At 59.0% G+C, this 272,615-nt stretch overlaps 15 protein-coding genes and 1 long non-coding RNA gene across 31 annotated transcripts in view; 6 read left to right on the plus strand and 10 right to left on the minus strand.

Annotated features, from left to right (window-relative positions):
* Positions 1-9,011: 9,011 nt before the first annotated feature.
* Positions 9,012-36,278, minus strand: NUDCD3 (NudC domain containing 3). The gene is made up of 6 exons (XM_079786026.1): positions 35,787-36,278; positions 30,470-30,798; positions 19,524-19,656; positions 14,765-14,908; positions 11,908-12,096; positions 9,012-10,323 (listed from the first exon to the last, which is right to left on the minus strand). Exons 1-6 carry the CDS (start codon positions 35,976-35,978, stop codon positions 10,213-10,215), a joined length of 1,098 nt encoding a protein of 365 aa, XP_079642152.1. The 5' UTR covers positions 35,979-36,278; the 3' UTR covers positions 9,012-10,212.
* A 2,940-nt stretch (positions 36,279-39,218) lies between these two features.
* Positions 39,219-54,320, minus strand: NPC1L1 (NPC1 like intracellular cholesterol transporter 1). 2 transcript variants are annotated; one of them, XM_079785506.1, is made up of 19 exons: positions 54,116-54,320; positions 51,603-53,080; positions 49,772-49,872; positions 49,364-49,536; positions 49,110-49,238; positions 48,766-48,948; positions 48,099-48,213; positions 47,866-47,993; positions 47,355-47,492; positions 47,042-47,131; positions 42,351-42,541; positions 42,034-42,158; positions 41,372-41,498; positions 41,195-41,250; positions 40,715-40,865; positions 40,351-40,582; positions 40,143-40,256; positions 39,906-40,068; positions 39,219-39,795 (listed from the first exon to the last, which is right to left on the minus strand). In XM_079785506.1, the coding sequence occupies exons 1-19, from the start codon at positions 54,167-54,169 to the stop codon at positions 39,611-39,613; spliced, it is 3,933 nt and encodes a 1,310-aa protein (XP_079641632.1). In that variant the 5' UTR covers positions 54,170-54,320; the 3' UTR covers positions 39,219-39,610. The 2 variants fall into 2 exon arrangements, with proteins under 2 accessions (XP_079641632.1, XP_079641631.1); XM_079785505.1 differs by having other exon boundaries at positions 51,603-53,113; positions 54,116-54,319.
* Positions 54,321-61,205: 6,885 nt separating this feature from the next.
* DDX56 (DEAD-box helicase 56) lies at positions 61,206-68,793 on the minus strand. The gene is made up of 14 exons (XM_079785942.1): positions 68,665-68,793; positions 68,341-68,502; positions 67,733-67,893; positions 67,433-67,603; positions 67,220-67,310; positions 66,419-66,663; positions 66,022-66,141; positions 65,207-65,320; positions 65,022-65,116; positions 64,308-64,381; positions 64,139-64,228; positions 63,746-63,851; positions 63,033-63,103; positions 61,206-62,698 (listed from the first exon to the last, which is right to left on the minus strand). Exons 1-14 carry the CDS (start codon positions 68,749-68,751, stop codon positions 62,621-62,623), a joined length of 1,665 nt encoding a protein of 554 aa, XP_079642068.1. The 5' UTR covers positions 68,752-68,793; the 3' UTR covers positions 61,206-62,620.
* A 2,926-nt stretch (positions 68,794-71,719) lies between these two features.
* TMED4 (transmembrane p24 trafficking protein 4) lies at positions 71,720-75,505 on the minus strand. The gene is made up of 5 exons (XM_079786262.1): positions 75,237-75,505; positions 75,018-75,118; positions 74,738-74,863; positions 74,110-74,256; positions 71,720-73,193 (listed from the first exon to the last, which is right to left on the minus strand). The coding sequence occupies exons 1-5, from the start codon at positions 75,361-75,363 to the stop codon at positions 73,044-73,046; spliced, it is 651 nt and encodes a 216-aa protein (XP_079642388.1). The 5' UTR covers positions 75,364-75,505; the 3' UTR covers positions 71,720-73,043.
* Positions 75,506-82,456: 6,951 nt separating this feature from the next.
* OGDH (oxoglutarate dehydrogenase) lies at positions 82,457-123,073 on the plus strand. 6 transcript variants are annotated; one of them, XM_079786555.1, is made up of 23 exons: positions 82,457-82,564; positions 90,577-90,825; positions 99,732-99,923; positions 101,141-101,231; positions 110,320-110,435; positions 111,299-111,453; positions 111,548-111,694; positions 112,176-112,266; positions 112,460-112,639; positions 113,786-113,914; positions 114,048-114,227; positions 114,386-114,538; positions 115,041-115,143; positions 115,277-115,405; positions 115,677-115,827; positions 116,063-116,190; positions 116,288-116,466; positions 116,591-116,662; positions 116,917-117,045; positions 117,475-117,547; positions 121,714-121,877; positions 121,992-122,146; positions 122,226-123,073. In XM_079786555.1, the coding sequence occupies exons 2-23, from the start codon at positions 90,604-90,606 to the stop codon at positions 122,344-122,346; spliced, it is 3,060 nt and encodes a 1,019-aa protein (XP_079642681.1). In that variant the 5' UTR covers positions 82,457-82,564; positions 90,577-90,603; the 3' UTR covers positions 122,347-123,073. The 6 variants fall into 6 exon arrangements, with proteins under 6 accessions (XP_079642681.1, XP_079642680.1, XP_079642676.1 ...); XM_079786554.1 differs by having other exon boundaries at positions 82,465-82,568; XM_079786550.1 differs by lacking the exon at positions 101,141-101,231 and adding an exon at positions 101,354-101,456 and having other exon boundaries at positions 82,465-82,568.
* Positions 123,074-126,610: 3,537 nt separating this feature from the next.
* Positions 126,611-138,317, plus strand: ZMIZ2 (zinc finger MIZ-type containing 2). Of its 5 annotated transcripts, none has more exons than XM_079785574.1 (19): positions 126,611-126,753; positions 131,099-131,233; positions 131,333-131,447; positions 131,673-131,875; positions 131,992-132,175; positions 132,390-132,653; positions 132,781-132,927; positions 133,268-133,345; positions 133,499-133,667; positions 133,976-134,225; positions 134,293-134,503; positions 134,758-134,863; positions 134,972-135,129; positions 135,569-135,636; positions 135,815-135,883; positions 136,313-136,554; positions 136,795-136,964; positions 137,046-137,288; positions 137,679-138,317. In XM_079785574.1, exons 2-19 carry the CDS (start codon positions 131,184-131,186, stop codon positions 137,784-137,786), a joined length of 2,835 nt encoding a protein of 944 aa, XP_079641700.1. In that variant the 5' UTR covers positions 126,611-126,753; positions 131,099-131,183; the 3' UTR covers positions 137,787-138,317. The 5 variants fall into 5 exon arrangements, with proteins under 5 accessions (XP_079641700.1, XP_079641703.1, XP_079641704.1 ...); XM_079785577.1 differs by having other exon boundaries at positions 134,081-134,225; positions 137,679-138,316; XM_079785578.1 differs by having other exon boundaries at positions 126,627-126,753; positions 131,051-131,233; positions 131,314-131,447.
* A 5,100-nt stretch (positions 138,318-143,417) lies between these two features.
* On the plus strand, positions 143,418-147,121 carry PPIA (peptidylprolyl isomerase A). The gene is made up of 5 exons (XM_079785658.1): positions 143,418-143,556; positions 144,975-145,005; positions 145,094-145,182; positions 145,392-145,564; positions 146,778-147,121. The coding sequence occupies exons 1-5, from the start codon at positions 143,488-143,490 to the stop codon at positions 146,908-146,910; spliced, it is 495 nt and encodes a 164-aa protein (XP_079641784.1). The 5' UTR covers positions 143,418-143,487; the 3' UTR covers positions 146,911-147,121.
* Positions 147,122-149,745: 2,624 nt separating this feature from the next.
* Positions 149,746-162,906, minus strand: H2AZ2 (H2A.Z variant histone 2). Of its 2 annotated transcripts, XM_079785822.1 has the most exons (5): positions 162,797-162,906; positions 160,120-160,197; positions 157,534-157,647; positions 154,017-154,146; positions 153,292-153,612 (listed from the first exon to the last, which is right to left on the minus strand). In XM_079785822.1, the coding sequence occupies exons 1-5, from the start codon at positions 162,797-162,799 to the stop codon at positions 153,551-153,553; spliced, it is 387 nt and encodes a 128-aa protein (XP_079641948.1). In that variant the 5' UTR covers positions 162,800-162,906; the 3' UTR covers positions 153,292-153,550. The 2 variants fall into 2 exon arrangements, with proteins under 2 accessions (XP_079641949.1, XP_079641948.1); XM_079785823.1 differs by lacking the exon at positions 157,534-157,647 and having other exon boundaries at positions 149,746-153,612.
* Positions 162,907-173,464: 10,558 nt separating this feature from the next.
* On the minus strand, positions 173,465-183,736 carry PURB (purine rich element binding protein B). Its single transcript, XM_079786498.1, has one exon. The coding sequence runs from the start codon at positions 181,646-181,648 to the stop codon at positions 180,710-180,712; it is 939 nt and encodes a 312-aa protein (XP_079642624.1). The 5' UTR covers positions 181,649-183,736; the 3' UTR covers positions 173,465-180,709.
* A 6,956-nt stretch (positions 183,737-190,692) lies between these two features.
* On the minus strand, positions 190,693-203,204 carry MYO1G (myosin IG). Of its 2 annotated transcripts, none has more exons than XM_079786490.1 (22): positions 203,027-203,204; positions 201,626-201,834; positions 201,417-201,510; positions 200,715-200,880; positions 199,894-199,947; positions 199,533-199,628; positions 199,290-199,409; positions 198,647-198,856; positions 198,401-198,546; positions 197,865-197,979; positions 197,604-197,774; positions 197,365-197,435; positions 196,713-196,787; positions 196,470-196,602; positions 196,109-196,275; positions 195,563-195,770; positions 193,862-194,085; positions 193,120-193,264; positions 191,943-192,047; positions 191,747-191,860; positions 191,128-191,282; positions 190,693-190,972 (listed from the first exon to the last, which is right to left on the minus strand). In XM_079786490.1, the coding sequence occupies exons 1-22, from the start codon at positions 203,119-203,121 to the stop codon at positions 190,816-190,818; spliced, it is 3,030 nt and encodes a 1,009-aa protein (XP_079642616.1). In that variant the 5' UTR covers positions 203,122-203,204; the 3' UTR covers positions 190,693-190,815. The 2 variants fall into 2 exon arrangements, with proteins under 2 accessions (XP_079642616.1, XP_079642617.1); XM_079786491.1 differs by having other exon boundaries at positions 201,626-201,827; positions 203,027-203,114.
* Positions 203,205-205,540: 2,336 nt separating this feature from the next.
* LOC307108481 lies at positions 205,541-211,542 on the minus strand. Its single transcript, XR_013814317.1, has 5 exons — positions 210,587-211,542; positions 210,282-210,398; positions 206,533-206,607; positions 206,076-206,165; positions 205,541-205,798 (listed from the first exon to the last, which is right to left on the minus strand). It is a non-coding gene; the product is annotated as an uncharacterized lncRNA (long non-coding RNA).
* On the plus strand, positions 206,078-210,393 carry LOC307108477 (testis-specific serine/threonine-protein kinase 1-like). The gene has a single exon (XM_079786497.1). The coding sequence runs from the start codon at positions 208,003-208,005 to the stop codon at positions 209,146-209,148; it is 1,146 nt and encodes a 381-aa protein (XP_079642623.1). The 5' UTR covers positions 206,078-208,002; the 3' UTR covers positions 209,149-210,393.
* Positions 211,543-212,032: 490 nt separating the features above from the next.
* Positions 212,033-230,045, plus strand: CCM2 (CCM2 scaffold protein). Its single transcript, XM_079786496.1, has 10 exons — positions 212,033-212,233; positions 223,429-223,602; positions 224,740-224,823; positions 225,195-225,378; positions 226,321-226,457; positions 227,095-227,230; positions 228,622-228,679; positions 228,800-228,902; positions 229,011-229,149; positions 229,615-230,045. The coding sequence occupies exons 1-10, from the start codon at positions 212,204-212,206 to the stop codon at positions 229,893-229,895; spliced, it is 1,326 nt and encodes a 441-aa protein (XP_079642622.1). The 5' UTR covers positions 212,033-212,203; the 3' UTR covers positions 229,896-230,045.
* A 197-nt stretch (positions 230,046-230,242) lies between these two features.
* NACAD (NAC alpha domain containing) lies at positions 230,243-237,420 on the minus strand. The gene is given in 8 exon segments (XM_079786480.1): positions 230,243-231,162; positions 231,237-231,359; positions 231,443-231,589; positions 231,675-231,821; positions 232,072-232,158; positions 232,160-232,326; positions 232,414-236,031; positions 237,289-237,420. Coding segments are annotated over 8 exon segments (4,371 nt in total). The 5' UTR covers positions 237,356-237,420; the 3' UTR covers positions 230,243-231,147.
* A 2,459-nt stretch (positions 237,421-239,879) lies between these two features.
* Positions 239,880-247,882, minus strand: TBRG4 (transforming growth factor beta regulator 4). 4 transcript variants are annotated; one of them, XM_079786493.1, is made up of 11 exons: positions 247,806-247,875; positions 247,436-247,553; positions 245,603-246,072; positions 243,276-243,599; positions 242,756-242,927; positions 242,350-242,507; positions 241,918-242,028; positions 241,238-241,382; positions 240,770-241,015; positions 240,567-240,684; positions 239,880-240,465 (listed from the first exon to the last, which is right to left on the minus strand). In XM_079786493.1, exons 3-11 carry the CDS (start codon positions 246,014-246,016, stop codon positions 239,964-239,966), a joined length of 2,190 nt encoding a protein of 729 aa, XP_079642619.1. In that variant the 5' UTR covers positions 246,017-246,072; positions 247,436-247,553; positions 247,806-247,875; the 3' UTR covers positions 239,880-239,963. The 4 variants fall into 4 exon arrangements, with proteins under 4 accessions (XP_079642619.1, XP_079642618.1, XP_079642620.1 ...); XM_079786495.1 differs by lacking the exon at positions 247,436-247,553 and having other exon boundaries at positions 239,881-240,065; positions 240,351-240,465; positions 247,806-247,882; XM_079786492.1 differs by lacking the exon at positions 247,436-247,553 and having other exon boundaries at positions 247,806-247,882.
* A 14,337-nt stretch (positions 247,883-262,219) lies between these two features.
* ADCY1 (adenylate cyclase 1) overlaps positions 262,220-272,615 on the plus strand; it is a gene marked incomplete at its 5' end in the record, with an annotated part of 35,482 nt that continues 25,086 nt past the window's right edge. Inside the window, 5 exon segments of the mRNA XM_079786489.1 lie at positions 262,220-262,312; positions 262,314-262,880; positions 267,567-267,716; positions 270,926-271,044; positions 272,120-272,231. Coding sequence (XP_079642615.1) covers positions 262,220-262,312; positions 262,314-262,880; positions 267,567-267,716; positions 270,926-271,044; positions 272,120-272,231 — 1,041 coding nt within the window.

Below are 272,615 nucleotides of genomic sequence, written 5' to 3' on the forward strand. Positions count from 1 at the left end.
TGCAACTGGCTGGCAGGTCAGGATGGCGAAGGCAGGAAAGGGAGGGCACGGAAGACATCGCCACCATCTGTCGTCTGTTCACCTGCACGTTCTGCTTGGCACCCGAGTTTCCCAGAGGAGTCGGAGCCACCTAAGTGACTAACAAGCAAAGCAATGAAGCCACCGGTAAGCGGGGACCTGGCCCGGGTCCTGTGCACAGGCTGAGCCGAGGACAAGAGGGACGGCCCTCCAGGCATCCAGGATGAGGTGGGCAGCCCCAACTGTGCAAGGCCACACCTCGGGGTGCGGGGACCCCTGCTGAGCCCACCGCTCAGCCCTGCTCCTGCCACCTCTCCTGAACCCTCCCCGGCCTCGGGCTGCTGGGGCTCCCGCCCGGCCCCGCAGTGGCCCCTTGGTCCAGCTGCACCGCGTCTCTCCCGGGAGCGTCACTGCCGCGCTCCTGGAGATGCCCGACCCTGGGCCCCAGAAGGCAGACTTGTCCCAACCCGGTCCCCCGACCCCGTGCTGGTCACACAGGCACGTCCATCAAGGAGGGCTGTCCGGGAGCAGGACTCGTGTCCCACATGGCCAGCAGGAGGGGCTGTGGAGTCATCCCGGCTGGACTTCCCTCCCACAGACAAGGGGCTTGTGGTGGGAACTGCCTCCTGGTGTCAGGAGGCCCTGCTCTCAGGCCTCTCCTGTGCTCACCTGCAAGCCGCAGGGCACGCTGACATGGCCACCAGCCCGGGGCTCCCAGGGCAACCTCAGCAGACCTGCGTGCATCAGCTCCAATTTCCCTGCACCCCAGCACCCGGAGGTGGCACCCCAGTGGCACCCCTACAGGTGACAACACTGGGCTCCACAGAGCCCGCGGGGACGCACTGCCGCGCTCGGCTGCACCCGGCCCTCTGCTCAGCCATCAGGGTTGGCCAACCCGGTGCTCGCCCTGGAGGCCCGGCCACCACGCCCCGGTCCTGTGCCAGGCGGCGGAGGTCAGGCTGCACAGTGGGCCCTCACTGCTTTGGCCACGCGGCATGAACCACAGTTCACAGCCGAAGGAGCTGGAAAAGAACAAAATAACCCGAGAGGGTGAGGGTGAGTCTGAGAAGGCCAGACGGGATGAAGGAGATGAAAACCACCAGCAGCACCGCTGGTCAGCAACACCAAAGGCTAGATGTGTTTTCTAAAAACTTTTAACAGTAAAACATAGTCTGGTCGGTAACAGAGGTGGCTGTTTCCCTCTCACACTGATGCTTCTCTCTCTCCCTCTCGCTTTCTGTCTAAAAATCAATCTTAAAAAATCTCAAAAAAAGAAATGGAAGAATGTTATTTGAAATGCAAATTTTTCATTTGGCTCAAAAAAAGTAAAATGACAGAAGAAATGTAAAAACTGTGCTGAACTTCACACAATAAGAATGTTTTCGCTCATTATATTTGTACTAATAAAGAAATGACAATGAGCCCTGGCTGGTTTGGCTCAGTGGATAGAGCGTCGGCTTGCAGACTGAAGGGTCCCAGGTTCCATTCCGGCCAAGGGCACATGCCTCCTGTGGCTGGATCCCCAGTGGGGGGCGTGCAGGAGGCAGCCGATCAATGACTCTCTCTCATCATTGAAGCTTCTCTCTCTCTCTCTGGAATCAAAAAAATACATATATTAAAAAAAAAAAAAAAGACATGACAATGAGAATTAGGGGAAAACAAACCCACCGTCCCGAGGAGGGAATGAGGCTCCTCCCTCCTGGCCAGGGCCCAGGTGCCTAACGCCTGTTCCTAAATTGAAGACCATAAAACACCGGGAACGGCGGGCGCTCCGTTCCTTGGTGCTGGTTTAGCCTCGAGCCGAGGGCTTTGCAGGATGCGCTCGCTGGGCCTGGGCGCCTGGGGCGCGGCTATTCGGGGTTCGGAGGAAGGATTTGTAATGAAGACGTGCTCAGCGGTGCTATTTATAACCGAGAAAACTGCAAACAACCCAAGTGGCCGCCCGCTGGGACCCGCCGGCAGCTACTCGGAGGGGACGGAGATGCCAGGCAGTGACGAGCTCCGAGCTCCGTGGAGACAGAGCGCGTGCGTGGGGGGAGCCAAATATAACGTGGTTTGCACACAGCGGGTAATTACGGGACAGCGCGGGTCGGGTGTCTGCCGCCACCCTACCCTCCTGCACCCACCAAGGAGGCTGGGAGAGGTGGGAGCCCCAGCAGGGAGGGGGCGGAGCCAGCCCCCCGGGCCTCCCCAACCAGCAAGCGGGCTGTGCAGCCCCCGCAAAGGGTCCAGATGAGGGAGACAGAACTTTGAGGTCCTGGGCCTTTGTCCCAGGGACACGCCGCCGGCCTCTGGACATGGGCAAGCGCCATGCTCCTTGTCCTGCCTCCGCCCCCTCGGAGTGCCCTGGGTTCCAGGTATCCGTGTCTGGGCTCCCCTCCAGCCAGGAGTCGAGGGCAGTGGGTGGAGGAGGGTGTGGGTGGACCCTGAGGCGGCAGAGTGGGGTGGCCCTGCCGCCCGTCCTGCCCAGGCCAGGCCGAGCCGCCCCGGCCGCTGCCTTCCCAGTGGGTGCAGAAGCAGCTCACCGTGGACAGGGCCGTTCCCACCGCACAAGCCCACCTGGCGCCCCAGGCCCTGGGGCTCGGACACAGGACAGCCCAGGCGCAGGGCAGGCCTCCACTGGGGATTGGCAGGCTGGTGTCCTGAGCAACCAGTCCTGGACACGGGGGAGACGGCTGCTTTCCGGCCGCGGTGGGCAGTGGGAGGATCCCAACAGGACAACTCAGTGATGGCTCAGCTCTCACCTGACTGAGGCTCAAGGTCACAGGGTCAGACAGGCTGTGACGAGAGCCAGGACAGCAGGGCAGAGGGCAGGGGGCACTGAGCAGGGTCCCCAGACAGCACGGGGACCCGTGGGTCCTTGCGGACCCCCAGGCTGTGGGTGCACGGGTGGGACTGGGTCGTGGGTGAACATAGGGCCCTGGGGCGCCTCAGGGGTTCCAGGATGAGCCACGAAGTCAGGTTCCCGGGCAGTGACCGAACTGCCTGCAGAAACAGAGTCCACTCCCTTGCAAGGAAGTTAGGGACTATTGGGGTTCACAGCACCCCGCCAGTGTCCAGTGTGTGATTTCAGTAACACTAGGTTTACACAGAAACAGATAAGTGTGATCCCAGCAAAAAATCAACGGACACACTGAACCCAAAATGACCCAGATGTCGGACTAGCAGGCTGGGAGGGCAATACCACAGACATGTTCAAAGAATGAAGGAAGTGTGGCTTTCCCACGTGGACGGGTCCAAAGCCTCAGCCCCAACGGCTGAGCAGTAGGAATGATCCGAGTAAGAGGCTGAGAAACACGGAGCCCGAGACCTGGGAACAGGAACAAACCGTCTCCCACACATGCAGCGAGTCTCAGAAGAAGGGGCGTGAGGCTGAGCAGAATAAATATTTGAAGATATAATGGCCAAGAACGTCCCAAATTTGATGGAAAACATCAATTTACATCTCCAATAATTTCAACAAACAGCAATCAGCGTAAGTATAAAAAGAACCGCGCTCAGACACCCACAGCCCTGAAACCAAACGCTGCCGGCAGGGAGAGAGACACACACTCTGTACCAGGAACAATGGTGAGACCGTAACTGACTTCTCACAGAAACAGCGCACGTCGGCGCTAAGGCGGTGGCATCAGCCAAGTTCTGAAGGCAAAGACATTGTCAACCCCCAAATTCGTACCCAGGAAAAACGTCCTTAAAAAACAGGGTGGATGTGCCTGGCCGGCGTGGCTCAGTGGCTGAGCATCGACCTATGAACCAGGAGGTCACAGTTTGATTCCCGGTCAGGGCACGTGCCCAGATTGCAGACTCTATCCCCAGTGTGGGGTGTGCAAGAGGCAGCCAATCAGTGCTTCTCTCCCATCAATGATGTTTCTCTCTCCTTCTCCCTCTGCCTTCTCTGAAATCAATAAAAATACGTTTTTAAAGTAATTCTTTAAAAAAACAAAAACAAGGCTGACGTGAAGACAAGCACACAAACAAAGCTGAGAATCCACGTAGAAGACTCGCAGCCCAGACGCAGCCATCCGCCAGGTCAAGGGGGTGCTGCAGACGGATGCCGGTCTACAGAGGCCAACCACACGGTGCAAACCTGGCAGGTGTGAGCCCGGGGCAGGAGGAATGTGCCGGGAGCGGGGCCGTGGGCATCACAGCACCACCTCTGTGTCACCGTCAGCAAACACAGGACGTGAGACACTCGCAAAGAGGCTGACCCGGACGCTTCAGAAACGTCAAGTCCCGGAAGGCACGTGAGACTGAGAGCTGGTCTAGGCAGCAAGAACCTGATCGCACGCGGCCAAACTCCACCCGGCAGATGGAGGCTGCGCCCAGGACGTGTGGGGAAGCAGCCGACCTGGCCCCGGTCGGGGTTTGACGAGGGCACGGCAGCCAGGTGGACGTCCTCATGTGACAGTCACACCGTCTGTGTGGGAGATAATGGTCTTCCCACAACTCATTACCCCGTGAGGCAGATTAGCGCAGAGAAGACCTGGAAGGCAATGTCCTCGTGTTAACGGCTCTGGTTGAAGGACAGACTCCTTGGGATGCTTTTGCGACTTCTCAGCAGCTTGTTCCTCCTCCTGCACTTTGCAACCTTCAGTGAGTTTTAGAGGCAGCCTGTAATCACACACTCTCTCTCTCTCTCTCTCTCACACACACACACTCTCTCTCATACACACACTCTCTCTCACACATTCACACACTCTCTCACACACACTCACACACTCTCTCTCACACATTCACACACTCTCTCACACACTCTCACACATTCACACACTCACACTCTCTCATACACACACACACACTCTCACACATTCACACACTCTCACACACACTCACACTCTCACTCTCACATATTCACACACTCACACACTCTCTCATACACACACTCACACACACACACTCACTCACACAGTCACACACTCTCATACACACACTCACACTCACACAAACACACACACTCACACACACACTCTCACTCACACACACTCACACACATTCACACTCCCTCACACTTTCACATACACACACACTCCCTCATACACACTATCACACACACTCTCACACTCACACACACACTCTCACACACACACACACTCTCACACTCACACACACACTCTCTCTCACACACACACACACTCTCACACTCTCTCATACACACACACTCACTCACACACTCACACTCTCCTACACACACACTCCCTCTCTCATACACACTAACACACACACACTCACACACACATTCCCTCATACACACTAACACACACACTCTCACACACACTCACACACTTTCACATACACACACACTCCCTCTCATACACACTATCACACACACTCTCACACTCACACACTCCCTCTCACACACACTCACACACTTTCACATACACACACACTCCCTCTCTCATACACACTAACACACACTCACACACTCACACACACACACTTTCACACTCACACACTCCCTCTCACACACACTCACTTTCACACACACTCCCTCTCACACACACTCACACACTTTCATATACACACACACTCCCTCTCTCATACACACACACACTCCCTCTCTCATACACACACACACACACACACACACACACACACACACATTCTGCCGTATTACTTTGGGAGTGATGTGCGTTATGTATCTAGCTCAGAGTGCAGAGAACTGAAATAATTTCCATCCTGAGCCTAACAATCCACAGCACAACACCCATCTGTGAACCTCAGGAACCGCCACTGACACTTGAGTCGGAAAGGCCTGTAGGGGGAGCCCTCGCGCTCCCACCACTGCTGTCCGCTCCGCCAACAGGAAGCCCTCTGTCACAGCTGTCAATCACAGCCCCTTAGGTTACAGACCCCAACAGGAGGAGACCACCCCCACTCCAGTGCACCACGTCACTACCCCGGCGGGAAGAAGAGTCTCCTCGTGCCCAGCAACACGCCTTGAAGCCGTTGCTCAGCCGATGAGAAACCATCCTGTCACCTGAACTCTTTCCTCCAATGAACATTATTTCCTTGCGGGTGGTGCCGCCCGGCCTCTTTCCTATAAAAGCCTCTCACCCTGTACACCTCCTCCCAGTGTCTCTGCTTTGCCAGGGGAGATGCTGTCCAGCCCATGAATCCTTTAACAAAGCCAACAGACCTCCACGTCTCTTGTTAAATTCTATTAACACATCCTTCATTTCCATGTCCTTTATCTCAGTAAAGTTCATAATTTCCTGCATACAGGTTTTCTGTCTTTTGTTAGATTTATGGCTAGTTTCTTGATGTTTTGAACATCCTATTGTAAATAATTCTTAAGATATTTTGAATTGTTGCTGGCATATATAAACACATTACAGCCAGCAACCTTGCTAATCTCACATTAATTTTTATAAGGTGCCCAAAATGCTTTTGGATCTTTTCATCTGTAAGTTACTATTTTATCTCCCCCTTTCCGACCTTTTCCTGCTTGCCTTTTGCACTCGCTAAGCTCTCTGATACCATGGCAAGTTTTCAATATTTCATCATTAGTGAAGGTATCTGTAGAGACTCTTGAACAGGATAAGGAAGTTCCCTTCTACTCCTAGGATATAATTTGAATAATTTTAAACCTTTTAAAATGCGTTAAAACTCATGGCTCAAACATATACATTTTTGTAACGTCCCGTATACATAGGAAAAGTGTGTCCTTTCATTAGTGGGTATGGTATTCTATTCTGTCAGATGTGTCATTTGTTAGTCATGCTATTCTGATCTTTACTGAGTTTTTTGGTGTGTTTTTTTTGTGTTTGTGTTTTTTTATTTTTTTTTAGTCTACTTGCACTCTAACATATTAAAGGTGAGTTAAAGGCTTCCACTATTATTGCCAATTTTTTTCTCTGTATATTTTGAAATTGTTATTAGGCTTATACAAAACCTTAAATCGTGTACTTTTGGTGAGTACACTCTTGGTCACGACATCCATCTTTACCCCTAGATACCCAATTTCCGTAACGTGGACGTTATTGAGTGACAGCCCAGCGGCAGGAGCTCGCTTTTGGCACGGCGTGCAGTCCGGGCTGACGCGTTGCACCTGGTTTGCCCAAACCCTAGAGATCCCAAGACACGACTGGCCCTGCCTGGCTCCTGGGAAGACAGCCTCCGGGCCCTCAGCACCTCCCGCCTGAGCGCCCCTGTGCGCCCGAGGCCTTGGCCACACGGCATCTATGGGACCAGGGTTTAATGAAATGTGTCCTCCCCATCCACGTGGGGAAGCCGTAACCCCAGCACCTCAGAAGTGGGTGGTGCTCTGAAGGTGATTAAGTTAGCGGGTGCCGTGGGTAGGCCCTAATCCAATTTCACCAACGTCCTTATGAGGGGTTATTAGGACACACCTAGGAGGCACTGGGACCCTCAGGCTCAGGGAAAGGCCGTGTGAGGACACAGGAGAAGGCAGTGTCTGCAGCCGAGCGTGGGGAGGCCTCGGGGAAAACCAGCCAGCTGACACGGATCCCCAGCCTCCAGGCGTGAGCAAGGATTTCTGTCGTGTCAGCGACCCTCCGGGAGCTTTGTTAGGCGGCCCTCACCGACTAATACAACCTGACGAGTGCCAGGGGGCGTGTGCCGGGGACGGCTCGGTCTGTCCCAGGCCGGCTCTGCCGCATCCGTGACCTCTGGGGCCTGCAGACCGAGTGGCCAAGGCCCGGTGTGCAGGCAGCATGACGATCCAGGAGAACACCTTGGCCCAGTGACGCCCGGGCCGGCCAAGCCTGGCAAGTGCTTCACATAGGCGTTGCAGTTCGGCTGCGGCTGTGGTTAAGATGGGCCCAGCCGGCGTGGCTCAGTGGTTGTGCATCAACCTGTGAACCAGGAGGTCACAACAGGCCCGAGTTCCCAGGGTGGGGTGTGCAGGAGGCAGCCGGGCAAGGATTCTCATCATTGGTTCTCTCTCCCCATCATAGGCTATCTCTCTGATTTAAATTAAAATGAAGAATGGTTAAGATGATAGTCTGGGGTGCTTCACCGCCAAAAACAACTTTAAAGAGTGTGAACTTCCGAGTGCCCTAGAGGGCTGGGGGCGGCCAGGCCAGGAGGCTCTCCCAGGGGTGGGTTCTGGCAGCTGTGTCAACAGAGGGTGCCAGGATGCAGGTGGGGGTCAGGGGCCAAGGCTGATGCCCCTGAGCTTGGTCTGGCTCCTGCAGGGAGGGGTCTGCAGGCTGTCACTGTGGGTGTGGGGAAGCCCCGGACATGGAGGACGGGGTGGCTCCAGTTACTCTTAGGGACAGAAAGGGGGCCATTTACCTGAGTTCACAGGACGGGGCGGGGGATCCAGCAGGGCTGCAGGAGCAGTGGTGGCTCCTCTCGCCTCCTTCCTGGTCCTGCCTCTGCTCCCTCCATGGCCCTGAGGGGGCCCAGGGCTGCTGGCACCTCCCAGCCTGTCACCCCAGAATCTCTGTGACCCCCCGAGGGTGGGCTCCTGGCAGGTGCTCTGCAACTGTGTCCTCCTGAGCCCAGGACAACCCGGGACCCTGCCGGGTCCCAGTGACCTGCCCCAACCCCTGGAAGGTCCTGACCTGGGCAGCTTCCCGAGGACCCCGTCCCACAAGGCACCAGCCCTTGGCACCAGGCAGACCAAGTCAGGGGGGCCGCCTCCCCCAGGGCCCTGTCCTCCCCACGCCCCCAGCAGGCAGCGGCTGCTGCACCTCCCCACGCAGGTGAGACTGAAGGACAGGCTGGCTGGCTGGCTCCCTCCCAAGGGTGCCCACGTCCACGTGGTGCTGGTGCTGGAGTGCAGCAGCCGGGCGCTCAGGGACCACTGCCCAGCTCAGACGGGCCCAGCCCACCTGCCCCCCGGCCTGGGGCCCCACAGCCCCTCCTCATGCACCAGCCTCTGCCACGTGGGGGTGGGCTGCAGGCCGTCAGGACACATCCCCACAGGACTGACTGCACCCCCAGCCCGAACACCGTGGGACCCGTCCCTCCTCCTCGCTTCCTGCCCCAGAAGCGCCTCCGTTCACTAAAAGGAAGCTGTGCAGGAGGCTGGGTCAGACCCGCGGCTGGCCCGCGGGGACGGGCACACAGAACAACGCGGCAGCAACCCACGCAGAGGCCGAGTGCTTAAACACATTTATTGCAAACCCACGTGGTGGACGGCGGTCCTGTCCTCGGGCCTCGCCGGGCTCCGTGGCCCATCTGCTGCCGCCGCGTCTGCAGAGAGAAAACAGGCAGGAGCAGCGGCTGCAGGGCAGCCAGGGGCAGAGGCGCCGCCGATGGGAGGGCACCTTCGGCCGCTGTGACCAGCACCCCTCCCAGACGCGGACAGCGGCGCGGTGGACAGACACGGCACGGACAGCCACCAGTCGTGGTCCCCGTCCCCAGGTCACCGAGACGCAGACGCACCCACCTGGCCTCTGGGGAGGCCCCGGGGGCACATTTGTCACACGGACAACAGAGACCTGGGCCTGAGGAGGGGTCCCAGCAGGTGCAGGACCAGCCGGTGACGCGTGCAGTCAGCGCTCAGGCCACCAGGCACCGTGTGCCCCCTGCCAACGGCATCACAGGGACCCAGGGAAGCCGCCCTTGGAGCAGAAAGGCCGGCGAGGAACCAGCTCCGCCCACGCACACAGCGTGGAAGCCTCTGGAAGGGCTGTGCCACGGTTCCTCGTCCCCGGCTCCTGTGGGGGAGGTCCTGGCGACAGGCACGTGGCCTGCGGGACGGGGCGCAGGCTCGGGTCCGAGGCGGTGGGAGCAGAGCTGTAGTCGGGGTTGCTGAGAGGGACGGGCACCCGCTCAGCTCCGACAGGAACCAGGTCCCACAAAGGAAGGTGCAGGGTGGTGGGACAGGGCAGCGGTCAGAGGACCCACTGTGTGGGTGGCCACAGGACTTTCTCCAACATCCAGAGCATCACCCAGGACCGGGTGCCAGGTGCCCGTCTGAGGACGACTCGCCCAGCAAGGGAGGCTGAGTCCCCAAACGTCGGGGAGTCGCCCACCCCGCCTCCCGCCTCCCGCCTCCCGCGGCACGAGAACAGCAAGCAGAGCTAGACAGCAGCGAGGGGACACCTGCGGGCCTGCTCCACCAGCACCCTCGGGCGGCCCCGCCCTGCTCTGAGCGTCCGGAGAAGCAGGCAGGGCAGAGGCCACAGGCCCTTGAAGAAGGGACAGGGAGGGCATCAGACAGCAGGTCCCCCAGGAGGGCACGCCAGGCCGCCTCCCGCCGCGAGGGCGAGGGTCCTGTCCCTAAAACTGCACGGCCCCCGGGGAGATGTTGAACATGGCCGGGTCGAAGCGCTGGCCGCGGAAGGGAGAGCCTTCAGCGTCCCACCCCTTCTTCAGCATCTCATGGACTTTCTACAACAGAAAACAGACAGGAGGTTAACCCCTCCATCAGCCCCGGGCCTCCCAGGCATGTCTTCACAGTCGTCCCGATTGGCCGCAGTCCCTGGCCGGTCATCGGGGACCCTGCCTCTCCCCACGTGCACCAGGGCGGGGACACCAGTGTCCACCCCGGCTGCGCGAGGCCCTCCCCGTGGGACCAGAGCCCAGACTGCTTGTCTGGTGGCCACAGCCAATGCTGCTCAAGCACGAGAGGCAGCTCAGCGACGACGGCCAGAGGCCACTGCCCAGACACGAGCAGCAGATGCTGAGACCTTCAGTCAGCCCCAGCCCTGCCCCAGCCCTGCCCCAGCTGTCGACCCAGCGGGTCCGGTTCAGCGATGCGGGAGGAAGGACAGGGCCAGTCCAGCTCAGGGACCAGCCCACCTCGGGCTCTTCAGGGCCCTGGTGAGTCTGACCCGCCAACCCAACCCCACTGCGCGCAGTAAGGACACAGCGGTGGGTGGACGGACAGACCTACAGGCCCCGGCGGCGGGACCAGGGCACTCACAGAGTCAGTCAGGCCCCAGGAGACACACGGGACCCCGAGCACCTGGCAGTGTTGGTGAAGGGTCCCATGTTTGCCCAGCGGTTCACCCGTCACATCGGGGCGACCACCTCCCACGCGGGACCTGCGTGCTGAATTAACCTGAGGAAGCACCCTCCTCGCCTAACTCCTAGGATTGTGAGACCCGAGGGAGGCTGTGCGGGCCCTGCGGACCCAGGGTGCCACGTTCCGTGGTGTGTCACCACGGTCAGCGTGGTCTGAAGTACGTTAAGTGGAAAAGTCTACAGACAGACAACCCGAGTCCAAATCGTGCGCTGCTCTGAGTGGGCGATGAGGTGCCTCCGTCCCTCCCGCCGCCCGGTTGGGACGCGTCCATTTGTCCAGCGTCTCCACGTCTCGGGGGTCAGATCGGCCGTCAGGCATCACAGGCTGTGCCAGTCACCTGGTCCCCTCGATGCCCAGGGAGGGCGGGGACGCTGGTACGCGGACCCCGTGAGGAGCGGGAAGTGCGCCTGAAGGGAAGGTGAGCCGCGTGGGGAGACGGCCCTAGGGCTCCGTGCGTCCGCGGTCACAGGCCCCCCCAGGGGCATAAGGGACCTGCACCCATCAACCCCTCCTCCCGGCCACCGGCTCCACGGGCGCAGTGTGACCTCCCATCGCCACGTCCTCTTGCCGCGCCACGGCCTCGGGCCACGCGACCCTCGCCTCTGACCCCTGAGGTGAGTCGGGAGGACCTGCAGCCGGGCTGGGCCTGCCCCCCACTCAGGCGCCTGCGGAGCTGGGGACACAGGCCACACGGCTGGGTCTGTGCACGGCGCGTCGCGGCCCTGCCGCCTGAGCTCTGACCAGGTGTGAACTGCGTGCCCTGTCTGGACGGTGACCAGCTGACCGGCCGGAGCCGCCGGAGTCAGGACGCAGGGGACGGCCCTGCCCTGCAGCAACGGCACCGCCCGGCCCCGTCCACACCCTCACCTCCCAGCCCACGCACCTCCCAGTCCACACCGCCCCGCACCCTGGCCAGCCCGAGCCCGGAGGCGGGACGAGGCACGCACCAGCTCGTGGCTCTGGGGCTTCCCCTGCAGCTTCTGGTGGTAGTCGAAGGTGAGCCGGTCCAGCACGGCGTGCTCCTCCTCGCCCACCGTGGCCATGGAGCGCTCCTTGTTGATCTGGTCGATGTCGATGGGCTCCTCGCCCTCCAGGACGGCGCTCCACCAGTACTCACCCGCCTTGTTCAGGCTCACCTGGGGCGGGCGGGCGGGCGGGCAGGCGGGCAGTCAGTGTGGGGACTACAGTCTGGGGGTCAGCGGGGGGGGGCGGGCCCTTGCCCCAGGTCCTCACAGAGGACCGAGCTTCTGTGTCACCGCCCACACCCGCTGGCCACCAGGGCCCAGCCCACTCTCACCCGACGGGACACGCCCAGGAGTCCCAAGCTGCCGGCCGCCCCCACCTGTCCCCGCCAATCATGCCTCCCTGAGCCGCCACGAAGGCTCAACCCCAACAGCTCCTTCCAACAGACCCACCGCCTCCTGGCCACCCGCCCCGCTGCCTGCTCCTGCTCCCAAGCCCAGACCCGTGTCCCCCCCATGGCCCTAACTACGGCGTCCCCCCAGGGTGGGGCGGGGCGGTCGCTGTGACCTGGCCATGCGCCCTCCTTCCTCGCCTCCCTCCAGGCTCCTTTCATCACGGGCCGACCTCGGTTTCTCAGGGACCCCCGGCTGCTGGCTGGTTTCCCAGAACCTCCTCACAGACACTGAACCCGACATGGCACCCCCACCCCGTCTGTGCTGGGGACTCGCTGAGTCCACTCCTCCCCTCCTCAGTCACACACCTCGCTCCTAGTCAGGGAGCAGCCTGCCTGGCGGAGGTCGCTCCCCACAGCTGCCCCTCGGTCAAGTCTGGGCCAAGGAGACACTTGAGAGTTGGGGTGTGGGTGTGTGGGGGGGAGGGGGGTTGCGGATGAGGACGATGGGCAGGAGCCTGCTCAGCTCAGGCCACTCCTGCCGAGGACGTGCGCCAAGCCCAGCACCGGCCCCTCAGGGCAGTGACCGGGGCTTCAGCCACTGGAGCAGAGCCGGGCTGGGCTGGAAGGCAGACGAGGAGACGCTCCATCCACTACGAGGGCCGCCCGCCTGGCAGCCCGAGTCCCCAGGAGGCTGCTCTATGACACCACCCCACCCTGGAACTCCAACCCGCTCTCCAGGCGGGCCTGGGCCTGGGCCAATGCCTCAGACCAGGCCACCAAGAGGCGGGAGGGGCGAGGCCTGAGCACCGAGGGCCACCGGCCCCACCCCATTCCAGGCCGAGCTTCCACCAGCCTTGCGCTCACCGACACGCTCACAGCCAACCTGTGTTTGTTGTTTTTAATCCTCACCCCAGGGTGTTTTCCCACGGGATTTTATTACTTTTTAAAATATACTTTTATTGAAAAATAAATAAAAAATAAAATATACTTTTATTGATTTCAGAGAGGAAGGCACAGGGAAACAGAAACATCAATGATGACAGAGAATCATTGACGGGCTGCCTCCTGTACGCCCCCTACTGGGGATCGAGCCCACAACCTGGGCATGTGCCCTGACCGGGAATCAAACCCGGGACCCTTCAGTCCACAGGCCGACGCTCTATCCACTGAGCCACACCGGCTGGGGCTTTCCCTTGAATTTCAGAGCGAGTGGAGGGGAGGAGGCAAGAGGAACGTCGACGTGAGAGACACTGACTGTTGTCTCCCCACGTCCCCGAGCAGAAGAGAATCTGCGAGCCTTCCGCCCGTGGCTGTCGCTCTAACCACTGCGCCTGCTTGGCCGGGAACCTCGTCCTCACCAGAAAGCCCACAGGGACATGGGAGTGCGGGGGGGTCAGCAAAGGCAGGGAATGACCAGGCCCAGTGTTGGGGGGACAGGGTGGCACCTGGGGCGGGGGAGCCCGCAACCTGAGGCCAAGGACTAGCCAGCCTGTCACCGCTTTCGAGCGCTGTGACCAAGGGGAGGATGCGCCTGCGCAAACCCTGTCCTGGGTCCGACAGCCCCCGAGGGGACGCACGGACCCCGTCAGCGAACACGGTGCGGCTGCCCAGGCCTGAATGACCTGTGAGGGCATCTCGTCGCGGGGACGGCCTTGCCTCGGCAGCTCCGTGGCAATGAGGCCGGCACCCTGCGAGGAGGGGGAGGAGGCCGAGGAGCCGGGGAGGCTCGGTAACCAAGGAGGAGCCGGAGCCAGAATCACGAAGCCTCGCTCACACTGCGTGGGAGGAGGGAGGCGATAACTGGCACCAGGATTAGCTGCCGCCCCCGCCTGGCGGGCTGCCATGGGCCTGGGCTCTGGAGGGCGGCTGGGAGGTGAGCGCGTGGAGGCTGGGGGCAGGCTCCCGGGAGGCCCCACCCTGTCCCAGGGTTCCAACGTTCCTTCCCTCAGCCTGGAGGTCGCACACCCGAGGCCACATGCACCCAGCCCTGCCCCCGCCACCCTCTCCTGTCTGGGTCCCCTCTGCTGTCTCCAATCCCCGCTCCTCTCTAAGCACACATGTCATGGACAACCAGGGACCTCCCATCTCGGCCTCCGCCCCCGCAAACACCCGCTCCCCAAGTCCCACCACAGCCAGGGCGGCGAGGACAGCGGGGCCGTCCACCCTAGTCCCCCGGGGCCAAGCGACAGGACAAGAAGCGGCGGTCCCGGAGGCCCCCGTGATGACCCGAACCGGGCGGCCGGTGAGTGGGGCTGGCCACAGCCAGACCTGGCGACCGCGGGGCCTGCCCTCCCGAGCGCAGAGCACGGCGCTCCCGGAGCCGGAGCCGGAGCCAGAGCCGGGCTGCGTCGGGCCCAAGTGTCCCCAGAGGCCAGTCAGCCCCACGGACCTCGGGCCTCCACACCATCCGTCCGAGGGCGCTCGTGGGCGCACAGCACCGCACTCACCAGGACGCACTTCCCGGGCTCCAGGCTCCACAGAGAGCTCTCCGTGTTGACCTTGTGCGTGAACTTCCCCTCCATGAGGACGCGCTCCCCGCTCTCCTCCAACACGGCCACGCGGATGGAGCTGCTGCTGAGGGCCACGGAGACCTGAGGGGGCAGAGCTGAGCTGTGGGAAGGGAAGTGGGACAGTGGGGGGGCGGGAGGGAGGGAGGGAGGAGAGGGGAGGGGAGGGGAGGGGAGGAGAGGGGAGGGGAAGGAAGGGGAGGGGAGGGGAAGGGAGGGGAGGGGAGAAACAAGGCAGGGGCATCCTGGGGTCACCGGGTGTCCTGAGAGACAATCTGGCACCGACTGGCTCAGCAGGTGGTGGGTGATCACCTCCAGAAGAGCCAGACCTGGGGCGGGGGCAGGGGCGTGGGGAAGGGCTGCTCTCCCTCCACAAGCCGCTGCGGCAGGACCGACCGGACCCAGGACCGACCGGACTGTGGCTGTCCCTCCGCAGCCGCTGCCGCCTCTGCGCCCGGTGCTGGGTTCTGGGCCTGTCCCTGGGAAACCCGCTCTACAAGCCGAGCTCCCGGCCCTTCCTCAGGTTCCGACCCATGAGGACGTCCCCCCACGAGCGAAGTCGGCCCCAGGCCCGGGTCACCAGGTCAGTAACCAGAAGAGGAAAAGGACATGGACTCCTGCCGTTTCACTTCCTCTTTAAATCCTAAAACCTGGTGCTTTATGACATGGTCACCTTTTCATAACATTTGCACAACATGGGAGGTGACCTGACCTGACGGCCCCCAGACAGCCTCCCCGGGTCACTGCCGAGCAGAGCCGCTGTGAAAGGCCTGAAACAAGACACTCAGGCACTGACTCTGTACCCACGGGGGAGGCGGGGAGGCCTGGGGCAAAGGGCCATCTGCACGCTGGCGGGGGGGGGGGGGGGGGGACCAACCTCCGGGAGGAAGAACTCCACTCAACGGGCTCTGCACAGCCTCGATTCAGCCAGCTCGCTCAGGCCTCCCCACAGCACCCCCCTCCCCCCCGTGGGATCCGACCACCACGGCCGACAGGCCTCCCCGACTGGACAGCACTGCAGCCAACACCGGAGGCTGGTCGGGGCTCAGTCCTGGCCGCGCAGGAGCTCAGCGCCCAGAAAGCCCAGCAGCCGGCAGAGGGCCTGCGTGGCACGAGGGCACGTCCCCACTGGCCCCGACTCAGTGCCAGCTGTCACCCGGCCTGCACCCTCGGTGGGGAATAAACACACTTTTCAACCAAAACCCCCCCAGGGAGGGAGGGCTGCATCCTGGGAGGAAACGGGCAACATGGAGACAGGCGGGCACAGGAACGAAGCAAACCCTGCAGAGCTGGTCGCAAACAGGGCTTTCTAACATGCTCCCTATCGATGCCTGCAGCGAGATCTGGGAAGACGCTGTGTCTACAGACCCAGAATGAAATATGAAAACAGAGCTGGGCAAAAAGAGCACTCAGAGCGAAAACGCAGCGGCTGAACAGGCCTCAGCAGACACTGGGGGATCAGGTCAGACTGATGAAGGCAGAGGCCAGGCCAGGCCGAGCCTGCACTGCGGACACTGTGGCGGCCACTGGACATTACCAGAGCTGAAGGAAAGCGTGCTTCCAGGCCGGGGGCCGACAGGCTGAAATTTTCCGACACTGATTTTAAAAAGGTCCTAAAAGCTCCAAAGAGGAGAAAACCAAGTCCACACACAGCGCTGACCGCCACGTCTCTGGACACGGTGGCCTGGGTGCAAGGACAGGAGCGAGCCTCCCCCTTCCAGGGCAGAGCCAGACTCTGCACCCAACTACGCAGCAGGCGGGTTCCACAACCACACCCGCCCCCACACACCTGGCCCGCATCACTGTGAGGAAGTTACAAGGGTGAAAACTAAGACCGAGGAGGACCCGAGTGGCGAGCACCAGGTACAGACTGGCGGGCATGAGACGGGCATGAGACAAGCAGCCCTGGACGTGGCGCCCGCAGGCTGGCAGCTCTGCTGTGGGGCTGAGAGAGATCTCAAAGGTCTCCTCACAGGAAGACTACGGTCACTAACTGTGCCATCATCTCTCTATAGAAAAGGCTAATATGCAAAGTGTCCCCTTGGGAGTTCAACCAGGAGTTCAACCACTCTCTATGACATATGCTGACCACCAAGGGGCAGCGCGGAATGAAGGAAGGCCCCCACGGGCAGCCGGAAGCCCCCGATCAGCCCTGATCGCCGGCCAGGCCTAGGGACCCTACCCGTGCACAAATTTCGTGCACCAGGCCTCTAGTTTCTCAATACAAAGCAGGCCTGGTCACACTCACACCCTGTCCTGACCATGTTCCTGTCAGTTCCACCTCCGGACGCTGGAAACCCGGAGACCAGGAGGGCTGAACGGCAACCTGAATCGAGAGGCGCAGGCGGCCGGAGAGGGGAGCTCCCCCAGTGATCTCAGGAGGAAAGCCCTGCCGGACAGCAAGCGCGTGGGGTCTAGCACTTCGGAAGCTGCCACGAAAGCTCACTATTTTTGAGAAGAGAAAAAAAGGCAGCGAGAAACCAAAAACCTAGACGAAGGGCACGGGTGCACTTGGCAGGTGAGGACAGGAAGCAGCAAGAGCCCTGCGCACATGGGCTCCCTGCGGCTCCTGGGACTGGGGACTCGCTGGAGGCCGGCAGAGCCCAGGGAGCACCGGGCAGGAAGCCTCGGCCAGAACGGCGGGCGCTGCCACATCTCACCTGCCTGGACCGCCTGGCCCTCCGCCCCGTAGCCCATCCCCGCCCCCAGCCTGGACCGGGAACAGGTCTGTGCCGAAGGCAGGAGGGACCACACAGGTTCATGCTGATGGCGACGCACGAAACACCCGCCAGAGGCCCCGGGGAACCTGCCGTGATGGCGAGCGGGCGGGCCGGTCCAGACAGGCCAGAGGGCCCTGTGGTTGGACCCGTGCTAGACCCCGAACAGCCGCCTTATACATAGGAAAGTGCAGCCTGCGGCTGCTCCATCAGGAACTTCCCCAGCAGGGCCTTCCCATGCTTCTAACGCAGCCTCAGAGGGGAACCCCCCTGCGACGCCATGCGCTTTCGGCACAAACTCCAGCAGCACTTCAAGCGGGGGCTGAGCCTCACCAGGCAGGGCACGCCCAGAGGCCGGATGCTATTCCGGAAGGTGCCCAGGGCATGGAGGGCGGCAGCACGCGTGAGCCCAGGGCCGCAGGGCCTCACCGGTCAGCAGGACCGCCCTCGGGAGGAAGGAGGGTGCTAGGAGAGGGACCCGCTGCTGGTCAGTGTGGCCCAGGCTGATGGGGGGGGGGGGGCTGGGCGTGGCCTGGCCTGCACCTCCAGGAGTTTTCTCACCTGCAAATGAGACTTTACACTAAAATGCTGTGGAGGTCAGTTTTCCAGCATCACACCCTACGATTCGCGAAATGCCAGGTTGGTAACCAGCCGGCTGACGTCACGGTCGCCATGGCTACTCTGAAGAAGGCAAGCAGAGTGGACGAAGCAAAGACCTGCCCACGTCTCTAAGGCCTGAGACCCGAGCTTCGTCTAGAAGTTTCCTTCAGACTCACCAGGACGAAAGACGGGAAGGGCTGCCTGTAAACCAGGACACTTGCCCCACCAGCCTCCGCCCTCGGGCAGGCCCCTGCCAGAGAGACCAGCCTCCCCCTCGGGCAGGCCCCTGCCAGAGACCAGCCTCCCCCTCGGGCAGGCCCCTGCCAGAGACCAGCCTCCCCCTCGGGCAGGCCCCTGCCAGAGACCAGCCTCCCCCTCGGGCAGGCCCCTGCCAGAGACCAGCCTCCCCCTCGGGCAGGCCCCTGCCAGAGACCAGCCTCCCCCTCGGGCAGGCCCCTGCCACAGAGACCAGACTCCCCCTCGGGCAGGCCCCTGCCACAGAGACCAGCTGGCGGAGGAGGCAAGCTTCTCGCCTGTGGCTCCCGCAGCTGCTGGAGAAGGGGACCAGGACCCACACTCGGGGCCCCCCTCCCCCTGCACCCCGTGCTGCCCCCCCCCCACCCCTGCGCTGCTGTAGTCACGCCGCCATGAGGATGGCACCTGGGAGGTGCCAGGGACAAAGACCAAAAATACACACTGCTGACGGGTCGCTGCGGAGGCCCCGGGGAACGGCGGCGCGGCCCGAAGGAAGTGGCAGCCCCGAGAAACCCTGAGGTCAGCAAACCAGAGCGGCACTAAGCTCGCCGGGCTCTCAGCGACCAACACTCGGGTCACCAAGAAACGGAGAGGAGAACTGTTAAAAGGAGGTCACAGCTTAATGAGAATGCCGCGGAAAAACACCGCGGGGGGAGGAGATCCAAGAGGTAGAGACGAAGGGAGGGAGTGAAATCAAGTCCGTGGTGTCACAGAAACGCCTCCTCTGCCTAAGTCCCGGTGCCGCCCACCGGGCCGGCCACACCCCGAGCCAAGCAGCGCTGTGCCCTCCTGCGCCCACAACGGCCAGGGCGGCTGGGACGGGGGCTGAGCGGCACCCGCCGAGCCAACGGCTGCCGCCTGTCCCCGCACAGCCCCGGGGCCGCCTGTCCCTCCAGAGCGCGGCTGCTGGGCCCCGGCCGCGCTCTCCCCGTGAAGCGGCCTTGCCCACCTTCTCTCTGTGGAGACTAAGCCACAGGACACGAGATACAGCAGCTTAAAGCGAAGCTCAGGTGCATCCACCAGCACGGGAGGCTGGGCGAGGCCGTCGCCCACCTGGCTGGCGTGGCTGAGGGGGTGGGGTGCTGGGGACACCTGTGCCCGGGCGGAGCGGCTGGGAGAGCGGTTACCTGCCTGCCCTTCACCACGTGCTGGGGCACCGGCACCTTGAGCTCCAGGTCGGTGTAGTCCTGGGACCAGGTGTAGTTCTCCCGCACGGCTCCGTTGTAGCTGTCGGGGTTCCTCTGGAACTGCTCCTGTCTCCTGGAAAGAACCACACGTCAGGTGCCAGCCCGGCCACGGCCCCTCACACCTCAACACGCGGGGCTCCAGCCTCCTGGGAAATGCTTTGACCCATGAGTTTCTTTTTAAAATCCAGCATCAGTCATTTTACCTACACCTGGCACACGGTTCAGCGCCGCCGCCAGCCCTCCCCGGGCGAGGTCCTCACCACAGGACCAGGCCCGGCAGCCAGAGCCGTCCTGACCCCAGAGCAAGAACCGCATTCAGACGAGGAAGGTCCCTTACAGGCTCCTGCTGGCCAACATGGACAATGCGAGCACCCAGAGCAGTGTCCACAGGGACCGGAGCACAGGCGTGTTCACACCCTGAGGTGGCTCAGGGGCTGAGCATCGACCTATGACCCAGGAGGTCAGGGTTTATTCCTGTCAAGGGCACATGCCCAGGTTTTGCACTCAATCCCTAGCTGGGGGCATGCAGGCGGCAGCCCATCAATGATTCTCTCTCATCATTGATGTTTCTCTCTCTCCCTCTCTGAAATCAACAAAAAAATATTTTTAAAAATAGGGAAAAAAGATGTTAGACTTATCACTACAATCAAATGTCCCCAGTCCTGCCCTGGTCCGTTGCTCATTGGTTAGAGTGTCTGCCCACGGACCGAAGGGTCACTGGTTCAATTCTGGTCAAGGACACGTACGTGTGGGAGGCAAGCAATCGATGTGTCTCTCACATTGATGGTTCTTTCTCTCTCCCCGTCCCTTCCACTCTCTAAAAATCAATGGAAAAAATATCCTCTGGTGAGGATTAACAAACACAAAAAACAACAGGAAAAAACTAAGCGATTCTACACCTGACATCAAGGAGGCAGGGTAGCTGGGATCTCGCGTAACGTGCCCGAGCGCTCACTACTCTGACCACCGATCAGACGCTCCGCCACCATGAACACACGGTGTCCACTACGAACTCCCAAACTGACAACAGAACGGGACTCCGTTATAGGAGGCTTTTCCTTACATCACGTTAATTATTTTAACAGGGAGAGAGGCGCTCCATTTCTTACGAGTATGTGAAAGCAAGAGATACATATTAAAACAAGAAGTAGGTCATCTGTTCCATAAATACAACCATTGAAGGATGCGGAATTCTTGGTCTTTTAACTCTATTTTCTACTAGTCATCCAAGAGGAGGAAGCTACTCCAATCACCAGGAGACTTCCCCAGTGAGCAGTGCCGAGACGCAGAGCCACACTCCCACCTCCGGGACGGCCCAGCGGAAAGAGCCTGGAGACAGCTGATGGGCGGTCATGTCGAGATGCGACACGCACCACCCACTCAGCAGGCGCAGACCGGACGTCCAGCCACGGCCCGGCTCTCATCCCGCCCCCACCCCCCGCCCGCCGCAGCCAGCAACTGCCCCAAGGGTAAGGTGACCAAACATCCCGCTTTTGGCGGGACAGTCCCGATTTTTAACAATTTGTCCCCCGTCCCACGGCGTTTTAAAAAAGTCCTGATTTTTTGAAAGAATGCACAACAAGCTAGGGAACGGCGGGAGAACGGGAAGGGAATATACGGTTTTCGGCGGCCATGTGGCTATTTAGCCAGTATATGAGTTTTATATTATTTTTGTTAATTTTATAATGTTAAACTTTAATAATAACAAATAATTGTTGAGAACTGATTATCGAGAACTGCTTATCAAAGTTCGCATGGTTGATCAGTTGTTAGAATTCGACCACCATTGTGTGGACTTAATGAACAATGGCATTTTTTGGGATTGGCAACGACGAAAACATTTTGTAACTGTCTCTCAGACGATACACATTGTACTGCGTGCTAGTAAGCTAGTTAAACAAGTGATGTCATTACAAACCAGCTATTCAGATAATTTAGGTAAGTAATTTATTTATTTATTTCATAAATACATAAATTTTCTTGAATTTAGCAGACAGTACTCGTATTATTTATATTTTATAGTGGCGGCAAAAAGTCTAGCGCCGGCCTTGAAAGTGACACTTACGACTTACATTACGGCAAATTCATGACCTTTTAAACGACGACAGCAATCTACTAAAAAAAATTCACTCAAATGAGAAATATGCCAAAGAATAAAATAATACTATACATAATTTTTTATTTATTATATTTGTAAATTGTACTTATGTTGAAATTTAAAAAAACATATTACAATACTATTTTTGCGTTCTATGAAAATTTTTGTTGCTCCATATAGACCAAATTTTTAATCAAGAACCACCCCCCCCCCCCCCCCCCCGGTCAATGGTGTCAACCTTACCAATGTTAAAATCTGGTCACCTTACCCAAGGGGCACCCGATGTGCCCACAGAGGTGACTCACCCAGTTTACACCTGGCCTCCGAGTGCACCTCAAAGTCACAGCCCTGAGTTTCTACCAATCCTGTCAGGACCCCCACTGTCACTCTGAAACCCCCACCTTACATCCAATTTCCAACTCACAAGTCTGGCCTCACACCCCCCGGGAGGCTGCCAGCTTTGGGGTGACGCTGTCCCTGAGAGGTGAGCGACACTCTGCTGTCCTATCAGCAGGCCCACGGTGGTTTTGGGGAGGCTGACGCTGGGGGACACAGGCCACAGCGGGGTGGCTCGAACCCCCTGCCTGTGCTGCTGACACTGGCATCAGACACCAAAATGCCCGATTCGTGAAGTCCACGTCCTGCTTCGGGGTTTGACGAATGAAAGTTCGGCATCCGAGGAGAAGGCAGAAATGGGAAGAGGAGGAGAGGAGGAGGTCTGGGAGGCGGAGGCCCCGGTACAGAAGGGGGTGGAGGGTTAGGGCTGACGGGCGAGCCTGGGCCACCTCTGTCCTGGCCACAAACCACGGGCACTGACCCAGCTGCTGATCGTCCCCAGCCGACCGGGACAGATGTGCCCAGGCCTGGGAGGAGGCGCCGGCACTGCTAGCACCAGGTGCCCCGCCAGGGAGTGAGGCGGCGGCAGAACGGAGGCACCTGTCAGGAGTGCGGCCAGGAGCGAGGCCAGCTCTGCAGGAGGTGGCGTGGCGAGGGGACCAGGGAACCAGGGAGCCAGGGACCCCAGAGGCAGGGCCGAGGGGAAAAGGCAAGTCTACCAGCAGGTCTGGCCCAGGAGGAACGGCCTGGTCCTAAGCGCTGAGAAGCTGACCTTCTCAAAGGGGGGGGGGGCTACCAGGACGCCTGCCCCGTTCCGCGTGGAGGAGGCGTGAGCGAGCCCTTCCTCACGGCCATCCCAGCCCAGAGGGCGGGAGCAGCGTCCCCAGCAGCCCCTGGGCCCTGCTGGCAGTGGGCCCCAGAGGAGAAACAGAAAGTTTCCTAAGTCTCTCCCCACTAGACACGTAGTTGCAATCAAAGGAGAAACACTAACTTGTTGCTACAAAGGAGAAACAGTAACTTGTCAGCCACAGGAAACACCACAGAAAACCACCCTGGCCAGGGACAGCCGGCAAAGAGAAGGCCGCCTGAGGACGAGGTGGCCCCGTGCAGGGAGGAGGTGGCCCCGTGCAGGGACGAGGTGGCCCCGTGCAGGGAGGAGGTGGGCCCGTGAAGGGAGGAGGTGGTCCCCGTGAAGGGAGGAGGTGGTGGCCCCCCGTGAAGGGAGGAGGTGGTGGCCCCCCGTGAAGGGAGGAGGTGGTGGCCCCTGTGAAGGGAGGAGGAGGTGGCCCCTGTGAAGGGAGGAGGTGGCCCCGTGCAGGGAGGAGGTGCCCCCGTGAAGGGAGGAGGTGGCCCCCGTGAAGGGAGGAGGTGGCCCCGTGCAGAGATGAGGCCACACCTGGCCCAGGAGAAAGGACACATTGGATTGAGGCCCTTGCGCGGCTGCAGCAGGACCTGACACGGGGACACCAGAAGTGGGTGCATGGCAAGTCTTTGTGTGATTTCTGCAACGTTCTTTGTGCACCTGATTATCTACAAGGGAAAGTGTTTTAAAGACCACAATAAACAAACCGGGACTCTGGGCACCACTGCCTTGGAGCTCACCACGTGGCTCCCAGCCTCTGACGCCTGCAGCCCATGCTGAGCTGCGGCCGCAGGACCAAGAGACGTGCTGCGGTTCGGGTTCTGAAGGTTCAACGTGCAAGTTTACTTCTAAACGCTGTTGTCACCAAAGCGCCACCACAGGCACCCACCGGCCTGCATTCTAGAGAACCGCTGGGAACCCCGGTGAATCACTGGTAAACAGGACCCCGGACAAACCCCACAACACGGACAGAACAAAAGCACAATCCGACAGGGCCACACAGAGAGAGTAAAGGCACACCTGCCCTTAGAAAGAGAGGCTCCAAGCAGACATGTCAATTCTCTCTGATTTGAAACATGAATTTCATGTATTCCCAAAGAAACTTTCAATAGAATTTTCTCATAGAAAATTTAATTTCCAAAAAAAGCCTGGGGGAGAGGGGATGCAGGCCTGGTCCTGCAGGGCAAATGCATTTCAGTAAAGAATGGCCAACACAGAGACAGATACTAACGGACAGAGGAAAAGAAAAAGCACGGAATCATCTGCACAGCCAGCCATCACCAGCATACACACAGGGAGTGGCGTTTCCCACAAAGCCAACGAGGTGAAAGCGAGCGGCGGTCGAGAAAGGGGCCAGGGCACCCGGCCCGGCTGCCCCCCACCAGATGGCCCGGCCTGGCCCGTGACGCAGGAGCCCGTCCGGGAACCTGTCCCAAGCAGCACAGCTGCGCCCTCATGGAGCTCCACGGTGACGGCCAGGCCAGGAGCAACCTAATCACACTCCCCAGGGGACTGGGTGGCGTGCGGCCACGGCGGATGCTCTGAGGCAGGTCCTGCTTCGGTCAGCGCCCTCGGAGAGGGGCTCCTCCGGCCGCTCACTCAGACCTCCCAGGAGGCCAGGAGCAGCCCCGGGATTATTGGGCGGGTTCCCAACTGTGACAGGGGAAGGGCCAGCCACGCCCACCACACGCGGGCAGCCGGAGACAGGTCCCTGCTGCTGCTTGTCCCCCACGGACGCGACAGAGTCCACACACAGCAATCACACGTGACAGGAAAACATGGCCAACGTGAAAATGTTACAGAACACCAACGCATACAAAAGAAAACACGGCCCATGGTTGCCTTCAGGGAGAACTCACTTTCACCACACACTCGTAAGTTCTTCTCTTTTATGGCTGTTAATCCTCACCCAAGGCTATTTTCCTATTGATTTTTAAAGAGGGGAGAGAGGGAGGAAGAGAGGGAGAGGAAGAGAAACGTGTATGTGGCAGAGACATCAATTGGTTGCCTCCCATATGCATCATAGCTGGGGCCGGGATCAGACCTGCAACCCAGGTATGTGCCCGACCGGGAATCGAACCCACGAGGCCTCGGTGCGTGGGCTGACGCTCTAACCACTGAGCACACTGGCCAGGGCACACTTGTAACTTTCAAAAACATTTACCCTAAGTCCCCAGCCAGCTCACCACACCACAGGCCAGCAAAACGCAGACTGCAGAAACTCTATGGGCCAAAAACTTGATGTTGTAAACAAACGAATTTTGAGGGAATAAAAAAGAATAGAGAGGATTTCCAGCCGTGTCTCAGGCGGTTTCTTAGGTTCTCTAAGAACGTAGGCTATTTGGTGCCTGTGGCAGCATTTTAGTGACAACAGAAAAGCAATGTGTAGGTGGGGCCTTATTTGCAGATTTACACAAACCGTCATCACTGTTATTTAAATTGAGACGGACCAGAAAACCGGACACTAAACACGGGCGGGTGACGGAGGGGCAGGGCGGGCATGGGCTGGCGGTGGGTGCGCGGGGCGGGTGCGTTCTTCAGTCCCTCCCGTCCGTGATCAGATTCTATGAAAACATCCTCGGTGGGGTGCACGTGTTTTCCCACGGGAGAAAGCAAGCTGGCCTAGGAAGGCCTTCGGGGTGTTACAGGAAAGCACGCAGGGCAGCTGGCTGTCGAGTGCTGAGCAGGCTCTCTGTGCCGAGAGCTGCTCTCTCCTAACACAGGGCGCACCCACCGTCCCGCCCGTGCCCAGGACCCGGCCCCGCGCCCACAACGCTGGCCCTACCCTCACATGGTGACGCCACACAAGGACGTCACCCGTGTACACGTCAACTTCTCCATCTGCACGAAGCAGGCGGTTCGTGTTCTCACACCTTGGAACACACACTTCTCGGGGGAAGAACTGCCGCTGATCCTCACACTGTCCTCCTCCACGGGCTCCCTGAGCCGCCCCAGGCTCGGGCAGCAGCTCACCTTGCCAGCACAGCCTCAGTCTCCAAGCAGCTCCGTGGACATCGGTGTTGGCAGATACCCAGGCTAACCCCTGCTAGGATGAAGGTAACAGCTCTATGCTATAGGGAATTGCAAAATAAAAACAAAAATGCAGCCTGGTCGGTGTGGCTCAGTGGTTGAGCATCAACTTATGAACCAGGAGGTCACAGTTTGATTCCTGGTCAGGGCACACACCCCAGGCTACAGGCTGGATCCCCAGTAGGGGACGAGCAGGAGGCAGCCGATCAGTGATTCTGTCTCATCATTGATGTTTCTCTCTCCCTCTCCCTTCCTCTCTGAAAGCGATAATGATGTTAAAAATGTTAAGCTCCTAAACCAATCATAAAAGGCACTTCACACACGGCTCAGCATTACCTCCGCAGCGGAGAACAGATGGCGAGGAGACACCTGCCCCAAGGGGCACGGCTTCCTGCAGGGCGCAGCCGGATGAGGAGCTGGAGGGCTCTGCTGAGAGCTGGGCCTGGGCGCCTGCGGGCCGTGAGCAGTGCCCGCACGGGGAGGAGGCGTGAGGAAACCTGAGCTCCTCTTGCACACTGTGCATCCCCACGCGGACGCGAAGACACGGAGCAGCCTCCTGACCAGCCTGTCGGCCAGGCTGCAGCCGGCAGCCGTGTGTGCAGCAGCCCACGGCCCTCACACGCGCTGTGGCCTGTTCCCGGGCAGGCGGAGGGACAGCCAGGAGTGACACGCCGTGCACACCGCAGTGTGGAGCACCCCTCCGGCAGCCCAGCTCCCAGGCAGGAATCTACTTTCCTTCATGTTCTTTTCTAGAGAATTCTGTTTCTGATCTATGAAGGCAAAGCCAGAGGTGGCCCAGCCTGTCTAGATTTCCATCGCATCCCAGCACCAGCTGCAGCGACACCTGCCGGCCAAGCGGTGAACGGCAGGACGGTGGCAGCCTGCACTGGCAGCTCTGAGAGGCGCCTGGCTGTCCCTCTCCTGCCCTCGGCACAGACCCAGTCCTCTGAGCGCAGGCACGGGTCAGGGCAGTCCCACCAGGACCCTGAGCATCCCCGCCAGTGTCCTCACCACGACAACGTGGAGCTGGGAGCCGGGCGGAGCCCAGCACTTCCTCAGGGGCCCTTCCCCCCCCCTCCCCGCCCCGTGTGTCCAGGACACGTGTGCCCAGACTCCCCTCCAAGGAATAAAGCTGGGCCCTGTAAGCCCTGGGCAGGGGGGGGGGGTAGCTTCAATTAAAATTCCCTCCAACATCTCCTAAACTGCCCCAAAATGCCCCACGCGTGGTTTACATGTACAAGAGACCTGCGGTCGGCGGGCCTGGAGGGGACGGGCAGAGAGGCCAGAGCTGGGTGGGCAGAGTGCCCTGTCTGTCGATGGCCCGTAAGGGACCACACTTGTCAGTCATGAACATTCCAACAGTGAACTCTTGCGTAAAGTGTACACAGTGAATATGGCTCATAATAAAAACGTATGTAAAATACAGATGCACACGCTTTTATTATCTTACTGCATTTCCCCGCAGGGCCTCTGCTGAGTTTGTTTAAATTAAACAAGCACGTGACGGGACAGTAGGACGAGAGGAGTGGCCGCTGCCCACGACTAGCACTGGAGAGCCTCCGGCAGTGGGCAGCCGACAGGAGCCAGTGGAAGCCAGCGTCTCAGACCTGGTCCCAGGGAACTGGCTTTTGGACCGGGTGCTGACGGACGGAGCTTGTGTGTGGTCATCGGAAGAGTAACTGCCTTAATTTCCCGCTGACAGAGCCCGACCCACAGTTCACAGGGTGCAGACCCTGGGCACCGATGGGGGCCTGGGACCACCTGGGAGAGCAGGACAGGCTGCTTCCACGCCCACCTTCAGACCCGCCGCAGCTGCTGCTCAGGCGGCTCTCGGGTGGGACTCCGAGACATGGCCGCCACGTCCTGCTTTGTTCATGGAAAACCAGTGAGCTCCTGAGGGCTGAGGCCCTGCCAGGGTGCTGGCCGTGCCCGGCTGAGGTTTCCCTCCCAACAAGCCGGGGCCTCACAAACAGCTCAGGCCGCCCAGGACACAGCCGCTGACCAGGAACAGAACGGCGGTCTCTACAAAACCACCACAGCCAGGCAGCGATCTCACGGCTACTCAGAATCAAAATCAAACCCCCTTTTGATAAAGTTTTTAGAAGTTACAAAAATAGTACAAAAAACAGTAAAATAAAATGTATGCTCATTGCAAAAAAATTAGAAAACCTAAGGGACAAAGATGACAATGAAATACACTCAGTTCCACAACTATTCATGTTTCCTTCCAGGCCTTCTCTCTGTACAATATGAAATGTTTCCCAAATTTGTTACCAGTTTGAAGCCTGCTTTTCTCATGACATTCTACCGTGAGAACATCTGTAAGTCAGGGTTCAACCACAGAACCAGAAGAAACACATTGAGAGGTTCCCTGTAAGAAATGGGTCTGGGTGCCTGTGGGGCGGCGAGGCCAGTCCAAACCCCAGAGGCCGCTATGGAGGCCCGAGACAGGCTGAGCTGCTGTCCCAGGTGACCCTCCCGACCTATCCAGGGCTGACCGCCCGGGACAGTCTCCCTCACTGAGGCCACAGCACCGCCCTGTGACCCCCGATGGCGCTCGCTGAGGGACATCAACGGCCATCCCCACACCACGCCGGCGCTCCGCTGAGACGTCGTGCAGGGGTGCTTAGCGTCCAGCACTCTCCCGGTCTGGCTGATACAAGTGATGCTGGAATAAACGAACGGGACAGAAGTAACTGCATGTCCCATCTTCACTCTCCGGTCTAACTCTTTCAGGGACAGCTCCTGGAACAGGGGAGCCCTCGGGAGCCAGCAAGGTCCCCGGGGCCACCAAGGGCAGGACACGGCCACGTTCCACCAGCCGGAGGGAGGGCCGCTGCCCACCTGAAGGTTGGGGAGAGCCCCGAGGCCACGTCTCAGAAGAGGGAGAACCAGCCCAGAACAGCAGGGACTCCAGGTGCCCAGCCAGGCTTACCTAGAGGCGCCGTGCACTGCCTGCAGGAACAACCCTACACAGCCCTTGAAGGAAATGCAGACGCAACAAGGCATTCACCACGCCCAGCATCCAACATAAAGCTACCAGGTGTGTGAAGAACAGGAAAACAGAGACCATTCAGTCAACCGAAACAGCCAAGAAATGACAGAGACAATGGAGACTTTCAACAGCTGCTGCAAACACATTCAACAATTTAGAGCAAAGCCATGAGAGAAGTCAAACCCTAAAAGAGGATCCCAGGGGATCTGCAGAAAGCACGCCTCCTGCCGTCGGCAGCGTGTGGGTGAGCTGAGGTCGGACCCACAGCAGGGGAAGGAAGTCTGAGGACAGGACCTCGGAGAAGAGACGACGGAGAAAGCCTGGGGTTCAGGGCTCAGATATCCCCTCTCCCCCTGCCCCGCAGCGTAAACACAGGGAACCGCCGGAGCAGGGGGCACGGTCCGGACGGGGCCATCGGCACTCTCCCCCTCAGAGACCCCGCGAGCACGAGGCAGACAGACCGCACTCCTTCTTCTAATGTGCTTTTATTGACTTAGCGAGAGGGAGAGAGAGGGAGAGGGAAAGAGAAACATCGATGAGAAAGAAGCATCGATTGGCTGCTTCCCGTGCGCACACTGACCGGGGGTCAAACTCACACCCGGGTGTGAGTCCTGACCGGAACCGCACCAGCCACCTCTCCGTGCCAGGACGCCGCCCAGCCAGCTGAGACCACCGGCCAGGGCTGGGACACATTTATTTTTTAAAAAGGCTCCATTCAATATGCGACGAGAATATCCCCAGCAATGAGGACCCCACAAGGCGGCTTTGGGACCGACGCAGGGGGAGGCTCCTCCCCAGCCGTCTGCACGGGAGCTGCGCCTGAGACGAGCACCCTCAGCCGAGGCCCCGCCAGGCCCAGGCCCTTTCTCTACTGGAGTCCCATGTGCACCCAGCCCCCTCCTGCGCCACCGGCCTCCCCGGCCAACACCCGCTGTCTGAGCCTCCTCACGGTGCTGCTCGTCCACCTGCAGGGTCACACACCGAGTCTCCACGTGCTGCCTCACTAGGAGCTGCGCTCAGAGCAGCCTGGGGGGTGCAGCAGAGCGGGAGGGACGCTGTGGCCGAGGCAGAGGACGGGGCTCCCCTGGTCAGGACAGGGCAGGGCGGGTTTCCCAGACACGGCCCAGGAGCACAGGCAGGCATCCCAGCAGGGCAGAGGCACGTGACCAGCGCACAGACCGGGACTCAACCCCGAGGAGCAGCGAGGGCACAGCCTCCACTCACTGACACGCCAAGGGGACTCTGGTGCACGGCCCCTGAACTGACCGCCCCTTCAGGTGCCGTGAGGCCGAGCACCGTGGCGCGCATACCGCCATGTCCGGCAGGGACTGCTGGAGCCCACAGACCCTCGGCCTTCAGGCTGAGTGACACGCACTCGGCCTGACCTTACCAGGGACAAAGGGAGGAAGGCGGCAGCCACCGCCCCATCTGTTGAAGCAAAGTACTGTCTGTCACTCGGCCTGCAAACACGAGGAGCTAAGTAAGTGCTGGCAGGGCGCTGTCACCCAGTGAGAACCACTCCCACAAACCCCCGCCCCCGTGTCCAGCGAGAAAGAAGGTCTTACCTGGGAAGAGGTGGGGGCTCCCTCGGGGTCTGAGCAGCACCCGCATCCGAGGCCGGCGGCTCTGCAGCCTCCCGGGAGCTGGGGGCCACCTCCTGCACGTCACGCAGCTGGCCTTGAGGCTCCGCAGGCCCGGCCGAGGCCAGGGCCGCGTCCGCGTCCGTGGTGTTGACCTCCACCTCCAGCTCTGGGGCAGGGACGGGCGCCTGCTCCCCCGAGGCTGCAGCTGCTGCCTCCGCAGCCTCCGCCTCCTTCCTCCTCATCTTCTCCTCCAGCTCCTTCCTCCTCTTTTCATCGTCCTGGCGAGCCATGCGGTCAAAGGTCTGGAACACCTGGAAGCAAACGAGCAGCAATGAGCGGTGGCGACGTGGCAACGTCCAGGATGAGAGAAAGGCAGCACCCAAAGCAGCTCCCACTGGGGGACAGATGGCACTGGACTCCACCGAGCAGCTGTGGGCACCTCCGTGTCCGCAGACGGGCAGCCAACAAGCAAGGCCCGCAGGAGCCCAGCCAGCCCCCGGCCCGCCTGCCACCACTCACACCGCGGCCGGCAACGCAGACAGCACGCTGCCCAGGGGCTGCGCGAGGTGTGGGCACCAACAACCCCAACTGCAGAGCGAAGGGGGGTCCAGCTAGCCTTCGCTCCCCAGAACAGCGGGGACTCCCTGCACAGGCTCGGGAAAGCTTGGGAATTCACTCAACAAACCCCATGCCCTGCCTGCCACGGGCAAGAGCACCTCCACTGACAGCGCCCCCAGAACTCGGCACGTGGGCGAGCCAGCCGGTCTCCTCTGCAAGTCACACCCAGGGAGCACAACCAGCACAGACCACACCGACAGCGGGCAGGACAGGCTGGGCTGCACACGCGTGCGTCAGACTGAGGGCGAGCCCCCTTCTGCTGAGAAACCTGAAGACTTTTCCGGGGAGGAGGGGCCTGAATCAGACCTTCAACCAAAGGCACACCTTCCACAGGAACCACACGTCCGGGGCGGGGCCACCACGCAGATCCTGCCTCCCTGGGGCAGGAAGGAGGGACACCCACCCTGGAAAGTGGGGGCAGCCTCACCACCCCCAGCAGCCGTGCTCCCAGTATTTACCCAGAGGAGCTAAACACTCATGCCCACACAGAAATGTGCACACGGCAACTTCATTCATACGTGTCCAAACTCGAACCAACCTTCAGTAGGTGGCGGGCACACGTGGACGATGACTACTCAGCACAAGGAAACGATCGCGCCAGGAAAAGACATGGAGGACCCTTACGTGCACAGTGAGTGAGACGACAGCCTGAAAGGCTACATCCTGTACGATTTCAACTCCAAAGCCAGACAGGACAAGTCCCATGGCGGCCAGCAGTTGGGAGGAGGGAGGAGCAGGTGGCGCAGGGATTTTCAGGGCAGGATACGACTCTGTGATGGCCGTAGGGGAGTGGGGTACGTGTCATGGCATCTGTCCCACCCCGAGTGAGCCCTAATGCACACTGCGGGCTCTGGGTAATGGTGCCGTGTGTGCAGGTTTATCGACGATAACAGACGCTGTGACTCCGGGGGTGATGGCAATGGGGAAGCTGGGCATGTGGGCGCAGGGGGTTATGTGGGACTTCTGCTCAACTATGCTATGAACCTAAAAATTCTCTAAAATATGTCTCACTAAAATAAAAAACAAAAATTTTAAAAAGTGGGTAGGAGTCAGCCTCCAAAGGGCTAGAATGCAGACAGAACTAAAGAAGGCGCTAAACAGCCCTAACTGGTTTGGTTCAGTGGATAGAGCGCTGGCCTGCGGACTCAAGGGTCCCAGGTTCGATTCCGGTCAAGGGCATGTACGTTGGTTGCGGGCACATCCCCAGTAGCGGGTGTGCAGACGGCAGCTGATTGATGTTTCTCTCTCATCGATGTTTCTAACTCTCTCTCCCTTCCTCTCTGTAAAAAATCAATAAAATATATATTTTTTAAAAAAGGTGCTAAACAATACCAATTTGTGCAAACATTCTCTCAAGACCCCGGAGAACGCTGAGGAGGGAAGGTGGGCTGAGGTGAGTAACTCCCCCAGGCCTGCCAGGGAAAGGAGGAAGGAGAGTTATCTGGCAGCACCGAGCACTGAAAGACGTGGCAGCGGAAAGCCAAGTCCTAGAACCTGGAGACAACACCAGACCCATTTCTACTTCTCGCTGCACCGCAGCCTCCCACTCACTCTAGAACCACAGGACTGGGGGGCTGAAGGGTCTCCTGTGACCCCCAACCACCTTCTCCCCAACAGGCGGTGACTCGCCAGGACTCCCGGAGCTCATGAGGGACGGTGGGAGCGGCTCCCTGACCCTCCTTGGCAGCTTCTGGGCAGGCTGGGCAGACTCTGGGCTGAGATGAATGGAATGGCATGCCGACCTAGTTTTCCTTAACCTGTTAACTGCCATGCGTCATGTCCAAAATGGAAACCATCCCACACACCACGATATTTTGAATTTAAAAAATCAACTTGCGCCGAAACCGGTTTGGCTCAGTGGATAGAGTGTCGGTCTGTGGACTGGAAGGTCCCAGGTTCAATTCCGGTCAAGGGCATGTACATTGGTTGCGGGCACGTCCCCCCGTGGGGGGTGTGCAGGAGGCAGCTGGTCGATGTCTCTCTCTCATTGATGTTTCTAGCTCTCTATCCCTCTCCCTTCCTCTCTGTGAAAAATCAATAAAATACATTTTTTTTAAAAAATCAATTTGCAAAACAAAAATAAAATAAGATAAAATAAAAAATCAATTTGTAATGAACATTATAAAAATAAGTAATTACTCATAATGCGGGTGTTCTTGAATATTTTCAGCTGAAAATTCTCACGAAAAATGATGTTAAAGTTGGTCAGGGCTGCCACTTAGGGAAAACTTTTTTTTTATAGACGCGCGTGGCGTGTTGGGGAGGTCCGCTGCTTGCGTCTAGACGCTCATGGTGGACAACGGGCTAAAAACCACGCAGGCTGTGCACCAGGCTTGCAGGTCCTCAGAACTTGGGGGGGAAGTCTGAGAAGCTCGACACCAGCCCCAAAGCATGAGGGAGAGCTCTCGAGTTCCAGTCCTCCACCCACACCCGCTGGGCTGTGCTGAGAGACCCCCAGCACCCACTGCAGGGCAGCACCCACAGGAGGGCCTTCTGCCTCACCGCAGACGGGAGGGTCAGGAGCCACCTGACCCACTGGAGGTGACACTGCAGCACCTTTATTGGTTATACAGTGCAGTGACAGACAAGACGGACTTCAGGGGCACCACAGTGACTCAACCCCTGTATAGCTCAGTGATCACCATGGCTCTGGGTGAACCCCGTCACCATATCCTAGTGAAGTCATCACGATGCCGGCAGCCCACCCCCCACCTGCCTGTCCTATCACTGAAATCTGCGCTGACCCAGTCTCTCCACGCTGTGCCCCCGTGCTGACCTCGACTAACGCCTCTGTGGTTAAAGGACAGCTCCCAGGATTCGCCGGGTCTTCCCAGACAACAGTGGCGGGAAGTGCTGGCGGTTAAGGCTCCTGGCAACGCGGACAGGAGGAAGCACTTCCAGAAAACACCAGCCCTCCAACCATCTGCTGGAAACTGGCCTTGGTGTTGGTGAGACTCCCCCGTCCACCCCCACTCCTCCCACCCCCACTCCTCCCCTCCCTCCCCTGCTCATGCCCCAAGGGCTGCCCTCCACCTTCAGCTCTTCTGTCCTTCAAACTGCCCAGCTCCTGTCTCCTGCAAGATCCAATCCTTCGATCCCATCAGCCTGTAGGCAGGGGCTTCTGTATGCATCTCAAATCCCACTGGTCTAACACTTACCCTTTCCCCTAAATTCAAATGACAGTACAGTTAACGCGCTGTCATTATACCAGGCGCCCAAGTCTGAAACCTCAGGTCACCGGATTCATCTGTCCCCTCCCTCTGCCCTGGAAGGGTACATGGAACATAGTAGGTTCTTTATACACTGACACCAGACAAATGAGTTACCTGTCAGTTCATCGGCAAAACAAGGGCAAAGGCCAACCTTTCAGGCTGCGTTAGAATTAAGTCAGGGGGCGCCTGCAATGTGAAGCTCCTCTCATAATAACCAGCACAACCAGCGCTCAGCAGCTGCTCCTTTCTCCTCTCTGCACGCTACCTTCACCCTAGATTACAGGGTGCCCACCCTACTGTGGAATGGGTAAAAAGGACAGAGCTGGAATCACAAAAAGGATGGGTCTGTGGAATCAAATAACCTTGCTGAATTGGCACCCTCACCTGCCACATAAAACTCAACCGTGTCCATGTCCCAGGGACGTCCATGGGGTTTAAACTGCCAGACACCCTCCCTCAGCCGGCACTCAGACGCTGAGAGGGCGAGGAACAGCCGCAAGTTCTGGATGAGCCCTTGCTAGACCCTGTCATCTCCGGGTAGTCGCTCACGCTGCACGCTTTGTCTCTTCCGCAGCCACAACTGTAAAGGAGGGGACAGGTGTGCGCACCAGAGGACCTGGGAGGCCCCACCAGCGTTTCTGGCTTCTTCGGTTCCTACAAACAGGCTCAGGGCTTGGCTGAGCACCTGCTTTCAGTCCCAGCGAAGTCCCACCTCCCTGTGAAACCTCTGATTTCCAAGCCTAGCCCTTTCTCCCAGCGGGCTGTCACATACTGGCCTCGCACAGTTCTCTGCTCTGATGTGTTTTATCTTCTCAAATGTCACAAGCGTCACAAGGAAGCCAACACGAACACCCTCATTAAATACCCACACCGCAGTGCCTCCCCAATGCCTCTGGCAGCTGAGTGCGACTGCTTGTTACATGCCAAGGAGCACAGTCAACTTCGGCCAATGAATATTAATAGGACCTCAAACACACAATGCATTTAGCCTGGAACACACAGACATATGCTCAACCGCACTGCTTCAGACCTAGGAGGTCGCATTTCAAACAAGGGGACCACACCCACAGAAGCCACAGGTCACCAGTCCCCCCCGCTGCCTCCAGCCCGTGGCCCTGGGCGCGCAGGTCCGCGCTTCCATCCCCGACTGGCAGCCCCGGCGCCTCCGCGGGCCCAGCGCTGCGGGCGCTAAGCTACTCTGACACCCAAGTGCGCCCGGTGTCACCCGGGCTGCCGAGCGCCAGGCCCGCTCCCCCGAAGAGCAACTTGATACGCGACCAGCGGCTCTGCTTACTCGCAGCCGCGGGCCCAGGAGGTGAGCCCAGGCCAGCGCCGGAGGGAGAAACTGAGGCCGGGCGCGCAGGGAGGGACGGGCGGCGAAATCGCGCGGGTCGGGGGCTCCGGGAAAAGGGCCTCCGGGGAGGGTGCTCCCGCGTCCGCCCCCCTGCTCGCCCGGCCGCCCCGGTCACCTGCAGCACCAGCGCCTGCGCGGCCCCGGGCGGGAAGCCCATCCGGTCCGTCGGGTGGCGCAGCAGGCGGTAGAAGTCCGTCTTGCGGTAGAGGAAGCCGAAGAGCACGCGCAGGAAGTCCTGGACGTTGCCCACATGCTGCAGGATGCCCAGCAGGGCCTGGTCGTACAGCTCGGCCGCCCCGGGCTCCATGGCGTCGCTGACCGGAGGGAACTCGCTCACGGCGGGCCCGGACGCCGGCCTCGGCTTCTTCCGGTGCGTCGCGGTAACGGCTCCGCCGCCCGCGGGCCCGCGAAACTTCGGTCCGCGCTCGCTCGGTCTCGCCGCGGGTCAGCGCTCAGGCGGCCTCGCCGCCGGCCCCGCCCCGCCGCGCCGCCGGCCTGCCCGGGCGGCCTCGCTGAGGAGGGGACTCGGGCCCCCAAGTGGCTCCTGGACGCCCGAGAGCCCGGGGCTCCGCGGCTGAGGGCGCCTAGCGGCCACCTTGGAAACGGGCGGAAGAAAGTGGGCGGCGGCGTCACGCGACCCGGCGTTGTCACGTGGTCTGGCGTTATCACGTGGTCTCCCCGCCCCAGCGCTGCAGGGTAAACAAGCTGCGGTCCAGCCCGTATTGAAATGCTGTCAGTGAGAAGCGTGAGCTCGCAAGCCGCAAAACGACGTGCTTTGCCCTTCAGTGCCTATGGCTGAGCGGAGCCAGCCTGAAAGCGGCCGCGCAGCATCGCCTTCTGGAAAAGGCGGGCCGCAGGAACAGTCATCCGGTACCGCGGTTGCCAGGGTGGGTGTGAGGAAAGGTTGACTGGGTGAAGCACAGGGCCCTGGACCTTTTCTGTGTGGTGTCCGTGAGGGACACCTGTGGGCTCGGGAGTGTCAGTACACAGAGAAACTCGGTGGGATGCACTTTTTAAAAAACATATATATCATTGAAGAGATTGGGGCCCTCGCTGGTGTGGCTCAGTGGATAGAGCGTCGGCCTGTAGACTGAAGGGTCCGGGTTCGATTCCGGTCAAGGGCACATGCCCAGGTTGCAGGCTCGATCCCCAGTGGGGGCGTGTAGGAGGCAGCGGATCAATGATTCTCATCATTGATGTTTCTATCTCTCCCTCTTCCTTCTTCTCTGAAATCAATAAAAATATATTTTTAAAACAGAGATTGGGGACCCCAGAATGGAATGCAGACTGTGACAAAACGATCTATTACAAATGTACAGCACAGCCTCACTGAGGGAGATGCTGACCCAGTAACCTTGGGAATGAGTCCTAGGACCAAGGAGAAAAGGAGGAACAGTACACAGACAGTCCTAAGTTGTTCCCAGGGCATGGGGCATGGATTACCACTCGGAAAATCCTACCTGCATACAGTGGAAATGGGTAATCAAGTCCGTGGCATGGCGGGTGAGGGAGCCAGGTTTCCTGCTGTTGGGTAGGTGTTTGCAGATAAGAAGGAAGGAGGAGCCTGGGATAATCCCTGGTGGGTCAGAGCAGGCATCTCAATGCACAGTTTGGCTCCGTATCCACACGGGTGGCTATATAGGAAAGTGTTTACACGCGTAGCCACATGGATTGACACACACATTTCCTTCCTCTCCCAGCTGAGGGGGCCCAGAAGCAATGTGCACATTGAGCACCCAGATCCTGGTTTCTAATCCCATGTGCAGAGAAGGGTCTAGGGCTCCTTGGAGAAATGGCTGATTCTAGGAATGGGGACCCTCTGATAGTGCCAGAAAGTAAGGAAGTGCTAAAAAAAAAAAAACACAAAAAAAAAACCAAGGCTCACCATGATGGGCATATGACAGAGGGACCCAGGAGTCAGCTGAAAGGGCTCCCAATGGCCACAGCTGGAACCATGTGACCAGCAAATTAACAAAACAAATGAGGCAGCATCAGTCTATAACCGAAGTACAACTCGACTGTGTGTGGATCCATACTGACACGTGTATCCACAGTGTCTTCAGAATGCGGGAGCTGGGATGTGCCTCCCACCCCTAAGTGTGGGTAGTGCACAGGGACTGCCCCCCAAGGAACACAGCCTGGAAAGGGGGGAGAGCACCTGACAGACACACCTCAGCCAGGTGACCAACATCACCACAGTGATCCGCCATGGCAACAGTACCTGCCCTGATAGGGTGTGCTCAGACGGTCACCCCACCTTTGCGGTCTTCCTCCCCCAAACCCATCACCCCGGTTTCATCAGGAGAGAAACATCAGGTAAACCCCATTTAAAGGGAATTCCACAACACACCTGACCAAAACCAAATTCTGGCCCTGCCAGTGTGGCTCAGTGGTTGAGTATCAACCTATGAACCAGGAGGTCACGGTTTGATTCCCGGTCAAGGCACATACCTAGGTTTCAGGTTTGATCCCTGATCGAGGCTCGTCTGAGAGGCAACTGATTGATATCTCTCTCTCTCTCTCTCTCTCTCTCTCTCTCTCTCTCTCTCTCAAATCAATGGATACATATCCTCGGGTGAGGAGTAGTAAATAATAATAATAATAAACACTCCGGTTGCCCGCCAGCAGTGGGTGCCTCCCTCCCCCAATGCACTTGCTTCCCCATCAGGTTCTCTAGGTATTGCCTCCCTCACAGGCTTTCGCAGAAAGTGAGCATCTGTGGGTCCCTGCACTGGCCAACACCACAAGGCCAGGGCCTCCATGTCTCCTGGTTTGGGAGAAGTTGCTCGCCACTCCTGAAAGGGCACCCAGTGACATGGCCACCTTCTAGAAAGGGGAAGGGAAAACACAAACTGAAATCTCCCTAAGTCACCCTCCCACACATGTGCTGTGTCCGTTACAAAAGTTATCTTCCTTTTAACATATTTTTATTGATTTTAGAGAGGACAGGAGAGGGAGTGAGGAATAGAGACAACAGGGATGAGGAAAAATCATCCACCAGCTGCCTCCCGCACACCCCCTACTGGGGATGGAGCTGGAAACCATCACCTCCTGGTTCATGTGTTGACACTCAACCAGTGAGCCGCACCGGCTGGGCTACAAAAGTTATCTTCAATCCAAAGGCAACCAGGACAGGACATGAGACATAAAATGAGACATAAAATGGAGAAATGGCTGGTTCTGGGCCTGGGGGTCCTCTTATAGTGCCAAAAGGTAAGGAAGTGCTAAAAAAATGAGACATTTTTTGCTCAATGACACATTCTTCCTCCTGTGCATGGCACTGAGCAGGTGCATCCTCGGCTTGTGCTTCTCCAGGGAGGCTGAGATTCGGCTGCGTTGCTGCACGCCAGCACTCCAGGCCTGTCCCCGGGAGCTCACAGCCTTGAAGACACTCAGCAGCCTTGACTGGCAGCAGCCACCTTAATCATCGGTGCAGCTGGAGGCCGAACTGAACGGCGTCTTCCAGTGGGGCCGATCCATGACCAGCGTCTTTTCCAGGACACTCTCCCGGATGAGGGGCAGCGACCTCCCCTCCCCTCCCTGGCTGCCAGCAGGGTGGGTCCTGCTCTTGGTTCTCGGGATACGGAGCAGAGCTGAGGACTCTCCGACACCACGTGGGCTTTGTTTCACCGAAGGGGAGGTGGGTGGGAAGGGGCAGCCGTGGGCGAGTCGGAGTCTGGAACCAAGCCAGCCTTTCTGTGTCTGAACCCCAAGACCCAGGTCCCGCGAAGAAGGAGGCAAGTGTGTGCTGACCAAGGCTTGAATGACTTGGAACCAGGGACCTGCAGCCAGGGTGGAGGGTGCCTGGGCACCTGTGGTCAGAGCGAGTCCCAGTGTGAGCACCCCACAGGCACAGCACCCCCTCCAGGGCCTGGGGGGAGACAGGTCATGGTCCCCAGGGGAACCCTCTCGGCCCCTGGAGCCTGCGCGGAGCTCTGCTCACTGGGGGGGAGGGCCGCCGAGGCCGTCCCCACTCTCGGCAGGATGCTGGAAGCCGTGGTTGACGTAGGTGCCGTTGGCCCAGCTCACGGGGAGGGAGTGCTTTGAACAGGAGGCCGTCCTGGCCGCGGCCGCCTCCTCCGCCCGCCTCTGCTCCAGCACCAGAGCCATGTTGATGTCAGGCCCTGCAGAGGAACACACAGAGGAGTGGTCACGCGCCTTCCCGCCCGGGGGCTCCCGCACTGCCTGGGGCTCCTCCCTGGGTGGGACGGGCCTGCGGCGGGGCCTCACGCACCCAGGTAGCTCAGGATGACGGGCAGGAAGACCAGGCCGTGCAGCAGGCCCAGCAGAGTGATGAGGAGGTTGAGACGGAAGAAGAAGATCTGGATGAGCTGGGCCTTCGCCAGGCCCAGGATGAGGATGCCCGGCAGGTTGGTCATGGCCACGCCGGCGAACACCTAGGGTCGCACACAGGTGTCAGGCTGGGCACGCGGCAGCAGGCGCCGGTCCCCGCGGCCGCCCGCCCACTCACCGCACTGCCCATGGAGATGGTGGCCTCCTTGGCCCGCTCCAGCCGCGTAGGCTTGGTGCTGACCGCGAAGGAGCGGGTGATGTGGGACACGAACTCCACAGAGATGCCCACTGCCTGCGGGCAGAGAGGGGCATCAGCTCCAAAGGGCCGGGTGGGGTCTCCGCCAGGCCAGCGGGCACGCTCCAGGAGGCCCCGAGTCTGCGGTTACCGTGACCAGGTTGATGAGGGACACGGCGTTGTAGCTGATGCCCCACAGGGCCATGAAGCCCACGGTGTCCACCAGGATCATGATGATGGAGAAGAGGTTGATGAGGCCGGAGCGGAGGTCCATGCCCAGCAGCAGGCAGCAGACGGCAAAGGTGGGCACCAGGCAGAGGCTGAGCATGAAGAGCCCCTCGGGCACCACCGTCAGGTACTGCTCGTAGAACACGTTGGTGATCCTGGGGGTGCAGGCAGCTGTCACGCGGCGCCCCGCCCCCGCCCCCCATCAGGAGGAGGGCGCAGCTCAGCAGGAGTGCGGGGCGGCCTTCCCCTGGTCCCGCCCTGCTGCCCACCACCCGCCTGGGCCTCACGTGTAGGGGAAGACCTCGAAGGCCGGGTCGGTGCCCGGCACCTTCCGCAGGTCGGCGGTGATGTTGGCGGCCAGTGCCCGAGCTGCCCGCAGAGCCTCCGTGAAGTCCTGCGAGTTCTTCAGGGGCTTGTGGTAGGCCATGAAGCGCGAAGCTGGTGCCAGCCCGGGAGCAAGAGGCAGAGGTCAGAGCCGGCTCCCGGCGCCCTCAGGGACTCGGAATTGGGATTCGGAATAAACTGGGCAAAGGGCCTGCCTCTGATGGACGCAGCCACCAGGTCTCCCGTGGACCCAGTGCTGCCTGAGGGTTGGGGTGGGGAGGCAGGAGGTGAAGTGTGAGGTCGAGGATCTGAGTGAGGACCTCCAGGGGGAGGCTAGAAGCCCCCGAGGAGGAGGAGGAGAGAGGATGTGGATGGAGGGGGTCCCTGAGGCTCCTGGCCCTGGAGCCGCTGACTCACCTCCCACCACGCAAGGCCACGCTTACCCACAACCTGGCCGTCGCGGTCCAACTTCACGGAGGTGCTGTATGCTGCCAGGCCACTGGGGGTGGGCAGAGTAAAGGCTTGGTTGGGGTCAAGGCCCCCCAAGACACCCTCCACCAGCCCCCCACCTCCCTGCGCCACCCACTCCACGCCCCTGCGGACACCCCACGCGGGCCTACCCTTTGGGACACTTGATGTTGGGCGGGTCGCTGAGGAACCAGGGCAGGTACTTGTGGAACTGGTCCGCCGACGGCCGCACAGGCCCGAGGGTGAGACTCACGCAGCTCTTCAAGCAGGCCAGCGAGTCTGCAGAGAGAGTGCGCGGGTGGGGAGCGGCACCCTCCTGCCGCTGTGCCCTCAGGCCCTGGCGCCTGCCCCCTGCAGGCAGCAGCAGCCTTGTGCCCCAGAGCACACTCTGTTTCTCTATAACCGTGGGGGGCGGGGGCTCTCTCCACCATGGAAACTGCCGACCCCTATGAACGGATGAGGAAGGGAAGTTTGGGGCAGAGAAACAGCCCACGGCCTACAGGGCCTACCCACCCCACCTACAGACGCAGCTGCTCCGGGGCCAGGGCCACGGGCCACCTGGGCTCGCTCCCCACTCCCGCCGCGTGAGAACCAGCGTGCCCCAGAGTGTGGGCACAGCTCCGGAGCGTGTGAGGGCCCATGTCCAGCCCCCTTGGACTCGGGCACCCTCGCGTGTGTTCTGCGCCTGTGTCCCATCCCAACTGACCCTTTGGGAGGGTGTGAGGGGCTAAGGGAGCCTCCCCCTTCTCTCCTTTCTCTCGCCTCAGTTTCCCCAAGTTGTGGGGCCATCAGCCCCCAGAGGCCTCTCACTCACTGACAGTCGAGGGGCAGAACTGGTCCTTGTTGGGGCCAAAGGCGTAAAGGCGGCAGCAGGAGGATGGTGTCAGCCAGTCAATGAAGTCGTCCACCCAGGAGGAGGCGGGGATGGCCAGGTAAGACCTGGGGGTCGGGGAGGAGCTCAGGGGGCAGGTGGTGGGTCCTTCCCATGGCCCCACCCCCACACTGGCCTCCGCAGGCACAGCAGCAGGTGGGCAGCTGGATGGGACCAGGAAGGCAGGAAGGGGGGCCAGAGGGAGTGGGGGACACAGGGGCGCGGGGGGGACACGGACAAGGGCAGGGGCGGACACTCACTGCTCGGGGAACTCGGTGGCGTACTGGATCTTCTGGGTTAGGGAGAAGCTCTCGCAGCCGGCGCTGGAGCAGATGTTGTCCATGCCCGCCTTACTGGAGAAGTTGTAGCCCCCGGTGGTGACAAAGTAGACCGGGGCCCCCACCTCAAAGTAGCGGTTCAGAAAGAGGAAATAGTCGAGCAGGTAGGAGTCCTGGAAGGGAGACAGTCCATGAGGCCTGACCAGAGGCATTGCCAGGGGCTCGCTCCCACTCCCACTCTCAGGACACTCGCAGGTCCTCACAGAGGTGCCTGCGGGACAGATAAGGGACCTGCGGGACACCATCAAAGACCAACACACACATCAAAGGAGTCCCAGAAAGAGGACGGAGAGAAAAGAGAGGCAGAAGGATTATGTGCAGAAATAATGGCCAAAACTTCCCAAATTTGATGGAAGATATAAATATAAACACCCAAGAAGCGTAACAAACTCCAAGAGCCCTGTCCAGTGTGGTTCAGTCGGTTGGAGCATCATTCCATACACCAAAGGTGGTGGGTTCAATTCCTGGTCATAGCATATACCCAGGTTTTGGTTTTGGTTTTCGATCCCCAGTCAGGGTGCATATGGGATCTCTTCCTCTCTCCTCTCTCCTCTCTTCTCTCTTCTCTCTTCTCTCTCTCTCTCTCTCTCTCTCTCTCTCTCTCTCTCTCTCTCTCCCCGTCTCTCTCTCAATCCCTCCCTCCCTCTCTTTCTCAAAAATAAAATAAAAATTATTAAAATAAAATAACTCCAGCGACCCACACCAAGGCACATTATAATCCAGCTGTTGAAAGACAAAGACAAAGGGGGATTTTGCAGGCCACAAGATAGAAGAGACTTGTGACATACAAAGATTCCCCAATATCCTTATAAACGTATTGCTCATCGGGAACCTTGGAGGCCAGAGGCAGCAGGCGTGTATATTCAAAGTGCTGAAGGAAAAAGGACTGTCCATCAAGAATCCTCTTTCTCCCTTTTGCCTCGTTGCCACAGAGAGAGCAAGATGGGTCCCAGCAACTCTCCTGGAGCATTGAGGAAATTCGGCCTGGGTTCCCGTTCTTGCCGCGTCTGCTCAACACGCCAGGGTCTGACCCGGAAGTATGGCCTCAACATGTGCCCCAGTGTTCCCGTCAGTACCGGGGGCCAGGGATTCATCAAGTTGGACTAAGCGACCTTCCATGAATGGGTCGTTCAAGACATCCACCTTATGACAGAATGCTATTTCTTTGTACATAAAATAATTTTTAAAAACCCTTCAAATAAAAAATAAAATAAAATCCTCTTTCTAGCAAAACTGTTCTTCAAGAACGAGGGACCAACTGAGACATTCCCAGATAAACTAAAGCTGGAGGAGACATTACCACAGGACCTGCACCGTGAGAATGCTAACGGGAGCCCTTCGTGTTGAAGCAAAAGGCCGTTAGGGTATAACTCAAAGCCACAGAAGAAAATAAGAACCCCTGGTAAGGCAAATACAGCTGACCCTTGAACATGCAGGGGTTAGAGGTGCCAACCTCCCACCTAGTTGGAAATCCCCAAAAACTGAACTGCTAATTGACCAGAAGCCTTATCAATAACATAACAGTGAATTAGCACATATCCTGTATGGTGCATGTATTACATACTGTATTCTTACACTAAAGTAAGCTAGAGAAAAAGTGCTATTAAGAAAATCATAAGGGCCCGGCCAGTGTGGCTCAGTGGTTGAGCGTCGACCTATGAACCAGGAGGTCACAGTTCAATTCCCTGTCAGGGCACATGCCAGGGATGTGGGCTTGATCCCCAGTTGTGGGGCGTGGAGGAGGCAGCCGATCAATGATTCTCTCTCATCATTGATGTTTCCATCTCTCTCCCTCTCCCTTCCTCTCTGAAGTCAATAAAAAATATATTTTTAAAAAAGAAAGAATTGTGCATGTACTTAATGCTGCTGAAATGTACATTCAAAAAAGAAAAGAAAAGAAAAGAACTTTAAGACAGTCCCTCACCGGCCAGGCACTTCCTGACCTCAGGGACTGAGCGCCGATGGAGCCAACCCGGAAAGGGCTCTCGCTGTCCAGACCGTCTCTGGGGCTGCCAAGGGCTGCCAGCTGGTGTGTGCCTTCCCCTCCGGCTCGGGATTGGCAGCTTTCCCGGTAAGGGCCGTTCTGAACCAAACCGGCTGTGTCTGCACAAAACAGTGGGTCGGCTCGTCCCGGCCTCTTAAGTCCCGGGCGTGCTTCCTTCCTCACTAGTAAGGCCTTGGTGACATTTCCTCCCAGACACCGTTCGGACAGACTTCCTGTCCCCTCGGCGGTTCCCTGTATGGTCTGGGGACTGTCTGAGGCAGAAACGGCATCTCCTGCTATCTTGACATTTGTTTAGACCACACCTCTTTCTACAAGGATCCGGCCACCCCCTGCTGGCAGCAAACTCTCCGGCTTTCCACCCTTCGCCTTCTTTTCGAGCTGTGGCGCGATGACTTGCTCTCCAGGCCCAGTTGGAGTCCACAGGCCTTTCTCACAACCCTGCCCCGCGGGAAAGCCCTCTCTTCAGCCTGGGATGAGGGTTTTCACAAGGAGCGCGAGGTTTCCCGCCGCTGGTGCAGCTGCAGCGACAGCCCCACAGACGTCCTTCTCTCCCCTCACCTTGGTCCCAACCCTGGACTCCTCCATCTGCTGAAATAGTGGGCAACGGCGCTGCAGACCCTGGGACAGAGCTTCCGTGGAACCGTCCATGAACGGCTCTCCTTGCCCATCGACGGCACATATCAAGCACTTCGGCTTTCCCTTCCGGCGCCGTGACTTCCCTCTGCTTCTTGGCAGCACGTCACACATCACGAGTGGCACTTGAATACACCTGACCTGATGACCATGTGGCTCAGGCTTCTGCCTTAAACGTGCTCAAGCACAAGATCCAAAACAAGTGCTGGTGACCCCGTGCACAGCGGAGTGCTGGCTGTTTACCCTCACGACCCCTTGTCTGACAGGCGCACGTCACTGGCCCGGGACAAGATCAGAATTCAAAACTTGAAGTGCAGTTTCTACTGAAGGCATGTCACCTCCCCACCACTGTAAGTGAGTGATCTTAAGTCAGGGACCGTCCGTCTATTAAGAGGAAGATACACCGTGATCAAGTGGGATATATTCCCAGAATGCAAGGATGGTTCCATGCTTGAAAATCAATCAATGTAATGCACCACATCAATAGAATGAAAATAAAAACAGATGATCCTCTCAATTGACATAGAAAAAGCTTTTCACAAAATCCCAAATCCTTTCATGATTAAGAAAACAAACAAGCAAACAAAACTCAGGCCCCCGGCCGGTAGCTCAGTTAGTTGGAGCATCTTCCTGATACAGCAAGATTATGGGCTTAATCCCTGGTCTGGACACACAGGGAGTCAACCGATGAATGCATCAGTGAGTGGAAGGACAAACTGATGTTTCTGTCTGTCTGTCTCTCGCTCTTCCTTTCTCTCTCTAAAATTAATCAATTAAAAAAACACTCAGCAACGCAGAAATACAGGGAAATTTCTCAACACGATAAAAGGCCATATATGAAAACCCCACAGCTAACATCATACTCAACGGTGACAAACTGACAGTGTTTCCTCTGAGATGAGGAACAAGACAAGGTGCCCACTGTCACCACAGTCATTCAACAACGTATTTGAAGCCGCAGAGCAAATAGGCAAGAAAAGGGAATAGAAGGCACCAAACTGGAAAGGAGGAAGCAACAAGTCTCGGTCCATCGCTTATAAATTCTAAAATACCACTAAGACCTGTTGGAGTTCATAAGCAGATCCAGCAAAGTTGCAGGACAGAAAATCAACAGGCACCTGCTTCATGAACAATGAATAATTCAAAAAAGGAACCCAACCCGATTCAGAAACGGGCAAAAGACTTGAATAGACAATTCTCCAAAAAATATCCATCAAGAGAAAGTCGACCTCATTAGTCATTGGTGAAAGACAAATAAAAACGACAACGAGATACCACCTCACACCCATTAGGACAGCTACCATCAAAAGAGGGGCGGACAGGAAACAGTAAGTGTTGGCCAGAACGTGGAAAAACTGGAACGCTTGTGCCCTGTTGGCGGGATGTAAATTGGTGCAACCGCTACGGAAGGAGTATGGGAGAATCCTCAAAAACTTAGAACCACCGTACGACCCAACAAGCCCACTTCTGGGTGTTTATCCAAAGAATGGAAAGCAGGGACTCAAATGGACATTTGTGTTCATAGCAGCATTATTCACAACAGCTAAGACAAGGAGACAAGGAGACGTACGCATCAATAGATGCATGGCTAAACAAAATGTGAGATATATTTATGAATATGTGTGTGTGTGTGTACATATACATGATTCGCCTTAAAAGGCAGGAAGTGCTGACACCTGCTACAATGTGGGTGCATCTTGAGGCCGTTACGCTGAGTGAAATGAGCCCGTGACAAAAGGGGAAATATTGCATGGTTCCCTAGCTCAGAGACGGAAGATAGAATGGCGGTGCCATGGCTGGGGAAGGAGTGGGGAGTGAGTGGTTCATGAGGACCCAGGGTCTGTTTTGCCAGACGGGGTCTCTCCCCGTCCACTCTAGGAGGGTCCTGCACCCCGACTATACGGCTGCCCTCCTCCCCCGCCCCCCGCTGTGTCCGGATCCCCCGCCCGAGCCCGAGGCCACGTGCGCAGCTCACCTTGGGCAGGGCCAGCTCCTGGTCCAGCCCCACACTGATGTGGCCCATGAAGTAGAGGCCCAGCCCGAACAGGGCCAGGAACAGCAGCACCTGCGGAGGGAGCCGCTGAGTCACGGCACAGGCTCCCGCGCTCCGACCTGGGTCTGACCCATTCTAGCTGAACCTGAGTCCCGCTGCCACCCCCACCCCGGCTTCTGCACCCAGACCTGGGTGAGCTCTCCACGGCCACGACCACCTCCACGAGGTGAGGGTCGGGCTGAGCAGCCCCCGCCCCGCCGGGGTGAGGACCCAGCTGCCCCGCCCGCCCACTCACCACGACCACGCGGGTGACCCGGTGCAGCAGGAAAGGGGCGTAGACCGTGCGGAAGAGCCGGAGCAGGCGCCCCTCGCGTTGGCCGGGCGGGGGCAGCTCCTGGGCGCGCAGGCAGCAGCAGACGTCCAGCCGCGAGGCCTGTGGAGGCAGCCGCTCGGTGGCCCATCGCAGCCACCCTCCCCCCCGCCCCCGCCCGGCACAGGACAGCGAGGGGCACGTGCCAGCGGGCACTTCCCACCTGCCTCGCCTCCCGTGCGTCCTGTGTGCGCAGAGGCAGCAGCCGGATTGCGGGTTTATTTTGAGACCCTGACCCTCATGCACTTTGGGAAGCTTGATCGAAGTTCCCAGAATGACCAAAACAAAATTGCTTTTCGTGGGACATGGGGACGACGAGGCCCAAACGTCCCTGCACAGCGTCCCTGCCCCAAGCCCACTCCGAGCCTCTCTACAAAGTGAAGGCCCCCCTCCCTCCCCCCCCCCCGGGCCAGAACGGGGCTAGCGGGTCCCCTACCTCCTGCCTTCTGCTGTCCAGGGACACCAGGGCCACAAAGGCCGACATCTGCAGCAGGAAGTCCAGGATCAGGGCAAGGCCAGAGGTCAGCGCAAAGGTCCGCACAGCGGGCATGGGGGTCAGGGCCCCTGGGGCACAGAGGAGACTCTCAGGACACGGTGTCTGCTCACGGGGCAGAGGGGCTGCCCGCACCCCGCTCTCCAGGCCGGGCAGTGGGGGGCAGGGCGTCTCACCCAGGAAGAAGCAGACGGCCTCGGAGACGCTGCAGAGCAGCATGCTGGGCCCCACGCTGCCCAGCGCCCGGCCGATGTGCGCCTCCCGCCGCTCCCCGGGCCTCCGGGGCAGCCTCTGGTGAGGGGGGGACAGCAAGGACGGGGTCGAGGGCCGGCCAATGGGTGGGCAGGTGCCCTCCCTCCCGCACAGCGTCGCCCAGAGTCCTGGCTGAGCCTGAGGGCTGGCCGGCCGACCTGCCCAGCCCCAGCTGACCCCACTATCCCAGCCCCGCTTCTCAGCCTGGCCCAGAGGGATGCGGGGTATATTTTGGGGTGTCTGTGGCATCCTTGCCCCAGTGGCCACTGGGACCTCAACATCCACCAACAGCGGAGGCTACATCAACTGGCTCCCTTCCCTGGACACCACCTGGCGCCCCAGCGTGTGGCCTGACACCTGGGCGAGGGCAGGTGAGTGGGTGATGAGCCCACAGCAGGGCCTCTACAGGAATGAGGACGGGCTCAGGGAGGGGAGCCCTGGGAACCACATGGGCGTCTGGGGGGGGGGGAAGCACCCAGGGACCCACCCGGGCGTCTGGGGGGGGGGAGCACCCAGGAAACTACACGGGCGTCTGGGGGGGGAGCACCCAGGGACCCACACGGGCGTCGGGGTCGGGCGGGCGCCCCTCACCTGGTACTCCAGGACGAAGATGAAGATGTTGTCCGCCCCCACGGCCAGCACCAGGAAAGGCACCACTTGCAGGACCACCAGGGAGGAAGGGACGCCCACGTAGGCGAAGAGGCCCATGGCGGCCATGACTGCGCCCAGCACCACGGCCACCCCGCCCAGGCCCAGCGTGACCTTGGCGTCCACCTGCAAGGGGATGGGGTCAGCCTCCTGTGCGGCTGGCGATGGGCCCGTGGGTGCTGGGGGAGCGCGCCACCCCGGGGAGCCTCGGTGGGGTGTCCCCTGAGACAGACGTCTGGTTGGAAGGTACGGATGCCCCCCCGCGCCCCCTCCCGCGCCCCCCTCACCGGGATGCGGCGCCAGCTGGTGTAGCTGCCCAGGGCCAGGGAGATGTACAGGAAGATGACCAGGTAGCTGATGGCAAAGATGGGCAGGTCCTGGGCTGTGGTCCGGCTGATCTCGTCCTCCAGGGAGCGCTGTGGACACACCCACCAGCCCGCTGACCCTGAGCCGCTGTGGGTCACTCAGGAAGCACCGGGTGGGGCCATGGGAAGCCACCCCAGCCACCTGGGTGTCCCCGAGCCATGGACCGCGGCCCTACCTCCGCCATGAAGGTGACCTGGAGCGTGCCGGCCATCTGCTGCTGGAAGGCTCGCACCTCCTCCAGGAAGGCCCCCTCCCAGAGCCGGGCCTGGGCCAGCCGGGGGTCCCCGGGAGGGTAGTTGTTGAGGGAGAAGGTGAGGATCAGGGCCTCCGCCTCCGAGTAGTCGTTCCCTGGGAGGAGACGTGCTCAGCCACCTCCAGCTCCCCCTCCCCTCCCCCTTCCCATCGGAGTCACTGTCCAACCCTGCACCCTCTTCCCGCTCTGCCAGCGGCACCGAACCGAGCCTCTGAGCGGCGCCGGGAGAAGATGGAGGAGGTGGAGGGCGGCGGTCTGCCTCCCACCCAGCTCCCGGCCGTCACCACCCCCCATGCCAGCCCCCCTCACCTCCCCAGGTGCCCCGCTTACCTTTGTAGCCCCCCACGGCGAGAAAAGGGAAGACGGGGGCCCCGTAGTCAGCCATGCAGCTCAGGGCCAGGGTCGTGCCGTCCTTGAAGGTGAGCGGGGCGCTGCGGGAGAGGAAGGACCTCCCAGGACCCACTCCCGCCCCTGGCCCCCGGCCCAGTGCCAGCCCCTGACCCCTGGTCAGAACCGTGTCTCTGGCCCAGCGCTGTGTGAGCTCACACCTTCCCCCTCCAGAGCTCCAGGCCCATCACCACCTCATCCTGGACGAGCTCACACCTACTCCCCTGGGCCTCACACCTGGTCCTCCAGGCCTCACACCTGGTCCTCCAGGCCTCACACCTGGTCCTCTGGGCCTCACACCTGCTCCCCTGGGCCTCACACCTGGTCCTCTGGGCCTCACACCTGCTCCTCCAGGCCTCACACCTGGTCCTCCAGGCCTCACACCTGCTCCCCTGGGCCTCACACCTGCTCCCCTGGGCCTCACACCTGGTCTCCAGGCCTCACACCTGGTCCTCCAGGCCTCACACCTGCTCCCCTGGGCCTCACACCTGCTCCCCTGGGCCTCACACCTGCTCCCCTGGGCCTCACACCTGGTCTCCAGGCCTCACACCTGGTCCTCCAGGCCTCACACCTGCTCCCCTGGGTGGGGCCCAGAGAATGCCCAATCCCGACCACCCACAGAGCCGCACAGGCTCACGGGCCCTCAGCCTCCTCCCCGCTCCAGGCCCCAGCGTATCTTTCTTTCCTGTGAGTGTTTGCAGACCCGGCGACCTCGGGTGTCTCTACGCCTTCAACAGCCCTTTCGGCCGGCGCGTCAAGGTGCTGGAGCACAGCGCTCTGGGAGAGGGAGCCCGTGGTCGCCAGCCGTCCGGGGAGCAGGGGTTGCGTGTGACCTTCAGCCGCTCTCCACCCCTCAGAGCCTCAGTCTCCCTTTCTCTCCAATGAGGACAATCGGACCATCCACCAGTGGTCTGAGCATCCAGAATCAAAACGACGCCAGCGTGAAGGCGGGGACCGGGCCTGGGCTGCCCCGGACCTGCAGCCATGGGGGCCCCCGAGGTCCAGGCGCAGACCCTGGGGAGCAGCCCGAACACGGCGCGCCCTCGACGCAGGAGGCCGAGGGTCTGCAAGGTCAGAACTGCCTTCCTGAGACCACCACGCCCTTTGCTTTTCACCCTTTCACTCCTGAGTGTGTGAACAACAGGCACGGACGTGGCTTCCGCACCACATGGCAGCCAACAGTTAGAAAAGACCACAGGCCCGGCCGGTGTGGCTCAGTGGATAGAGCGTCGGCCTGCGGACTGAAGGGTCCCGGGTTCGATTCTGGTCAAGGGCTCATGTCCAGGTTGCGGCTCGATCCCCAGTGGGGGGGCGTGCAGGAGGCGCTGAACAATGATTCTCTCTCATTATTGATGATTCTATCTCCCTCTCCCTTTCCCTTCCTCTCTGAAATCAATAAAAATATTTGTTTAATCAATGGAAACATCCTCAGGTGAGGGCCAACAACAAAAACAGAAGAAAAGACCACAGGCCGAAAGTGAGTTACCCAGAAAGGCCGCACCACACTCCTCCCTCTCCCTCACCGCGCAGGACCCGGCGCTGGGAGGCAGTCTCTGACACGCAAACAGGGCAAGGACGCCCCTGCTCCCAGGAGCCCATGAGGCCACCTGCACCTCTGCCCCGGCGAGCGGGCAGGACCCCACCGGGGACACTCGGCCTGAGACCCAGACCCAGACCGACGAGGACCCATGCAGGCCTCTCGGTGGTGGACGGCCACGCCGGGCCTGGTCCCGGAGGCCGCGCCCCGCCCCGCCTGCAGCCGCCGGGGACTCACTTGGCGCAGTAGAGGAAGTGGTCCCGCCAGCCCACCTGGGCCGTCTGCCCCGTGAGCGTCTGGTTGGCGGTGAGCAGCAGGCGCGTGCGGTTGCTCTGGAAGTACTGCAGCAGGCTGTTGATGCAGCAGTCGGCGAGGCTGGCGTTGTTGGGGTTCAGGGGCGCGTAGCAGATGTCCCGCAGGGAGATGTTGCGCTGCTCCTGGGGCGACCACACCTGCAGGTGCCGCAGCCGCTCCTGCAGCCCCAGCAGCGCCAGCAGCAGGTCGGTGCCCAGCACCCCCCCGAAGGTCTTGGGCCCCAGCAGCAGGGAGTCGTACTGGTAGCTGGGCCGGTGGGGCGCCGTCAGGATCACCTGGTTGGTGCGGAAGAAGGGCCCAAAGTGCTGGTCGTGGAACGCCTTCTCCCGCCGGGCCTGGCTGTTGGGGGCCGACCACAGCTCCACGGGGTCCGTGGTCAGCTTCATGAAGGCCAGCCCTCCGGCCAAGGCCACCACCACGGCCGTGGACACCAGCAGGACGGTCAACGGCCAGGAGGCCACCCAGGTGCCCCAGCCCTCGAAGCACGCACTGAGGAAGGTGTGGGTGGAGAGGCTGAGCGTGTTGGAGACGCTGGGCCCGGCCTTGGGGTCCCGGGTCCCGGAGAGCAGGCGGGTGCCCACGAGCAAGGCCGCGAGCACGGCCAGGACGGAGCACAGGATGAGGATGAGGGCCAGCCAGCCCTCCAGGCGGCCCAGGCGGAAGGTGGCGTCCAGGGCCTCGGGCCGGGCGATGGCCGGGCAGGACGCCGCGCAGTCCTGGCAGGAGCAGGCGGCCGCCCCGCCCTGGGACTGGTTGCAGGGGGTGAGCTCCCCGTCCAGGGGCCGCATGGGGCTCCCTGCGGCCTGGCCGGGCTCCCACAGGTGGAAGGTGATGGACAGCGGGGCCAGGCCGTTGCTCGTGTCGCCCTGGTAGTTGAGCCAGCGCTGGGCGTTGCAGAGGGCGGAGCCGTAGACCCCGCACATGGCGCCCACGGCCAGCGTGGCGGCCGCGGGGATGCGCACCCGGCTGCAGGAGTCGTAGGTCCGCTCGGCGAAGCTGCGCTGGTAGAAGGCCTCGTAGGCCACCACGGCCGGGGGCTGGCCGGCCCCCCGCGCGGCCACCCGCGTCACGTTGATGAAGGTGCTCTGGTCGGGGCTGCAGGTGTTGTGGCAGTGCAGGCTCACGAAGTTGTCCGCGCAGGCGGGGCAGCGGGTCAGCAGCGCCTTGGTGACCGCCAAGCTGGCCTCCAGCGACACCAGCTGCTTCCGGGAGCAGCAGGCGAAGGTGGCGTCGGGGCCGGCGTCGAGGCGAGGGCAGACGCGCCGCAGCAGGGCCAGGTGGTCACCCGTGACGCGGGGGGCGTGCGTGTTGTTCAGGCAGGACACGTTGGCCAGGGTCGCCAGGCCCCCCGACAGCTCGGGGTTCTTCCCGCACTCGTCGTAGAAGGCGCAGTAGCCGGGCTGGTGGATGGGCGTGTATGGCTGGGCCCGGGCCTGGGGAGCAGGGCAGACTCACCAGGGGTCCCGCACCTTCAGCGCGGGGTGGGGGTGGGGGGCTGGGGACGTGGGCTTAGGAGGGACGCAGGGCCCGGTGGGGAGGTGGCCATGGCAGCTACACACGGCTGGGAACTGGGGAGCCCTGGGGGGTACAGATGCCTCCAGGTGGTGTCTGGGGGTGATGGGCTTTCATCAGGTCCCTGAAAAGAGGGAGGTGAGCCCTGGCCGGTGTGGCTCAGTGGTTGAGCATCGACCTATGAACTAGGAGGTCATAGTACAATTCCCTGTCAGGGCACATGCCTGGGTTGTGGGCTCGATCCCTAGTCGGGGGTGTACAGGAGGCAGCCGATCCGTGATTCTCTCTCATTATTAACGTTTCTCTCTCTCCCTCTCCCTTCCTCTCTGAAATAAATTAAAATATGTTTAAAAAAAGGGGGGGCGGGGAGGCAACCCAACAGACTTGCGTGTGGCAAGGTCACAGGTCAGGGATGACTCGAAGGGGTCGAGCGGCACTGGGCGCTGAGCACATGGGCACCATCACCAGCGCCATTGGCCGCCTCGGTGCCCATGCTGCGGGCCACACCGAGACGCCGGGGCCCTCTCGGGCCATCTGTGCCCGGCTTCTCCGCCTGGGGCCCGAGCCTGCACCTTCCCTCCCAGGCCTGCAGTGAGCGAGAAACAGCAGAGGCAGGTGCTAACTCCACGGTGGGAGACTCAGAAGCCCCGCCCCCCTCAGGCCAGGGCGTCCACAGCAGCCCAGGGAGGGAGGCCCCTGGCCCACCTGGGCCAGCAGCCCCCGCCGCAGCCCTGTGTCCCAACAACCCCGCGGCCTGGAGACGTGGGCAGCCCAGGACCTCGCCCACACCCCGCCTCTGGGCCCTGGGATTCCCTGTCTGTCCGGAGAACGGATCCCCTGTCCCGGCCCTCCCTGTCACCAAGGACCCCTGTGCCCAGGACGCCAGAGGGGAGGCCCCAGGCAGGGTGCAGGCCCAGACTCACCGCCTGCAGGAGCAGCACCCAGAGCAGCCAGCCCCTCGGGCGGGCCTCTGCCATCCCGGCGCCAGGAAGGGGTGAGAGGGAAGTGAGGCCACGGAGAGCCGGGCTCAGTGAAGGGCTGGGTCCAGGGGGCACCAGCGGGGCAGCCTCCTCCCAGGGACAGCCTGGCCTGATGGCGGGGGACCAATGGGGCTGCCCTGCACCTGCCGGGGTTAATGATCCACCACCCGCCCCGCCCAGCTTCGCCCACTCTCTCGGGGGAGCGAGGGGACGGAGGTACAGGGTCTCCCGTCACCCACTTCCCAAGGCCCCAGGCCGAGGGCTGAGGCAGCTGGGGACCCGCACAGCCCCACACTCACTCGCCCCACCCCCACGCGGCCTCGGACCCCCACTGGCCCCAGCCCCCTCTAGGCACCAGGCGGGCCCTGGCTGGACACACCTTGCACTGTCATCCTTAGCAACTGTTGTTATTAATATTAACAGCCCAATAACAGGGGACACTCGGGTGGCGTGATGCAGTGACATCTGTCTCCTCCTCTGGGCGGAGGGAAGTCCATTTGCTGAGGGCCGACCGTGCCCCAGAAGTGGGAGCCAAGGCCCCCCTGCCCCCACCCCCTGCTCACAGGCTCCTCGCCCTCCGATAGGGATCTGCCTATCGCCAGGATGGGCCGACCTTGGCCCCCGTGCCGGGCGGAGCTTATCAGGCTGCCGGGAAGATCCCTGTGGCCGCCTGCTGGAGGGAGCTGCAGGGACCTCCTGCCTCCCCGTCTGTTTCCTGGACCCTGGCCTGACTGGACGGAAGGTCACCAAGGGCAAGCACCTGTTGGGGAAGACAGGCAGGGGTGGGGGCCAGCATCAGGGGAGGGGCGGGGCAGCCTGAGTCTGGAGAGGAGCTTCAACAGCTGGGCCGGTGCAGGGACCTCCATCTGCTCCTCGGGCCTGCCTGTCCCTGCTGTCTCCCCTCCTCCTGGGTCTCCCCTAGCAGCACCTGAGCAGGGATTCCTGGGGGGCAGCAGGAAGCCAACCAGGGTGCATTAACGAGCGGGCTCACTGGGGACCTAGGGGTGTGTGGGGGCCTGCCCAGGGGCCCCGCTGGGAGGAGGATGGGGCGCTGGTGGGGGGCATGGGCAGCTTCAGGCTCCTGTGGCCCTTGTGGGGCCTAGCGGCCCTGCCAACCCATCGATCCAAGGGTGGCCCCAGGGAGCCCCTAGGAACGGAGCCCGGCATGGACTTTCGGGGTCCCCTCTGGAACACCCACGGTCTGCCACTTGGCTCCCTTTGCACGAGGCCTGCGAGGCTGTGGAGCAGATTCACGCTGACAGCAGCATCTGCACCCCTCGTGCCCCACTTTCCGATTCTTACTCAGCCTCCCTCGGCGTCTTATCAGCCTGCTGATTGCTGGGCTGGGTCCCACAGGCCGCCGATCACTCACCTCGCTGTTTCCGTATCTCCTTATGTGAGTAAGTGTCTGGTTGACGTCTGGTTGACGTCTAACTGTAGTTCGTTTTGCACGTTTCCTTAAATCAGTGATGGGCAACCTTTTGAGCTTGGTGTGTCAAACTTCGCCAAAAAACTGAGCGTAACTCGGGTAGTGTGTCACTTTGAGGAAAAAACTAACTCCAAGACTCTAGTCACAAATGTTTCATCCTCAGGAGCAGCAAATGTTTCATCCTCGGCATGCGGCCGCGTGTCATCAGAAATGGCTACGTGTGTCAGTGCTGACACACGTGTCATAGGTTCGCCATCACTGCCTTAAATGAAGAATAGATCATGGAGATGAGATTAGTGGTCAGAGTGGCACATTTATGGCGCCAGTGGGTGCTCAGCTCCTCCGTGGGCATCGAGGATGCACGGGATTGCGTACCGGATCCCCGCACTGCGCCTCAGGGGTTCGGTTTGCTCTCCTGCCCCCGTCAGTGCCCGAGCTGCCTGGTCACCAGCTTCCCCTGCGTTGTGCTAGATCTGCTGCCGGACTCGACAAGTTTAATAACTGGAGACGGGTGCCTCCTGGAGAGGCCCAGGAGCGACCCAGCCCCCAAGTGCAGGAGGCGGCGGGGAGGGGCCAGCCGCCAGCACAGGAGCCTCTGGACAGGCAGCCAGTGCGGGAGCAGAGGGCTGGCTGTGCAACTCCGGGGCATCAGCCTGCAGCCTGGGCTGAGGTCGGGGTGGGGTGCTGCCTAGCCAGTCACTGGCCCGGGGCCTTGGCACTGGCTAGCTCCCAGCTCATCGGGCCGAGCAGCCTGCAAGCTGAGATGTGGGCTCTGGTCACCTCCGTGGCACCTTCCCCCGCTGTCGGAACCCAGACCACGGGTGGAGGATGCGTCCACAATCCAGGCAGCAGGGGCCGGGGCCACGCGGCTGGGAGTGAAGATAGGCAGATGCTGCGCTGAGAGCTGAAATTGACCAGTTACTCCAGTGTGCACCCAGGAAAGGGCCCTGAAGCCCGGCTGGGCGCAGGGAGGCTCCGGGGGAAGAAAGGGGCCACGCGCTCGGGTGCCAGCTTTAGCAAGTAAGCAGGCACCAGCTGGTGTGTTGTTGTTTTTATTTTTTTAAATAAATCTTTATTTTTCAGATTATTACAGGTGTTCCTCTTTTTTGTCCCCCATAGCTCCCCTCCACCTGATTCCCCACCCCACCCCATGCCCTTACCCCCTGCCACTGTCTTCATCCGTAGGTGTAAGATTTTTGTCCAATCTCTTCCTGCACCCCTCAGACCCCCTTCCCCCTGAGAATTGTCAGTCCCCTCCCTTTCTATGTCCCTGATTCTATTATATTCATCAGTCCATTCTGTTCATCAGATTTTTTATTTATTTTATTTATTTATTTATTTTTAAATACATTTTATTGATTCTTTACAGAGAGGAAGGAAGAGGGATAGAGAGTTAGAAACATCGATGAGAGAGATACATCAATCAGCTGCCTCCTGCACACTCCCTAGTGGGTATGTGCCTGCAACCAAGGTACATGCCCTTGACCGGGATCGAACCTGGGACCCTTCAGTCCACAGGCCGACGCTCTATCCACTGAGCCAAACCGGTTAAGGCAGATTTTTTATTCACTTGAATTTTAGATTCACTTGTTGGTAGGTAGGTATGTATTTATTGTCATTTTGTTGTTCATAATTTTTATCTTTACCTTTTTCTTCTTCCTCCTCTTCTTAAAGAGTACCTTTCAGCATTTCATATAATATTGGTTTGGCGGTGATGAACTCCTTTAGCTTTTTCTTGTCTGTGAAGCTCTTTATCTGACCTTCAATTCTGAATGATAACTTTCCTGGGAAGAGTAATCTTGGTTGCAGATTCTTACTGTTCATCACTTTGAATATTTCTTGCCACTCTCTTCTGGCCTGCATAGTTTCTGTTGAGAAATCAGCTGACAGTCATATGGGTACTCCCTTGTAGGTAACTTTTTCCCTTGATGCTTTTAACCCTTTGCACTTGATTGCTTTTTTCTCGATTCCTTTATTCTACTCGGGATTTAATTTTTTAAATACCCCAGCTTTTACAAAGCGCGGCAGTAGAATAAAAAACTGGAGTTTCTTTTCATACAAACTTATTTATTTGGATTTTTTTATATTTCAAATTATTGATACATTCAAAGAGTATAAAAAGAGCTGCTACTGATGCTAACCATGTCGAGTCACACTCAACATCCGAGTGCAAAAGGTTAATATTCTCTCTTTGTCTTTTGCTCTTGGCATTTTAATTATGATGTGTTTTGGTGTGGTCCTCTTTGGATTCCTCTTGTTTGGGGTTCTCTGCGCTTCCTGGATTTGTAAGTCTATTTCTTTCACCAGGTAGGGAAAGTTTTCTGTCATTATTTCTTCTAATAGGTTTTCAATATTTTGCTCTCTCTTCTTCTGGCACCCCAATAATTCGGATGTTGGTACACTTAAAGTTGTCCCAGAGGCTCCTTACACTATCTTCATATTTTTGGATTCTTTTTTCTTTTTGTTTTTCTGGTTGGGTGTTTTTGTTTCCTCATATTTCAGATCTTTGGTTTGATTCTTGGAGTCCTTTGATCTACAGTTGAATTTCTGTATATTCTTTATTTCAGACAGTGTATGCTTAATTTCTGACTGGTCCTTTTTCATTTTTTTGGCATTCTCATTAAGGTCCTTGAAGGTCTTACTAAGCTCCTCAGAGGTCTCAAGTTTCTCGGCAGTTTTTAGAAGATTCTTGAGTAACCTTATAAAAGTGGTTTTGGCCCTAACTGGTTTGGCTCAGTGGATAGAGTGTAGGCCTGCGGACTGAAGGGTCCCAGGTTCGATTCCGGTCAAGGGCATGTACCTTGGTTGCGGGCACATCCCCAGTGGGAGGTGTGCAGGAGGCAGCTGATCGATGTTTCTCTCTCATTAATATTTCTATCTCTCTATCCCTCTTCCTTCTTCTCTGTAAAAGAATCAATAAAATATATATTTTTAAAAAAAAAGTGGTTTTGAACTCTATGTCCAGTAGTTTGCTTTCCTCCATTTCTTTCATTCGTGACATGTTTGTCTCCGCATTTTGCTGCTTCCCTGTGTTGATGGAGTGGTTTTCTGTGGTAGGTGACCTATAGGGCCCAGTGGTTCAGCCTCCCCTATCACCTGAGGTGGACACTCTTAGTGCACCCCTTTGTGGGCTGAGTGCAAAGTCTTGGTGTAGTTAAGCCTTGATTGCTGTTGGTATCACTGGGAGGAATTGACCTCCAGGCCAATTGGCTGTGAGGACCTGCTGTGTCTATATGGAAGAACTGCTGTGCTGGAGACACACTTATGGGGCAGGACTTGCTTCAGTGGGGCTTTGGTGCTCACTGAGTCTGCCTCTTGAGTGTGTCACTTATGGATGTGAGGAGTTGAAATCTGGTGTCGTCTCACACTGACCACTAGATACACTAGCTTGTGGATCTCCAATGAGGTGCAGGTCAGCCACTGTCTGAGGCCACCCAATAGGAGCTACAGCGAGAACTACAGTTTTCTCCTCTTTGCTTGGGGTTTGGAGGTTTTGGAGCTGTCTGACCAGAGCTGCAGTTTGTTAGGTTAAGCTACGATAGGGCAGGCCATTTATATGCAAAAGCCGCTGTGCGGAGCTTGGGTGGGTTTGTAGATTGTGTGGGGTGGGGTCTCAGGGAGTCACTAGGCTAGGGCGTGGCAAACAGCGATGGCTGCCAGTCAGCTGTCTCTGTGTCTCCGAGTTTCCCCGTCCCCGCATCTCGCGCCCCAGCGCAGTAAACAATGATTGCTGCGCACACCTCTGCAAGAAAGACACCCTCACTTTCCAACCCGATGGCAGACAGTCCAGCTTCTCCCCATAGGAGTTTGGCTCCCCAGAAACTGGAGTTCAGAGTAATCGGGAGCTTGTCTCCCTTCGGGTTGAAAAAAGCAGCGCACCCAATCGCCCGCCGCCAGCCCGATTCGCGTGCCTCCGTACCTCAGCTTTTCAGCACTTGTGCATGTCTCAATGCTTTTTTCTCTTTCCTTCTAGTTGTAGAACTTCCACTCAGCCAGCTTTCCCGTGGTTCTGGGTGATAGACGTTTTGTCTTTTAATTGTAGTTTTGAAATTGTTGTGCGAGGCAGTAGTTTAGGTGTTAACCTATGCCACCATCTTGGTTTCCCCTGTTGTTTTTATAAGGGAGAGGAAGCGAGAGGGATAGAGAGATAGAAACATGGATGGGAGAGGAGCATCACTGACTGGCTGCCTCCGGCACAGCCCTGCTGGGGATCAAGCCCACCACCCAGGGCACATGCTCAGGAATCAAAATGAGCCGGCAACCTTTGGTTCCTGGGTCAACACTCAACAGTCGAGCCACACCGGCCAGGAATACCAGCTAGTTTTGAGTTTCAGATGAACCACGTAAGTGTTTAGTGTATCCCAATATCACTTGGGATATGTGTTTGCTAAAAGTGACGCCCCTCATCACAGCACCTCGGGGACGAACCTGAGGCTGAAGGGACAGGGCAGGACTGCACCCAGCTCTCACGTCCGGTCCCGGGTCAGGGCCACAGACCTGCACACCCCCCTCTGCCACTGAGCCGGCGGCGAGCCTGGCAGCATACTTCCTCGGTAAAATGGGAGGGGGTGTGCTCCTCAAGGGGCCTAGGAGTGCAGACTCTCAGGCCCGGCCCTGCCCTGCGGGGGACACCTCAGAGAAGACACTGATTAGAAGGTGCACTGCTTTGAGGGGGCTGTGTGCGGAGCCGGTGTGGGGGTGCGTCCCCCACTTACAGAGGAGTCCAGGGAGGCAGCACATCGTGGGCCCCACAAAGGCTGCTCCCGAGGACTGACCACCCCAAAGCACAGCTCTGCAGCTCAGCCGGCCTCATTCCCACAGCTTCCTGCGGGGAGAGCTCTGTGAGGCCCCTTGCACACGGGAAGGCTGGGCTGCCATCTGCCCTCCCAACCCCGTGGATGGTGCTTTCTCTCCCACGTAAAATGGCCGTGACCAGCACAGAGCAGGCCCCGCTCCCCGAGGCAGGACCCCGGAAGCTCTCCCTAGACACTGGGGTGACATTGGCAGAGGCCCCTCCTGCCCGGTTTTGAGCTTGTCATTTCCTCCTGGGATAATGCCCTGGAGACCAAAGTCCCAGGGCCAACCGATTCCCAAAGCTGAGTCATTGGTTCTGAGTCACGAATGCTCTGACGGCACTCGCGTGAAGGGTGTGCGTCTGACCTGCTCTGCTCTTGGGTCGGTTCCCGGGAATATCTGCCCGTTATCACCGCTCAGGGCACCTCAGCAGGCACTCCCCTTAGAGACCGCCTATGCCCTTGAATTGTGAACAGGAACTGTGCTTTTCAAAAGTAAATGAAATTGCTTTCCCAGCCTCTGCCCATTTTTGTGACCCCTTCGATTTTCGCTTTATCCTCAGACGTGGCTGGCCCTCCACCCAATACTTCCACACAGGATGCTGCTCCCACCCACCTTCCAGGCCCACCTGCACGGGCAGCCAGCACCCGACTCCTCCAGCTGGGTGAGCCCTGTATAACCTCCTGGTACCCTGGACACCCCAAAGGCTGGCTATTGAGCACCGCCCACGCTGCCTCTGGTGTTGTAGGGCAGATGGATGCTTTGGGAACTGTGGGAGGTGGGGCACATTGAAGGCCTGATTCGTTTTCATGTTTTTATTGATTTCAGAGAGGAAGGGAGAGAACAGAAACATCAATGAGAGAATCATTAATCAGCTGCCTCCTGCACGCCCCCTACTGGGGATGGAGCCTGGAACCCGGGCAGGCGTCCTGACTAGGAATCGGGCTGTGACCTCCTGGTGCAAGCTCAGTGCTCCACAGCTGAGCCCGGCCAGCTGGGTGAAGGACTGATTCTCGACACCCGACACCCCCCGCAAAGCTGCGCACTGCAAGGGCTGTGCCTGCCCAACTCCCTAGTCTCTGACACAGAACGCCCATCCAGGCACGGGTGTGACCGTACCAGCAGAGTGCCGATCTCCCGACAGTCCCAGGGTGCCAGGGGCGCCTGGAAACACTGAGCTGCTCAGAGCTGCTCAGTGGCTGGCCCCACCCCTGCCTTCCCGGCCCAGGGACCCTTCACGTGCTCCTTAAGAGCAAACGCTTCAGCACCAGACAGACAAGTCCAACCCCTGAGGGCCTCAGTGCCCAGTGTGGGGGCCTGAAGGAGATGCCCAGGCCCTGGACACCTTTCCCCTGCAAACTCAGGGTGCGGGGGCACTCTCCACAGCCTTGGCCGTTCACACCCGACCAGTGGCAGGGCCCGCTCCAGCCCTCCCCGCCCCGCCCCGCCACCCCCCCCACGCCTCCCACAGCAGCCTGGCCTCGTGAGGCCTGACGAGGTCCTGGGATGAGGGCCACAATCAAGGGCAGCTGCAGAGCCCTCCTCTGGGCAGCAGGAGCTGGGAGGCCTGGCCTGGGGACCCTCTCCTAGGGCCTCCTGGCCAAGTGGAGAGCAAAGAATGAGGTGTGTGAGCCATCACAGCACCACCCATGCACTCGGCACACGCACAGCAGTGCTGACGGGAGCAGCAGTGCCAGGAGCTCAGGGCTGCATCCCCGGCGGCCCAAGGAGGGGAGGCAGCAGGCCCGAGGTGAGCAGGGCCCCACTTCCCAGTGGGTGAGCTGTCGTTTCGGAGCTTCAGGGGATGGAGGCTGGTCAGTGTGACCCCAAGCAGAAAGGCACAGGAGCAGGTGTGGGCTGGAAAGAGATCTGGACAGGGCAGGCATCTCCCAAAGGCCCCGCTGCAGGGCAGCACAGTTACCCCTGCTGGCCACGGGGCCGCATGCAGCAGGCAGAGCGCCAGGCACTGCCTCCCAGGAGCGGTTTCAGAGGGCTGAAACCTGCAGGAGGCCCAGACGGAGGCAGCCAGAATCTTTATTCTGTCTTTAAGGCACAGACCGCGGCCTGGCAGGGCCACGCACGGATCTGGAGGCCAGTCTGCCTGCTCCAGAGCCTATGCATTCGTCCAGGGTGGGAATCAGTCCCTCCGTCGAGGGGGAACCCCACTTTCCCGCTGTGCTCAGCCCCACGAGGCCGGGAAGATAGCCGAGGCCGCCTGGACGACCTCAGGAGGGCACCGCCCTGGCTCTGCGCTTCTCTCCTCTGTGCTTGAAGTTGCGCAGTGGGTTCTGGGCCTTCACCTTCTGTGGGGGAAGGTTGGAGGTCAGCTGGAGAATGCCCAGACTGAGACAGCCCAGGGCCAGGACAGACGCTGCTGTGGCCACCTGCAGCCTGGACGGCAGCGGGACAGCCAGCCCGTCCTCCTGGTCATGAAGGCACACGTGGGCGGCTGCAGGAGTCCCAGCCCCTGGCTCTGACCTGGCGGCCAGGAGTTTTGGCCAGATGTTGGGACCACTCTCCTCCAAGGTGTGTGCAGACCGGGTGACAACGAACCAGGCGGGGGGAGACCACAGCTGCCACCAAGGCCACACACACACACACACACACACACACACACATACACACACACACACACACCTTGACCTTCTTGGAGGACGGCTTCTTCCGCTTCTTGTGCGGGTGAACCAGGCCGCGAAGAGCAGGAGGAACTGGAAGAGACACGTGGCCTCAGCAGTTGCCACCGACCCTGCCTGACCCCTCACCCACATGCCCTCCGGGCCCTGCTGCGACCTTTCTCCTGTCCCGACTCAGGGCCGCACTCCAGTCCCACGTTTAAGTGCCTACAGTCACACAGCTATTGGACATCATAGAGTTTGTTGCAATAATCATGTAAGGAAAAAAATAAAGGCATGTTCTTAAAGAAATGCTACTAAAATAGGGAAAAGGTCTGTGTGTGGTTGCCCCACACGTGACCCGTCACTACACATTCACCCCAAACTGGTAGCCGCTCCCCACAGCCTCCCTTCACCTGTCAGACACATGCTTCCCAGGGTGCTGCAGGGTCCTGGCTTCTGCCCTCACTCCCGCCAGGCCACGGCAGAGGCCTCTGAGCAGCACCCGGCGCCCAGCCGGCTGGCCACTCGCTGTTGGCAAATGCCTTTGCTCCTGCGTGACGAGGACAGCGCCCTCCCTGCCCCTCTGGGCCGCCACAGAGAGCAGCGCCCCCTGGGACCGTGTGGCGAGTACACGCTGCTGCCCGGCTCCAGGGCCCCGTAGCCCAGCACACAGTAGCTGAGCACTGACCGCGTCCCCGCCACCCCCCCAGCTCAGGCCCCGCCAGGCCCACTCACCCAGGTAGTCAGGGACGTGGCCCAGGTGAGGCTTGACCACGGCAGGGTGCAGGGGCAGGTCATGGCGCAGCAGCTGGAGGTCCCTGGGGTTGTCTTCAAAGTATGTCTGACGAGAGAGAGACAGAGATGCAGGGGGTCTCCCTGTGACTTTTCGGGGATCCAAGTGGGTCACGCGTGTTTAGAATTTGAAGGCTGAGGTTCCCACCGCGTCCTGGCCACCCCGCCCTCTCCCAGAGGCAGAGCTGATGGGCTCTCGCTTCCCCGTCCCACGCGCTCCCCGTTCGGAGGCACACGGCGGCACGCGGTAGTGCAGCGCAGCCATCATTACGAGACGGCAACTGTCCTTCAGCGAGTCCCTCCCAGCCGAACGCCCGTCTGCCGAGGCCTCCGCACCTTCAGCCGCTCCGAGTGCAGAAGCTCCTCCCTGATCTCCTTCAGCCGTGCTTCTCGGATGGCTTGTTTTGTCACCGCACGCATGGCGTCCTGGGTGACAATGAGGTCAGGACACCGGGCTCCCGGGCTCCCCCGTCCCCCAGGAGCCACTGCTCTGCCCGGCACTCACCCTGCAGCGGTAGCGGAAGCCCTCAATCTCCTCCATGCGGAACTGGTAGGGAAGCAGGGCGGGGGCCCCGTTCTCTGTGGAGGAGCAGCAATGAGTGGTCCTGGCTGCAGCCCCCCAGCCCCCCGTACTTCCCCTCCCCAGGGGGAGGCAGCAGCCGCTCCGGCTCATTCCCTGCGAGGTGACCTGTCCACAGAGCAAGACACCTGGGTCTTGCCGACAGGACACCAGTTCCCCAGGATCCTACGGCCAGGCAGCCCACGTCCCAGGTCCTGGGTGTCATTACATCCTTCATCCTCAGGACCTGCCCAGCCACCTACTCTCCCCCCCAAGGTGCCTTTGGACCCTGCGCCCTTAACGTCCTGGGGGTGGGCTGCCTGTCCACCCTCCACTGTCCTCTTCTGACAGCCTGGCTGCCCCACAGAGCTCCCTCTCCCAGGGCCGCCGTCTGAGACACCACCAGCCTCTTCCCTGTCTCCCAAACCCCCGTGCCGCCCTCAGCCCTTTGCCCCGGGCAGGCAGTAAATGTGACCCAGGATCTGGGCCTGTTCGTCTGCGAAGGGGCAGTGCCTGCTACCACGGGCAGGATGAGGATGCAGCGAGGAACGTGGGCAAGCATGGTGAGCAGGAGGGTGGCAGCTGGTCACGCTACTGTCCCTGCTCCGTTGTCACCACTGTGTCCAAAGCATTCTGGGAGCAGCCGGGCCCTGCTCTTACCTCCACCGAGAAGCTCCTCAATCCTGCCCAGCTGGGACTGCTCTGTGGGCAACACAAAGGTCAAGACTACTCCTGGGTTGTTGGCACGTGCCGTCCTGCAAAGAGAGGGCCCAGCCCCTGTCTCTGGCCTGAGTCCTGGGGGTGCCCACAGTCCAGGTGCCCAGCCTGCCACCCAGCTCTCCTACCTGCCAGCTCGATGGATGTAGGCTTCAGGGGTGGGGGGAAGGTCGAAGTTGAGCACGGCACACACATGGTGGAAGTCTATGCCACGGGCCACCCCCGCCTCCGGATCAGAGGCCCTGCAGGAAACACCCACAGCAGACTCGCCCCCGCTCTCCCGCTGGCCTTGTACAGCTCCTTTAATCAGCAGGGTCTCGGAACTAAGCCGGTGTGGAGCCCCAGGGCCCTAACAGCATAAGACCCTTTACATCCAGAACTGTTCCAAGCTGGGCAGAGGGGCGGCCACACCCTGGCCCTGCCCCCAGCTCGGAGGCCACAGGGGAACTCACCACCTCACAGGTGACCCAAGAACCCACTAGGCAGACAGACTGCAGGCTCCCTTTCCCCCTCAGGTCACAGCTGCACCCAATGCAGGCTGGGCCGTCTCCTCTGCCAGTGTACCAATCACCCAGGCAGCCAGGCCCCTTGTGCCGCCAGGGACCAGGTGAGCCCTTCGCACCCTCCTCCAGGCCCAGCAGCCCAGCCTGGCTCCCACTCTGGTTTCGGTCTCCCTGGGGAGGGCTGGAAGGACAAAAATGTGGACGCACCTGTTCCCCTTGGGCCCTTTGCCCTGACGCCTGCCTTTGACCGGGGCGCCCAGGACTTTGGCATCAGTCGCTATGACGCAGTCGTACCAATCACCCAGGCAGCCAGGCCCCTTGTGCCGCCAGGGACCAGGTGAGCCCTTCGCACCCTCCTCCAGGCCCAGCAGCCCAGCCTGGCTCCCACTCTGGTTTCGGTCTCCCTGGGGAGGGCTGGAAGGACAAAAATGTGGACGCACCTGTTCCCCTTGGGCCCTTTGCCCTGACGCCTGCCTTTGACCGGGGCGCCCAGGACTTCGGCATCAGTCGCTATGACGCAGTCGTAGAAGCCTTGGTTAAACTGTGAGATGATGTGGCACCTGTGGCCCAAAGGGGAGGGTCAGCCCAGGAGAAAGCTGGAGGCAGCGCTGCACCCCCAGCACCACCGTGGCCGTCATCCTGGCGTTTCCCTCTTACACCCCCCCCCTACTTCATCTCGGACCCACCCCCTCGCTCAAGACGGAGGAACAGTGGGTACCTCGGAGTCTGTGGCAGAGTCGCTATCTGCCAGCCCAGAGCCTGGCCTCTTAGCTCTTAAGAAACAGGAACACCCATCGAGTGTCTCCTTCCCAACCCCCATCTTCAACCACTGCCCACCTGGAGCGCAGGGGCAGCTCCCCATTGAGCACGCAGGCAGGGATGCTGAACTGCTCCAGGAACAGGCGCAGCCGGTAGCTGCGCTCCAAAGTGTTGACGAAGAGCAGGGACTTGCCCCGAATCAGCGACAGCTTGAGCAGGGCGTACAGCAGCAGGAACTTGTCTTCCTCTGTGCTGCAGACCACCTGGAACTGCTGTAGCTGCTCTGGCCCTGGCAGCTGGGACTCTTGCAACTTGAGGGTAACCTGGGGGGACAGGCCTGTGGTCAGGAAAGAAGGCAGAAACGCTCCCACAAGCTGCTGCCTGGCATCACGGTCCCCTCCCACTGGCACAAGGTTTCAGAGGACCCTGGCTATTGTGGGGTACAAAAGACAGGACACTATCGCTTCTCGGCCTTTTGGCTAAGATCAAGCGTAAAAGACATGACACTACATGCAAAGTACCTGGGGAGAGAACAAAGAGAAACACAAGCACATGGCTATAGTGAGCGGGACGCCCTATAGCAGCCCCCCTTCTCAGGACTCGAGGTCACATAACTAGAGAACTTTGGCCCTGCCGCTAAAGGCAGCCTTTCTGCCCTTGGGGGTCCCTGCTCAGCCCTTTGGGTGGCCCCTAGGGGACATATGGAAAGTACAATGACTTTAGATGTGGAGAGGGTGTTGGCTGCTAGTGATTTAGAACCAGGGAGGCTAAACCAGTGACTACTGTCCTCCCCAAAACACCAAAAGGCTCCTGTGAGCAGGAGGATCAAGCCCTCTGAGCGCACCCGTCAGCGATGGCGGATGCCTGCAGGGAACTCACTGGGTTATGCAGGACCAGCTCCTTGAGCGTTTGCACGTCCTCGTTAAAAGTAGCCGACATCAGAAAAGCCTGATAAATCCGGGGTAAGTGACTGAAATAAAACAGACCTCCATCAGCCTCCAGCTCCCAGGGCCTCTCCCTGTGGCAGCTAGACTTCGGGCCACCTGCCCCAGGCCCAGGCGTCGGCTCTCACCCCCACCCCCTCTTCCATACCAGAGAAGGCTCTTGAGCTCCTCCTCGAAGCCAAAGGAGAAGAGGAGATCGGCTTCGTCCATCACCAGCAGCTCCAGGGAGTCCCGCAGCTTCAAGCTGTCTTGCTGCAAGTGGTTCAGTATGCGCGATGGGGTCCCCACCACGACGTCAGGCTTCTCCATCAGCACAGCTCTGCAGGCGGCAACACCTCAGGGTCAGGGAGAAGGCACCGCTGGGCTCTCGCCCCTTCCTTGCTGCACACAAAGCCAACCTCCGTCTCCGGGCAGCTTCATCCCCTGTAGCCCCGGTGCTTTCGCCCACCTCTGAGAGGCCGAGTCTTCGGCGGCGGAGACATTGGCCACCCGGATGTCTCGGGCACAGTAGGCGGCCAGCTGCTGAATCATGGACTGGGCCTGCCGTGCCAGTTCCTTGGTGGGCACGAGGACAAGACCGCGCACAGCCTGCTCCACCACGGGGCCGGTCTGCAAGAGCAGGAATCAGACTTCAGGCAGCCAGTCCCTGTCATCTGGCCCAGCTGCTATGACTCCAACACCACTCGGCGCTTGCTTCTCCCACCTCGGAAAGTGGGGCACCAGGTGCTGACCCTCAAAAGGAGTAGCTGACTTTATGGTCATCAAGTCAGTGGGCTGGAGGTTCACGACAGACTAGAGTAGGAGCCGGGGAGGGGGGGATGTGCCCAGTTTTTACAGCAGAAAGAGATTTACTCAAGAAGGCCTAGACTAGGACGCAGGTGACCTGTACGCCAGCCCAGAACGTTTGCCACCACAGTACGAGGCTCTGCGGGCCATCCCTCACAGGTAAGAAGCCAAAAGACAGCCTGCTTCTTGAGAAAGGCTCCTGACAAGCACAACGACCACTGAGACGCCGGCCTCTCCCTCCCCGCCTTAGGGCGCCTCCCCGCGACCCACCGCCTTCCTGTGGAGCAGCAGCTGCAGCATGGGAATGGCGTAGGCGGCCGTCTTCCCCGAGCCGGTGCGGGCCCGAGCCAGGAGGTCCTTCCCCTCCAGGGCCAGCGGGATGGCCTTCTCCTGAATCAGCGTGGGCCGCGACCAGCCCAGGTCCGTGACGGCCTAGGAGAGACGCGGGGCGGCTCAGGCGCGAGCAGCCCTCCACCCCCCGCCACCCCGGCCAGACCCCTCAGCCCCGCCGCGTCCCCGCCACCCCGACCAGGCCGGCCCTCAGCCCTCCACCTCCCGACCACACCGGTCCGGCCCCTCAGCCCCGCCGGGTACCTGCAAGAGCCGGGGATCCAGGCCCATGTGTTCGAATCCCAAAGCCTCGTCGTCCGCCATTCTGGGTTCCGTAATGACAGCGCGCATGCGCGACAGGAGGAGCGTGCGACGTGTGGGCGGGTCAAAGCAACAACCAATCAGCGTCGGAGGAGGCGTCACTACCCGAAGAGCTGGAGCCTGGGTTTCCGGTGTTGGGGCGGAGCTCTGGGGCTGCGGCGGCGCGCGGGGCCCGGGGTTCCGGGCAGAGGCGGCGGGCGGCTGGGGGTCGGGGTCGCGTGGGAGACCCCGTCCCCCCTCCCGTCCCGGACGCTGCCTCCTAAGGCCGCGCGGTGGGCCTTTCTGCTCCGGGGACGGGCGGATGGGTGCAGGTCCCAAGTGCCCGCGTCCGCCGCCCGCCGGGCTCACGGCTCGCAAGGGCAGGCTCTTGTACCCTCGTTAGCGCCTTCGGTCAGCCTCGCCCTGCTCCCACCTTAGGCCCCACTGCCCGCGACTCCCGTGGCGGCTTCATGGCGCGCCCTCGCCTGCCCAGCTGCCCGGCGCTGTCTGGTCTGAGGGCACTGCCCCCCACCTGCGCTCAGGAAGTGCCCGCAGACGTGTTCCAGGGCCGGACCGCCCGGGGCAGTGTGGGGAGCGGGGCAACAGCTGTCCAGAAGGCCAGTGGCCGCGGGTGTAGCGGCGTGGGGGAGGCCAGAGGCTGGCAAAGGTGCGGGGCTCGGACAGTCCAAGGACAGGCTAGAGCGATGGGTCTGTGCCAGGACGAGGGTTGGAAGAATGAGGAGCAGGAGACAAAGGAAGGAGGTCTGTCCGGGCTCCCCAGACCAGACAGCCCATCAGTTAGCTGCACAGCGTGGGTAAGAATGCGGATTCTTGCCCCTAGGCGCGTTTCCCTTGTCTCTCTCTCTTTTTCCTAAGCTCCAGGACCCCCCCCCCCTTTTTTTTTCTTTTGCCTCCTCTTTCCTGGGGCCATTTCCCCTATGACTTACTTCTTCCTCTGTGACTGTTTAAATACACTTTTTCTTATAGTTTGAAAAAGAAAAAAAAAGGGGGGGGGGGCCCTAGCCGGTTTAGCTCAATGGATGGAGCGTCTGCCAGCGAGTGAAGGGGTCCCGGGTCCGATTCCGGTCAGGGGCACAGGCCCAGGTTGCGGGCTCCATCCCCAGTGTGGGGCATGCAGGAGGCAGCTGATCAGTGATTTTCTCTTATCATTGATGTTTCTTTCTTTCTTTCTTTTTAATATATTTTATTGGCTTTTTACAGAGAGGAAGGGAGAGGGATAGAGCGTTAGAAACATCGATCAGCTGCCTCCTGCACACCCCCCGCTGGGTATGTGCCTGCAACCAAGGTACATGCCCTTGACTGGAATCGAACCTGGGACCCTTCAGTCCACAAGCCGACACTCTAGTCACTGAGCCAAACCGGTAAGGGCTCATCATTGATGTTTCTATCTATCTCTCCCTCTCCCTTCCTCTCTGAAATCAATAAAAATATATTTAAAGACAAAATGGGAAAAAAGGGGGACTCTTGGTTCCCACCTGTATTAGTTTGGTATTGCTGCTACAACAATTACCATAGCTTAGTGGCTTAAAACAGCAGGAATTTACTTATGGTTCTGTAGGGCAGAAGTCTGTCAAGGTCCCACGGAATTGAAATCAAGCTGTTGGCAGGGCTGCATTCCCTTGGAGATGCTAGAGGAACAGTTTGTCTTGCCTTTCCCAACTTGGCTGATGGCCCCTTGCTCCATCTGTCTTCAAAGCCAGCAAAAGTGAGTGGGTTGAGTCCTCACATCCCATCAGACCTTCCTTTGCCTCCCTCCTCCACTTTTAAGGAAACTTGTGAGGATAGAGGGCACAGCCAGGACAATCTGTTTCAAAATCAGCTGTTAGTACCCTTAATCCCCTTTGCCATGTTAGGTTACATATTCACAAATTCCAGGGATTAGGACATGGACATCATGGAGGGCCACCCTTCTGCCTAACATGCGGCCCCAAACACAAACCTGCTTCATCAGTTTTGTGAGCCAAACTGAATTTTAAAAACGTTTAGGCCTGTCCAGCCAGTTTGGCTCAGTGATTGAGAGTCCACCCCTGAGCCAGGATGTCACAGTTTGATTCCTGCTCAGGGCAAATGCCCAGGTTGCGGGATTCCCCAGTAGAGGGTGTGTGGGAGGTGGCCAAACAATGATTCTCTCTCATCATTGATATTTCTATCCCTCTCCAGTCTCTGAAGTGAATAAAAACATGTTTAAAAAAAACCAAAAAACTTTTAGGGTGTAATGTCTGTGAATACCACACAGCAGTATGGAAATCCTCTCACCTGCCCCATCAGCTAGTGTAATACAGCCCCACATTTGTTTCACTCCACTCCCCTTCCAATCAAAACTTGACAGGAGAAATCCAAGACTTACTGACCTATCGACATAATTTAGATGCAATCGTGTTGCCCTCGATGTTTGGCTCAGTGGATAGAGCTATCAGCCTGCAGACCAAAGGGTCCTGGGTTCGATTCCGGTCAAGGGCACATACCTTGGTTGCAGGCTCCTCCCCGGCCCAGGCCCTGCTCAGGGCTCCTGCAGGAGGCAACCTATAAATGTGTTTCTCTCACATCGATGTTTCTGTCTTTCCTTCTCTTCCACTCCCTTAAAAAAAAAATCAATGGAAAAATACCCTTGGGTGAGGATTAACAAAACAAGATGCAATCGTGTCTACCGCTGGCAGACTTTGAAGCCAGCCTCAGCTCTCACCTGGAGCTTCCGTCCTCCCACAGCCCAGACTCCAGTCTCTTACTGGCTGGATTCCTAGTAACAGCCACAGGGTAGACACGGGTTCCCTTTCCGACGTGTCTCAGACTCCCCCAGGCTCAGGCCAGTGGCCTGCACAGCCAGCCAGCTCCTTCTGTTTCCCTGTTTACTGTAACATGAAGAAAACTGGAAACTATTCGAAATATCCAAAGAATTTTAGATATATCAATTGTGGCATTTCCCCTTACTGGGATAACATGGCCATCCAGAATTAGAATGTAGGATTTCAAAAATAATTACAAAAATATTCAATGACAATGACCATAAATCTAAATTGCATATATTTTTACAAGTAAAAACAGGTACATATGTGGAATAATATAGGAAATAAAGAAAAACATTAAGAATTTCGTTCTGTAGGTCAGATAAATAATAAAACCATGAAATAAACACATCAAGAACGGGCAACTGATGGCATTGTTTCCTACAGAAGACGGCATAGGGGCATGTGGTGAGATCTGCTTAAACTCACGATCTGAGACGTTAAGCCCTTCCTACAATCCCTTGCTGGTGTTTCCACTTGGTTGACCCATGTGAATGGCTGAGCAACCACTTGTCCACCCACATCCCAAGACTGAGGTCAGGACAAGCCCTAGCACCATGAGCCCACACGCTGCAGTCCACTCCAGGCAGCTGCAGGGCAGTCCAGGCCAGGAGCCCTTCCTCCGACCCGTGTGCCTCCACTCTGCCCATAACCTCTCACTTCATTTCAAACACGGCTAGTACAACACGTTTTATTTCACTGGGAAAACCTGTATAAAGAACCAAACCATGAACCAAATGTCCATGAAGACATTTACCATAGCTTAAATAAAGGTCAAGGGGAGCGGGCGGGTAGGAGTGCCCTGCCTTGTGTGAGCTGTCACGACCTCACTCTGAGCGAGGCCCTGTCTGGTGAAATCTCAAGTGTCCCAGAGGAGTCTGCTTGGCCCTCTCTTTAGGCCTTGACAGCAGTGGGGACGTCTGCTTTCTGGCCCACAGACGGCTGAAATCCTGAGAGCTGCCACTTGTCAGAAACGTGTGGACAGACAGAATGCAAGGGGCTGTGTTGGTGTTTTCAGCTAGTCATACAGGCAGTTAACACTTCAACTAGGAAAGAAAATATATACTTTATCAAAAAATAGTTCTAATATATAGAAAAACATTTCAATCCTCTAGGGCCTCTGCCCCTTATTTACATTCACAAAGCCACTGGGAGAGCCCAGGACTGACGGGAGCAGGGAGGCAGGGCCTCTGGGGCATTGCCATCGCTTACTGCATGAGTAGATGAAGTTAAAAGAGAGACTCGTCATTTGCTCAGTTGGTGACAGGATGCAGGGGAATCACTGGAGGTGAGAGAAGTGAGACCTAGTCCTGGGTCAGATCTGACCGTGCACAAACCTCAGGACATCTTTGAAAGCTTGGACCAATGTCCTGTGTTCTTGAGAACCATCATTAGCAAGTGGCTGATCGGGATGCTTTGCTGCCAGGGAACCAATGTGGTTTATATATTTTCTTTTTTCCCCTCACAAGCCAGGTGGATAAGGTATTGGGTGGGGAAAGTACCAAATAACTGAGGTGAGAGGGTCATTCGGAGAGGACATTACACCAGCTTCTTGGCCTCAAAGAAGCTCTTGAGATGCCGCATCTGCCAGATGCCAGTGAGGATGAGGATGACGGTCTGAGTGATGGACCACCACAGGACCCTCTGGTTGGTGCTCTCGCTGGTCAGACGGAAGCGCTCTTCACGATACTGTGGGACGGCGGACCCAGGATTAAATGTGCAGGGAAAACCGGTGCTGGCTGGGCAAGCCACCCACCTCCCATAGGCTACTCGACCATGGGACCCAACGCCTCCTATCTGCCCGACTCCTCTGCGAGTGCCCCACGGAAGTGACGTGCAGCCTCTCGGGGAGCATCCCCACCGCGATGAAGTCATGCTCCTTCCATTTCAAGCCAGATCCCAAGGTGAACAGGTGATGCCTAGATTTTTACTCTATTCAATAGAGCTTGAAAAGAGCCCTCTAGACCAGCGATTTTCAACTGTTGTGCAGCAACAATTTTTAAAAGATGCAATACCTGACTATTTAGGCAGGGGCACTGACCTCTTTTCCCTTAGATTGTCAAATAAATAAATGACAACAGCCAACCGAACAACAGCCATCCAGTATGAATGAATCAAAATTATACCTAACCCTGGCTGACATGGCCCAATGGTTAAAGTGTAAGCCTGGGAACAGAAGGGTCTCAGGTTCGATTCCCAGTCAAGGGCACAGCTCTGGTTGGGAGACAACCAATCAATGTGTCTCTCTCATATCAATGTTTCTCTCTCTTTCCCCCAACTCCTCCCCACTCCCTTCCACTATCTCTAAAAATCAATGGAAAAAATATCCTCGGGTGAGGATTAACAAAAAACAAACAAAAAGTTATACCTACTTTTTTGTCAGATCAGCAAAAAAATATGTATATTTTTTTGGTGTGCCACAAAAATTTTAGTAATTAATTTATGTGTGCCATGAGATGAAAAAGTTTAAAATTGCTGCTCTAGACCAATACCCTCCATTCCATTCTCGGAACAATTCATTGGGAAGGCCCTAAGCAGAAACTCCAATGGGTGTGGTGGGTATAAAGGTCAATTGCCAGGTCCCAGTACAGCGACATGCCCTTACCCTTTGGTAGTCCTGCTCCTTCTGGATCTGCTCCACCTGATCGAGCAGCTGGCGGGCTCGGAGCTGCAGCTCTGTCAGTTTGTCCTTGGCCGCAATCTCAGGGTAGTTGTTGGCATGCTCTCCAACCTGGATGTCTAGGTGCACGCGCTACAAGGACACAGGGTCAGAGCCCCAAAGCCATAGGGTAAGAAACATGAGTGGGGGAGCCTCAGACGGCCTGTTCCAGACGATGCAACCCACTCTTATTCCTGACTATGAGACAGAGGGGCAACATCTGTCTCCCCAATTGTGACTATGCCACAAAGGGTCACAAATAATGATGGAGATAAATCAAAACTTTGTAACCAAGTGAGAGATTCCGAGCTGTAGCGAAAGAACTTTTTTCCTTTTTTTAAATGTCATTTTATTGATTTCAGAGAAGAAAGGAGATGGAGAGAGAGACACACACAAACACCACTGATGGGAGAGAATCATTGATCGGCTGCCTCCTGCCCACCCCCCACTAGGGATCCAGCCTGCAACCCAGGCATGTGCCCTAGACCGGAAATCCAACGGTAACCTCCTGGTTCACAGGTCGCAGATCAAGCACTGAGCCACACTGGCCGGGCATGAAAGAACATTCGCTTACCAGTCTGCCGCCAGCGAAAAGCACCATCCTGGTGGAGTTGGAGTGCAGGCAGATCTGATGGTCCCCGGGGGTGTGGGAAGTGAAGGTGAAGCGTCCCTCCGAGCCATACTGCCGCGAGAGCACCACCTGCAACAAACACAGCGGCCAGTGGAAGCCCCTGCACTGGCCTCTCCAGGGCAGTGGACGTTCTCCCAGCTCCGCACACCCCGCAGGGCTCTGGAGAAGGGCGGCCTGACGCCGTCTGCAGGGCGCCCAGGCCACGGCCTGCGGGTGGCCCTACCTTGCCTTCGGGGTCCTTCACCTCCACGTGCATGCCCAGACCGGGGGTCGAGGGCAGGAAGACCTCCTTCTGCTTATCCCACATCTGGGTGCGGTAGTTCCCTGCGGAGCGACAAAGATGTCACAGTGCGCCTCGACTGCCCGGCTCCCGCACTCGGAAGGGGACCGCGGCCGCGCCTGAGGGACACGCAGGGCCCTGCCCACCCCCACCCCGCCTGACCGATGACCATGGTCTCGTCGGGGATTTCCTCGATGAAGCAGCGCTTCTCGGTCTCTCCGATGTGGAAGTAGAGCCCCCGGACGCCCACCGCGCACAGCAAGAGCAGCAGCAATGCGGGCCACCCCATCGCGAGTCGCCGTGGGGACTCGACACCTGTCACCGAGCGCCCTCCGTGCAATGCGCATGCGCACGCCTGCGCCCCGCTTCCAGGCGACGCAGCTCAGCCCGACGCAGAGCGCGCACACTGACGCGGGTCCTGCGCCTTTCAGGCCGGAGAGCGCGGGCAGGCGGAGAGTGCGCATGCGCGGGACGCTCGGGGCGGGGGTGGCCCTATCGCCCCCTCAGTGACGTAGTCCAGTACCAGCACCTGCCAACTCGCACCTTCTGTCCGGCGCACGGGCGCGCGCCTGCGCACCACACCAGTAGACGCCACGTGACGGCGCGGGAAGTACGCATGCGCTGAAACGCCTCTCTCGCCCCCTCCTCCCCTCCGTCCGTCCGCCCGCGCGGGGGCCGTGGGCACGTTATAAGGTCAGCGCTGGGACTGACCCGGGACGGAGGGCAGGAAGGAGGCGATGCGGTCGTAGATGGGCGTGGGAGGGTCAGGTAGGCCCGTGAGACCTCTTAAGGGCTTTGGCAAATGAGAACCCTCTAGCCCCTAGAGGCTAGGGGATTTTGTTTGAGGAATGATTTGATCTTAGTTTTTAAAATTATCCTGTCCTGGCAAAAGTTGATTGTAAAACATAAGGATCACCAATGGTACAATATACTTTTGTAAGTAATGTTTAATCTGAATCAGGTATTTTGTCTTGCGATTTACAGGAAACGAAGACGTTTAGAGGACATCATGAGGAAATGATAAAGCCAATCCAGAATATAGGACAGTGGGTTCAACCTTTAAAAAACTAAAGTGAAGAACAAGCGGGGGGGGGGGGGGGGGGGGTGTGGACGGGACACCTTGTGGTGAGGCAGAGTCTGCAGAGACTGGTGCCGAAAATGCCTCCCTTCTCGGATCCACGTGCTCTTGCCATTGAGGGTGAGATCTTTTTCCCTCCACCGGAGTCTTGACTGGCCATACATGGCTGAAGCCTGGGCCTCAGGCTTCCATTTTCACTCTTGAAACCCAGCTGACACCCCACCTACTGAGCGGCCAGTCGTCATTGGAGGAGCTGCCCCAGCCAATACATGGCACAGGATCAGCTAACCCCAAACAAACAAACAAACAACTACTCTATGCGATTATGCAACTGGGGAAAAAATGAGGTCACGCTCTATAAACTGACAGATTTCCAGGATATATTGCTAAGTTTAAAAGGCAAGGTGCAGCCCTAACAGGTTTGGCTCAGTGGATAGAGCATGTGCCCTTGGACTGAAGGGTCCCAGGTTCGATTCTGATCAAGGGGATGTATCTTGATTATAGGTTGGATCCCCAGCCCTAGTTGGGGCACGTGTTGGAGGCAACCAATAGATGTCTCTCTCTCTCTGTGTCTCCCCCTCCACTCTCTCTAAAAAAAAATAAATGGAAAAATATCCTTGGGTGAGGCTTTAAAAAAGAAAATAAAAGCAAGGTGCAGAAAGAGTACATTATCTTTGGTGTTTTTATTTGATGAAAACACACTGGAAGACTAAGACTCTAATATAAGAGATTATTTACAAGTAACGTGAATATTCAGTCAATGTACACCAGTATGATTGTACTGATTAAAATAGAAATACTTCTGTTCTAGTTGGTAAACAGCCACTCTGCAAGCCCTGAATTCCCTCCACCTTTGCTCTCACTACTGATACCGGTTGCCTCATGATCCTACAAATAGTTACTTCTGGCAGGAAAGGAGTCTGGCAGGTCAGCAGATAATGAGGTAAAAGGTAGCAGAGGTGCAAGAGAGATTTTGCAAACTAGAACTTTTCATAATGTTTTTTTCCCCATTCAACAGGTTGCCTTTTTTAAAAAAAGTTATTTATTTCAGAGAGAGGAAGGAGAGGGAATTAGAAACTTGAATGATGAGAATCATTGATCCGAATGCCTCCTGAAAGCACCCTACTGGAGATGGAGTCCGCAACCCAGGCATGTGCCCTGACTGGGGATTGAACCTGCCAGTATGGTGTATGGGACGACGCTCCAACCCACTGAACCATACCAGCCAGGGCCTTTTAATATCTTTTTACTTTCAAACCATGTGTGTATGTTACCTATTTAAAATAAAATTTAAAAATTAAAGTAGTGTTACCCCCATTCTCTATCACACTACCATTTTATGGATTTGAAACCAGCAATTGCTGTCATGTTGGTTTACCCTAAAGGGCAGCTCCATCACATATAAATACTGCCTGTCTCTTGTATTCACCTCTCTATCCCCAGCACCCAGAACCCATCAGGTATAACTATCTGTTCAATAATGAAGAATGTATACTTTGATGAAAAAGCATGTTGAGCAAAAGCCATGGAATGCAATGAAGGCAGTGTTCGGAGGAGTATTCAGTCATAAATGTCTACATTAAAAAAAGAAGCTATCAAATCAGTAACCTAACTACATTTTGAGGAACTAAAAAAGAAAGGAAAAGAAAAAAAGCAAACTAAACCCAAACGAAGAAGAAAGGAACAAATAAAAAATAGCCGAAACCGGTTTGGCTCAGTGGATAGAGCATCGGCCTGCGGACTGAAGGGTCCCAGGTTCGATTCTGGTCAAGGACATGTGCGTTGGTTGCGGGCACATCCCCAGTGGGGGGTGTGCAGGAGGCAGCTGATCGATGTTTCTCTCTCATCGATGTTTCTAACTCTCTATCCCTCTCCCTTCCTCTCTGTGAAAAATCAATAAAATATATTTTTTTTAAAAAAGAGATAAATAGCCTGGCCAGTGTGGCTCAGTTGATTGGCATGTCATCCTGTAAACCAAAAGGCAGTGGGTTCAAATCCTATCAGGGCACATACCCAGGTTGCAGGTTCGGGGAGAGGGCCGAGGGCAACTGATGGATGTTTCTCTCTCATATCGATGTTCTCTCTCTCAAAAACAAACAAACATGTCCTCAGGTGAGGATTTTAAAAAATTATAAAAATTAGAGATAAAAAGTCGAAAGCAAAAGTTGGTTCTCTGAAAAGATGAACAAAATTGACAGACCTTTAGCTAGACTGACAAAGAAAAAAAGTTTTAAGTCACTAAAATCAGAAATGAAAGTAGAGACATTACTACTGACCTTAAGGAAATAAAAGGGATAAGAGAATACGGTGAAGAATTGCACACCAACAAATAAGATAATTTAGATGAAATAGACAAATTCCTACAAACACACAAATTATTACCTAAAGTAACATAATTAAGAAACAGCTGGTATAGAACAGGTGGCTTCCCTGGTGAAGTATTTTTTGTTGTTGTTCTTTTTGTTTTTTCCCCTGGTGAATTCTATTAACCATTTAAAGGAGAATTAACACCAATCCTACTTAAGCTCTAGCAACAAACTGAAGAGGAGGGAACACTTCCTAATCCATTCTATAAGGCCGGCAATACACTGATACTAAAGCCAAAAACATCATAAGAAAAGAAAATTAGACCAATATCCCTTATGAATATAGATGCAAAACTCAATAACAATAACAAATAATAAACCTCAACAAAATAAAAGTAATCCAAATCCAACTGCATCTTTAGATGATTATACATCATGACCAAGTGGGATTTGCCCTATGAATGAAAGGATAATTCAACTTGAGAAATATCAATCGGTGCAATATATACCACAATGATAGAACAAAGGGAGAAAAAAACATCATTACCCAATTGATGGAGAAAAGGCATTTAACCCTTTCATCTCAAAACCACTCAGAAAAGTAGGAATAGAAAGGAACTTCCTCAGCACAATGAAGGATAGCTGCAAAAATCCCACAGCAAAAGTAATGATGAGAGACGGAAAGTTTTTCTGTAAGATCAGGAACAAGACAAGGGTGCTCACTCTCACCACTTCTATTCAACATATTACTAGAAGATCTAGCCAGAGCAATTAAGCAAGAAAAAGAAACAAAGGACATCCAAACTGTAAAAGAAGAAAAACTGTATTTACAGATGACATGATCCTGTATATGAAAAATCCCTAAGAATCCAAAAGAAAACTACTAGAGCTAATAAATGAATTCGGTTAAGTTGCAGGACACAAGGTCAATGCACAATAATCAATACACCAGTAATGAATAATCAAAAAAGGAAGTTAAGAGAGCAACTCCATTTACAAATGCATCCAAAAATATAAAATACCTGGGAATAATATAACCAAGGTAAAAGACTCGTATACCAAAAACTACAACACATTGCTGAAAGAAATTAAAGAAGACACAAATAAGTGGAAAAAACATCCCATGTTCATGGTCTGGAAGACTTAATATTGTTAAAATGTAAATACTACCCAAAGCAATCTACAGATTCAACACAATCCCTATAAAAATTTCCACAGCCTTTTTTGCAGAAGTGGAAAAGCCAAACATTACATTTATATGAATTTGTGAGGGGACCTACATAGCCAAAATAATCTTGATAAAGTTGGAGAATTCACTTCTGGATTTCAAAACTTACTACAGAGCTACAGTAATCAAACAGTATGGCACTGGCATAAAGATAGCATACAGACCAATGGAACAGAATTGAGAGTCCAGAAATAAACCAAATATATATGGTCCATTGATTTTTCAAAAAGGGTACCAAGTCCATTCAATGGGAAAAGAATGATCTCTTCAACAGTTGTTGCTGGGACAGCTGGAATTCCACATGCAAAAAGATGAAGTTGAATCCCTACCACACATCATATTAAAAAATAAAATCAAAATGGATAAACAACCTAAATATAAATGCTAAAACCATAAAACTCTTAGAAGAAATATAGGGGTAAGTCTTCATAATTTCAGATTTGGCAATGGATTTTTAGATATGAGCAACAATAACAAACATGGATAGAATGGACTTCATCAAAATTTAAAACTTTTGTTCATCAAAGAACAGTACAAAGAAAGTGAAAAGAATGGGAGAAAATATTTATAAATCATATATCTGGTAAGGATTTAACAGGCATAATATATAAAGAACTCCGACAAAACAAGACAAACAACCCAATTCAAAAAAGACTTGAATAGACTTTCCTCCAACGAAGATAAAAAATGGCTGAGAAACAAATGAAAAGATTCTTAACATCATATAGTGATAAGGAAATGCAAATCAAGACCAAAATGAGATCACCTCACATCTAGTAGGAGGCTATAATACATTTTTAAAAAGAAATTAAGAAGTATTGATGACAATATGGAGAAATTGGAACCTTCATGCATTGCTGGTGGGAATGCAACAAGGTGTCACCACTGCGGGAAACAGTTTAACATTTCCTCAAAAAGCTAGACACAGAATTACCATATCGCCCACCACGTCTACTCCTAGGTGTTATAAAGGGAATTATAAACAAGTACTCAAGATACTAGTAAGCCAGTGGTCATTGTAGCATTATTCACAATAGCCAAATGGTGGAATCAGCCTAAATGTCCATCAAATGATGTATAGACAAGGTGCAGCATGTTCATACAATGGAATATATTCAGCCATAAAAATTTCTGACACATGCTTCAACATGGATGAACCTTAAAACATGCTAAGGAAAATAAGTGACACATAAAAGGGCAAATACTGTATGAATTCACTTATATTAGGTAACCAGGGTTGTCCATTTATAGGGATAGAAAATATAGGATGAAGGGAAAGGGGAGGGGAATGGGAAGTTACTGCTTAATGGTTGCAGAGTTTCTGTTTGGAGTGGTGAAGAAATTTTGGAAATAGTGGTGATGGTTGTACGACGCTGTGAATGTAATTAATGCCACTGAATTGTACACTTTATTTTTTAAAATTTTTTTAATTTATTGATTTCAGAGAGGAAGAGAGAGGGAGAGACAGATAGAAACATCAATGATGAGAGAATCATTGATATGCTGCCTCCTGCACACCCCCCACTGGGGATCGAGCCCGCAACCCGGGCCTGTGCCCTTGGCTGGAATCGAACCTCCGACCCTTTAGTCTTCAGGCCAACCCTCTATCCATGAGCCAAACCAACTAGGGCTGAACTGTACACTTTAAATGACAAATATTTTCATATACATACTTGACCCCAATTTTTTAAGGGGGGGGGGGACATACTGAGGTGGTTCCTTGGTTCCTTCCCTTTCTCCCCGTCTCCAGACCCTGAACCCGCACATCAGCCCAACTTTGTTCTTACAAGCATTTAAAACAGTCCTCCCCATTTAAAACACCTCTTACTTTCCCTTTTAGAAATCGCTCTACGTCCCTGTCACAGCGCGAGCGAGTGACCGAGTCCCCAGTCTGAATTCTGGCCCAGATCCCGTTATTTGTGTCGTCTGTGCTCCCACCGCGGTCAGATCGCCAGGGTCAGATCGCGGCCCCTGTCACCTCCAGGACCCTCTGCTGTACTGCAGGGCACAGTCCTGGTCTTGAAGTGGCTGCGAATACACACAGAACAATTCGGAGTTTCCCTAATGTCAATCATTTGCATGCCACCTTTTGATACTGATATATAATTAATAAAGTCGTTACACGGAACCACTTATTACAAGGCAAACTACCATCACTGTAAAGAGGAAAACCAGTACCACTTGCCAAAAAAAACACCATCCAAGATAAACTCACAAGTCAGGAAGGCAGAGCAGCTTAAGTTCCAGCTCCATGCTGCCGCCCACCCGGACCCCGGAGCCTAAGGTCCGCTCTCGCCCGGTCAGACAGGGAAAGGAAGGACGAGGGGAGCCCAGACCCGGCCGCTGGGACCGAGGCTCCTCCCTGCGGCCAGGGACGAGTGTCCTCCCTGTGTGACTGGCTGCCACTCGCCGCCCTTCGGTCCTAATACGACTTATTTTCACATATTCACATTGGGAAACAGGGCTGCGTCGTACGATCAGAGTGTCCTGACAACACCGTTCGTCCTTTCTTAGCAATAAGTTACCCCGGGGCGCGCCGGGCCCCCTGCTTCCCTCTCCACCTCCGTCCGACCTCCTCAGCCTCCCCGCTCACAGGCCTCCGGCAGCCCGCGCAGGAGGCTGGCCCCGCGAAGACCCCTCTCCAGACCTGGCTCCGCCCGGGACCCCTTCCCCCGGTCCCCCCAAATCTTCGCGCCCGCCCAGCCCTGGACGCACGCGGAAGGAGGCGGCGCGACTCTGTGACGTCACCGCCCCGCCCCGCGACGGAGACTGCTCCCGGGCGGGGTTGCGTGCTGACGCCTCACGCCTGGGCGGGGTCGAGAGTTGGGTTCCCCGGAGCGGGGTGTCGGCGCCTCAGTCGGGTGGAGCTGAGCTGGAGGTAGGTAAGTGCGCGCTGCCGCCGGGCCCGGCCCGGGGTGGAGGCTCTGCGCCCGTCGGGCAGAGCACGGGGGCCGCGGTGGAAGCCGAGGCCACCACGCCCTTGTTGTCGCCAGCGCCGCGGTGACAGGGAGTGAAGCTAGATGGAACAAGGCTGACGGGGGAGGGTGGGCGGGACGGGGGTCTGACGGACGGCCGAGGCAGCCAATGGCGCGGCGGGCACCGCCTGGCGGGCGGGGATTGGCGGGTGCGGAAGCGCGTGGAGGTCGCGCGGGCTTCGGAGCGGCGCCCCATTGGCTGGGGCGGGCGGGGGGCGGGCCGCGCGGCGGACGTAAAGGAACGGCCCTGCCGCTGGAGGGACTCCCAAGGTCGAGGAGGCGTCACGTGGGACCGCCCAGCCGCGTCCTCTGCGCGCCCGGAGGGACGGACGGACGGCGCGCCCTTGAAGCCGCTGTGGGCTGCGGGCCCAGGGCTGCGCATGCCCGGCGAGGAGTGACTCTGCAGCACCCCAGGTGCGCGGTGCCCCCCGCCCTCACTCCGTGCCGTCCTCAGTGCCCACCGTCCCCGTCCTTCCTCGGTGCTTCTTGAGGTGACACCCTCGGTGAGCGGATTACCCCGCAGCATCCCACGTCCTCAGCACCTGCCCTGCTCAGTACCCCGCCGTGCCCACCTTCCCTCTGTGGGCCTTGGGGGGAGCACCCACGTCCTCATCCTCTGCAGGAGGTTGGCTGGCCCATGCTGGAGGGAGACCCTATTCGTGGACCTTTCCCTTTCGCAAAGCCTCCCTGACAGCGTAAGCGGAGCACGGACACTTAGAATAAGACCAGTGGCCGAGCAGACGGGAACCTGCCCTCGGCGCTCCGCCCGGAACCAGCCCGAGGGGCCGTTTGCGGTCCTGCTCGCAGCTGGTGCTGGAGGCCCCGTGCAGGGCTTTGCTCTGGGCAGCGTTAGGATGAGCGCCCAGGGGCACACCGCAGAATTTCGTGCAGACCTTCCCCAGGTGAAAATAGGCAGTACCATTCCTGGTTTTGCAAACTAGCCGAGGACTAACTCTTGAAAAGTTGGAGAAAGATCAATATGCTGACGCTCTTTTTGAGACCACTGCCCACATTCATTTACTTTTTAACAAGTCTTCACCTGAGGATATGTTTCTGTTGATGAGAGAGAGAGAGAGGAACCTGGGGCCTTTCGGTGTACGGACCAGGCTCCAACCAGCTGAGCCCCTCGAGTGCCAGGGCTATTTTCTGGTGCCGCCTTTGACCTGACTGCTTGTCGGTTACGTGAACGTGGTTTTGAAATGTCACCTTTATTGATATGTAGTGTTGTTGCATATATCTCTTTGTGTAGCTCTTTAGTGGTTGTCTGGGTATTCCATTACATGTATACACAACTTTCCAGTCCACCGGTGTCGTGATTTTGTCAGGTTGGGTGAAGTGTAGAAACCCTACCTCATTGAAAACTGTCTTAACGATTTTCTCTACACTTAGAACCACATCAGACATGTAATTTTTGCTTTAGCCATTACACATAGTTTAGAAGCGTCGAGAAGGAAATTATATTGACTCAATCTTTGTTTTTTCTCTTCCTTCCTTCATGGAATTGGCAAGGTTCCTGCTTTTATCATTTCCTTTCTGCTTAGAGAAATTCCTTTAGCCATTCATTGAGGATAGGTCAGCTGGCAGCAATTTCTCTTCGGTTTTCTTCAGCTGAGAATGATTTGATTCTGAGTTGACACTTAATTCTCCTTCCGCACTTGAAATGTGTTGTGCCACTTTCTCTGGGCCTCCATGATTTCTGATAAATATGCTGTTCGAGTTGTTTGTCTGTAGTTCCCAGAAGTTTATCTTGTCTTGGAGTGGACTTCTTGAGGTTTATTCTGTTTGGGGTTTACTCAGCTTCTTAGAAGGTTTATGCCTTTTGCCAAATTTTGAAAGTTTCCCCTGTTACATCTCTGAATACTTCTCTTTTTTTTTTAAAATATATTTTATTGATTTTTTACAGAGAGGAAGGGAGAGGGATAGAGAGCTAGAAACATCGATGAGAGAGAATCATCGACCAGCTGCCTCCTGCACACCCCCTACCAGGGATGTGCCCGCAGCCAATGTACATGCCCTTGACCGGAATCGAACCTGGGACCCTTCAGTCCGCAGACCGACGCTCTATCCATTGAGCCAAACCGGTTTCGGCACATCTCTGAATACTTCTGCAGCACCTCCGGCTTTTTCCTCCTCCTGGGATTCAGCTGATCTGTTCATGTCATCATTGGGTCTTTTGTTGTAGTCCCACCTGTTCATTTCCTTCAGTCTATTTTCTCTGTTGTTCAGATTGTGTGGTTTCCTTTATTCTAACTCCATATTCACTGATTTTCTTCTTTCTCCTCCATTCTGCAGTTGAACCCATCAAGGTTTCTATGTTGGTGGTTGTATTTTCAGTTCTGACGTTTCATTCAGTTCTTTATATCTTCTCTTTCTTTGCTGAGGCTTTCTAGTTTTCTTTTGTTTCAAGCATAAGTTTATAGTTGCTCATGGAAGCATTTTAAGGCTGACTCCTTTAAAACCTGCCAGATACTCTGACATCTATGTCATCTTGGTGTTGGTATCTATAGATTCGTTTGTTTGTTTGTTTGTTTCAATGGAGATCTTTGTTCTTGGTGGGGTAAGTGATCGTTGATGCAGCCTGGACATTTGGGTGTTATGTTATGAGACTGGGTCTTATTTAAATCTCTTGAGTAGAACAGGCTTCCTCTGACATTGATGGGGTGGGAGGTGGGGGGGATGGTGATGCCTGGTTACGTTGGGCAGGGATGTAATCCAGGCTCCCCTCCCAGCCTCCTTGGTATTGGTATCTGCTGTGTGGGTGTACGTTCCCTGTTGGGCCTTTATGGTTTCGCTCTGTCTGGGGCGGGCGGGGTGTGGCCCTGTTTCTGCTGGGCGGGATGAAATCCAGGCTTCTCTCTCCTGGCCTCACTGGCATTGTTGGGCATGGAAGCCCCTGATCTCCGCTGACTTACCAGGTGAGATGGGGCTGGACCACAGAGTTTTCTGTGGGGTTGACTGCAGTAAGGCCATCACTGTCTAAAAATGGCCGTCCTGTTAGGCTGCCCTGTTTCTTGTCTTCTGCCCAGAGGAAGCCAGCTCTTGTGTGTGTTTTGTCTACATTGGCTGGCATTCCTGGGGACGGCTTCTCCAGCATCTCGTCTGGGATGTATGGAGCAGAGCACAGCAGGAACTCAATGCTGTTCTTTCTTTGGCCCCAAAGCCCCTTCCCAGTCTGCTCCTCTCCATCTTCCAGAGTCTTTTTGTTTTCACTGTAGCATTTCATGTCTTTAGCTGCATTTAGTGGGAACGGAAGTCCTGTTTATGCTTTTACACATTTTAATAACCGTTGGTAAATGGCCTTGCTTTCCATAAAGATTTAATAATTTGTACTCCAATCGACACCTTTGAACGTGCCTGTTGGCCTGCACCCTGGAGCACTGCCGTCAGGACCCCTCCCATCGAGGGTGCAGTCTGGGCCAGGGCAATCAGCCCGGAGGCCCCCAGACTGAAAGTTGTTTGGGGTTCTAACTGTGGGCGCGGAAGTCCCTCCCAGAGGTCTGGCCAGCTACCCACTCCAAATTAACTTGCATTTAGGTTTTCCTTGGGAACTTCAGCTTTTTAAGAGATATCTTTGGTTGGTCTTTTTCCTTGATAAGTTGTAATTTTTTAATCACAGAAACCACTTTAGAGTGAGCTTTCATGTTTGCATCATCATTACAGAGGCGTTTAAGGTTCGTGAAGTTAGAGTCACCTGTTTGCCCTTCCCCCGCTCGGTCCTCGTTTCTGTCTAGTAATGGCAAAATGCCTCCGCAGTTTAAACTACTTCCCTGTCTCTAGTTTGTGTTTGATGAAGCTACAGGGGAAAGACATTGCGTTTGAGATTTTCAGCTCAATGAGCGTCAGGGAGAATCAATACTGTGCTCTTTGCGCACACGTTCTCCGCATCGCTGAGACAAATCATGGCAGGTGTGGGGCGACAGCGGCGTCTTGCCCCATTACAAGAACCTTAAGGAGCCTGAAACTGAAAAGGAAATATTTTCAAAATGAGTTGTGCTTTTAGAATGGTTGTCAGGTAGCACCGGGTGACAGTCACCTAATGATGTGTGCCCTTTCCCCTCCAAGACTCCCTTCCTGAGACGCTGGACACAGCTGTTCTGCTGACGCTGCCTCTTTAATTGCCCCTCTGCCTGGCCCGCGTGACGCTGATAGGCATCAGGAGTCAGCCTATGTCCCCATGTGGGGGGGGGGGGTGACCTAGGGTTGTGCTGCCTGACTGGGGAAGTACAGACACAGATAAGGTTGCCTTATTCCAGCAGATCCTTTCCTATGGGCAGGGCTTCAAGCCCTTAACAAATTTTGCTTTGGTTTTTACTTTTTAAACCTTATTGTTGTCAAATGTATAGGTTTATACTTGTGTCATAAAATAGTGGGTTATAAATAGGGTCATTTTGTGTACTTTATTGGCATTGGTAGGTTCACTTATAGTTTTCCTGGACATAAACAACCTTGTTGAGGTATAACTTACGTGCCATACAGTTCACCCATTTAAATTGTGCAGTTCCAGGTCTTAGAACAGCGGTCGCCAACCGGTGGCCCGCAGACCACTGGTGGCCCGTGAGGTCCAAAAGGTTGACGACCGCTGTCTGAGAGGGTTGAGCACCCATCACCATGGTCTGGTTCTGGAGTGTTTTCATGTCCCTAAAGAAAACGCCCTCACCCATCAGTAGTCCCATCTCATCCCTGCCCCAGCCCTAGCAGCCAGTCATCAGTGGACTTGGTATAGATTTGCCTGTTCTGAACATTTCGCATAAATGAAACCGTGCATGTTGTTTTTGTGAATGACTTATTTCACTTCACATGGTATTTTCAATGTTCATCTGTGTTGTCTAGTGCTAGTCCATGTGTGGCTGGCCCCCCATCCTGTACCCATTCATCAGTTGCTGAGCGTTTGGGTTTTCCACTTTTGGCTAGAATGAATAATGCTGCTATAAATACTCGTGTACAAGTTTCTGTGTGGACATGTGTGGTTTTTTAAAATATATTTTTATTTATTTCAGAGAAGAAGAGAGAGAGAGAAACTTCAGTGATGAGAGAGAATCATTGATCTGCTGCCTCCAGCACACCCCCTCAGGGGGTCGTGCCTGCAACTGGGGCATGTGCCCTTGATGGGAATCGAGCCCAGAGCCCTTCCGTTGGCAGGCCGAAGCTCTGTCCACTGATCCAAACAGCTAGGGCTGGACATGTGTTTTAACTTCTCGTGTTCCTCAGAGTGGAGTTGCTGAGTCTTATGGTAATTAATTCTGTGTTTAACTTTTTGAGGAACTGCCAGACTTTTCCTCAGTGGCCGCACCAGTTTGCATTCCTACCAGCGGTGTCTGAGCTCCCAATTTGTCTGTGTCCTCCCAACACTGCCATTTTGTTTTTAATTGTATCTAGTCTGTGTGACATGCATGGTATCTTGATTCGCCTTTTCCTAATGATGTTGAAAATCTTTTATTGTGCTCATTGGCCGTTTGTGTATCTTTTTTGGGGAAAAATGTTCATATCCTTTGTCTATTTTGATTGGTTTATTTTTTTATTGAGTTATAGGAGTTCTTTATATGTTCTGTATACAGTTCCTTAGTTATATGATTTGCAGATATTTTCACTTATTCTGTGTCTTCTCTTTCTTGATGGTATCCTTTGAAGCACTAAAGTTTTTATTTGGATGAAGTCCAATTTATGTTTTTTGTTTGTTTGTTTGTTCTGCTGTATTTTTGGTTTCCTAAGATACCATTGAAAGCCATAAAGAATTACTCCATTTTGCAAAGAATATCCTTACATGATATTATTCTACAATGTCATTAAAATTCTTCCCAGATTTGGATTAGCCCCATTACCTATAATAGTACCTCACACCCTTGGGGATCAATTAAAAAAATCATCTTTATGGTGCTTGGAGACAAAGGTATCACATCTACAAATATGTGATACCTTAATCAATAAAGAAATTTAAAAATAAAAATAAAAAAGAAAAAAAAGGATTACTCCATTTTAAATAGGAAGTTATAACATTTCTAAGAGTCTTACAGTTTCAGCTCTTACATTTGGGTCTTAGCTCCATTTTTAGTTAATTTTGTGGGTGGTGTCGCTTCCTTCTTGCATGTGAATATTCAGTTGTCCAGCATCCTCTGCTGAAAAGACGTGCGTTTTCCCCATGGAATCCTCTTGGCACCTTGTCAAGTAGAAACGTTCCTCGGCCAGAATCGGCTTAGACTCTGGGGAAGCCCAGGGCTTTCACTAGCCTGTGTGAGTGTGTTAGTGTGTGAGTGTCCCCAAATGATGAGCTATTCTTGACGCTGACTCTGAGATTGGAGGGACAGGGGCTGATCGACCGAACCCGGAATGTAAGCTGCGTGTCTGCTCATGGGTTCCTCATGTTGTGGGGAGCACGGCTGTCCCGGCCCCCAGTCATCTGAAAGGCAGTCTGCTCTCCTGGGTGCTGTGCTGGCCGCATGGAGCTCCGGTCAGACTCGGGACCGGAGAGCTGGAAACGTGGCCTACCTTCCGGTCACGGAAGGACCGTGTTGGGAAGAACGCATCTGCCCGTGGGGTCATTGCAGCAGCTGGGTGATGGGGAGGGGATGCCACTGTGTTGGGGAGAAAAACCCACTCCGCTGTGGTCCAGCTGCCTAGATAAGGATGGCGTTGGAGGGAACACACTGACGTTTTCCTCTGGACCTGAGTTAAAAAACAAAACACGAAAACGCCCAGCATTGAGAGCAGCCATGGTATGTCTGCCGTTGCCCTCCGGGTCCTCAGTGGCCCTTTGTCTGCCCCTTTTGCTGACTGGAAGTCGCCTGGTCCCTTCCTGACAGGGTCCCCTGAGAGACATGCTGGGTTTTTGGAAGTGGTTCAGGGCCCTCTGGGAACAGTCTACACTTGCTCGTGGTCTGGTGGGCAGTCAGCTTTTATAAAGTGGCTGCTTTTGATAGAGTTATAAATTAGATGTAGTAGTATTGTGACCTTCAAGGGCAAGGTCCATTCAGATCAGAAGCAAATGCACTTACCCACCCTCTCCCTCCCGCAAGCCCAGGTTCCTCGTGTTCTCCTGGAAGGGTCGGGCGGGACGGGGACTTGACAGTCAGAGCTTGGAGCCTGGCTCTGCTCTTAATGACCCAGGGACCTTGCAGGGGAATTTGAGCTGAACTCAGAAAGCTGACCTGTACAACGACGGGGAGTGTGTGGGGTTTGCGAACAGCCCTGACATGTCAGGGTGCTGACCAGGTGCGTGGGCGGTAGGCATTTGTGTAAGTGCTTTCCTCCCGAACCGCTGGGCCCCGGTGTCTGTCCCGCATCAGAGGTTCCTGCTCAGCCCCTGCGTCCTTCACACTTTTCCACTCTCTGCCTCCCCTCCTCCCGACTCCTCGTGTGGGATGGGCCTGGACAGAGTGAGTCCTCTGTGGATTGGCGTTGTCTGGGCCTCTCAAGCACCCAGTGCTTTCTCTGTGATGTTTTTAAATACTTTTTCTTCTGCTCAAATATAAATTATTTGAGAAATATTTCCCCTAATTTCTCTATAGTCTCCAGAATATAGTGAGTCCAGTAGGTACTCCGTAGTTTCTGGGAAAAGGAGAAAATATGTTTCTCATTTTGCAGTTCATCCAAATCTAACCAGCAATCAGTCAATCCTTGTTGTCTTTTCTAGAATGTTTTATGCAATGTACACACTTAAAGATGTTGCACTTAGAGACGTTACATGTTTACGTTATGTGATAGTTTGTGTCCCTGAATTTAAACGTCAGCTTGTGAGGGAAGGCCTGGCCCTGGCCCTGGCCCTCGAGGCTGGGGTGGGTCCCTCACGTCTGTTGTGCTCTCTGAACTGGAGCAGGTGCCTGCCACCCGGGCATTTGAACTCTCTCTCCTCCAGCCAGAGCCTGCGAGTACCCCCCGGAAGCTTTATCTGCTAAAACGCTCTCTCTGGTTTTTTGTGCAGGCAGTGGTGAGGAACTCCAGAACAAGGATGTTTCACTTAAGGACTTGTGCCACTAAGTTGCGGCCCTTGACGGCCTCACAGACTGTTAAGACATTTTCCCAGAACAGACCAGCAGCCGCTCGGACGTTGGGGCAGATCCGGTGCTACACGGCCCCCGTGGCTGCGGAGCCCTTCCTGAGCGGGACCAGCTCCAACTACGTGGAGGAGATGTACTACGCCTGGCTGGAGAACCCCAAGAGCGTTCACAAGGTAAGGCTCGCAGGAGCGGGTCCTTGTGTGTTTGGAGTCGCGGCCGACGGTGGCTGGCCACCCAGGTAAGTGTTCTGAGGAGCCCTCGGGCAGGAAGGCAGGCAGCAGCCAGGAGCCCCAGCGGCCCAAGCGCTCTGTGGCCACCCAGGCCCAACAGGAACCACCTTCTCTGGAGGGGGACCCCCTCACCGTTGTGCCTCGCTCTCTGGAATAGACCGCAGTCACCCGCAAGGACCTCCGCAAGGATGCACTTGCACCACTCCCGGAACCTCGGCAGGGACGCTGCAGAAGAGAAGCCAGCGCAGAAGAGGACCCGGCGGAAGGATGACCGCAGGACGCTCCTCGCCCCGGGTCCTGAGACCACCTTGAATCATCTGGTGTGATTTCTGTGCCTTCCCATTCAGATCATTGTGCTCATGGTTTCCTCCTGTCCTGGGAAGGCTTCCTTCGGACCCCCTGTGCCACCTGTGAGGCTTGTCCTCCTCAGTGCTTCTCACGATTTGCTTGGCACGGGGCACACTTAGTGGCAGAATTCCTTTTTTCTCTTCCCTTTGTTTTATACATATGTGTGTAATTGATCTCAGAGAGAAAGGGAGAGGGAGGGAGAGTTAGAAACATCAATGATGAGAATCATCCATCGCCACCTCTTGCACACCCCACACTGGGGATTGAGCCCACAACTCGGGCATCTGCCCTGACCAGAAGCCAACTGTGATTGCCTTGTTCATAGGTCGATGCCCAACCACTGAGCCACGCCGGCCGGGCAGAGCAGAATTCCTTAACAGCATTGGACCAGGGGAAGTTTGTGGGTTTTAATGACCATTTCATGGTTTTCGGGTCAGGCAGTGGCCAGTGCAGGAGCTGGAGGGCGGGTTCCCAAGCTGCTCAGGCGCCCCGGCCTGGTGGCAGGTGTGGGGATGTGTTCCGTGCAGGCTGGTGTCATCACTCTTTGTTGTTGTTGCTGTCAATCCTCACCCGAGGATATTTTTCCATTGATTTTTTAAAAATATATTTTTATTGATTTCAGAGAGGAAGGGAGAGGGATAGAGAGTTAGAAACATCAATGAGAGAAACATCGATCAGCTGCCTCCTGTACACCTCTTACTGGGGATGTGCCCACAACCAAGGTACATGCTCTTGACCGGAATCAAACCTGGGACCTTTCAGTCCGCAGGCCGACGCTCTATCCACTTACCCACACCGGTTAAGGCTAAAAATATATTTTTATCGATTTAAGAGAGGAAGGGAGGGGGGGAGAGAGAGAAAAACATCAGTGATGAGAGAGAATCATTGATTGGCTGCCTCCTGCACGCCCCCCACTGGGGATCGAGCCTGCAACCCAGGCATGTGCCCTTGGCCGGAATCGAACCCGGCACCCTCCAGTTCGCAGGCCGACGCTCTATCCACTAAGCCATACCGGCTAGGGCTTTCCATTGATTTTTAGAGAGAGTGGAAGGGAGGGGGAGAAACAGAGAAAAAGAAACGTTGATGTGAGAGAGACACAGCATTGGTTACCTCCTGTACGTGCCCCAACAGGTGCTGGGGGTCAAGCCTGCAAGCGAGAGAGATGCCTTGACCAGAATTAAACCCAAAACCTTTCCGTCCATGGGCCAACGCTCTAACCACTGAGCAACTGGCCAGGGCGTGACGTCATCACTCTTGATTGCTCTTTTCCTTCCTTGTGAATCTCGGGCCCCTAGAATAAGCTCTATGTCAGTGACATTCACGACTGGATATATTCGTGTGACTACGGGAGCCACCAGCCCTGTCTCACCAGAAGTGCCTCCTCTTTGTCTGAACCTCACGGCATTTAGCGGGCCTTCCTGTCTCCAGGGCCACCGGAGCCGGTGGGGCCTGGTTCCCGGGAGGCGCTCCGGGCCTTCCCCAGGCTGGACAGGTAGGCCTGGAAGGAAGTGCTGAGAAGACGCCCTGCTGGGGTTGGAAGCCAGAGGTCTCTGAGGACAGTTGCTGTAAGCTTGTCTCTGGAGTAAATTAGCCAGGCTGTCACCTCGTGCTCAGCCTGCCCCTTGCCTTCCTTTTCCCGAATATGACCCCTTGTGGAGCCAACCAGGCCTCTTAGATTAGCGTTGAATGCACATGAGGCTCGCCCGTGACGAAGGGATGTAGGAGGGGGGGCGTGTGGTTGCTGGGCGGCCACCATAGTGCTTCCTCTGAGAGTGATGGGCTCCACCTTTGGTCTCGGGCAGACACCAGGGTGTGTCTTGCACTCTCAGCAGGTCCGATAGGGCAGAGCTGAGGCAGCTTTTCTTTGCTGACCTTGGAGTTGGTGGATGCTTTGCTTGCACACCTGGAGAGGAGAGAGTGAAACTGTTGGGAGATGTTCTCTCGTGAGCTACCTGTGTTTTAAAAACAACGGCATTGCCAAAACCGGTTTGGCTCAGTGGATAGAGTGTCGGCCTGCGGACTGAAAGGTCCCAGGTTTGATTCCGGTCAAGGGCATGTACATTGGTTGCGGGCATATCCCCGGTAGGGGGTGTGCAGGAGGCAGCTGGTCAATGTTTCTCTCTCATTGATGTTTCTAGCTCTCTATCCCTCTCCCTTCCTCTCTGTAAAAAATCAATAAAATATATTTTTAAAAAAACAAAAACAAAACAACAGCATTGCTCTAATCGAGCACAAATCCGCTTGGTTTCTGTAACTGAGGAGTACTCCAGCAGAACCCTTCATTTTAACTGCTTTCATGGTAGCAAGTCAGGCAGACCCCCACCCCAGTGCGTCCCGGCGTAGTGGGGGGTGCTCTGAGCAGGCTCTGGTGCAGCCCTGCCATCCTCAGCTGGGGGTCGCTTGAGCCAGGCCCTGCGGTGGGTGGGTCTGAAGGCCAGCACTGTCCTGCGCGCTGTCCTTGGGGTCGCTTAGCTCTGAAGCAGGTTCTGCGGGGGTGGGCCGTCGACCATCACTCCCGCATGTGGGCGTCCTGTACAGACAGGGCAGTCACCCATGTTTCCAGAAAGGGTGCAGCCCAGCAGTTGGCACAGAGAGGACGCATGAGGAGGGTTTAGAGGCCGCCCAGAGCAGCCTCTTGCTGCGCGGCAGTGCTGTGAACGGACCGTGTGCACGGGGACCGGTGCTGGGACACCATGCCGAGTTTGCCACATGTTCTGACCCGGGAGAGCCCCTGTGCAGGGTGGCTGGGGAGACAGGCTCCTGTCTGCCAGCGAGTCCTGGTGACGGTTCTTGCTGAGGAGTCCCTGCCTGTCCGTTGGGCTGAACTGGCCAAACCCTTGTTTCAAGATGGCCATGCATCTGTTCTCCGCGGTGGCTTGTTGCCCTGCGCTTCTTGTCAGTAGCAGTTAGAAAGCTCTGTTAGTGCCCTGGCCGGTTTGGCTCAGTGTTTAGAGCGCTGGCCCACGGACTGAAGGGTCCCGGGTGCAATTCCAGTCAAGTGCACATACTTGGCTTGTGGCTTGATCCCTGGCCTTGGTTGGGGCACATGCAGGAGGCAGCCAATCCAATGTGTCTCTCTCACATCTGTTTCTCTCTCCCCCTTCTTTCCACTCGCTCTAAAAATCAATGAGAAAATATCCTTGGGTGAGGATTAACAAAATTAAAAGGCTCTATCAGTACCAGAACTTACCATGGTTGCCTGTGTCATGCTCGAGGCTGAAATGGATCCGCCATTAGTTTATCACTGTGCCATGGCCTTTGAACCTGGGGGTTCGATCCATTCCAGGGTATCCATAAGGTGATTGGGGTGTGTTTATGGGCGGTGAGCGGGTTCCCATCTAAGGTAGAGACAGCGGGAGTGTCTTGGACAGGAAGAAATGGCTCAGGCAGTCCAGAACCCAGAGTCCTAGACTTTGGCGGCTGAAATAAGCATTCGTCACCCAGGGTTACGTTCTAATCACCTTGTCCCTCAGGGAGCTGTGCAGCTAGAGGCTGTCCTGTGTGTCCGTGCTCTTACTGTCCGCGGTGAAGAGCGAGGCACAGCGAGCCCAGGCGACTTCCCTGGCTTTGCCCAGTCTGCAGGGAGAGAGCAGGGACTAGGCTGGCCTGTGGTGGCTCCGTCGTGCGTGTGGCGTCCTGATAGGTCGCGCACTCGTGCTGGCCGACGTGTTCGCACCGTGGGGCCTTTGAGACACATGAGGGACACCAAGTGGCGCGGTTGCCATTCTCCAGCCCTGAAGCCTCGGGGAACCAGCTCTGGTGTTGCTCACAGCCAGGAGCTTGGTGCTGAGACAAAGTCCATTTGCCTCACTGAACCACTCAGCCTACGTCCCTGGTTAGCGTCCACACCTGCCGAGGTCAGCACCTCTCTGAGGTGGGGTGGAGCCTTGACCGCTGGGCGTCCCAGGTTCATAGCTGACACCACTCATAGCACTGCACCAGACACCCCCTGGCATCCCCTGGCACCCCACCTGACACCCCCGTCAGTCTGTGCCCTGTGAGGGAGTCTGAGCCTGTGAATTAGCTCAGCGGGTGTGTTGGGCACGTCCTGTGCATTAGACCAGCTTCCGCAGGACAGAGCCGAGGAAGAGGGATGCTGTGGCTGCAGGGAGAGCCTGCTGTGGAGGCTTGTGGGGAGCAGAGGCATGGCATGGCCTTCCTGGACTTCACTTAAATGCCGTAGTTACATAAAAGGAAAGAATTCTGGTTTCGTTTCAGCTAGAACGTTACCCTTGTTTACACTTGAAAACTATCATGTTTTAGTTTAAGTCATTTTGGCAACAAGCTGAGGCCTTAAACCCACTCCTGGGAGGTGGCTGCAGGCCACGCCTCCGAGGACAAGCTGTCTCCCTCCTGCCCGTGCGCTGTCCCGCCCTCCCTCAGCCCTGCCAGGCACAGATGAGATGCTGGAGACACTCCCCACTGCCTGGCCGCCTGGTCCTGGTCCCAGCCTAGCCTCCTTCAGTCTGCCAGCACCGCCACCTGGCCTCCCTGGGGCCTGCGACCTCCCTCCTGGGCTCCTCGCAGCCAGCTCCCTCCACGCGCTGTCCTTCCTGGCACCTGCTCTGAGGACATTGTCCGGCTGCTCCCGAGAGGGAGAAGCGCATCGCAGCCGCCGGCCCGGGCCTCCGCTCGCTGCAGAGGCAGCCTCGGGGCTTGTGGAGCGCCACCTCAGTAACCGTGCTCACCTTTGCACACGCCTGGGAGGCGCGTCCGGTGCGAGCACATCGCTGCAGCCTGTGGCCCTGCTGGATGGAACAGCTGGCTTTCGGGGGCAGTGCCTTCCCTCCCCCTCCCCGGTGGGCAGAGAACCGAGTGTCTGCATCTGGCTGTTGGTCTGTCCAAGGCCTGGCGGGGGACGGCTTCCTGAGTGAGTTGTGGAACAGGCAGGCACAGGTGGGGGGCTTTGACCGCGGTGCCTGGGGACTAGACTCAGCGTGGCTGCGGAGCAGCTGAGTCTGCCTCTCGTTGACAGAGGAGCACCGCCCAGCCCTGTGGGGCACGGGCCCAGCCCTGGCCTGGATTTGCCCATTTTAAGTTGCAGTGCACAGGTTTTGCCAAGTGCATGCAGTCAGAACCCAAACGTAAACACCTGTCAGGTCGTGGTGGGAGGGGCCTGCTGTTGGGGTTGTCTCCTGAGCTGAGGGCTGAGCGGGTGGGGCACACCTGAGTGCGGGTGCCCACACCTGCCGTCTAGAACGTGCGAGGAAGGGCCTGGTGTGTGCGCTGGGGTGAGTGACTGGGAGGTGGAAGTGCATCCTGGTGCGCTCTCTGTGGGCCAGTGCTGCAGCCCCTGTACTGCTGTCCTCTGCCAGTCAGAAGGTTCCAGAGGGGAGGCCGATGGCACCTGCCCCTCCCAGGGCTGGGCCGCCGGGAGTTCACTTGGGCCTGCTGCCCAAGCTCCAGGAAGTTGGAAATGTTTGGCGTGTCCAGTGCGTCAGCTTTGTGTGTCCTTGTAACGCACCAGGCAGGGGCCAGGCCTGGGCTCTCCCTACTGGGGAGTGGACACTGAGGCGGCCTCTCCTGTCTCACAGGACCAAGTCGGTTCTATCGCTGGTGGGCGCAGGGCCTCTCTCCCTCAGTGGAGCTGGCTCAGTGAGTGTGGGAGGGGACAGCCTGATGGCAGGTTGGGTATTGGATTCCGAGTCCTGCCCAAGGGCGGAGAGGGCCAAGGCAGGGCGTGTGCAGGTGCTTACAGCTGGCGTGTGGCTGGTGCCAGGCGAGGACCCTGCAGCTCTCCCCCATCAGCTGACACACTGCCTGTCAACCAGACCAGGGAACACAGGGAGAGCTCAAATAGTGAGGTTTGTTAAAACATTTAAAAATTGCTATTAATGTATTAACTCACAATTTTTAAGTTAAAGCTCTGGTTTTCCGTATACTCCCCATGTTGTGCAGTATCACCCAGTAGTTTGATTTTATAAGTTCCTGAATGCAAGAGGAATAAACTTGGATGTTCTGAAAACTCGCCTGGACAAGGTTCAGCACCAGGCCCTGCTTGCCTCAGCGGGTTTCTGGTGGGGTTGGCGGCGTGGGCAGTGTCTTGGGACGGGACGTGGACCTGGGCCTGCACGGCACTGGGAGGCGCCTGCGGACCCCTCGCTGGCGGCGAGCGCAGGCTGCTGGCCTTTCTCTCCGGGTTCTCCCAGGCGTCTCATCCGTTCACTGACGAAGAGCCTTAGAAACTGGACATGTCTGGCGGAGAAGAAAGACAGTGTTTACCAGGTGTACCGGTTAATCAGATTTTTTTCAATAGATGGAGTTACACATTATGTTGATAGATATGCAATTTGATATGTATTCTGTTTTATTGTATTGACAGCAAGCTTCAAAACTTCATATGTCAAATTTTCTGAAGGTGTTACCATTAGATATTTTTACGCTTAAAAATCTCAAATTTTGTGCCCAAACAAAAGCATTTGCGGGAAGTTTTAATTCATTATTTTGAAGAAAAGTGCTGCTGAAAGTGATCGTATACTTTGGGAAGCTTATGGTGAACATGCTCCATCTCAAGATACTTCTGAATGCTGGTTTAAATGCTTTCAAAGTGATGATTTCGATGTGAAAGACAAAGAACGTCCAGGTCAACCGAAAAAGTGTGAAGACCAACAATGACAAGCATTATTGGATGAAGATGCATGTCAAACTCAAAAACAACTTGCAGAAAGATTAAACGTTGCTCAGCAAACAATTTTCGATTGTTTACAAGCAATGGGAAAGATTTTAAAGGAAGGAAAATGGGTGCCACATCAACTGAACGAAAGACAAATGGAAAACCAAAAAGTCATCAGTAAAACATGGCTTCAACGGCACGAAAGAAAAGTCTTTTTTTTTTTTTTTTTGCACCGAATTGTGACTGGCGATGAAAAGTGGATTTATTTTGAGAATCCCAAATGCACAAAATCGTGGGTTGATCCAGGTCAACCATCAACATCTACTGCAAGGTCAAATCACTTCAGAAAGAAGACAATGCTCTGCGTTTAGTGGGATCAGGAAGGTGTGTATTATGAGCTTCTAAAACCAGGTGAAACTGTTAATACTGATCGATACCGACAACAAATAATCAATTTGAACCACGCTTTGATCGTAAAATGACCAGAATGGGCCAGAACAGTGGTCGGCAAACTCATTAGTCAACAGAGCCAAATATCAACAGTACAAAGATTGAAATTTCTTTTGAGAGCCAAAATTTTTAAACTTCTTCTAACGCCACTTCTTCAAAATAGACTCGCCCAGGCCTTGGTATTTTGTGGAAGAACCACACTGAAGGGGCCAAAGAGGTGCATGTGGCTTGCAAGCCTCAGTTTGCCGACCACTGGGCCAGAAGACACGGCAAAGTAATTTTGCTTCATGATAGCACACCATCACACACTTCAAAACCAGTTAAAGACACGTTAAAAGGTCTTGCCTGGGAAGTATGAACCCACCCGCCGTATTCACCAGACCTTGCTCCTTCAGATGACCACTTGTTCTGATCGATGGCGCACGCACTTTCTGAGCAGCACTTCAAAACATACGAAGAAGTGGAAAATTGGGTCTCTGAATGGTTTGCCTCAAAACAAGAAAAGTTCTATTGGGACGGTATCCACAAATTACCTGAAGGATGGGGAAATGTGTAGCTAGCGATGGACATTACTTTGAATAAAGCACTTCTGATGTTTCTTTTGAAATTACTGTGTTTTCTTTGATTACAAAAATCTGCCATTATTAACCAGTACACCTGGTACATGTCTCCGACCTTCCTGGATTTTAGTATACGAGCTTTTTTTGCAATGGAATTAAGTGTTGGTTTCTCTGATCTCTGAAATATTTTCTTTTAAGACTCAACATCTTTGTATGAGATGAATAAACTATTAAGAATCCACAGTATCTATGTGAATTACAAATTGAATCATTTAAACGTGAAATAGCCAAAAAATAGGAAGAGAAATGAGTGAGTTTGATTAGCACAGAGGAAGTGGAAACTGAGAGGAACCCCAGTTAGTTCCTACTGCACGCAGGTGTGGTGTTTACTGCAGACCCGTGCATGCTGATGTCTCTCCCTTCTACTCTGAGAGCCCTGCGCCCGGTGCTAGGTGCCTGGCAGGATCTCGGGGCTCAGACTAAGGCCTCCCTCTGCGCATTCCTGAGCCCTGAGCCCCCGAGGGGCCCTCCTGAAGTACAGACGACACGGTTCCTCTAGGGCCAGTCCCGGGCTGCCCCTCACACAAGGGCCCCTGTATGTCGGGGGTGGGGAGAGGGGGCTTTAAGGTCACAAGGGAGGCCTGAGCCCTGGAGGCTGTGTGAAGGACAGGAGGTCAGGGACTGATGGGCAGGAAGGGCAGCCAGAGGGCATCTGCCCCGTTGATGGGCATCCTGAGGGGTCAGGGGACCTGCTGCTCAGAGCAGGAGGACATTGCCCGGCCAGGATGTGGCCTGCCTGCCAAGAAGAGTTCTTTTTTTGGCCGGAAATGAGGGTGAGGCCCCCAGTGGAGTGACACGTGTGTTCCTTCTCTCTTCAGTCATGGGACATTTTTTTCCGAAACACCAATGCCGGGGCGCCCCCAGGCACTGCCTACCAGAGCCCGCTGCCCCTGAGCATGGGCGCCCTGTCCGCCGTGGCCCGAGCACAGCCCCTGGTGGGCACCCAGACCAACGTGGACAAGCTGGTGGAGGACCACTTGGCGGTGCAGTCTCTCATCAGGGCCTACCAGGTAAGGTGGCGCCCGCCGGCCTCCCGGGGATGTGCCATTGCCCTCCACTCCTGCCCGCACAGCCTGTCTCTGCCTTGGGGTCCAGGGGCGCAGAGATGCAAAAGGTGAGGAGAGGAGCGGGGACAGTCTCGCCCTTGGAGCAGATCCTCTGCCATCTTTAGTGCGGCCCTGGAAACAGCTCCTCGTTTGTTCCCGTAGGTTGGCAAGAAAGATCTGTGGGCAGGGAGACAGGGCCGGGCACAGGAAGTGCCGCTGACAGGAGCACTGTGCCGTCCCGTGTCGGCTGCTAGCACCCACACGCGAGAGGAGGAGAGGCACCTGTAGGGTTGGGGACTGGGCATGCCCAGGAAGCGGGGGCAGGCAGGTGGGCGCTCCAGTGCACGGTCAGCCCCTGGAAGGGACCTGGTGCCAGGCCTTTCCCAGGTTAGCTGCCTGGCACCTACAGACCTGGACACCTGGTCCGGGGGCCGTCCTGGGGAGCAGAAGTCTCGGGCAACCCCTGGGACCCAGACTCTCCTGCTGCCTCTCCCATCACTGCAACGCAGGCAGGGCATCGGCGTACTCTGCCACCGGTGTCAGGACAGGTGCCCGGGGAAGGTGGCAAGCGGGGTTCTCTCCAAGGAGGGGAAGCTGCGGGGACCGGTGGGAGGCGGTGTGCACTCGGCCTCAGCAACTGGGCTGCTGAGGGGCCCATCGTCCCTCCTGTCGGTGCCCGTGGAGGACGTGGGTGGCGTGCCCCATGCTTCAGGGAACAGTCTTGGGGGAGTTTCTGCCCTGTTTTAGGTAGTCAGATCAGAGGGGGTCGTCCCGTGGAGCCGTCCTTTGTCTGACTCGGTGCCTTGACCTCCAGCAGGCACGGACGGGCCTGGGCCCAGCTCGCACTGCCTGCCCAGCGCTGCGTCCCTGCTTCCTCGGAGGCCTTTTTCTGGTCAGAGCTGAGGTGGAGTCACACTGGGGTGATGTCCCCAGAGCCCATCTCCATTTGTCCAGGGAAGCAGGGCCCCAGGAAGCAGGTCCTTTACGACTCCCACATTTCTCCTAGCCCAAGAGTTTACCCTTTATAGATGCGCCTCGGTACACGGCCGTGTGGGGACAGCCCGCTGTTCCGAGGCCGTTAGAACTAGTCGGGTTCATAGCTCTCGGGAGGTTTGACCACGTGTGACTTTTACCCCACAGCCCGGGACCTGTTTAACCACTGCTTGTGTTATTACTTCCAGGTCAGGGGTCACCACATTGCAAAACTTGATCCTCTCGGAATTAGTTGTGTAAATTTTGATGATGCTCCAGTAACTGTTTCTTCAAACGTGGGTGAGGATTGATCTGTAAATGCTCATTTTAATGTAATTTTACTTTTTTTTACCCCTTCCCTCTTTTTTTTCTCCTGTCCTTTTGTGTGTGTCCCTCCCTCCCCATCACTGGCCCTTTCATAGATACGAGGGCACCATGTAGCACAGCTGGACCCCCTGGGAATTTTGGATGCCGATCTGGACTCCTCCGTGCCCGCTGACATTATCTCATCCACAGACAAACTTGGTGAGGGTCTGAGAGCGGCCGGCGCTGCTGCTTAGCTCCCGGGTGCTGGCCCGGGAGGCCAGACGCCCAGACGGGAGGGAAGACTCTAAAGTTTCCTTCGTTCTGATCACTTGACATTACAGTCACGCAGCCTTAGTGCTGGGCAAGTTGTGTTCACCCCAGCTTCTCAGACAGATGGTATGAGCTCCATTGTCTGAGTCTCGAGTTAGAAAGGAAAATTTGGGGCAGAAAAGGTTTGAGATGCAGGGGAAAGGGTGGCCCTCCTGTGCAGGCCCATCAGGAGATGCTCAGACGCTCTCCTGGCGCCTGGCAGACCCGGTGCAGGGCCGCCGTGCGGGACAAGGCCTGCGCAGCCTCCCGTCGCCTCACGCTGTCCCTGAGCACGTGGGGCCTGCCTCTGCCGGGCGAGTCTCAAAACAGGCTATGCCACTGGGGTCTCGATTCTTAACGGGCAGTGATCACACTGAGGAAACTTCGGAAGGCGCCCGGGCCATCGTCACGCGCGTCCCGGGTGCCGCGCAGGGCGTGGCTGGCCTCCCACCTGCAGTTGCTTCCTCGAGTTAATCTGCTCTCCGGCTCCGTGCTGCTAACCCGCTGCAGAAATTATGGTGTGACTAATTCTGAGATGGGCGGTATCACGGAAACACTGTGCATGCTAATGAGACTGACAATTATACCTGCCTGCTGCTCCCGCTAGGGGACCCAACGCTCCTGAGGAGGGGTGGCCAGTGTTGCCGGGGGTCAGGCAGCAGCCAGGTAAGGCAGATGCAGACCGCAGGGCTCAGTGGTGGCTCACGCAGGCCCTCCTGCTCTGGCCTGGCTCTGGAGGAGGGAAACCGTCCTGAGCGTGCGACGGGAGGGCAGGTAGGCGGCCCATGTGGAGTCCTGCTACTTTTTTGGTGGTGACAACTTTGTGCTCCCAGAAGTGGGTTCTCTGTGTGGCCGCAGGACAGGGAGCCCCTCTCCTCCCCTCAGCACGTAGCCCTGCAGCTCCCAGGCCTGACGCCTCCATGGTGAGCTCTCCCAAGAGAGGGCCCACGTGTCCCGGGCAGAGCCTTCAGGCAGAGCAGGGCATCCCTGGGTGCCCATTTCTTGTCATCAAAACAGACCTCCTCAGTGGTTCTCAGCTCATCAGAGCTGCCTGGGGCCTGGGGCGCTCCTCTGTCCCTCTGGACACTGGGCAGGTGGGAGGGAGCCACAGCCGCCAGGCACAGGAGGAGCCTGGGACGGAGAGGCCGGGCCTGGGACCTGCAGCTCCTGGCACAGCCGCTTCGGCACAGGCGGCCGGCTCTTCCAGGCCGTAGGCCTTGCTTTCCGTCCACTCGGGAGCAGGGTCCCTGGCAGCATCTCACACTGAGGGTGACTGGAAACCAGGGGGCACGGGCCGCACAGCGTCTGAGCTATTGGAGGAGAGACACTGCCTCTGCTGGCCGGGCACTCTCAGGACCACCCAGTCGGGGAGCCCGCCCCCCGCTTTGTAAGAGGAATTTGATAAGTGTTTTCTTTAGCTACAAAAATAGGAAGTAGCGTAAACCCAGTACATAAACGTGAGCCTGGGGGAAAGTTAGTCTCGAGTTGGCACCCTTGGTGCGTGCAGGTCAGGAACACCGTGAGACAGCCCCGCGGCGCTTTCACCGTGTCGCCCCACCTCAGGCCTGGCTGCTGGGTGCCTGTCCCCTCCGTCAGTTTGTTTCAGGATTAGCTGAGCTCAGACCGCCGGGCCTGGCTCCCGAGGCCGTGAGCCGGTGTGGTCGGCACAGTCTGGGTAGGAGCTGCCGGCGTCCGGTGGAGGCAGGTTCAGAAGCTGAGTGATGGAGCCCAGGTCCCTCAGGGCTGGGGCCAGGCCTGGGCCCCCAGGTGACGGGACGCAGTGTCACTGCAGGAGTGTGGGTCTGGGGGAGCAGCGGCTGCGTGTCCTCGGTCGCTGCCACGCCTCGCGGGGCTCCTCATCCTCTGGAAACCGAGGCTCAGGCGACACGCAGCCCACGTTGCAGAGCGCAGTCTGCTGGAGAAGCACGTGGTGGGTGAAGGCAGCGAGCAGGGCACTGTCCACACAGAATTTCTTAAAGTGGATCGTGACTCCGCCTGGTTCTTGACCTTTCCTGACCAGCGTGGAGAAGGCTGGGAAATGCTGGCCCAGGAGTTCTCTGGCCCTGAGGTCAGGTGGAGAGGTGGCTGGGCGGCCGTGTCTCCTGGGGCTCCCAGGGGGACGTCAGGACTCGGCTGGCAGCACTTACTTGGACACATACGTGGACGCAGCACGTGTCGTGGAGGTGGGGGCCGGCGTCATTCTCATGCCGACGTGATGAGGGTTAGACGTTTCTCCGTGAGGCAGGGCCAGGTTCTGTCGTTGAGCAGACGGTCGCTAGGCACGGGGCCTTCTCTCGGGTGTGTGTTTGGAGCAGGTTCTAGGTGCAGGCCGTTCCGTCCACCCCCTCCCGAGGTGGGCCCTGGGGTCCTCACACAGAGCAGAACTGGAAGCAGTTCTCTCCGCGAGAAGAGGGACGCACCAGTCTCTGCACAGGGTTGGCCTTGGGAAGTGAACTTGAGTTAAACAGTTAAAAATGCAGTTTAAATAAAAATCCAAAATTATGACATCTTAGCTGCTTAACCGAGTTACCCCACCCCCAAGACCTCCCCTTGCAGGCTGGGAGAAGGGGCTTAAAAACAGCTGATTTCTCACCCTAGCTGGTGTGGCTCGGTGGATAGAGCGTCGGTCTGTGGACCAAAGGGTCCCGGGTTCAATTTCGGTCAAGGGCACGTGCCTAGGTTGCAGGCTCCTCCCCAGCCCAGGCCCTAGTCGGGGCACAGGCAGGAGGCAACCAATTGATGTGTTTCTCTCATAACGATATTTCTCTCTGTCTTTCCCTCTCTCTTCCACTCTCTCTAAAAATCACTGGAAAGGATCCTCGGGTGAGGATTTTTAAACAGTTGATTTTTCATCAGCTTTCACAGTCTGAGAGCAGTAGAGAGCAGTTCCTCGCACCTACTGGCTGCCGTGAGTGAGCAGGCGGGCGGCTGAGCACGTCCCCACAGGCTGTCCTCCCTCCTGGACGCCCTCGCCTGCCCGCCGTCCTCAGCCCCAGCCCTCGTCCCAGCAGGGCCTTCCGCCCTCAGCAAGAAGTCATTCTCCCTTGTGTGTGCAGGTGCTGGTGCAGGGACCCTGTGCCCTCGTACCTGACAGCCAGAGTTTCTCCTCTCTCACTCTCTCTGGTTCGTATCGTTTGTTGGCGTTTATTTTTAAAAGCTAAGAAGGGCAGAAGGCCCCTCTCATTTGCAGGCTGCATGCTAAGCCCCCAGTGGTGAGCCCTGTGTGTCGTGGTTTCTCCTGCACACACGCCTGTGACAAGTATGATTTGTGAGCTGGGCACGGGGAGAGAGGAGCACGGTGCCTAGCTGAGCGATGTGACCGCGTGCTGGCATAGAGTCGGGAGGATGGCCTCTCGGTGACCGTGTAGGCTGCTGAGTGACGGGCGGGCGTGCACTGCTGGACAGAGGAGGGGTTCCCGTCCCAGGCAGGACAGAGCAGGGCGGCTTGAGATGCCATCATGCTACTGAGAACAGCGTGCAATTACAAACATGAATTGTTTGTTTCTGGAATTTTCCATTTAATATTTTTGGGGGCGGTTGACCACAGATGGCTAACCCACGGGGGGGGGGGGGGGGCTCCTGCACAAGTGAAAATAGAAGCACCCCCGGCCCCAGCGTGAGAAGATGGAGCACTTACCTCGGACGGAGCGTGTGCAGGTGACCATGGCAGGTCCCGTGTCCTGAGGACGGAGGGAGAGAAACGGGCCTCATTCTCGCCTCCGGCGGAGCGCCTGCCTCTGCAGGACCCTGTGTTCGCTCAGCCGCTGGCTCCGAGCTCTTTGGTGGGTGCTGTGGTCCCGCCCAGAGCGGAGGCTCCGCATCCCCTCCGAGTTCTTGCCGTCAGCTCCGAGAGTGTCTGGCTTTCCCAGGGCAGGGAGTGGCCAAGGGGGGTGGCCACACTCTGACCACTGAGCCACCAGCCTGTGAATCCTGTTACCGGGCCTCCTGACCCGCCCCAGGCCCACGCATCCAGGTGCTCGGTGATGTTCACGAGACCGGAGAGCTGCCCCAGGTGGACGGGCGCCGCCGAGCACGTGGCTGATTGCTGTGGGGACGGGGTGGCGCCTTCCACTCTGGAAGCTGCCGGAATCTTGAGGGCTCAGGTCTCGTCTCCCGCCTGAAGCTCCAGGTCTAAGGAGTGAGAATCTCATCTTTCCCTTCACTTCTCCCCAAGTGTCCAGATCGGGTGATTCCTTCCCGGAGCCACGCGGTGGCCACCGCAGTGGGAGGGGGACGGGGTCTCAGACGCTGCCCAGTGGCCTTCCCCTCAGCTCAGGCCAGCTGCTGACCACAGTAGCCCCACCCTTGTCCCACCCTGTCCTCCTCTGTCTGTGTCTGTGCCCTGTCTGTGCTTCCCGTGCTGCCTGCTTGGGGGGGCCTTCTGACTAACTCTCACCTGTCTTTTTCCTCCGCGCTCCCCACGCCCCTGCCTCAGGCCTTGCCGGTTTCCAGGAGCGACTGCGAGTGCTCACAGTGGGAGGTATGGAAACACGCCTTCTTCCTGGAGCTGGGCGCCTGGGCAGGACGGCCTCTCCCAGCATGCCCTTGGGGAAGCCCACACTGTCCTGTTCAGAAGGTGGCCACTGGTTTGGAAATGTTTTCCCGTTGCTCAGTTGTGACCCAGCAGGCAGAGCTGCTGTCCGTCATTCCCGTCCCGTCATCGTGTCCTGGGACATCCCCTCCCGTCCATCACCCCTCTGCGCCGCGCCCTCAGGCTCAGGGCTCGCTGGCCCCTGGGCCCAGGCCACACTGCCTTCTGCATGTGCAACCCTCCCTCCTCGCGCCAGGCCTTGGCGGGGCTCGGCAGTCTCTCAGACTCTGCCTCCTGGCCCCTGTGGCAAGATGTCCCGTGGGGTGCAATGACACGCGGGGTGGGGGGGAGCCCTGACGACCCTGGGCTCTGCGAAGACCACCCGCGAGGACCCCAGAGAGGTGATAGGGCTCCCCTCCTGTGGCCACTCCCCGTGGCCAGTCTTCTTCGTACCAGGTGTCTCTCAGTTCTTTTCCTCCGTTTGCTCCTTGTATCTGTGAGACTAGTTGGGGTTAAAGGCACTGTTTAGAGATTCCTAGGCAATTGTTAGAAATAACATGTGCCTCCCAGCCAGCTCCCTGTGGTCACCCCTGACGGCCACAGGATGTCCCAGCCGTGCTGCCACTGCGTCTGCCCCACAGGGTCCTTGCTGCTGCCCACCCCTGTGTGTAACCCTGGCAACTGCTGTCTGTTCTGTTTCTGTAACTTTGTCATTTCCAGAGGTTCTGCTAATGGAATCGCTATCTGTGACATTTGGGATTGGCCTTCTTCGGTCGGCCTGATTGAGTGTCACTCGGGCTATTCTCTGACCCCCGATCCCTCTGATGGTCCGACTGTCACCTAGGCTGTCCTCTGACCCCCGATCCCTCTGATGGTCTGACTGTCACCTGGGCTGTCCTCTGACCCTCGATCCCTCTGATGGTCTGACTGTCACCTGAGCTGTCCTCTGACCCCCGATCCCTCTGATGGTCTGACTGTCACCTGAGCTGTCCTCTGACCCCCGATCCCTCTGATGGTCTGACTGTCACCTGGGCTGTCCTCTGACCCCCGATCCCTCTGATGGTCCGACTGTCACCTGGGCTGTCCTCTGACCCCCGATCCCTCTGATGGTCTGACTGTCACCTGGGCTGACCTCTGACCCCCGATCCCTCTGATGGTCTGACTGCCACCTGGGCTGTCCTCTGACCCTCGGCTCCTCTGATTGCGGGGAGCCTTCCTGGCCACGAGGGGCCCACAGTGCTTTCAGCCACTCACTGTGGACAGGCCTTGGGTTGTTCTCTGACTCTGGGTCGTTGCAGAGCAGAAGGTTCGCGTTCTGAAGAGCCCAGTGTGTCAGGTTCCCCTTGGCTGGGTCACACCCTTGTCCTGTCTGAGCACGCCTTCCTCAGGGCTCGATCCCAAAGGTGTTCTCCTGTGTTTGTCCAAAGGTTTGATAGTTTTGCATTTTACATGTAAATCCATGGTCCATGTTGTTAACCTCTGCAGAAGACGTGAAGTTGGGGGAAGGGTTTGGTTTGTTTACGGGGGGGGGGGGGTGCCTGTGGATGTCTGAAGGCTCCAGCACCACTAACGGGAAAACCTTCCCTTCATGGAGCTGCTGCTGCACTTTCTCAAACCGTGGGGGGCGTGGGGGGAGCCTGCTCTGTTCTCTGGCCTGTGCCCCCCGCCCCCGCCCCCGTGAGGATTGTGAGACTTTCTAGGGCCTTCGTCTTCCCAGATAACTTTAGAGCCCGCTTGCTTTTGTTCTCAGAAAACCTGCTGACAGCTTGGTCAGAAGCGAGTTCAGCCCATGGGTCGGTTTAGGAAGAACGGACTCCTCACCGTGTTGATGGTGAGGTGTTTGCCGTGGGTTTCTTTGGGTTTATCCTGTGAGTTCACTCGGCGTCTTGAACCTGCGGGGTTAAGTCTTAGGCCGTATTTGGGAAATTCCCAGCCGTGTTTGCCAAGCTGCCCTCTTGCCCTCACTCTAGGAATCACCAGTCGTGGGAGCTTCCGTGGCGTGTCACATGTCCCCGGTTCTCCATGCCCTTCCGTCAGTCTCTCTCCTCTGTCTTCACGTCACTGATCCTGTCCCTGGTTCTGCCTGAGCCCATCCTCTGAGGGCTTTCTGTGTGTTGTTTTAACCCTCACCTGAGGATATGTTTTGCTTTTTATTGCTGTTCTAGAGAGAGAGGGAAGGAGAGGGAGAGAGGAACATCGGTCAGTTGCTTCCCGCATGCGCCCTGACCTGTGAAGAACGTGCAGCCTTGGTGTGTGTCCTGACTGGAATTGAACCCGAAACCTTTCGGTGACTGGATGACGCTCCAACCAACTGGGCCACCGCCCAGGGCCCATCCTCTGAGTTTTAATTTGAGTTATTGTATTTCCTCATCTCAACGTTCCCCAGGTGGTCCTTCTTTGCACCTTCCATTTTTAGACGTCCGGTTTTTTGCCGAGTCCCAATCTCTTCCCGGTGCCTCGGTCATGTTCTGGTGGCTACGAAAGCCCTGTGGGGGGCTCCTTGCGAGTCCAGTAGGTGAGCCCACGTCTGTGTCCCTGTGGCCTCTGTGGATGACCTTGTTCAGCCTGAGATGTTCCTGTTCTCATTGGAGAGACTTGTTACAACCAGAACCTTAGGGGTCAGGAGACGGGACTCGTCCTTGATCTCTGTGGCCGCCGTCTCCGGCACCACACGGGGGCGTCTGCACCTCCCAGAGGGGTGAGGACGGCTCTCCTCCGACACCTTGGACGTGCAGGTCGGAGGCGTAGCACAAGGCCAGGGAGGGAGGGCGCAGGCTGTCTCGTGTCGGTGGCGAGGCTGCCTTCCTGTCCCGCCAGCGCAGCTTCTGGGGGGCTGGTTTGCTGCACCTGAGGGAGCTCCGGGCTGCAGGTTCTTGGCTCCAGGTCGACAGGAGCCCAGGAGGAAGCCAGGACCCCGGCTGGTCAGCCATCTTCCCCCTTTCAGAGCCGCTGATGCCTGGGGTTTTGGTTGCATCAGGGGCAGGAGAGAGGAGGGAGGAATCTCCACCTTCCCACAAGCAGACCCAGAAAGGCAGGAGCGGGGCCAGTGGTTTTGAGGTTCAGAGAACGACCAGTTCAGGGGGTGGGCATGCAGAGCCGCAGACACGGCGAGGCTGGGCTCGTGCTGAGAGGCCGCGAGCCAGCGCCCACGGCGTGCACAGGGTGCGGAGGACGGGCCGGTCTTCCTGCCAGCACCGCAAGCTGGGCTCTGCGGGTCACAGGCCTGTGGTTGCTGCCTCATCCCTGACAGAGCAGCGGCTGGGAGCGGCCCTGCAGGAAGGACCCAACAGTCGGGTTTGAGAGACGTAGGCCTTGCGTTTAAGCATTAGGTCCACAGGCTGCAGCTTGAGGGACACGGGAGAGTCCCAGCCACCGCGACCGTGAGCCAAGCTGGGGCCGGAGCTGGAAATGCATGTTTCCACCTGGGGTCCAGATCCTGCCGCAGGGAGGCGTGACCTCTGCCAGGGGGTGGGAGCCCTCTGCACTGTCCCCAGGCAGTTCTCCATGTCCATGCCCCTGGGAGACCCGCACAACGGTGCCCGGGAAAGAGCCGTTCCTTGGGTCCCTTCAGCCTGAGGGGCGCCGGCACGGAGCTGGGCTTGGGCAGTGCAGTGCTGGTCAGGGAGCAAGCCGGTCAGACAGTGTCGCTAGTGAGCCAGCATAGGCTGCTGAAGGTCAGTGCTGGCAGGAGCGGGTCCAGAGCGTGCAGGCTGGGCCTCCAGGAGCAGGGATGGCTGTGAGGCCCTCGCTGTGCTGCCCGCTGCTCTCCACAGACCCCTGCTTCTCGGTGACTGCCCCTCACTCCCCGTCTCCAGCTTCCTGTCACCTCCGCACACGAGTGTCCCCCTGTGCACACGTGGCCTCTTCTGTACCAGTTCCTGTCCCACTCCACGTCCCTCTTCAGCTCTCTTCATTTGCTCTCTCGTAGACTCGCCAAGTGCCTTTTCAAACCAAAATTGTTGGTGTCTTTGGGACCTTGAAATAAATTTTTCTCTAAATTACGAATAATTGGTGCACCTGACTAATATGCATATATTAATTTCATTCTCATTTGCCTGTGACACCCAGTAATATTCTCAGCTTCTGTTTATTGCTAAATTTGTGTTTCGAGCTATAAAACGTTACTTATTTTCTACGTGTCAGAGGTTTTCATGGTTTTTCTCTTCTCTTTTCTCCCCCTGGGGCCTCCCTTCCCCTTTCCACGAACCGCCCCGTGGGCCGTGCATCTCTCCTCGCCCGCAGGGTTCTATGGCCTGGACGAGTCTGACCTGGACAAGGTCTTCCACCTGCCGACCACCACCTTCATCGGGGGGCAGGAGTCGGCGCTGCCGCTGCGGGAGATCATCCGACGGCTGGAGGTGAGGCGTGCTTTCCCCAAAGCCCAGGTTGGCAGGAGGCCTCCCCACTAGTTGGGGTTTTCTTAGTCTTTATTTATTTTTATATATATTTTATTGATTTTTTACAGAGAGGAAGGGAGAGGGATAGAGAGGTAGAAACATCGATGAGAGAGAAACATCGATTAGCTGCCTCTTACACACCTCCTACTGGGGATGTGCCTGCAACCAAGGTACATGCCCTTGACCGGAATTGAACCTGGGACCTTAAAGTCCACAGGCCAACGCTCTATCCACTGAGCCAAACCGGTTAGGGCAGTCTGGTTTTTTTAAAACATATTTTTTATTGATTTTAGAGGAAGGGGGGGAGAGAGAGAAACGACAATGATGAGAGAGAACCATTGACTGGCTGTCTCCTGCACACCCCACACTGGGGATCAAGCCCACAACCTGGGCATGTGCCCTGAACAGGAATTGAACCCTGACCTCCTGATTCATGGGCGGATGCTCAACCACTGAGCCATACCTGCCGGGGGCATGTATTGCTTTAAATGTAAAGGAAAGGAAATTCCTTTTGCTGTTTTGTAGATAAAAATCTACGGTTTTTTAATTTTATAATCAACCTAAGAAAGGAGAAAGTTCTGTGGGTTCCAATCCAGTGGGAGATTATTTCAGATGTGAGAGGTCGCAGGCTGCCCAGCGGTGCCCTGTCGTCGGAGCCGTCTGCTCGCTTGTCCTCCCAGTTTCTTTTCTCCCTCTTCTGTGGAGCTGGTGGGCACCTTCTGTGCGCACACGCACGCACAGACACGCACGCACACAACTGGGTGGGGAGGGAGGCGTATGGCTGAGCGGTGTTGACCCACTGTGCGCCTGGCTGTGTGGAACAGAACGCCTACTGCCAGCACATCGGGGTGGAGTTCATGTTCATCAATGACCTGGAGCAGTGCCAGTGGATCCGGAGGAAGTTCGAGACGCCGGGAGTCATGCAGTTCACCAACGAAGAGAAGCGCACTTTGCTGGCCAGGCTCGTGCGGTCTACGAGGTGGGGAGGCGCTTGGGCGGGGCTGAGCCGGGTGGGATGCCAGCCCTGGGGAGCCGTCAGCCCTGGACTGCTCTCAGGCCGTGGCTCCGTCCAGGTTTGAGGAGTTCCTGCAGCGGAAGTGGTCGTCCGAGAAGCGCTTCGGCCTGGAAGGCTGCGAGGTGCTGATCCCGGCCCTCAAGACCATCATCGACAAGTCCAGTGAGAACGGCGTGGACCAAGTGATCATGGGGATGCCGCACAGGTACCGATGCCGTAGGGGCGCCCCGCCCACCCGGCATCCCCCGCCCATCCAGCACCCCCTCGCCTACCTCAGCACCCCGCCCCACCCGGCACCCCCAGCCCACCCGGCACCCCTCGCCCACCTCAGCACCCCCTCGCCCACCTCAGCACCCCCTCGCCCACCCAGCACCCCTCGCCCTGCAGTTACCATCACGCCTGAGGCCACAGGTGGCTCAGGCAGGTGTGTTGGCCTGGTGCTGCGTCTTGTAAAAGTTAAAGCCAGAGCCCTTGGGGGTCACCGCAGAGGCCGCTGACCTGAGAAAGGGCTGCGGTGCCAGAAGCCACAACGGCCCCTTCCTCCCCTCGTCACGGCCTCAGGCGGGTGAATGGAGGCTGGCCTCCCCACCAGCTCTGGCCTCAGCACCTCTGGGGCAGCAGACCTAGGTGCTGCCTGTCCCTCAGAGGAGGAAGGGGCCTGCTGACCCCTGACCCCGTGTGTCCAGGGGGCGGCTGAATGTGCTGGCGAACGTCATCAGGAAGGAGCTGGAGCAGATTTTCTGTCAGTTCGACTCAAAGCTGGAGGCCGCCGACGAGGTGAGGCACTGGAGGAACGCCGGTGTGGCACTGCCTCGGGGGGACTTGCCGGGCCAGCTTCCGGGGTTAGAGGGTGGCCACCTGGTCAGCGGCCTGGCAGGCCCACACTTGCGCCGTCCTGGGCAGAGGAGGTCTGGGGTGGGGTGAACGCAGGCTCCGTGTGCTGCCCGACCCAGCCTCCCTTTGTCCTCAGGGCTCTGGGGACGTGAAGTACCACCTGGGCATGTACCACCGGCGGATCAACCGTGTGACCGACAGGAACATCACCCTGTCGCTGGTGGCGAACCCTTCCCACCTCGAGGCCGCCGACCCCGTGGTGATGGGCAAGACCAAAGCCGAGCAGTTTTACTGTGGGGACACCGAGGGGAAGAAGGTCAGCCACAGGGCTGGGTGGATCCGCAAAGGCCTGGGGGTGGCTGGGGGCAGGGTAGTGACGTCATGCCTGCGGGCTGGTCTGCCCTCACGGCGCCCGGGTCTGGGCCGGAGCCTGTCTTGCAAGTGTCCTGAGGAACCACTGCTCTCACAGAGCGGGCGGGGAGTCTTTCCAGGTGTGGGTGGCCTGACAGGTGGGCGCCGTGGGAAGACGGGGTTCCCAGGCGTGTACACAGCCCCTCCTGGATGGTGGCGGCTGCGTGTGTCACAGGTCACAACCTGGAAGCCACCAGGCAGGAATGCCGTGTCTGTTGGCATTGGCGTGCATTCCAGGGGTGCAAAGTCGGCAGCACCCCCCTGCGTCTTGCTTCCGCTTTCCCCAGAAAGAAGGTCATGGGGCAGAAGGAAGCCAGGAGCGGCGGGGGGGGGGGGGGGGGGGGGGGGCTGGTGCGGAGCCCAGCAGGGCGGGCAAGCTGTGTGCGGGCAGAAGTGGAGTGAGAGGCAGGCGCCCTGTCCACTGAGCAGGAGTCCTTACGTCTGCAGAACAGCAGGCGCTGGGCAGGTGGGCAGAGGGAGGTCTCTGCAGGTGGAAGGTGGGCAAGGATGGAGGGTCAGACCTAGAGGTGGGACCAGGTCAGTGCGCAGGGCTGTGCCTCGCAGACCGAGTCTGTGCGTCCTGTGCCTGGGCATCAGGAGAGAAACTGCTGACGGGCAACAGGATCGGTTCCTGCTCTGATGGACACCTGCCACAGACGAAGGCAGGCCCGCGGGGAGGATGTCACTCAAGTGGGCAGCTGCCTCCCATGCAGCCTGGGAGGGGCTGAGGAACAAGATACAGGCTCCCCCACGGCTCTGCCACTGTTCCTACCAAGGGCGTTGGCGATCAAAGCTAACCACGGGCGTGGGGCGGCCAGCGCAGGCGTGTCCTGGTGTGGAGTGCGCCGTTGCTGAGTCTAGTCAGGAGGGACCCTCAGGACCCAGGACCCATGCAGGATGTGGGGCAGGCGAGACGTTGGAGGGCAGCCCTGACCCAGCCCCCGCACTTGCCTCTCACCTTGGGGGGGTCTCAGAAAATCTTGTGTGAAAAGCTGCTTGTGGCTTGACCTCCAGTGTGCCACACTGGCTCTGTGGTCTTCCGGGTCTGCAGGTCATGGCCATCCTGCTGCACGGGGATGCCGCGTTTGCTGGCCAGGGCATCGTGTACGAGACCTTCCACCTGAGCGACCTGCCGTCCTACACCACCCACGGCACTGTGCACGTGGTGGTCAACAACCAGGTAACCCGGAGAGGGCAGCCAAGGCCTCTGGTTTCTAGCAGCATGGCCCCGCCCCTGTCCATGGCCCCGCCCCTTGGCCCACCCCCTTGGCCCCGCCAGCCCACACCAGCCCAGCAGCCTGTGTCCCTTGCAGATTGGCTTCACCACGGACCCCCGCATGGCCCGCTCCTCGCCCTACCCCACCGACGTGGCCCGGGTCGTGAATGCCCCCATTTTCCACGTGAACTCTGACGACCCCGAGGCTGTCATGTACGTGTGCAAGGTGGCTGCCGAGTGGAGGAACACCTTCCACAAGGACGTGGTGGTGGACCTGGTGAGTGGCCCGCCCGCTGCTCTCCGAGAGCCTCCGAGTGTCCCGCCCGCAGGCCTCAGTCGTGGCAGGGACTCGGGGTCCTGTGCCAGGAAGCCGGGCAGGACCCTCGCGGCTCCTGCCCTCCGCGGCCCCTGACGCTGGCGCCCGGCTGTCCCCAGGTGTGTTACCGGCGCAATGGCCACAACGAGATGGACGAGCCCATGTTCACGCAGCCGCTCATGTACAAGCAGATCCGCAAGCAGAAGCCGGTGCTGCAGAAGTACGCGGAGCTGCTGGTGTCGCAGGGCGTGGTCAACCAGCCCGAGTACGAGGTGCGGTGCCTGCCGGCCGGCTCGCCTGTGGCATTTCACTGCGGATTTGCAGGCAGGGGGCTTTGCGGGCAGGGGGCAGGGCGGCCCGCCTGAGGACTCCGTGTGGGTGGGCGGTCCACGTAGACCATGGCCCCGCCTGCTTTCTAACTGGCAAGTTCATGGCAGGGTGAGAGGCGGGTGCAGGTCCAGCTGGGGGTGGGGAGGGGCTGTGTGCCTGGTGGGTCCCGGGTGCTCAGAAGGAGGCTAGGAGGCTGGCCCAGAGTAGCTCGTGGCAGATGTGAGGGTGGGGCTGCGGGGAGGGCGCCGTGGGCTCCGTCCTGGCGGGGAGGGGGGGCCTGCGTCAGCATGAGAGCCGGACCTTGGAGCAGGGGGGAGAGTGGCAGGATCTGCCCACATGTGGAGAAGGGACCGTGGGCAGCATGAATCTGAGAGGTTTTGCGTGGGGACCGCCAAGGCCGGGCTCTGCCCGCCGCCCCCGACACAGCGCCCGCCCGCCCTCCAGGAGGAGATCTCCAAGTACGACAAGATCTGCGAGGAGGCCTTCGCCCGCTCCAAGGACGAGAAGATCCTGCACATCAAGCACTGGCTGGACTCCCCCTGGCCTGGTGAGTGAGGCGTCGCCCACGGACCCAGCACCTCTGAGTCACCCCACTTCCCTCTCACGGGAGCTGCCCAGGCCTCTCCATAGCCTCTCGGGAGCCACCGTGCGGGCGGCGTCAGCAGGTGCCTCTGTCCTAGGCTTCTTCACGCTGGACGGGCAGCCCAGGAGCATGACCTGCCCCTCCACGGGGCTGGAGGAGGACATCCTGGCGCACATCGGGAGCGTGGCCAGCTCCGTGCCGGTGGAGAACTTCACCATCCACGGAGGTGAGGGCTGCGTGGCCTCCGGAGCCGTGGGCCAGGCCCAGGCACCAGCGCTCACTGCGTGGCTCCCGGCCTGTCCCAGCGGTGGGTGGTCCCGGGCAGGAAGCCCTTTGCTCCCCTCGCCCCTGCCAGTGTGGTCCTCGCTGGAGCCGTGGAGGAAGGAGGGGCCGTGATGGCCTCTCCCGGGCCTGGTCTCCACACGCCCCCTCCCCCCGCCCGGCAAGGCTGCGCGTGTGGTGGGAGGCCGGGCGGGTGGTGAGCACTGTGTCTGCAGGGCTGAGCCGGATCCTGAAGACGCGTGGGGAGCTGGTGAAGAACCGGACCGTGGACTGGGCCCTGGCGGAGTACATGGCCTTCGGCTCCCTGCTGAAGGAGGGCATCCACATCCGGCTGAGCGGCCAGGACGTGGAGCGGGGCACCTTCAGGTGAGCTCCAGCCCTCGCATTGGGGGCGGTGGTCACTGCTGCTCTTCCAGGAAAACATGGCACGGCCCAGCGCATGCTCCCCCTGCCTGTGCTGCCCCTCCCGCCTCGTCCCCTGCCTCACCCCCCCGCCTCTGCTGCCCTCCCCTCCCGTGCGGCCCTCCTGTTAGGACGGGGCGTGGAGTCTGCTGTTGAGCAGAGGCCTCGGCCCTGCCTGCTCACCTGTGCTGTCTGACAGCCACCGCCACCACGTGCTGCATGACCAGAACGTGGACAAGAAGACCTGCATCCCCATGAACCACCTGTGGCCCAACCAGGCCCCCTACACCGTGTGCAACAGCTCGCTGTCCGAGTACGGGGTCCTGGGTGAGCAAGGCCCCCTGCCCCCCTCCTCCCCGCTGCCCCCCCTTCCTCCCCGCTGCCCCTCCCGCCCCTTCCCTGCTGATGCCCTTCCTGTCTGCAGGCTTCGAGCTGGGCTTTGCCATGGCCAGCCCCAACGCCCTGGTGCTCTGGGAGGCCCAGTTTGGCGACTTCCACAACACGGCCCAGTGCATCATCGACCAGTTCATCTGCCCCGGGCAGGCCAAGTGGGTGCGGCAGAACGGCATCGTGCTCCTGCTGCCCCACGGCATGGAGGGCATGGTGAGCCCCGCCCCCGCCCTGTGCCGTGGGAGAGGTTGGGGTGGCGGGGGTTGGGGGTTGCCAGCAGGAGGGAGCCTGGGGGGGTGTGGAGACGGAAATGGGGCTGAACCGCACCTGCTTCCAGGGCCCAGAGCACTCCTCCGCCAGGCCCGAGCGGTTCCTGCAGATGTGCAATGACGACCCCGACGTCCTGCCGGTGAGGGGGCCGTCCCCAGGGGCGGGTGCAGGGGCCCCATGCGGGTCTCCCCGTGAGGCTTCCCGAGGGCACGGAGCAAGTGTGGCCGTGGGAGCGGCTCTGTGCCGATGCAGGCAGACGCCCTGATCGGACTTGAATGACCCGGAGTCAGTCTTGTCGGGAGGAGGGTGGGTGGAGGCGGGGCCTGGCCTCCGGGGGCGGCGTGGGGACGGGGCAGGAGCTCCCTGCGTCCCTGAGCTCCTGTCCTCCCGCAGAACCTCCAGGAGGCCAACTTCGACATAACTCAGCTCTACGACTGCAACTGGGTGGTGGTCAACTGCTCCTCGCCCGGCAACTTCTTCCACGTGCTGCGCCGCCAGATCCTCCTGCCCTTCCGGAAGCCGGTCAGTGGGCTCCTCGCTCAGAGAGGCTTGGTCAGGGGGAGGCGGACGTGGGAATGGGTGTTCGTGGGTGGTGCACGGAGCTTGGGAGACGGGAACCCGAGGGAGGGGAGCACCTCTACTGCTACAGGTTGAATGAAAGGCCGCGCGGCCCACAGCACGGACGCCGGCCACAGGCAGCACGCCGGGCGGGAGGGCTTTTTCCTGGGAGAGGGTGGGGGTGACTGGGACTCGGGCAGATGCCTGGCTCAGCAGGGCCCAGCCCCTCAGCCGAGGAGAGGTGGGCAAGGGAACCGCCTCATGCATTCCCTTTCTTCGCGCTCCTGACCTGTGGCTGGTCCTGACCACAGAGCTGGGAGGGCAGCCCCTCTTGTTGACCCTCCTGGGACCTGCGGCCCTGGTCCATCCTGAGCTTGTGGTCCTGTGTTTCAGTTGATCGTCTTCACCCCCAAGTCCCTGCTGCGGCACCCCGAGGCCAGGACCAGCTTCGACGAGATGCTCCCAGGTGGGTGCAGGCGGGCAGGGGGGTCCTTCCTGTGCTCTGGGGCTGGGGCTCACGCTGCCTCCACTGCGGCCCGTGCCACTTCAGGGTCGTTGGGTAAAGACCCCCAAACAGGACAGCCCCGACGTCTGAGCTTGCGTGCAAACGGGTCCAAGATGTGCCGCACGTCTGCCCAGGTCTGCGCCGTGGCCTGGACCCTCCAGGGCCCTTAGAGGCAGGAAATGAGGCTGAGCTCAGAGCTCACCCCACCCTGGGTGCTGCTCCTGAGGCTGCACGTGTCACCCACCCCCAGGGACAGGAAAGGCCCGGGGCGGGGAGGACCTGCCACTCCCTGGGACGTGGTGAGGCCCCACCCCTGCTCTTTAGGCTCCAGTCGAGGTAAACCTTGTGTTTGTTTGTTTCCGTACTTCACCACGGTGAAGTGTACACAATGTTCACTTACCACCTTACCCCACGTTAAGTGTGCAGTCACCACCGTCATCTCCAGAGCTCCCCATCTTCTAAACTGACACTCTGTCCCCTCAGACACTGACCCCCTTCCTGCCCAGCCCTGCACCCCAGCTCCTGTCTCTCAGTCTGGCTCTGGGGACCTCCCGTGAGGAGTCTTGAAGTGCCTGGCTTACTCCGTCAGCATCGTGTCCTCGGGGTCCAGCCGCTCATCCCGGTTTCCTTCCTTTTTAGGGCTGGCTGAGCGAGTCCACATGTGGGTATGTGGGTGGATACACTTGGTTTATCCTTCATTCTTTTTATTTTATTTTTTTTCCTGTTCAGATTTGTTTTATTTATTTTTTTATGTATTTCTTTATTGATTAAGGTGTCACATATTTGTCCTCATCCCCCCATTCCCATCCCACACCCCTCCCCACGCATGCCCCCACCCCCCTGTTGTCCTTAACCACTGGTTAGGCTCATATGCATGCACACAAGTCCTTTGGTTGATCTCTCCCCTTTACCCCCACCCTTCCCTACCCTCCCTCTGAGGCCCGACAGTCTGATCCATGCCTCCTTGTTTCTGGGTCTGTTCTTGTTCATCAGTCTATGTTGTTCATTACTTCCCCTAGATGAGTGAGATCATGTGCTATTAGAAATACACTTATAAGAACCGAAAATAAGAAAAGCAATAATGGTTATGCTGACAGGCAAATGAATCAGTCTGTAGTGAGTTTCTTTCTGGGCCAAGAGTTCTTTTGAGACCCAATTTCAATGTCAAACAGTTCCTTATGTGTACATGTCAGCAATGACATTTCAGTTCTGGATGGTGGACAGATGGTGGTAATGTAGGTCCGACTCTCTCTGGTTTGGTCCTGGGCAACCTGCAGTGACGCACAGCTGCTAACTGCTAGTATGGCAAGGCGACGTCGGCGTCTTACATCTCTGGACTGCTTCTCTGCTGTCCTTTATTCTTTTTTTAATGCAACTTTATTGAAGAAAAGTAAGTCAGTTGCTAGCAGAGTTGTTCATTGCTCAGTCTCATTCGGTGCTTGTTAAGCAGCGCTCACCCTGGTCCTCGATGGGCTCAGCCATCTCCACCTCGGCTGCTGGGACGGTGCTGCCAGAGCCTGGGGCCCAGGTGCTTCGAGCCCCTGCTCAGTTCTGTGGCTAAGTGCCCAGCAGGGGGCTGCCGGGTGGCGGGTAGTTGTGTTAATTTCCGGAGGCACACCATGCTGTGCAGGCAGTGGCGCACCATTTCACGTGCACGGTTCCCGTCTCCGCGTCAGGCCGGCGCGCGTGGTTTTGGTTTTTGTGTCAGCATCTGAGGCCTGAGGTGCCTCTCACGGTGGTTTGGATCTGCATTTCCCTAGTGATAAGGATGTGGAGCATCTTCTCTGCTTATTGGCTGTTTGCATACCTTCTTTGGAGAAGTGCCTGTTCAAGTCCTTCGCCCGTTTTTTTAAAATACACTTTTATTGATTTCAGAGAGGAAGGAAGAGGGAGAAAGAGAGAGAGAAAAACATCAGTGATGGAAGAGAATCCTTGATCAGCTGCCTCCGGCACGCCCCCCACTGCTGGGGATCAGCCAGCAGCCTGGGCCTGTGCCCTGACCGGAACTGAACCCAGAACCCTCAGTTCGCAGGGTGACACTATCCACTGAGCCACACCAGCTGGGGCTTCACCCACTTCTTCCTTGTGTGCTGATTGTTGCTAATTCAGTTCTGTGTGCTGGATAGTGATGCCTTGTCCGATGCAGGACTGCGACTGTCCCTCCCGTCTGCGCATGGTCTTTGGTGCCTGAACTGTTTATTCTCACGAAGTTGAAAGGGCCCGTTTGGTTGCTTGTACCTGTGCCCTCGCTGTCATGTCCAGGAACTCCCCACCAGCGCCAGCCCCGTGGAGCTTTCCCGTGTTTCCGCTGCGTGCTGTGATTCGGGCTCCGTCAGGTCTGTGACCATGTGCGCTGTCGTGGCGTGTGGTGTAAGGTCCAGCTCCGTGTGCCTGTGGATGTGCCGTTTTCCCAGCACTTTTGTTGAAGATACTGGCCTTCCCCAGGAGGGTCCGGGCACCTTGTCAGAAGCCATTTGACCAGAGAGGTGAGGACTTCGTCTGTCCTGTCCCAGGGTCGGCAGGTCTGTCTCCGTTCCAGGTCCACGCTGCGGTGTTGTGCGTGCTTGTTTTGGATACAGAACATTTCCTTGTTACAACATCATGTAAACAGAAGCTGGGTGCCCTGGCCAGGAGTCCAGCCGCAGCCTTTCAGGGCCCGGGACAAAGCCCAGCCAACCGGCAGGACCACCCGCCAGGCAGGGCCACGCTGTGCTTTATGTTCTGACATCAGGAATGTGGATCCTTCCTTCTTTCTCAAGATAATCTAGGCCCGTGGTCAGCAAACTGCGGCTCGCGAGCCACATGTGGCTCTTTGGCCCCTTGAGTGTGGCTCTTCCACAAAATACCACGGCCTGGGCAAGTCTATGTTGAAGAAGTGGCGTTAGAAGAAGTTTAAGTTTAAAAAATTTGGCTCTCAAAAGAAATTTCAATCGTTGTACTGTTGATATTTGGCTCTGTTGACTAATGAGTTTGCCGACCACTGGACTGGGCTATTTGGGATCCTCTGAGAGTCCATGAACATGAGGATGGCTTGACGTTTTCCGAGTTCTGGGATCACCCATTGGAAGTAGGTTCCTAGGAGATGGAGTTTTCTCTTTCTGCAAGAAAAAAAGGAGGGGGGGGGGGGTGTTGATAGGGATTGCATTGAATTTGTAGATCGCTTTGAGTAGTAGTCACATTTTAACAATATTTAGTCTTTTAGTCCATGAACATAAATGTCTTTCCACTTATTGGTGTCTTCTTTATTTCAGCATATTAGGTAGTTTCAGTGAACAAGTCTTCCACCTTCCTGATTAAGTTTATTTTTAAGTGTTTATTCTTTTTTTGGTGCTATTTTAAATGGAGTTGTTTTTTTTTTAATTTCATTTTTTGGTTGTTTGTTGTTAGTGTACAGAAATGCAGCTGAGTTCTGGTTGTTGATTTTTCTATCCTTCAACTTTGTTGAATGTGTTTATTAGTTCTGATGTGTGTTTTGTGTGCAATCTTCAGGATTTTCTACACCTAATACGTGCCATCTACACACAGTTTTACTTCTTTCTTTCCAGTTTGGGTGCCTTTTATTTCCTTTTCCTGCCCGATGCTCTGGCTGGACCCCCAGCACTGTGTTGAGTAGCGGTGGCGAGAGTGGACGCCCTGTCTCATTCCTGACCTCAGAGAAAAGCTTTCTCTCTTGAACCACTGAGCATTGTGTGCGCTGTGGCCTTTCCGATCTGGCCTTGATCACCGGGAGGTGTTTCCTTCTGATCCTCGCTCGTTCCACTAAGCGAGCGCCTCGTTTTGGACGCAGCTTCCCAAAGTCAGCCTCGTGCCCTGGCCTGGTCCCAGCCAGGAGCTTCTGACGGTTGGCAGGGCTGTGTGGAAAGTTTCAGTGTCTGTGAGCCCCTGAGGGGTCGGAGCAGATGGCCACGGGGTGCTTTCTAGACGCAGCGGCCCCTCAAGTCTGAGGCGGGCTGTTGGAAGGCTGGCCGTGCCCACAGCTGCTCCTGCATGTGCCTCCCGGCTGGAAAGCTCAAGGGCATCAGAGGCCGAGGGCCTTCTGGCGTCGGCCCTGCCTCCCTGCGGTGTGATCCTCGCTCGCATGGGCACAGACACTGGGTGTCCTTAGCCACGTCCGGGTTCTCTCCTAGGGACCCACTTCCAGCGGGTGATCCCAGAAGATGGCCCTGCAGCCCAGAACCCAGAAAACGTGAAGAGGCTCTTGTTCTGCACCGGCAAGGTGTACTACGACCTCACCCGCGAGCGCAAAGCGCGGGACATGGTGGAGCAGGTGGCCATCACGAGGATCGAGCAGGTGAGGGCAGGGGTGCAGCCGCTGGTGTGGGCACACCCCCGCCCCGACACTGTCCCTCTGGCGCCAGCCTCGCCGCTGCTCCGAACGTCCTCCTGACAAGCCCCTCTCCCCCAGCTGTCGCCGTTCCCCTTCGACCTGCTGCTGCAGGAGGTGCAGAAGTACCCCAACGCCGAGCTGGCCTGGTGCCAGGAGGAGCACAAGAACCAGGGCTACTACGACTATGTGAAGCCCCGGCTGCGCACCACCATCAGCCGTGCCAAGCCCGTGTGGTAGGCGCCGCTCGCATAGGGCACAGGGGCAGGGGGTCCGGGCCCCGGGTGGCCTCGCATCACTGCTCTGTCCCCCCAGGTACGCTGGCCGGGACCCCGCGGCAGCACCGGCCACCGGCAACAAGAAGACCCACCTCACGGAGCTGCAGCGCCTGCTGGACACGGCCTTCGACCTGGATGCCTTCAAGAACTTCTCGTAGGCGCTGCCTGGCCGCCGGGCCGCAGCCTCCGTCCACCACTGCCCTCGCTTCTCAATTAAAGAATACATAGTGCCTCCCTCCGCGCGCCCACGCTCCGCGTGCCCACACTCCTCGCCCCTTAGTAGCCCGCTGCTGTCCTCGCAGGGCCGGCTCCCAGGCTCCGAGCTTCTCCGCTGAGCAGCCTTCAGAGGCTGTGGGAGCTGGGGGAGAGGGCGCCCCGCAGGTGTCCTGGGAGGGTCGGCCAGCCCCATGGGGCTTTCCACCCAGCAGGGGGTCCTCCTCTTCCTGGGTGGAGCCTGACACCTGGCAGGAGCCATCGCCCTCAGAGGCCCTGTGGAGTGGGTGGGGCGGCTGACAGGGCCTGAACCTGACCTGACAGAGGGCAGGCCCGCTCCCCAGTGTCCGCTGCACTTCTCAGAGGGTCTGGTGGGCGTGGCCAGAGGGAAGGGGCTCAGAAAGCTCCAATGGCCCACAGCCAGGGCGGCCACGGTCCTGCTCCTGCCACCTTCCCTCGGCCCCGCACAGCCCAGACTTCTCTCCTGGCCCCTTCCGCACCGTGGAGACCCAGCTGGGAACTCTCTCTGCTGTGCCAAAGCTGTTGGGGGGTGAGGCGGGGCCTCCCCCTCACCTGTCACAGGGACAGATCTATTTATTTTGGTTTAAAAAAAAAGGGTGAAAACACTTTGCGTTGCATTTGGCTTGACTTGTAAACTAAGTTATCCGTGAACCTGTCTGCGAGTCTTTCTTTCCGCCGCCTTCTCCCGAGGCCTTGGCCTCCACCCTGCCCCTTGCTGCCACGCCTGTGCCCATGTGCCCGCAGACCAGCACCCCTCCTGCCTGGCCTGCCTGCCATCCATGCACATCATGCCGGGTCCATGTTCTGAGCCTCCCCTGTCCCGGTCCCCCTGCGTGGTCTGGTGGGTCCCCTGGACACCTGTTGGTCAGCATCCCCGCCCAGAAGTCAGCCCAAGCGGCCCTCAGGGGAGTGGGTACACCAGCAGGGTCCCCATCCCCACGGGGCCAGGGTCCCCTCTTAAGAGTCCCAGTCTTGAGCCCACAACTGGTCAGCCTTACCCTCCAGGGGCCAGCCCTGAGGGAGAGCTCAGAGAAAGGCCTGGGCGTGGACTTGGGGTCCCCTCCAGTAGCAGGAACTCCTGATGGTCACTCCGTCCTCTAGGCCACACCTGAGTCCCTTGTCCTGGAAGCTTTTTCAGAATCTATTTTACCCTGCGTGCTCCCTGCAGCTTGCCCGACAGCCCGCCAGTCCTAACATGAGGGCAGCCACATGCAGGCGGGTCTCCTGTGTGTGCGCCCAGGGCCTGCAACTCCCAAGTGCACGGGGCAGCTGCCCAGGGCCTGCATTTGGCCCCAGTTAGGGATCCTAGAAGCCGAAGTCTCCCTCAATATTTTAAAATACATTTTTATTGATTTCAGAGAGGGGGGGGGGGGGAGAGAGAATCATTGATCAGCTGCCTCCTACACGCCCCACACAGGATCAAACCCGCAACCTGGGCATGTGCTCTTACCAGGAATCAAACCGTGACTGCATAGGTAGACGCTCAACCACTGAGCCACGCCAGCCAGGCATCCCCTCAATTTTTAAGAATACAAAGTTGGCCCTGGCTGGTTTGGCTCAGTGGATAGAGCATCAGCCTGCAGACTGAAGGGTCCTGGGTTCAATTCCAGTCAAAGGCACATGCCCGGGTTGCAGGCTCAATCCCCAGTGGGGGGCGTACAGGAGTCAGCCGATTGATGATTCTCATCATTTATGTTTCTGTCTCTCCCTCTCCCTCTCAAATCAATAAAAATATTTTTTAAAAAGTAATAAAAGCAAAAAAAGATGTATTGAAATTTATTTTTAAAAATATACAAAGTTGTCCTGAGCCCAAAAACTGACCCAAAGGAACTAGGGAAAAGGCCACATGGAAGTCCGGGAAAGGAGTAACAGGAAAAAGCACAGGAAGTGGAAATACCAGGGGTTGCAGAGGCCGGAGCCCAGTGAGTGAGGACAGGAACAGGAAGTGAAGAGGGCGGGCCTGGTGAGGACTTGGGTTTCATCTTGCCCTGAGTTCTGTGGGAAATCACTACAGGGTTCTATTATTTTAAAAAATTTAATTGGTTTTAGAGAGAAAAAGAAACATTGATTTGTTGTTCCACTTATGCACTCATTTGGTTGATTCTTTTTGTTGTTAATCCTCACCCGAGAATATTTTTCCATTCATTTTTAGAGTGTAAGGGAGGGGGAGAGACAGAGAAACATGGATGTGAGAGAGACATCAATTGGTTGCCAGGGCCCAGACACCATCAAGAAAGTGAAAAGACAGCTCACAGAAAGTATTTACAAATCATATATCTGATAAGAGACTTGTATCTAGAATATATAAAGAATTCCTACAGCTCAATAGTAAAAAGACAAGTAACTCAGTTAAAACTTACATATGGCCCTAGCCGGTTTGGCTCAGTGGATAGAGCGTCGGCCTGCGGACTGGAGGGTCCTAGGTTCGATTCCGGTCAAGGGCACATGCCCGGGTTGTGGACTCGATCCCCAGTCGGGGGAATGCAGGAGGCACAGCCAGCCCATCGATGATTCTCATCATTGATGTTTCTAACTCTACCTCTCCCTTCCTCTCTGAAATCAATTAATAATATATATATATATATATATAGTTTTATTAACCAATGTCTCCCCAGCACATTCCATTTAAAAAATTATGACAAAAAAAATTTATGTATGACTAGTAAGCACATGAAAAGATGTTCAACCTCATGTCAAGGAGGAAAATGCAAGTCAAAAACACAAATGAGATACCACCTCCCATTCACTGGCCCGACTAGAACAGAAAAGACAGGGTGTGAGGAAACGCACTGCTTGGTGCAGCTTCTGTGGACACAGGACGGAGGCTCCTCGGAGGTTTCACACAGAGTTATCTACGGCCCAGCTATTCCATTGTCAGGGATACACCCAGAGAAATGAAAGCGTATTCCCACAGAAGTGTGTGCCTGGAGGTTCACAGAAGCATTATTCATAGCAGCCAAGAAGTAGAGACAACCCAAATGTCCATCAACTGATGGTTAAAAACATGTGGCCTCGCCCTGGCCAGTTAGAGCATCTCTGTGACACACCAAGGTGGCGGGGTCAATCCTCAGGGCACACACAAGAATTAACCAACAAATGCATAAATAAGTGGAACAACAACTCTCTCTCCCTTCCTTTCTTCCCTCCTTCCTTTCTCTAAGATCAATCAAAAAAAATTTTAAGAGCTTTCCCATCTCTCCTATTTTAATATATGTGGTCTGCCCCTATAATGGACTATTACACAGCCATAGAAAGGGATGAAATACTGACACATGCTACAACATAGAGCGTTGGTCTACAAACGGAAAGGTCCCAGGTTCGATTCCAGCCAAGGGCACGTGCCTGGGTTACGGGCTCGATCCCCGGTAGAAGGTGTGCCGGAGGCAGCCGATCAATGATTCTCTCTCGTCATTGCTGTTTCTCCCTCTCCCTTCCTCGCTGAAATCAATAAAAAAACATTTTTTAAAAAGCTGAGGGTAATCACGACAATGTGGTCTTCCTAAAGGAGGGGAGGAAAAGTGGAGGAAAGCTTAAAGGGTGACAACAGCACGTGAAAGGTGCAAACTGACCAAATGCTTCTTTGGCTGGAACCCAAAACCGTCCCAAGGGGGCAGCTCTGGGAAGAGAGACGAGCAAGGAGCACAGCGACTCGTCCGGTGGCCCCGTTTGCCCGCAAACCGCCCACGTCCGGGAAAGGCCCCGAGACACCGCCACCTCCCCCGACCCCACCTCCTCTGCCCACAGGCCCCGCCCCTCCTGTTCCGCCGGGCAGGCCCCGCCCCTCCTCCTGACGGGCCGGGCAGGCCCCGCCCCCTACCTCATCCGTCCGGCCACGCCCCCGCCTTCGCCAGCCTGACAGACGCCGCCTCCCCGCGCTGGCCCCACCCACTAAACATTCCTCCCGCCCCCACGACCCGGAAGGCCCCGCCCCCTCCCTCCTCCGCCCTGTCCCACCCCCGCCCCCGCCATCCCGGCCCCGCCCCGCCCGGCAGAGCGCGCAGGAAGCGCGGTGGCTCCGCGGACGCCGCGTTTGGAAAGGTGTGGACGGGGCGGGATCGCAGGTCGCCCCGGTCCGCCCGCCCGCCGTCCCCGCGCCCCTGTCCCTGCCCGCGGCCCCGCCCGAGCGCGGCTCGGGGCTCCGCTGCTCTGGCCTGGGGGCGGGGCCGCGGCGTCATGCATATGCATGAGGCGGCTCCATTGTGCCCTGGGAGCGGCGCGATGGCGCGGGCGGCGGAGCCGGGGCGGCGGGCGGCGCGCAGGGCGGGCTGAGCGCATGGAGCGGCGCGGGCCGGGGGCCGCGGCGGCGAGGGGCCGGGCCCGGCCGCGCAGAGGTGAGCGGGCCGCGGGCAGGTGCGGGCGGCGGGCGGCAGGTGCGGCAGGTGCGGGCGGCGGTGGCGGCGCCTCGGCGGGGCCCGGGCCGGAGCGGCCTGCGCTTGCGTCGTGGTCCCGGCGGCCGGTGCGCGGACCCTCACCTGGGCCTTTGTGGCGGCGGCCGGAAGCTGGCCCTGGCCCGCGGGTGTGCGGGGGCTGTCCGGCCCCGCCGACCTGGCCCGTGGCCGGCGCTCCCCGCGGGCCTGGCGGGCTCCCCCGGGCCGTGCGCGCCCACCCGCTCGGGAGGCCGCAGGCGACGCTGACCTTCCTCGCAGCCGTCGATCCTTGGGGTCTCCCCTTTTCACACGGGACCCACGGAGGCTCCGGCGGGAGGGTGTCCCTCCCCCGGGGTGTCTTGCTCCCTCCGACCTGCCCCCTCTGCTTTGTTGTGCCTTCCTGCTCCCCATTCCTCCCCTGACCTCCTCCCTCTCTGACCTGTCCCCCACCGGCTTCCCTTTCCACTGACCCGCTGCCCCCTCTGACCTCCTCCCACCTTCCTGCCCCCACACCGGGTGCCCCATGCCCTCCTCCCGGACTGATGGTTGTTGCAGGACATCCAGGTGATGCCTGTCATTTGTTATCTCAGAAGACTTCGCAGGGACAGACAGGGAACCCCTAACTGGGTACACAGGCGGGGTGGTCAGGTAGGGTGAACACCCTCCCTCCCAAATCCTGACCGGCCCGCACCAGGGGGCCGTCCTGAAGAAGCCGGGAGGGGTGACAGGATCCCAGAGGGAATCAGCCCCGGCCACGGGGTGCCGGCCCTGCGCACTTGTCCCACCCCCGGAATGGCCACAGGTGGGAATGGGATTTGGGGAAGATGCCGGGGGAGGGCTCGTCGCTGGCTTGGTGGCCAGAGCGGCCAGGTCTCCCGCGGGAGGTCCACGAACACCTGTGTCCAGACCGGAGCTGGGGCTGACGACGTAAGGTGCCACATGTCCTTCCCTCTCCTCAGTCCTCGGCTGCCCACCACGTATGTACCCATTTTGTATGTAAACAGACTCCAAGTGGTGACCCCTTCACCCGTCCCTGGACAGTCCCATGCCCTGCCATCCGGAAGCCCTTGTTCCTGGGCATTCTGGACAAACTCCAGCAGTCCCGTGGCCTGGCAGGTCGAGAGGGCGGGACTTCCAGCCCCCGGAGCAGTAAGCCCACCTCGGTGTCCTGCCCCAGTGTCCCTCTGGGGTAGCCTGGAACTATGGCTCCCCGCCCTGTGACCAGGAGAGGGGCTCGCCGCTGCTCCTGGGTGGCCAGGCAGAAGAAGTGGAGTGGAGGATGGTATGGGGTTGACCGACATGAACGTCCGCCTTCGGTTGGCCCGCAGAAGACGGGTGCAGCTGCTGTGAGGTTCTGGGGCACCGGGATCTGTAGCTTTTTCTGGAGGGAGATGGGATGTGGACCCAGAAAGCCGTGTGGCCTTCTAGACCGACCTCAGGCCCGGGCGGTTCTGCCCAGGGGTCCTGGCTTCCAGCTGGAATTGGCATCCAGGCAGGCACGGGCCTGGCACTGCGGCTCCTTCCCAGCTCCCCGCCGGGCTGGGAGTGCGGAGGGCCAGGTACCTGTGGAGGCTTCTGGGGAGAGCAGACTCGCTCAGGAGCCGGGCCGGCAGGAAGTCCCTGCCCCCGCGAAGTGAGCTCTGGGGGAACTGGAAATGTCTGTGGTCTGTCCACAGCAGAGAAGCCTGGGGGGTGGAATTCCCCAGACCACGTGGTGTGGGGCTGCCCTGGGCCAGGCCTCCTCCTGGCCTCCCCACCTTTTTGCTCCCAGCATGGCCAAGTGGGCCCAGCCAGCCCCCCCAGCTCAGGTGTGGGAGGGTTGCCCTGGGCCTCTGGAGAGAGGGGGCTGCTGCTGGTGCTTTTAAGTGAGTTTTTATTTTGTGAGAACTCGAGATTCCGATCCAGTTGTAAGAAATAACAGCCGGTGTGTCCCTCACCTGGCGTCCCCAGCAGGATAGGATACAGCTGAGGCAGATATTGCCTCCCGGCGGCCCTCCCCACGTTTCACCCCTCGCGGCCACCGTCTGCCCTCCCGTTTCTGTAACCCGTCGTTTCGGGGAGGTTACATGAAGGGAGTCGTGCAGTGTGTAGCCCTTGGGGACTGGCTTTTTCCGCGCAGCAGAATCCGAGATCCCGCAGGCTGGTGCCTGGATCAGCGCGGCCTCTTTAGGCCTCCGGCTGTGGGTGCTCAGCCCTGGGTCATCATTAGCCCTGGAGGGCACCTGGGTTTCCATTCTCTGGTGATTAGGAGAAAAGCTCACGCACAGATTTTTACGGGAACACCCCAGATGTTTCTCTGAGATAAGCCATCGGGAGTGAGCTGCTGGGTCAGAGGGAAGTGCAGGCCTCGCCGGGAGAGATCCCGTGTCACCGGTTTCACTGGGCATCCGGGCAGGTGTGCCGTGACGTCGCACGTGGTGCTGCGTGTCATCTCCTGTGTCGGTGAGACGCCTCGTGTGTCTGCCCTCTTTCTGACGGGACTTGTTTTGGTGGCTGTTCCGGGGACCGTCCTGCCCGTGTGCGGCTTGCCGGTGTCTCCCAGCTGGAGCTGGTTCCGCATCCTCCAGGCCGCCTCTCACAGTTGGCCCTTCTGTGGGTCCTGCTTGTGGTGTCGTATTTAAGAATGCTTTCTTCGGCCCTGGTCCCAGAGGTTCCCTCCCGTGTGTTTCCCTAAAGGTCTTCTCGTTCGTGTTGTGCATCTAGATCGGTGACGTGTTTCGGGGTGGTTTCTGCGAGGTTTGGGGTTGAGGCTTCTCCCCACTGGACCTGGGGGAAGTGTTAGCGGCTGTGTCGGAAGTCTGTTGGGTGCATTTGTGTGGGTCGGTTTGGGTTCTCTGGTCTCTCCCGTTGCCTGTGCGCCTGACCCTGCCAGCACCACAGCCTGATTTAGCTGCCGAAAACCCCGCGGAGGCTCCAGGCCCCACCCAGGTCTGAGGAGCGTTTCTGGTTGTAGGCAGGTTCCCGCCCCCACCCCAGTGCCACGGGCCAGTCGGGCAGTGGGACTGGGGACGACAGTCTTCCCGTTTGGCCAGGTGACCCTGGATCCCTGTCCCGTCTCTGCTTCCCAGGTGGGACCCAGATTGGGGGGGAGGGGCGAGGGGGAGGCAGGAGAGACCGGAATCCGAGTAGGGGCAGGCCCAGTGTGGCTGCCTCCCTGTCTCCCTGGGACTCCCCCCCGTGCACCCCACACACTCTGTTTGCAGAGGACATGATGGTAACCTGCCTCCTCTGACAGCCTGCTGGTCAGCACTCAGGAATGTGAGCCCTGGGGTTGGATGAATGCTGGGCCACCTTCCACCTGGGCCAGAGGGAGGCATCAGGAGTGCTGGGCGTGTCCCCGGTGGCCTGTCTGAGTGTGTGGCCTTGCAGCCCCGAAAACGCACTGGGGCTTCAGACCCGACCCTCGACCCCAAGAAGGTGCCTCCCAAGAGACTCTCTGAGAACACAGCCCAAGTGCGTGCTTCTGTGGTTAGGCCAGGCAGGTGGGCATGGAGGGGGCCTGGGAGCCAGCAAGGGCCCTAGGCCTGTCGGCGAAGGCTGGCTTGTGGGTATCAGAACGCTGGCAGCCTGGAGGACGGGCCAGCCCTGAGACACTGAATGGGAGAGAGGGAGCCCGCACGCAGGAGGGAGCCCTGCATGGCACAGGGCACCCAGCAGCCTCTGCCAGCCACTGCTGCCATGTCCATGGGCACCTGCCAACCTCCCACCCCGAGTGCTGTGTGTCCTGTCCTGTGGGGAGCTCGGGGTCTTTGAGCCTGGTCCCTGCACGGGTCAGTCCCAGGCGGTCGGTCCCCTTGGCCTCGGAGTGAGTTGCCTGCTGCTGCCCTGAGGAGAAGCTGGGGGGTGGCCAGTCCCTACAGGTGATGCCCCACACTGTGCCCCAGGCCCGGCTGAGGGGGCTGGCCTTGCCGGCCCCCGGCCTCCACCTCAGGCCTCTGGGGGCTCTGGGTAGTCTCTGCCTCTGTGACTCCGGGCCCCCGAGTGGGAAATATTGGGGGTCGGAAGGCCTGCTTCCAGAGCTAGTCCGGTCTCCGGGGCAGGGCCTGGCCGGAAAGGGCTCACGAAGCTCTGGGCTGGCTTGGGGCTTGCTGCCCTGACCCCCTGAGGGCCTGGTATTCCAGCCTCCCCTCCCCTGCCTCCATCATGCGCCGGGTGCTGGGGAGCTGCCTCCGCTTTGTTCCCAGGCCCAAACCCTGCACCCTGAACCTTGCCCCCTGACCCCAAACCCTGCACCTTGTCCCCTGACCCCATCTGCTCCCAGGGTCTCCCAGCTGCCTCTCCACTGACGTCCTTCCCTCGGTCCCAGCAGCCAGAGCAGCTGAGTCCCACGGCAGCACCAGTGAGGGCTGCTTCCTGCCCCCCACAGACCTGGCCTCTAGGCTGCGCCCAAGCCAATGAACCCCATGAACCCCATGAAACCTGCCCTGCCCTCCGCGCCACACAGGTGAGTAGGGCCCCAGCGGCCCCTCTGCTCCCAGCCTTCCGTTCTCCCCGGCGGGCTGGCTCCTGAGGCCTCAGACCCAGCCCGCCCCTGTCCCCGCAGTGATGGTCCCTTCGCTTACGAGGCGGTGCCTTGGCAGCAGAGCGCCACCCAGCCCGCAGGATCGCTGTCCGTGGTCACGACCGTGTGGGGAGTGGGCAACGCCGCCCAGAGCCAGGTGAGCCCGCCTTGGGCCTCAGACTGGAGCCAGGCTTCCTGGGCTCCAGTCCTTGGAGGCTGGTCTCCCTACACCTGCTGCGACTTCCTCCCGCCTTCACCTGGCCTCCACCACCCCCTGTGAGCCCCACCACCACCTTACCCACCTGCCAGGCCTCTCCGTAGAGCCGCTCTGTGAAACGAAGCTGTTGGGATGGTTCCCTTGGTGACTCTGGCTTCCTTGCAGGTTTTGGGGAGCCCCATGGGTCCTGCAGGGAGCCCCCCTGGCAGCTCCATGATGCCGGGCATGGCCGGTGGCAGCTCGGCCCTGAGCTCCCCACAGTGCCTGGGACAGCAGGCGTTCGGGGAGGGCGGCGCCAGCAAGGGCTACGTGCAGCAGGGGGTGTACAGCCGCGGAGGCTACCCCGGAGGCCCCGGCTTCTCCACCGGGTGAGCAGGACCCCCACGCAGTGTCTTCGGGCCCGGGAAGGGGACGTGGGTCTGTGTGCCCACCCTTGGGCCACAGGTGGGAGGCCCTTCTGAGCCATCATGTATGTCTCTTGCAGGTATGCAGGGGGGCCTGGGGGCCTGGGCCTCCCCTCCCATGCCACACGACCCTCCACAGACTTCACTCAAGCAGCAGCAGCTGCTGCCATGGCTGCTGCTGCCGCCACCGCCACGGCCACGGCCACAGCCACGGTGGCCGCCCTTCAGGAGAAGCAGAGCCAGGAGCTGAGCCAGTACGGAGCGGTGAGGCCGCCCCGCCCCCGGGCCCGCCTACTCGGGGAGGTGGGACGGTTAGGAGCCCGGCTCGGGCTGCCTGCGGGGTGCGCACACAGTGTGGGGAGCAGCGAGGCCAAGGCCCTGGGAGGGAGGTGGGCGGCAGGAGGAGGTGCTGAGGGAGCGGACTGGGCACCCACCGTGGTGGCTGGGCCTGGAGGGTCCCTCTTCTCCTTCTCCCCAGATGGGGACCGGGCAGGCTTTCAGCAGCCAGTTCCTGCAGCACGGAGGGCCCCGGGGGCCCAGCGTTCCCAGCAGCATGAGCCCTGCCGGCGTGGGAGGCCTGATGGGCCCCTCTGGCATGAGCCCCATGGGCATGACCCCCACCCGGGCGGTTGGCATGGCCCCCCTGTATGCAGGGCAGCGCCTGCCCCAGCACGGCTACCCCGGGGCTCTCCAGGCCCAGCCGCTGCCCCGACAAGGAGTCAAGAGAGCCTACCCCGGTGAGGTGAGTGCCCCCAGAGCCCGGGAGGCCGGACGTCCATGTGAGAGGCCTGGCTGTGACTGCTGTCCGCCCTGGGAACTGGCCTCCCTGACCCGCTCCTCCCCTGGGCATTTGCCTCTTCCTCCTTCAGGTGTATCCAGGGCAGCAGTACCTGCCGGGAGGCCAGTACTCACCCAGCACCACCCAGTACGCCCCAGGGCAGCCCCCTGCCCCCTCTTCCTACCCTGGTCACAGGCTGCCCCTGTCCACCTCCGGCCCCCCGGGACTGCACTACAAGGTACGCCAGTCCTCCTGGGCCTGCAGCCCCTGCCAGCCCGGGGGACGCAGACGTCTGGGTGGGCTGGGGGGTGACCACGCAGCCAGGAGCCTCCTGGCCCTGAGAGTGCAGGGGCCCCCGGCACAGCCTCTGCGGGGTGTCTGTCTCTAGTAGCAGTTTTCAGACGATGCATCAGCTCGTGCTTCCTGTATGTTATTTGGAAACACGAAGTGTGTGAAAAAGAAAACGAAGGGCGGGGCCTGTGTGCGGCGGCTCCCTGCCCCCAGCGCTCTCTGGGGTCGGGTGGGGGGCCGGCAAGGGGCCAGGCTGCAGCCCCAGACCACGTGGTCTCTCTCCTCAGCCCACAGATCAGTTCAACGGGCAGAGCACCGGCTTCAACGCAGGGAGCATCGGCTACGGCCAGCCAGGCCTGAGTGGGGTACGGGTGGCCGCGGACGGGCGGGAGGCTCTCAGGGAGGGCGCGTGGAGAGAGGGCACCTAGGCACCCCTGGCTGCCCAGACCGTTCCCAGCAGGTGCTCAGGAACACGGCAGCGCCCCCATTCTGTCTTGACTGTCTGCTCTATCCCACAGCCCACCCGTTCCGTCCCTGGCTACCCCAGCTCCCCACTACCAGGGAGCCCCACGCCACCCATGACCCCCGGCAGCTGCGTGCCCTACATGCCCACCAGCCAGGACGTGAAGTCCCCCTTCCTGCCTGACCTCAAGCCCAGCGTGAGCTCCTTGCACCCGTCACCCCCCGGTGAGTGTCGCCTGGTCCTGGGGACAGTGGGGGGGGCAGGGCCCGCAGGTCGCTGAGGAAGTGCCCGAGGCCCGCTCCTGGGTCAGAGCCTGTGGTTGGGGTCCTGAAACCTCATTGGAGCACAAGGGTGATGGACGGCAGGTGGCCCATCCACACCCCTCAGCGCCCACCTGCTGAGAGCACCTGAGTCTCTGGGCAGGGCGTGCTCTCAGGCCATCGTGGAGGGGATGACGGCCAGGCGGCTGAGGGAGGGCGGGACCATGGGACCATCCTGCCACCATCGGAGTGACGGGCAGCTCGGGTTCCAGGAGATACCACCCAGGTCCCAGCCAGTGGAGGGCAGTGGGCTGCGCTCCCCTCGCCTGTCCCTGCTGCCGTGGGGGTAGAGCCCGCTGACACCCCGCTGCTCCCAGGCAGCAGCCCCGGCGACGAGCTTCGGCTGACCTTCCCCGTGCGGGACGGGGTGGTCCTGGAGCCCTTCCGCCTGCAGCACAACCTGGCCGTGAGCAACCACGCCTTCCAGCTCCGCGACTCCGTCTACAAGACCCTGATGCTGAGGTGAGCGGCCCCCGGCCCCTGCGGCCCCTGCGCCCGCGCCCAGCTCTCAGCGCCGTCCTCCCCGCAGGCCGGACCTGGAGCTGCAGTTCAAGTGCTACCACCACGAGGACCGGCAGATGAACACCAACTGGCCGGCCTCGGTGCAGGTCAGCGTCAACGCCACGCCGCTCACCATCGAACGCGGCGACAACAAGACCTCCCACAAGCCCCTGTACCTGAAGCACGTGTGCCAGCCCGGCCGCAACACCATCCAGATCACCGTCACAGCCTGCTGCTGCGTGAGTGCGGCCGCCGGGCCGGTCGTCCTGCCCGGAGCCCCGTCCCGTCTGCCCTCTGGCCCTCGGAGAAGAGGCCCGTTAGACCCACCCTTGTGGCTTCCTGTCAGGTCCCAGCACACAGTGGGCACTCACATCGCTGTGCAGGAGACTGAGCTGGGGCTCTCAGGGCCCCAAGTGATTGTGCTGAGGGGTTAGAATCGGGCCTGGCCCACACCCCTCGGACACGCACCCCCTGACCCACACCTGCCTTGCAGTCCCACCTGTTCGTGCTGCAGCTGGTGCACCGGCCAGCCGTCCGCTCAGTGCTGCAGGGCCTCCTCAAGAAGCGGCTGCTGCCTGCCGAGCACTGCATCACCAAGAGTGAGTGGCCCCCCACCCTGCCCCGCTTGACCCTGGCACAGGCGTCCCCCTGGGCGGGGCTCTGGGCAGGGGCCGGGGTCTGCTCCTCAGCCCTCCCTGTCGCCCCAGTAAAGCGGAACTTCAGCAGTGGCACCATCCCCGGCACCCCCGGGCCCAACGGAGAGGACGGGGTGGAGCAGACGGCCATCAAGGTGTCCCTCAAGTGCCCCATCACCTTCCGCAGGATCCAGCTCCCCGCCCGCGGCCACGACTGTCGCCACATTCAGGTGGGGTCACCGCAGTCTCTTCAGCAGCGGGGACTCAGCACCTGGCCAGCTGGTGGCCTGGTATCCCGTGCCCCTGGGTTCCTTGAGGACCAAGCGTAGTAACCTCACTGTGCTCGCGGGCGGGCGGGGTGCAGGTGCAGTCCCTCCTAAGACCCGGGAGCCCCACAGGTTCTCCACAGAGATGGAGCGCGGGCCCCGCCCAGCACGCCCTGTGCCCTTGCTGTAGGCAGCACCTCGGGCACAGTTGCAGCTCCGGCTTTGCCCCGTGGCGTCGGGCCCAGTGGGGCCGCGTGGCTGCCCCAGTCCTGGCCCTTTAGGACGCCGGGGTAGTGGAAACCTAGTGCTCGGGGTTCCCAGACACACAGGAAATAGCCCTGTGTCCCTGGAGGGGTGTGGCTGGGCGCAGCCCGGTGTGAGACAGCTCCCTCTCCCTCCCCAGTGCTTCGACCTGGAGTCCTACCTGCAGCTCAACTGTGAGCGGGGGACCTGGAGGTGCCCCGTGTGCAAGTAAGTGTCCCAGACAGGCCTCGGCGGTGCTGGGGCAAGGACGCTTCTCCAGGGACGCGTGTGGGGCCTAGCTCAGGGGACACCTCATGCAGGGAAGGATGGAGCTGAGAAAAGACAGGCCTGGGCCCAGGGCGAGGTTGGCCAGGCCTCTGAGCTGCGTCCTGTTTGCTTTCTGCAGCAAGACGGCCCTGCTGGAGGGCCTGGAGGTGGACCAGTACATGCTGGGCATCCTCATCTACATCCAGAAGTGAGTTCCCTGTGGCCTCGCAGCCCCTGGGGTGGGCGGGGTGGAGCCCTTGCTGATCCACACTCCACACTCCACACTCCGTTGGGGCCAAGGAATCGGCCTCCGACCCGGCAGGCAGCCCCGGGGCACGTGGAAGGTCTGCCTAGAACAGTGATGGCGAACCTATGACACGCGTGTCAGCACTGACACGTGTGTCAGCACTGACACGCGTAGCCATTTCTGATGACACGCGGCCGCTGAGGCGACCGCATGCCGAGGATGAAACATTTGCGAAATCATGTTTTTTCCTCCAAGTGACACACTACCCGAGTTACGCTCAGTTTTTGGGGAAGTCTGGCACCCCGAGCTCAAAGGTTGCCCATCACTGGCCTAGCACCTGCCCTGGGCAGCAGGGCCGCAGGCCGGGCGGTGACTGCCGTGTCCTGCCAGCTCTGACTACGAGGAGATCACCATCGACCCCACGTGCAGCTGGAAGCCGGTGCCCGTGAAGCCGGACGTGCACGTCAAGGAGGAGCCGGACGGGCCGGTGCTGAAGCGCTGCCGCACCGTGAGCCCCGCCCACGCGCTGCTGCCCAGTGTGCTGGAGATGATCGCCGCCCTGGGCCCGGGGGCAGCCCCCCTCCCCCCCCTGCCGCCCTCGGCCCCGGCTCCCAGCGACTACCCCAGCCAGGGTGAGTGCAGCACTCGCGGCCTGCACCGGGGCCTGGGCACATGGCCGTGCTCTCCAAACCAGCCCGCTCCCTGAGGGCGCTGCTGTGTGGCCGCGCTGGGCGGGCTGGTCGTGGGCATGGAGTGTAGGTGTGGCCTCTCCAGGGGGTGGGCAGCAGGGTCTCCAGCGGAAGCTGCACCCACCCTCCCAGCAGTTTCAACACGGGGCCTCTGCCCCGCTGTCACCCTGGCTCTCCTCTCAGGCTCCAGCTTCCTGGGACCCGGGACCTTCCCCGACTCCTTCCCGTCCACCACACCCAGCACGCCGACCCTTCCCGAGTTCACCCCAGGCCCGCCGCCCGTCTCCTACCAATCTGACATTCCCAGCAGCCTTCTGACTCCGGAGAAGTCCACGCCCAGCCTCCCGGGCCAGGTCAGTGCCGGGCTGAGAGGCCGCCGGGCTGCCTCCTGAGGAGCCCCGGCCATTTTCCCAGGTCCTTCTCTCCTTCCTCAGATGGCACCTGCAGCTCACCTGGATCCGGCTCACAACCCTGGGCCAGCCGCACTGCACACCCCCAACCTAGGAGGCCCCCCAGGCCCCCAGCTGCACCACCCTAACCCTCCCCCAGCGACCCGGCAGCCCCTGGGCCCAGTGAGCGGGGACCCCGTCAGCGAGCTGGCCTTCCACGCTGCCACAGGCGTCGTGGGGCCCCCCATGTCTGGGGCGGGGGAGGCCCCAGAACCATCAGCCCTGGACGTGAGTACAGTGCCGCTGCTGGGGAGGGGAGCCTGGCTGGGAGCTGTCCCTCAGCCGTAGTAAAAAAAAAACTCTAGAGTTCAACATGAAAAAGCCAGAGCAGCTCAAAGCAGAACAGCCTAGGACGGGTCCTGCACGCCCTGCTCACATGGGGTCCCCTCGCACAGGGGTCCCCTCGCGGTCCGGTGCTCTCCGCCGCCTGAGGGGGTGCTGTGTGTCCCGTGTTGCCCTTGGGCAGCGTATCCCTGATTCTTGGTCACGAGCTGCCTTCCGCACAGACTGTGTCGGGGAGGGGTCCCCACATCCGCCCACCCTGACCTGGCTTTGTTGCAGGGACAGGGCAGGTGCGCGGGGGAGGCGGGTCTGAGGCCCGTTTGCTTTTGTCCTCAGCTGCTCCCAGAACTGACCAACCCCGATGAGCTGCTGTCCTACCTGGGCCCTCCCGACCTGCCCACCAACAGCAACGAAGACCTGCTCTCTCTCTTCGAGAACAACTGACTGCCGGCCGCCGCAGGCGGACACGCTGTGGACAGCGCCTCACCGCCCTCCCGCCCCAGCCCCTGACACCAGCCCTCCTGCCTCCCCTCTCGGGCTCCCCTGCAGCTGCAAGCCTGCGCTCCCCAGCAGTTTCAAACCGGCGCTGCAGGTTTGGGGGGAGGGGGGGCGCCCCACCTCCACGCCCCTCAGGCCGCTCTGCATACACGTCCCGCCTACCATGGCCGACCCGCCGCCCGCCCCCAGAACTGACCTGCGGGTTCGCACCCACGCCCTCCACACCCGACTGCGGCGGGGCCTGAAGCACGTGGAGAGGTGCCGTGGGCTCGGCCTGGGCCTGGGCCCCTCCTGCCCGGTGCAGACGGCCCCACACGTGCTTCCCACAGGCGGTGGCCTCATTGTCTTCATCCCCCTGCCCCCCCCCCAACATGCAGCTCCACGCGATTTTAAAGCCGCCTCCTGCCCAGGCAGTGCCGGGTGGGGCGCCCGCCCGCCCCTCATTAAAGGATTCCCACGTGGCCTGAGGTCTTCCTTGCACTGAGCCCGCCCCGCCCAGCCCGGGGGTATTTCCTGTCTCTGGAACTTTCCAAGTTGGCTGAGGCCTGAGCTGTTCTGTTTGTGAGATGTTTGTCACGGGCCTGGAGACACCTTGTTCCTGTGTGGGCACGCTGGGCGAGGAGCCCGGCGGGGCGGGGCCTCTGGCCGGATGGGGGAGCCCAGCCCTTCCTGACCAGCGGCCGTCGGCCTCGAGCTGGCAGTGGAAGGAGGTGCCGTCCGTCCTTGTTGGCCTTATGGGGCCCCAGCTGTGCACCTGCTCGTCTGCCTGCGGGGTGCGCGTGCACCGCCGGCGCCACAGGGGACCCCTGAGGTTCAGGCCCAGGGACAAGCAAGGCCCCGCAGGGACAGGCCAGCACAGGGCTTTCTCACGGCAGCCACACGCACGCGCGCACACAAGCACACTCGGGCCCTTTCTGGGGGTTGGTGGGCAAAGCAGGTGCGGACTCGGCACGGTCCAGCATCGAGGCACCCGGCCTGCTGCGCTGCAGGTGCTCCTTGGGTGTGGAGTGGTCAGGAGGCCGCAGGCGGGACACAGGCCTGAGCAGTGACTGCTGGGGCACCACAGCCCTGACATCGTCGTGGGCTCCAAGTGTGGGATCGAGGGGCAGGTGTGGGGTTCAGCACATGTCCTCTCAGCTCAGCACCAGCTGTGCATTTCATGGGGTTCCTACATGCGCTTCCCCTTGGGGACGGGATGGGGTGTCAGAAAGAGCAAAGGTGGTGACAGTGATCAGTGGAGTGCTGGCTCCCTGGGTTTTCACCTCCGTATGAGTCATTTACGTGCCTACGTGTGTACCAGATATTACACAATTACACAAACTCGGAACACCACCCAGCGGACCACATGTGCGGCCACAAAACAAGTCCCAATGTGTCAGATTGAAATCACCCAAAGTCCCTTCTCACCACAGTGAGACGGAGCTAGATGTCAATAATGGGAGGGAAACTAAAATTCACAAACGTGTGGAAATTAACTCGGAATGGCCAAAGGGTCAAAGAAATCACAGTGACTAAGACAAAGTGTATGAGGTGTGAGGGGATGCTAGAGGGAACTCTATGGCTGTAAATGTCTACATTAAAATAGGGTCTCAATACTCAACCTCGGAAGGAACTGTGGAGAGAGCAAGCTAATGCAGAGGGAGGCAGAGGTGAGCTAGAGAACAGGGAAACAGCGGGAGCACCAGTGCCTCTGGGAAGCAACAGAACGAGCAAACCTTTAGTGAGACTGAAGGCACAAATACCAAAATCAGAAATGAAAGGGGGGCTTAATACAGCCTTATAGAAGCAAGGATGACAAGAGAATACTAGGAGCAACTGTGTGCCAATAAGTCATAACCTGGCTGAGCAAATCCCTAGAAATGCAAAAAATACCCAAAGTGACCCAAGAAGAAATAGCAACTGTCCGGGTCAGTGTGGCTCAGTGGTTGAGCAGCAACCTATGAACCAGGTCAAGGTTCCATTCCCAGTCAGGGCACATGCCCGGGTTTCGGGCTCAATCCCCAGTAGGGGCTGTGCAGGAGGCAGCGGATCCATGATTCTCATCGTTGATGTTTCTCTTCTCTCTGAAATCAGTAAAAATACATATTAAACAAAAAAAGAAATAGCAACTGAACACTCTAGTGAATGAGGAGGCTGAGTCGATGGTTAAACCGCCCCTTTCTCCCCTGCTACACACACACACACACAAGCCCAGGACCGGACGGCTCGGGGTGAATTCTAGTATTTGAAGAATGACCAATGTTCCTTGTGCTTCCAAACACGGGGGTGTAGGGGAACACATTCTGACCCCTCTGCGGGCAGCCCTGGGCCCCACTCCCAGCTCCATCTTGGCCCCTGGCTTTCTCCACTGCAGCCCCCTTGGGTGGCAACGGGGACAGGTCAGGATGGGCCTGTGACCCAGGTGAGCTCAATGAGTGAGGTCCGAGGAGGCCATAAATCAGAAGTCGCGGGGGGGGGGGGGGGGGGAGGACAAGTCTGACTGCACAGTGGAGGAGGGAGTGAGCTGGCGTGTAGACTGTCCTGGAAAGTGAGCCAAAAGTGGCAATGGGGCATGCTTCGGGAGCGGGGGATGCGGAGGACCCAGCATCGGGGGCAGAGGAGCTGCGGGAAGAGGAGGTGCTCAGATGATGGGAGGAAGACTAACTCTGGGGCGGGCCCCTTGCAAGGGGCTTAGAAAGAAGGGGCAGGAGAGGACGGATGGGGAAGGGAGGGTGCAGGCAGGTCACAGGACGATTACATTAGGTCAGTGATGGCGAACCTATGACACGCGTAGCCATTTCTGATGACACGCGGCCGCATGCCGAGGATGAAACATTTGCTGCTCCTGAGGATGAAACATTTGCGAAATAATGTTTTTTTCCTCAAAGTGACACACTACCCGAGTTATGCTCAGTTTTTTGGCCAAGTTTGACACACCAAGCTCACAAGGTTGCCCATCACTGCATTAGGTGTTCCTGTATTCATTCACTCATTTCTTGGGGTGTCAGCAGATGTCCACGGCGGCGGGGTGAAACTGCTCCATCCCTTGGATGTTCTCCTGGGCTGACTGGCAAGAGTAGGGGTGCCTGCGAGCTGGCCTTTAAGGATTATAACGAACCCAAGAGACACGCTCCAGGGCCAGGTTCCCTCATCACCCGCCTGTGAGTTGTTGACCTCATTTATGCATCCACCCATCCTGACTTTTAGTTTGGATGCTGCAGATACTATGACTCTGGCAGAGCTGGTTGAGAAGAGAGGGTGGTGGTGCCCTGTACAGGCAAAGGGCGAGTTCTGGAAACACAGGGTGGGGTGAGGGATTCAGTGTAGCAGGAGAAATGTCCACCCAGAGATGAGAGCCAGCCAGCTGGGGCCAGACTGTGAAGGGGCTGATTACATCCTGTACTGTGGGCCTGGCCCAGGAGGTCTCCAAGGCGGGGGTGGCTACAAAATCAGATGGTTTTGAGAATGACCACTCAGGAAACACCTGGAAGAACCAGGGGCCCAGTAACCAGTTAAGAGGCTGCTGCCCGTGAGAGGCCAGCAAGATCTGTAGCAGCTGGGACGGAGAGGAGAGGAGGGACAGAGAGGAGAGGTCGAAGGGAGGAGCCCTGTGAGGGAGTGGCGGAGAAGTCCTCTGAAAATCTGAGCCACGGGCAGGGATGAGGTTCACCGTGGCAGGTGTGTAAGGAACAAAGGACACAACTCAGACACACGAGAAACCTGTGAAACAGTTCAAGGGGGAAAGCCGGCGTTGGAGAAAGGGCAGAGGAACGTCGAGGCCATCAGGCAGCTGTGGAAGCAGGAGGTGGTGAGGCGCGTGAGGAGGGGAAGACGCCTGGAAAAGGCCTGAGTTTGTGGACGGCGATGTCACAGGCTGTCCCAGCAGGGGCAGCTCCCGCCCAGTTGTGAGCAGGAACAAGATGGCAGGAGGACCAAGCTAGGCCCTAAGGAGAGGAGACAAGTTGCCCGCTTCCCAAGGAGCGTTTTTATTTGGCTCACCTGATTCATTTTCGTGACAGTCTCTCTTGGTCGGAGATGTTTTTGAGAGAAGCATTTGTGTGTAGTAAGCTACGCCTACACAGTTAAGGAGGGAGTTCTGCTTGCTGGGAGGGAACCCTCTTAGCCAGGTCAGGGCGCTGGTGAATTCTCTTTTTGGTCTGAATGGTCCAAATAAGGCACAGACAGCCCCACCTTCCGGAGGTTCCGTGCCCGCTGATGTCTCCCTCCGTTAGGGAGTCCAGTTCCACAGATGCCAATCAAGGATCCGCTACATTTGCCCCCTAAACAAAACACGTGCACGTGTGAGTGCATGCTGCGTGCCTGTGGATGAAGTGAGGCCTAGGCTGCGACCATGGCGATGGCGAAGAGAAGTGGTGGGAGTCGTGGGAGGGAAGTCAGCATGCTTGCATTAGGCGTTTCTGCATTCATTCATTCATTCATTCATTCATTCGTCCATCCATCCCTTGGCGGGTGTGGGAGGGGGCTCTCGGTTCCAAGTGGCGGGGAGAGGTGGACGGAGTTGACGCCCAGGGCCTGGGCTCCTCTCAATGTCAGAGGAAGGCCAGTCGCTGCCTCCAGGTCACAAAGCGCGCTCAGTGCCGGCCTTGCGAACCCCGAGCAGGCCGGTGACCCCAGGACCCTGACTGTCCGCCTCGGTAAGTGGGGGTCCTGGAAGGCGGCGAGAACGAAACCACACGCGGCTCCGCGCACAGGTAGGATCGCGACCAACAACCAGGGAAGGCGCCCGACGCTGGCTCCTCCCCGCGGAGAATCCTGCGGGGGAGGCGGCGGCTTGAGGCCGTCGGCAGCATTCCGTGCTGCGGCCGAGGGGCGCCGGAGCTTGGAAGGAGTCTCCCGTTCCAAGGTTTTCTGAACAAAACACTAGGGTCGCCTGGGTGCGTGGGGTACTGACTGGTATAAAAGTGCAATGGCCGGCGCTGCGGGGGTTCCCTTAACGCGGGCTTCGTCTTCCCGGGGGTCAGAGCTCGGTTCTGCCGGCGGCGGGGCGGGGGCACCGGGCAGAGATCTCAGGAGGCGGAGGCGCAGCCTTCCCGGGGGGGGCGCCGACCTGCCGCGGCAGGGCCTTCCTCCGGGGGTGCAGGCGGGCGCGCCGGGTATTTCGGAAAGTGGGGCATTGGGAAGCCTTCCGTCACCGCTCAGCCGGAGGCGCCTCCGCCTCCCCGCGGCCGCCGGGCTCCGAGCGGCGCGGGGCCCGAACGACCTCAGCGCCCCGCGACCTTGACGCCTGCGCTCGCCTCAGTGGCTCCTCTGCGCAGTGGGTGGACGCCGGGGCGGGGGTTGGGGGCTTCCTCCCTCCGCGTGCCCTCGGGCTCCCCGCGGCCCCCACGCCCCGCCCCACCGGAGGCGCGGCCCCGGCCCCGGCCCCCGCCCCGACCCCGCGCCGCAGTGCGCGAAGGAGCCCGCGGGCGGGAACCTGCCGGGGAACGCCAGTGCGCACGCGCGCCTGCGGTTCCCACCCCCACCCCAGCGCCGCCTCTTCCCATAGGCCGGCAGCACCGTCACTTTGGCCGGCGCGCGGTCGCGATTGGCCAGGGTCGCGGCGCGCGACCGGCAGGGGGCGGGTCCAGGCGCGGCTATAAGAAGGGCGGACGGCGGCGCTCGTGCCGCTTTGCAGACGCCGCCACCCCGAAGCCGTCCGTGATCAGCCATGGTGAACCCTACCGTGTTCTTCGACATCGCCGTCGATGGCGAGCCCTTGGGCCGCGTCACCTTCGAGGTCTGGCGGGCGGCGTGGGCGCGCCGGATGGGCGGGGGTCGGGGCGGCGGCTGAGGGGCTCGGGCGGGCGGCCGCCTAGGAGTGCGGCGGCGCCATTTCCTGCGAGGGGCCATTTTGGGAACCGGGGGCGGCGGCAGACAAAGGCAGGGGGAGGGGCGGCCGCGCCCTTCCGGCCGCGCACGTGCTCGGACCGCGAGCCGTTGGCCGCCGCGCGCACCGCGGGCCCTGCGGGTTGGCAACGCCCCTGCCGGACGGCGGGCGCCTCCCCGAGCGCTGGGCGGGCCCCCCGCGGCGGCCGCCCCCCGGGGCGCCTTTCCCTCCCCGGGCCCGGGCCCCCGTGACTGCGTCTGGGGCGGGTAGGCCGTGCGGTGGGGCCGCCGCGGCCCCGGGCGCGCTCCCGGCCCGGCGGAAGCTGCCGGCGCCGCGGCCCGCCTCCCGCGCGGTGACGACGCCCTTGGGCGAGGCCGGCAGCCGGAGGCCCTACGGGCCGGGCGGCGGCCCTGGGCGGTGGGAGCCGCGTCCGCGTTGCCCGGCGTGGCCTGTGCCACCGCCTCTGGCGCCCCCGACGCGCAGGATGCGGGGCTTCGTGCAGGTCGAGGGCGCAGGCGTCCTGTCCGCGGCGCCTGGCCGGTGGCGGGCACCTCGGCCTCGTGGGACAGGCGTTTCCGTGCCAGTCGGCCTGCCCGCCTGTCTGAGTCACCTCCTGTCAAGGGCCCACGTGGAAACTTGGCCGAGCCGAGAGCTCGGGAACGCGTCCGTGTCGGGTTAGCCACGGGCTCAGTGAAACGGGAGAGGAGCCGCGGATCCCTGGGCGAGAATGGCGGCGGGGCTGCCAGGAAGCGGGCCCGCCCCTCGTTACGGTCGGGAGGGGAAGCTGCAGCGGCTCCCCGGGGCCCGGAGCTCCGAGAGGTGCGAGCGCGGAGAGGCGGAGGGGCTGGTCAGTGCCGAGACCCGCAGGAGGGCCCCTTCCAGGCCGGGGCGCTGCTCGGTGAGGCCCGGGAGCCGAGCCGTGGCTGACCGCCCGGAGGTGGTGGCGCCCCCCCACCAGCCACTGACAGGAGCAGAGGCCGCCCCGCGTCTGACATTCCTGTCCTTCGGCTGCAGCCGAGGGTGGGAGGCGATGGACATGGAGAAGCTGTGTGAGGAGGTGTCAGAACCCTGGGAAGCTCTAAGGCACTTGTGGAAGCTTCACGCTATTTAAGTTATTGCGGGTTCTGCGTGTTTGGCGAGTCTTGGGTCTCCGGTTGCCTCACTCGCCCCACAGGACTTAAGGTTGTCTGGAGCGCTGCTTATTTGGGATTCAAAGTCACTACTGAAGCATTCTTTTCTAGTGAGAAAATGAATTGGACTCAGGAGCCCCTAAAGACAGGGGTGGTTGGCAATAAAATAAGTAAGCACGTGTCATTTTTCTCTTACAGCTGTATGCAGACAAAGTTCCAAAGACGGCAGGTTAGTTCCTTGAACGTTTAATAAAGGCAGTCCCATTTTAATTATTGTGTATGCATACGTATATCCTTTCTCTCTCTCTTTTTAATAGAAAACTTCCGTGCTCTGAGCACTGGGGAGAGAGGATTTGGTTATAAAGGTTCCTGCTTTCACAGAATTATTCCGGGATTTATGTGCCAGGTATGAAATTGATGGATTTTGATTTGGGTTGTTACTTTGGGATTGAGCCAGTACCGTTCAGAATGTGTAAACATGAACTGTTAGTGTTCCTTTTTGGTTTCATGTAAACCTGATCGGTTTTCACTTGAGTTTTGAAGTTTGAACCTTACAGGCTTGGCACGTTTTCCGATTATGTTGCAAAAGTGACAGGTTTCTTTCTTAAATTCTAGGGTGGTGACTTCACACGCCATAATGGCACAGGCGGCAAGTCCATCTATGGGGAGAAATTTGAGGATGAGAACTTCGTCCTGAAACATACAGGCCCTGGCATCCTGTCCATGGCCAATGCTGGGCCCAACACCAACGGCTCCCAGTTTTTCATCTGCACCGCCAAGACTGAGTGGTAAGGACGGCACCCGCAGGGCAACCAAGGAACACGAACCCCTTGGCTCCCAGCTTTCCCTGCTGCTGACATCGCTGGGTAGCAGGAGAACATGGATACCTACGAGTTCAGATAGTGGGCTCTAGGGAGCAAGATCCTGTGCAGTGAGCCAGGGCTCTTGGCTGCTGGATAGTTGGCTTAAAAGTAGTATTTGTAGCCTGAGCAGTGTGGGTGAGTGGGTTGTTTCAGCTTGTGAACTAGTAGGTAACAGGTTGATGCCTGGTCAGGGCACATTGCCCAGTTTGCGGGGTTGTTTCCCATTGGGAGTTGGTCAGCCAATTGATTATTCTCATTGTTGTTTCTAACGCTCTCCCTTTCACTCTAATCCATGGAAAACATGTTTTTTAAAGTAATATTTTTTAAAAAAATATTTGTATTTCAGAGTGGTGGGGGGGGTAGAAAAATGTCACTGATGAGAATCATTGATCAGCTGCCTCCTGCACAACCCCCTACTGGGGATCGAGCCTGCAACCCAGGCATGTGCCCTTGATTGGAATCGAATCTGGGAACCTTCAGTCCGCAGGCTGACACTATCCATTGAGCCAAACCGGTTAAGCTAAAAGTTTTTTTGTTTGTTTGTTGGTTTTTTTAATGGATTTCAGAGAGAGAGAGACATCAGTGATGAGAATCGTTGGGTATTGAGCCCATAAACCAGGCTTATACCCTGTCCAGGAATTGAACCTCTGATCTCCTGATTCGTAGGTCGACACTGAACAACGCCGGCCAGGCCTAGGCTAAAAGTCTTTTTTTAATCTAATTTGCATGTGTCTTATTGACCCTTCTTAGGGGTCCATTAGAAACTTTTTTCCAAGAGGGAGAAAGATATAAAAATAAAAACATCAGAAATAGAGAATCATTGATCAGCTGCCTCTCCTGCACACCCCACATGGGATCAAGCCTGCAACCCAGGCCTATCCCCTGACCAGGAGTTGGAACCTATGACCTGGTTCATAGGTTGACGCTCAACCACTGACCCACGCTTGCAAAGCTATTACGAACTTTTTAGCCTCAGTTGGAGAATCTTAAGCCACTTTTTTGAGTCGATCTATGGTGTTTCCAGTACTTAAGTGCTTGATCAGCTTCCTTTCTGGTGTGCTCTTGGGCGTGCACTGTTGGTTTGTGGGGCTCTTTTCTCATCTCAGTGCACAAGGCAGGCTGCTGGTTCTATTTCCAGGTTGGATGGCAAGCACGTGGTCTTCGGCCAGGTGAAAGAAGGCATGGATATTGTGACGGCCATGGAGCGCTTTGGGTCCAGGAATGGCAAGACCAGCAAGAAGATCACCATTGCTGACTGTGGACAACTCTAATAAATTTGACTTGTGTTTTATCTTTACCACCAGACCATTCCTTCTGTAGCTCAGGAGAGCACCCCTTCACCCCAATTTGCTTGGAATGTTCCATAATCTTTGTGCTCTTGCCAGTTTATTGGGTTCCATAATTTCCTTACCCCTTCCCAGTCTAGCTGGATTACAGAGTTAAGTTTATGATTATGAAATAAAAACTAAACAGTTGTCTGTCCTTGTTTGGGTTAGGGTTTCATTTTAAGCAGTAACTTGTCTTCCAAGGCAACCTTGCTATTTAATTTCACAGAGTAGTTTTTGTTTCCCTAACCTCGGGATGAGTAAAAGGTTCAGTGACAGGAACCCTGTGCATGGGCAGAAGGAAGCCTGCCCAGGACGAGCCCAGTGGGGGTGCAACCAGGAACCACCACCCCACCTCGCTGGCTCCTGGAGGGGCCTTGGTTGTCCAGCAGTCACTGTGTCCTGATGCTGTTGAGGTGATAACCAGGTGATGGGCCGGGTCCTTCTGCAGAGGCACTGGCCCTCCCTGAGTGGATTTGTCCCGTTTCCTCGTGGTGGCTGTGGAGTTCCTCATAGACTAGTCCTCGGTGTGACCACACGCCAAGTCCTTAATCCTCTTAACAAGTGTCTGCCAAGCGGTGGATGCTAATGTACAAGGCTGGGATTGGAAAGACGGTAGAACAGGAGGTGAAGGGCAGATTGCTAGTTTATGATGGTTTTGCTTCAGATGGTCTCGGCATGTGTAGTAAGATGACCTAGTCGGCATTGCCAAATGGCTTAAGAGAACCAGATGGAGCAAAGGTCCCAGCACAGCCTGTGTATTAAAGCCTGCCTCCAGTTCCCTGTCTGCGGGTGGGGATAGCTGGGCTCTGGCACCACAGGAAATCTCCAACTCTGGTGGTTTACCTATTTTACAGAGCCGAAACCAGTTTGGCTCAGTGGATAGATCGTAGGTCTGCGGACTGAAAGGTCCCAGGTTCGATTCCGGTCAAGGGCATGTACATTGGTTGCGGGCACATCCCCGGTAGGGGGTGTGCAGGAGGCAGCTTGTCGATGTATCTCATCGATGTTTCTAGCTCTCTATCCTCTCCCTTTCTGTGAAAAATCAATAAAATATATTTTTTTAAAAGTTTTTTACAGAGAATAGAGACATCAATCTGCCTCCTGCACACCTACTGGGGATGTGCCCACAACCAAGGCATATGCCCTTGACTTTTCAGTCGCAGGCCAACACTATCTACTGAGCCAAATGGGTTAGGGCCCAGTTCACATTCTGTACAATTGCTTCTCTGCTTCCTGGGGTTGTAAGGACTCGGTTATCAAACACTTGAGTACATGGGGTGTGGCCAGTTTTTGAGGGGACCCCCTGGGGTTTTCAGTGAACCCTAGTGCCTGGCCCCGAGGAGGCCCACAAATACTGGAGGGAATTGTGTGAAACTTGAACACAGACCATTTTTTTAAAATACATTTTTATTGATGGGGAGAGGAAAAGAAACATGAATGATGGGTATCACTGATCGGCTGCCTCCTACACGCCCATATACTGCGGATCAAGCCCATAGCCTGGGCATGTGACCTTGACCAGAATTGAACATGGGACCCTTTAGTGGCAGGCCGACGCTCTAGCCACTGAGCCAAACCAGCCAGGGTGAACATAGACCATGGTGTTTTTTTCCAGAATTCAGAACTTAAAAACTTGTGACAGACATGCAGAAGCATATTGTGTGGGTATCTACTGCTGCATTTCAAATTATCCCAAAACAAGCAACCCCCTCAGTTCTGGTTGGTGGGGAATCTTAGTACGGCCTGACAAAGTCATCTCTGCTCCACGGGGGAGGATCTGCTTTGTAGCCTCTTACAGGGGTGTTACCCTGCAGGATTGTTCTTTGTCTCCAGGCCTCACCAACCAGATAAAAGTCACTACAACCTGTCACAGAAGACTTCCCATCTGCCCTGGCCATGCAGCTCAGTTGCTTAAGAGCATCGTCCCCATACACCAAGGTTGGGGATTCAAGCTCTGGTCAGGGCACCATACAAGCAAGAATCAACCAATGAGTGCATAAGTAAGTGGAACAATAACGTGGTGTTTCTGCTCTAAAATAGAATATTAAAAAAAAGAATACAATCCTGGGACACTATGTAGCCAAATTACAAAGAGGAAATAGATGTTTAAAGCAATTCCTTAGAAAACTAGTAAAAGAACCCTATTCTCTGTTGATTATTGCCTTTTCTATCTCCACTTTGGCTTCCAAAAATGATTAAAAGTTCAGCAGGGACTTGGCTGGTGAGCTCAGTGGTGCAGGTTTGATCCCAGCCCCAGTCAGGGCACCTGTGGGAGGCAATCAATTGATGTGTCTCTCTCACATCGATGTTTTTCTCTCCCCCACTTCCCACCCTCCCTTCCACTCTCAAAATCAATGGAGAAAATATCCTCAGGTGAAGATTAACAACACAAAAAAAGTTCACACAGGGATAACTGGATCCTCAGTATAGAAACTTTTCAAAATATGTACCGAGAAAGTCCATTCAGAATGTTGAAATTTCTTCTTGTAAGTCCAAGAGCAGAAGGGATGACGGGATATCATCCTTGGGTGACTCCCAAGCAGGGTCCTGGATCTGGGCAGGCAGTAAAGGTCAACAATGAGAGAAGAGCGGACAAGAGAACTTGGGAAAAAAAAAAAAACTTGAAAATCAATGGGGTGGGCTGGCAGCACCCATCCGACCATCAGTCAGTTGTGTGTATATATATATATATATATATATATATATATATATATATATATTTTTTTTTTTTTTTTATTGATTTTTTACAGAGAGGAAAGAAGAGTTGAGTTAGAAACATCGATGAGAGAGAGACATCGATCAGCTGCCTCCTGCACACCTCCCACTGGGGATGTGCCTGCAACCAAGGTACATGCCCTTGCCCGGAATTGAACCTACGACCCTTCAGTCCACAGGCCGACGCTCTATCCACTGAGCCAAACCGGTTAGGGCTTTGCTCATTTTTTAATTGGATTGTCTTCCTTTTGTTAAGTTGTATGAGTTCCTTATATATTTTGGATATTAAATCTTTATCAGATGTATCATTGCCAAATATGTTCTCCCATACAGTGAGCTCCCTTTTCGTTTTGTTGATGGTTTCTTTGGCTGTGCAGAAGTTTTTTATTTTGATGAAGTCCCATTTGCTTATTTTCTCCTTAATTTCCTTTGCCCTAGGAGCTGTATTCATTCGTAAACATATTGCTAGGAGAGATGTCTGAGATTTTGCTGCTTACAGTTTCTTCCAGGATTTTTATGATTTCACAACTTGTATTTAAGTCTTTTATCCATTTTAGTTTTTTCCTTTTTTTTAATTTAATTTTTTTTACAAACCCTTGTGTCGAGGGCTGACTTTCAATAGATCTCAGCGAGGAGCTGCTCTGCTACATACGAAACCCCGACCCAGAAGCAGGTCGTCTCCGAATGGTTTAGCGCCAGGTTCCCCACAAACGTGCGTTGTGTGAAGGGCGTGGGGGCGGCCCTCTTTCTGGCCACACCCTGTTTCCCAGGATGAAGGGCTCCGCACAGGACTGGTCCCCACGCACCACGGTGAGGTGGTTGGGCGCGACCTCCCGCCCGTGGGATCGTCCGGGGACCGGCTCCGTGGCGCTGCCAGTATCGTTCCGCCTGGGCGGGATTCTGACTTAGAGGCGTTCGGTCATAATCCCACAGATGGTAGCTTCGCCCCATTGGCTCCTCAGCCAAGCACAGACACCAAATGTCTGAACCTGCGGTTCCTCTCATACTGAGCAGGATTACCATGGCAACAACACATCATCAGTAGGGTAAAACTAACCTGTCTCAGGACAGTAGTTTCTTCTTGTGTATGGTGTAAGTTGGTGGTTTAGTTTCATTTTTTTGCATGTATCTGTCCAACTTTTCCAACATTCACTGAAGAGTGTTTTGACTTTGTATGTTCTTGCTTCCTTTGTCAGATGTTACTTGAGCCCCAGCCGGTTCGGTTCAGTGGACAGAGCAGACTGAAAGGTCCTTTCAGTCAAGGGCACATACCTGGGTTTCAGGCTCCTCCCAGGCCCAGCCCGGCCCTGGTCAGGGCTCATGCAGGAGGCAACCAATCAATGTGTTTCTCTCATATCAGTACTTTTCTTTTTCTCTTCCACTCTCTCTCTAATAATCAATGGGAAAATATCATAGGGTGAGGATTTTAAATATATACCAGAGGTCCGATGCATGAAGATTTGTGCAAGAATGGACCTTCCTCTGGCCAGAGCCACCTTTCTGCCTTCCCACACTGCCCAGAGCCTGCATTGTCACCATGGCGACGACACAAGCGTCCCGCCCTGCCCCCAGCCATTTGGCACCTGCATATACAAATTAACCCACCATCTTTGTTGGGTTAATTTGCATACTCACTCGATTGGCTGGTGGGCATCGCGAAGGTACAATTTGCATCTTTCTCTTTTATTAGTGTAGATATATATTAATTGAGTGTAATGACTTGGGTCAATTTCTAGGGTCTCTGTTCTCTTCCATTGACCTATACTAGTATGCCTGTTCTTATGCCAGTACCAGGCAGTTTTGATTATAGTGGCTTTTTAGTATAACTTGATATCTGGTATTGTGATCCCTCTAATTCTTGTTTTTTTTAAATCTTCACCTGAGGATATTTTTTCCATTGATTTTTTGGGAGAGTGGAAGAGAGGGAAAGACAGAAACATTATTGTGAGAAACACAAACATACCAATTGGTTGCCTCCTGCAGGAGCCCTGACCAGGGCCTGGACCGGGGAAGAGCCTGCAACCAAGGTGCATGCTCTTAACAGGAATTGAACCTGGGACCCTTTGGTCCGCAGGCTGATGCTCTATCCACTGAGCCAAACTGGCTTGGGCTCATTGACCTTTTGCATTGTTTTTTTAGTCTCTGTCATTTATTTCTGCTCTAATCTTTATTATTTCCTTCCTTCCACTTACTGTGGGCTTTTCTTATTCTCTAAGCTGTAGTGTTAGTTTATTATTTTTTCTTGTTTTTTGAGATAGTACTGAACTTCCCTCTCAAAACTGCTTTTGCTATGTCCCAGAGATTTTGGGTTGTTATGTGTTAATTTTCACTTGTTTCCAGGGAGTTTTTGATTATTTGATCTCATTGGTAACCCATTCATTTTTTTTGTTGTTTTTTTAAAATATTTTATTTTTTACAGAGAGGAAGGGAGGATAGAGAGAAACATCGATCAGCTGCTTTCTGCACACACCCTACTGGGGACGTACCCACAACCAAGGTACATGCCCTTGACCAGAATCAAACCCGGGACCCTTCAGTCCACAGGCCGACGCTCTATCCACTGAGCCAAACCGGTCAGGGCCATTCATTGTTTAATAACATGTTATTTAGCCTCCATGTGTTTGAATGTTTTTGAGTGTTTTTACTTTAGTTGATTTCTAATTTCATTCCATTGTGATCTGTGAAGATCAAAAGAGGTGGGTCTCTTGTAGACAGTATATAATTGGGTCACGTTTTTGCATCCATTCAACTACCCTATGTTTTTTGTTTAAGACTTCCAGGCAGAAAATACTTTCTGAAGTACCACTAACTGGTACATTATATAAAATTTAAAAGTTACTTAGAAACTGACAAAGAAAAACCAGTTTAACCTTTTGTACTCGGATGTTGAGTGTGACTCAACACGGTTAGCATCAGTAGCAGCTCGAGAAAAAAGCAAGCGAGTGCAAAGGGTTAAAAATGTACAAATTACTGAATGTTACTGTGTCAATAAAAGACCACTAAAAATTTTAATTTTAAGCCCAAAGTGGAAAACTCTGATAAATTTAACTTCAAATCTAGGTAATAGTGTGGGCTCTGAAGTCAGGCAATCTAAGTTTGTATCCCAGCTCTGCCATTTCTATCTACTAAACCAGTGTTTTCTGGCAAACCATTTAATTTCTGTGGGCCTCAGGTTCCACATATTTAAAGTGGGGGTAATAAAGTTTCTGGGTCAGTAAAGCACTTAGCACAGGGCCTGCCATACAGTTAATCAAATAGTTCCGCTGTCCTAGTTCAACCATTTTAAGTGCACGTTTTCATATTCTAACATTTCTAAAACGTATGCATCTCACTATCAATGGTATATCATGGTTAATGAGCAGTTTTTCTTTCTTTGGTAGTATGTAAAAATGGTGCACACTGGAAATGGATAGCATCTAAGACTCAAAATAATATGGTATCAATCATGGTAAAGCTATATTATTCCCAGATTCTATTTTAAGATTATTCTGAATATAGGAAAAAAAAAAAGATTCTGAGTATATAACCAATTTAAAAATTTAAATATTTCATATGAGTAAAATATTCCCAACACATCACAAACAGAACAGATTTTAGACAAATCATTTTTGTAAAAAATGGTTTATCAATTCCATTTTTGTATAAAATACATGGGAGAAAGCCAGCCAATCAACACACAACTGTTGCCACGTGAAAAGATACTTTTATCAAACTTCGAGTCTAAGAATGTACAAATGTTTCTCTAACCATGTCTACAGTAATTGTCTATGCTGTTCCATTTAACTTTTTAAAATTCCATATATCCCCAATATTTCTTCTGTCCTAGTTACAGTACAATGACAGGGAGGAAGAGAGTTAAAACAATTCTCTAAGCAGTTTTCTGCTGACCCTTCTTTCCAATCAGAGACTTATGGATGTGAGGGATCACACCTAGAATGAAATTAAAAAAATGAATTATTAAAAAGAACATAGGCTGGCTGTATCGAACTACTTCAGTACCTCAAACCAAAAAGAGCAATTATACAAAGAGTAAAGTTTACTGAAGTCCCCTCTCATGTCTGCTCCTATTTATCATCTATACCAAGGGGGCCCCACCTCAAGGTCCGAGAACTCCCCTAGGACTGTACGTATAAAGTGATGTGATTCCATGTGCTTTTGGGGATAAGAATAACCACAGCTTTCAAGAGGTTCCAAAATGACCCAAAAAGGGTTAAGGGACACCAACTTACACCTCACCTTCACTGATCCTGACTCACCTGATCGCCTCATAGAGGATCGACATTTATAATCAGAAAGGCCAACAGCAACTACTCTGAAGGGGTGCTAATACGTACCACCCCCGGCGATGGTGGCCTTGATGAGAGAATCCAGCTCTTCATCCCCACGGATGGCGAGCTGTAGGTGGCGGGGAGTGATACGCTTCACTTTGAGGTCCTTGGAGGCGTTGCCTGCCAGCTCCAGCACCTGCAAAGCACCGGGCGACAGCACGTTAGCCAAGGGGGTGTGGAGGGTTCAGTGTGGACTGCGTTTATAGCTAAAAAGATCACTACAGCATCTGTACATAAGACACACAAAATGTTAGAAACCAATAGTACACTTTTCTTTTTCCTACTTTTTAATGAATTCTGGATATCTATTAATGCTCCTCCAACAACGGATTTGGCATTGGACAGGAATATAAACATGCGAACAAGTCCCATCCAATATATTTGAACACAATCATATCCTTGAGAACAGATACTCTGTTTTTCGTAAGTACCCTTGGAGGAGAGGTCATAGGAATGCTCAACAATTCCAAAATCCATTCTTTTTCATATTTTTATAGAGCTCTCATTATTTCATTTGGCTTTTCAATATTCATTTTCTATAAGAGCACTAGAGACTTCAGCAAAAAGCTATTACTATAGAAAAAAGTAAGGCCAAGGGATATTTTTCCTCAGCCAAGATTCTAAATGTGGACATCTAGAAAACCATGTAGTCTATTTCTGTTTTTTTTTTTTTGTTTGTTTTTTAATATATTTTATTGATCTTTCACAGAGAGGAAGGAAGAGGGATAGAAAGCTAGAAACATCTATGAGAGAGAGACATCGACCAGCTGCCTCCTGCACACCCCCCACCGGGGGATGTGCCCGCAACCAATGTACATGCCCTTGACCGGAATCGAACCTGAGACCTTCCAGTCCGCAGACCTACGCTCCATCCACTGAGCCAAACCGGCTTCGGCAATCATAAACCCTTTGACAGACTACAAAAATTACTCCACAGGCCCTCTGCACTTAAGAGCGTGGGAAGCCTTCTTGTACATCTGAAGTAACTGGCATGCTTTAAAATCCACCAGAATCCCATCTCATTTTCCTTGAGAGTCTGGCCTGGCACCAGTATCCTTTTTTTTAAAAAAAAAAAAAAAAAATTATTGATTTGAGAGGAAGGGAGAGGGAGAGAGAAACATCAGTGATGAGAATCATGGATCGGCTGCCTCCTGCATACCCCCTATTGGGGATGGAGCCCGCAACCCAGGCATGTGCCCTTGACTTGAAATCGAGCCCAGGACCCTTCAGTTCGAAGGCCAATGCTCTCTCCACGGATCCAAACCAGCTAGGGCCCCAGTATCTTCTGAGAGCTCCCCAAGTGACCCTAGCAGGAAGCCAAGGTTAGAAAGTGATGACCTCTACTAATGACTAAATTATTTTCTATACCTGTACTAACAATGAAAACCCAAACTTATATATCTGAAAATATGTCAACTGCTTCTGATTACTGTCGAATCTTAACTTAATCAAATGTAGTCAAAGTTCCCAAGAATAAAGAAAATGTAGTTCAGATGGAACTTGAACATTCTGAGCTAGGAGACTAGGCCTCTAGATGTGAATTAAATGTGTACCTTTCTGAAAAGTCTGCAGCTAAACAAAAACTGGTGTAAGACTGATAAGGGAGGAAGGGGAAGAGAGGTTCTCAACTAGTTCCATATTGCCAAAACGAAACCCCTGGTTCACCATAGAGCAAAGCTGAAACTATTGGTAATTCAATCTTATTTATTTATTTATTCCCGCCGCACCCCTCCTCCCCCCCAAAAAAAATCTGGATTTTTTTCCTGAGGGCAATGGAAAGCCTCTGGAGAAGTGTCATTCATATATGTAATTTTATTGATTTTTACTTTTATTTTTTAAATAGATTTTGATTGATTTCAGAGAGAAAGGGAGAGAGAAATAGAAACATCAGTGAGAATCATTGATCAGCTGCCTTCTGCAAGCCCCCTACAGGGGATCCAGCTCGCAACCCAGGCATGCAACCTGAACTGGAATGGAACCCAGGACCTTTCAGGCTGCAGGCCGACACTCTATCCACTGAGCCAAACCAGCCAGGGCTAATTTTATTGATTTTCAAAGAGAAAGGAAGGGAGAGGGAGAATGAGAAACACTGATGTGAGAGCAGAACATCGATGGGCCATCTCCCGCACATGCTCCCTACTGGGGATTGAACCCAAAACCTGGGATTGTGCCCTTACCAGAAATCGAACCCGTGACCTTGGTGTATCGGGATGATGCTCTAGCCAACTGAGCTACCTGGCCAGGGCCACCGGTAATTTAATCTTAAATGTTCAATGGGACACAAATGACCTGGATGAGGTTAATGAAATGACAGCAAAGATAATTAACACATAGTTTGACCCTAAATCTTTCTCAAGTAAAAACCCACCTTCTGTTTCTACTAGGCTGGTTACCTCTGCCACTTGACTTGCTTGGGATACAGATCATGGAGTTTCGTGGCCAACCACGTTTTCCTTAGGAGGGGCTAGGATGGAGGAAGTGGTGGTCCATGACCCAGGAAATAAGAACTCTTGCCCAGCCATAGCCCGTGTGGCTCAAATTGGTTGGGCACCGAAAGGTTGATGTTTTGATTCCTAATGGGGGCACATGCCTGGGTTTTGGGCTCCATCCCAGGTACGGGGTGTGCAAGAGCAGGCGATTGATGTTCTGCTCTCACATCAATATTTCTCTCTCTCTCTCTCTCTCTAAAAATCAATTTTTAAAAATCTTTAAAAAAAATTCCTGGTCAGGGCACATATTTGGGTTGCATGCTTGATCCCCAGGAGGTGGCATGCAGGAGGCAACCAATCAGATGTTCCTCTCTCATCAATGTTTCTATCTCTCCCTCTCCCTTCCTCCCTCAAAAAAAAAAAAAAAAAAAAAATATATATATATATATATATATATATATATATATATCTCAATAAAGACATTAAAACACCACCACCACCACCACAAAAAACAACTCTTGCCCAAGTAACTTACCTTCCCGAAATGTGAAGCTAAGCACAATATAGCATATTATTCATAAAATCATGCATAGAACCAGAATGATTATATCTTTTATCAAATTTTGTATTATATTTGTGATTTTTAAAAATGTATTATCACACTGGCAAACCTTTCCCCCACCCCAAATCTTTATTAAGAGATTATGCTGTACTTCTACTGATTATATACTTACTTCAGAGTTCACTCTAGTATTTAAATGCCTTTGGCAGTCACTTAAAAATATGGATGGATGACCCTTGCTTAATTTTAAGAACGAGTAAACCAAGGTTCCTTTGAGACTGGCACTGGGTAACAGGCTGATCAGGACATATCTAAAACTGCTACCAGCAGGGAGCATGCAGGAGGCAGCAGACTGATGTTTCCGTTTTTCTCCCTCTCCCTTCCTCTCTTTAAAATCAATAAAAACATTAAAAAAAAAGAGAGAGAGACTAACAAGCAGATTTGTCTTTTTTGTTTTAAACTCATATTCCATGGTTCCAGCCTTCTCTAGGCTAGTACTTTTGGACTTCCATGTCTAACATCCCCTACACACCTCAGCAGTGAGGTACTCCAGGATTGCGGCACTGTACACGGCCGCGGTGGCGCCGACCCTTCCGTGGCTTGTGGTGCGAGTCTTCAAATGTCTGTGGATGCGGCCCACGGGAAACTGAAAGAGACACCGTCTGAATGGGAGGGACTGAAGAGCCTTAACAGCACACCACTGAGTGTAACCAAAGGCAAATAACTGAGTAAAGCATAAGTTAAAAAATTTGATTACCCATATTAGAAGCCAAACTTATTTGGCAATGAACAGTCCTAGGGCCTGTGTGTTGTGTCCTAGTATTTAGCCCCAAATCTTCATGCCTGCTTTTACCCTCCTGAGAAGAGAATCAAAGTCCAAAGAACACAAACCACCACAGGGCTTTGGGACTAGTTTCTGCATCAACGGAAGGTCATCGTAAGATGAAGCAGCTGCCGTGCAGTCACCAGCTGCACATCCCATGTGGCCTCACCACCACATTCACGTCCTGTTAATTCCTTCACCTAGCAGCCTCGTGCGACTCTGAACCTCCAACACGTTCCTTCAGCCTCAACTCCATTCTGTGTTTCAAGAGGAGACCTGACAAAAACCAACACCATTTGGTAACACGCTGTATTAAATATGTAAGGTCTTAACTACGTGGGTTTTATTACAGAAACTAACAAAGTATTCTCTAAAAAAAACAACCAACACCCTTCTTTCATTGTGACTCTACTTTCTGAAAACGGGTCCTTTCTCATTCCCAAAATAGCCTCATCCCCCTGATCTGCACCCTGTACTGTTCTCTACCCACTTTTTATGGATCCTCCTCACCCTGTTCCTCCCCACAGGATCCTCTCCTGCACACTTCACTGAGAACCTCTCACACGTCTAATCAAGTGCTTCCAGTTACAGCCCAGGTGCCTGCTTTCCGAAGGCAACTTTTAAAAGCAAATCTGGAAACCCTTTCTTTCTTGTCACCTATTTTCTCCCAAACACTAGCACCATTCTTGAAGACCAGGGTAACACTTTAATGACCAAATGTATTAGCCACCTCCAGATGGGGTGGAGCAGGACCCAGGCCTTGCTCCCCAATGCATCCTCAGTGACTGGCCTGTCCTCTGGCAGAGAGGAGGACCTCAAACACCACTGCTCCTTGGGTTGCAGGTTACAGAGTTCTAATACGAACTCCCAACTCTGCTACTCGGCAGGCTTTTCTGTGTGTTTCTCAGGGGTTCACCCTATCCTTGTGTTGCTTTCTTATGCTCTACTTGGAAACTCATTTACAGCATGAACTACCAATTTTACAGAAATGATTTTAAATTTGTAGTTATTTCTATCTTGGAAAGCTGGACTCAAATCTACAACTTTTGGACATTTTCATGTGGATGTTTTGGTAGAACTCCAAAATGACTCCACTTAAATTCTTAAATCTTCTAACATATCCTTACCACAAGCTCCTGTGTCCCTTAGTTCTGAGGCTTACAGAAACCTTTGACTTACAACACCATACCTCTCCTCCCACTTTTTGGGAGTACATGAATGACTCCTGTTCCTATCTTTCCCACTTCCATTCAAGTATGTATTACCTTACTCCTAGCACCACTGCAACAGCCTCCACCTGCCTTCCACCTCCCACTTCAAATAAATCTAATAGAAATTTACATGAGTTAAAATATAGAATGTACCCATCAAGTTTAAGTTCCTGTCCCCTTCCTGCAGTACCACCTAGATCAGGTCAGCCTCTCGTTCAAAAACTTTCAGTGGCTCACCACTGCCAAGAGGATAAAATTCAAACCTTACAGTCTGGCCTTTGAACTTTCCTGTTTACAAACTGTCTCATATGCACAAAATAATTCTTACTCATCCAGAAAATTTTTAATTTGTGGACTAAAGGTGCAATTATTCAAATAGATGAAGTTTGAAAGTATTTAGTATTTTGATACAATTTATAAAATAATCAGAAACATAGTTATAATCTAGAAATAATAGATTTTAAGAGAGCAAAATTACCCAATTTATTTAACACCTCTTCATAACTGTTCTAGTTTGGAAGAAGAGAATACAAATTAAAAGATAATTGCTTTATGATTTAAATTTTGACCAATTAACCTCATTATTAAAGGTCAGTAGTAGTATATTTTTATAATTATTGAAACTTCTATGGGTTGTGAAATTACAACAGTAAAAAATTTAATAATGAATTACAATATCATAGACTAGAGGCCCAGTGCATGATTGAATCATGCACGTGTAGGGTCCCCTACACGCTTTCGCTTTTGATCGCGGGGGAGCTGGGTGCCTGTCCGCTGGTGCACCAGGCCTTTCGGAAGCCTCCGGCGCAGCGGAGGCTTCTGAAAGGCCTGGTGTCGGAGCAGACAGGCACCCAGCTCCCCCGCTTTTGATGGTCCACGGCGGGACGTGAGCTCGCTGCCCCAGAGGCCCCTTCTGTCCCGCAGCACAGCCATGGCACAGACGCGAGCTCAGCGTCCTGCCGGCCCAATCGGCTACCCCGGCCACCCCGAGTCCCGCCCCCTGCGCCTCCCTCTGGCCCAATCGTGGGTGTAGCGGAGTGATGGTAATTTACATATTACCATTTTATTAGATAGGATACATTACCTGTAGCCCAGCTCTCTGTGAGCGAGACACTGCCTTAGCCTTGGCCTTCCCACTGTCCTTACCAGCTTTGCCTCCAGCCTATGTGAAAAAAGACTCCAGGTAAAGATGCTATTTCAAAATACTCAGGAAACAAAAATTTTCTAATTTTATTTTAGTCAGTTAAAAAAAATCTAGGTGATCTCCTTCCTCAATTTTATAAATTAATAATGATGTAAATATACATACAATATACATGTGTTATATCACCACTTACTAATTTATTTAAAATGAGGTCAAACCTTACTTAAATGAAATTGCTAAAAATTTGAACATATTTTTCAAATTTCCCTGAAGAATCTTCATGTCAACATATAATTTCCACAAGAACATTCAGAACTTAGCTCTTCTAGGAGGAAACCAGTAAAAAAAATAATAAAAAATAAATAATAATAATAACATCCATGAATGGTGTGGCTTAGTTGGTTGGAGAATCTTAACAGTACACCAAAGGTGGCCGGTTTGATCCCCCTGTCAGGGCACATATAAGAATCAACTGGTGAGCCCTGCCAGTGTGGCTCAGTGGTTGAACCCCATCTATGAACCAGGTCAGGGTTCGATTCCCAGTCAGGGTACATGCAGGGGCTGTGGGCTCAATCCCCAGTGGGAGGTGTGCAGGAGGCAGCCAATCCATGATCCTCTCTCATCATTGATGTTTCTCTCTCTTTCCCTCCCTGAAATCAATAAAAATATAATTTTATTTTTTTAAAAATAGATTTTAATGATTTTTTACAGAGAGGAAGGGAGAGGGAGAGAGTTAAACATCGATCAGCTGCCTCCTGCACACCCCCCACTGGGGATGTGCCTGTAACCAAGGTACAAGCCCTTAACTGCAATTGAACCCAGGACCATTCAGTCCACAGGCTGACACTCAATCCACTGAGCCAAACAGGTCAGGGCAATAAAAATATATTTTTTTAAAAAATCAACCGATGAATGTGTAAATAAGTGGAACAAATCGATGTCTGTCTTTAATATAAATTTTTATAAAATCAACTGTGGCCCTAGCCAGTTTGGCTCACTGGATAGAGCTTCAGCCTGGGGACTGAAGGGTCCCAGGTTCGATTCCGGTCAAGGGCATGTACCTTGGTTGCTGGCACATGCCCAGTGGGGGGTGTGCAGCAGGCAGCTGATCGATGTTTCTCTCTCATCAATGTTTCTAACTCTCTATCCTCCCCCTTCCTCTCTGTAAAAAATCAATAAAAATATTTTTTAAAAGAAAAATGAAGCTATTTAAAAAAAAAAAAGTCAACTGTGTATAGTCCTCCTAAGTGCATGTCTCTGTTAATTTAATGTTTATTTCTGAAAACCATATATTAAAAAAAGAGAGACTGTGACAGCAATCAGAAGCAGGAAAAGTCTAAGAATTAATTCATGTCGCTTCCTTAAAATTTTTTATTTCTGAGGTCAGTTAAGTAACAATATATTCTCACTTACTCCTCACAGAAATCTTTGCCCTGGTATAAAACATTTAAAAACCGTCCTAGCTTGTTTGCTCAGTGGATAGAGCATCCGCCTGCAGAATGAAGGGTCCCGGTTAGATTCTGGTCAAGGGCACAGGCCCAGGTTGCGGCTGGATCCCCAGTCGGGGGCGTGCAGGAGCCAGCTGATCCATGATTCTCTCTCATCTTTGATGTTTCTCTCTCTCTCCTCCTCCTCCCTTCCTCTCTGAAATCAATAAAAATATATTAAACAACAACAACAAAACAAAAAAAACCTCTCAACTGGTGCACGGTCTAAAATTCTACTCACTGTCTATGAATTACGAACTAAGAACTATCATGAACTAAAAGCCACCACGGGCAAAACACCGCAGGCTTCCCAGCTGACTCCTCAGCCGCTTTCATCTACTGTCTGACCCACCATGTCTGCCCATTTGCTTTTTAAGAAGGCGGGTACAAGATCAGTCCTTAGAAACCTGGTACATTAAAGGGCGGTTGGAGAGTCCAGATACACTCCTGAGTTAACGAGATCGGACTGCAATGGGGATGTGCGTGCTGCCTGGGGACAGAACGCCGGCGCTGCCCTGGTTTCTAATCCTCACCGAGGACGTGCTTATCGGTTTCAGGGCGGAAGGGAGAGAGAAACATCGATCCGTGTGCGCCCGACGGGGGGTCGGATCCGCAACCCTTCGGTGCCCGGGACCCGCTCCGATCGACCAGCGACACCGGCCGGGGCAGGCACGGTCCGGGATTCACCGCGACCACCGGATCGGGGCCGAGCTGGGCTCTGCGCTCGGCAGGACACTCGAACACTCACGGACGCGGCCGACTTCCGCTCAAGTTTAAAACCCCACGGGCTCGCTGACAACTCAGCGCCTCCGGTATTTTTAGCGGCCGGGCGAGGGACACCGGTGCGCGGCTCTCGGCTGGGGCGCGCGTGACCCGGAGCACCGGCGGGGCCCGGCGGCCGGACCTGCGCCTCGCGCGCCCGCGGACGGGCTTCGGCCCCGGGGCCGCAAGGCCCTTCGATGAGTTGGGGACCCGCGCGTCCCCACGGAGCGCTGCGTCCCAGCCCCACGGCGCGCCACTCGGCACCCAGACGCGCTCGCCGGCGGCGGGGGTGCTGCCGCCCGCTCAGGCCGCCCGGCCTCGGCCCGCCCGCCGCCTCCCGCCCGCCCCGCCGCCGCCCCCGCCCTCACCATAGTCTCGGCCGCTCCCGCCCTCGCTCCCGCCGAGCCGCCGCCGCTGCTCCCGCAGCACCGACCGCCGCTGTCGCCGCCGGAGCCCGGACAATAACCGGGGCCCGCCTCGCGCCGCCCCGACCAATAGCCGCCCGCTTTGCTAGTTTGAACCGCGGCGGCCGCCCAATCGCACGTCTCCTTCTATGCAGACCCCGCCCCCCGGCACCTCCTCCCTAACGGCTGTTTGTTTTTGCACACGGCACGTGGGGGCGGGGCCTCCAGCCTCCACTGGGACGTGCGAGTGAGCGAGTAGGGGCGGGGCCTCGCGCCGCTCTCCGCCTGTGTCCGTGGCAGAGCCTGATGAGCGGAGCGATGGACCAGTGAGGGTGGACGGTGGGTGGATATTAGCCAATGAGAACATCGCCCGCGAGCAAGGGAGGCGGGCCTCAGGAGACCACACCGGGATTAGCCAACGAGAAGCGACTGGAGGGCGGCGGCGGTTTTCCCGCGCATTCGCCGAGTCTGCTCTCCCGCTCTGAACTTCTGGGAAGGGAGAGGCTGTGGGCGTCGCTTGTGCCCGCGGGGTTTATGACTCCCGGGCGTGTACGTGTGAGCGGGGCTCGTGTCGCGGCGGACGCTGACCCCGGCCGGCATTTCACAGGTCTCACCAGGTGGGCGGCCCGGCCCCACGGTGTGAAGGACCCTCTGACAGGAGGGAAGGTAACGAGGGCTGAGGTGAGGAAGGAGGCCTGAACCGGAGGCGTGGGGGGAACCTAGAGCCTGGAAGTTAACGGACTGCGCCCGCGCCTCCTTTCCCGCCTGAGCGACCTGCCGGGATGTCCCTGGGAGCCTATCCCCGGTCACGGGGAAGCAGACGCGCGGGGGGGGGGGGGGGGGTGTCGTGGCGCAGGCCCCGCAGTGCCGTCGCCTGGCCACCACGTGCGCTCGCACTCAGCTCCGCGCTGTCAGCCGTGGCCACTTCCGTCCTCGTCACAGCCCTCCCCTTCCTTCCCTCATCGACCCCTCTCTCCGTAAACACAGCTCTCGGCATGTTTTCCTTAACCTGGTTGACTCGGACAAGATCCAAATCCCCAGAAGGCTCTGCATTTCCTGGCCCTGCGCGCTTCGGTGCCCTTGGTTTTGCCTTTGCTGGAAACAGCCCCCATGGCAGCTTCTCGCCTGCTGACCGAGTCACCCTTCAGGTGTCAGCGAAGACTTCCTCCCTCCCGGCCTCCGGACACCCTCGCCTGGATGGGGTGCCGGCCCCCGGGATCTGCCACCTCAGCTCTTATTGCCCTAATTGCATTGGTTTCCGTCGCACGGCGTCGTCGTGAGGCCTGGGGCAGTACCAGGCACCCGTAAAAGTCACTTGGCAAAGGAAGGGAAACGATGACATTCTTTAAAGCCACTGAGAGTCATTTAGTGGGAAGGCTTGAGTTTGAATACAGACTCCTTCACTCACTAGTGCTGTGACCTGGACCAGCTATTTCACATCATCAGGCCCGTTTTATCCTATGTAAAACTGGAAACCAGAAAGTCACAGCAATCAAGATAGTGTACTGGCCCCTAGCTGGTGTGGCTCAGTGGATAGAGCGTCGGCCTGCCGACTGAAGGGTCCTGGGTTCCATTCCGGCCAAGGGCACATGCCTGGGTTGTGGGCTCGATCCCTAGTGGGGGGCGTGCAGGAGGCAGCCGATCAATGATTCTCTCTCATCATTGATGTTTCTATTTCTCTCCCTCTCCCTTCCTCTCTGAAATTAATAAAAATATATATTTTTTAAAACTTAAGAAAAAAAAAGATAGTGTACTGGCATAAGGATAGACATAGGCACCAAGCATGAAATAATTTTCGAGGGAATGCTACCTTCTTAACAGGAAACTCATATTGTCTCCACTCTCCACCCCTCAGCCTTCCTGTCATGGGTTGAGATTTCCAGGAAAATGTGGTTAGGTTGAAATAAACTGGTTCTCATCACAGACAAAGTAGTCCCTTTACTGATTTCTATGTCCTGTTTAGAGGTGGGAGAGTGTGTTGAATGATCATTGACTCTTCCAACAAATTGCACTTGGCCCAGAGGAGCTCCATTGCCCACAGTCACACTCCTTTTCAGCGGGCAGCCTCCCTCCAATGACTAATGGATATTTTGCCTTAATTTGGGACAACGCTGAAGGGCCCTTCCAGCTGCAGGTTTTCCTGGGTGATTAACACTGCATCCCAGTTTAACTTCTCCCTCTACTTAATCCTGCTTCCTTCATTTTCTCAGTCATGTTGCTAAGAGCATTCCATAGTAAACTTCTCTAAGGTAAATCCCCATGTAAAAGTCTGTTTTCTGAGAAATCTGACCTAAGACAATGGTTTTTCTATGCAATTATTTATTTAATCAACTTTTAAAAAATATTTTTTAAAATTAATTTTAGAGAGGAAAGGAGAGATGGAAACATCAGTGATGAGAGAGAATCATGGATCGGCTGCCTCCTGCACCCCCCTACTGGGGATTGAGCCGGCAACCCGGGCATGTGCCCTTCCCCCGGGGAATCAAACTGTGACCTCCTGGTTCATAGGTTGATGCTCAACCACTGAGCCACGCCGGCTGGGCTATTTAATCAACTTTTGAATGAGCAGTATATTCACATGTCCAAAATGTTAAAGGTACAAAGAACTTCCATTTACAATAGCATCTAAAAGAATAAAATACTCGGGAGTAAATTTCACAAAAGAAGCACAAGATTTATACTCTTTTTCTTAATGTGTTTTTATTGATTTCAGAGAGGGAGGGAGAGATAGAAACATCAATGATCAGAGATAATAATTGATCAGCTGCCTCCTGCATGCCCCACACTGGGGACCAAGCCCAAAACCTGGGCATGTGCCCTGATGGAATCAAACCATGACCTCCTGGTTGATAGATCAGTGCTCACACCACTGAGCTGGGCTATACTCTCTTTTTTAATTATTAAAAAATTGATTTCAGAGAGAGGGAGAGAAAGGTAGAAACATCAATAATGAGAGAGAATCATTGATCTGCTGTTTCCCGCATGCCCCCTCCAGTGGATCGAGCCCACAACCCAGGGATGTGCCCTGATTGAGAACTGAACCATGACTTCCTGGTTCATGGGTCTGCTCAGCCATTGAGCTACACTGGTAGGCAGATTTATACTCTTAAAACTACTAAACATTGTTGGATAAACTAAAGATCTAGGAGAATCACAGCTTGCTGCTTTGTAGAAATTGACAAGACCATTCTAAAATTCATGTGGGAATGCAAGAGAACCAGAATAGCCAAAATAATCTTGAAAAATAATTAAGTTGGAGGATGCACACTTCTCAATTTCAAAACTACAAAGTTATAGTAATCAAGATAGTGTACTGGCTTAAGAATAGACATACACCAAATGGAATATATTAGAGCCCTATGGTCATTTGATATTTGACAAGGATGTAAAAAAAAAGTCAATGGGAGTCCTGGCTGGGTAGATCAGTTGGTTAGAGAGTCGTCTAAAATGCTGAAGTTGCCCTGGTCAGTTTGGCTCAGTGGATAGAGCGTCGGCCTGCAGACTCAAGGGTCCCAGGTTCGGTTCCGGTCAAGGGCATGTACCTTGGTTGCGGGCACATACCCAGTAGGGAGTGTGCAGGAGGCAGCTGATTGGTGTTTCTCCCTCATCAATGTTTCTAACACTCTATCCCTCTCCCTTCCTCTCTGTAAAAAATCAATAAAATATATTTAAAAAACAACAACAACCAGAGAAACCAAGATGGCGGCATAGGTAAACACCTAAACTGCTGCCTCGCACAACAATTTCAAAACTACAACTAAAAGACAAAACGAACATCATCCAGAACCACAGGAAAGCTGGCTGAGTGGAAATTTTGCAACTAGAAGGAAAGAGGAAAGCACACGGAGAATCAGAGGAGCCTCAAAAGGCTGAGGTAGAGACATGCGCACGGGCAGCTGAGTGCCTGGCTGGCTTTCTCTAGCGGGAAGGAGACAAAACCTCCCGACTGGCCCTAGCCGGTTTAGCTAAGTGGATTGAGCATTGGCCTGTGGACTGAAGGGTCACAGGTTCAATTCTGGTCGGGGGCACATGCCTGGGTTGCGGGCTCGATCCCCAGCAGGAAGCAGTGGATCAATGAGGCTCTCTCATCATTGATGTTTCTGTCTCTCCCTCTCTATTCCTCTCTGAAATCAATAAAAAAATATTTTTTAAAAAAAGCTCCCTACTGCACTGAACCCCAGTTCCAGGCGAGACCCTGGGGACCCAGGCTTATACAGGGGGAATCTGGACTGTCAGGCGGAAACTCAGGGGAGCCGCGAAAGGCAGAGGTCTGGAGGCGCGCGTGCAAGTTTGCGAAGAGAGGACTGACTGCTGAATGCGGCTGGCTTTCTCTAGCAGGTGGGAAACGGAAGCTCCCCGTACTATGCTGAACCCCAGTTCCGACTGCACTGAACCCCAGCTCCGGGCAAGACCCTGGGGACCCAGGCTTATACGGGGGGAATCTGGACTGTCAGGCGGAAACTCAGGGGAGCCACGAAAGGCAGAGGTCTGGAGGCGCGCGCGCGCGTGCAAGTGCTCAAAAAGAGGACTGACTGCTGAATGCCACTGGCTTTCTCTAGCGGGTGGGAAACGGAAGCTCCTCCACGATGCTGAACTCCAGTTCCGGGCGAGAATCTGGGAATCCAGATTCATTGGGGGAGAAACTGGACTGTCTGGCAGCGGGCGAAACTCGAGGGCGCCTTACTCTTAGAGGTGCTTGCAGTGATTACCCAGGGACACTGAGACCAAGGGGCATCATAGGGCAGGGCTGACGGGAAGCCAAGACTGTCTACTCAGCCCTGAGACTCCGCCCCATCCAAGCTGAGCACAGAGGCTTTTGCAATTTTGCAAGTCTTGTCTCATAAGATTGTCTCCATCACAGAAGTTCTCCCGGCATAGACATAGCTGATCCTCACAGCCAATTGGCCTGGAGGTCAATTCCTCCCAGTGATACCAACAACAATCAAGACTTAACTACAACAAGGCTGTACACACAGTCCACAAAGGGGTACACCAAAAGTGTCCACCTCAGGTAACTGGGGAGGCCAAGCCATTGGGCCATATAGGACACCTAGCACACAATGCTACCCTACCAACTCAGGGAAGCAGCGAAAATGTGGAGACAAAGAAACAGATCACAAACGAAAGAAAGGGAGGAAAACAAATGACTGGATATAGAGTTCAAAACCACAGTTATAAGGTTTTTCAAGAATTTCCTAGAAAAGGCCGATAAATTTAGTGAGACCCTCGAGTCTCACTAATATGAAAAAGGACCAACTAGAAATTAAACATACACTGACTGAAATAAAAAATATTATACAGAGACCCAACAGCAGACTAGAGGAACGCAAGAATCAAGTCAAGGATTTGAAATACAAATAAGCAAAAAACACTCAACCAGAAGAGAAAAAAGAATCCAAAAATTCGAAGATAGTGTAAGAAGCCTCTGGGACAACTTCAAGCATACCAACATCAGAATAATGGGGGTGCCAGAAGAAGAGAGAGAGCAAGATACTGAAAACCTATTTGAAGAAATAATGACTGAAAAATTCCCCCACCTGGTGAAAGAAATAGACTTATAAGTCCAGGAAGTGCACAGAACCCCAAACAAAAGGAATCCAAAGAGGACCACACCAAGACACATCATAATTAAAACGCCAAGAACAAAAGACAAAGAGAGAATATTAAAAACAGCAAGAGAAAAACAGTTAATTACCTACAAGGGAGCACCCATACGATTGTCACCTGATTTCTCGACAGAAACTATGCAGGCCAGACGGGAGTGGCAAGAAATATTCCAAGTGATGAATAGCAAGAACCTACAATCAAGATTACTCTACCCAGCAAAGCTATCATTCAGAATTGAAGGTCAGATAAAGAGCTTCACAGATAAGAAAAAGCTAAAGGAGTTCATCACCACCAAACCAGTATTATATGAAATGCTGAAAGGTATTCTTTAAGAAGAGGAAGAAGAAAAAAGTAAAGATAAAAATTATGAACAACGAAAACATATCTATCAACAAGTGAATCTAAAAATCAAGTGAATTAAAAATGTGATGAACAGAATAAACTGGTGAATATAATAGAATCAGGGGCATAGAAAGGGAGTGGACTGAAAATTCTCAGCAGGAAAGGGGTATGGGGGGTGTGGGAAGAGACTGGACAAAAATCGTACACCTATGGATGAGGACAGTGGGGGGGAGGTAAGGGCAGAGGGTGGGGTGGGAACCGGGTGGAGGGGAGCTATGGGGGGAAAAAAGAGGAACAACTGTAATAATCTGAACAATGAAGGTTTATTAAATTAAAAAACAACAACAACCAAAATACCACCCACCCCCACCCCCAAATAACCCATGGGAAACTTAAAAAATAAATAAATAAAATGCTGAAGTTGTGGGTTTGATCCCTGGTCACAGCACATACAAGAATCAACCAAAAAATGCATAAGTGTAACAACAAATGGATGTTTCTCTCTCTAAAATCAATTAAAAATTTTTAAACAAGAAAATTCATTAGGGAAATTACAATCTTTTGACAAGTGGTGCTGGTATTTCTCCTTAAAGAGAATTTGCTTTCTTTTATTTATTTATTTATATAGAAAATTGTTTGGCAGGAAATGAATCAACATGCTGAAGTGTTCCCTCGGAAGCCTTCAAAGACTAAGTGGTAGTTACAGTGTAGAAACACTGCAGCAAAACCCCCAAGAATTTCCCCCACACTTGTTTCTGTCCTAGAAACCTTAAGCTGCAAAGGTCTGGGAGAGTTCAGCAGTTGTATCCAAAATAGAGCTTGCAGTCCCCACCAGAAAGGTATGGGTCAGATGAGGGGCAGACAGATGAGATCCCACTGTCGTGATGACTCACTTGCTTGAGCGATATGGCCAGCTGGGTTTTCCTTGCTGGAAAATTGGCAGCTGCTGGACTAGAACATTCCACATTGCTGACAATAGTTCTCCTTCCCTCAGAAGACTGTTTTCTGCCATTTTTCCTGAGAACTTAACATGCTTTCTCCTTTCTTTTCCTTTCTCTTTTGTGTTATTTACTAGAGGCCCGACTGACGCATGAAATTTGTGCAAGAGTAGGCCTTCCTTCCCCCGGCTGCTGGCACCGGCTTCCCTCTGGCACCCAGGATCTGGGCTTCCCTTGCAGCCCCGACTTCGTCCAGAACGACCTCCAGTCTAATTAGCATATTATGCTTTTATTATAGATACTAAAGGTGGGGACCCTGCCTTTATGTTCTGAACTATGCATTACAGGGATGCAATATCTATATATATAATCTATATATACAAAAGGTTAATATGCTGTGTCCCTCCGACTGGTCGCTATGACGTGTACTGACCACCAGGGGGAAGATGCTCAACACAGGAGCTGCCGTGATGCACACTGTCCATTTACAAAGAAATGGCACTGAGGACCTGGCACCAACAAAGCAACACTCGACTTCCCCCAAGTGGGACACAGGTTCCACCACCACCTCGAGCAACACCTCACCAAATCGCAGCCAATGCTGCCGAGACCCCATGGTGCAAAATGCGGCCCACAGCCTAGCCCGGAAACGGTGGTTGTGGGCACCAGGTAATGATGTCACATAGCAATGCCCAGCTTTCTCTCCCTAGCAACAGGCCACTCAACAATAAATGGCATTATGGACCTGGTACCCACAAAGTAACTCAACTTTCCCCAAGTGGGATACAAGCCCCGCCACCACCCCGGAGCTATAGTCCACCAAATCACAGCCGACGCTGCCGAGAACCCATGGTGCCAAATGCGGCCCACATCCCAGCCCAGTTCAGAATGGTGACTGTGGGTGCTGGGTAATGATGTAACATAGCAACACCTGGCTTCCTCTCCCTAGCGACTAGCCTCCTTGCAGTTTCTTCAACCCAGGAACACGACTTGCTTTACAGCCCGGTGCAAACATTTTACAGTTTAACCTAATGTCTGTGAAGCATTTTTACGTGCCTCATCTCATTTGATCCTCACAGAAGTCCTGGAGTAGACAGATAGGAGACTTGGTAGAATCCTATTTTCATTAGCTGCAAAAAGCTCTCCCTGGTGCCAATGCACGTGTTTCCATCTGTCATTGTCGTTCATGAATTTGGTTGACACTTCTAATATAGAGAAAGAGCAAATAGCGATATTAAAATATTGCTTCTAATTAATTTCCTTTTAATGTGCACGAATTTGTGCATTGGGCCTCTAGTCCTATATAATTAAAGCCTAATATGCTAAGTGTCCAGTTGACAGTTCAACCAAAGTGTAATATGCTAATGATATGCTAACACTGCTCAACCACTCACTATGACATGCACTGACCACCAGGGGGCAGACACTCCGACTGGTAGGTTAGCTTGCTGCTGGGGTCCAGCCCATCTGGACTGAGTGAGACAGGCTGGACACACCCTGGAGCCCTCCCGCAGTCCCTCCCCGTCTGGCCAACCTCCAGCATCCCTCCCTGGCCTGGCCCCAATTGGGACTGAGCGAGATGGGGCCAGACACACCTTGGAGCCCTCCCGAGGTCCCTCCCCGACCCCGTTCGTGCACCAGTGGGGTCCCTCGGGCTGGCCTGTGCCCTCTCACAATCCAGGACCCCTCAGGGGATGTTGGAGAGCCGGTTTTGGCCCCATCTCGAAGGCTGGGTCAAGGGACCCCACTGGTGCACAAATTCGTGCACCGGGTCTCTAGTATATTCATAAAGGCGCTCAGGGAATTCTTCCAAACCTCCCTTCCTCTGTCCACCTACACTGGGCCCACTTCCTCCTTGGGGCTTGGGGAAATGGCTTCTTAGGATTTAAGATTCATAGAGGTGTTTTAATGAGCGGGGAGATCTGTAGCAAATTTCAGCTGAAACCCATCCTAGCTTCCTAGTCACATAAACCAGAATATTTGAACCCTAAATATACCCTCAATCCAATGTACGTTCTAATTCTGAAAAGCTTCCTACTATTTTCTCTCCTAACCCACTAAACTGAAAGTTCCACTTGGACCGTGTCTTCCACACCTAGTACAATATTTGTACATAAAGAACTGAATGAACGAATTTACAACATGATCTGGCCTCATGGTTATTAAGAAGATTTCAGAGTGCTGACCACCAGGTGGCTCTCATCTCCCTAAGTACCAATGGCTTCTACAGGAAACCGGACACTGTTACTATAGCACCTTAAGGATTTTGTGTGTTAAAGATACTGGAGTCACGCTGTTGGTTTATGACAGAGTCAGGAACAGAACCTAACTCACAAAATACCAAAACGCTGAAGTCATACCCCGATACCTTGAGGTGCTGGCTTCAAAAGAGCTCTTCAAGCTGCAGCCTGGCTGCACACCCAGAACATCAGTGACAACTTTACATTAAGCTGACAAAATCAGCAGGGCTGCCCTAGCCTGTTTGGTTCAGTGGATAGTTGGCCTGTGGACTGAAGGGTATCGGGTTCGATTCCGGTCAACGGCACGTACCTCGGTTGCAGGCTCCTGGCCCTAGTTGGGGACATGCAGGAAGCAACCAATTGATGTGTCTCTCTCATATTGGTGTTTCTGTTTCTCCCTCTCCCTTCCACTTTCTTTAAAAATCAATGGAAAAAATATCCTCAGGTGAGGATTAAAAAAACAAACAAACAAAACAGCCCTGGCTGGTTTGGCTCAGTGGATAGAGCGTTGGCCTGCAGACTGAAGGGTCCCAGGTTCGATTCCAGTCAAGGGCACATGCCTGGGTTGCAGGCTCGATCCCTAGTGGGGGACATACAGGAGCCAGCCAATCGGTGATTCTCTCTTATCGATGTTTCTAGGCCTCTTTCCCTCTCTCCCTTCCTCTCTGAAATCGATAAAAATATATTAAAACACAAAACTCAGCAGGGCTATAGCAGAACCAGTGCACCAGGGCGAATGCTTCCGGAGGCCTCTGTCAGTGACAATAGCTACCTTCCCCAGAACTTCTGTGATTTCTGCAGTGAGGCTGCAATGGAGTTTGACCATCATCAGCAGCATCACCTGGGAACTTGCTAGAAATGCAGCTTCTCACACTCCACCCAGACCAGCTGAACCAGAAGCTCAGGAATTGGAGTTTAAGAAGCCCTCCACGTGACGGAGGCATACTGAGGGGTTCTATGTGAATAAAAGCCCCCAGGTTTTCCAGTGAGGGCACTGCTGACACAGTATTTCACAATTCCATTTGCAAACTTTTCTCAAAATGAGCTATTTTGGGGTTTGAGTGTTGATGTAGGTAATTTCAGCACAGAAGCATAGGTTAAGGCCATATTTGAGTGCTTTGTGATCATGCATTTCTTTTGTTTTCCTCTAGCACAGTGGTCGGCAAACCGCAGCTCGTGAGCCATATGCGGCTCTTTGGCCCCTTGAGTGTGGCTCTTCCACAAAATACCACGGCCTGGGAGAGTCTATTTTGAAGAAGTGGCGTTAGAAGAAGTTTAAGTTTAAAAAATTTGGCTCTCAAAAGAAATTTCAATCGTTATACTGTTGATATTTGGCTCTGTTGACTAATGAGTTTGCCGACCACTGTCCTAGTACAATGGCCTGTAAGTCATTTCAGTGGAAACTCACCCAATCCCAGACCCATTTATGAGCCCCAGCAGAGGCTGTGTGGCATCTCCCTCCCAGTCACCAGGTAATTCTTTAAATTAGAGACACCAGCACAAGATTGTCATTCACTTTTCCGCATACTTTATTTGTTACAAACATACAATTTTTTAAATATAGACTGTAAAACTCCATTTGCAAAAGTCTGCTATTGTAAGGAGTACACACCAGCAGTAAGGATTCTTAAACTTTTTTCTCTGTGAGTTTTTCTGTCAGTTTTGCTAGTTAGTGGTAATTACGGGACCCGCCATTTTAGAGACCTGTCTGAAGCAGCCCTGCTCATCTCAAAATTGACCGCAATCTGAGCTTCAACCTCCAGGCAGTGAGATCAACAGCCCATCTAGACTCTGCTTTTGAACATTTCCAGGAAGTATGGTTTCTGAATGGATACTGCACTTTACGGATTTGTTTGAATTGCCCATGCAGCTGTTTGTTAAAGTGCATTCTTCTTTTAAAAAATAAGAGGAATAATCTTTACTCTTTAATCAAGGTACTTTAAAAAATGAACTTTTTGGTCTCTCAGCAGATATTCCCAAGTTGATCCTATCACTACAAATTTTAGTGTTCTATTTACAAGTATTTATAGGGTTACAGGTGGAGGGGACCTTATACATTTAAAGGTGCAGCTTCTTTTGAAGCAGAAGTCAGTTCTACAAATTCACACATAAGAACACACACTTGGTTTACAATGCACAGCAGGTGGGTATTTACAGACTGAAGACACCCCAAAACCCCCTTTAAAGTAACTTCCATAGCTTCTCAGCCTTTCAGCTAAGATCAATTGTAAAGTGACTTCCAACCTTAACTCTACTTGTACATCTGATTAGATCAGGAAGCTGTCTCCTGCTGTCAAGATTTGGTTTTAACTTCATTCAAACAATGCCTATAGATTCTCTACCAGCAGGACATCAGCCTCACTTTGGAGTGAAGAATCTAATGTAAGGAAGTCCTGATAGATATGACTGGAAACATCCCAGAATACAAATGGACTTTTAAAAATGATCATGGAAAAACACCTGCATGTAGTTGCAAAAGGAAGCATAAATCCCCATAAATTTCCCTAGAACTTTAATCTTAATATTATTCAAATATTGATAATTGAAAAAACTCAAAATATACTTGGCCTGCTACCATAACATGCAAAACTGCCCACTCTTTATAAGTAAGCCCTGCTCTGATGTAAAATGTTTCTGCACTTGCCCAATCTATTAACTTCTAGGAAATCACAGAGCTTTTTATAAGAGGTGGCATGTGGACTGGGAGAAAAGGGTTTACATCTCATATCTGAAGAGCTGGAAATGAAACTCCCAAATTCCTACACATGTGCTTAGTGACAGAATTTTTTCAATTTTCTTAGGACTCTCCCCGCAGTTACATGTTCCCAAAAAAGCAATTTTAAAAGGGGAAATATACTACTTGCTCTGCTATTTTCAAATATAAAGATTTTTTTGAATCAACCTGATTTTGTGACACAGGGTATGAGTGGGGACAAAAGTTTGCCTTTAAGGAGTAAGGGTTGGTCTAAATCAATTTTCCTGAAAGAGTTAGCCATTGAAATTAATGAAGATAGGAAAAAAAACATGCTAGTGGACAATTTGGGCAGGTCTATCGTTTTCTCTCCAATATTCTGAGCCCACATTTCATCATACCAAAGACATAACCAGCCCTCTCTTATCAATGACAGAGACACTTTACATATAACAGAGAAAATGAAACTTGCTCCTAGATTCAACATCTGTTAATTACAAATAGTCATATTCTCTTGCTGCTTTTCTAACATGGCTTTGCCTGTCCCAATTGGAATGTCTAATTCAAGAGGCTTGAGTTAGATTTTCAAATGAAAAGCAAAACATTGTGAATAAAGGTGATTACACTGATGACATATTTCCTATTTCATTAGGAAATATACATTCATAAAGGTCTTACTTGGATCAGAGGTACAGATAACAATTGGAAATTACTTAATAAATCTTCATGATGCAATTTTGTAATTTTTTTCATTTTCCAAATTTAATTTTTGGTACTGATAATTGGACCACATTTGTTGAAATAAGAGTCTGATGAAACTAATTTTTAAGAATGAGGGCTGGGAATGGTGACTAAGTAACAAAGTTAGCTGTATCAAGAATCTATCTCTTGAAACTTCTGGGGTCTAACATTTAAAAATTAATGGCTACTTTTCTAGATTAAAAATGGGAAATGAAGTTATAATTTGCCATTTCTATCTTATATTTGGAATTTCAAACAGGGGATCGACGCGAACTTTTTCTTTGTCTATATTTTTCTTAAGGTAAATGAATTTTTTCTTTTCTACAAACTATCTTTCCCTGCCCCCAGCCCCACCTATATACTCATTATTCAGTTTATTCAATGGGAATAGTAACTGTTTATGAAGACATCTAATTGACTTACAGTACTCTAAAACTAACCCTGAAAACTGAATCTCATTCATTTACTATAACTTCAGTGCTGTTACTGACAAAAAAAAAGTTACCTTAAGGCTCATGGGAAAGAAACTTATAAACTGTGAATGCAGCATTGTTCACTGTCCCACCACTGGAAGCTAGCAAAATGCATTCTGGGTCAATAATACAAACTTGCTAACATTAGGAAAGATTTCTACTCTTCATACACAGAGAATAATATTCATAAGCAGATTATCTTAGGGGAGCCTGAGAAACCATGATCCACATCACACAAAGAGTCCGTGTATTTCATGATCAAAAAGTGCTTTTTCTTGAGAAATATGTCAGGGTTAAAATGGCAATATACAATGTAAAATCACTCCACACTTTCTCAAGTGAAGTACAAAATGGAAAAGGAGCAAAAAGATGGGAGGCTCTGCCCTCTGAACAGGCCTTATGCATGTGACTTTTAAGGGTGTATTAAATTAAAATAGTTTTTAAAGAGTTAACAGTGGGATTTTACACCACTATATATATTCTAAAACCTGAGATTGGACATCAAAGCAATCAACTTTGTACTTATTAGAGCAATTCTGATACTTCCTAAAAATAGAAGACAACTCAATTGAATTAATAACTCCCAGATCAAAACCATTAAATTTCCCCAATCAAAAAGGAGACCAATCACAAACACATTAGGTACTAAGATTACTGCAGAAAGACTCTTGGCAAATGAGTCATTTTTACATAAGCAAAAGTCACTTTTCTCCTTCCCCTTCTCACCGATCAAGGCCACACTATTTTCAAATGAATATCTACTGAGAGATCAGTTGTGCATTAGACAAAGTACCATAACTGGGTTAAAATGAAAAAAAATTTACAGTGAAGAATACTTATGTGCATAGCTTACACACTCAAGCGTCTCCTTAATTTCATCCACCTCAAGGCAAGGTAGACGCAAGCAAATTGTCACCTTTTAATACCTTGTGTAGATCATTCTATACCCCCCTGTAAAGCCAGTCAAGGTCACATTTAACAAAGCATCCTCAGCAACTATAGTGCCTGAAGTGTGCAGCCGTTTACAGACCACTCAATATGAGGGCATTATTATAACCAGCCTCTTCTGCCCACAACCCTGCATTTTCAGGTAAGACAGGATAATTGTTTTGTTTTGAGAAAACTGAAGCTTGAATCTCTTAAAAGACCTGCAATTTATTGCAAAATGATGGAGAGGTTACAAAGGAAGCAGGTTAACGGCTGCCTGGACTGAAGGCCTCTCAATCATTTTGCAGTAAACATTATGGACAGTGACCTGACAAGTAGCCGTGTCTGTCTCACAGCTACAGTCATTGTACCACCTACGTGCCTCCCATCGTAACATAGGGGTCTGGGTTTCGGTTTGGTTTTCGCTTTGATTTTTGGTGCCATCCAGATTTACACTCTGCTCTGTGCAGCATATGCACTGACAACTTCCTTTGCTGATGAGAACTGTAGTTCTACATGAATGACAGGTAGGGACAATAGAAACCAGAAAGGAATTATGGGATATACTCAGAGTTTCTTGCTCTTTCAATTCTGTTCCTAAAATTGTGGACTTTTTACTTCTGTAACTGCAGCAGTTTGAGAAATGAACATTCTACCAATTATTAGGAAATAAATTTTACTTCCCTATTTCTCTGGAATATGACGATTTTGAACATGTCATTAGCTGCAATGTTTGCCAAAGTCAAAAACAAGCCCTAAATCACTGTGTATAGCAGTGGTTGAAAACAAAAGATTTTCTGCTTGGATTTAATATAGATTATTTCCTTTAATAAGCAATATCTATGACCGAATTCTAAAAGATGGCCCATTAATACCACCTTGTTTAACAAACCACACATTAAAAGTGTAGTTTCTATCGTCCCTAGTGACTGGAAGGAGGATCAGTGAAATGCTACAATCAATCCACATCCTTCTGTAACCTTCCTGCAGTAGGAAGAGAGGCCATCAACCACCCTGCAGGAGAAACAAACCTTTGAGATTGGTTAAGACTTAAAACCCACCACTATGACATTTACCACTTAATCTTACATAGGCAGGTCAAAAATTTTAATATAAATTACTTTTCCAACACATAGCTTATGCATTCTTTGCTCCTTTTTTTTGGAGGATTCTCAAATTGATTATCTAAAGATTTACATATGATATATTACTGTTATATGGTCTAATGACTAAGAAAATTTCTCTGGTAACCAAAGCTGATCCCATATATGGTAGTGTTCTTGGCATATATTCTATATGCCTCAGACCACTTCCACATTCTTTCTATTCAGCTAATTATAGCTTAGTAGCCACTGGTGAGGATTGTGAAGACCCTGTCATTTCTACAGAATAGAAAGGCAAGGCTAGTTACTGCAATTCAGCCAAACAAAAGAACAGAAAAAAAGAGTAAACCAACCCCTTAAAAAGGAGAGGTACCGCACCTTTGCAAAATTGAACTGGCTCACTGCAGCTGAGCAACAGAACCACCACTGAAGCAAGAAAACAAGTTGGTCTATACAGGAATTGTACATGATTTCAAAACAAAAGTTACAGCGGTCAACTAATAGCTGCAACCTTAATTTTCATTGCTGCCTCAAAGTTTGAAACTAAACAGTTTCTGCAAACCTAATGCTAGTTTCTCAGCTCCTTTACTAAAACTGCTTAGGGATTTGTTCTCCGCAGCAAAGAAATAAAACACTCAAAACACATAGGTAAATACAGCAGGACATCATTGAAAACAGCTGCCTTGTAGTACAAAATACAGTACAAGTATACGGATGTCGTTAAAACATCGAAAATACTATTGCTCCCATACAATTTAGGAAACATTCTTTGCAACGGAGAAAATTTTTTAAAAAAAGAAAAGCTTTAAAAAAATCTGTTTAAAAACTCTACTGTGGACGATGAGAGTAGAGAAATTGTCTGAAAAGGGCACCAATGTTTGTGGCTCTTCCACTTTTTTTTTTTTAAATCTAAGATTAATAATATTCTGAATCACAGTCTAATTTTTAAAAAAGCCTAATTTTATATACATAATTATTTCCCTCCCTCTCAGCCACAATGCATGAAAACGACCTTTTTGTATATTACTTATTTCCTAATAAATACAAAAAGATTGTATATATTGAATAATACCAAAATAAGATAATAAAAAGGGTATGCAATAAATTAAAAGGCAGCTCAAATAAAGGGCAGTCATGCAGTTAAAAAAAAAAAACAACCACTAAGATTGTGGAGGTGGGGTTATTTGCCTCTTGGTTGAGGTGTTGCACAAAGCATACCTGAAAAACTTTGGAAAGAACATAGCTCCCATTTGATTCAAAGTTACCTAGGTCTATGACACTCAAATACCTTTTGATGGGTGGCATTAACTTGATTAGTAAAATCACTTCTACTGAAAATCCGTTTAAAATATATAAGAGGCGATCCTTGAAAACCCCAACTTTTATTCTTGAAAGACAGCTGGATAAACTGGCAAAAGCCAGTTTTGTTGAAATTTCAAGATGGTATAAAAACGCTTCCAGGATATAGTCAGCATATTCACGCTCACTTCGGCTCCATTCGGGTGGATTTCAGCTTCCAAAGGGCTCACTGCTTGCTAGACACACATCCATCTTTTGCCAACTTGGATTGTGAGGTACTGATACAATGGATCAAGTTTTTAAAATTTTATTTAAAAAGAATAAATGATGCTGGAATTCTGGACCTGAGGATCTTTAGTATTTGAACAAATCCACAGATTAAACTGAAGGTAGAGGAAGACTTCAGTTTTCGTTATTTCCAACTTTTCTGTTAGATGTATATTCCATTAAAGCTCAGGCTTGTAGCCACACTGTTCCTTTTTCAAGTTTTGTGGTTTAAAATCCAGACAACCAGTGGCCGAAACAGCCAAATTAGCCTTAATTCACTGGCTCCCATGGTGGAGCCACAGGGATCTGGCTCTCATTCATACCTAAGCCATTTCTTGGTAATGACCTCCATGTTTGAGAGATCAGGGGGAAGAACTTTAGTGAGCAGCAACCAATCCACTCAAACAGTTTTTTCCTTGTGCTTTATGCCCGATTTTTTCTTGTGCCTATCTCAGCAACCCCGATGTAAAACTGCTCTTCCATCTTCAAAAAATTTTGCCAACTTTTAAAATATTTTAGTAACCAATTCTAGTTCAAGGTTTGACAGCTGAATCCATTTGCATCCTGGAAGACAATTCAGCCAAGACAAGACATTGGCCTTGGTCCAGGTATGGTGCAAAACCATCTTAAACAAAATGGATCCAATTTGTTTCTGTATTCCCCGGTGACTTTTTGAATTCATATTTTGCCCTGTCCATGATTAAAGTTGCATTCCTTTTCATTAAACCTGTACCCTCAGAACTGGGTAACTGCAAAGGTCTCTCTCTTCTCAAGAATTCCGTGAAGACCTAAATCCAAAATGCTGATTTCAATGGAGGTGAAGGAACAGACACTGCAATAGGAAGGTCTGGAGATCTTTAGGTTCCCGAGTACAACACAAGTTCAGCTGTGATCACAAGGTCTGGGTAACTCAGAAGTGTCCCTTGGCCCAGGATGTTGGATGACCCTGGTGCGTTCAGGAACCTCAGCCGGGAAACCACAGAAGCTGGGCCTAGTTTGCTCAGGTGAGGAGACGCTGTTCTTGCAGGTTGCTGTCAGCTCCTTGGAACTTGACTGCTTTTCTCTAATTGTCCGTGACTGTTCTCTTATGGTTATTTCTCGTAATGAACTACATTATTTTAAATGTTGTTTTCTCCCTGTGGGCCTCCCTTGCTCCCCCACTAGCTCACTGGGGATGAGAAGGGAAGAGAGCTCTTTAGACGAGGGGACGGAAGTGGGGGAGGAGGCCCGTCGGGGAAGCTGCGTGCTTCAATCCTCGTCCACCTCCTCGCCCTCAGACTCGTCCCCGCCGCCGCTGCCCCCGCCGCGCCGCTCATAAAGCTTATCTCTCTGGCGCTCCTGGATCTCCTTCATCTCATCCGCATACCGGCAGAAGGCGCCCCCGAACTTGCCCCAGGCCTTGAAGGGGACGGTGATGGCGTTGCGGTAGGACGGCTTCACCTCGCTCACGCGCAGGAACACCCCGTACTTGTTGCAGCCCACGTCGAAGAAGAAGCGCTTCGAGTCCACCGTGATGGAGGTGCCTTCCGGGAGCTCGCCGTACTGGCCGCCGCCGGGGCCGCCCGCGCCGCCGCCCGCGCCGCCCGCCAGCTCGTCGTCGTCGCCGCCGTAGTCGTCGATGAGCTTGGCCAGCGCGTCGCGGAACTCGATGAGGCCCTGCGCGGGCAGCGCGATGGTCTGCCCGCTCTGCAGGCCGCCGGGCGCGGGGCCGCCGCCGCGCGTGACGGTCTGGCGGATGCGCAGGAAGCGGCCGCGCTGGTTCTCCTTGAGGTCCAGGTAGTACTTGCGGTTCTCGCGCACCAGGAACTCGCTCTTGAGCGCGCGCCGCGGCCCGCCGCCCTCCTCGGCCGCCGCCGCCGCCGCCACCTGCTCGGGGCTGCTGGGGCCCAGCTGCGCGTAGTGCTCGATGAAGTCGCCCAGGTAGTCGCGGAACTCGGCGGCCACGGCCATGGACAGCGTGAGGCGGCTCTTGGAGCCGCCCGCGCCCACCTCGGCGATCTTGAGGAAGCGGCCCTTGGCGTTCTGCTTCACGTCCAGGTAGAAGCGCTTGTTCTGGATGTCCAGCCGCTTCGAGGCCAGCTCCTGCGTCTCCTGCTCGCCGCCGCCGCCGCGGGACGCGGGCTGGAAGCCGCCGGGCCCGCCGCCGCCGCCGCCGCCGCGCTCGCTGCCGCTGTCGCCGTCCGCCATCTTCTCGGCCGCCGCGCCCTGGCCGCCGCCGCCGCCGCCGCGCCCTGGCCGCCGCCCGCAGCCCGCCGCGCTCGCGCCCCTGCCCTCCGCCCTGCGGCTCGCTCTCCGCGGCCCCCCAGCCTCGCCGCCGGCCCGCTCACTCTCTCCGGCCGCTCATCGCCGGCCGCCGCCCCCCACCGCCCCCGCGCCCCGCCCCGCCACTTCCGCCTCGGCCGCGCTGGCTTCCGGCGCGCGCTCGCGTGACGCAGCCCGTTCACGCCCATCCTGTCCTCGCGGCCGGAAGCGCCGCGCGCGCGCGCGGCGGCGGGGGCGCAGAGAAGTGACGTCACGGGAGAGGCGAGGGCCGGGGGGCCCGGAAGGGCGCGGGGACCGCGAAGGTGCGGGGAACCGTCCCGGGTGCGGCACCGCAGGCCCAAACTCCCCGGCATGTGCGCTCCGGTGAGCGCGTGTCTAGACACAGGGCGGCGTCCGGGGGCTCGTCTGCGCTCGCCGCAAACCGGGGCCCGCCCGCCGGGAACCGGTGGCGGGGACGCCGCTGTGGTCCCCGGAGGCCTCACACCAGCCCCGGGACGTACGTGGGAGCGTAGCGTCACGACGACGCAGGGAAACGGGCGCGGGCCTGAGCCGGGGAGGACCCCATGTTAGCGCAGAAGGACCCACGCTTCGTGGGCCGCGCGCGTCCCGGGCCTGCACCCCACGCCAGCCGAGACCAGGCAGACCTGTGAGCCTGCTCCTCCAGTTGGTGGGAGTGATGGTGCCTGTCCCCGGGGGGGTTGTAAGAGCTACTTGGGATGCAGTTTATGGCAAAGGTGACCCACACCAGAACCCGGGGGCCCGGGAGAGCCCTCCCCCTCGGAGGGAGGCGCCCCCTGCTTCCTCCTCTTCTCTTCCTCCTGGTGGCTCACCCGGGCCCGCGCACTGGATTGCATTCCTGTCTTTTTCCCAAGTAAATCCTTCTTGGCGATGGAATACCTGGTCGATTGTGTTTTATAGTCGATAAACGAGACAAAGCATGTAAAACACGTAAACTGGCCAAAACCAGTTAGGCTCAGTGGATGGAGCGTCGGCCTGTGGACTGGAGGGTCCCAGGTTCGATTCCGGTCAAGGGCATGTACCTTGGTTGCGGGCACATCCCCCGTGGGTGGTGTGCGGGAGGCAGCTGATTGATGTTTCTCTCTCATCGATGTTTCTGGCTCTCTATCCCTCTCCCTCTCTGTAAGAAATCAATAAAATATATTTTTAAAAAAAAACACGTAAACTGACACGAAGGCAGCGCTCAGTATTAATCGCCGCTGCTGCTGTTTCATAAAAAAGACCCAGTCGGGTCCTTGCCTAGTTGACGAGCGCGGTTGTGTGAGAGGTGCCTCCGCAAACCGTGTTAGGACATCGGCACAAGACCCGTCTCGGGTGGAAAAACACACATTCAGGCAAAGTTAGAATACTGGCTCCCAGCCACACACCCGGGATCCAGGGGAAGACGACAGTCTGGGGCCCCGGACATGCCAGCCTCGGCGAGGATGTGGACGTTTTGAATCCCTGGGGAAGGAATGCGAGGTCAGGCATCGCCCGGCCTTCCTGGAAGATGCCCACGCAGCTCCTCCAATTTCTTGCCAACCAAACCTCTTCCCTGCGTGGGGACCCCGACATGGGAAGGATGCTCTGTCCCCCTGTTCCTTTCTGACCAGTTTGGTTTCCACAGTCGAGTTCTAAGGGAGAGTTAGGTTTACTGGGTGAAGATGAGTAGTAAACAGGCCTCCTTTCAGTTGGAATGGGGAGAGCCGGTGGGAGAGACCTTACTCTCGACCATCCATCCGTTACACCGAACCAGAGGATACCCACTTCCATCTCCAGCAGGAGGTGTTTTCTACTCGGCTGCTCCAGCAGGAAGGAGTGGGACTCCTCCACGCGACCCCTCACCAGCATGGTTACAGCTCAGCAGATGAAAAGGCCGCTGCGCTCTGAACCCCCCGTTTCCGCCAGTGCCTTCTTCACAACAGCCCCTCCGCACGCCCACCGTGCCTCCTTTCCTCTGCTCTCTGGTCTTAACCCTGGTTCACCTGCCTTTGGACTGCATGCCCACATTTATTGTTCCCAATAAACCCATTTGCTGGCGAAATAGCTGGCGGTTTGTTTAAGGTCAACAATTGCTTTGTTTCCTTGGAAGTGTCATTCTTTCCTTTTACACTTAGGATCTAATTCCCTACCGTAATATTCAATAATCATGTTTTGTTTGGTTTTTCAGAATTTTTACAGTTTGGTTTTTAAAATACATGTGACTATATCATGTATTTATATTTTATATTTAACTATAGTTTAGCTGGGATGTATTTTGGTGTGTGTGGTATGAACTGAAGAATCTAAAACATTTCTTTCAAATGACCAATTGTCCCAGTACCATTTATTGGGTAACCCTCCAAGGACAGATCTCAACAGGTGGAGATGGATGTGGCTTTTTTGGGGCAGAGGGAACATTTGTTCCCAGATGGCTAGAAGTCTAGTTTGGCTGGAGCCCAGGATCTGTGAGGAGGGGGCGATGAGCAACAGAGTGGAAGGTGGCTAGACGGGCTGGTGGGGGGACCTGATTTGTAGGTGGGAGGGAGGTGGGAAGGGAGCCAAGGGGGAGCCCCTGGAGCTGTGTACATGGAGTGTGACGCCTCCCCTCTGTGTTCCCAGGAGGTGGCCCATGATCCAGGACAGCGTGCGTGAGCTCAGTGAGGAAGCAGGACTGGACGTGGCTGGTGGAGAGAGGGAAGGAGACTGTGGGGTTCAGGGGCAGGAGAAGGGTCAAGATTTAAAAACACAACATGGGGATGAGAGACAGGATGCTGTGAGTGACCAGCTCCCAAGCCTGTTCAAGAAGGAGGAGGTTTTGTTTTTTTGACTTAATATGTTTTTTAAAAAATTATTTTTATTGATTTCAGAGAGGAAGGAAGAGGAAAAGGGAGAGAGAGAAACATCCAGGATGAGAGAGCATCATTGGTTGGCTGCCTCCTGCACACCCGCCACTGGGGATCGAGCCCACAACACGGGCCTGTGCCCCGACCGAGAATCGAACTGTGACCTCCTGCTTCATAGGCCAGCGCTCAACCCCTGAGCCATGCTGGTCGGGCCAGTCTGAGTTCTTGTTGGAGACGGTAGGGAAGTCTAAACTGAGACCGCAGAGGGCCCGATGCTGCGACTGTGACGTGCCCCCGCCCACAAAAGTCACAATAAATGTACACAACAGAAGGAGCTGCTTTGATGCATTTTTGGAATATTAAAAATTTTCCCCGGAAGTATATTCCTTCTCAGTGGCCTTAAGCACCTGTTGTGGCCGCCTTGTGGCAAATCCAGCATGAATAAGGGCCTCTCAGTGCCGGCATGTTACATCTGAGGAGCTGGCTGGATGCCCAGGGGAGACGTCCCAGCAGCTGTGGACCCAGACAAGCGCGGGGCCAGCACCGGAGATGCAGGCTCGGGAGCTGCTAGCCGACGGGTGGGCTTGACCTCCGCTTCCAAGAGCTGCAGAGAGAAGCCAGGGACAGGCGAACGAGACGGAGAGAGGCCGAGGGGCCCGAGGTTACGGTCCGTGCGGAGCCGCATGGACCCTTCCCAGGCGCCCTGGGGGGGTGCGGGAGGAAACCCCAGAGCTACCTCGTCTGTCTTTGGGGGATATGTGTGTTGGATGAGAGCGTTGAACCCCAACCCAACCAATAGAAACAGAACTGCTGGAAAGTGTATCGGCTGCACGGTAAACAGGCCTGAGGAGCCATACCTGGGGTCCCTCCAGCCCTTCACAGCAGGGGGGCTGTCCCTAGCCGCAGGGCCCCCCAGTTGCCCTCAGCTCAGCAGGCCCAGCTGTGCTCACAAGGCCTCCAGGCAGGCTCTCCCCTCAGCTGCTGGGGGAACAGGTGTGCCCTTCCCACCCGCCCCGAGGTCACTCTGGTTTCTCCGTGGAGCCGGACAATGGCCATCTGTTCTGACTTCTCGTTTCATCGAGAAAATCCCGGAATGTTGTCCTCCCTCCGACTCTTCCTGGGGACTCGGCTCTGCCTCCCCCACTCCTTCCAGAAGGCGTCTGGCTCAGACACTGCCCCACCTGCCTCCCCGTCTGCTCCCAGCCCTCCCACAGGCTGGAGACCGCAACGCAAGGCCCTGTGACCGGGGGCCGCAGTAATGACGCCGGCCTGAGCCACAGCCAAGCCCTTAAAGAAACCTTTACCTGACAGAAGTCGGAACCCCAGGAGCGCTTCCCGAGCTCGGCAGGCGCGTGTCCAGCAGGCCCTCAGCCGTGTTTGTTTTGTTAATCCTCATCTATTTTCCATAGATTTTTAGAGAGAGTGGAAGGGAGAGAAGGAGAGAGAGACACATCAATGTGAGAGAGACACATCAATTGGTTGCCTCCCACACGCACCCCAACTAGGGCCAGGGATCAAACCTGTAACAAGGTATGTGCCCTTGACCGGGAATCGAACCCAGGACTCTTTGGTGTGTGGGCTGATGCTCTAACCACTGAGCCACGCCAACAGGCCCCTCAGCCCTGTGTGAAACCCCTGGCCCACAGCCTCTCCAGCCCTGGGTTTTAGCTTGGGACGGCCGGAAGGCACGGTTTCTTTGCCGCCGTGGTACACACACACACACACACACACACACACACACACACACACCCCGCGCCTCCCCGCGTGGGCCACAGGGTTTCCGTGGCGGGAATGCCAGCCCACGCTCTCTCCCTGCTCCTGATGGGCGAGGAATTCTTCCCACAATCCTCTGTGCCTGTGCTCCTGCCTCGGTCCCTTCCCGCTGCCACCGCGGGGGTCCCGGTGGCCAGCAGGCCTTGCCCGTGAGCAGTGATGGTCCGAGCTGTAACCGCTTTGCGGTGACACGTGCCCTGGTCGCGGTCACCCTGGGATTCCCTCCCTCCGGCCACTGGCTCTCGCTGGCTGTCCTGCCCGCCTCCCTCTCAGACTCCACGCGGGGAGACGGGTGCAGCTCCCTCCAGCCCTGGCACCGGCTGTACCCACCGTGGGAGGCTCAGCCGGCCATCTGCTCCCAAGCCCGCCGGCCATGCATGAGTTTACCCACGGATGGAGCCCAACATGGAAGGATTTATCATCGGTGTTTGTAGAGTAGGTATTTTGGGAAACATTTGTGGAAATACTTTTAAATATGTTTTTATTGATTTCAGAGAGGAAGGGAGAGGGGGAAAGAGACAGAAACATCAGTGATGAGAGAGAATCATGGGTCGGCTGCCTCCTGCACGCTCCCACTGGGGACCGAGCCCACAACCCGGGCCTGTGTCCTGACCGGGAATCAAACTGTGACCTCCTGGTTCCTAGGTCAACGCTCAGCCACTTAGCCACGCCAGGCGGGTGCGTGCTGTGTTTTTCCACATCCGTGTCAGAGCACCTGGGTGTGGGGACAGTGGGTTGAGCTGGTGGTCAGGGCGGAGGGGGCTCTTGGGGTGCTCAGCTCCCCATCTCCCAGGGTCTCGGGCAGAAAGGGCCCAAGTGTGGCTGAGCCCCACTGTCCTCAGCTGAGAAATGAGGGTGCACCGGAAGGTGAGCTGTGAAGGTCAGAGGTGCGTGTCAAAGGGCCGTGACGATGTGGGAAGGAGGCCGGTTTGCTGCGGGCAGGTCCTCACTCGGGTGGAAAAGTCCGGAGTGGGAGGCAGGGCAGCGCCCCCCAGTCACTCTCCCTTCAGGCCCTGGACGGTCACTCCTTCCGTGTCAGGTCCCAAGTGGTCACCGAGCACCTGCTAAGTGTGGGGTTCCGGAAGGTCCGGGAGCTTCGGTGGGGAGCCCAGAGGGGCCGACCGCCTCGGTGCCGGGGTTCCATTCGGTCGGGGTGCCACCGGAGGGGTGTGCACAAGGCCCCCCGCGGCCGGGGCTGCGCTGTAGGGCGGGGCCCAGCCTGAGCGGTGCAGGTTGAGAAACCGGGACCGGAGGCCAGCAGCAGCGTCTTGCCTGCCCCCTGGTGGCCAGTCCGGAACCTTCGTGGCACAGGAAGCGCCAGGCAAGGCCAAGGGGATGCCAGGGGGAGACACCCCAGAGTAATGGTGGCATCGGCACCTTCACGGGTCGGGGTCCTGGCCGATTCATTTGTCAGAAGCCCCTGACGGCACATTTAAGGTCCGAGGTATCATCCAATGCCAATTTCGTGTCAAAATAGAAGTGTGTAAGCGGGCACCAAGCCTGGCTCCGGATGAGAAAGGAAGGCATTTGGGGGAAATGCGAGCGCGAGCAGCGGGGCTCCAGAGGGAGCCGGCCGGGCGGGCAGTGTTGGAGGTGGCTCTAGGCGGGAGGTGTAAGGGCATTCGCTGAGAAATGCTGCCTGTCAGCTTGGTGCAGGTTTGAATTTTCACGACGAAATGCTGGGGAAGGTCTTCCCCGCGGAGGTGGCCTCTGAGCTGGCCCCCACGTGGGCACCGGTGAAGGGGGTGGCCTCTCTTTCCCGGGGATCGGGCTCGGGCCGGTGTTGGGGGAGGCGCTGATGAGCGTGAACAGGGAAGCTGAGTCTGGCAGGGACACTCCCTGAGTCCCCTGTCCCCACGGAGCTTCGGAGATGGACACACCGGTGCCCACTGTCCCAAGATGGTGCCCAGGCGGTGGACACGGGAGGCCCGGCTTTCCCAGGACAAGTTCCCGTAAGTGGGGGTCCCACTGCTGCTCTGTGTGCCCGGGGTCTGTCTGCTCCTTAAGAGAAGTGGGCCGGGAGGGAGGCCCAGGGGCCTGACAGGCAGGGGGAGGGCAGAACGGGACCCACCCAGTTTTTAAAAAATATATTTTTATTGACTTCAAAAAGGGAGAGAGAAATAGAAACATCCATGATGAGAGAATCATTGATTGGCTGCCTCCTCCTGCACGTCCCACACTGGGGATGGAGCCCACAATCTGGGCATGTGCCCTGACCGGGAATCGAACCCTGACCTCCTGGTTCATAGGTTGATGCTCAACCACTGAGCCATGCTGGCCGGGCAGAGACCCACCCAGTTTTAATGACAAGCACTAGTGGAATCCATGGGTCTGCGGTCCTTGGGGCTGGCTCCATCGCACCCTCAGGGACCGGGCGTCCCGGCACAGCCAGGGCAGGACCAGGCCTGGCCAGGATGCTGCGCCCTAAGGGGAACCCCGAGAAGATGTGGGCGGCCTCTGGCTTCTGCTCAGTGCCTTGTTGATGAGAGCAGTGTGGGCCCTGCCCCATGCATTAGCTCCAATGCCACAGCGGGGCCCTCACCCAGCATCAGACAGCGGCTATTACAGATTATGGTCTGGTTAGTGTAGTCTGATGTTTTATTGCAGTAAAAGTGCTCGTTGAGTTCACTGAATCATTCATAGTTTAAAAGTTTTATGAGCATCATCTTGGCAGACAACTCTCATTGCAATTAAAAATAAATTACAGTAAAAAATTACTGATTGAGTCTTGAATAGCCAAGAGAACTTTATGATCTTGCTCTAAAATTACATGTGAGTCTCTAGCCGGTTTGGCTCAGTGGATAGAGCGTCAGCCTGTGGACTGAAGGGTCCTGGGTTCGATTCTGGTCAAGGGCTCGCTGTACCTCAGTTGCAGGCTTGATCCGGGGCCCCAGGGGGTGTGTGCAGGAGGCAACTAATCGATGTGTCTCTCTCCCATCGATGTTCCTCTCTCTGTCTTTCCCCCTCCCTTCTACTCTCTTAAAAAAAAAATCAATGGAAAATATCCTCGGGTGAGGATGAACAAAAAAATATATTAAATTTAAGTTGCATGTGAGAAATGGTGGGAATTCTGAAGGTTGCCTGGCAGCCCGAGAAGCTGCGTGCGGCCCGGTGCGGGGGTGCCACGCTGCTGACCTGGCTCTCCCAGGTTCTAGAAACGGAAGCGGATGGGAGACGTGCAACTTCTTTCCCCAGGAGCGGCCCCGAGAGGATGGCAGTCGGCGCTGTGGGGTAACCGTTCCCCGGCCTCCCTGATGGAGGGGTGTCTGTGCGCTTGTCCCTGCAGTTGGAGGCCCAGACTCTGGTTGTTGACACGCGGGGACTGGGAAGGCGGGAGCCGGGGGAGGGGGGAGGGGGCGAGGGCTGGCCCCATTGCAGCCCGCATCCCTGGAGGTGCAGAGGTGCCGGCACCCTCAGCGTGTGGTGCAGCAGATGCGAGCTACACGGCGGCCGAGACGTGGGTGTTGCGATGATTTCTTGGCACAACCCCAACACCTGCCTGTGAGTGAGCGCTCCTATCTGGCTGGGGGGTCAGGCATAGGGGTGACAGGGGATCTGCCCCACTCAGCTCCTGGGGGCCCAGGCCAGCCACTGACGTCCCAGCCTCCACCTGTCACCCCACCTCCCACCCCTAAGTCTGGCCTGGGAAGCACCTGGAGCCCCGGTTCGCAGCGACAGGTGACGAGTATGAGGGTCCGCGGCGTGGGGTGTGGGAACGGCCTGACTGTGGTTGGGGTCCAATGACGGGGTCTGTCCCCTTCCTCCCCTGGTGTCACCTCCCCGGGACTGGTCCTCAGACCCTGAGGCCCAGGAGCGCCACCCGGCTGCTGCAGCTTCTCTGGAGGGGGGCACACCGCACAGGCTCTGGGCCCTGGGCGTGCACCTGCCCGCCGGGTGCTGGACCCCATGTTGCCAGGTGGGATGTGCGGTCCCCCCAGGCTCCCACCCTGAGCCTCTGTCAGCCGGGGTGCCCACAGCTCTCAGCAGCCTGCACGGCCGCCAGCAGGGCCACAAAGGGCGAGGCCGCCTGTGTCCGGGCAGCCGTGTCCACGTGGGGGTGCGCGGTGGGGAGGCGGGGTGGCTGCAGCCCCCTAGGCCGGACCTCCAGGCTGGGCAGAGACAGCAGCTCTCCCGGGGCAGGAGCGGCCGGACACGGACCAGGCAGGAGGCGACCCCGAGTGCCCGGGACAGTGACAAGGGGAAGCCTCAGAGGGCTGAGCCCTTCCGGGAAGGGTCCATGTTGGGGGGACAGTCTGGAACCCACAGCGGGGACGGGGAGCAGCCTGGGGTGGAAAGGACAAGGTTTCCTCTCAGACCACAGGGGTCAGCAGAGGTGCTGGGTGGCCTTTGCCAAGCAGGAGCGACGTCCACCCACAGACACAAGCCCACGGGCAGGGTGACGTCCTTTATTGCCCGGCGCTGGGGCTCTCAAGGGGCGGGCGGGCGGAGGGCTGTGGCTGCTGGGGAGGGGGGCTGGTGGCCTGCACTCAGAAGGGCTCAGCCGCTGGGCCACAGGAGGACGAAGGAGCCGCGGCTGCAGCGGAAGTCGGGCTGGGGCTGCTCCGGACGGGGCTCCACGGACACCAGGCGCCGGGCGCCGCGCTGGCTCAGCGGGATGCAGTCGGACACACGGACCTCCAGGGGGCGGCCCTCCCTGGAGCGGATGGGAGAGGTCAGGTGCGGACGGGCAGGGGGCGGGCAGGCGGGGAGACAGGCAGGGGGACAAGTGGGCGGGCGGGGAGACAGGCAGGGGGCCAGGCCCCGAGGACCCGAACCCCCCTCGGCCCCCCAGCTCACCCCCCAGCTCACCCCTGGCAGTGTGCGGCCAGCACGCCCACCAGCTCCCCCACGCGGTTGTCCAGCGGCGGCCTTGAGCGGTGCAGACACACCACCAGGTCGTCCTGACCCTTCGCGTGCAGCACCACCAGCTGGTCCCGCCCGCTGGTCACGCTCAGCCCCGTCACCTGGGGGGTCAGGGTCAGGGTCAGGGTCAGGGGGAGCAAGTCCTCCTCGACCCCCCAGGACCCAGCCTCTGGGCCCACCCGCTGCTCCTCCGTGGGTCCCAGGTCCCCTTCCGCTGGCCGCACTGGTGGGGCTGAGGGGCTGGCCTCCCATTCACCCTAAGCACCCGCCCCCCGGGTCTGCCACAGGGACCTGGACCCGCCTGGCCAATCCTTGCCCCGCGGGCACAGGAGCTGGGGCTCCGGGAGCCAGTGAGCCACAGGACGGGGGAGTGGGAGACCGCCCAGCGGGGGCGGCACAGGGGTGGGGAGAGGCCCACCTGGGGGCTGAGCAGGGAGTGGAGGGGACGGGGCTGCTGCTGGTGGGGGTGGGCATCCTGAGCAGAGACTGTTCTAGAAAGTTCCAGGCACCCCGGGCAGGCGGAGGGGAGGGCCCACGGTTGCTGCTCCCGCCCCCACAGGCTCACCGCGTCCAGGGGAACGGCCCGCATCACCCGGTACTGCCGGGCGGGCTCCAGCTTGTACAGGTGCCGGTCGGTGAGCAGCAGGGCGCGGTCCCGCCTCTTGTTGAAGCGGTTCACCTTGGGGCGGGCGCCAGGGTCAGTGCCACGGGCAGCCAGCCCCGCCCCGCGGTCTCCCGCCCCCACCACCGCCCGCGCTCACCTTGCGGACGTGGCTGGAGAAGAGCACGGCCCCGAAGCTGTCCCGGTCCCGGAGCGCCTTCAGGCGCTGGGCGAACAGGCTGGAGGCGGCGGGGTTGTCGGCGGCCTGAGCACAGAGGGGCAGCGTGGGACGGGGTCTGGGGCCGTGTGGGACTGGCAGGCCCGCTGGCTGCGTGGCACGGCCGCCCTAACCTCAGGAGCCCATGTCGGGCCGGGCGGCACCGCCCTTGCTGGGCCACCCCCTACACGGGTCCTGAGGGCCAGCACAGACCGCACAGCCTGGGGGCAAGACATCGGGTTTCTGGCCTCCACGCCGGCCCCCCGCCTGCTCCTCGGGCCCCTGGGCCTGGACAGATGGACGCTGAGAAGGCAGCAGCCAGCGGGGACCTGGCCCCCATGCCAACGCCCACCTGGGCCAACCCAGGCCCCTGGCCTCATCTCCTGCAATCAGGCCAGGGGCCTGCGGGCAGCACCCACCCACTGAGGGCCCAGGGGAGCCCTGGCCGGGGTGCCAACCGGGCTTGGGGGGCTGTGTCTGAGGACGGGGTTGGACTGTACCTGAGAATGGGGGCGGTGTTCTTGAGAATAAGGGGTCGGCCTTAGAATGGGGGGGGGGGGGAGTGGGAACAGGGCAGAGGAGCAGGTGCTATGCAGCCCAGGCCAGTGGCTCTGAGTGAAAGCAGAACCGGGCGCGGCTCAGCTGAGCGTCGACCTACGACCCAGGAGGTCAGGGTTCGATTCCCGGTTGGGGCACATGCCCCGGTTTCGAGCTCGATCCCCAGTGTGGGGCGTGAAGGAGGCAGCGGATCAATGATCCTCTCTCATCATTGATGTTTCTCTCTCTCCTTCTCCCTTCCTCTCTGACATCAATAAAAAAAATATATTTAAAACAAACCAACCAAAAAACCCCACAATGCTCTGGCCAGTTTGGCTCAATGGATAGAGCCTCAGCCTGTGGAACAAAGGTCCTGGGTTCGATTCCCAGTTTCGGGCTCGATCCCCAGTAGGAGGCGTTCGAGAAGCAGCCGATCAATGATCCTTTCTCATCATCATTGATGTTTCTCTCTATCTCCCACTCCCTTCCTCTGAAATCAGTAAAAATATATTTAAAACAACAACAACAAAACCATGTAAACTGCGGAGGAGAGGCCCCCGGCCCGGCCCGGCCCGGCACTCACGGAGGACAGGTAGTCCCGCAGCCAGGCCCGCCGGCAGCCCCAGTCCGGCCGCAGCTCCTGCAGGGCCCCCATGGCAGCCACCTTGGCCTTGATCTGGGCCATGTCCGAGGGGGGGATGTTCTTCACCAGCTGCCGAGCCCGCCACCTGCAGGGACAGGTGCTCAGAGGGGCCTGAGCGCCCACGTCCCCCCCAGGTCCTGCCCCTCACTCTCAGCCTGGCCCTGACCACTGGGCATGACCCAGCCATCCCTCCTGCTCTGAGCCTGCTGGTCACCCTGTGGCCCTCCTCCCAGAGAGCTCCTACGCAGCCTGCAAAGCCCCCACTCCCAGCCCCAGCTGCCGCCCTCCCTGCAGGCCCGTGTCCCCTCCGATGCCCAGCGTGGTGGGACCGCAGGGTCTGCTACCAACTGTGGAGTTCTGGCCGGTGCGGCTCAGTGGGTAGAGCGTCGGCCTGCGGACTGAGGGGTCTGGGGTTTGATTCCCGGTCAAGGGCGCATGCCCGGGCTGCGGGCTCCATCCCCAGTGGGAGGCGTGCAGGAGGCAGCCGGTCCGTGATTCTCTCTCATCACTGATGTCTCTCTCCCTCTCCCTTCCTCTCTGACGTCAATAAAGATATATTTTGAAAAGCAAACAAACAAAAACGCTGTGGAGCAGCCGCTTTCCCGGTGCGTCCAGCCGGCCGCGCGGGGCTCGGAGTCCGGGTCGGGGTGCGGGCCGCGGGGTAGGAGGAGGGCGGCAGTACCTGGCGAAGAGCGCGCGGCAGGCGTCCTGGAACGGCTGCAGCACGGCCGGGGGCGGTGGCCAGGCCAGGTCGCGGCCGAAGAGCGGGGGCTGCCGCGCGGCCTGGAACCGCCGGTGCAGCTCCGCCAGGTGGGCGCGCACCTTGTGCCTCCGGTAGCAGCGCATGATGGTGTAGACGGCGCGCAGGCGGCGGCAGCGCCACCGGGCCAGGGTGCCCCTCCAGGCCTGGGGGGGCGGGGGGACAGGGTCAGGGCGGACTGGCCAGGCCCCGCCAGGCCCCGCCCCTGGAAAACGCCGCCGGGCTCAGGGGCAGCCTCTGCCCGCCCCCCAGGGCTGGTCCGGGCTCCCGGGAACCCCCACCGGGCCCTGCCCCCGCCTCTGCCCGCTCTGGGGAAGGCTGCTCACCTGAGCCCGGCGCTTTACTGAGCCCCCCACCCCCGCCAACACACACAGCTGGGGACCCCCAGTGCCCCCAGGGCAGAGGCAGGAGCAGACGAAGCCCTTCCCACCAGGAGGTGTCCACCTGGAACCTGACCTCCCTCACCGCCCACTCCCCGGAGACCCCTAGGGCGGGCGCCCCGACTACAGCCATCCAGGCCCAGACCACAGGCCGGCGGCGCGGGGACCGCAGGTCAAGAGGGACATAAATGCTGCCGGATCGCCACTTCGGGACCGAATGGCACCCGGGAGGGTGGGGAGGCTGAGGGGGAGACGCCTGTCAGCAGGACCAGCCAGAACTTGCTCCACCCACTGTCCTGGACAGTGCGTCCCGTCTCTGGTCCTGGCCGTGTGGCCCATTGGCCTTCGCACCAGAGGCCCAGGGTTTGAGTCCGGGTCAAGGGCACACACCTGGGTTGCAGGTTCGATCCTAGCTGCCCCTGTTGGGGTGTGTGGGAGGCAGCCAATCGATGTGTCTCTCTCACATCGGTGTCTCTCTCTCTCTCCCTCTCTCTCTCTCTCCCCCCCCCTTGGGTGAGGCCTGAAGACAACAACACAAATGCCTGAGTGTTGGAGGGAGCTGCCGAGTGCCCGTCCCTGGGTGGGATGCTGGGTTCCCGGTGGAACCGGTAACAGCGGGCGCGTGTGGAACAGGATGCGGCCCACGTGGCCGGTTCTCGGCCGGGAGGACACAAGGTGTCGGGTGGAGTTCTGCCACGAAGGTGGCTGCCTGCTGAAGCGCTACTTTGTACATCAGAAAAGGCAGATCTGCGCATGTGTCTGTGGGGGTGAACAGCGAGACGGGGAGACAGGGACGCAGACATGGGTGGGGCGCACGACCTAGGGACGCCGGTGAGTGGAGACCTGTGTGAATCTGTCAGCTTTTCTGTCGGTTTGAAAAGTGAAAAGCAAAGGGCTGTGGGAGGGGTGGGCAGCCACTGTCCTCTGGAAAAGTGCCGTGGGCCCGTGAGCACGCCCCTCCCCCACGTGCACGCCCCTCCCCACGTGCACGCCCCTCCCCCACGTGCACGCCCCCTCCCCACGTGCGGCGACGCCCCCTCCCCCGCGTGCACGCCCCTCCCCCAGGTGCACACCCTCCCCCACGTGCACGCCCCCCTCCCCAGCGTGCACGCCCCTCCCCCACGTGCACGCCCCTCCCCCACGTGCACGCCCCTCCCCACGTGCACGCCCCCCTCCCCACGTGCACGCCCTCCCCCTCCCCCACGTGCACGCCCCCCCACAACCCCAGGCTCCCGCCGCGCACCTTCTGCAGCAGCAGCACGATGATGGGCACCAGGCGCGCGCGGCTCTGCTCCAGGGTCACCAGCGTCCGCGGCGAGCGGATGAAGAGCTTGCTGCGCCCGAAGGCCACGTCCCCCTGCAGCCCGTGCTGCTCCAGGAGGGCGCCCACGGCCTCGCGGTCCGAGCCCAGCAGGTGGTTGGGCCACGTGTACTCGCAGGTCATCTTGTACCTGTAGCCACGGCAGGCGGTGGGCGCCAGGCCCTGGGGAGGGGACGGGGGTGCGGCCCTCCCCTCCCCACCCTCCCCCACATGCCTCTCACACACTAGCCCCGCCCACACCCACACCCACACTCACGCCCCCTCCAGCCCCCCAAAATCCCACCAGCCCCTGCCCCTGGCCCACTCCTGTGTCCCCGAGGGTCCGTGGACTTGGACCCGCGGTCACGGCGAGTCCGCTCCCGCGTGCAGGTCTGAGAAGCGGCTTCCCACGGGCACGGGAAGCGGGGTGTCTGTACCTGAGCGGGAAGCGGGGTGTCTGTACCTGAGCGGGAAGCGGGGTGTCTGTACCTGAGCAGGAAGCGCGGGTACGGCTGGCGGGAGGCGAAGCCGGCCCTGCGGACCCTCACGTTCTCCAGGAGCCCCAGGTAGGCGACCTGGTGGCGGCAGTGCGCCTCGTCCAGCCGCGCGGGCGCCTTGTCCTGGTTGGGCTTGAGGCAGCGCACGTAGAAGGGCTCCTTGGGGGGGGACCCGGGGCGTCTTACCGGGGGACCCCACCCCCGCTGCGGGGGGCGCAGGGCGGAGAGAAACCCACCCCTCCCCCACCCCTCCCCCACCCAGGACGCGCAGGGCGGGTAGGGGCGCCCAGGAGGCCCTGGGAGGAGGGGGGGTTAGGGGTCGGGGGTCGGGGTCGGGGTGGGGGGGGGCGCACCTTGGAGGCCAGGTTGTCCACCAGCGCCACCATGGAGTTCTTGAAGAGCGTGCCGGCCGTCAGGGGGCGCTTGGTCACCTCGGTGATGTCCTGCTGCCCCTCCGGCCACATGGCCCGCAGCGTGGGGTCCGCGCTATGGACACGGGCACATGGAGCGGCCCTCGGGGAGCCCCCCCCCCCCCCAGGGAGCTGTAGCTTTCCCTGCGGGCAGGGCACCCCAAGCCTGCGGCCCCGCGCCCTCACCTGTTGTACAGCAGCCGCTTGAAGTCCTGGAAGAGGGCGTCTCTGTTCTTGTCGATGAAGCCCAGCACGGAGTACCTGGGGGCCGGCCGGCAGGCGTGAGGGCCGCCGCCTCCCTGCCCTGCCCTGCCCTCCCCTGCCCTGCCCTCCCCTGCCCTCCCCTGCCCTCCCCTCCCCTCCCCTGGCAGTTTCTCCTAAAGACAGTCAGCGGCTGTGCCCTGGCTCTGGGCCCAGATCTCACAGCCCTGGATCCTGCTCCAGGCGTACATGCTGTGTGACCTGGGACAGTTACCAAACCTCTCTGTGCTCAGGAAAGCGCCTGGGCATCAGCAACTGCATTACAGCCAGGGACTCCCAAGTCATGGTCTGTGTGTGTGTGTGTGTTTGAAATACATTTTTGTCCTAGCTGGTTTGGCTCAGTGGATAGAGTGTCGGCCTGCAGACTGAAGGGTCCCGGGTTCGATTCCTGGTCATGACTGGATTGTGGGCTGGATCCCCAGTGGAGGGGGCGTGCAGGAGGCAGCCGATCGTGATTCTCTGTCATTATTGATGTTTCTATCTCTCTCTCCCTCTCCCTCTGAAACCAATAAAAATACATAAAAATTAACCAAAATGGAGGGGCAGAGGGAGGATGAAGGTGCCCTGGGGACCTTACGTGACGTCCCCCGCATAGTGCTTGATCCGGAAGTCGCGGCCGAACTCCATGGTCTTGTCGGTGGGGCAGAGCTGTGGGGGGACAGCCAGGGTCAAGGGGAGAAGGGGGTCTGCAGGGCGGGGGGCAGTCTTGCAGGGGAGGCTGGGCCACACCAGGGCCCTGCCGCGATGCCAGCGTGGCGCCTGTGGGTGCAGGCCAGCCCCGGGACAGGGGGGTGGGGCGGGCGGCCGCGGGGGCACCTGGCGGCTGGTGTAGTGCGGGTGGTGGCGGTGGTGCGTGTCCAGGCTCTGCAGGAAGATGCGGTCGGTGATGGTGCCCGCGCTGCAGCAGGCCTCGTCCAGCACGGCCAGGATGCCGCGGTGCGGCCGCTCCACCAGGTCCACGATGGTGGCGTTGTTGAAGAACTCCACCTGGGAGAGGGAGAGGGGGGTAGAGCGCGCGGGGGGTTTGGGGGGGGGGCTCCCCGCCAGGCCACGGGCGCAGGGGCGGCGGGCACTCACGCTCTGCCAGGCGATGCCCTCGCGCTCATACTCCTCCTGCTCCTGCTTCAGGATGAGCTGGATGAACAGCTGCTGCAGCTTCTCGTTGCAGTAGTTGATGCAGAACTGCTCGAAGCTGGGCCAGGCCGCCAGCGTCATGCTCGGCCCGTGGGCTCCCGCCGCCTGCCCGCCCCAGCCCCAGCCCCAGCCCCAGCCCCAGCCCAGCCCCAGCCCAGCCCAGCCCCAGCCCCAGCCCCAGCCCAGCCCCAGCCCCAGCCCCAGCCCCAGCCCCAGCCCAGCAGCGCCCTGAGCGAGCTCGAGCTCACAGGGCCCAGCGCCAGGCCCCCTTCCTTTGCTCCCAGCGAGGGGGCGGGGCTCGGGATTTTCCCTTCCTGGGCACCACGGACCGGAGTGGGGGCACCGCGGAGGCGCGCTTGGCTATGACCCTGGGGTCAGGGACCAGCCAGGACGGACACCGGACATCTTACTCCTCAGCCAACCCAGCTCCCCGGGACGGCGGGGGCCCTGGAGGTTGGGGTCAGAGCTGGGCCCCCCACCTGTTGACAGGGAACACTTCGAAGCCGTAGATGTCCAACACGCCAATGACCGTGTCCTTGCCATCCCGCCGGGCGTCCCTGCCCCGCGGTTCCATGACGCTGTTGATCCGGTTCACCACCCACTCAAACAGCCGCTGGTACACTGCCTGGGGAGAGCCGGGCTGGGCTGCTTCAGGCTGCGTTTGACTTTGCCTCCCCCAGGAAGGCCTCCCGGGTTCCTCCCCGGGCTGCCTGTCCCCAGGGTACCTTGGCGCAGGCGTCCCGAGCGTAGCTGGCCTCGGCCGCGGTGTGGCCCTTCTCAATGACTTCCCTGCCCCCCGAGGCCACGGTGCGGGCCAGCAGGCAGCGCAGCACCTGCCCCCTGGGGGTGGCCGTCAGCTCGGCCACGTGGTCCACCAGCACCTCCTCAGCCACAGCCAGCTGCCCCTCCTCCATCTCCACAAACTCGATGTTCCCCTGGTGGCGGGGAAGCGGGGAAGATTCAGGCTGCACGGGCCGGGGAGGAGCTGGCATGCCTTTGCCCCAGGAAGCGGGGAGGGATGGCAGGGACTCAGCCCGAGATGAGGGGGCCCAGCAGCAGAGGCTTCCTGCCAGCCAAGCGAGGTGGCTCTGTGCTCCCCACCCCCCACCCCCCAACCCCCGGCTACCTCAGAGAGGACGAGGGCTCAGAGCAGCCTGCCCAAAGCCACCAGCCCTCAAGCGTCAGAAGCACCAGGCAGGTCCCAACGCTCGGCTCCTGGGTGGGCTCACCCACCCGACACGGACCAGGCAGCTTGCAGGCCTGCCCGCCGCATCCTGGGTACGGATGAGGCCAGTCTCCCCCCGCCCCCGGGGCGGCACGAGGACAGGACGGCGGGTGGAGGTGGCCCAGCCCAGGCAGCAGGCTCACCAGGTGCAGGATGGCAGCCAGGATCCGGCGCACAGACCCCATCTCCTGAGCGCTGAAGCCGATCACCTGCATGGCCTCCATCACCGCCCGGTGGTGGCTCCTCTCCTCGCTCTCCGAGGCCTGGGGGAGAGGGGGCTCAGCACCCGGCGCCTGCTCACCCACTGCATCCTGCCCAGGCCCTGCAGGTGCCTGACTGCCAGCCCCCCAGCGCTGGGCGCCCGGCGTCCGCGGAGCCCCACTCACACTGAGCCCCGCGCCCTGGCGGGTGAAGCTGTACAGGGCCGGGTTTCTCTGCAGGTGCAGCTCCTGCAGCTCTGCGTCCTCACAGCCTCGCAGCACCTGCGGGACACACGGGGTCAGGCCCGGGCAGCACAGAGGTCCCGTCAGCCCGGACCCCGCCAGCCAGGGAGCTCGTGGCGGCGTGGACACCGCCCTCGTGCAGGGAGAGCCCCCTTCAGGCTCAGACGTACTGTGGACACCACCAAGGTCCAGGCAGAAGGCAGATGTGCTGTGTCCAGGGACCCCCCCCACCCCCCCAGCGAGAGTGGGCCGAGAGGGGGCGGGAAAGGGCTGCCCTGTGGGCCCACCTGCCTGCCTGGCTCACCTGGTAGAAGGCGTGGAAGTTCCTCTCCCCCACGTGCTGCTTGAGGACCCGAGACTGAGGAGAGAGGGGGAGCGGGCGTGAATGGGCGGATGGGGGCCCCCAGGGGACAGGCCCAGAGCCCGAGGCAGGGAGGGAGCGGCTGGCCTGGCCACAGGGCGCCCACCGGTGCCTCTGGGACGTCAGAGACCTGAGCTCTGCCCGGGACCTGGGCCTTAGGGAGGCCTGGCAGCGCCTTCTCTTTCTTTCTTTTTTTTAAAGTAAGTTCGTCTCCTCAATTCTCTCAACACCTTTTTTTCTTTCTTTATTTTAATCCTCACCTGAGTATACTTTCCATTGATTTTTAGAGAGAGTGGGAGAGAGAGGGAAAGACAGAGAGAAACATCGATCAGCCGCCTCCTGCACGCGCCCTGACCAGGGCCCAGGCCGGGGAGGAGCCTGCCACCGAGGTATGTGCCCTTGACCAGAATCGAACCCGGGACCCTTAGGTCTATAGGCTGACACTTTATCTGCTGAGCCAAACCCACCTTTTCTTTTCTTTTCTTTTTAAACATACAGGCTAATTCATATTTATGTATTTTTGTTAATCCCCACCTGAGGATATTTTTCCGTTGATTTTTAGAGAGAGTGGAAGGGAAGGGGAGAGACATGGAGAGAGAAACATCCACTCATATTGATTGGTTGTGTCCCACACGTGCCCAGACCAAGCCGGGGGATAGAGCCTGCAACCGAGGTACGTGCCCTTGATTGGAATCGAACCCGGGACCCTTCGGTCCGAGGGCCCACGCTCTGCCCACTGAGCACACTGGCCAGGGCCCACCCACCTTCTCCAGCAAGTAGCTGTGGATGTGCCCCCCGACGGGGTCGCCCTTGAAGTCGAAGTTGATGTCCATGTACTTGCCGAAGCGGCTGGAGTTGTGGTTGCGGTTGGTGCGGGCGTTCCCGAAGGCCTCCAGCACGCAGGTGGACTTGAGCAGCACGTCCTTGACCCTGAACGGGGCGCAGGGCGGGCTGCACGCAGGGACCTCGCGCCGGGTCCCTGTTCACCCCGTGGTGTCCCGGGCCGAGCCCCGCCCACATCCCCTTCATCCTGAGCCACCGGAGAGGCCCGCCGGGCCCTGGGCCAGGCCAGGCCACCTCCGCCTCCCCGCCAGCTGCAGCCTGCAGCGAGGACCTGGGTCTGGACCCTCCGCCTTCGACCTCCAGCGGCCGGGGGAGCAGCTGCTGGCCACGGGTGGGTGCTCTTCCCCACAAGCCCCACGTCACTCCATGTCACAGGAAGAGCAGGCTCCCCACAGGAAACCGCTCCTCAAGGCTGGGGAGCAAGCCCTGATTTCCAGCTCCGGTCTCACCGGTACCTGGCTGGTCTCCCTGGGCCCCGGCAGGCCACCTTCTCCTCCGCCCCCCCCCCCCCCCCCCCGCCGCCCCGGCAGGTGCCCCTGTGCGGAGTCTCCCCTCTCCTCGCCCGGGACTTGGACTCGGGTGCCTCCTGCTGTCCAGTCCCCGCCCAGCCCGGCCGCCCTCACCTCTCCACCTCGGCCCTCTGGCTGGGGTTGGTGACGGCCGCGATGTACTGCATGATGTGCTTGCTGGCCTCTGTCTTGCCCGCCCCGCTCTCCCCTGCGGGACGGACAGAGGGACAGGCAGGATGGGCGGCCCCTCGGCCGGGCCCACCTCTCCTCTGTGTCCAGTCACCTCCCACCACTCAGAACTGACGCTGCGGGCCGGGCGGTACCTGAGATCACGATGCAGGTGTCTCTGGCCCGGCGCTTCATCGCCCGGTAGGCGGCGTTGGCCACGGCGTACAGGTGGGGCGGCCGCTCGTACAGCTCGCGGCCCTGGTACCTGGCGATGGCCTCGGGCCCGTAGAGGGGCAGCTCCTGGTAGGGGTTCACCGACACCAGCACCTCGCCGATGTAGGTGTAGATGCGGCCCTTCTGGAACCTGGCGGGGCGGGGCCCTCCTCAGCCGCAGGCCGCGGGCCCAGCACCCAGCTCCCGGGCCCTGGCCCACCCCGGGGGAGGGAGGGGGGAGCCCACCCCCACGGCGCTCCATGGGGTCCTGACGGCACAGGAATAGGGCCACCCATTTTATGAAGGGACTGGACTGCCCAGAGCCTCCCTGGGCGGGGAGAGCCAGCAGGTAGGAAGGAGACGGGGGCTGGAGGCAGAGGGAGGGGCCTCCGCTGTTTCCTGTTCGTCGGGGCCTGGGCCTGGGCGGGGACCCAGTGGCAGAAAGGAGCCCCACCCAGCCCCACCCAGATGCAGGGCCTGGGAGGGGTGCAGGGAGGGAGCCCCCAACACCTCTGATCTCTCAACCCTTCCCTTCAGGAACCAGCCACCGGCGGGGGTGCCTGCATCTCGGGGAGCCTGGCGGGCCGGCCCCGGGGTGTGTGGGAGCTGCCCTTTCCCCGGCACCCGTCGGGGTTCCTCTTCCTCAGCCACCTCGCCTCTGACCACGGCGTGCCCTGGCTACACCCTCTCCCGGCACCCAGGACCTCACAGACGCTTTCTCTGGGGCCCTGAGCGGCTGTGGCCGGCTCAGCATCTGGGTCGGGACGGGGAGGGGGAGCCGTCCCGTGAGCTGGTTTGTGTGAATGAGCTGCCGTCGTGCCCAGCTCAGGGCCACAGAAAGCGCTCACTCTGTCCTCCAACTCCACAGTCTGCCAGGGGCCTGCCTTCCGCCCACCCCGCTGCCCAGGGCGAGGCCCCGCTGCCCAGGGCGAGGCCAGCTCCTGGCCGCCCCCGGGCACCACCTGATCCGGCTCCTCCCTTGGAAGCTGGGCCCAGGTCATGCTCCCAGCTGTGCCCTGCAGCACCCACACTCCCCCCAAGACTCACTCAGCTGCCCACTCCCTCAGAGCACCCAGGGCTCAGCCGGGCCCCACGAGGGGGATGGGGTGCCCACCCATCTGGGAGCTGCTTTGGGTGCTGGGCAGGAAATCGTGGGTTGTGTGGGAGGCAGGGGCCTGGGGAGTCGGTGCCAGAACTGGCCAGCCACCTGGCCCTGAGGGGTCAGTCCTGCCTGGCTGCCACGTCCCCCTGCAGTGACCCAGGCCCAGACGGGGGCCTGGGTGGCTGTGCCTCCCCCCCCCCCCCCCATCAGGGACCCGGGAGCGGGGAGCGGCCCGGCCCACCTGAGCTTCAGGTTCTCCATGAAGTCCTCCATGGTCACCTGGTCCAAAAGCACAAAGTCCGCTTTGCCGCACTCGGCGCCTTCTTCGTCCTCCATCCTGCCGGGAGCACCAGAGCCCAGGCCAGGTCGCCGACCTTCCGGCGCAGGGCGAGGGAGCAGGCCTGGCCCCTGCCCACAGCGCTCCCCGCTCCGCCTTCCGTGTGGTGAAGTAGGAAGTGGGTTCTGGCCCGGGAGGGGCTGCCTCCCTCCCTGCGAGGGGCTCTGACCCCTGCTTCCTGGGCGGGCCCCTAAGTGTGGGCCGGGCAGGCGGTTCCTCCTGGCCCCGAGGAAGCCCACCCCATGTCCAACCCGCCCTCACCCAGCAGCCTCGCACCCCACAGGGAGCGCCCTGCAGCCCAGGGGGGAGATTCCGGTCACCCCCCCACCCCCACGTGGCTGTCAGCTCTGCCCGGGCCTGGCGGGAACAGGGTGGGCCCAGGGCCCCTTGGTGCCTGGCCTTTGGCAGGGCCCAGGCAGTAACAGTCCTTGGCGTGGAGACGCCAGGACGTGAAGGACAAGACCCGCTTTGCCTGGGACCTGCCGAAGGGCGGGCGGGGCCGGATTCACCTGCCCTGGCGTGTTCCAGAGGCCGGTCCCTGTCCGGCCGCCCACCGAGCCCTCAGTGGTCCCCTCGCTCTGCCCCCGGCCGCAGTTAGCAGCCGCTCAGTTTTGTGCCTGAACAGCATCCTTGACCACGGTGTCCTCTGGGCGCGGCAGGTGGTTCTCGGCGCCCTTCCCTCGACAGGGCGGGCTGTGGGTTTCCCAAACTCATCCATGGGATTCTGCGCTCAGAAAGCTGCTTTCCTTAGTAATTGTCTTTCCATCAACTCCCTTCCTAAGCTGTGGAATAACGGATGTGCAGTCTCCACCCCCTCAAGTACCTTAAAACAAACTTAAGCCGAAAAGTGCTTATCCACGCGGATAAACCTGGTAAGCTCCCAGCAGAACAGCGTTGGCTCCACCCTGGGGTCCCCGGGGCACCCGCCCGCGGTGGCTGGTGCTTTTGAAGGCCTTTCCCGCCCGAAGCCGTGGAGAACCTGGGGAGTTCCGTGCTGTGGGCGGCAGTTTCACTTTCCGAGTCTCGGGGTCAGCACCCTGGGTTTGAATTAACTCAGAAGGGACGACGGGCCCCAGAGCATCAGGGACAATGAAACGTGAACGGGGCCACATTTTCCCATCACAGAATTTCCTTCCGTTATTTTTTTTTATGTAAAACGTCAAGATCTTTTTCAGGTCGGGGACACGGCTTCCAGGCCCCAGCTATGGGCCTGAACCTCGCCAAGCCCTCCACCTGACAGCTTGGGGGAGCCCCACCCACCACCTCATTTCTCTGGGTGAGTGACAGAACACAAGTCCTTCCCCTTCCTGGGCGTGGCCTGATTTGTGGGCTGGCTGGTCTGCCTCAGGCTTGTCCTGGGCAGCTCAGGTGGTGGCCTGACCCTCAGCTTCCCGGCAGGGCCTGGCAGCTGGGGCAGGGCAGGTAGAACCAGCAGGAGTTTGTTGTGTGCGTGTGGGGGGCAGCAGGGCCCTCTCCTGTCTCCTCTGGACCACCTTCTTTTTCTAAGTAATTCTTTTTTTTAAAAAAATATATTTTATTGATTTTTTACAGAGAGGAAGAGAGGGATAAGAGAGTTAGAAACATCGATCAGCTGCCTCTTGCACACCCCCTACTGGGGATGTGCCTGCAACCAAGGTACATGCCCTTGGCCGGAATCGAACCTGGGACCTTTCAGTCCGAAGGCCGCCGCTCCATCCACTGAGCCAAACCGGTTTCGGCTCTAATTCTTCCCCCCCCCTTTATTCTCTCACCCCCACCCCCCATCTAAGTAATTCTTTATTGTTTAATGTACTACGTAGGTCCCTTTCCCCCTCATTCGCCCCCCACCTGCTGTCTGTCCCTGGGTGATGCATCTGCACACCAGGTCTTTGATTACCTCCCACCCACCCGCCCTCCCCCCGAGATTCCACTGTTCCACACCCCATGTCCTCAGGACCACTCTCAAGATGCTTCCCCCTGGAGGTCCCTGGTGATGCCAAGCTGGGCAGCACAGCCTGGCCCCAGCTGGTCTGAGGTCACTGCCCCTTCCCGTCGGTCAGGAGGCCCTTCCTCTGGGCTGAGGCGTGGCTGACCCCACTTGCCTCGGTGTGAGGCCTGCAGGCGCTCTTCATTCGTCCTCACTCGCAAACCGAACGTGAAACCAGCTCCCTCAGCCCGGCCACGTGGGCTCGGGGAACCTGTGTGCAGTCGTGGCTGCAGCCAGCACTTGTCAAACGGAACGGACGCTGCAGGCGCCTTACCCGGCCTGATACAGACGCAGAACCCACCCCAGGATCTCAGGGAAGTGTCCTGAGAGCAGCCCCTCCCACCCAGTTTGCAAAGGCCAAGTGAGGGCATGGAGGCACTTCAACCTGGCCAGGCTGCCTTCAGGGAGGCAGGTCTTCCTCTTTGTGCCGCACGTACTTTGGGAAGGAGAGAAGCAGGCTGGACTCACTCACTCATTTAAAACCTGTTTATTAAACCCCCGTTTCTCATCCCGATGCGAGCGGGAAGCAGACGGAAGACACAGGGCCAAAACCTGGGGTCAGAGAACGTCAGTCAGATGCCAGGCCTGGAGCCAATACCAGCCCAGAACCAGGAACCAACTCCTTGCAGAGGGGAGCAGTGAGGGCAAGGGCCTGGATTCAAATCCTGCCGCACCCGCCCTGGGCATCCAGCCGTCGGCATCCACTTCACCTGTAAAACAAGACACTGCGGGGGAAACTCGGTGACGACAGCCCCCGGCCAGAGGCTGCCACAGGTGCCAGTGGCCAGGACAGCCTTAAACCACACCCGGGCTCCCGCTCCCGCCTCCAGCCCCCACTCCGCTGACCAGAAGGTCCCTGGGGAAAGGGTGCAGGTCGAATCCAAAACCAAACTCGATCCAATGCCTGACAGACTCACCCCAGGGCCCTGACATCAGTCATCTGCCCGCCCACCGTCCCGTGCGCTAGCAGCCTCCTGGGACACTCACCTGACCTCCAGGATGGAGGGGCCAGCCGCACGCCCCCGAAGGGAACCCTCTTCTAGCTCCGATGTCCCGGGGGTTCCCGGGGCCGAGACACTGGGGAGGGAGGATGCAAGTGTCACGTGCTGGGCAAGGACACAGCAGTCCCCAGGCCGAGGCCGACAAGGTGGTCCCGCCAGGTTTGTGGGTGTCCTCCTGGGAGGAAGCCCAGAGGCCTCAACGAGAGCCAGCTGGTTAGTCACATGGGCAGTCAGCACCAGCACTGCTCATGGGCTCCCACTCCCAGGGGACGCGGGCGAGCTGGGCGCCCCGCCGGCAGGGGCCAGAGCGCCGACCACGGGAGGGCATGCTAGCTCTCTGCGCGGGAGGGGGCTACTTGGTCCGCCCGACACTGTTCCGGAAAACCTCGAAAGGACAGCCAGCCAGAGCCTCACCCCCAGAACCGAAGGAACACGAGACTCACGGACACACGTGTCTCCTGACGGCCGCCCTGCAGAGGCCAGCGTGTCCACGTCTTCACTCAGACAGGAGGAGTCCCCTGGAGGAAGACGGCAGAGTGGGACCCTGCAAGCACCATGCTGGCCACTCTCCCTGCCGCCCCCCCGACTGCACCCAACAGCCCTCACACCAGGGCAAGGACACGGCACTCCCTCCGGTCTGGGGGCCGGAGGCCTGGAGTCCACTCGCAGCCTGCCAGTGTCCGGCTGGGTGAGCCCGGAGAAGGGAATTCGAGCAGAAGGCGCCGCTGTCTGCCGTGGCCTCCCAATGAGCACCGAGGGTGGGGCGGGGGTGCCTGCGCTGTCTGGTGCGCACAGGCCGCGGGCCGCGCTGGGCCCTGAGGCACCAGCTCCCTCTGGGCGGATGTGGCCAAGGGGAAACCAAAGGCGAGGCCAGAGCTGCCCAGACAAAGAGGCTATCCCAGCGGAGGGCCCACTGCGGGCAGAAACGGGTCCCTGTCCAATGCTGGACTCCTCCACGGCACATCCTCTGAGCATTCCCGGAGCTGCTGGTACTCGATGTGGGAGCCAGGTCCAGCTCTGCCCTGGCCCGATATTCCAGGAGCCCTGCCCAGGCTGCGGGGTGTTCAGACCCCAGAAGGGAACACACAGCAAGAGCAGAAGTTCCTGCCAGCTGTCCCCCGAGCAGGGTCACTGTCAGAGAAGTACGGGAGGTGAAGGGTCCAGCTAAACCAGCCAGGAGAGGCCGGGCCTGGCTTCCTGAAGGGAGTGACCCCGGCCTGCAGTCTGCCCTTCCTGACCCACTGCCGCCTGCTCCATCTGCTGCCGGGCCCGCAGGCCACCTGTGTGGGCACAGCAAGGGCTTCCAGGCTGAAGACGGGAGAAAAGGTCAGGGATGGGCACCCCCAGCTCCCTGCCTGCGGGGTCACTGTGGCCTCCGCCTACAGCCCTGCCTCTCTCAAGGTCACCCTCTCCTCCAGAAAGGTCACTGCCATTCGGGCTTCCTACACCCTGCTCCCGCCTGAGACCCTCCGACCGCCCCAACCAGTGTTCTTGTCTCCTGCTGGGACCCCGACCATCACAACCACCAGCCGTCTCAACAAGCAGTCCTGGGCTGAGGTGCGGACAGACCATGTGTCCCCACAGCCTCTCCCCCCTCCAGCCAAGTGCGAGGCCACTCTCCGCAGGCCGGTCCCCCTCCCCCCCGCCGTGGGCTCCAGCCCACTGGCCCGCCTTCTGGGTTCCGAGTCCAGTGGCTCAAGCCAGAGCCTCGTCCCCAGGGCACCCTTCCTTTATGACTTCACCCACGGAAGTCACCGGACAATGCTGAAGGTTCCACCCCAGCGCCGGGCCTCCGGGAGGAGGGCCAGCCACGGCCAGCCCAGCGGCTCTCCGGTGCAGGCGAGGACACTGCTGGCCCATGTCTCACAGGGGCGCAGAGGGCAGCCTCAGAGGCACGGGGTGCTCCTGGCACCATGGACGATGCTGCCGTCCTCAAGCGACGAGGCTACATCATGGGGATAAATTTGGGAGAAGGCTCGTACGCAAAAGTCAAATCCGCGTACTCTGAGCGCCTGAAGTTCAACGTGGCGGTCAAGATCATTGACCGCAAGAAAGCCCCCACAGACTTCTTGGAGAAATTCCTTCCCCGAGAAATTGAGATTCTGATCATGCTAAACCACCGCTCCATCGTCAAGACCTACGAGATCTTTGAGACGTCAGAGGGCAAGGTGTACATCATCATGGAGCTCGGGGTCCAGGGCGACCTCCTCGACTTCATCAAAAGCCGGGGAGCGCTGCACGAGGAGGATGCTCGCCGGAAGTTCCACCAGCTCTCCTCGGCCATCAAGTACTGCCATGACCTGGACATCGTCCACCGGGACCTCAAGTGCGAGAACCTGCTCCTCGACAAGGACTTCAACATCAAGCTGTCCGACTTCGGCTTCTCCAAGCGCTGCCAGCGGGACGACAGCGGCCGGCTGACCCTGAGCAAGACCTTCTGCGGGTCGGCGGCGTACGCGGCCCCCGAGGTGCTGCAGGGCATCCCCTACCAGCCCAAGGTCTACGACGTCTGGAGCCTGGGCGTGATCCTCTACATCATGGTCTGCGGCTCCATGCCCTACGACGACTCCAACATCAAGAAGATGCTGCGCATCCAGAAGGAGCACCGCATCAACTTCCCGCGCTCCAAGCACCTGACGGGCGAGTGCAAGGACCTCATCTACCGCATGCTGCAGCCCGACGTCAGCCGGCGGCTGCACATCGACGAGGTCCTCAGCCACCCCTGGGTGCAGCCCAAGGCCAGCGACCTGTGCTCCACACCCCTCAGCAAGGACGGGGGGAGCCTCCTGACCGCCGAGCCCCCGCAGACCCCCGAGCCCTCGCGGACCCCCGAGACCTCACGGACCCCCGAGCCCTCGCGGACCACCGAGCCCCCGCGGACCCCCGAGCCCTCGCGGACCACGGAGCCCAGCTTTGACAACAAGTCCATCACCCACCTGGAGCCCCAGCTTGAGGCGACGCCAGAGTCAAAGCCCCCGGAGGAGCCGGGGCACGGGCAGGGCGCCGGGCAGCTGGAGCCCGTGGAAAGGCGCTCTCCAAAGCCCCCGCAGACCCAGTGAGCCTCTCCCAGGGCCCAGGGGCTGGCGGGACGGAGGCGGAGACACAAGACGGTGACGGACGACCCCCCAGATGAGCCACTATTTTTGTCAATTTCCCCCCTCCCTTAGAACATGCTACAGAAGCAATAAATCACTATATTGGTCCATAAACGGGGTGTAGGGTTAATAAGCTTCAGCCAACATCACTGCCTACCTCTCCACGGCACACGGAGCTCACCAGCCGTCCGTGCACTCAGAATTCGGCCTGTGGTTCTCCAGGTTGTCTCCTGGACCCTCAGGACGGGGCTCGGCCCCCTTGCTGCTCCCTACTCCCACTCCCCGCAGCTGACCTGCCTCTACTCCTCCACTCCCCGAGCTTTCTTTTTTCTTATTTTTTAAAAAGGCATTTTTATTTATTTCAGAGAGGAAGGGAGATAGATAGAAACATCAATGATGAATCATTGATCAGCTGCCTCCTGCACGCCCCCGACCGGGGGTGGAGCCTGCAACCCGGGCATGTGCCCTTGGCCAGAATCGAACCTGGGACCCTTTAGTCCTCAAGCCGAGGCTCTACCCCCTGAGCCACACCGGCCAGGGCTCCCCGAGCTTCTTGTCACTGTCTGTGAGGATGTGATCCAATAAATGCGCGACGAGCCTAGAACACAGCAAACACCCAAAGGCCCAAAACGCTTTCTGCAAAAACGTGACTGCTGTGAGGTCTGCCCTGCAGCCCGGCAGCACTTGCGCCTCCCCCCCTCCCCCCCGCCGTCCCTAGTGAGCACCCGGAACGTGGGTGCGGTGAGTGGACGCGGGACTTAGGATTGTACTTAGTGCAACCCCACGTGGCAAGCGGTTACCACGGGGCAGTGCAGATCCGGTGTGCGGCGCGCCGGGGCCTGGACGGGAGCACGCGCTGTCTGAAATGTCTATAACCTTGCTCCGGATGCAGCGGGGCAAGGCCTCAAACCGTTCCAAAATGTTCTCGCAAGCTCGGTAGGAATGCACAGGGTCACCCCAGACCCAAGCACGCTGGAGGCTTGCAGCCCCCGCCCCGCCCCGCGCTGAGTGAGCCCACGTGGGTGGCCTCCAGGACCCGGGAATGGCCGCCTCATCAATGGACGTCACTCCCCGCCATTCCAGCTGCGAGAACTCACCAGACTTGGGGGTTGTCCGTGCCGTCATGTCACTGCCTCTCGCTCTTCACAGGCGGGGACCCCCTGCGGGGTCACAGGCGGGACCCACAAGTAGGTCGGTGACGACTGTCCCTGAACCTGCGCGGGGGTGCGGCGAAGGACGGTGCGCTCAGCCCCGAGGCCTCGAGGCGCCGGGCTCTCCCCCGGGGAAGCCGCCCCGAGGCGCCGTCCCCAGCGCGTCCCGACCCCCCGGGCCCACGTGTCAGGTGGCGCCGAGCCCGGCTGGAGGCCCTCCCGCCCGCGTCCCTGCCGCCCGCGCCCCTTACCCGTCTCCGCACTCGGCCGGCCCCGCCTGCGACCCCCGATGGACTCGGATGGAAAACACAGCCGGGGGCGCCTCGCAGAACCGTCGCACCGCAACCGCCCGCCATGGCTACCGCCTCTCACGCCGCGCACGCCGCTGTGCGTCATCGCGCCTTCCGCCGGAAGCGGCACGCGACGTCTCGCGGCCCGCGGCCCAGGGGAAGTGACGTGTCGGGGTTCCGGGCCAGGGCTGGAGCCGGTGGCTGCGCCCGTCGGCGGTTCCTGAGGACAGCGCCCAAGTCCAGGGCTCGGTGCGGCCGGGTGCGCCGCGAGCCTGCCGGGCGGGCGGGGCCCCGGACGGCCTGGAAGCGACCTTGTGAGGGACGGAGCTGGGGCGCCCCGCAAATGAAAGCGGATGTTGGTCCACCCCGTTCCAAGTAGAAGGACCCCTTTGCCTTCAGAATCCCAGTCTCTGCCCTTTTCAAGTGAACGCAAATGGCTCGTCTCACAATCCAGGAAGTCCGGGGCGGGGGGCGGGCAGGGGCCCCACTTGCCACCTGATTCCAAGTCGCGCGGCCGCCCCGCACCGTCTGCGGGCCGGGGAGTGCCCGAGGGCCCCGCTGACCCCGCAGAGCAGGAGCCGAGAGACAGACACGCAGCCGGCATGGCACCCCTCGCTGAGGAGAACCAGTGCAGACAGACCCTGGCTCGTTGAGTGTCGGTTTGCACGGTCTGCGCTGCAGGGTTCGCACTGACAGACGCGTGCTTAGCGGCCTGCTGCCCGGCTCCACTTTGCAACGTGCTTTCGGGCAAAGCACCGATCCCAGCCGGCTGTTAGCTTCCACGATTGATCCCGGTGCGTGTGGACGTGAGTTAGCAACCTCGGGAGCTTCCTGGGTGTAACCTGACCTTGGCTTCCTACACGGACGGCCGGAGGCGCTGAGGAGAGAGGCAGACCACTCCCCGCCCCGGGTTGGCAGGTGACGGGTTTAACAAACCGGGTAACTTAAAACCAGGCTCGCTCTCCCCTTCCTGTGAGTGCCGCCCCTCCAGCTGGCCCCGCCCCTCCCCTCAGGCCCCGCCCCTCCCCCGGCCCCTCCCTCACCTTCCTGTCGCGCCCAGGGAGCCCCGCCCCTCCCTCCCTCGGGCCCCGCCTCCTCCCAGGCCCCTCCTTCCCCTTCCTTTAGCCCCGCCCCTCCGGCCCCGCCCTCCAATTCCCGTCTGCCCGTGGTCGGCCTCCCTGAGCGCAAGGCAGGCCGGGAAGTTGGCTGCCGTAAAAATGGCGGCGGAATCCAAAAGCTGAAGCGGCTCCCGCGACCCCGAGGGGCAATGGGCGGGCTGGGGGCGGGAAAGGGGCGCGACAGACGCGCTCCCGCGGCCCCGAGGGGCGGGGCAGGGTGGGCGCCATCCCACCGCCCTAAACGGCTGGGGGCGGGGCGTGCGGGGGGCGGGGCCGAGCCCTGGGCCCGGAAGTGCAGGGTGCGGGGTGCGGACGGCCCCTGGCGGAGACAGCGCAGGGCGGCGGGCGGGCAGCGCAGGAACGCGGCTGCGGCGGCCGCGGGGCCCCGGCGAGCATGTAGCGGTCGCGGGGGCGCGGGGCTCCCTGGGCGGGCCGGGCCGCGGGGACCGCTCGCGGCGACATGGAGGAGGAGGGCAAGAAGGGCAAGAAGGTGCGTCCTCCGAGGGCCAGGCGGGGGGCAGGGGGGCCGGCGGGGGGCCCGGGAGGCTCCCGCGGGCCGCCCTCCGCGCTGCGAGCGCGGGCGCGGGGAGGCCGGGGGAGGGAGGTCCGGGCCGGGAGGTCCAGCGTGCGGAGCCCAGCGCACCAGCTGGCGGGCGGGCGGGCGGCGGAGCGGACCCCGCGGGCGGCGGAGGCGCGCCCGGGACAATGCCGGTAGGTGGTCCGCGGCCGGCCGGCGCGGCGGGGGAGGAAGGAGCCACGCCTTTCCGCCCCTTCCGGCCAGTGACTCCCCCAAACCCGGGCTCTGCACGTGGCCTGACCCGGGGGGCCTGACCAGGGCTGCGCGGGGTCTTCCAGGACGGGAACCGTGGAGACGGGGTCGGCGTGATGTACCGAACCTTGGCTGCTTCTTGTCCTCACGTTGATGGGACCGAGTGAAGCCAGGAGCTGGGCCCCGCTGGGCCCGTTCCCGGGTCGTGTTTCCTCCACCCAATGCCATCCGAGGGGTCTCGGAGACGTGACGTTTTGCAGTTGGATTTTGGACACGATAGCTGAAGAGACTCCTTAGTTTTTCGGTTTTTAAGATGTGGCTCTAAGGACGGGGTAGAGTCGTTGATAAAGAAGCTCAGCCTCTTACGGAGACTGAAACAGCCGCGTAGGGCAGGCTACCATCACCATGGAGAAGGGTTTCAATGAGATGTGTCTTTTTCAGATACAGGCTTGATCACCTGCTTAGGAGTGTCTCACCTACCACTTTGGTCCAGGAAGTGTGTGCGTGTGCACTTTCATGTTTAAGCTTAAAGCAGACCTCGGTCAGCCCTGCGATCTTACATCACACCGCTGTGCCCCTCCGCCGAGTTACTCACCAGGTGCCCCTTTGAAAAGCTGCCTTGGGAGGGGCTGGGCAGGTGGGCCCAGGGGTGGCCCAGTGCCGCCTCTCTCCCCTTGTTGGCTAGTTCTGTGTCAGCGGGAGTGCGGGAGCGGTTACCTACACAGATGTTTAAATCCGGAAAACGCCCAAGCAAGTGACTGAGCCTGAAGCGTTAGTCTGCAGAGCGGGCTGCCCACCGCAGGGGAGCAGAGCGGCCGGGAAGCTTGTGCCAAAGCCGGTGGAAGGCCCTGGAGGACGTTCAGGCAGCGGCAGGCCCGGGCCTGGACAGGAGGTGGCCCGTCCCCAGCAGAGACCAGCCCTAGCCCCAGTCTTCACAGCCATCACAGCCAGCCCAAACTCTCCCTACTTGCTAAGGAGAGTCGCCAGGTTAGCACCACCCAGGAAGGATGGGTCTGGCTGAATTTCTTCTAGAACCTTCTACCAGCTTTGGTAGAAACATTACACCATCTAGCAATATTGGGGAAACAGACATTCCTGAGCTTTTGCGATAGAAGTGAAAAGCCAGTAAAACTCAAGAATGTCGGAGTTGTGGCCAGTGGAGAGATTCAGGCAGAGAGAAGGTTACTGATGCATGTCCTGGTCCACAGCGGGACTCATTGTCTCCGGGGGAGGATACACAGTAGCCGTAGCTGGGAGAGCCTTTCTCTCGGCCACGGGCTCTGGGACGTGGCTTCCTACCCAGGCCGCCACTCAGCACACTTCACCTATTGCACCCTGCCGGTCGCCCCTGGCGGAACCTTCCTGTTCTGCTCCCCCAGGCGATGTCGTTTTCATCGTGGTAAACTAAACCACATACACAGGTTCAAGCTGAAACAGCAGAAGTAATGACAATGACTTCATGAAAGTAGAGTTGGACATTTAGAAAACACACCATATTTTTATTGATTTCAGAAGGGAGAGGGAGAGAGAGATATATCAATGATGAGAGAATAATTGTTGGGCTGCCTCCTGCACGCCCCCTACTGGGGATCAAGCCCGCACCCCGGGTATGTGCCCTGACTAGGAATCGAACCTGGGACCTCTTGGTCCATGGGATGAGACTCAATCCATCGAGCCACCACAGCCAGGCCAGTTGGACATTTAAATTCTCTTCCCAAGTTAGCTTCCTCAAAAATGCAGCTTTGCCCTTACCAGTTTGGCTCAATGGATAGAGCATTGGTCTGTGGACTGAAAGGTCCTGGGTTTGATTCCAGTCAAGGGCACATGCCCAGGTTTCGGTCTCAATCCCCAGTAGGGGGCGTGCAGGAGGCAGCTAATTGATGATTCTCTCATCCTTGATGTTTCTAACTCTCCCTTTACCTTCCTCTCTGAAATCAATAGAAAATGTTTTTTAGAAAAGGCAGCTTTAACTCTAACAGTGTGGGTGGCAGGCTCATCTGGGTCTTGGTACACTTGTCTGGGTGCTTGTCAGGCAGTGCTTCAGGCTCGTGCTAACGTGGCCTAGTTCCTCAGGACAGGAAGCTGCCCGAGAACCAGTGGAACCCAGTGGATTTCCTATAAAGTGGCCCAGGTACAGCCCTGTCCTTTCTCAGGCCCCCCTGGCACATAGGAGGGGGGTGACTTGAACCCCTGCCAGGCCCCTTGGAAGACGCTGGCTGGTGGGGGTGCAGGAGGAGCCTGTGGGGGGGTGAGCGTGGGGGCAGAGAAGTGCTGGGCCCGGAGGGAGGGTGCCGTGCAGGCCACACGTCCTGAGTCCTGATTTGTGGTTTGGAGAATACACCTGCCTCCTTCCCAAGCGAACCCCAGTTTTGTGCGTTTGACACCATTCTGTCAGGATGTAACTCCTTTTTGTAAGAAACGTAGGTGTGCACTTGAGTTGGGTTGGGTACGTTTTTACAAAAACATTTGACTTAGTCGAGGATCGCAGCCAGCGGGGCGGGAGGTGGGGGGGTGGGGGGAGCTGCCGATGGGAAGCCACACCAGCCTTCTGCTCTGGAGCTGCTGTTGGTCGCCGCCGCCCTGTCGCCGGCCAGGATTTCAGCCTGAAGAAGGCGCACATCCCGCGTCGATCTGGTTTATCCGCATCCTTCAAATGAAAGAAGGTGGTGAGGCGCCTGGGAATGCGGGGCTGGGTCTTAGAGGGCTTCCTGTTAGTCGTGTTGTGTTTGATATTTGTGTTTCGTCCTGTTCTGATCTGAGGGACGTCCATGCTGAGATGTTCTAGGCGGAATTCTGTGATTTGTGAGATGCGTGTTATATTCAAGCTAGAAGAGGGAGACAGCTGAGTGTTTTGGCAGTGGGTGTTCATTACTTATTCTGTCTACAGTGGTGAATTTCTGAGAATTTCCATATAAAAAGTGGGTTATGGTCCCAGGTTACCAGCTCCGGGACCTGCCAGCTCACCCCAGGATTGGGAGCTTGGCCTAGACCGGCGCCTGTGACACTTCTGTGGCTCCCGCCCTGGCCAGCGAGCTCCGTGGTTAGAGATCAGCCTGTGCACCCCAGGTTGTCGGTCCCATTTCCGGTCCAGGGCAGGTACCTGGGTCGTAGGTTCGATTCCTGGCCCTGGTCGGGGTGTGTGCGGGAGGCAACCCATCAGTGTGTCTCTCTCACATCCTTGTTTCTCTCACTTTCTCTCCCTCCCCCTCCGTCCACTCTCTCTAAAAAGCTGTGGGAAATACCCTGGGGTGAGGATTAACCAAAACAAACAAACAAACAAACAAATAAGCTGCAGGGACTCCAGGCTCAGGCAGTTGGCTTGTGTGAGGCCTGAAGACTCACCTTCTCCGCAGGTGAGCACAGGTGTGTAAACACTTGTATGTGAATGAAGTGCAGGGAGCTGGTGCCTCCTGCAAGCCTCCTGTCCCTGCATTGCTGTCGGCGATAGTGGCCCGACTGCCCTGGCCACTCTGGGCCGAGTCGAGGTCAGCTGGTCAGCACGAAGCCCCTCCGTTGGTCTCTGTGCCGCTGATGCGCTTGTGCAGTGAGAAGAGGGCTGAGGGCTGGAAAGTGAGCTGCTCACGCGCAGCATCAGAGAAAGGCCCGTGCTCGTGTGTCAGGAGACATGGGATGGGGACCCGCCGTGACCCAGAGCAGGCGGTGTGAGGCTGTGGGGCACCTGCTTGGGGCCCAGGAGCAGCTGGAATGACTGGAGCTCGTCCTGGCACTGAGCCCTCCCGGTGCACGTGCTGGGGGCGGCGAGCTCAGGGCCACAGACCCGCAGCGGAGCTCCGGGCAGGCGAGGGGCTGCTGGGAGACGGGTTTGATACGAGCGAGGAAGGAACCTCTGTTACGAAGACGTGAGCTCACATCGAGAGAGAACCTTGTGCCACTGGGGCCCCAGCTCACCCACGTCAGTGCGTGGCCGCTTGGTCGCCCGCGTGTCCTCAGCCAGCCCTGCTCCCGGCTGAGCTGGACGGGCCCTCAGGTTCCGGGTTGAAGCCTGGTTCCCGCAGCTCAGCAGGGTCTGTGTTTGGAGATGGGCCTCTGACGAGGTGAGGAGGTTAAATGAGTCGGTAGGTGGCTCCCATCCCATAGGACCTGCGTCCTGATCGTGGACAGGGAGCAGCCCAGAGACGCCTCGGGGTCCAGCCCTGGAGGGAAGGGGTGTCGGCTGCGGGTGCCCCATCTCTGGTCCCCGATCCTGCTGGGCTAGGGCGGCAGGTGATTTTGAAGCCAGCCCAGGACATCCGCTGATGTGACCGGAGTCTGGAGCGGAGGCCCTGGGCTGGGGCCTGGTCTCCATCGTCCCAGACAGGCCCGGGCACTGAAGGTGGGACCACCTGCCCCAAGCGCTGTCCTGAGCTCAGGCTTGCTCGGTCCCGTGCCTCCTCGTGGGAGCAGCGCTGTTCCTCAGTGCGCGGGGTTTCCCGAGTCGCTGTGTGAGGTCTGAGCCTGGACCTGTCGTTCGGGTAGAAATACAAGGACTGTTTTCTGCTGGGAGCGGGGCCCACACGTTACAGTTCCCCGGGGCCCACACGTTAGTTCCCCGGGCCCACACGTTAGTTCCCCGGGGCCCACACGTTACAGTTCCCCGGGCCCACACATTACAGTTCCCCGGGCTCACACGTTAGTTCCCCGGGGCCCACACGTTACAGTTCCCCGGGGCCCACACATTACAGTTCCCCGGGGCCCACACATTACAGTTCCCCGGGCTCACACGTTAGTTCCCCGGGGCCCACACATTACAGTTCCCCGGGCTCACACGTTAGTTCCCCGGGGCCCACACATTACAGTTCCCCGGGGCCCACACATTACAGTTCCCCGGGCTCACACGTTAGTTCCCCGGGGCCCACACATTACAGTTCCCCGGGGCCCACACATTACAGTTCCCCGGGGCCCACACGTTACAGTTCCCCGGGGCCCACACATTACAGTTCCCCGGGGCCCACACATTACAGTTCCCCGGGCTCACACGTTAGTTCCCCGGGGCCCACACATTACAGTTCCCCGGGCTCACACGTTAGTTCCCCGGGGCCCACACGTTATAGTTCCCCGGGCCCACACGTTACAGTTCCCCGGGGCCCACACGTTAGTTCCCCGGGGCCCACACGTTAGTTCCCCGGGGCCCACACGTTACAGTTCCCCGGGCCCACACGTTACAGTTCCCCGGGGCCCACACGTTAGTTCCCCGGGGCCCACACGTTACAGTTCCCCGGGGCCCACACGTTAGTTCCCCGGGGCCCACACGTTAGTTCCCCAGGCCCACACGTTACAGTTCCCCGGGCTCACACGTTAGTTCCCCGGGGCCCACACGTTAGTTCCCCGGGCCCACACGTTACAGTTCCCCGGGCTCACACGTTAGTTCCCCGGGCTCACACGTTATAGTTCCCCGGGGCCCACACGTTACAGTTCCCCGGGGCCCACACGTTAGTTCCCCGGGGCCCACACGTTAGTTCCCCGGGGCCCACACGTTATAGTTCCCCGGGGCCCACACGTTACAGTTCCCCGGGGCCCACACGTTAGTTCCCCGGGCCCACATGTTAGTTCCCCGGGGCCCACACGTTAGTTCCCCGGGCTCACACGTTAGTTCCCCGGGGCCCACACGTTATAGTTCCCCGGGGCCCACACGTTACAGTTCCCCGGGGCCCACACGTTAGTTCCCCGGGCCCACACGTTAGTTCCCCGGGCCCACACGTTACAGTTCCCCGGGCTCACACGTTAGTTCCCCGGGGCCCACACGTTATAGTTCCCCGGGGCCCACACGTTACAGTTCCCCGGGGCCCACATGTTAGTTCCCCGGGGCCCACACGTTACAGTTCCCCGGGGCCCACACGTTACAGTTCCCTGGGGCCCACACGTTATAGTTCCCCGGGGCCCACACGTTACAGTTCCCCGGGGCCCACACGTTACAGTTCCCGGGGCCCACATGTTACAGTTCCCCGGGGCCCACACGTTACAGTTCCCTGGGGCCCACACGTTAGTTCCCCGGGGCCCACACGTTACAGTTCCCCGGGGCCCACACGTTACAGTTCCCTGGGGCTCACACGTTAGTTCCCCGGGGCCCACACGTTAGTTCCCCGGGGCCCACACGTTACAGTTCCCGGGGCCCACATGTTACAGTTCCCCGGGGCCCACACGTTACAGTTCCCTGGGGCTCACACGTTAGTTCCCCGGGGCCCACACGTTACAGTTCCCGGGGCCCACATGTTAGTTCCCCGGGGCCCACACGTTACAGTTCCCCGGGGCCCACACGTTACAGTTCCCCGGGGCCCACACGTTATAGTTCCCCGGGGCCCACACGTTACAGTTCCCCGGGCTCACACGTTAGTTCCCCGGGGCCCACACGTTATAGTTCCCCGGGGCCCACACGTTACAGTTCCCCGGGGCCCACACGTTAGTTCCCCGGGGCCCACACGTTACAGTTCCCCGGGGCCCACACGTTAGTTCCCCGGGCCCACACGTTACAGTTCCCCGGGGCCCACACGTTACAGTTCCCCGGGGCCCACACGTTAGTTCCCCGGGCCCACACGTTAGTTCCCCGGGCCCACACGTTATAGTTCCCCGGGCCCACACGTTACAGTTCCCCGGGGCCCACACGTTACAGTTCCCCGGGGCCCACACGTTAGTTCCCCGGGCCCACACGTTAGTTCCCCGGGCCCACACGTTATAGTTCCCCGGGGCCCACACGTTACAGTTCCCCGGGGCCCACACGTTAGTTCCCCGGGGCCCACACGTTACAGTTCCCCGGGGCCCACACGTTAGTTCCCCGGGCCCACACGTTACAGTTCCCCGGGGCCCACACGTTACAGTTCCCCGGGGCCCACACGTTAGTTCCCCGGGCCCACACGTTAGTTCCCCGGGCCCACACGTTACAGTTCCCCGGGGCCCACACGTTAGTTCCCCGGGCCCACACGTTACAGTTCCCCGGGCTCACACGTTAGTTCCCCGGGGCCCACACGTTACAGTTTCCAGGGGCCCACACGTTAGTTCCCCGGGGCCCACACGTTACAGTTTCCAGGGGCTCACACGTTAGTTCCCCGGGGCCCACACGTTACAGTTTCCAGGGGCCCACACGTTAGTTCCCCGGGGCCCACACGTTACAGTTCCCCGGGCCCACACGTTAGTTCCCCGGGGCCCACACGTTATAGTTCCCCGGGGCCCACACGTTAGTTCCCCGGGGCCCACACGTTATAGTTCCCCGGGCTCACACGTTAGTTCCCCGGGGCCCACACGTTAGTTCCCCGGGGCCCACACGTTACAGTTCCCCGGGCTCACACGTTAGTTCCCCGGGGCCCACACGTTAGTTCCCCGGGCCCACACGTTAGTTCCCGGGGCCCACACGTTAGTTCCCCGGGGCCCACACGTTAGTTCCCCGGGCCCACACGTTACAGTTCCCCGGGGCCCACACGTTAGTTCCCCGGGCCCACACGTTAGTTCCCCGGGCCCACACGTTAGTTCCCCGGGCCGAGCATTGGTCTGTGGGGTAATTACTTAGATTATGCACTTGATCGCAGGCCGGCGTTAGACGCGTGCGGTGAAAAGAATCCTTACTAAGCAGGAGGTGGAATTTGGGCTTTTGTCTGAGGCTTAGGGTGGTGAACTGCGGGTGGCTTGTGGCCCAGGAGGCGGGAAGAGCAGTGAATTCTGACATGTGAGGAGGCCGGTCTGAGCAGGGTGTTGCTGTTCAGGGAAACGCGTGTGGGTCACTCTCTCGGGCGGGCGGTGCCGGTTCTATGTTGTTCCTGTGAGAGAAAAGAGAACCTGCTGAATCTGGCTCTTTATTATTCCTTCCTCGGCTTAAACCTCCTGCTCGCTTTCCCAAGCACTGAGTGTGCCTCCTCTGTGTCGTGACGGTTAACTCCGTCGCTGGGTGTGGTCCAGGGCATTCCGTTTACACGCCGGGGTACGGTTCATCCATTGCACGCCTGCACAGCCCTGCGGTCGGTCACCTGCCAGGAAGTGCTTAGGTCTGGCGGTGTCTGACGGTCACCACCAGTTGGTCTGTCACTCGGAATAGCTGGCACGTTTCCTGTTTTGAGGTACACACAGCAGCCCAGGCCCACCTGCCGCTGTGCCCTCCATGTCAGACCCACTGCAGGTTTCGTTCAGATCCTTCCCTGACAGTGAGTCTCCCGCCCCTCCGGAAGGGGAGTATGCAGCCAGTCTGCTTTTTCACCCCCCCCCCCCGTTTTATTATAAAAAATCTTGAATACACCAAAGTTGAAAGAATTTTACAGCAAATGCCCATACACCCACCACCTAGATCTGCCATCAGCGTTTGCCACGCCTGTTTCATCCTGCGTCTGCCCGTCTTCTGACCCCTCTGCCCACCCATCAGCCACCTGGCTTCCTGGTGCCTTTGAAGCACATGCACACACAGCTCACTGGTCTGACCACGTGCGTGATGTAAATACGTCCGTCCCGCAGGGAGCCCGGCGGCGCCCTTGGCCATGGTGTCCAGTGTAACGTGTGGGCCCCGGGGAACTAACGTGTGGGCCCCGGGAAACTGTAACGTGTGGGCCCCGGGGAACTGTAACGTGTGGGCCCCGGGCTGTGGGCAGTCGTGAGCATGATGCAGACAGCACGGCCTTCACGGTTCTGACCCGACTCCCGACTGGGCGAGGCCTGACCCGGCCGGAAGTGTGGGACCGCAGTGCCCTCGCTTCTTGTGTCTGCCTCTGAGGTAATTTATAATGTGGCCCCAATAAAAGTCAGGCTTTTTTCTGGAACTGGACCACTTAACGCTCATTTGTTACCCACAAGGAAGAACCCAGGAAACCTGAGAAAGCAGGCAGGAGGGCGCCCCACGGCCCGGTCGCCTGGAGCTGGTCCCCGCAGGAGCGGGGCGGGGGCTCTGCTCCCCATGAGGCCGAGGGCGGGAGGGCGGCCGCCCTGGGGTCTGTGCGTCGGGCCCGGGGCAGCTGGTGCGTGGGTGGGGGGGACCGAGGAGACCCAGCCTCCTGGTGTGCGGCCGGCCGAGCGCAGTAGGTCCGAGACGCGGATGGAAACCGACTGGCCATCTGTGTACAAACCACGGGTGGGTCTTCAGCGACTGGGGGGCAGGAAGCTTTCCTCCCTGTTCCCCCAAAACCCTGAGGCGGGAGGATGGTGACCGAGGGTCTGATCACGTCAACGAGCGTGAGAGAAAAGTCAAGGAAAACATTTGCCGACAGAAGCAAAAGGCAGCTCTCCCGGCGTGGCGTTTTCCTCAAGTTAGAAACAGGCCGCGGCAGAGGCTCAGGCAGGGGGGGCGTGGGCCCCAGAGAAGACGGGTCAGTGGCTCCCAAACGTGTGTCGAGGCAACGCACGTGCACGTGTCCTGAGGGGGCGCGTGGGGGGCTGGGCCCCTCTCCGGGTTGGCCCCGGGGCCGGGGTGCTGCCTGCTGTCGTTATTTTGAGCTGGAAGCAGACGGAAGCTGTGGTTCCGTGCTTCCGGGCGTCGCCAGTGTCGGGGGAGGGTCACCATGTGGCCATGCAGCCCAGGCGAGTGAGCGAGTGAGCGGGAGCACAGTGCCTGTCCAGAGCGGGCGGCTTCCCCTGCAGGAGTTCCCGCCCCCCTGCCCGCCCGGATGCACCCTCCCCCCCTGCTGGTCCATGGAGGGCGCGGTGGGTGCTGGCCGGGGCGTCAGCTGGCCAATGGGCACCGGGGCCCTGCTCTGGAAGGTGGGTGGGGTTCCGGGACTGAGAACCGGTCTCTGGGCGGACGGTGGTGAGGGAGGAGCCGTGTGCTCGATGGGCTCAGGAACGAGGGCCTCAGGTGTCGGCTGCTGGGCCTGGGCCGTCCGGTGAGGACCCAGAGCTGAGGTGGAACAGGACTCCGGAGGGAGGGAGGTCAGAGAAAGCGCATCCACAGCGTGACCACGCCGGAGCTCTCCCGCTGCCCGCCCGCGTGGGGAGCGAGACGCCAGCGCCGCGCCGGGGTGGGTGGTGGCACGTGGGGACGCACCTGCAGGTCTGAGGGCGGGGCGGCCTCTGGAGCTCCCACGGGCGGCCTTGGGTCCCCGCCCGCCAGCGTCCTGCTGCTTCTGGGGCTGAGGGGTCCTTTTGTCTTTTGGGGTCAAAGGTTACCAGGCCATTTGGTGATGAGGAACCTGAGAGCCCAGTCACAGGCTTGTGGAGTGAAGAATTAAAAAGAGGTTTTCAGTTCTGTTTTAAAAATGTGTTTTTAGCCCTAACCGGTTTGGCTCAGTGGATAGAAGGTCAGCCTGCGACTGAAGGGTCCCGGTTTGATTCCGGTCAAAGGTGCGTCTTGATTGCAGGCTTGGTCCCCAGTGTGGGGCGGGCGGGAGGCAGCTGATCAATGATTCTGTCATCGATGTTTCTAACTCTATCCCTCTTCCTTCCTCTCTGTAAAATCAATAATATATATATACATATACATATATATATATTTTAAATTTTGTTTTAAAAAAAATGTTTTTATTGAATTTTCAGAGAGGAAGGGAGAGGGAGAGAGAGAAACATCACTGATGAGAGAGAATTATTAATTGGCTGCCTCCTGCACGCCCCACACTGGGATTGAGCCCGCAACCTGGGCCTGTGCCCTGATCAGGAATCGAACCCTGACCTTCTGGTTCATAGGTCGACATTCAACCACTGAGCCACACGGGCCGGCACAGTGAGAGTTTTAATAAATATCGGACCTGCCCTGCCTCTCGCGTCCGGGAGGGGCGTGGCCCGCGGAGCCCGGGGGCTGGGAGACGCTGCGGCTTTGTGGTCTGGGGCGTCCCCTCTTCCCGCCTGGGAATCGGCCTTGACCTTCCAAGTGCCTAAGAGCGGGTGAAGGCCCGGCCCACCACGTGGGGCCTGGCGCTCCTCCCGGAGCCGCACAGCACAGCCGCCGTCCAGCGGGCGGCCACTTCTCGCGGAGCCTGTGCCAGGGAGGGCTCCAGCCGTTGCCTCTCTGCCCGCAGCCTGGCCTGGTGTCGCCGTTTAAGCGGGTCTTCCTCAAAGGAGAGAAGAACCGAGACAAGAAGGCCCACGAGAAGGTGACGGAGCGGCGGCCCCTGCACACGGTGGTGCTGTCGCTGCCCGAGCGCGTGGAGCCCGACCGGCTGCTGAGCGACTACATCGAGAAGGAGGTGAAGGTCAGTGCGCCTGCCCCCGCCCCCCCCCCCGCCGGGTGCCCAGCCCCAGGCTCCTGGTGGGCCCCTCCGGGCTGTCCCCACAGGAGTGAGCGCCGCCTTCTCGGGCTTGTCAAGGGTTAGGGCTGCCGCCTGGTGGGCACAGCCCAGATGCAGGTCTCCGGGGTGTCAGGCCCCCCCACTCAGCGGGAACAGATGAGGAGCAGCCGCTCAGGAGGTGGGAGGAGGAAGGAGACGCCGTGGTCAGGAGCCGGGACCGGAGCTCAGAACACACCATTTCTGTCGCTTAAAGCAAACACTTAGGTGCCCCACTCGGGTCGCCAAGCAAGGCCGGTTCGTGTGCCGATGCGGGCGCCGTGCTGTGGGCACCCACAGGTCGGAGCGGGTGACAGAGGCTCAGGGCGGACACGCGCCAGGTCAGAGCGGCGGCCGGGCCCCAGCAGGACCTTGTGCAGGTGCAGAGGAGGGTGTTGGTTCTCAGGGCGCGGCTGCCCGCTTTGTGAAAGGAGGAACGAGACCGGGTGCTGCTCCCAGAGCCTCAGGGTGCCCTGCGGCGCCTTTCACGGGGGCGTGTCCCCTGGTGAGCACGGTAAACACGCTCCCAAGGCGCCTGTCCGTGTGCTGTGGCCGCCTTGGCCTGGCCCCTCAGCGTGTGTCTCGGCCTCGGCCAGCCCAGTGCTCAGCCCTCGGTCAGCTCCCCTCCTGCGCGGGGAGGGGGGCCTGTGACCTCTGCGACCTTGCTCTCTGGTGGACCTGGAACCTAGAAGACCTGTGGGTTTCAGTTTGTCGGGTTTTCTCGTGAGGGCAGGATGGAGACCTCCGAGCTCTCTGCCTGACGAACGGGCCGGGCGTCCAGGTCCCGTGGGGACAGCGGCCTGCGTGTGCGCGTCTGAGAGACGGGGCCGCCGGGGACGCGCTGGGTCACACTCAGACACACACCCCTCCTGCGACGCGGAGACAGGCCCTGGTTACGCCAGGTCGCGGCTCTTGTCACATCGCCGTCTGCGCTCCTTTCCTTGGCCGACCGCGGGCACTGAGTGTGGGGGTGCGGCGTGTGCGGGCGACCTGGGCTTTGTGACAGCGTGAACACGGCGGGCGCCGCTGGCTGGCCCTCTCTCACGGCTTCCCTGTCTCTCTCAGTACTTAGGTCAGTTAACGTCCATTCCAGGCTACCTGAACCCGTCCAGTCGGACTGAGATCCTGCACTTCATAGACAACGCCAAGGTGACCCTCCTTCCACCCTCCGACCCTCGGCCTCCGACCCTCGGCCCGCTTCACCTCCTAACCCTGACCTCTGACCCTCAGCCTGCGTCACCTCCTAACCCTGACCTCTGCCCCTTACTCTCTGGCAGCAGCTCCTGGCCCTCTGACCTGGGCCTTCGTGGTCAGACCCAGGGCCACCACCTGGGTTCCCAGTCTGAACGGGAATTGTTCCCAGACGTGCTCCTCGAGGTGCTGGCTGTCCCACAATCAGCATCTTCTAGACACCCAGACGCACTGGGTCTGACGCGGGGCCTTTCAGAGGGGCCGGGGAGCGGGCGGGGCTCAGGCCTCTGCGACCTCTGCGACCTCTGCGACCTCTGTGTCCCCTCCAGAGAGCCCACCTGCTCCCCGGACACCTGACGCAGGAGCACGACGCGGTCATCAGCCTGTCGGCCTACAACGTGAAGCTGGCCTGGCGGGACGGCGAGGACACCATCCTCAGGGTGCCCATCCACGACATCGCCGCCGTGTCCTACGTGCGGGACGACGCCTCGCACTTGGTGGTCCTGAAGACAGGTGCGGGCCTGGGCGGGCGGGCGGGCGGGCGGGGCCTGGGGAGCGCAGCCTGGTCTCCGATGAGGCCCAGTCTGCCTGGATGCTCTGGAGACAGACGGCTCCTGCACGCCGGTCAGCGGCCGCAGCCACTGGGCCAGGAAGGCGAGAGGCGGCCTCTGTCCCTGGTCAGCCTCGGCCGGAGGAGGGCGGGACCAGGAGGTCCCGAGGGGCAGGGGTGGGTCTGGCCACTGGCTCTGAGCTTGTGCTCTGCCCAGTGCTGCCCTCGGGGACACTGGGGTGCCCTGTGGTGCCCAGGCCTGGTGGGCCCCACGTGGGCAGACTGAGGCTGTGGGGCCTTGGCCACGCGGTCCTCCAAAGCTGGTGCAAAGGGGAGGCCAGACCCTCCGGCCTCTCGAGCCGAGGGATCTGAGTGGTCCCCGAGGGGACTCGCAGGACCTGCCGCAGCCTCTCTTCTCGGAAGTGGGGCCACCTCCCCGGCACCCCTGGCAAGCTGCCCGTCGAGCACAGCCTCTGCCCTGAGGGGTGTGGGGTCCCCGGTCGGCACTGCCCACAGGTGGGAGACACCCAGCTGGTGGGACCCAGCGGGACCCGTGGAACCGGCGGGTTCCGGCCCGTGGGCGGGGTTCCTGGTCTGGGCCCCGTCCTGGGCCCCGTGCCTGCGTTTCCCCATCTGTCGGGACTGCATGTGCACGGGGCCCTGCCCGTAGCCTCTGTGGTCAGAGAGGTGAACCAGCAGTTCTGTGTCAGCCACGCCGCTCGTGCCGTCACGGCGAGGCGCCGGGCGTCCCGTGGGTCTCAGTGGCCACGGAAGGTGGGCTGCTCGCCTGCCCTTCCCTTGCTGAGAGGAGGCGCGTGGCCGTCCCACCTGAGCTAAGCCAGGCAGCCGAGAGCCTGCTGTGGGGTCCCCACCTGCCCTGACCTGCCACGGCGTTCATTTCTCAGCCCAGGACCCTGGCATCTCCCCCAGCCAGAGTCTGTGTGCGGAAAGTTCCAGAGGCCTCACCACAGGCTCCCTGTCTGAGAGCGGAGTGGGGCCTGTGGAGGCCTGCTGCCTGGTGATCCTGGCCACGGAGAGCAAGGTGAGCCGCCTGGACCGGCCGCCCCCACCTGACCCGGCCCGCCCCCACCCCTGACCCGGCAGCTGGCCCCGCCCTCACCTGACCCGGCCCCGCCCCCCACCCCTGACCCGGCAGCTGGCCCCGCCCTCACACCTGACCCGGCCCCGCCCTCACACCTGACCCGGCAGCTGGCCCCACCCACAGTGGCCCAGGCCCCAGGTCACACTGAGGGGTGCCTCCTGGGCTGTGCTGGGTGGTCCCTTCCCCAGCGTCACTCCTCCCTCCCGTGTGATGGGGCTGGTTCCCTGTGCCCCAAGCTGTACCCTGAGGGAGGATGCCTGGGAGGGCAAGCTAGGGTTTGGGGCCCCATCGGCCGCTTGAGGGCTGCTTGCCCCGGGGACCCCTCTCACCCCTCGGTCCCATTTCCGCACCCGTGAGACGAGGTGACCCAGTGCCAGTCCCCGCTGGGTCCCCCGTCCTGGTCCTGCTTCAGCTGCAGGCGGGGAGGCCTGGCGCTGGGAGTGGGGGGCTGGCAGGGCAGTGGGAGGAGCTGCAGGAGCATGCTGGCCAGCTGGCAACCTGGGCGCAGAGGGCCCTGAGGGCCCTGAGGGCCGGGCCCCTGGCAGCCGCCCAGGAGGTGCCGCTCTGCCCCCTGCAGGTGGCGGCGGAGGAGCTGTGCTCGCTGCTCGGGCAGGTGTTCCAGATCGTGTACACCGAGTCCACCATCGACTTCCTGGACAGAGCCATATTCGACGGGGCCTCCACCCCCACGCACCACCTGTCCCTGCACAGCGGTGAGCGCAGGCGGGCGCAGGGCCCCTCCCAGCAGGCTCTGCCGCCACGGGCATGCCGCCCAGGCCGCGTGGTGCGCAGGGACGTGGTGGCCACGCGGGTCCTCGGGCTGAGCCGACGCCTTGATTTCCAGGCACCCCTGCAGGTGCAGCTGGGACTGACCCGTACCCTCCCTCCCCCCGGCCAGCCCGTGGCTTCCTCACAACTTGGGGCTGGGAGATCTTTCCTGGAACCACAGGTGGCTCCGGCCACCTCACCTAAGGCAGACACGGCCGGGGGCTCCCAGCACTAGGGTCGCGAGCGGCTGTGGGCACCTCCCTTCCAGAGCCCAGGCCCGCTCGCCGGGGGCTCCCTCCCAGGACAGAGCTTGCTGGGTGGTGGCGGCGGGGAGCAGTGAAGCCCCAAGGCTTAGACCAGGACAGCATTCGGGTGCCCCCCCCACACAGGCACACGCACAGCCAGACTCAGGCCCCGCCCACGTGGCCCAGGCCCCAGGTCCATGCGCTCCCCCTGCACACAGCCAAAGCCTCTGCGTTTGGAACCGGTTTATTGAGGGTTCGGGGCTCTGTGAGTCGAGGCCAGGAGGGGAGGCCAGCAGCCGGGGGGCCTCCGTGCAGAGCCCAGTGCGAAGCCGCAGCCCAGGTGCTGGGGCTCTCTGAGTTGACAGGTCTCCCTGCCCGTCTGGGCGCTGCCAGCTCGTCTGTGGCCCCGGGACAGGCTGGTCCTGCCCGTAGCTCTGGGCTCCCTCTGCCTTCGTGGCTTGGACCAGGACTCTCCTCCACGGCCCCACCCCCCACATCGCAGGCCCCCCAGAGAGTGTGTTCCCAGACCGGCCCCCGTGAGGCCAGAGCTCCTCCACCTCCTTCCCGGCCCCACGGTATCTCCACGGCCCGGGCCGCGGGTCTGGGCGCGGCCTCCTCGGGGCCATTCCTCTGTCCCTCAGCCCTCGGTCCTGCACGTCAGTGCCTCAGGGCCCCTCGTGTTCCGTCCCCCGGACCTGAGGCCGCTGTCCGCTGTGTCCGGAGGAGCAGCGGTCCTGGGCCCTTGGCTGGTCTGGAGGTCTCGGCTCCCGGCCTGTCTCTGTCCCTGGGGAGCTCACTGGTCCCCGCGGGGGATCAGCTACTCACGGCTGCAGCCCTCGCCAGCTGTGGGACAGGGCAGGCTGCAGGACCCGGTCAGTCCCTCACCCGCGCGCGGGCGGCCGTGGTGGTTGCTGGGCACGGGGAAGTCGTGAGCCCTAGGACGCAGCTGGTGGGAGCCTCTGCGCCCCCAGGGAGCCCCGGGCCCGTGCTCTGCCCGAGCTGTGCCCGGCGCCGGGCCCCGTGCCTGGGAGAGCCGGGCCCTGCGTGGCTGCCCCTCCCGTAACCCAGGCTCCGCTCTGCGTCCCACACAGATGACTCTTCCACCAAAGTGGACCTGAAGGAGCCGTACGAGGCGGACGCCAGCAGCTTGTGAGTCCTGCCCCCACCCTGCGCCCGTCCCACAGCGGCCCCTCCCGCACCTGCCCTGCCCCCAGCGCGCGGGGCCCTGTGGGGGTCCCGGGTGCAGGTACAGGGTCCATGTCCTTGCAGCTCCTTCCCCGAGTGCGTGCCCACCGTGCCCCACGCCAAGACGGTCAGCGAGAGCGAGCTGAGCGCCACGGCCGCCGAGCTGCTGCAGGACTACATGCTCACGGTAGGCGTCCGCGCCCGGCCAGCCCCAGGGGTGGGAGGGGGGTGTTCGGGGGGTGGCTCTGGGCCGCCCCCCAACCCGTCACTACCCGTCACCACCCGCTCCCCGCAGCTGCGCACCAAGCTGTCCTCGCAGGAGATCCAGCAGTTTGCGGCGCTGCTGCACGAGTACCGCGACGGGGCCTCCGTGCACGAGTTCTGCATCAACCTGCGGCGGCTCTACGGGGACAGCCGCAAGTTCCTGCTGCTGGGTGAGCTGGGGGGCGCTCGGGCAGGGCTCGGGGTGAGCCGGGGGCGCTCGGGCAGGGCTCGGGGTGAGCCGGGGGGCGCTCGGGCAGGGCTCGGGGTGAGCCGGGGGGCGCTCGGGCAGGGCTCGGGGTGAGCCGGGGGGCGCTCGGGCAGGGCTCGGGGTGAGCCGGGGGGCGCTCGGGCAGGGCTCGGGGTGAGGAGTTCGCTGGGCGGAGAGTGAAACGCCATTGCAGCCGAGGGAGGGCCCTGCCGTGTCCCCGTGGCCCTAGAGAGCAGGCTGGTGGCAGTGACGTGGGCGCGCCGGGCCCAGGCTCCGCCCGCCGCTCAGGGGGCTCTGTCTTGCCCATGAGTGAGGGGTCCCCCGCGGTGGGAGCCCAGCTGGGCGGGGGGTGCCTGCTCGGCCCCTCCTGTCCCTCCTCCCCGGGGGCTGCCCTGCGGGACTGAGGGTCAGCTGCGTGTGCCCGCAGGTCTGCGGCCCTTCATCCCCGAGAAGGACAGCCAGCACTTCGAGAACTTCCTGGAGACCATCGGGGTGAAGGACGGCCGAGGCATCATCACGGACAGCTTTGGGCGGTACCGGCGGGCCGTGAGCTCCGCCTCCACCTCCACCTCCAACGGGAACCGAGCGGCCGGCAGCTCCGACGACCAGTCCGCGCCCTCGGAGGGGGACGAGTGGGACCGCATGATCTCGGACATCAGCAACGACATCGAGGCGCTGGGCTGCAGCCTGGACCCTGACTCGGCCTAGCGCCCGCTGCAGCCGCCTCCCCGCCCAGGGCCGGGCCTGCGTGCGGGGCCTCTACTGTGAAGGGGACGGGCAGAGGCTGCCCGAGCGCCTGCCCGCGGCCGGGGGAGGGCCGGAGCCGACAGCGGTGGTTTTGCACATGACGTTCCTATGAAACTCAGAGACCTTAAAGAAGTCACTGCAATGTGAATAATTTATCTCGGCTGCCAGCGTGTTTCTGAGCCTGTGGGGGCCGGTGTCCCCCTGCCCCCCCGCCCCCCCGCTGGGCACAGCGGTCGGGCCCCACGCCGCCCTGTGGGGAGGACCCGACGGGGCTTCTGCTTCCTGGACGTGGGGCCGGGAACCGGTGTCCGGGCGCCTGCGGGTGTGACTGTCAGGCCCTGGCTGCAGGGAGGCGGGCACAGGCGCTGAGGGGCGTGGCCTCTCGCTCAGACCCCACGGTTCACCTGCCGCCCGGTGGTCTCCACAGCAAACCGAGTCCCCCTCCTCCCTCATCCCAGCCCCTTGGCGCCAGCCTCCCGTCCGTGCCCTTTGAGTGTGGGAGGCGGTGGGGTGGCCCCAGGGGAGCTGGAGACTGCGCAGAGGTGAGGGGAGCCTAGGCCCCCCCTTCAGGTGCCTCTGCTCCACAGACCCTGATGGTGCGAGCAGGGGGCCCCGGAGGCTGCAGCCCGCCCTGCGCAGTGAACCCTGCATTTTGTGGAGTCGGGAGCCTCTCCTCTGCTCAGGGGTCGCCCCACCCTCTTATCCTGGCACCGGCACACCCTGTGCTGGGGTGGGAACCCCACTCAGGGCCCGTGTTCTGTCTGGAAGGGAGGGTGTGGAGAGGACGGTGACTCCGGGAGCTAGGCCACCAGGAGCCAAGGCCGCCTTCCTGCGCGTCTCCTCCCTGAAGCCCCTGTGGGAACCCCCATGGGAACTTCCTGTAGGAACCCCCCAAGGTGACCCCCCTTGTGGGACCACCTCCCCCTGTGGGAACCTCCTGTGGGAACTGCCCGAGGCTTGGTGTTCTTATGGAACCCCAGCCCCCTGGCCCACACCTTGCCCACAGCCAAGTGACCGTTGGGCACCCCAGAACACAGGGATGGAGGTTCCCACCCCGCGAGGGGAGGACGTGGGGCGGGACCACCATCCGTGGGTGTGCGGGCTCGGGAGGTCCTGCCTCACCCGCTTGGCTGAGGCCGCGGGGCAGGCAGGCAGGAGGTGAGGGACCCCGTTTGTTGAGCGGCAGCGCAGGGGGGGGGCGGCGGGCCAGTGGCTACATCGTCAGCTCCTGCAGGAGAAGGGGGAGGGTCAGGCCGGGGCCGCAGAGCGGGCGGGCGGGTGTCTGAAGGGCCAGCCCCTCACCATGATGGCGTTGACGATGTCGCTCTGGTTGTCCCTCAGCGCCCGCACGGCCTTGGCCCTGGACACGTTGGCCTGGGCCATCACCAGCTCAATGTCCCGCAGCTCCAGGCCCGCCTCGTCCACCTGGGGGCACGGGGTGCCGGGCTGGGACAGGGCCTCCATCGCAGAGCCACCCCCTCCCACCACCACCTGCTCCCGGGCCGCACCTCCTCCTCCTCGCCCTCCTCCTCCTCCTCATCCTCCGGCTGCGCCCGGGGCCCCGGGGCTGACTCGGGGACGAGGGTGGCGGGCTCCGCGGGCACCTTGAACTTCTCGGCGGCAGCTCTGTGCACTTGCTGGGACAGGTCCTCGATCTGCAGCAGGGCAGCCGTCAGCACCTCGCCTGGGCTGCCCACCCTCCCCGCCCCCCCCCCACCCCCCACCCCCCCCGCTGCTGGCCTTGGCCTCCCCGAAGACCACGTAGGTGTCCGAGGCCGGGCTCTTGAACACGTCGGGCTTGGCGATGACGAAGAGGATGTTCTTGGACTTGTGGATGGTGATCCGCGTGACGCCCTGCACCTGCCGCAGGCCCAGCTTGGACATGGCCTGGGGGCGCGGCAGGCTCAGGCCCGGCACTGGCCATGGTCTGTGTGTGGGGGGCACACTGCGGGCGGGGACGGGGTCCCGGGGAGCGCCGGGTGCTGGACTCGGGCTGACAGGGCCCGGCTGTTTCAAGAAGGAGTCCCCAACGCCCACCCCATGGGATTCACCCTCCCCAGGGTGGGAGGTGGGGGAGGCCCCCAGGTCTGGGGGGGTTGTCTGACCAGCCCCGCCCCCGGGAGCAGGCCCGGCCTACCTTCCTTGCTTTCTTCTCGCTGCGGCTCTGCTTGGCCTTGGCAGCCGTCTCCTCGGGGCCACTGGCTGCGGCCTGGGGAAGGGCGGGTCTGAGCACCAAGGGTGGGGGTGGAGCCCCCTGCCCCCCGAATGCACCCCTCAGCTGGCACCTGGGCTGGGCCCTGAGGGGCCTGGGGTCCCGAGACGTCCTGCTCCTCTGTCTCCCCCAACGACTCCCCGTGGCTGTCGGAGCAGCTGCCAGCAGCCGGAGGCGGCTCTGGGGACAGAGGAGGGGTGAAGCGCCCGTCCTGCCTGGCCCCCGCCCCCACCTCTGGCCCCTGGTGGGCAGCGCCCGCCGGCTCACCTTCCTCCAGGCTGTCCCGCTCGTCCTGCGGCTGGGTGGCTGGGGGCCCTTGAGGGCTGCCGGGGCCCCGGGGCCCGGAGCCAAGAGGCACTTGGCAGGGGAGTGGGGGCCGCAAGGCCGGGTCTTTGGCATGGGGGCCCCCCGTGGGGGTTACCTTGGGGCCGAGGAGGGAGGGGTGGGGCGGGAGGCCAACGCGCTGCCTGGACTCCCGGGGGTGGTTCCTGGTTCCTGAGAAGGCGGCGGCCCGCGGGGCTCCTGCCTGGGGCGACGGGGGGTCCTCCCCCTCCCCGGAGCTTTCCCGCGGACCCTGGCAGGGGCAGGGGACAGGGGGCGTTGCGGGGGGCACCCTGGGCACGGAGGGCTCAGGACTTGGGCGCCTGTCCTGGGGCTGCAGTGGTGAGGGGCTGGGGATTCCGGGGACCGCCTGGGCCTGCTCATCACCCCCCACGCCTCGCACCCGCTCCCGCCTGGAGGCGGGTGGTGAAGACCTGGGGGTAGGCTCCTCGGGGCAGGCCCTGCCCACCCTGGGCACAGCCCTTGATGGAGACTCGGAAGCCACAGCCGACGGACGCCTGGGCCCTGAGGTGCCCCCTCCGCCCTCTGCTGGGATCTGGGGCTGCACCTGTCCACCCTTGGGGCAGCTGCTCCCAGCGCCCTGGGGTGCTGGCTCAAAGCTTCCGTCCCCCTGGTTCCCTGCCCCGGGGGCCTCCTTTGGGAGCAAGCGGGGCTCAGCCCCCACACCAGCAGGCAGGTGGGCCCCCCTGTCGGGCGCCAGCAGGCCTACTTCCTCTCCACCAGAGGCAGGCTCGGGGGGGTCCGGGGTCTCTGAGGCATCCTCAGGGGGATCCGGGGTCTCCGAGGCAGACTCTGGGGGGTCCGGGGTCTCTGAGGCATCCTCAGGGGGGTCCGGGGTCTCCGAGGCAGACTCTGGGGGGTCCGGGGTCTCCGAGGCAGACTCTGGGGGGTCCGGGGTCTCTGAGGCATCCTCAGGGGGGTCCGGGGCCTCCGAGGAAGACTCTGGGGGGTCCGGGGTCTCCGAGGCAGACTCTGGGGGGTCCGGGGTCTCCGAGGCAGACTCAGGGGGGTCCGGGGTCTCCGAGGCAGGCTTGGAGGGGTCAGAGGTCTCCGAGGCATCCTCAGGGGGGTCCGGGGCCTCCGAGGAAGACTCTGGGAGGTCTGGGGTGTCCGAGGCAGGCTTGGAGGGGTCAGGGGTCTCCGAGGCAGACTCGGGGGGGTCCGGGACCTCCGAGGCATCCTCAGGGGGTTCCGGGGTCTCCGAGGCAGGCTTGGAGGGGTCCTTGGTCTCCGAGGCAGACTCGGGGGGGTCCAGGATCTCCGAGGCATCCTCAGGGAGTTCCGGGGTCTCCGAGGCAGACTCTGGGGGGTCCGGGGCCACCGAGGCAGACTCTGGGGGGTCCAGGGTCTCTGAGACAGGCTTGGAGGGGTCAGAGGTCTCCGAGGCATCCTCAGGGGGGTCCGGGGCCACCGAGGCAGACTCGGGGGAGTCCGGGGTCTCCAAGGCAGACTTGGGGAGGTCTGGGGTCTCCGAGGCAGACTCGGGTGGGTCTGGGGTCTCCGAGGCATCCTCAGGGGGGTCCGGGGTCTCCGAGGCAGACTCGGGGGAGTCCGGGATCTCCGAGGCATTCTCAGGGGGGTCCGGGATCTCCGAGGCTGACTCGGGGGGGTCCGGGGTCTCCGAGGCAGACTCGGGGGGGTCCGGGGTCTCCGAGGCAGACTCGGAGGGGTCTGGGGTCTCCGAGGTAGGCTCAGGTGGGCCCAAGGCTTCCGTGGGGAGGCCGGGGGGTCCCAGTGTGTCTGTGGGGGTGTACAGGTGGTCTTGGATGTTCGCAGTGGGCTCCAGGATCTCTGGGGTGAACGTGGGGGGGTTGGGCATCTTTGCAGTGTCAGGAGCCTCTGAGGGGAGTTCAGGTATGTCCGTGGCCTCCGTGGCGGGCTCAGGGGTGTCTGAGGTTTCCAAGGCAGGCTTGGGGGGGCCTGCATCTTCACGTGAGGCCCAGGGTGTCCCCGCATCTACAGTGAGCTCCCGGCCACCCTGGTGGGTCTGGTCCAGGTCCGGAGGCTCCGGGTCTCCAGTGCAGCCCACGTCCTTCCCCCCAGCTGCCCCCTGGGCCGCGGAGGCCACGGGCTCGGTCCCTGGGGCGCCGCCCGCGTCTGTCGGCAGGCTCCGAGGCCTAGCTGCAGGTTCGGGGGCCTGTGGGAAGGCGTGGCCCTCTTCTCCCGGAGGGGGCTCCCAGCCTGTGTCTGCCTTCGGGGCCCTGGGCCCGGGGCCCGGGGTGGCGTGCGCCCGCTCCTGCGGGGACCGAGGTGTGGCCCTGGGGATGGGGCCTGCTCCTGGCCACCCAGCCTGAGTGGTCACTTCTACAACCCCTGGGGCCTGGCGGGCCAGGGCCACCGGGGACATGGGGCCTGGAGCGGGGCCGGCCCCGGAGACCAGCGTGCCCAGGTCTCCCTTGGAGACCACGGGGCCCTCCCGCAGGGCGGCGGGCTGCGCGTGGGGCTCCCCGCTGTACAGTCTCTCGTCATCTGCCCCCGGGTAGGAGGCCGAGTCGGGGTCCGAGGAGGCGGCAGAGGTGTCGTCCGGGAAGGCGAAGGCCTCGTCCATGCCCTCGGTGACGGACAGGTCGGACAGTGACTGCAGGGAGGAGGCGAACGTGCTGTCGTCCTTGTCCTCGCTGGCCCAGTCCCCGTCGGCGGCCGGGGCCTCTGGCTGCTGCTCCTCGGGGGACAGGGGCAGCACCTCCACCGCCTCCACCTGGAAGAGCAGGCTGCCCCGGAACGGCAGGAGGGCGGCAGGGACCAGCGCGTCCTGGGCCAGGAGATCCAGGTCCAGGAAGTGGCCCTCCTGGTCCCAGGAGGAGCTGCTGTCCGTGGAGAGGCTGGACTCAGGGGACGAGGGCCACTCCTGCTCCGGGGCCTCAGAACCGGGTGGGGAGAGGCCGCGGCCCGAGGGCACACCCAGCCCTTCCTCGGGGGCCAGGCTCAGGGAGCAGGAAGGGGAGGGGGAGGAGGCCCAGCTGTCTGTGTCCGCGGTGACGTAGGAGCCTGAGGGTGAGGTGGGCGGCGAGTCCCCCACGGGCCTGGCCTCGGCCTGGGCGTCCCTGGCATCCCTGCGGGGCCCGGAGCTGGGGAGCAAGGCCGGGGTCTCGCCGGGGGTGGAAGGAGGCGTGAAATAGGAATCGGGGTCTGGGGCGGGGAAAGGCACGGGAGGGTCACCCCGAGAACACGACGCGGGGGGGTGCAGGCTGGCAGGCCCCCCCTCCGGGTCCCTGAGCTGTGGCGGGGCCGCCCAGGGCAGTGGGGGCTCCTGGCACGTCTCCTCCCCCATCACCACCCGGGCCTCCAGGGTAGCTGGGAGAGGCCGCTCGGCAGGCTGGGCCTCGTGGGGCCTTGGGCTGGGGCCGCCCTCCATGGGGACCGCCCAGGCTGAGCGCGCCAGGCCAGGCCCCACATCCCCGCTGGCGCCCTCAGGCGGGGGCCGGGCGCCCGGCTTGTTGAGCAGGAAGGTGAGGTCCAAGGGGCTGGGCCCAGGGGTCAGGGCGCACTGCTCAGGCTGGTCCCCTCTCGGAGTGGTAGCCGCGGCCGTGCCACAGGACCCATCTGTGGAGGGAGAAGGGCGTGAGGAGGGCTGGCACCGCGCCCCCAGGAAGGGGTGCCCCTGGAGGGGCCGGGGGGTCGGGGAGAATTCCGAGGTCTGACCACAGAAATCAGCTCGGGGTCCGTGGGGCGCGGCTGTGGCACCGACGGGCACCCCGCTTTCCTGCAAGGTGCTCGGCGCAGCTCCCTGCCTGTGACCCCCTGCCCATGACCTCCGGGGTCAGAGGGCCCTGGGGGAGGGCCTGCACTCTGCTTGGCTCTGGAACATTCCACCTGGGCCTGGGTCCCTGTGCCTCGGCTTTCTGTCTGCAAAGGGAAGGGCCCGCCAGACCTGAGGCAAAGCTCCGAGGGCGGCACTGCCCAGGCGCCCACCCGCCTGCAGCCGGCCCGGCGCTGGGCCACACTGCTGGGCGCCGGGTGGCCAGGGGTCTGAGGAGAGGCCCTTTGGGTCCACGGGTGTGACCAGCACCCGGCGCCTGAGGTGGGTGTGGTGGGCAGGGCGGGTGCCTGAGACGCCTGGCATGGTCCCCGTCCCCACCCAAACCGGGCCCCAATGCCCCAGGGCAGCGGGCGGGTGGAGCCGGGCCAAGGCTGCAGAGTGGGGAAGCCTAAAGGTCAGAAGTCTGAGGGACCGGTTCAAGGTCGCCGGCTCTGGCAGGGTCTGGGGACACCAGCCCTGTCCCCTCTTCTGGACTCAGAGGGAGGCCAGCCCTGGACCCGGCTCGGCCCCATCCCCAGGCGACCTGCCCACAGCAAGGTGCCCTTGGCCCGGGCGCACATGGCTGACCTCCAGCGGGGCCACCCCATCTAGTCTTCCTGGCCGGGGACCCAGCCCGGCGGCCTGGCCTCCCAGGACGAGGCCTGCCTGCGGCAGACTGCCCGGCCCTGTCCCCCAGGACTCCCCTCCCCCCGACCGTGGTGCCCTCTGGCCTCCCTCCTGCTCCTCCCTCTGGGACCAGGGTGGCCTAGTGGCCTGCAGGCAAGTGGGGGACAAGAGTCCCCCCGACCCAGGGTCACCTGGGAGCCGCCGCCTCCGGTCCAGATCTGACCCGCCCAGGCACCCCGCGCCGCCCAGGCCACCCGCGCCACGCAGACAATGGAACGCGCGGGGTCGGGACCCTCGGTCAGCCCCTCCCCCGCCCTTTCCCGCAGTCCCGGGGCGGCCGGGCGGGGTCAGCATTCAGGGGTCCCAAGGACAGGGGGCGGGGGGCAGGGACAGACAGAGGGCGGGGGACGCACGCGGGAAGCGCGCAGCCTCACCTGTGCGGACCCCCGGGCCGCCCGCCTCGGGCAGCAGCAGCTCGGCGCGGGCCGCCTCCCCGGGCATGGCCTGGCCGTGCGCCCGTCCCTCCGTCCGGGTCCCTCCGTGCGTCCGCCCCGTGGAGCCTGGGAGGCCACCGCCCCTCGCCCGGGATCGGGGGGGGGGGGGGGGGGGTCAGTGGGTGACGTCACGCCGCCCCGCCCGCCGGTGCCCAAATGAGCGTGCGCGCCGCCAGGCACTACGAGCGCGGGGCGCCCTCCCCGGAGCGGAACGTCTCCGCAGAGCGGCCCCCCTCCCTCCTCACGGCCCAGGGGCTCGCGGCTGGCGGGAGGCGGGGCCCCGGGCAGCATCACACCTCGGCTGCGCCGGGGAGAGGCGGGGTCGCCAGAACTCGGGGTGCGGGGCGGAGGTGGCTGGAAGTTTCAGGGGGCTGGGCGCTTTGGGGGAGGCTTCCCGGCCCACCTGTCCCGGTCGGGGTCTGCCCAGCTGGCGCCTCCATCCGAGAGGTGAGCCGGGCCCGCAGCTCCGCAGCCATTGGCTGGTCCTAGGTCGGTCCCCATGGCAACCGCCTCCGGCTCAGCAACCGGAGGGGCGGGGACAGCGAGCGCTCCGCCGCCCGCCCTCGAGCTCCCCGCGTGGAAGTGGGAGAAACACCTCCTCCCGCCTGTTCCCGGCAGCGCCCGCCCCGCCCCGATGGCCTGACCGTCGTGCCAGGCTCCGGGAGACCCGCACGGCCACTGCCCGGCCTGGCGGGGCGGGCGCGCCGGAGTCAGCAGCTGTGCCGGCGGGGGGTGTCCTCCCTCCTGCCCACGGTCCCACCCCGAGCCCGCGGGGCCAGGGGGTTGACGCCCAACCTCCGCGTGCGTCCCGGGTCCCTCCAGTCGCTGGAAACCGTCCGTCCGTCCGGGAGCCCTGCTCCTCTCCCGGCTCCCCTCGCCTCTCACTCCACCGCGAACAGCGGCCACCACCGGGCCGCCAGGAACCAAGAGCCCTCCATGGGCCGGGCTTGTCTGGGGCTGTCTCTGCCCCCCCCCCCCCTTAAATGCTGGAAACAAGCCCACTTCATGGGAGCCCCGTAGTGAGGGGACTCAGGGCTGAGGGACCCCAGAGCAGCTCCCCACAGGAGGGCCCAGCCCACCACCAGGACCAGGCAGGCGCATTCTGCCCGGGGAACCAGTCCCGCCAGCTCTGGGGGGCCTGGCAGACTGGGGAGGACCCTGACAAGGGGCCAAGGGGAGCCCACTGCTCCCCACTGGGCCCAGCTCCCAGCCCAGAGGCGACAGGGGAGTGGAGAAGGCACTAGCAAGGGGGCGCCCACCACAAAGCACCTCCCAACCCCCACTTGGGGAACCAGCAGAGGCAGGTGGCAGGACGCCACAGTGATGCCAAGCCGGGCACCATTCGTCTGGAGCCACAGGACCTGCGTGCGTGGCCCAGATAGGAGGGCCGTCTGCTGGGATAAAACACTCAACCCTCATCGCCCAACTGTCCAAATACCACAAAAAACCACCCATCGTACCAGGAAAACCAGCTAGAGTAAGTGACCAACCAGCCTGGCCAGTGTTTCAGCGGCTGAGCGTTGACCCATGCCCAGGTCACATGGGCCCCCAGCAGGGGGTGCTGCAAACTCGGAGTCACAAAAAGGAAACGTAAAGAACTGATCGAAGCCCATGAGCCTGTGGGCTGAGCGCAGAGCTGGTGGGGCCCTGGTGTGCACAGCTCACATGTCCTTAGTGGGACCTCCCAGACCCCCGAGCTGGCTGCACCCTGGGTGCGTCCCTGCTGGCCCTTCACCTTGGGGTGCTCCCCCATCCTGCCTGGGCTTGGAATCACCAGCTTCAGAAAGCCGTCTATCTCTGGCCCCCCACCCCCACTCCTGCCTGTGCTAAGGACTGTGTTCTATGTACTGGTACCTGGGGGCTCCCCCTTGACCCCAGCCTGTGAGCAGAGAGGGTTTAATGAGGGGTGGGCAACAGCTGGGATGGGTACGGGCATGAGGAGGCCCTTGGGCACCAAGCCGACTGTGCTTCCGGCTGTACTGGAGGCCAGCGCCCAGCGTGCCCCCTGATGAGGGAGCAGAGGGGGGACGCCATTTCCTCCCGGCACCAGGTGGCACTCCGCATCGAGTCCAGGTGAGACGAGAGGTCTCCTGCTCCGGCATCAACGCCCCCAAATAGCGGGCTCTCGTGACGCTGCCAGCACAGGCCCCACCTGACCATGGGTACGAGGGCACCTCCAGGACGACTGTTCACACCCCAATTAGAACCCCAAGCCAGGCACTGGCCCCACAACTTGAGGACTCAGTCTGAGCTGGCTGACCACAGGCCCAGGCCCCGGGAGGCCCCATGTGGACGCCCACGAGGAAGGCCTGTGGGGGGCAGAGCAGCCAGGAAGCTGGTGACGGGCGCCTGTGGGAAGCCAGCCCCTGCCCAGCTCCGTGCCTCTCGGACAAGTGGCTCTGCTGATGGAGGGGACACACAGGGCAGCAGCCTCGGGGCCACCCCTGCCCACAGCCCACGGGGGGTGGTGAGAGCAGGGCGGACGGCGTGGGGTCACAGCAAAGCCCAGGAGGCCTCCTGGTGTTGAAAACCAAAGTTAAAGATTTATTTCCCACGAGAGGAGAGGGAGGGCCACGCAGTGCTGGGGCCCAGGCCCGGCAGTCCGTGCGGGCAGGCTACTTGGCCAGCTCCGCTGCCACCGACTTGCGCATCTTGTCCTTGAGGTAGGCGGCCTTCTGCCACTCGGACCGGAGCTCCAGCCACTCGTAGTAGGGGACCTGGGGGAGGAACCGTGTGGGCGGGGCTCCACCACTTGGGCTGGAAGCGGCTTCTGCATGTTCCCGTTGTTTTAACAGACACTGACAGCACCTCGTGTGGCCCCCAGGAAGGAGCAGGAGGGACGAAGGTCTCCCAGGCGAGAGCAGGGCTCCGTGCCGCTCACCTGGTTTGAACCTGGGCAACCTGCCCCTCCTCCCAGAGGCCCCGGCCATGCAGGTGGGAGCAGGACCTGAGGCCCCGCTGACATGCCCCCTTCGGTCACCACCTGCCCGACAGGTACTCACGTCCACCACCAGGAAGCCGGCAGCCAGCACGTGGCGCCGGGCGAGCACAAAGCGGCCCAGCAGGTCTTTGCTCCGGCTGGTGAAGTTGGGGAACTCCCATCGCAGGAAGGCCAGCCTGGGGGGAGGGAGAGGAGGCGCTGGGCTGACCGCGTCCGTCCTCGGAGGGCCGGGCAGGGCAACACCGAGAGCCGGGGAGGGCCTAGGCGCACGGCCTACCTCTTGGCCCTGGGCGGCGGTGGCGGCAGCTGGCCACCCGAGGGCGGGGCCAGATGAGGGGCCACGAAGTCCCTCAGGGGCAGGAACTGGCCTTCGGCGTCCAGCAGCACCTCCGCGTCTGGGGAGGGGTGACAGACGGGATGGTCGGCGGTCCCGGGGGAGGGCAGGGCAGGCCCAGCTAGGTGGAGGGCAGGGAGGCTCACCGAGGACCCAGCCGTACTGTGTGGCCACGGAGAAGCGGCCCCGGTCGGCCGCCCCCAGCAGCCCCTTCAGGGTCCCCTGCAGCTCCTTCTGCAGGGGCGTCACCTTCCTCTCAGGGCCCGGGGGCCCGGGGTCCAAGGCCGAGGCCGGCAGCAGGGGGCCCATATACTCGGGGTGCTCCAGCCGGGCCGTGGCGTTGATGTGCAGCAGCTTCTGAAAGGTGTTCTGACCCCTCGGGGACCGGTCACCTAAGGGAAGAGGTGCAGTGGCGGGGAGAGAACGACCTGATGGGTCACCTGCAGGCGGGCGGCAAAGCAGCAAATGCTGGGGAGCCCTGGCCCACTGTCTCCCCTGCTCCTGGCCTGGCACTGAGCCTAGAGGCTCCCACCCGCACCTGGCCGTGGGCACACAGGCCCGACAACACGTGAACAGGCTCCCCTCTTTGCAGGGGGAGGGACCCCCACACTCACCTAGGAACTGGGTGTGCAGCTCGGGGCGCAGCACGGCCTGCAGCTCCGACGCCTGGGCCTGCTGCAGCACGCACAGGGCCCACAGCACATCCACCTGCAGGGCCGGGTCCAGGTCGGCCAGCTGACTCCCCAGCTTCTCGTGAACCTGGGCGACAGGGAGGGGTGCAAGGGAGGCTCTGCTCAGTACCCCCTGATGTCCTGGGTGGGAGGCTGCCGCTGGGAAAGGTGCCAGGAGCCATCCGAATCCCCAGGACCCATCTGCACAGAAGGACATTCAACTGGGCTTTCCCATGGAGCCCTCCACGGCAGAAGGTGCGGCACAAACCACCTCTCCAGGAACGTCCGAGTGGCCCAGACGGGGAGGCATTTCTGGCCCTGAGAGGGACTGAGGGCACGAGGGGACGCAGCTGGCTGGCTGGGGTGGTGCCCCTGCAGGGACCCTGCCCGTGGGTCGGAGTCTCGGGGCGTTAAGGCGGTAATGGGAAGGGAGCCCGCCCAACAACGCCTTCGGGGCCTGCAGCCGCTCGGCACACGGGGGAGTGCTGGGGTTTCGAGTGTTGCCCCCAGACAACCCCCGGGAGGTCTGGCTCCAGGTGGCTCGCTCCGCCCCCTGCCCCTGCAAAGCATCCCTCCTTCCCGCCTGCAGGGAGAGAGGGGCCGGGTCTGGGCGGGAGACGTACCAGGTCGAAGAACGCGTCCTCTTGCTCTGGACGGAAGTTCAGGCGGGCGAAGGCCAGCAGCACATTGCAGAGGTCTGACACGGCGACGCTCTGGGCCCTGCTCAGGACGTGCTGGGCACAGGGAGGCAGGGGGCAGGATGAGGTGCCCACGCCTTCCTCCCAGCAGGTGCTGTGCCGACCAGGCGCCCACGCACGGCAGCACAGGCACCGCCCTCCTCCCACCAACTCTCTGTGGCAGCGGAGTGGGTCTTAGCCTCGCCGCCTGCTCGGTGCCCACTGCAGCCACCATGACTGCGGCTCAGGGAGAACACCGTCCTCTCCCTGCGACAGCGTCCCTCACATGCAGAGCAGGAACCCCAGGTTTGCACTGGGCGTTTCTAGCCCCTGGACCTTCCTGACGAACCCCAGGACTCAGGTGTGCACCCTGCTCACCTGGGCAAAGGCCTCGAACAGGGGCACGTTGAGCCACTTGAGGAAGGCGAAGGACTTGGCGCAGCGGGCCACCTCGCCGGACGTGAGGCTGGGCACGTGGGGCAGCAGGTCGGTGGCCAGGCGCTGGAACACCTGGGTCTGGTGGAAGCCGAGTTTGCCTTTGGGACAGAGCAGACCCGGGGGTTGGTTCACCTGGAGGCCCACCCAGCACCCCAGCCCGGCCTCCAGGTCTAGGAGCTTGGTGTCTGTAGCCAAATTTATCCCTGAGGCCCAGCAGAGGGGACCAGGGCCCATGGGCCACAGTGTTTCTATGGCAGCCTTCCGGGCCGGTGCCTGCCACAGGGGGGTAGGCACCGAATTTGACACGGCTGCAGCCAGGGCGCCCCAGCCCTGCACACGGGCTCACCGTAGGCATAGGCCAGGTCCAGGAGGACGCCTTTGGTCAGGGGGAAGGGCTTCTGGACCAGGTGGTAGGAGATGGCCCGCAACAAGGGCACGGACCGCCGGTTCTGAGCCGCCAGCGCCGCCAGCACCCTCTGCAGCTCGTCCGGGCCGAACTGCTCCACCAGGTCCAGGCACTGTCAACCACAGCCCAGGGTCAGCTCGGCGCCCACGGCCGGGGTCCCATGCAGCGCAGCCCCTGCGAGACAGCAACTGGGCCTGAGCTTACTACCCACAGCGCCCTGCAGGGCCCGGGGCAGGGGACCCAGGGCCCTTGTGGTGGCAGCCATGTGGCCAGCCCGCTATGGGGGACGGGGCTGCACTGACTTGGCTGCGGGCTGGGGCACCACCGCTCAGTCCGGCCGGGAGCGGAGCCTTGGGGCTGGCCTGGGCCCCCTGGGGAGGCCGTGTGCACGAGGCCATCGGGAGGGGGAAGGAGCCTGCAGGCCCCCCGCCCTGTCTCTCCCCTGCTCCCAGCCCAGTACCTTGTCCTCCAGGTGGTTCATCAGCGACTCCGAGAGGGACCCCGCCTTTGTCAGGAGGGCCACCAGCGTGCGGCCGTCCTCGATCTCCGCCCAGCGCCGCTCCAGGCTCAGCAGCAGCTCGGCCAGCAGCTCCTGGGAGCCCCGCTCCTGCATGTGGGTGGCACTGGACTCGGCCAGGAAGGCCAGGTGCTTGAACTTGAGCCTGCGCATGCGCCAGCGCACCTCCTGCTCCACCGACAGCAGCTCCTTGGACGTGGCGGGGAGCGCCAGCGTGTAGAGGCTCCGGAGCAGCTTCACGAGCGTCCCGTGCCAGACGGCAGTTATCTGGGGGGACAAGGCAGGGTCAGGCGGGGACCCCGCGGGCACCGGTGCTCTGCCCTTTTGCAGCCGTCACCTGCAGCAGGAACTCGGAGAGGTAAGGTCCTGGCGTCTCCTCACACCTGAGCTGTGCTCAGCCCTGCCCGCCCGGCTGCCCGCTTCTCTGCCCCCTGCAGGCCCGTCCAGGCCAGTTTTGTCAGCAGACTCGCCCTTTTGCTGACGACATGACAACCTTTGGCTTTAAGAACAGTTTTCTTCACAGCGGCCAGCCCTTGTTCAAGCGGCACAGGGAGGCCCTTTGCCCTAGACAGGCTGGTGCCACAGGCTTCGGGAGACGGGCAGCTCTTACAAACGCAGGCCTCACCACGTGTCACGCCAGGGACCCGCAGAACCAGAGCCTGCACGGTGGTCTGACATCAGCCTTGCCCCCTGCACCCCAGCACCCCCTCCTCCTAGGTCTCCTGTGCGAGGTGTGGAGGAGAGTGACCCCGCTGTACCCTGCAGTGTTTCAGGGCCCTGTGGCCCCGCCCTCGTGGGAGGTGGGCGTGGCTGTGCTCTTACTACTGGCGACTCGAGACTCCGGTCCCAGCCTGTCTTCACATGTGGGACCATAGCCACTCCCACGAAGTGAGAGACCAGCGCTGTGTGGCAGGTGGGGAGGGAACACCGAGTTTAATCTCAGTGTCACGAGGCCCGGCGCCTGCGTCTCTGTAGATTTCCTCGACAGCAAGAAGGGTTTTTTAAAAAAGCTTGGTCACCCTTTGCATGGCAAATACTTTGCTCCCAATTTGTTACAGCTTAAACTTTATTATGTTTAGTTTCCTCAAATTTGCTTCAATTGTGTCTATCCTATGTAATAAAAGGGTAATATGCAAATGGACCCCAACAGCGGAAAGATTGGTTGCTATGATGCGCACTGACCACCAGGGAGCAGATGCTCAATGCAGGAGCTGCCCCCTGGTGGCCATTGCACTCCCACAGGGGGAGCACCGCTGGGCTGACGGCTGCACTCGGCAGTGCTAAGGAGGATGTCTGACTGTTGGGGAGCATGCCTAAGCCGCAGTAAGACATCCCCCCAGGGCGCCCGGGCTGCCAGAGGGATGTCTGACTGCCAGCTTAGGCCTGATCCCCTGGGGAGCGGGCTTAAGCCGGAAGGTGGACATCCCCCAAGGGTTCCCAGACTGCGAAAGGGTGCAGGCCGGGCTGAGGGACAACCCCCCCCCCCCCAGTGCACGAAATTGTGCACTGGGCCTCTAGTATTCAATAAATAACTAGAATTACAGCCTTAAAACAGGAGGGCCCCTAATTAACCATTTGTATGCCATAAGCATCTATAGACGCAAGCGGCGGAACTTTTTAAATTAAATTAGAAATATCATGGCAGTTAACTGGTTAAGGTCACTTTACTTTTTTTAAACCCTCCCCTGAGAATATTTTTTGCATTGATTTTCAGAGAGAGTGGAAAGGAGGGGAGAGGAGAGGAGAGGAGGAGAGGGAGAGAGAAAGAGAAAAACCGATGTGAGAGACTTTGATCGGCTGCCTCCCACTCAAGCCCTGCATGGGGCCTGGGATGGAACTGGCAACCTCCTGGTGCAGGGCAAGTTGCCCAACAACTGAGCCGCACCAGCCAGACAATCAAGGTGATTCTTATGAGCTATCTTCTCCCCTGTCCCCACCCTCATCCTGAGAATCGATTGGCTGAACAACGCCCACGCCCTTCTCAAGTTTCAGGGCTCCCCCATCAATCACCCACACCTCCTCGAGCTTTAAGAGTGTGCCGCCATCAGCCAGACCCTGGGGAGCGGGCGGCACACCGACAGACAGAGAAGAGCCAGAGGCAGGAGCAGAAGCAGGAGCAGGCTGGCGTCCTGTGCCGGTTACATGAGGACGGCACCCTCCACCTGGCGGGTCGCTGTGAGGGTCAGCAGAGAGAAAGCGTGAACGGCTACAGACCGGCTACTGTGGCCTCGGGGCCCCTGCTGTTCCCACCTGAACAGTCTGGGACCCACCTGACTGTTGACCAGCTGGAGAAGCTGCTGGAAGCGGGCGTCCTGCACGAGCGAGGCTTTGTCCTCTGGCTTCTCGGACAGCAGGCGAGAGAGCCGGATGAGCGCGAGGGCCGCCTGGTTCTGCTGCAGGCAGTGGCCACCCCCCAGCAGCTCCAGGAGCTCCTCCGGCCCAGTGGCCTTCTCGATGAGCTCGTCTACCTCCTGGCGCTCCGGGTAGGGGGTCATCACCTGCTCCTTCTCCAGGTGCTGTGACCAGGAAGCTGGGAGGTGGGAACTGGGTGAGGTAGCTGAGGACGTCAGAGTCTTACGGGCCAACCTGGCCAGGCTCAGGCGGCCAGCCGGAGGCCCAGCAGGGGCCAGATGGGCGGCCTCTCTCAGGAGGCAGGCACATCGCTTCACCAGGCGAGCGGCCATGATGGCCCGGACCGGACGGCAGGGAGGTGGCGCTCCTAGCAGGTCATCCCAAGGCCCTGAAGGGAGAGAGAGAAGAGTTTGGTGCAGGGCCTTCCTGACGCACACACAGGAGCACGTGACCAGTGAAACGGAGCCTCAGGCACACGCTCCATACTCCCGCCCACACCTCGCGACCGCTCCCAGGCACCGGACAGCACTCTCTGAAGCAAAGGCTCAGAGGTGTGTTTCCCCCAATACACAGGGTAACCAAACACCAGAACGGGGGGTGGGGGGGCGGGGGGCGTTTTCAGTGACTGTGCTTCATCACTAGGAGCAGTTGGACAGGTCAGATCAGCAGGCCCTCACACCCGCATGAAAGGGGAGTCTGCCAGCAGGCCGGGCAACTTGTTTTCAAATGTTAAGTGTCTTCAGGATTAAGAACGAAGAGAGACAACAGGGTAAGATGTTTTCAACCACTTTCTCCTGAGAGTTCCTGGGCATAGAATCCACATCCCACAGCTTCCGTGGGTAATTTTAATACTTAGAGACACAGAGTGAGCTTCCCCAAATCAGCACTGGTTGAGCATCGACCTCTGAACCAGGAGCTCAATGTTCGATTCCCTGTCAGGGCACATTCCCGCGGCTACAGGCAGGATCTCCAGGAGGGGGCATGCAGGAGGCAGCCCATCAGTGATTCTCTCTCATCATTGACGTTTCTCTCTCTCTCTCTCTCTCTCTCCCTCTCTGAAATCAGTAATAATAATGTTAAACTCCTAAACCAATCATAACAAGCACTTCACAGGCTTAGAATCCTCTCTCAGCTTTACCTCCCCTTCCTCCCAGCAACACACCCCTCATTCTGAACAGGCCCGTGCCCTCCTTGCCCTGGGTTCCGGGCCTCACCTCCCACCACAGGGACCAGGAAATCACCCTTCATCTCCCCAAGCCCAGGCCAAAGTTTCCTCCTCCAGGAAGTTGTTACATATCCCAACTATGTTGCTTTGACGATTCTGTCAGTCTTGCTTACCGGGGTCATTAAGTGACCCAGGTAAGGCAGGTGACGGGGAGGGGGGTAAACGTTAGCCAGGGCCTCCCGCCAAAGCACAGAGCGTGCGTGTTTGCTCTTTGAGCTCCTGGAACCTGGACGTGGCCGCTATGTTTTACTTTTACATGGGTGGGCTCCTGCAGCTGCAAAAAAAAAGCTTAGTCTGCCCACCAGCGTGGCTCAGTGGTTGAGCGTCGACCTATGAACCGGGAGGTCAGGGTTCGATTCCACTCAAGGGCACAGGCCCCGGCTGTGAGCGCCATCCCCAGCGTGGGGCGTGCAGGAGGCAGCCGGTCCATGATTCTCTCTCATCATGGATGATTCTATCTGTCTCTCCCTCTCTGAAATCAATAAAAACATTAAAAAAAAAAACCCAAACACTCGGCCTGACTTACAGAGAGAGGCCCAGCGAGAGGGGATCCTGGCCCAAGGTCGACGGCCCGTGCACGGAGACGGCAGCGGGGAAGCACCGGGCGTTCCCCAGCAAGACGACCCCACGAGCTGGGGAGGAAACTGAGGTCCGGAAGCCCAGCTGGGCCTGAGCCAGCACCAGCCCGGAGGGGGCCCCCAGGGCGGCTCTAGGAGACCCCCCCCCCCACCCCTCGGCCAGGGCGAGGCTCGCGGGCCGCCACGCGGGACCCTTTGCGAACCTGCCCCTCCTCCTGAGGCCCTGCCCTCCGGCCCCCGCGCCGTCTCCCCTCCCGCCACGCCTCCGGCCCTCGGAACCCCCCGCTGCGGCCCCGTCCGCTCCGCCCGGAGACCTACGCCGCGGCCACGGCCGCCGCCGCCGCTGACCTCCCTGCGTCCCGCACGGAGCGCCGCCGGAAGCGAGGCTCGCCGGACGTCTCCCGACCGGAAGTCACTGCGGCGGCCCATTTCCGGCCGGGTGCCATCTTGGTTGAGGTCTCCCGACCGGAAGTCACTGCGGCGGACCATTTCCGGCCGGGTGCCATCTTTGTTGAGGGCGCACGGCCGGAAGTCACTGCCGTTCGCCATCTTGGTTGCGGGCGACGACTCCGCGCCGGGAAGCGGGAAGCGGAGCGCGAGGCGGGGGGTGGCCGTTGAGGAGACCGGGCGGGGCGGAGCGTGAGGGCCCAGAACGGAGGGCTGGGGGGCTGGTGCGCCCCGCAGCGGCCCCGGGTCCCCGCGGGGTGTGCGGGCGGCGCCCGCCGGCCTCTGGGGCCCCGCAGCGCGGGGTGGACTGCGGGGTGGGGGCCGCGGACCCACGTGCAGACCCGCCCCTCGGTTGCCGCCCAGCTGAGGCCGCGGAAACGTGGGCTCACCTTGCCTGCGTCTTGCACTTAAAAAACGAAAAGGAAGTACTCTGGATTTTATGTGCCATTTTCGACGCTTAAGGGTTGAGGTTTAATTAGAAAATAACGTGCGGGTAAGCCACGCAGACGGTATCTGGCCCGTGGGTGGACTGCTGATCTCCCCCGGAATGAATAATTGCCTTGTTTGGTTTGAGATCCCGCGTTCCTATCACAGATCTACCCGCATCCCTCACCAGCTGTCTAAATCTTCCAAGATGCGCCGTGTTGACGTAAAAAACATTGAAGCCTGTAAAGAATTTTTGTGCGTTTATTTGAGCCAAACTCTCGACATATGCCGGGAAGCAGAACCTCAACGAACTGAGATAATGCTCCGGAGAATGGCGGGTTACATCTGTATTTTTACTTTGCATTCAAAGGAGGGACGTAGGTGGGTGACATGAAATTCATCGGGGATGGACTAGAGAGGCGGGAGAAAGCAAAGGGGGGGGGCGGCGGAGAGAACCCCTGGGATTGGACAAAAAGTAAAGTGACGGACACAAGCTTACGTGGGTGCAGGGACAATTAACATGATGATGAAGGAATCTGTGGTCTCTGTCCTGGCGCCCAGCACAGTAGGCTGTGCCCCAGGGGGTCCAGAAAAAGGGAAGTTACCAGTTACCCAGACATTCCCAGGGTGTGTTATCACAGATGCAAAAAGACAGATGGGCTCAGTGAAGGTAAAGGCTGACCTTGTCAGGGGAGATACCGGCCTAGGAGGTGACTACCCACCATCACTGCGTTTAGTTAAAGTTTAATTCCAGACCATCCTTTGTGGTGACTTTAGGTCTGAGTTTGCAAGATGGCCATGCAGGCCTCCCCTGAGCTGTCAGGTCAGCATGTGGCCCCTTTCGTCCACAGCTGACACGTCCCGTCCGAGAAGCCACCCCGTCTCCTGGAGCCTGAGCCGCCTGTGCGGGGAGCGCCCTCCCCCTCCGCCCTCCCTGTGGCCGCTGCCCTGTCCCTTCCCGCATCTCATTTCTCGCTCCTCCTGCCCGGGTTCGGGTGGAGCATGGCCTCCAGCAGCCGGATGAGAAAGGAGGAACGAGGGGACGTTTGCTGTGTGACGGCCTTCCGCAGCTGTTCGTGTTTAGAAATCATTTCCTGGTTTGCAGGCTTCTTCCATGAGCCTCTAGCACAGGCGTCCTCAAACTACGGCCCGCGGGCCACATGCGGGTGTTTTTGCCGTTTTGTTTTTTTACTTCAAAATAAGATATGTGCAGTGTGCATAGGAATTTGTTCATAGTTTTTTTTTAAACTATAGTCCGGCCCTCCAACGGTCTGAGGGACAGTGAACTGGTCCCCTGTTTAAAAAGGTTGAGGACCCCTGGTCTAGCATCTCATGTTTCTGATGAAGAGTCCAAAAACTATGACATGTTCATCCACTCTGTGGTCTGCCCTCCCCGATGTTCGTCCCCCCACACAGCGGCTGGGCCCACAGGCTGTGGGAGCTGGCACGGCCTCCCAGCACCAAGACCTGATCCGGGAGCCCCATCGCTGCCCTCGGCACATTCACACGAACCTGCTCCTGACGCCCCAGGTGCACCCCGCTGACCGGAAATCCCGCTCTAACTGGAGACTGAGGCCCAGGTGGGGTGACCCCGCCCACAGCACCCCCACCTGTTTGGAAACCATGGTCAGCGTCCTTCCTCCAGGCTCCCGTGCCTCCTTCCTCAGACCCTTCACGTGGGAAACCTTGGGCTGCCCTGGGCCTCTGCCTGCGATGCTGTGGGCGCAGCCCCAGGCCGGGCTAGACCTTCCCGCTGTGGGCTGGGGCGACCCGCGCTCAGCAGTCTCCCCCTCTTCCTGGGCCAACTGAACAGAAACGGTTCTGGACGGGACTCGGGAGAGCGGTGAGTGGCTGCCGAGCCCCTGGACCTGACTCCATCCTGAGACCAGGAGACGGTGTGGAGGGTGGGTGCCTGTGTGTGCAGGTGTGTGGGTGCCTGTGTGGGTGCCTGTGTGTGCAGGTGTGTGTGCAGGTGTGTGGGTGCCTGTGTGGGTGCCTGTGTGGGTGCCTGTGTGTGCAGGTGTGTGGGTGTCTGTGTGTGTAGGTGTGTGGGTGCCTGTGTGGGTGCCTGTGTGTGCAGGTGTGTGGGTGCCTGTGTGTGCAGGTGTGTGGGTGCCTGTGTGGGTGCCTGTGTGTGCAGGTCTGTGTGTGCAGGTGTGTGTGCAGGTCTGTGTGTGTGATCAAGTGTGTGGGATGGCGCCCTGAGAGGACAGATGTGCGCTGGGGAAGATGGAAAGTTCTGGGGATGGTGGTGCTCACGTGAATGTGCTGAACACACTGAACTGTACACTTAGCAGGTTCAGAGGGCGCCTTTAAATAATGTGTATTTTGTAATCGTTATAATAACAATAATATAATAATAATAATAATAATAATAACAATAATGGGACATTGAGAGTTTAGTCCTGGGCCTGGGGCAGCTGGGAAACAGCTGAGGGCCCCTCCAGGGAGCTGGGAGGATTCCTCTGTCGCCCCCCCTCTTTGGAGACAGACCCGTCCCCCCACTTCCCCAGCCCCGTCCCAGGGGATAGAGATACAATGGTTGCCGGCAGAGGGCGCCACAGGCCCGCGCACCTGCCTGTCGCCTCCGCCTCTGCCTCCCGCGGGCTTGGCTGGTCTGGGCCTCACAGGCGCTGCTGGTGGCGAATCCCGTGCTCACAGCCTCCCTTAAAGAGGGGGCTACTGTGGTGTCAAGAAAATGTTCTTTTAAAACCATTTATAAGTAAGAAAAATGGCCAAACACACACCACGGTAGGAGTCAGGAGGGGAGGCCCTCGGTCACCGACACGGGAATCTGACCCAGAGAATTGTGAGCACAAGGGGGGGGGGGGCTGCACCCCAGGAAGGAGCAGGTCCCGTCAGGGCACATGCCCAGGTCGATCCCCTGTGGGGGGCGGGCAGGAGGCGGCCGATCCATGGTTCTCTCTCATCACTGATGTTTCTCTCTCCCTCTTCCTTCCTCTCTGACATCAATTCTATACATAACTTCCAGGCTGACAGGGGTTTTTCTTCAGACGTTACCCGTGTTTCTTCGCGGCTGCACACGGCATGCGGCCCCTCCCCCTCGTGCTCTCCCCCCCCCCCCCCTCTGCAGGAGTCTCAGTTCTCAGCCACTTGGAAGGCTTCTCCTTCGTCAGCAGGTGTGAGTGTGCAGGTGTGTGTGCAGGTATGTGTGCCTGTGTGTGGGGCCATAGGGCGTGACAGGCCTCGATGTGGGGTTTGTCACCGTCCTGGTGACGGGTTCGTGGAGTTCTTTCATCCGAGGTTCACACTTCCGGGGCGATGGTCTTAGGGAGGCTGGTCTGAGGGTCACGGGGGCATGTCTTAGGGTGACGGGTGGTGAGAGGATGTGGGAGAGTGACTCGGGGGCTGTGTGGGTGGGCCTCACCGAGGGCAGGCCCGTGGGTGGGCAGCCTCAGTCCCAGAGTCCACCTCCTCTCAGCTCCACCTGCCCCCCCTCGGGGGGGGGGGGCTCCTCAGACCCCTGCTTCCCAGCCTTCAGTCCCCAGGGCAGCGCTCAGCCTGGCGCTCCATCCACGGGGCCAGGTTCCAGGTCTGAGGGGCTGGAAACTCCCCGGAGGCTGGTCCCAGCTGCGCGGCGGGGAGGAGGGGGCAGAGGCACCCGGGGCTCTCAGGTGTGTCTGCCGGAGGGACTGCGCCCAGGTGCTTGCTGACACTCCACACACGTTAGTGCCCGTCAGGTGGACTCAGCCCCCTGGGCCTCGCCCCCATCCGTGGAGTTGCCTCCACCGATACCGCGAACATGGAGCATTTGGGGGTGGGGTGTGGGGAGGTGAACAAGGAATTAAGTGCCTTCCAGGAGCCAGCAGCTGAGCCATGGTGACAACTCTGACCCGCGTGGACGCACTCCAGGGTTTCATTTCTGCACCCGGGGCAACAGCGGATTCACAGGAGGAACACGTGTTGCAAGTCACAGCTTTTCCAGGCTCCCCACTTTCCGTGAGGGAAGACAGCGTTTGGGGGGGTTTGCATTTGGTAGCAGTGCCGGCCGGTCCCTGGACCGCTGCTGTATTGTGGGAAGGGTGTCTCCGTTTCTTTTATTTTATTTTATTTTATTTTATTTTATTTTATTTTATTTTATTTTATTATTTTATTTTTTAGGGTGTCTCCATTTCAAGCCTGCACTGTGGCCCTGGGATTCCCTAACGGGAATGACCTGCTGTGTACTTGCTTGAAAATGTGTCCTTAAAGTTCACGATAGCGCAAAGCACGCGGAGGGGAAACAGGCGAAAAGACCTGAATTTGAACCAAAGTTCTGCCATGTGAAGTAAGAATGGCGAGGCCTTGGCCTGGGCAGGAGGGTCCCGCCCGCCCCGCCCATCCCCGCCCCGCTCAGCCCTGAAGATAAAGCAAAAGGCTTCCGCACCCTCCAGAGGTCCCTGGTTGCTGAGGATTTTCACGCTCTTGCTTGGTGAGTGCTGGCATTTTACTCGTCCTAAGCAGCCCTGGGATGAAAGGCCACGGTGCCCGCTGTGCCGGCGCCAGAGCGCCTGTCCCAGGGGCGGCCGAGGCTTTGATGCGGCTCGGCAGGATTCTGATGCCAAGTCGCTCTCATCAATATTGTATCCGCTTCCCCCTGGGAGAGCGTGTCCGAGGCCTCCGCACCGCGGCGGGAGCATGGGGTGAGCCTCATGTTTGTTTCCTCTTGGCCAACTCAACAGGTGAAAGGAACCGTCTCGTTATCATCGGTGGTGACGTTTTGGGTGTTCGTGGGGGCCTCACAGATGGTGGCGATGATCTTTTTTATTTTATTTATTTTTGTTTTTTAAAAATATATATCTTATTGATTTTTTACAGAGAGGAAGGGAGAGGGATAGAGAGTTAGAAACATCGATGAGAGAGAAACACCGATCAGCTGCCTCCTGCACACCTCCTACTGGGGATGTGCCCGCAACCAAGGTACATGCCCCTGACCGGAATCCAACCTGGGACCCTTCAGTCCGCAGGCCGACGCTCTATCCACTGAGCCAAACCGGCTAGGGCGGGAATTATCTTTTTTAAAGAAATTGATTTCAGAGAGGAAGGGAGAGAGAGAGAGAGACGTTAGTGATGAGAGCGAGTCACTGATCGGCTGCCTCCTGCACGCCCCTGCTGGGGATCGAGCCCGGGACCTCTTGGTTCATAGGTTAAAGCTCAACCACTGAGCCACACTGGCCGGGGTGGTGGTGATTATCTTCGGAAGTCAACCATTTGAAATGCCCTGGTTTCAGAGCATTTCACGTTATCATGTGTAACCGGGAGGTTTATAATGAAGTGGAGGAAATACTGAGGCTGGGTGCCCGCCTTCAGGCAGAGGACAGCTCTCTGAACAGCTCGTCCCGCGTCCCTGGGCGAGGCCCTGGGACCTGGCGTCCCCTGATAGTGATGAGTGGTCCAGGCAGGTGTGTGTGTGGGGGGGGGGGGGGAGGGGGGCCGCAGGAAAGCCGTGTGCTAATTCCCAGCGACATTGTTGCAAACAGCTGGGCTTGCTGGTTGCTACACGTTGATACGTTTATTTACCCTGTGGTTTTGACACTCTATAGTGTGACTTTCGCCACAATCTCTCAGCAGAATGGAGTTGCCACATTCCTCCAATTAATTAACCAACACATTTAATTTCACACTCCAAAGATTTGGAATAAGCTCCTGTTTGCGAAAATCACCGTTGCAAAGAACTAAACAGAATGTTTAAAGAGCCAGCGTGTAGTATTGTCAGTTAAGTCTGGGCTAAACATTAATAAACACGACACAGCGTGGGAAGCCATCTGCCGGCTCGGGCGCCGAGGGGCCTTCGCCTCCCGCCGCCTGGCCTGGCCTGGGCGGGGACTGGACGCGCCTGACCTCCAGGAGGCGGCTGGCGGGGTGGCCACTCGCCTCAGAGCAGCGCTTCTGAGTGTGTGAGCGAAGCCAGCACACCTGGGACGGGACGATGACAGAGAACCGCTTCCTTTAAAAAGTAAATGCTTTTATTGATGTCAGAGAGGCAGGGAGAGGGAGAGAGAGAAACATCAGTGATGAGAGGGAATCATTGATCAGCTGCCTCCTGTATGCCTTCTACTGGGGATCCAGCCCGCAACCCAGGCATGTGCCCTTGACGGGAGTCAAACCCGCGGGAGCGCGGGTGGGGGGGCTGCGTGGGTGGGGGGCAGGGCGGGTGGGGGGGCTGCGTGGGTGGGGGGGCAGCGTGCAGTAGGAGCGCCTGGGAGCCCAGAACGGGGTGGACGTGCCTGGCCAGGGGCTGCCCGGCGAGGGCACACGAGGTGAGACTGCAGGGCGCAGACACCAGCGCACGGCGGGTTCTGTCTGAGGCGGACGGAGGGCCCTCCCCGGACGTGCGGGGCGGCCCCTGCTCTCCTGTGGGGACGCAGGGCTCGGCCCCGGCTGCCTGGCGTGGGGTGGCACCAGGACACCCTGTGGAGGCGAATGAAGCTGGTTACCTCCCCGAGGTGCCCGCACCCCCTTCTCCTCTGGCTCGGGGACACCCCACTTGGTCTGCAGCCGGGGCCCGGAATAGCTGCGCTCCAGATGGCTGCGTGCTTGGCTGGGGTCCCTCCATCTTTCTCTCCAAACCTCCCCCCCCAGCTCAGAGACGCAGCCTGCACAGCCAGCCGGCCCGGTGCCTCCCCCAGGGCCCCCATCCCGCCTTCAGCACCCCCTCTGCGGCCGCGGGGCCTCCTGCCTGGTCCTGACCCGCCCCTCCAGCCCCTTCCAGCCCCGCTGCTTTCACTGACGCTTTGCCGCTGTTTCCATTTTTGTCCCATGGGTGGCCGTGCCAGCAGGGGGCGTGGTCACTGACAAGGGGGCGGGGCCACGTGATTGGCCAGATGTGCTCCGTGAACGGGGGCGGGGCCACGTGATCAACAGGAAGTGTGCACGTGAACAGGGGGCGGGGCCACGTGATCAACAGGAAGTGTGCACGTGAACAGGGGGCGGGGCCACGTGGAGATGGAAGGGGTGCGGCCAGGAGCCCCCGAAGCTGAGGCAGGAGGGACCCTCCCTGGAGCCTGGGGGGAGCACCGCCCAGCACCCTGATTGCAGGGTCCGGCCCAGGAGGGGGAGCACGTGTTCCTGGTGGAGGCCGGTCTGCAGCCCTGGGAGCAGCAGCCCCAGGACACGGCCCCTCCCTGCCCCTCCTGCTGGGGCTTTGACCAGCTGAGCCCCTGGCAGGGGGACCCCTAGACCTCTCCCTGCCGGGCTCACAGGGGGCTCCATCCTGGGTCTGTGCCTCGGCCCTGCCTCCCGCTCCCCCGGCTCCCGGGCAGTGACGTGCAGTGGGCGCCCAGGCGGGCTGCTGGGTGGGAAGCGCAGGCCACGTGGCTCAGGGACTCCCCGCCGCCTGGCCCAGCCCCCAGCTGCAGGACGGTGCGGGGGACCCCCCCAGCCCCCCCACCCCCCACCTCCCGGCCTTCCCCCTCAAGAGTCCAGCCTGGGCCTCCGAGTCCTGGAGCACCTGGGGTGACAGGAGCTGACAGCTGGGTTGTGGTGCCCATTTTCTAGACACCAAAACTGAGGCTCAGAGAGGGGAGCAGAGGGCCCTCCCCAGCCCACCTCCCCCTCCACTCAGCCCAGCTCACAGGGGCTCCCCCAGCTGCCACCTGGTTGCCATGGCGTCAGAAGGAGGGGAAGGAGGAGGAGGAGGAGGAGGAGGGGGAGGAGGAGGGGGAGGGGGAGGGGGAGGAGGAGGAGGAGGAGAAGTAGATTCCTGAGGAGCCATCCCAAAACACACAGCGGGCCCTCCTTCCTCATCCCTCTCTCCAGCACCAAAGCCTCCTTTGGGCAGTGGGCGGGGCCTCTTCCTGCCAGGCCGCTGGGAACAAAGGAGGTCCAGGAGGCAGAGCGGCCGGGTGGTGGGTGCTGGGACCCCAGCCTCACCCAGCAGAGCTCCTGGGCCTGGGCCCATCGCCCCCCACAGCTCCCAGACCAGCGGGCTCTTTCCTGCCTCCCCGCCTTCACACGTGCATTCCCTCCACCTGGGATGCCCTTCCTCGTCCTTCAGGGCCCAGCTCGGCTCTGAGTCCCCTGGGAACCTCCCCTGAGTCCCTCGGGGCTCCCCCTGCACCCTGCACCCCCCAGTCAGCCGTTTTCTGCATGACGCTCTCAGGGGGGCAGTGAGGTGTTGGGGTGCCAGCTCTGCCTTTGTGCCCCAGCCCCCGGCACAGACAGGTGCTCAGTAAATCCGGACGGAAGGGAAGGGGGAGGGAAGGGAGCAGAGAAACACCTCTCATGGGATCGGAGCGGATCTGGGCCGTGAGCACCTGGCACGGGGCTGGGCACGGAGCAAAGCCCACTCCCTTCCGCCGCCTCCACAGGAGCCTGGGCCCAGCACCTCTGCCTCCTCCCATTTGGAGCCGGCTCAGGGGTCAGGGGTCATCTCCACACCCGCAGGCCTGTGTCTGCTGCCCATTAGGGTGCGAGGCAATCACACCAGGAGGCAGAGGGGCACTTGGCTTCATTCGAAGCTGGTGTTTGGGGAAAGGCCTCCGTTCTCAGAAACCCCGGACTGTGAGAGTTTGCAGGCTTTTCAGACTTTTCCCACCGAATGCTTTCTGCAAACAAAGCCTCACCGGAGGCCGTTATATAAACAGGTGGAGGCTAAGCCGCGTGGGCGAAGGGGTGGGTGTTGAAGCCGTGTGGCCACCGACCTGGCAGGCCTGGCACACCCGGCACGTAGGCCGGTCAGGGTGGTTGAAAGGCGCGATGAGGGCTCAGCGCACCAGACGGGCTCCTCCTGGGGACTCGGGGCCGTGGCTGGGAAAGCGGGGAGCTCGGAGGCAGGAGGAGCGGCTGCTTTCAGAGCCGGAACGCTGGGGACCCCCTCCAGGTTGGGGCGCGTGTGCTGGGTGGGCGGGTGCGTGGGTCCTGGCAGGAGCCGCCGCCGTGGGCTGAGCACACGCCACGAGGAGCTATTTCGGGCGGATCCCCTGCACTGGGGACAGATGGGACGTGGGGCGAGAGGGAGGCGGGCGGGGGCTGCCGGCCAGGCTCCTGCGGGGAGGCGGTGCCTGTCAACCTGGAATGGGGTGGGCGGTGCCCCTGCCTCACGTTCTGCAGCCATAGGCCCCGGCCCACTGAGCGGCTGCTGTCAGAGCAGCGTGGCTCTGCGCTGGAGGGGCCGGCCTCACCGGACCACAGGCCTCACGGGACCACAATCGGACCTGCCCCCCCACCTGCCCCCCCACCTGCCCGCCCGCACCTGCCCGCCCGCACCTGCCCCCCACCTGCCCCCCCACCTGCCCAGCCCGCACCTGCCTGCCCGCACCTGCCCGCCTGCCTTGCCCAGCCTGTACCTGCCCACCTGCACCTGCCCAGCCCCCACCTGCCCACCTGCACCTGCCTCCCCGCACCTGCCCAGCCCCCACCTGCCTCCCCACACCTGCGCCCCGCACCTGCCCGCGTCCTAGGCTGGGCCCCTCCGCGCACCCTCCCGGCAGGTGTGCAGCCTGTGGTCAGGACTGGGTTTCCTTCTAAGCCTGCAGGCGTCCCCGCCCAGCGCCTATATTTAACCCATTTAATGAGATTCTATCCAGTAATTCCTGAGACTGGTAATCTCTAATTGGGTCAAACGCTCTGCCACTGCTCAGTGGCCTATTTTTAGCACAATCCTCAGCCCAGCGCCTGCTCTCGGCAGCTGTCAGCGGGGAGCCCCTCGTTTCCAGCTCACCTGGTGCGAGCAGGGGGCCCCGTCGCCTGACCCCCAGGGTGGTCGGCACAAATCCATTTGATGGGGTCGGCTTAGGGCCCCGGTGTCACCATAGATAAGGGAGGCCGTGGCCAGCTTTGGGGAGGTGTCTGTCTGCCAGGGAAAGGGGGTGCTAAGCGTGTCTTTTGTGAACATCCCTGGGGGTTCACAGAGAACCCCGCCCTGGCCTCACTCAGCCCGGGAACCCCCTCCAGGGGCCAGGCCTGTCTGTGCTTCGCCAGCTCACTCACGGCCTCTCAACGGCAGAGCGCCCCTCCCCCCCATATCCCCCCCCCCCCCCCGCCCCAGCATCCACATGGCCTCCTTCCGGGGCCCCCTGGACCCTCACCACGCCTAGTGCCCATGCCTCTGAGGCCACTTGTCCCACCAGATGACACAGAAACCTCCTAGGACGCCGTGCTAGTGGCTGATGGAGCCTGTGGCTGGGTGATTCCAGGGCCGAGAAACGCGTTGACCAAGTTAACGTGACCGAATGCGGTTCCCGGCTGAACGTCATCCACCCCTTTCCCGCCTCCACAGACCCAGCCAGTGTGCGGGGACCGGGGGGCGGGAGCTCCCATCGGAGGCTGGATCCCGGGAGAAGAGGAGGGACTGGGCGAGCTGCCCTGCAACAGAAGCCCCTGCAGAGCGACATCCTGGCCCGAGGGGTCTCTGCCGGCGCCTGACCTCCACGGCAGCTCAGCCAGCGTCAGTGCCGCCTGCCCCGTGTGCACGGGGTGCAGACACGTTAGAGGCAGAGGCGTGTGGCCTGCCTCTCCTCCCGCCAGAACCCTGTGAGCCAATCCTCGGAGGAGACCAGGCACAGAGAGGCTGAGTCACCTGCCCAGAGTCACCCAGCGGGAGGGGCGCTGGGACTCCGGCTTGGACGGGAGACTCAGGTCTCCACTCAGCCATGACCACGTCCCCCGTGGCCTGCCCACCATCAGGGACAGTCACGGGGTGTCGGAAGGCCAGGCCCTCAGTTGTTACCCTGAGAGTGGGAGGGGGAGGGGGAGGGGAGAGGGGGAGGGGGAGGGGAGAGGGGGAGGGGGAGGGGGAATGGGACCTGGATAAAGACACACACGAGGTTGGCAACGATGGGAAGTCCAAGGGACGCAGGGGCACAGCCCACGGACTTGGGGTGCGGAGAGGAAAGTGCACGCGTGGTCTCGGGCAGGTGACCGACGGCCGCCTCCAGCCCGGCAGGACCCGGTGGGACGGTGACGGTCCCGCGGTCTGCTCAGCGCTGAGGGGTGGCGGCCCGTGGGGTCCGTGCGGCCCTTGGCTGTGGGTGGGTGTTCACCGTCCGTCACACCAAGGCGTCCAGGACGGAGCAGGCACCAGGGGCCCAGGACACTGGGGCTCAAACCGCAGACCCCTCGGTCCCTCGCGGAGGCTGATGTCCGAGACCAGGTGTGGGCGGGGCCGCGCCCTCTGGCAGCTGCGGGAGGGCCTGTGCCCGGCTGTGGCAGCGTCGCTCCTGTCTCCACGGTCTTCACGGTGTCCTCCTGGGACGTGGCCTGTCCCCAGAGGTCCCTTTGTGAGGACACAGTCAGGCTGGACTGGGACCCACCTGCTCCAGTGCGACCCCATCTCACCTGCCTCGGCCGCCACCTTGGAAAAGCAAGGCCACAGTCTGAGGTCCGGGGTGAGGGCCTCAGCATGTGAACGAGGGGACACAGTTCGGCCGATGGTGTGCGCGTGCCCTGCCTCTGGGGTGACCTCCCCGTCACCCTGGCTGCAAACCGCCCTTTGGGGGCTTCTACGCCCAACCCGGCGAACGGGCAGAGGAACGGGGAGAGGGCGGGTCCCCGACGGGGACAGACGGCCGTCCAGGGTGAGCCAGCCACGGGGTCGGTGCGGGGCCGACCCATCCTGGGCTCTGGTCATCCCGCCCGTGACACGGCACGAGCCCTCCCCCCCGCCCCCAGGCCTCTGCTTGTCCCTCCACCAAAGGAGGGAGGCGACCTCTGTCCGGAAGGCCACGGAGCCGACAGGATGACGCATGAGGACAGCGCGTGGCCTGGGGCACAAGGAAACCATCCCCGGCTCTCTGGGAAGCAGGTGCCCACCTGCCTGTGCAGGTTGGGGAGAGGGAGGGGCTATTGACCTGTGACCTTTCCCCTGTCACTTCATCACGGCCTTCCGGGGCCTGTGGTCTGATCCAGTTTTCATTTTATTTTATATTTGTATTGATTTCGGAGAGGAAGGGAGAGGGAGGGGGAGAGAGAAACATCCATGATGAGAGAATCAACGACTGGCTGCCCCCCCCACAGGGGATCGAGCAGCAACCTGGGCCTGTGCCCTGACTGGGAATTGAACCCTGACCTCCTGGGTCATAGGTCAGTGCTCATCCCCTGAGCCACACGGGCTGGGCTGTTCCAGCTGTGGCCATCACTCAGCGTTAGGGCATACAACACACCCCAGAGCGTCCGCCGAACGGCACCTGATACGGGAGACGGAAACCCCACACGGTGCTACTGTCCGGGGACAGGCAGGGATGAGGTGATGGGAGGTGGCGTTTGCCCCCCAGGCCCTGGGCCGCCCTCCCCTCCAGGGACACCAGTTCCAAGAGGGGATGGAGACCTGCCCAGAAGGCCTGGTGGGTGGAGGATTAGGGGCCGAGGGCGGGAAGGGGGCGGGGCCTGGGGACCCCACCCACTTGCTGCTGGGAGCTGCTGGGAGCTGCTGGGAGCTGCTGGGAGCTGCTGGGACCAGGAGTGGGCAGGAGGCCTGGCCTGGGCAGAGACTGAGGTGCCATCTCTGCAACCGTCAGAGCTGACCTGTGGCCACCTGGTTGTTGGTAATCCTCATTAGAGGACGTTTCCCATTGACTTTGAGAGAGAGGGGGTGGGAGAGGGAGAGACACATCGACTGGTTGCCTCCCACACGCGCCTGGACCAGGGCCAGGGATCGAGCCTGCCACCGAGGTACGTGCCCTTGACTGGAGTCGAACCCGGGACCCTTCAGTCCGAAGACCGCCGCTCTATCCACTGAGCCGCACCGGCCAGGGCACCGTCATGCGGCTCACCTAATCCTGACGCCCGGACACGAGACTCTCCTGAAAGCCCCATCCTCAGGCCCACAGCCCACGGGGGTCCCTGCCCCCCCCCCCCCCCCCCGCAGGAGGCCCGGCGTCTGGAAGGGGCGGGGCAGGATGGGGGGGCGGCCTCCTGGTCTCTGGTTTTGGTCCGTCTACCAGGAGGACAGGGCAGGGCCTGCGCTGAGTCCCCGCCCCTCTGCACCCCGCGGGCGGCACCTGCCCCGGGCCCTCTTGTTTGTGGGGACAGAGGCACCCACCCAAGGGCGGCAGGAGGGCCGGATGCAGGTCGGCTACACCCTCCCTCCGGGGTGCGTGTAAGCGGGGCCACACGGGCGCCCCGCACTGGTGGGCAGGGGGGAACAGCTCACCACTTCTGGGGTTCCAGCTCCCCCTTGGGGCAAACTGCAGCGCCCCTCACCTTCCTGTCTCCCCGCCCCCTCCAGCCTCACACCTGCTTCCTAACCGCTGGCTCCAGGACGCTCCCCTGGCTCACACCCAGCCCTGGCCCGGCTCCCGGAGACACCGCACCTCTCCGGCGCTGCCCGCCCCCCCCACCCCCGCCAGGCTGTGGGGGAGCCACCCCTCCCCGCCGCCACCTTCCTCCCGCCCGGGTCCTGGGCATCGCTTCTGGGTCTCGCAGGACCCTGGGCGCGGGCGCGGGCGCGGGCAGCACCTCGAGCTTGTGGACCGGACGGGCCTGGTCCTATTGGGGGGAACACGCGATTGGCACCCCCATGGGAAGAGCGCAGGATTTCAGCGTTTTTAACGCCTCCAGAGACGGCTCCGTGCACTGCGCGCGAGTGGGGAAACTGAGGCTCCGAGGGGCAAAGCGGGTGCCCACGGTCACGCGACCCGTCGGGCGGCGAGGGCGCGGGGGCCAAGGTGGGGACGCACGTGGGCCGTGCGCGCCGGGCGGGCGGCTCGGGACGGGGCTGTCGCCTCGCGGTCGCGGGAGGACCCGGCGGGGGCGCCGGGCGCCAGTGCGCAGGCGCGGCGGCAGGAGGGGACGCGCTCGGGGCGCGCGCGCGCGGGCAGCCGGCGCCCCACCTCGGCCCGCCCGCCGGCGCTTCGCCGCCCGCCCGCCCGCCCGCCCGGCGCCCCGGCCGGCGAGGGGCGCGCCCGCTGCATGGCGCTGAGATGGCAGGGGCGCCGCGCGGCCCAGGCGGCCCAGGCGGAGGCGGAGGCGGCGGCGAAGGCGGCGGCGGCGGAGGCGGAGGCGCGGGCGAGCCGGGGGGGCGCCGATCGGGCGGCCGGACCCCGCGGCCGGCGCGGGCTGCGGGCGTGCGGCGAGGAGTTCGCGTGCCCCGAGCTGGAGGCGCTGTTCCGCGGCTACGCGCTGCGGCTGGAGCAGGCGGCCGCGCTGAAGGCGCTGGCGGTGCTGAGCCTGCTGGCGGGCGCCCTGGCGCTGGGCGAGCTGCTGGGCGCGCGGGGCCCGGCGCGGGGCCTGGCCGGGGGCTCGCACCCCGTGCACTTCGTGCTCTTCCTGGCGCTGCTCGTGGCCACCAACGTGCGCGCGCTGCCGGCGCCGCGGCTGCGGCAGGTCGGGTGGCTGGCGCTGCTCCTCAGCCTCACCTTCGCGCTGCTCTGCTGCCCCTTCGCGCCCGCCGCCGCCGGGGTCCCCGCCGGGGCGGCCGCGGACCAGGGCGTCTGGCAGCTGCTCCTGGTCACCTTCGTGGCCTACGCGCTGCTGCCCGTGGGCGGCCCGCTGGCCGTCGGCTTCGGGCTCGTGGTGGCCGCCTCGCACCTGCTGGTCACGGCCACCTTGGTGCCCGCCCGGCGCCCGCGCCTCTGGAGGACGGTAAGCGCCGCGCCCCTCGGGGCCGGGACCCGCCTGCGCGGGAGGCCGGGGCGCCGGGAGCCAGGCGCGCGTCTCCATGGGGCAGGGGGGGGACCCCGAGGCCCCGGCTGGGGAGCGTTCAAGGTCACTCGGGGAGCCGGGGGCTGGGGGGCTGGCCTCCTTTCCGAGTCCCGCGCGCCTCCCGGTGTGGAGCGTGGAGACGGGAAACCGCGCGGATCGCAAGGAGCGCCCCAAGGTCAGGCGGCCGTGGGCGGCCCCGCGGGCTGGAACCGGGTCCGCGCTCGGCGTGCGCCCATCCCCGTCGGAGGGAGGAGGTGGGTGCGGAGCGGGTCTGGGCGGCCCGGTTCCCCCCCCCCCCCCCCGGCTCCGCGCCTGAGTGCACCTGGGGGCGCGGAGTCCCCCCCAGCCCTGAGGCCCCCCGGGGGGCGGGGGGAGGTGCGGAGGGAGAAGGACGCTGGCCCCTTCCTGTTGCCCTGGCGCCCGGGGGGACCCTCTGGGCCCTGAAGGGCTGGGTTTGCCAAGGTCGCACAGCGCCCGGTCCCCCCCTCCGCGCCCCTCCGGTCGCCAGGGCTCCAGCCTTGCTCAGCCCCAACTTGGTCGTGCGGTTGGTCGGTCTGCTGGGCAGCGGGAGGGATGTGGTGACCGGAGTCTCCGCTTTTCCGCGGGGCAGCCCCTCCCGCTCCGGCTGCCTTTTGGCCCGAGGGTGGGAACCGGAGGGGTGGGGAGGGAAGGGAGAGCAGGTGGCAGATGGAGGAGGCGAGGGAAGGGGTGAGGAGGGGCAGGTGGACAGGCCTGACGACTGGTGGGGGATGGGAGTCAGTCAGCTGTGGGGGGACAGAGAGGCGCCCCCAGACCCGATGCCCTGGGCACACGTGGTCACAGGAACCCTAGGACCCAGGGCCCGGAAAGGGGGCGGGCTGGGAGGGCGGGAGGATGGCGATCTGGAGGGGGCAGGGGGGAGAGAAGGAGAAGTAGGGGTGAAGGCAGAGAGCAGGGAAAAGGCCAGGACTGCTAGGGGGTGGGTGGGGGGTGTTGGGCCCCTGAGCACACGTGTGTGTGTGTGAGAGAGTGTGAGAGTGTGAGAGTGTGAGAGAGAGAGAGAGAGAGAGAGAGAGAGAGAGCCCGGAGGAGGCTGGGAGACAGGTGTGCAGGCTGTGTCTGCCTGTGGGCAGGTTGGCGAGGTGCCGGGAGCCACCGGTGTGTGAATACAGGCACAAGGGTCAGGGGAGACCCCCCCCCCCCCCCCCCCCCGCTGGTTCCAACCTGCACCTGGTTCCCAGGGGGAGCGTCCGGCTCGGAGACAGTACTCGGCGTAGAGGGACTAGAGGTGTCCAAGGTCACAGAGAAGACGGCTGGGGTCCGATAGGGATGACCAGGCCACATGGGGGTTCAGGCCACATGGGGGTTCAGGTCACATGGGGGTTCAGGTCACATGGGGGTTTGGGTCACATGGGGGGCTCAGGTCACATGGGGTTTCAGGTCACATGGAGATGTTCAGGTCACATGGGGGTTCAGGTCACATGGGGGGTTCGGGTCACATGGGGGGTTCAGGCCACATGGGGGTTCAGGTCACATGGAGATGTTCAGGTCACATGGGGGTTCAGGTCACATGGGGGTTCAGGTCACATGGAGATGTTCAGGTCACATGGGGGGGTTCAGGTCACATGGGGGGTTCAGGTCACACGGGGGTTCAGGTCACACGGGGGTTCAGGTCACATGGAGATGTTCAGGTCACACGGGGGTTCAGGTCACACGGGGGTTCAGGTCACATGGGGGTTCAGGTCACATGGGGGGTTCAGGCCACATGGGGGTTCAGGTCACATGGGGGTTCAGGTCACATGGGGGTTCAGGTCACACGGGGGTTCGGGTCACATGGAGATGTTCAGGTCACATGGGGGTTCAGGTCACACGGGGGTTCAGGTCACATGGAGATGTTCAGGTCACATGGGGGGGTTCAGGTCACACTGGGGTTCAGGTCACATGGGGGTTCAGGTTAAAGTGGGCACAGTTCTTAGAGGACTTGCCCCCGGCGGCTGACCCCGGGGCAGGTCCTGGGCTCCTTCTCCAGGTGAGCGGCTCCATGACTGGGCAGCCAGGTGCTGGGTGGCCGCCCGGTTGGGCCTCAGTTTACCTGGGGATCATCATGGCCGGAGTGGAGGGAAGGTGTGAAGAGGTGGGTATGGAGGTGTGACCGGGTAGGGCTCCCGGTGACCTGTCCCCTGTTCCACTAGTCATTCCCCCTTGACCTGCCTCCCCGAGCCCTCGTGCCCCGCCCCGGCCTGCCCCTCAGCCCTCTGTGCTCCCTGACCTCCGGGGCCTTTGCCCTCCATGCTCCTGGCCCGCTGAGGCCTTGCTCTCTGGAAAGCCGTGTCTGTGTGGCCCGGGCACACACCTTGGCTCCTGCACCCCTGGGCTGAGTGACCTGGGCCCCTGGCCCCCCACCGGATGGTGCCCCTCCTGAGGAGGTGACCGCTGAGCGCTCCACGGCAGGGGCCCTCGGAGACTGGGAGCTGGTGTGCCGGCCTCGTGGGAGGGGTGCTGCTTCTCCCAGGGGGATGGCTGTCCCGTGTGCCCCATGTTCTGCGTGTTCCAGACATCTCATTGCGCTGGGAGCCAGGGTGCGTGTGTCTCCGGGGAAGGCTGCTCCACCGGGAGTGGGCCCCGCGGGCCTGTGGGCAGGTCCCCTGCTTGGTGCTGTTTCGACGTGGACGCCACAGAAACGCGCCTATTGCTCACACCTGCTGGCCGCCCAGCTGCCGCCAGGGCCTGTGCAGGCAGACTGGCCCGAGTACCTGCCCAAATCCAGCACACGGTCTGCCACGGGTCAGAACCGCCTGGTCACTCGGACCTGGCCCAGGCCCAGCCCCCCACCCGGCGGGAGGCACAGGTCCAGGCACCACAGAAGCACACCCGCACCCGGTCCCCAGCTCGGAGACAGCACCCGGGGGAGAGGGCTGGGATGGCCAGGGTCACGGGGAAGAGGACAGGGCCACTGGAGGTGATGAGGCCACAGGGCTGTTCAGGTCAAAGTGGGTCCTGTCTTCGAGGACCGTCAGCCACACCTGTGTGCCCAGAGCGGGCGCTGTTCCTCCCTCTGCTGGCGGGTGCTGGTCTCCAGGGGGCGTGTCCCCTCGTGTCTGTCTGAGGCAGCCAGCGTGTGCACCCGCCTGGCAGGAGTGTGTGAGACCGAATTGGCTCCGTCCAGCGTGTTGATGACTTAGCCCCCAAGATAACAGGCCTTCCGGAGGGAGAGGCGGCGGAAGCCATTTCCGACCACGAGGAACAGGGACTCGGGAAGCTCGCTCCGACCCGGCGGAAGCCCAGCGTTCCCGTGGAGCGGGCGATGGGGTTTATGGGGAAGGAAGGGGAACCTTTGCGTCCATAGCAGGACGGCGTGGCTGTGGGTGCAGATAACGTAGCAGTGATGCTGAGACTGAACAGTGTTTCTGGTTTTCTGTCCGCAGTCATCGTACCTCTTCAATTTTTAAAAGAAATATATTTCTTTATTGATTTCAGAGAGGAAGGGAGAAGGAGAGAGAGATAGAAACATCAATGATGAGAGAGAATCATTGATCAGCTGCCTCCTGCACGCCCCCCACTGGGGACCGAGCCTGCAACCTGGGCCTGTGCCCCCGGCCGGAATCGAACCTGGGACCCTTCAGTCCGCAGGCCGACGCTCTATCCACTGAGCCACACCGGCCAGGGCCATCATATCTCTTTCTTGTTGCCCTTGCTCACAGCTCCTGGGAAACACTGGCTTGAGGCCCCGAGCAGAGGGTGCTTGGCCGCGTAGAACATCCACGTGGAGGAATACGAGGAGCAAGGCCGTGCCTCTGGATTGGCAGCTCCGGCTCCTTTTTATTTTATTTATTTAAAAATATATTGTTACTGATCTCAGAGAGGAAGGGAGAGGGAGAGAGAGAGAGGACTGCCAATGATGAGAGAGAATCATGGGCCGGCTGCCTCCTGCACGCCCCCCACTGGGGATCGAGCCCACATCCTGGGCGTGTGTCTTGACCAGAAATCGAACTGTGACCTCCTGGTTCACAGGTCGATGCTCGACCACTGAGCCACCCGGTTGGGCTCCGTCTCCGTTTTAAAGGGCTCTGTCCGTATGGTTCACACGCACTCGCTTCTGTCTTTGGGGTGTCATTTGAGTGCTGGGGCTTACAGATTCGCGTCCCGCCGTCTGTCGCTAACGCAGACGGAAGTCGCGGCTCACGGCAGCAGGTCTGCCTGTCCGTGCCCTGGAGGTCATGAGCCTGAGGCTGCCGCCTGCCACGCCTTCGCCCGCCGCCTCCCTCCCTGCCCAGTGGACCTGCCTCCCCTCCCGTCCTCGGTCACCCTGCCAGGTGTCCCGCCCTCCACGCCCGGTCCCTGGCAGGAGCCTGCGACCATGGCCTGCGGGCCACGGTGCTGGTTTTGTCCTGTGATCGCGAGCGAGGCCGCCCTGTGTAGGGAGTAAATACTAGTCGGTCCAGGAGCAGCGGCCCTGGAACCTCCTGGAAAAGCCCAAGCTTCTCGGACACAGGAGCCGTCCGTTTCTGCAGTGACAGGAAGGGTTTGGAACGGCTCCCGAGCCCCCCGGGCACAGAGGCCGGCCGTGGCCCCCGAGCCGCCTGTGGAGGGGGCTGGGGAGCGCCGCCAGGCGGGGCCCCTGCCCATGCTCTGTCCTCTCCCCTCCAGCTGGCCGCCAACGCCCTGCTCTTCCTGGGCGTGAACATGTACGGGGTGTGCGTGAGGGTCCTGGCCGAGCGCGCCCAGCGCAGGGCCTTCCTGCAGGCGCGCACCTGCATCGAGGACCGGCTGCGGCTGGAGGACGAGAACGAGAAGCAGGTGGGTGGGCCGGCCGCTCCAGGTGAGTCCAGCCCCTGACCTTCCAGCGCGGCTCACGTCCCTCGGGGCCCGCCCCCCCCCCCCCCCCGGCTTCCCCGCGGGGCCGTCGGGCGCGGTCACTCCCACGAGGCCCTGGCCGGCGTGTCCCACTTGTGGGACCTTCTCCGCTGATGGAGGTGCAGCTGCAGGTCACTCACAGGACAGCTGTCTCCCTGGTGGCCTGGTCCCGTGTCCCCGGCACGCGGGTCCCCGCCCTGCCCCGCTGGTGGTGCTGCTTTCGGCGCAGGGAGCCCTGTCTCGGGCTCCGAGGCTCCGGCAGGCTCCGGTGAGGCTTCGGTCGGCCCGGCAGGCCCGGCAGGCCTGAAGGTGGCCGAGCAGCGCTGTCCAGCCCCGCCCCCGTCCGTGTGGAAACCGAGGCCGGAGCTGCCGGTGGGGGAGGCCCGGCCACATGGGGTGTCACGGTCTCTGCTTTCATGTTCCAACTCATTGACAGAGCAGCTCAGTGGCCCCTGCTAGAGCCTCCTGCAGCCCTGACCCGGGAGGTGCACCCCGTTCCGGTGGCGGGCGGGGTGCGGGGTGATCATTGCTGGGCGGGCTCCTCAGGGAGTCCAGGCCTCTGCTTCCGGTTGAGCATGAAGGAACTGGGCTCTGTCTGGCCATCTGGGAACCCGGTGGGTGGGGAACGTCCTGGCTTGGGAAGGAGAATGACGTGAGTGACCGAGTGGCCAGTGGCAGAGGGGGACAGGGGGTCCCACAGTCTCAGGTCTCCGCACCCTCAAACGGCACCCCCTGGGGTCCTGGTTGGAGGACACCCCGGGCCACACCCCTCAGGCAGCCGCGCGGGTTCGGAACAGAATGTGGGATCGGCTCTTTGAGGGAGACAAGCCTGGGCGCCCGGGACCGGGAAGAAAGGGCGGCGGGAAGCGGGGTCTCGGCCACGGGTGGGGGCGCCTAAACATCGATAACGGGAGGCTCAGCGCTGATCTGAAGCCAGAGCGTGTGAGGCGGAGGCAGAACCCTGTCAGTCCCCCCACCGCACCCTCCAGCCTTGAAAACGCTGACTCAGCAGGAAAGCTTGGGGCGGGGGTGGGGGGCGGGGGGAGTGGGAGGAAGCCCCTGGCCGCGGGGGGGGGTCTACCTGTGAGGCGGACACCCCAGGAAACGTGTTGTCTCAGGGCTGTCCCGAGGCGGAACCCCCGGTGCAGACTTGGGGGCCACGTTTGTCCTGGTCCGCGGGCTGAGGGGTGGTGGGGCTGGGCTCTCTTGGCTTACCCCCCCCCCCCCCGAGGACCCCTGAGGGGCTCCCGGCTGGGCCACTGCAAATGCAGGAGCCGCGATTCCTGGCGTGAGCCTCCGGGCGCCGTGGCTGGGCTGATGGTGGCCACATGTTTCGTTGGTTGAAAATTGTGAAACCATTTTCTAGAGCGTCTAACATTTTTCTTAAAAATTTTTTTTTTATTGATGTCAGCGTGGAAGGGAGAGGGAGAAAGAGATAGAAACATCAGTGATGAGAGAGAATCATGGATAGGCCGCCTCCTGCACGCCCCCCACTGGGAATGGAGCCCGCAACCCAGGCCTGTGCCCTGACCGGGAATCGAACCCTGACCTCCTGGTTCATAGGTCGATGCTCAACCCACTGAGCCACACTGGCTGGGCTCGAGTGACCAACGTTTTTCATTCTCAACAGACCCTGGTGTCTGCATCCTCGCCAGCACGTGGCGGCCTCTCTGTGTTGTCCCAGTTCCAACAGCTGTGTCGGGACCTGTCGTTGTGGCTTTAATGTCCTTTTCTCTCCTGCGCTGGCCAGGCCTCCAGGCCCGTGTGGGCCGGGCGTGGCGGCTCAGCGCTGGCCCGAGCGTGCTGCGGCTGGGGGCTCTCTCGGGAACCCCCTCACCCGGACGAGGAGGTCCCCTCTCCTGATCCCCGAGGCTTGTCATCACGAATGGGTGTTGAACGTTGCCCTTTCCCCCCAGATGGCTGCTGTGTGGTCTTGGTTGTTGCCCTGTGACATGCTGTGTGACACCCATTGATACTCAGTCTTGAACGGGATCGTGTCCCTGGCCGACGCCCGAGCCAGGCTCTGAGGTGTTTGCTGAAATGCTGGCAGGGGTTTCACATCTGCGTTCTGCAGGGACACGGGGCTGCCGTGTTCTCTTTGTGCCTGGCCCGGTGCGGGTGTCAGGCGGCAGTAACTATGGGAGGCCTGGGGCGGGCCCCTCGTCCTCCGCGGCAGGTTCCAGGCAGGGTTAGGGCTAATCCTTGGTCCAGTGAAACCACCCGGCTCTGGGACCTCCTTCTTGTGAGTTTTAAACGAAGAAACCAATTTTTTAACAGATAGAGCGCGATGCAGGTATTTCGGTCACAGTGTTGGTTTTACATTCGGGGAGTGGTAACTTCCGCTTGTCGGGAAATCGCGTGTTTCTCCTCAGTTGTCAACGTGTGTGTGGAGAGCAGGTACCAATGGTGACGTCTTCAGGGTCAGGAGTGACGTATCTCACCCCCGACTTGGTTTCTCTGTGCTGGTTTTGCGGGAGGTTGGGGAGTTGTCTACGGAGGGGCTGCTGGAGGGGCAGTGATGGGGCTCTCCTACCCCCGCCCCCCGGCCTCCCTCACTCCGTGTGGGACCTAAACTCTGCTCTTCGTTTCCTTCCCAAACCTGAGAGAGGAGCCTCAGACCCGTGAGACTGGAGGTCGGGGCCAGCAGGAGGGGGGCGGGAGGACCTGGGAGGGGAGGGCACGGGCTGGGTGAGGAGGGGAGGCCCAGGGTTCATCCTGCCTGGGGGGTGGAGGGCGGAGAGCGGATCCCGGAGACCAGGGGAAACCAGAGGAGAGACCAGGAGGGGACGCCGTGTGGCCCCCAGAGCCCCTCACCTCGCGAGGACGGGGCCCTGTCGGCCCGGGGCAGGGCCTCTCCCGGGCCAGCTCCATGGCCTCTCGGTGTGGGGCCGGGTTCCTTCCCGTGACCGCTTCCTGGAGGAGCCGAGCGCACGGTGGGAGGCACAGGGGGCTGTGGGGAGACACGGGGGCACCTGCCCAGGATTCTGGGATTGAGTTGCCTGTGCAGTGACCAGCCAGGCCTGGGCACCACCCACCAGGCTCTGGGCCAGGCGGGGCTGCGGGCTGCGGGGAGGAGGGCTGAGCCTTTCCTGGGCAGATGCCTCGAGGAGGCACAGGGAGGGCCGTGCAGCACCACCATCTCTCCCGTCCAGGAGCGGCTGCTCATGAGCCTTCTGCCCCGGAATGTTGCCATGGAGATGAAGGAGGACTTCCTGAAGCCCCCTGAGAGGATTTTCCACAAGATTTACATCCAGCGGCATGACAACGTGAGGTAGTGCGCTGGCCTGTGGCCGAGAGCCTGGGAGCTTAAGTGGGGGTGACAGAGGAGGTGGAGGGGATGGAGGAGGTGGAGGTGATGGAGGAGGTGAAGGTGATGGGAGGAGGTGGAGGGGATGGAGGAGGTGAAGGTGATGGAGGAGGTGGAGGTGATGGAGGAGTTGGAGGTGATGGAGGAGGTTATGGAGGAGGTGAAGGTGATGGAGGAGGTGGAGGTGATAGAGGAGGTGGAGGTGATGGAGGAGGTGGAGGGGATGGAGGAGGTGGAGGTGATGGAGGAGGTGGAGGTGATGGAGGAGGAGGTGGAGGTGATGGAAGAGGAGGTGGAGGTGATGGAAGAGGAGGTGGAGGTGATGGAGGAGGAGGTGGAGGTGATGGAGGAGGAGGTGGAGGGGATGGAGGAGGTGGAGGGGATGGAGGAGGTGGAGGTGATGGAGGAGGTGGAGGGGATGGAGGAGGTGAAGGTGATGGAGGAGGAGGTGGAGGTGATGGAGGAGGTGGAGGGGATGGAGGAGGTGAAGGTGATGGGAGGAGGTGGAGGTGATGGAGGAGGTGGAGGAGGTGAAGGTGATGGAGGAGGTGATGGAGGAGGTGGAGGAGGTGAAGATGATGGAGGAGGAGGTGGAGGTGATGGAGGAGGATAGTTGTCCCCCTAGAGAGGGTACCCTGAAGACCAGGAGAGAGAGGCCACGGTGTGGGCCAGGGTTCGAGCCCAGGCAGGAGGAGCCTCCCCTCTGGGCACTCGGTTCATCCTCACACCCCTGAGACCTGCCAGCATTGCACCTGGACTTTGTGAGGAAACTGAGGTTCAGAACGTGAGGCGAGTGTGCGGCTGGAGCAGGGTCAGCGGGTCCCTGAGTGGCTGCAGTGTCTCGTGCCTCTGTGACACCAGAGTCCGTGGTCCTCCCGACCTCAGTCTTCTCTCCTGTGAAGTGGGAGGGGGAGAGCCTCGGCTTCCGGTCTGGGTTGAGGGAAGAACAGGACGGTGTGCTTCAAGGTGACCGTGAAGGGCAGCTGTTCGCGGCAGCCGGCCCGAGGCGAGCGGTGACGGGCGTGCCCGTGTCTTGCAGCATCCTCTTCGCGGACATCGTGGGCTTCACGGGGCTGGCGTCGCAGTGCACGGCCCAGGAGCTGGTCAAGCTGCTCAACGAGCTCTTCGGCAAGTTCGACGAGCTGGCCACGGTAAGCGCGGCCACGGAAGCGCAGGACCGGGTCTGGGTCCGCAAGGGGCTGTGGCCGGGACGGAGGGGCAGAGGCTGCCTCACGCACCCGTGCCTGGGGCCACCTGTGGGTTGCAGGTGAGGAAGGCGGGCACCCGCCCAGCCCCCTGCCTGTGGGCGCCGTGGGGACCCCGGCCTCTGGCACCGGTGGCAGGTGTCCCCGGTCGGCAGAGCCCTCCCCGCGCGGGGCCCGAGCCGGCTCCTGTCTTGGTCTGGTCGTCGCGGGAGAGTGTCCGGCTCCACCACGCGTGACGTCAGCGCTCGGGGTTGGGGCCGCTGTTCCCCAAGTCGAGGACGTTTGTTTATTCCCCTTTTGCGAGTGTCTGTCGGGAACGGATGTTGGCTG

This window comes from Cnephaeus nilssonii (genome assembly GCF_951640355.1).
Source record: "Cnephaeus nilssonii genome assembly, chromosome: 12".
Lineage (NCBI taxonomy): Eukaryota > Metazoa > Chordata > Mammalia > Chiroptera > Vespertilionidae > Cnephaeus > Cnephaeus nilssonii.

Excerpts from the sequence above, each read along its gene's own strand:
- TMED4 (XM_079786262.1), bottom strand. The coding sequence starts at position 75,363 with ATGGGGTGGCCCGCATTGCTGCTGCTCTTGCTGTGCGCGGTGGGCGTC. Across the intron at positions 75,119-75,236 it reads CGACGAGACCATGGTCATCG|GGAACTACCGCACCCAGATG; the intron begins GTCAGGCGGGGT and ends GTCGCTCCGCAG. Across the intron at positions 73,194-74,109 it reads AGGAGCAGGACTACCAAAGG|TATCGTGAAGAGCGCTTCCG; the intron begins GTAAGGGCATGT and ends GCCGTCCCACAG.
- H2AZ2 (XM_079785822.1), bottom strand. Across the intron at positions 154,147-157,533 it reads TGGAGTACCTCACTGCTGAG|GTGCTGGAGCTGGCAGGCAA; the intron begins GTGTGTAGGGGA and ends GGTGCTTTGCAG. Across the intron at positions 153,613-154,016 it reads GGCCACCATCGCCGGGGGTG|GTGTGATCCCTCACATCCAT; the intron begins GTACGTATTAGC and ends ATTTCATTCTAG.
- DDX56 (XM_079785942.1), bottom strand. The coding sequence starts at position 68,751 with ATGCGCGCTGTCATTACGGAACCCAGAATGGCGGACGACGAGGCTTTG. Across the intron at positions 67,894-68,340 it reads TGCTGCTCCACAGGAAGGCG|ACCGGCCCCGTGGTGGAGCA; the intron begins GTGGGTCGCGGG and ends CTGCTCTTGCAG. Across the intron at positions 66,664-67,219 it reads AGCTGGTCCTGCATAACCCA|GTTACCCTCAAGTTGCAAGA; the intron begins GTGAGTTCCCTG and ends CTGTCCCCCCAG.
- TBRG4 (XM_079786492.1), bottom strand. The coding sequence starts at position 246,016 with ATGGCCGCTCGCCTGGTGAAGCGATGTGCCTGCCTCCTGAGAGAGGCC. Across the intron at positions 240,685-240,769 it reads ACAGTACGGCTGGGTCCTCG|ACGCGGAGGTGCTGCTGGAC; the intron begins GTGAGCCTCCCT and ends ACCCCTCCCCAG. Across the intron at positions 240,466-240,566 it reads CCGCCGCCCAGGGCCAAGAG|GCTGGCCTTCCTGCGATGGG; the intron begins GTAGGCCGTGCG and ends CCCTCCCCCCAG.
- MYO1G (XM_079786490.1), bottom strand. The coding sequence starts at position 203,121 with ATGGAGGACGAAGAAGGCGCCGAGTGCGGCAAAGCGGACTTTGTGCTT. Across the intron at positions 196,276-196,469 it reads TGGACAACCTGGCCTCCAAG|GAGCCCTTCTACGTGCGCTG; the intron begins GTGCGCCCCCCC and ends TCCCCCCCCAAG. Across the intron at positions 195,771-196,108 it reads TACCCGCGCTTCCTGCTCAG|GTACAAGATGACCTGCGAGT; the intron begins GTACAGACACCC and ends CCGTGGCTACAG.
- NUDCD3 (XM_079786026.1), bottom strand. The coding sequence starts at position 35,978 with ATGGAGCCCGGGGCGGCCGAGCTGTACGACCAGGCCCTGCTGGGCATC. Across the intron at positions 30,799-35,786 it reads CGCAGGCGCTGGTGCTGCAG|GTGTTCCAGACCTTTGACCG; the intron begins GTGACCGGGGCG and ends GTTTGCTTCCAG. Across the intron at positions 12,097-14,764 it reads AGCCCGGGAAGTGCGTCCTG|GTGAGCCTGAACAAGGCGGG; the intron begins GTGAGTGCGGTG and ends CGCCCGCCCCAG.
- CCM2 (XM_079786496.1), top strand. The coding sequence starts at position 212,204 with ATGGAGGAGGAGGGCAAGAAGGGCAAGAAG. Across the intron at positions 224,824-225,194 it reads ACTTCATAGACAACGCCAAG|AGAGCCCACCTGCTCCCCGG; the intron begins GTGACCCTCCTT and ends TGTCCCCTCCAG. Across the intron at positions 229,150-229,614 it reads CCGCAAGTTCCTGCTGCTGG|GTCTGCGGCCCTTCATCCCC; the intron begins GTGAGCTGGGGG and ends GTGTGCCCGCAG.
- LOC307108477 (XM_079786497.1), top strand. The coding sequence starts at position 208,003 with ATGGACGATGCTGCCGTCCTCAAGCGACGAGGCTACATCATGGGGATA.
- ZMIZ2 (XM_079785574.1), top strand. The coding sequence starts at position 131,184 with ATGAACCCCATGAACCCCATGAAACCTGCCCTGCCCTCCGCGCCACAC. Across the intron at positions 134,504-134,757 it reads CCGTCACAGCCTGCTGCTGC|TCCCACCTGTTCGTGCTGCA; the intron begins GTGAGTGCGGCC and ends CCTGCCTTGCAG. Across the intron at positions 135,130-135,568 it reads ACGACTGTCGCCACATTCAG|TGCTTCGACCTGGAGTCCTA; the intron begins GTGGGGTCACCG and ends CTCCCTCCCCAG.
- NPC1L1 (XM_079785505.1), bottom strand. The coding sequence starts at position 54,169 with ATGGCAGAGGCCCGCCCGAGGGGCTGGCTGCTCTGGGTGCTGCTCCTG. Across the intron at positions 47,132-47,354 it reads GGGTCACCCGCGTGGTCGTG|GTGCTGCTGTTCCTGGCCCT; the intron begins GTGAGTGGGCGG and ends CTCCCTCCGCAG. Across the intron at positions 40,257-40,350 it reads CCCTCATCAACCTGGTCACG|GCAGTGGGCATCTCTGTGGA; the intron begins GTAACCGCAGAC and ends CTCTGCCCGCAG.
- PPIA (XM_079785658.1), top strand. The coding sequence starts at position 143,488 with ATGGTGAACCCTACCGTGTTCTTCGACATCGCCGTCGATGGCGAGCCC. Across the intron at positions 145,183-145,391 it reads TTCCGGGATTTATGTGCCAG|GGTGGTGACTTCACACGCCA; the intron begins GTATGAAATTGA and ends CTTAAATTCTAG. Across the intron at positions 145,565-146,777 it reads TGCACCGCCAAGACTGAGTG|GTTGGATGGCAAGCACGTGG; the intron begins GTAAGGACGGCA and ends TTCTATTTCCAG.
- OGDH (XM_079786550.1), top strand. The coding sequence starts at position 90,604 with ATGTTTCACTTAAGGACTTGTGCCACTAAGTTGCGGCCCTTGACGGCC. Across the intron at positions 116,663-116,916 it reads ACGACCCCGACGTCCTGCCG|AACCTCCAGGAGGCCAACTT; the intron begins GTGAGGGGGCCG and ends GTCCTCCCGCAG. Across the intron at positions 122,147-122,225 it reads AGCCGTGCCAAGCCCGTGTG|GTACGCTGGCCGGGACCCCG; the intron begins GTAGGCGCCGCT and ends CTGTCCCCCCAG.
- PURB (XM_079786498.1), bottom strand. The coding sequence starts at position 181,648 with ATGGCGGACGGCGACAGCGGCAGCGAGCGCGGCGGCGGCGGCGGCGGC.